This window comes from Erpetoichthys calabaricus, chromosome 7 (genome assembly GCF_900747795.2).
Source record: "Erpetoichthys calabaricus chromosome 7, fErpCal1.3, whole genome shotgun sequence".
Taxonomy (NCBI): domain Eukaryota; kingdom Metazoa; phylum Chordata; class Cladistia; order Polypteriformes; family Polypteridae; genus Erpetoichthys; species Erpetoichthys calabaricus.
The window spans coordinates 193,797,122-194,007,121 of NC_041400.2; the positions used below are offsets into that span (position 1 = coordinate 193,797,122).

The 210,000-nt window shown below is 41.8% G+C and overlaps 5 protein-coding genes across 21 annotated transcripts; 1 reads left to right on the plus strand and 4 right to left on the minus strand.

Annotated features, from left to right (window-relative positions):
• Positions 1-5,196: 5,196 nt before the first annotated feature.
• Positions 5,197-10,230, minus strand: LOC114654990 (uncharacterized). Of its 16 annotated transcripts, XM_051929896.1 has the most exons (5): positions 7,576-10,230; positions 6,658-7,116; positions 6,138-6,198; positions 5,548-5,579; positions 5,197-5,457 (listed from the first exon to the last, which is right to left on the minus strand). In XM_051929896.1, exons 1-5 carry the CDS (start codon positions 10,040-10,042, stop codon positions 5,300-5,302), a joined length of 3,177 nt encoding a protein of 1,058 aa, XP_051785856.1. In that variant the 5' UTR covers positions 10,043-10,230; the 3' UTR covers positions 5,197-5,299. The 16 variants fall into 16 exon arrangements, with proteins under 16 accessions (XP_051785856.1, XP_051785851.1, XP_051785855.1 ...); XM_051929891.1 differs by having other exon boundaries at positions 5,197-5,579; positions 5,766-6,503; positions 6,963-7,116; XM_051929895.1 differs by lacking the exon at positions 6,138-6,198 and adding an exon at positions 5,766-5,919 and having other exon boundaries at positions 5,197-5,579; positions 6,751-7,116.
• A 16,562-nt stretch (positions 10,231-26,792) lies between these two features.
• aptx (aprataxin) lies at positions 26,793-90,880 on the minus strand. 2 transcript variants are annotated; one of them, XM_051929929.1, is made up of 8 exons: positions 90,796-90,880; positions 77,440-77,576; positions 69,297-69,343; positions 51,505-51,813; positions 45,416-45,475; positions 38,596-38,822; positions 31,055-31,158; positions 26,793-27,221 (listed from the first exon to the last, which is right to left on the minus strand). In XM_051929929.1, the coding sequence occupies exons 2-8, from the start codon at positions 77,567-77,569 to the stop codon at positions 27,067-27,069; spliced, it is 1,032 nt and encodes a 343-aa protein (XP_051785889.1). In that variant the 5' UTR covers positions 77,570-77,576; positions 90,796-90,880; the 3' UTR covers positions 26,793-27,066. The 2 variants fall into 2 exon arrangements, with proteins under 2 accessions (XP_051785889.1, XP_028661714.1); XM_028805881.2 differs by lacking the exon at positions 90,796-90,880 and adding an exon at positions 78,148-78,366.
• Positions 90,881-90,923: 43 nt separating this feature from the next.
• Positions 90,924-110,803, plus strand: dnaja1 (DnaJ heat shock protein family (Hsp40) member A1). Its single transcript, XM_028805880.2, has 9 exons — positions 90,924-91,037; positions 96,622-96,766; positions 101,041-101,227; positions 101,560-101,664; positions 104,332-104,559; positions 104,820-104,934; positions 105,022-105,137; positions 105,226-105,326; positions 110,000-110,803. Exons 2-9 carry the CDS (start codon positions 96,635-96,637, stop codon positions 110,228-110,230), a joined length of 1,215 nt encoding a protein of 404 aa, XP_028661713.1. The 5' UTR covers positions 90,924-91,037; positions 96,622-96,634; the 3' UTR covers positions 110,231-110,803.
• A 5,833-nt stretch (positions 110,804-116,636) lies between these two features.
• On the minus strand, positions 116,637-162,045 carry smu1a (SMU1 DNA replication regulator and spliceosomal factor a). Its single transcript, XM_028805883.2, has 12 exons — positions 161,921-162,045; positions 149,900-150,110; positions 147,729-147,881; positions 147,520-147,630; positions 136,773-136,901; positions 133,495-133,614; positions 132,901-133,017; positions 130,539-130,666; positions 127,769-127,895; positions 121,375-121,542; positions 117,197-117,349; positions 116,637-116,977 (listed from the first exon to the last, which is right to left on the minus strand). Exons 1-12 carry the CDS (start codon positions 161,944-161,946, stop codon positions 116,879-116,881), a joined length of 1,542 nt encoding a protein of 513 aa, XP_028661716.1. The 5' UTR covers positions 161,947-162,045; the 3' UTR covers positions 116,637-116,878.
• A 22,199-nt stretch (positions 162,046-184,244) lies between these two features.
• LOC114654201 (taste receptor type 2 member 140-like) lies at positions 184,245-185,168 on the minus strand. The gene has a single exon (XM_028804607.2). It carries the CDS (start codon positions 185,166-185,168, stop codon positions 184,245-184,247), a length of 924 nt encoding a protein of 307 aa, XP_028660440.1.
• Between the last annotated feature and the right edge of the window lie 24,832 nt (positions 185,169-210,000).

A 210,000-nucleotide genomic window follows, 5' to 3' on the forward strand; every position in this document is an offset into this window, starting at 1 on the left:
GTGTCGCGTACTCTTTGCATTATTTGACAGTAAACTATTTTCAACCATTGTATGATCTGCTTCTCACAACTGAAGGCACCGTGGCGGATGTTAGCTGACTTGCTGGCCAACCATAAGCGTTACCTGGTAGGTAACCACCCATACAATCAGATTATGATTCAGACTACGAATGCCGTGAATATATATATATATATATACAGTAATCCCTCCTCCATCGCGGGGGTTGCGTTCCAGAGCCACCCGCGAAATAAGAAAATCCGTGAAGTAGAAACCATATGTTTATATGGTTATTTTTATATTGTCATGCTTGGGTCACAGATTTGGGCAGAAACGCAGGAGGTTGTAGAGAGACAGGAACGTTATTCAAACACTGCAAACAAACATTTGTCTCTTTTTCAAAAGTTTAAACTGTGCTCCATGACAAGACAGAGATGACAGTTCCGTCTCACAATTAAAAGAATGCAAACATATCTTCCTCTTCAAAGGAGTGCGCGTCAGGAGCAGATCATGTCAGAAAGACAGAGGAGAGCAAACAAATCAATAGGGCTGTTTGGCTTTTAAGTATGCGAAGCACCACGGCACAAAGCTGTTGAAGGCGGCAGCTCACACCCCCTCCGTCAGGAGCAGACAAAGAGAGAGAGAGAGAGACAGAGTTTGTTTTTCAATCAAAAATCAATACGTGCCCTTCGAGCTTTTAAGTATGCGAAGCACCGTGCAGCATGTCATTTCAGGAAGCAGCTGCACAAAAGATAGCAACGTGAAGATAATCTTTCAGCATTTTTAGACGAGCGTCCGTATCGTCTAGGTGTGCGAACAGCCCCCCTGCTCAATCCCCCTACGTCAGGATCAGAGAAAGTCAGCGCAAGAGAAAGAGAAAAGTAAGCTGGGTAGCTTCTCAGCCATCTGCCAATAGCGTCCCTTGTATGAAATCAACTGGGCAAACCAACTGAGGAAGCATGTACCAGAAATTAAAAGACCCATTGTCCGCAGAAATCCGCGAACCAGCAAAAAATCCGTGATATATATTTAAATATGCTTACATATAAAATCCGCGATAGAGTGAAGCCGCGAAAGGCGAAGCGCGATATAGCGAGGGATTACTGTATATATATATATATATATATATATATATAAGTAGATATGTATATATATATATATATATATATATATATATATATATATATATATATATATATAATGTGCATATGTATATATATATGTGTATATATATATGGAGATATGTATATATTTATATGTACATATATATGTAGATGTGTAAATTTGTATATGTATATATATGTATATGTGGATGTATATATGTATATGTAGATATGTGTATATGTAGATATGTATATATGTAGATATGTATATATATATGTTTACATAACCTCTTTAACACACTACTTCTCCGCTGTGAAGTGCGGGTATTTTGCTAGTATATATATACTGTGTTCTAGAAACTATTGAAATTGTCAGAAAAAAAATGAAATGTCGAGGTGTCAGGTAATTGAAAGTTTCCTCGGAGATTTTGTTTTGCCGGCATACTCGCCTCGCTTGTGTATTAGCGGCAGGAGGAAAAGTAAAAGGAAAACCGTTTGCCAATGTCCTCGCCTCACTTTTGTATTAGCCGCTAAGTGAGTGACTCTTTCTTCGGAGGTTTTGCTTTGCCGACGTGCTGGCCTCGCTTGCGTATCCTCGGAGGTGGAGTTATTACCCAGACTCCACCTCTCACTTCTGGGCCAGACAGACACACACACACAAACACAGCCATTTATATATAAGATGACACTGTATTCATCTTGATTTGGAAGTTTTGTTTTGATTATAGTTTTGTTAATTTGTGGATTACATGTTGTTTTGTTAAATTCACCACACTGTAAATAAGTTTTGACAATTTTCTATTTTGGGGTCTATATCTCATTTTTTTTAGACAAATGACTGGTCCTCTTACTAGCCTAGATCTGTAGGGATTAAAGAGCAACAAGGAGAGGACGAAAGATCCACAGGGTACAGGAACAACAAATATACTTGTAACTGTGGTCCATTTTCCAAGTCTAGATAGATCTATATGGTTTGAAGATGAGCAAATAGGTTGAAAGATCCACAGGGTCAAGGAATAGCAAATATACTTTTAATGGTGGTCCTCTAGATCTACGTGGTTTGAGGAAAAACTAGTTAGAAATACCCATAGAGTCAAGTAAAGGCAAATATACTAGACATGGTGGACTTTTTGTTATTTTAGATCTATAGAGCTTAGAAAATGTGAAAATTCCCAAATTTATGGAACTTCAACAGTTGGTGCACTCTGGCAGGGTCCTCAACAACTGACTTGATGGACCCCAACTTTCTGTCAGTGGACAGAGGCTGGCCAATGTGAAATACTGAAAAATATTTCCCTGCTAATCTCCTTTCAGAGTGATGTGAAGTGGCCCTATGGGTATGTTGTGACAGGATTGGGAGAGACAGACCCAGAATTCATAGGGGCAGAAATAACCAAATATATCAACAAATGATGGGTCTTTGTACTTGCCTTAATTAACAGGGTTTGAAGAACAGCAAGTAGGTAGAAAGATCCATAGGTTCAGGGAAAAGAAAATATACTTGTGACGGTGGTCGTTTTGCTAGTCTAGATTTATAAGTTTTACATAATTTGAAAAATCAATCATTTATGGGCATTCAACAGCTGGCATAGATGGGCAGGATTCTCAACAGCTGAACTGTGGGACCCCAACACTCTGTCAACGGACAGTAGCTGGCCAATGTGAGATGAGGGGAATGAGCCTCTTTGAAATATTTCTCTGCTGTCCTCCTCTCAGCGTGTTGTGAAGTGGTCCAATGGGTTACTAATGGAAGGTCCGGAAGAGCGCAATCCAACACAACCATTATATCATTTTGTTATATGAAATTTAAATATTGCCGTCTAGCCAGGCAGAAATGACAACTTTGAAATTGAACTGTTTATCCTACCTGAGATGGCAGTAGTGGGATATGAACTCGGGCTGATGGGTTACAGAAGACCTTTGTTTCTACTGCACCAGGGGAAATCCTTTAGTGCAGGTTGGAGGCTGTAGGTTCACTGCCAGCCTCCCTGTGTGAAGGTGTAAAATGGAGAGGGACGGGCACATTTGGGGAATTGTTTGTGGGAGTGTGAATATAGAGTGAGGGCAGTGAGGCTGAGAAGAGAGGGTGGCACTGAGCAATATGATACCCTCCCAGGTGCAGTACAAGCCAAAGGCCCACTTACTGTACTTTAATGCACCTCGGTAAGCTACTGGTTAGTGACTTGGAGACCTCAGGTTCTCAGCCAGCTAACCGAGAGTGGTCACCAGTAACTAAATGTAATGGAAAAAATGGGTCTTTGATATTTTCAATTAACCTAAAAGGAAGAATTATTTGGTTGACACGTCTCTGCAACATCGCATGGACATCAGGGACAGTGCCTCTGGATTGGCAGACCGGGGTGGTGGTGGTCCCCCTCTTTAAGAAGGGGGACCGGAGGGTGTGTTCCAACTACAGAGGGATCACACTCCTCAGCCTCCCTGGAAAAGTCTATTTGGGGTTCCTGGAGATGAGGGTCCGTCAGATAGTCGAACCTCGGATTCAGGAGGAACAGTGTGGTTTTCATCCTGGTCGCAGAACAGTGGACCAGGTCTACACCCTTAGCAGGGTCCTGGAGGGTGCATGGGAGTTTGCCCAACCAGTCTACATGTGTTTGGTGGACTTGGAAAAGGCATTCGACCGTGTCCCTCGGGGAATCCTGTGGGGGGTACTCCGAGAGTATGGGGTACCGGCCCCCCTGATAAGGGCTGTTCAGTCCCTGTACGATCAGTGTCAGAGCTTGGTCCGCATTGCTGGCAGTAAGTCGAACCCGTTTCCAGTGAGAGTTGGACTCCGCCAGGGCTGCCCTTTGTCACCGATTCTGTTCATAACTTTTATGGACAGAATTTCTAGGCGCAGCCAGGGTGTTGAGGGGGTCCGGTTTGGTGGGCTCAGGATTGGGTCACTGCTTTTTGCAGATGATGTTGTCCTGTTTGCTTCATCAGGCCGTGATCTTCAGCTCTCTCTGGATCGGTTCGCAGCTGAGTGTGAAGCGGCTGGGATGGGAATCAGCACCTCCAAATCCGAGACCATGGTCCTCAGCCAGAAAAGGGTGGAGTGCCCTCTCGGGGTTGGGAGTGAGATCCTGCCTCAAGTGGAGGAGTTCAAGTATCTCGGGGTCTTGTTCACGAGTGAGGGAAGAATGGAGCGTGAGATCGACAGGCAGTTCGGTGCGGCATCAACAGTGAAGCAGGCTCTGCATCGGTCTGTCGTGGTGAAAAAGGAGATGAGCCATAAGGCAAAGCTCTCAATTTACCAGTCGATCTATGTTCCTACCCTCACCTATGGTCATGAGCTATGGGTAGTGACCGAAAGAACGAGATCGCGAATACAAGCGGCTGAAATGAGTTTCCTCCGCAGGGTGTCTGGGCTCTCCCTTAAAGATAGGGTGAGAAGCTCAGAGTAGAGCCGCTGCTCCTCTGTATCGAGATGAGTCAGATGAGGTGGCTCGGGCATCTGATCAGGATGCCTCCTGGACGCCTCCCTGGTGAGGTGTTCCTGGCACGTCTAACCGGGAGGAGGCCCCGGGGAAGGCCCAGGACACGCTGGAGGGACTATGTCTCTCGGCTGGCCTGGGAACGCCTCGGGATTCTCCCGGAAGAGCTAGAAGAAGTGGCCGGGGAGAGGGAAGTCTGGGCATCTCTGCTCAAGCTGCTGCCCCCGCGACTCGACCTCAGATAAGCGGAAGAGGATGGATGGATGGAAGAATTATTTAAATTTCCAATTACTTACCAGGACTACGCTCATTCAGCATGTTTTCCCCTTGCAAAGCTTTCTACAAATCCATTCATGCCCCTTTCTCATTTAGTACTATTGTAATGTGCCTCCCAAAATTGACCGTCATGAGACTTGGGTTGCAAACCATAGTTTAAGACACACTGTTATAAAATAATATTATTAGTTCTCTCAATCTAATCATTAAACAGAACCACATAGCTTGATTTTTGACTACATTTTTGGAGTTTTGGTAGCCTGTCATAAATAGATGTATTCGATTAGTCAAATAACTTGGGGAGGAAAAAGTACAAGACTGAATGAGCAGCTTTTCTTTTGAAGTCTCTTGTTTGTTTTCTTATCTGTTTCTACTGGTGGGTCTGATGGTTCCACTGGTAGTCCCGATTGCACCTCAGGCATTTCAGGCATCTCTTCTTTATTTTCACAACCCTAGTCTGCTTTTCTGGGTCTACCTCTGATTTGATTACTACACTTTGGACTCATTTTGCTGAACCTCTGCCTCTGATCCGAACAGCATACGCTGAGCCCACTTTGCAACATTTTTGGGAAAAGCGTCGGTAGATATCTCAGATGTAATCTCTTCCTTCGACTCTGTTACTACAGGTTTGGGTCGTTTTGCTGGACCTTTAGAAGAAAAGCCTACTGGCCACTCTTTATCATCTTCAAGATCTTCCTCAGATTCGGTTAATATACGTTTGGCTCGTTTTGCAGGACCTTTTGATGGAACACCTATGGGCATCTCATATCTGTTATTTTCATGGTCTTCTTCAGATTCTATTACTATACTTTTGGCTCGTTTTGCAGGACCTTTAGATGGAACACCTACAGGCCACTCAGATGTATTGTATTCCTGCTCTTCCTCTGATTCTATTACAATATGTTTGGCTCGTTTTGCAGGACCTTTACATGGAAATCCTATGGACATCTCATACCTGTTATTTTCACGGTCTTCCTCAGATTCTACTACTATACTTTTGGCTCGGTTTGCAGGACCTTTAGATGGAACACCTACAGGCCACTCAGATGTATTATATTCCTGCCCTTCCTCAGATTCTATTACTATATGTTTGGCTCGTTTTGCAGGACCTTTAGATGGAAATCCTATGGACATCTCATACCTGTTATTTTCACGGTCTTCCTCAGATTCTACTACTATACTTTTGGCTCGGTTTGCAGGACCTTTAGATGGAACACCTACAGGCCACTCAGATGTATTATATTCCTGCCCTTCCTCAGATTCTATTACTATATGTTTGGCTCGTTTTGCAGGACCTTTAGATGGAAATCCTATGGACATCTCATACCTGTTATTTTCACGGTCTTCCTCAGATTCTATTACTACACTTTTGGCTCGTTTTGCAGGATCTTTAGATGGAAACCCTACAGGCCACTCAGATGTATTATATTCCTTTTTTTCCTCAGATTCTACTACAATACATTTGGCTTGTTTTGCAGGACCTTTAGATGGAACTCCCACTACCATCTCGAAATCTTCCTGCTCATCCCCTGATTCTACTATTACATATTTACCTTGCTTTCTGGGGCCTTTGGAATGAACTTCCACAGGTACCCGAGTAGTATTCTTTAATAATTCTTCCTCAGGTTCTATTCTTACACTTTTGGATCGCTTTGCAGGACCTTTAGATGGAAATCCCACAGGCAACTCAAATCTCTCATCTTCCTGCTCTTTCTCAGATTTTATTACCACACTTTTGGATCGTTTTGCAGGACCTTTAGATGGAAACACTACAAGCATCTCAGATCTTTTTTGTTTCTGCTCTTCCTCAGATTCTATTACTACACTTTTGGCTCGTTTTGCAGGACCTTTAGATGGAACACCTACAGGCCACTCAGATGTATTATATTCCTTTTTTTCCTCAGACTCTACTACTATACGTTTGGCTTGCTTTGCAGGACCTTTAGATGGAACTCCTACTACCATCTCAAAATCTTCCTGCTCATCCCCTGATTCAACTATTACATATTTACCTTGCTTTCTGGGGCCTTTGGAATGAACTTCCACAGGTACCCGAGTAGTATTCCTTAATAATTCTTCCTCAGGTTCTATTACTACACTTTTGGCTCGCTTTGCCAGACCATTAGATGGAAACCCTACAGGCATCTCAAACCTCTCATCTTCCTGCTCTTTCTCAGATTTTATTACTACACTCTTGGATCGTTTTGCAAGGCCTTTAGATGGAAACCCTACGGGCATCTCAGATCTTTTTTGTTTCTGCTCTTCCTCAGATTCTATTACTACACTTTTGGCTCGTTTTGCAGGACCTTTAGATGGAACACCTACAGGCCACTCGGATGTATTATATTCCTTTTTTTCCTCAGACTCTACTACTATACGTTTGACTTGTTTTGCAGGACCTTTAGATGGAACTCCTACTACCATCTCAAAATCTACCTGCTCATCCACTGATTCTACTACTATATATTCAGCTTGCTTTCTGGGACCTTTGGAATGAACTTCCACAGGTACCCGAGTAGTATTCTTTAATAATTCTTCCTCAGGTTCTATTACTACACTTTTGGATCGTTTTGCAAGGCCTTTAGATGGAAACCCTACGGGTATCTCAGATCTGTTATGTTTCTGATCTTCCTCAGATTCTATTCTTACACTTTTGGATCGCTTTGCAGGACCTTTAGATGGAAATCCCACAGGCACCTCAAATCTCTCATCTTCCTGCTTTTTCTCTGATTCTATTACTACACTTTTGGCTCGCTTTGCAGGACCTTTAGATGGAACTCCTACTACCATCTCAAAATCTTCCTGCTCATCCCCTGATTCTACTACTACGTGGTTACCTTGCTTTCTATAACCTTTGGAATGAACTCCTACAGGCATCTCGTTTATATTTTTTAGTAATTCTTCCTTTGATTCCATTGCTACATGTTGAACCCACTTTTCAGGACCTCTATTTGGAACACCTGTGAACATTTCAGATGTGTCATCATTCTGCTCATCCTTGGTTTCTGTTATTACATATTCGGCTTGTTTTGCTGAACCTTGGGTTGGAATTCCTTCTGACACATCGGAAGTACTTTCTTCTGACTCTGCCTCCGATCCAAAGAAACGCTGAGCCCACTTTGCGATACCTTTGGGGAGAACTGATATCCGTGTCTCAAACTTACTGTCTTCCTCCAGTTTTGCTACTTCATTCTGTGCAAGTTTTGCAGAACGATTATATGGAACTCCTTCAGCTGTCTCAGTTGTATCTTTTTCATCCTTTATTTTGGAGTGTACATGTTGAGCCCTCTTTGCGGGACCATCAGAAGGAAATCCTAAATGAATATCATATGTACTATCATCCTGGAATTCTTTAGATTCTGTTCGAACCCCTTTAGCTTGCTTCAAAAGAACTTTGGTTAGAACGGCTGCTGGAATCTCAGATGTATCCTTTTCAGATTCTGATCTAAACAGACGTTGAGCCAACATTGTGAATCCTTTGCTGAAAACTCCTGTGGATATCTCTGGCTTACTCTCTTCATCTGATTCCATAACTATGGGTTGACCAGGCTTTGCCAAATCAGTTGATGGAACTTCTACTGGCATCTTCAATATTTCCATATTTTCCTCTGACTTTATAATTACATGTTGGGCCAGTTCTGTGGGGTCTTTGGTTGGAGGTCTAACATCCATTTCTGACATCTTACTTTTGGACACCTCTTTTGGTGTTCTAGCATGCTGGTCAGTCTTTCCTGGACCCTTGGGAGACATCAGATACTGGTCAGACCTGACAGTTTCTGCTTGCTCTACTGATGTTAATATCATATGTTGAGCACTTTTTACCAAACCTATGGAAGCACTGCGCTCCATCGGCTTTTCGAACTTTATTGTTATCTGCTCAGAAGGAGCTTCACTTAGCATCCCATAATGATCAGGTCCAATTTTTTTCTTTAGTGATGATGGCTGATGTTGCACCCATTCCAAGGGGCCTGCGGAGGGAAGTTCATCTTGCTTCTCTGCTTCTTCATCTGATTTTAGTACAACACTTTGAGGTGGCGGAAATGCAGCCACTTCGGTCTCGGGCTCTGATTTTATGGTTAAATGTGGGGGCTCCTTCATAAGACCTGTGGCAGGAGTTCCGTCTGGTGGTTTGGAATAGTGAAGAATCGATTCTTTCGCTTCCTCTGACCTTAACACTACACTATGGGCACGCTGTAAAGGTGTACCAGGGGATGATGTATGAGGTATTCTGAAAAATTTCTCGTCCTCTGATTTAAATTTTACAAGCTGGGCCCTCTTTGCAGGATCTTTGGTATCAAATGTAGCGGTCAGATCCAAATCTGATGGTAGAATTTCAGACTCTTTCTCAGATTTTACTTTGACATATTGGGCCCGCATTGTAGGATCTTTGGATGGAATTTCAGTTGGCAGTGGCACAAGCTTTTCTACATCTTTCTCGACTTTCACTAAAAACTGCCTGTACTGATCAGTTGGCATCTCACCATGGACAGCTGGAGCTGCTCCTTGCTCTTTCTCTTGTTTTACCTTTATGTGTGTCCCATCAAGTGGAAGCTGAGTGTCCTCTGGAATTTCAAACGCTTCTGCCTCAGTTATCCCTTTGTCTTTTTCTTTCTTTATTTTTATCTTTAATATCTCCTTGGCTCCATTGGGAATCATATATGACAAAGGCATGGACGTTTCCGGGCCCATCTCCGTTTCCCCTGCAATGGACATAGCCCTTCTTGGAGGGCCAGCTTGGCCTGCCATGATTGGTAGCTCAGAGGGCTCAGTCTTGCTCATTTGTGGCTTTTGTTCTTCCTTTACATCGATGTGTGTGGCCTGCTTTGCAAGAACTGGGGAACTGGCTTCAATGGGCTTAGAGCTAACCATCGCCATCTTGTCATCTTTATATATTTCAACACTTTTGGTCAGCAGGTCGGGGTCTGTAAAAGATGACGGCCCAGCTGGCATATCATAGAATTCAGAAATGGCCTCTTCCCTTGATTTAGTTTTCATACGCGTCGGCTTTTTGGGAACTGTGGGTGATTCATGGGGGATCTCATAATAGAAAGACCCGGATCCTGAAGTTCCAAGATCTGATTCTACCTCTTCAAAGTCAGTGGAAACACTACAAGGAACTCCAGTGGGCCCTTCAGTGTTTGTGGACTTGGACTTCTTTTTTCTTTTCTTTACTTTAATGATGATACGCTTGACTGGCTTTACCCGTTTTTTAGAGCGGACAATAACAAACATGGTCAACTACGGCAGTTCAGTTTCTGCAGCTGTTTGCTTACTTTTCTGAGAAGACCACACCATCTGCCAAATACTTCACTGGTATGAAACTTTTATGACTCTTCCTTTCTTTTCACATCAACGCTGAGGGCCCTGCTGTAAAGATCCTTCAGAAATAAAAAGAGAAATAAAGATTGACACGTGAAAATATTAAACTTGTCGACATTTAAATACGGACACATTATTTAAAATACTAAAACAGCCTGATAGCACAGTGCCCCAGTCCTACAGATAGATAGATAGATAGATAGATAGATAGATAGATAGATAGATAGATAGATAGATAGATATGAAAGGCACTATATAATAGATAGATAGATAGATATGAAAGGCACTATATAATAGATAGATAGATAGATAGATATGAAAGGCACTATATAATAGATAGATAGATAGATGTGAAAGGCACTATATGATAGATAGATATGAAAGACACTATATGATAGATAGATGTGAAAGGCACTATATAATAGATAGATAGATAGATAGATATGAAAGGCACTATATAATAGACAGATAGACGTGAAAGGCACTATATGATAGATAGATATGAAAGGCACTATATGATAGATAGATAGATAGATGTGAAAGGCACTATATAATAGATAGATAGATATGAAAGACACTATATGATAGATAGATGTGAAAGGCACTATATAATAGATAGATAGATAGATGTGAAAGGCACTATATGATAGATAGATAGATAGATAGATAGATAGATAGATAGATAGATAGATAGATATGAAAGGCACTATATAATAGACAGATAGACGTGAAAGGCACTATATGATAGATAGATATGAAAGGCACTATATGATAGATAGATAGATGTGAAAGGCACTATATAATAGATAGATAGATATGAAAGACACTATATGATAGATAGATGTGAAAGGCACTATATAATAGATAGATAGATAGATGTGAAAGGCACTATATGATAGATAGATAGATAGATAGATAGATAGATAGATAGATAGATAGATAGAAGACACTATATAATGAATAGATACAGTTAGGTCCATAAATATTTGGACAGAGACCACTTTTTTCTAATTTTGGTTCTGTACATTACCACAATGAATTTTAAATGAAACAACTCCGATGCAGTTGAAGTGCAGACTTTCAGCTTTAATTCAGTGGGGTGAACAAAATGATTACATAAAAATGTGAGGCAACTAAAGCATTTTGTGAACACAATCCCTTCTTCATTTCAGGGGCTCAAAAGTAATTGGACAATTGACTCTCTGGCTATTTCATGGGCAGGTGTGGTCAAGTCCGTCGTTATGTCATATCAATTAAGCAGATAAAAGGCCTGGAGTTGATTTGAGGTGTGGTGCTTGCATGTGGAAGATTTTGCTGTGAACAGACAACATGCGGTCAAAGGAGCTCTCCATGCAGGTGAAAGAAGCCATCCTTAAGCTGCGAAAACAGAAAAAACCCATCGGAGAAATTGCTCCAATATTACGAGTGGCAAAATCTACAGTTTGGTACATCCTGAGAAAGAAAGCAAGCACTGGTGAACTCAGCAACGCAAAAAGACCTGGACGTCCACGGAAGACAACAGTGGTGGATGATCGCAGAATCATTTCCATGGTGAAGAGAAACCACTTCACAACAGACAACCAAGTGAACAACACTCTCCAGAGGGTAGGCGTATCGATATCCAAGTCTACCATAAAGAGAAGACTGCATGAAAGTAAATCCAGAGGGTGCACTGCAAGGTGCAAGCCACTCATAAGCCTCAAGAATAGAAAGGCTAGATTGGACTTTGCTAAAGAACATCTAAAAAAGTCAGCACAGTTCTGGAAAAACATTCTTTGGACAGATGAAACCAAGATCAACCTCTACCAGAATGATGGCAAGAAAAAAGTATGGAGAAGGCGTGGAACAGCTCATTATCCAAAGCATAGCACATCATCTGTAAAACACGGTGGAGGGAGGCAGTGTGATGGCTTGGGTGTGCATGGCTGCCAGTGGCACTGGGACACTCGTGTTTAGTGATGATGTGACACAGGACAGAAGCAGCCGAATGAATTCTGAGGTGTTCAGAGATGTACTGTCTGCTCAAATCCAGCTAAATACAGCAGTCACATTGATTCATGACACAGATGGACAATGACCCAAAACATACAGCCAAAGCAGCCCAGGAGTTTATTAAAGCAAAGAAGTGGACAATTCTTGAATGGCCAAGTCAGTCACCTGATTTTAACCCAATTGAGCAGGCATTTCACTTGTTGAAGACTAAACTTCAGACAGAAAGGCCCACAAGCAAACAGCAACTGAAAGCCGCTGCAGTAAAGGCCTGGCAGAGCATTAAAAAGGAGGAAACCCAACATCTGGTGATGTCCAGGAGTTCAAGACTTCAGGCTGTCATTGCCAGCAAAGGGTTTTCAACCAAGTATTAGAAATGAACATTTGATTTCCAGTTATTTCATTTGTCCAATTACTTTTGAGCCCCTGAAATGAAGGGATTGTGTTCACAAAATGCTTTAGTTGCCTCACATTTTTATGCAATCGTTTTGTTCACCCCACTGAATTAAAGCTGAAAGTCTGCACTTCAACTGCATCGGAGTTGTTTCATTTAATATTCATTGTGGTCATGTACAGAACCAAAATTAGAAAAAAGTGGTCTCTGTCCAAATATTTATGGACCTAACTGTATGCCCTCACAGGTGGCACAGTGGCAATGCTGCTGCTTTGCAGTAAGGAGATTGTGGGTTCGCTTCCCGGGTCCTCCCTGTGTGGATAACGCTTTGAGTTGTGAGAAAAGCGCTATATAAATGTAAAGAATTATTATTATTATTATTATTATAGATATACTTTATTAATCCCCAAGGGGAAATTCACCAGCAGCAGCTTACTGATAAAAACAATATTAAAGAGTGATAAAAACAAAGTGCACGTTAAAAAGTACAAGGTGGAGAGTGCCAGGCAGGTATAACAGTCGATAATCTTGTATAGTGTTAACTTCTCTAGCGCCTTCAACACCATCCAACCTCTGCTCCTTAGGGACAAGCCGACAGAGATGGGAGTAGACTCATACCTGGTGGCATGGATCGTGGACTCTCTTACAGACAGACCTCAGTATGTGCGTCTCGGGAACTGCAGGTCTGACATTGTGGTCAGCAACACAGGAGCACCACAGGGGACTGTACTTTCTCCAGTCCTGTTCAGCCTATATACATCAGACTTCCAACACAACTCTGAGTCCTGCCACGTGCAAAAGTTCACTGACGACACGGCTATCATGGGCTGCATCAGGAGTGGGCAGGAGGAGGAGTATAGGAACCTCATCAAGGACTTTGTTAAATGGTGCGACTCAAACCACCTACAACTGAACACCAGCAAAACCAAGGAGCTGGTGGTGGATTTTAGGAGGACCAGGCACCTCATGGACCCCATGATCATCAGAGGTGACTGTGTGCCGAGGGTGCAGACCTATAAATATCTGGGAGTGCAGCTGGATGATAAATTAGACTGGACTGCCAATACTGATGCTCTGTGCAAGAGAGGACAGAGCCGACTATACTTCCTTAGAAGGCTGGCATCCTTCAACATCTGCAATAAGATGCTGCAGATGTTCTATCAGACGGTTGTGGCGAGCGCGGTGGTGTGCTGGGGAGGCAGCATAAAGAAGAGGGACGCCTCACGCCTGGACAAACTGGTGAGGAAGGCAGGCTCTATTGTAGGCATGGAGCTGGACAGTTTGACATCTGTGGCAGAGCGACGGGCGCTGAGCAGACTCCTATCAATTATGGAGAATCCACTAAACAGGATCATCTCCAGACAGAGGAGCAGCTTCAGCGACAGACTGCTGCCATCGTCCTGCTCCACTGACAGACTGAGGAGATCGTTCTTCACCCAAACTATGCGACTCTTCAATTCCACCCGGGGGGGTAAACGTTAACATTATACAAAGTTATTGTCTGTTATACCTGCCTGGCACTCTCCACCTTGCACTTTTTAACTTACACTTTGTTTTTATCACTCTTTAATATTGTTATTATCAGTATGCTGCTGCTGGACTATGTGAATTTCCCCTTGGAATTAATAAATTATCTATCTATCTATCTATCTATCTATCTATCTATCTATCTATCTATCTATCTATCTATCTATCTATCTATCTATCTATCTATCTACCTACCTACCAGACAGCCTGAGAACACAGCAGATTGTGGGCTGTTTTATAAAGCAGCTAAAGACTTTTCTATTTAGGAAAGCTTATTAACAAGAATGCTATAATTATTGTTGTTTTATCTCGCTTTGCCTTTCTTTATGTAGCACTTTGAGATTTACTGCTAATGTAAAGTGCCCTATAAATAAAATGCATTATTATTATTATTATTATTATTATTAACTACATCATAGCCTCCAAAGGTGGACACAATTACTGTAGCAGCAGTCGTTACAATTCGCTCTCCTTGACACTACGGGCTACTTCTGCCAGAATACGTGGGAATAGACAACAATGGGCGAGGAAGATCCTGGAGCAGATCCTACCATGCTGATGACAGAAGATGAGGAGGATGCAAGTAAGGAGGAGAAGGAGGAATATTACATTTAGCAGTTCTTCTCTGTAAGTCTCGACTTTTTAATTTATAATACATTTATAATACATATTCACTGACACAACACAACAAATGACATGTTGATTATGTTTCATTCTGGATGGTTTTCATTGAGTATCTTCATTTTTTTTATTTTTTTTTGGCTCCTGCATATACAGTGGGGCAAAAAAGTATTCAGTCAGCCACCAATTGTACAAGTTCTCCCACTTAAAAAGATGAGAGAGGTCTGTAATTTTCATCATAGGTATACCTCAACTATGAGAGACAAAATGAGAAAAAATAATTGTCTGATTTTTAAAGAATTTATTTGCAAATTATGGTGGAAAATAAGTATTTGGTCACCTACAAACAAGCAAGATTTCTGGCTCTCACAGACCTGTAACTTCTTCTGTAAGAGGCTCCTCTGTCCTCCACTCGTTACCTGCATTAATGGCACCTGTTTGAACTTGTTATCAATATAAGAGACACCTGTCCACAACCTCAAACAGTCACACTCCAAACTCCACTATGGCCAAGACTAAAGAGCTGTCAAAGGACACCAGAAACAAAACTGTAGACCTGCACCAGGCTGGGAAAACTGAATCTGCAATAGGTAAGCAGCTTGGTGTGAAGAAATCAACTGTGGGAGCAATTATTAGAAAATGGAAGACATACAAGACCACTGATAATCCCCCTCGATCTGGGGCTCCACGCAAGATCTCACCCCGTAGGGTCAAAATGATCACAAGAACGGTGAGCAAAAATCCCAGAACCACACGGGGGCACCTAGTGAATGACCTGCAGAGAGCTGGGACCAAAGTAACAAAGGCTACCATCAGTAACACACTACGCCGCCAGGGACTCAAATCCTGCAGTGCCAGACGTGTCCCCCTGCTTAAGCCAGTACATGTGCAGGCCCGTCTGAAGTTTGCTAGAGAGCATTTGGATGATCCAGAAGAGGAATGAAACCAAAATAGAACTTTTTGGTAAAAACTCTACTCGTCATGTTTGGAGGAGAAAGAATGCTGAGTTGCATCCAAAGAACACCATACCTACTGTAAAGCATGGGGGTGGAAACATCAGGCTTTGGGGCTGTTTTTCTACAAAGGGACCAGGACGACTGATCCATGTAAAGGAAAGAATGAATGGGGCCATGTATCGTCAGATTTTGAGTGAAAACCTCCTTCAATCAGCAAGGGCATTGAAGGTGAAACATGGCTGGGTCTTTCAGCATGACAATGATCCCAAACACACCGCCCAGGTAACGAAGGAGTGGCTTCGTAAGAAGCATTTCAAGGTCCTGGAGTGGCCTAGCCAGTCTCCACATCTCAACCCCATAGAAAATCTTTGGAGGGAGTTGAAAGTCCGTGTTGGCCAGCGACAGCCCCAAAACATCACTGCTCTAGAGGAGATCTGCATGGAGGAATGGGCCAAAATACCAGCAACAGTGTGTGAAAACCTTGTGAAGACTTATAGAAAACGTTTGACCTCTGTCATTGCCAACAAAGGGTATATAACAAAGTATTGAGATGAACTTTTGTTATTGACCAAATACTTTTTATCTACCATAATTTGCAAATAAATTCTTTAAAAATCAGACAATGTGATTTTCTGGATTTGTTTTTCTCATTTTGTCTCTCATAGTTGAGGTATACCTATGATGAAAATTACAGGCCTCTCTCATCTTTTTACGTGGGAGAACTTGCACAGTTGGTGGCTGACTAAATACTTTTTTGCCCCACTGTATTGCACTTGACTTTTTTTTTTGTATTTCCTAATAACAGTTAAGTGCCCAAGACGCCAGCTACGGTCTTACATGTGCCTAAAGCTTTCTGTTCTTGGTTAATTAAGAAGTCCTTGGTAAACAGACTTAGCAGCTTCTGGTCTAATCGCTCTGCATGTTTCGAGTTACACGACTGTGATAGGTACACCATATTGCCAAAAGTATTGGAACACCTACCTACACACACATGAACTTTAATGCCATCCCATTCTTAAGACGTAGACTTTAATATGGAGTCGGCCCACCCTTTGCAGCTCTGACAGCTTCAGCTCTTCTGTTAGGACTCTCCACGAGGTGTCAGAGTGAGTGTGTTTATGGGAATCTGTGACCAGGAGAGCATTTGTGAGGTTAGGCGCTGATGTCCGACGAGAAGGCCTGGCTCACTCGCAGTCTCCCAAAGGTGGGCTGCTGGGTTGAGGTCAGGGCTCTGTGCAGCCCCACCAAACTCGCTCCTCCATTTCTTTATAGACCTTGCTTTGTGTGTTGGTGTGTGTGTCCAGTCATGTTGCCATCCCCAAAGTTGTCCAAAATGACTTCATATGCTGAAGCATTAAGAGTTCCTTTCACTGGAACTAAGGGTGCCGTACCCATCCAACCCCACACCATAATCCCCTCCACCAAATTTTCCGCTTGGCACAATGCAGTCAGGCGAGTCCCGTTCTCCTGGTCGGATTGCGTGATTTGTCACTCCAGAGGACACGTCTGCACTGCTCTCGAGTGCCCAGTGGCGGGCGGTGGGCTTTACACCACTGCATGTGACGCTTTCATTGCACTTGGTGACATCAGGCTTGGCTGCAGCTGCTCGGCCGTGGAGACCCATTCATTCAATGAAGCTCTCTCTCTACGCTGCACTGTTCTTGAGCTTTTGGGGGGGCTGTAGCTATGGACTCTGCAGAAAGTTGGCGACTTTGGCCCACCTTAGCATGCGCTGTCCACGCTCTGTAACTTGACGTGGCCCACCACTTCGTGGCTGAGTTGCTGTTGTCCCCAATCTCTTCCACTTTGTTATAACACCACCGACAGCTGACCACGGAATATTTAGTAGTGAGGACATTTCACAAATGGCACAGGTGGCATCCTATGACGGTACCAGGCTTGAACTCACTGAGCTCCTGAGAGCGACCCAATCTGTCACAAATGTTTGTAGAAGCCAGTAGTCTACATGCTGAGGGGCTCGATGTTATACATCTGTGGCCATGGAAGTGACCGGAACACCGGAATTCAATGATTTGGAGGGGGGGTCCCAATACTTTGGGCAATATAATCTGTCTAGCATACAGTATTGTTCTATTATTTAAATGGCCTAGAAACTTAGTAGAAAACCTAATAAATTAGGAAACACCCGAAATAAAAGAAATACACATTTTGACACGATTTTTGTAAAATGAATTGATCCCTAATCCAGAAAATTTTTGTAGCCAAGTTAAACTTCACAACTAAAGTGCTACTTTAAGTAACCAGCATTGTCAGGACTGGAATGTCAACCTGCTTACTTAAAGTCAAAGTCAAAGTGAACTTTATTGTCATCTCAACCATATACAAATATACAGATAGACGACATTGCGAAGCTCAGGGTCCACGGTGTAACAACATGTAGTGCAAATAATAAATTAAAAATACAATTAAAATTAAAATTAAAACACAAACAAGACAAGACAAAGAAGTAGCAGCAATATTGACGAGTAGTAAGCAATATGAACATTGATGCAATGTATGGTATTTGCAATGTAGATACATATAGTCAATAGATATATAATGTAATAATAAATAAATAATGATAATACAGAAATGATCTGTATGATAATAGTTGTTTAAGACGTGTGTAAACGATGACATGTCGGAATGTTTCAAAGAATGTTAAAGTGCAGTTTGCAAAATCCTTAAAGGTCAGTATGATATCTTCAGTTCTTCTCTACCTGCACACTCGTCTTTACAGGTCAGTGGCTCCCATGTATAAAAGTTCTGTTTTTAGAGGTGATTGAGGACGTGTGGAAGGTCCCAGGGGGCAGCCTGGTGTTAAGGAGTCTGACAGCTTTGGGGTAAAAACTCTCCTGCAGTCTGGCAGATCGGACTTTGATGCTGCAGTATCTTCTCTTGGATGGCAGAAGTGTGAAAACTCCATGTGGGGGGTTTAAGGGGGTCCTGCACAATGCTGCAGGCCTTGCGGACACTGCGTCACGTCAATGTCACTTATATCACGTCATGTCATTTTCTAACCCGCTTAGTCCTGAACAGGGTTTTGAGGGTGGATTTGCTGGAGCCTATCCCAGCTAGCATAGGATGCAAGACAGGAACAAACCCTGGCCAAGGTGCCAGTCAACCACCACCACCCCCAATGCACAGACAAGGGCCAATTTTAGTGTCACCACTCCACCTAAGCTGCATTTCTTTGGACGGTGGGAGCAACCCGGAGAACCGAGAGGAAGTGAACTCCATACAGGGAGGGCCTTGAGACACGACCCCTAGTCTCGATAGATTGATAAGGCACTATATACGATAGACTGATAGGGCACTATCTATCTATAGTATATAGTGCCCTATCAATCTATCTATCGCATATAGTGCTCTATTGATCGATAGATAAATAGCTCAATAGGGCACTATATATGATAGATCGATCGATAGGGCACTATATATCGTATATAGTGCCCTATCTATCGATCCATCTATCATATATAGTGCCCTATCTATCTATCGTATATAGTGCCCTATTGATCTATCTATCTATAGTATATAGTGCCCTATCAATCTATCTATCGCATATAGTGCCCTATTGATCGATAGATAAATAGATCAATAGGGCACTATATATGATAGATGGATCGATAGATAGGGCACTATATACGATATATAGTGCCCTATCGATCTATCTATCTATCGTATATAGTGCCCTATTGATCTATCTATCTATAGTATATAGTGCCCTATTGATCTATCTATCTATCGCATATAGTGCCCTATTGATCGATAGATAAATAGATCAATAGGGCACTATATATGATAGATGGATCGATAGATAGGGCACTATATACGATATATAGTGCCCTATTGATCTATCTATCTATCTATAGTATATAGTGCCCTATTGATCTATCTATCTATCTATAGTATATAGTGCCCTATCAATCTATCTATCTATCTATCGCATATAGTGCTCTATTGATCGATAGATAAATAGATCAATAGGGCACTATATATGATAGATCGATCGATCGATAGGGCACTATATATCGTATATAGTGCCCTATCTATCGATCCATCTATCATATATAGTGCCCTATCTATCTATCGTATATAGTGCCCTATTGATCTATCTATCTATAGTATATAGTGCCCTATCAATCTATCTATCGCATATAGTGCCCTATTGATCGATAGATAAATAGATCAATAGGGCACTATATATGATAGATAGATAGATCGATAGGGCACTATATATCGTATATAGTGCCCTATCTATCGATCCATCTATCATATATAGTGCCCTATCTATCTATCGTATATAGTGCCCTATTGATCTATCTATCTATAGTATATAGTGCCCTATCAATCTATCTATCGCATATAGTGCCCTATTGATCGATAGATAAATAGATCAATAGGGCACTATATATGATAGATAGATAGATCGATAGGGCACTATATATCGTATATAGTGCCCTATCTATCGATCCATCGTATATAGTGCCCTATTGATCTATCTATCTATAGTATATAGTGCCCTATTGATCTATCTATCTATCTATCGCATATAGTGCCCTATTGATCGATAGATAAATAGATCAATAGGGCACTATATATGATAGATGGATCGATAGATAGGGCACTATATACGATAGATAGATAGATATAGGAAAGGCACTATATAATAGATAGATAGATACTTTATTAACTCCAAGGGGAAATTCTCATACTCCAGCAGCAGCATACTGATAAAGAAACAATATTAAAGAGTGATAACAATGCAGGTATAACTGACAATAACTTTGTATAATGTTAACGTTTACCCCCCCCGGGTGGAATTGAAGAGTCGCAGTGTGGGGGAGGAACGATCTCCTCAGTCTGTCAGTGGAGTGCCATGCCAGGAAGCAGCTTGACCACTGTGCCACCCTGTGCCAGCTAACAAGAATATGAATAACTTAAACTAAAAAACATGCAAATAAAAAGCTCAAAAGGAAGTTTTTGTCTGCTAAGCCACAGCACCACTTCATAGCTGCTCCCCCTCAAAAGTCACAGTGGTGGGCTAGCTAGCAGCACTCACTAAAGGGAACAGCAAGGTAATTAAGGAAAGACACAAATTAAAAGGCAGAAACAATGAATTCGGAAGAGGAGTCATGATTACCTTGCTCTCTCAGGCCAGAAGTGGGACAAACTAAAGATGGCTGAGGACTTTTGTCACATTTAGGGGACTGCTCCAGTCTTAGCAAGGGTTCACCAACTTAATGACACACAAAGCAACCTGAATGCGGCTCCTTTAGAATTGGTCGCTTTACTGTGGTTAAGATTATTTTCTCTTTGTGTAATTTAGCTGAAGTCAAACCTGTTATCTAAAATCTTTTTTTATTCGGTTTCCTGTAAGTTTTTCAGATGTGGTACAACCCAGGCTTGAAGAAAGAGCCATCAATATGTTTACTTCACTTAATCACCTGATTTGGTCAACCATTGCTGTTAATGGAGTTTACTGGCATTTCAGATTTCAGACACACAGTTTGGGGGGTCAGTATTTGATCCCTTGCTGAATTTGCAAATGGGCTCACTTACAAAGAAATGAACAGTCTAGAATTTCTATGGTAATTTCATTTGAATGGGGAGAGAGACAGAAGATCAACCAACAATCCAGAAAAAATGCACATTAGAATAAAAGTTATAAATGGATTGGCATGTCATTGAGAGAAATAAGGAGAAGATCCCCTACAATCCAGCTAGACTTCTGGCTCCCACAGATTGGTGATTACAATCAATCAATCAATTCAGATACACCTGACCTCAACTCATGACGTGTATAAAGCCCACCTGTCCACAGAATCAATTTCTTCCATTCCATCCTCTCCACCACCATAGTGGGCAACACCAAAGAGCAGTCGAAGGACGACAAGGACAAGGCTGGAATGAGCTACAAGACCACCAGCAAGACGCCAGGTGACAACTGTTGGTGCGATTATTCAGAAATGGAAGAAATATAACATGCCCATCAGTCGTCCTCGATCTGGAGCTCCATGCAAGATCTTGCCTCATGGAGGCGAGGATGACCATGAGAAAGGTCAACACTACACGGGAGGAGCTTGTGGACCCCCTGTGGCCGCAGGTTTTTATTCCAACCAGATTCACAATAAGTGATAACAATTGGCAATAACTGATCACATTTAGTTAGCTGGTCTTTTTTCCTTTTCTCTTATTCTGCATTTAGAAAAACACAGCAGTATGATGTTTACATTACAAGGCATTTGGAAATATTTGCTTTTTAATATAGCTTCAAAAGGTTTAACTCTTTTTGTTGCTTTCCTATTATTTTCCCTTATTCTGTGTAGACTGCTGCTCCCTTCATTGTATCCTAATAGTGACAATTAAAAACAAAAATTAAAAACAGGAGTGCTCACCCCTCGACTTTCTCGTATACTCAGATATGGGGATGAATATTTGAGAAGTAAACCGCAAGACAAGGATTTTTATATTATGTACATTAAGGAACCATCAACAACAAATCAAATCAAATGAATAATATATTGAACAATTAATATAAACGGTGGGCTGGCGCCCTGCCTGGGGATTTGTTCCTGCCTTGTGCCCTGTGTTGGCTGGGATTGGCTGCAGCAGACCCCCTTGACCCCGTGTTAGGATATAGCGGGTTGGATAATGACTGACAATTATTATAAAAGTAAAGTTGAAGTACTAGGGTGTTGTACCGTGTTAGCCATTATGAATGTAGAGAAAAGCCAAGCAAAATGACACCTTTTATTGGCTAACTAGAAAGATTACAATATGCAAGCTTTCGAGGCAACTCGGGCCCCTTCTTCAGGCAAAGATGAAATGTTGCCTGAAGTAAAGTTGAATAAAAAAGTAAAGTTGAATAAATCGGACTCTGTAGCTGCATGAATAAAAGGTAAAATACCACATTCCAGTTAGTGGAAATAGTCCAAAAGTTGATAGAAATCCACGTTTTGTATTGAATACTTGTTAGCAAAATTTGATTAACCGAAGTGAAAGCGTACTTAAGTTATTGTGTTTACACACTCAATTCCAAAAATGGTATTTTCGGTGTAAAACCTCGAGATTCATCAAAATCTCGACATTGAATTTTCGGACGATTACAATACTTTGCCTATACTTTGTATACAAGAAAATAACAAGCAAAGTGGACACCCGGGTGAACAACACTAATGACGAGAGGCTGCAACTGTGTCACTAATTAGTCAATAATGGAAAGGCAGAATAGAAATCAGGATGGATATAAATAAAAAGTAAAAAAAATATATATATATACAGGGTATGTTATCCACATGTAACTGCTTATTTTTTTTAATTAAAAAATGTATTAAACACACTTACTTTTGTAATTCCTTCATTGACCCCAAAACACAGAAACTGGGAAATAAAAGCTGAACTAATTAGTATGGATGTCCAACTAAAAACAGAAGTTGGTTGAAACAAAAACCTGCAGCCCCCCAGGACTGAATTTGGGAACCATGGAACTGAAGCGTTGCATGTTCAGATTACCCATAAGCCATTGCAAACGTGTTGTATTGTATATAATCTTCTATCCATTGAGGTTACTGTGTCATTTTCAAATTGCCTTTACTTTGTGAGTTACCCTCATAATTCAAAAACTAAAGCATGCAAGCTTCCTTTAGAATCATCACAATCTAAATCCATCCATCCATTATCCAACCCGCTAGATAGATAGACATGAAAGGGCACTATATAATAGATAGATACATAGATAGATATGAGAGGCACTATATGAAAGATAGCTAGCTAGCTAGATACACACTTTATTAATCCCAAGGGGAAATTCACAATATATATATCCTCACTACAGGGTCACGGGTGTCTGCTGGAGCCAATCCCAGCCAACACAGGGCACATGGCAGGAAACAAACCCCAGGCAGGGCGCCAGCCCACCGCAGTGCGACAATCTAAATCCCTGCTGTAAATTCTGAAGTCACTCAATAAGTAAATATTATTAAATGCAGACAAAGTCAAGATACACCATATTGTCAAAAGTATCGGGGCGCCTGCCTTTATACACACACACATGAACTTTAATGCCATCCCACTCTTAAGACATAGACTTTAATATGGAGTCGGTCCACCCTTTGCAGCTCTGACAGCTTCAACTCTTCTGTTAAGGCTCTCCACGAGGTGTAGGATGAGTGTGTTTATGGCAATTTATGAGCAGGAGAGCATGACATCAAGGGCCTTTTGAACCAGAAGAAAAGGGCTTTTAAAGGCGGTGATCAGCATGAGCTCAAGCGCATGCAGAAGGAACAGCTCAGGGCAGCAAAGGAGCAGTACAGGAGAAAGCTGGAGCAGAAGTTGCAGAATAACAGCATGAAGGAAGTGTGGGATGGGATGAAGATCATCACTGGCTGCAGCTCAAAGCGGGGTACCACCATCGAGAGAGATGTGAAGAGAGCAAACCAAATGAACAACTTCTTCAACAGGTTTGACCACCCTAACCCACTCTCACTCTCACATCGGAGTACTGCACCCTCCACCCATTCTTCTGCTGGTACCAGCATAGGAGAGACTCCCCCCCCCCCCCCAATTACAACAGCCCAGGTGAGCAGAGAGCTGAGGAGACTTCGTGCCAACAAAGCAGCAGGTCCAGATGGAGTATCGCCACGACTGCTGAAGGCCTGTGTGTTGGAACTGGGGAGTCCTCTACAGCGCATCTTCAACCTGAGCCTGGAACAGGGGAGAGTCCCGAGGCTTTGGAAAACATCTTGTATCACCCCAGTCCCAAAGGTATCACGTCCTAGTGAGCTGAATGACTTCAGGCCTGTCGCTCTGACGTCACATGTGATGAAGACCATGGAGAGGCTGCTGCTTCACTACCTGAGGCCACAGGTCTGCCACGCCCTCGACCCTCTGCAGTTTGCATATCAGGAGAAGGTGGGAGCAGACAATGCCATCATCTACATGTTACACTGATCCCTCTCCCACTTGGACAGAGGCAGTGGTGCAGTAAGAATTATGTTTCTGGACTTCTCTAGTGTCTTCAACACCATCCAACCTCTGCTCCTTAGGGACAAGCTGACAGAGATGGGAGTAGATTCATACCTGGTGACATGGATCATGGACTATCTTACAGACAGACCTCACTATGTGCGTCTTGGGAACTGCAGGTCTGACATTGTGGTCAGCAACACAGGAGCATCGCAGGGGACTGTAATTTCTCCAGTCCTGTTCAGCCTATATACATTGGACTTCCAATACAACTTGTGCCACATGCAAAAGTTCGCTGATGACACTGCTATCGTGGGCTGCATCAGGAGTGGGCAGGAGGAGGAGTATAGGAACCTCATCAAGGACTTTGTTAAATGGTGTGACTCAAACCACCTACACCTGAACACCAGCAAAGCCAAGGAGCTGGTGGTGGATTTTAGGACCACCAGACCCCTCCTGGACCCCGTGATCATCAGAGGTGACTGTGTGCAGAGGGTGCAGACCTATAAATACCTGGGAGTGCAGCTGGATGATAAACTGGACTGGACTGCCAATACTGATGCTCTGTGCAAGAAAGGACAGAGCCGACTATACTTCCTTAGAAGGCTGGCGTCCTTCAACATCTGCAATAAGATGCTGCAGATGTTCTATCAGACGGTTGTGGCGAGCGCCCTCTTCTACGCGGTGGTGTGCTGGGGAGGCAGCATTAAGAAGAAGGACGCCTCATGCCTGGACAAACTGGAGAGGAAGGCAGGCTCTATTGTAGGCACGGAGCTGGACAGTTGGACATCTGTGGCAGAGCGACGGGCGCTGAGCAGACTCCTGTCAATCATGGAGAATCCACTGCATCCACTAAACAGGATCATCTCCAGACAGAGGAGCAGCTTCACCGACAGACTGCTGTCACCGTCCTGCTCTACTGACAGACTGAGGAGATCGTTCCTCCACCACACTATGCAACTCTTTAATTCCACCTGTGGGGGTGTAAACGTTAACATTATACAAAGTTATTGTCAGTCTGTATACCTACATTGTTATCACTCTTTAATTTAATATTATTTTTTTGTATCAGTATGCTGCTGCAGGAGTATGGGAATTTCCCCTAGGGATTAATAAAGTATCTATCTATCTATTTGTGAGGTCAGGCGCTGATGTTGGACAAGAAGGCCTGGCTCACTCGCAGTCTTCCAAAGGTGTTCTGTCGGGTTGAGGTCAGGGCTCTGTGCAGCCCCACCAGACTTGCTCCTCCATTTCTTTACAGACCTCGCTTTGTGCACTGGTGTGTGTGCCCAGTCATGTTGCCATCCCCAAACTGTTCCCACAAAGTCTGGAGCATGAAATTGTCCAAAATGGCTTCGTATGCTGAAGCATTAAGAGTTCATATCACTGGAACTAAGGGGCCGAGCCCAGCCAACCCCACACCATAATCCCCCTCCACCAAACGTTCCACTTGGCACAATGCAGTCAGGCGAGTCCTGTTCTCCTGGTCGGACTTATCCATCAAACTGGGTGATTCGTCACTCCAGAGGACACATCTGCACTGCTCTTGAGAGTCCAGTGGAGGGTGGTGGGCTTTACACCAATGCATGTGACACTTTGCATTGCACTTGGTGACGTCAGGCTTGGCTGCAGCTGCTTGGCCGTGGAGACCCATTTATTCCATAATGCTCTGTCTGTACGCTGCACTGTTCTTGAGCTTTTGGGGGTCTGTAGCTATCAACTCTGCAGAAAATTGCCGACGTCTGCCCACCTCAGCATGCACTGTCGCCCCTCTGTGATTTGACTGGCCTACCACTTCATGGCTGAGTTGCTGTTGTCCCCAATTGCTTCCACTTTGTTATAATACCACTGACAGTTGGCCGTGGAATATTTAGTAGTGAGGACATTTCACGAATGGCACAGGTGGCATCCTATGACGGTACCAGGCTTGAACTCACTGAGCTCCTGAGAGCGACCCAATCTGTCACAAATGTTTGTAGAAGCCAGTAGTCTGCATGCCGAGGGGCTCGATGTTATACACCTGTGGCCATGGAAGTGATTGAACCACCAGAATTCAGTGATTTGGAGGGGGGGTCCCATTACTTTCGGCAATATAGTGTATATTTAATTAATCTCAAAAAATGACGACACACAAATTCCTGACTAGCAAACAAAGCCCACCCAGCTAAAAATAAAAAAGAGTGAACACAATAAGACGACACAAACATCTGTTCTGCTCTCATGTCACTTTTATTACTTCTAAAAGTTGTTAACTCGTGAGAAAGTTACACAACTTACTTGCCCTCAAGTTGTCACACTTGAAAGGTTTGAAATCACCTCCATTTGTGACTTGATAGCGGCCTGGCAGCCGGGCTGAGACTGGGAATCACCACACCCCCCCGTGGTGTCTATGGAAGAACTCGCCATCTTACCCTCGTTACCAATCAGCTCTGTCTTTTCCTCGTCATCTGTCACTCAATAAAATTCCAGTTACCCTCTCGTCACTTGGGCAGGTGGGATTTTAAATGATCCTTTAACTGTGGAATCGTAGGAAGCTCCCTTCTGCAAACGTGGCACCGCAGTGGTAGTTTGAGCAGCTCACTCGTCCCATCTTTAACTGTAACCTTCCCATTCTTCTCCACCATTTCCATTACAGCTGTAAGACAAGGGTGTTGCACTATGTTAACCATGACAGACAGATAGATAGATACTTTATTAATCCCAATGGGAAATTCACATTCTCCAGCAGCAGCATAATGATATAATAAATAATATTAAAGAATGATAATAATGCAGGTATACAGACAGACAATAACTTTGAATAATGTTAACGTTTACCTCCCCGGGTGGAATTGAAGAGTCACACAGTCTGGTGGAGGAACGATCTCCTCAGTCTGTCAGTGGAGCAGGACGGTGACAGCAGTCTGTCGCTGAAGCTGCTCCTCTGTCTGGAGATGATCCTGTTCAGTGGATGTAGTGGATTCTCCATGATTGACAGGAGTCTGCTCAGCGCCCGTCGCTCTGCCACGGATGTCAAACTGTGCAGCTCCGTGCCTACAATAGAGCCTGCCTTCCTCACCAGTTTGTCCAGGCGTGAGGCGTCTTTCTTCTTAATGCTGCCTCCCCAGCACACCACTGTGTAGAAGAGGGCGCTCGCCACAACTGTCTGGTAGAACATCTGCAGCATCTTATTGCAGATGTTGAAGGACGCCAGCCTTCTAAGGAAGTATAGTCGGCTCTGTCCTTTCTTACACAGATCATTAGTACTGGCAGTCCAGTCTAATTTATCATCCAGCTGCACTCCCAGATATTTATAGGTCTGCACCATCTGCACACAGTCACCTCTGATGATCACTGGGTCTATGAGGGGTCTGGGCCTCCTAAAATCCACCACCAGCTCCTTGGTTTTGCTGGTGTTCAGGTGTAGGTGGTTTGAGTCGCACCATTTAACAAAGTTCTTGATTAGGTCCCTATACTCCTCCTCCAGCCCATTCCTGATGCAGCCCATGATAGCAGTGTCGTCAGCGGACTTTTGCACATGGCAGGACTCCGAGTTGTATTGGAAGTCTGATGTATATAGGCTGAACAGGACCGGAGAAAGTACAGTCCCTTGTGGCGCTCGTGTGTTGCTGACCACATTGTCAGACCTGCAGTTCACGAGACACACATACTGAGGTCTGTCTTTAAGATAGTCCACGATCCATGCCACCAGGTATGAATCTACTCCCATCTCTGTCAGCTTGTCCCTAAGGAGCAGAGGTTGGATTGTGTTGAAGGCGCTAGAGAAGTCCAGAAACATAATTCTTACAGTACCACATGTACAGTAGAACCTCTGGTCACGAATGTTTCTGAACACGTACAGAACACTCGGGTTACGATCAAAAAATCTGCCAAAATTTCACATCTGTTCACGACCACTCTCTCTGGTGGCGAACAAAAACACTGGCGGCCAGTTTCCCTTCCGGTTCGTATGTGCCAATGATTTCCCATTTTCTTTTGTTTGCATATACAGGGCACTGTGCATTCTATGGTCTAACTTTTTGTACTTAAAAAAAATATTTACATACAGTTCGTACAATCTGGAACGGATTCATCGTATTTACATACAATCTTATGGGGGAATTACATTCTGGTTGCATCCAGAGTTTTGGAATGAATTATGGTGGTGATTAGAGGTACCACTGTGCCGAGAAGTCAAGCAAAATGACCCCTTTTACTGGCTAACTAAAAAGATTACGCCGCTGGCTCAAACATCATAAGGCAGCGGTTCCCAAACTCACTCCTGGTGACCCTGTGTGGCTGCAGGTTTTTGTTCCAACCGAATTCACAATCGGTGATAATCATCAATAAAAACTGATCTCATTTTTACTTTTCTCTTATTCTTCATTCAGAAAAACACAACAGTATGGGTTTTACATTTATAAGACACTAGGGGGTTCGCCCCCTGCTCGCTTTGCTCACCAACCCCCTCTGGCCTGTTCTAAGCGCCAGCCACTTCGCGTCTCTGCTGCTCATGTTGTGAAGAGGGAGGCTGAACGCACCCCAAGGAGACACGGTCGCTTCTCCGAAACCCCCTCTTTAGCGGTGATACAATGGGAAACAAATAGTTTTTTTACCTCCTCTTTGCTCGATCAGCTGCTACTCTTTGTCTTTTATTTCTGGCCCCTTGGCACAAAGTCTTGTCTCGCTGGACGAGAGTTCTTGATATTTTTTTAGTTTATAATTTAAAAAAACAGAATAAAAATCTGAAAATCTAACAACATCACATTAAAGTTTGATAAATTTTGAATAGAATGATACCAAACATATATATGTAGGTGTTAAAATAAGTGTGACAAAAAACGTGACATAAAAACGGATTATGTTAGGATTATATAATATAATTTAATTATATATATATATACACACACACACAGTGGAACCTCGGTTCACGACCGTAATTTGTTCCAAAACTCTGGTCGTAAACCGATTTGGTCGTGAACCGAAGCAATTTCCCCTATAGGATTGTATGTAAATACAATTACTCCGTTCCAGACCGTACGAACTGAATGTAAATATATATTTTCATTAATTTTTAAGCACAAATATAGTTAATAATGCCATAGAATGCACAGCGTAATAGTAAACTAAATGTAAAAACATTGAATAACACTGAGAAAACCTTGAACAACAGAGAAAACTAACACTGCAATAGTTCACGCTATAGTGCTAGGAACCACTCGTTAAAAACACTTTTTTTTTTTTTTTTTTTTTAATGAGTTTTAAACACGGGGGAAAAAACGAACATTTGAAAAATCTGTAATTTAATAAACCACCAAGAAAAGTAACATTGCAACAATGCAGGCTACGAAACGATCACTGTAAACAGAAGTGAAAACTAAAACAACCCTTCTCTACATTATGCTTCTCTCCCTCTCTCTTTTGCGAGCCTGGAGCGCCTGTGTGTGTGTGTGCGTGTCGCGCACTCTCGCTCTCTCTTGCTCACTGCACAGGAAATGCACAGGGAGAGACTGAACACATACAAATCGAAAGGGAAACTGGCTTGTTCCACCATAATTTGCAAATAAATTCTTTAAAAATCAGACAATGTGATTTTCTGGATTTTTTTTCTCATTTTGTCTCTCATAGTTGAGGTGTACCTATGATGAAAATTACAGGCCTCTCTCATCTTTTTAAGTGGGACAACTTGCACAATTGGTGGCTGACTAAATACTTTTTTGCCCCACTGTATTAGAATGTTGATGTGGGATTTGGATGCCTCACTGAGGGAGAAGACTGAGGAATAATAATAATAATTCTTTACATTTTAAGAGAAGGGCAGGAGGGCTAAAGATTTTTGCAGCTCTCCATATGTAGTTGTTGTCAACACTTGCTAATAATATGAACAACATGGTAGAGCATTAGAACACTGAAAAAAATTTAGATGAGAACGGGCCATTCAGTAGATAGATAGATACTTTATTAATCCCAAGGGGAAATTCACATACTCCAGCAGCAGCATACTGATAAACAAAATATTAAATTAAAGAGGGATAACAATGCAGGTATACAGACAGACAATAACTTTGTATAATTTTAACGTTTACCCCACCGGGCGGAATTGAAGAATCGCATAGTGTGGTGGAGGAACGATCGCCTCAGTCTGTCAGTGGAGCAGGACGGTGACAGCAGTGTATCGCTGAAGCTGCTGCTCTGTCTGGAGATGACACTGTTTAGTGGATGCAACAAAGCTCACCAGTCCTACCCACCTAATTCTTCTAAAATAACATCAAGTCAAGTTTTGGAGGTCCGTAAAGTCCTTCTGTCTACTGGTCTACATGGCAATTTATTGCACGTGTTTATGATTCTCATTCCATGTCACCAGTCTTTTCCGAGACACGACAATACTGGGTAAAGAATGAATAAAACGAGTGGCTATTGCAGTAGGTGCTTCTCCAATTATATAGGAATGTATCTAAAAAATGTAGCTGTATATTTCAGACATCTTACCTTCAGAGTCCAGAAAATAGTCTGTGGTAAACGAGTTCCAGTGTTTTTTGTTTTTTAATGAAGGAGAATCAAAGTCTTGGCTGATAACATGTAGATGGATATGGCTGAAAACAGAAAGAAACACATACACATAAAATTGAATGAAGTTAAGTCTAGGAGTTAATACAATTTACTGTAAAAAACAAAGTTTCCAGTTTAGTCCTTGCCACCTACACTGTGCATGCAGGAACAACCAACTAAACCAGCTGATGGTTCAAATGGGAAAAAATCTGTCTGCATGTGCTTTGAGGGCTTGGAAAAAACGTTACTGTTTGCGGACCCTTTAAGCAGGGATCTCAAACTCCAGTCCTGGAGGGCCGCAGGTTTTCACTCTAACCCTTTTCTTCATTAGTGACCTGTTTTTCCTGCTAATTAGCTTCTTTTGAATTCATTTTAATTGACTTGTTTTTTTAAGTTTTGTTCCATGGAATTTCTTCATCGTTCCTCTGAATTGCTTCATTTCTTTCCTTAAACCAGGGGTGCCCAACTCCAGTCCCGGAGGGCCGCAGTGGCTGCAGGTTTTCATTCTAATCCTTTTCTTAATTAGTGCCCTGTTTTTGCTAATTAACTTCTTTTGAATTCATTTTCATTGATTTGCTCTTGAAGACTCAGACCCCTCATTTCTTTTTCCTTAATTAGCAGCCAAACAATAATGAGATACAAAATGAGCCAAAACAACTGGTGTCCATCATACAATATCTGAAAATAAAGAAAGGTGAAGGTCTCAGGAATGCTGATCTGCTCTTAGAAAAGAGAAAATCCACAATTTTGGAAATGTCTGCTATTGCACAATGAGAGCAGCAACAAGCCATGGGATTAAAGAACGAGTTTAATAAACGACAGAACTCAGCACCTAATTAAGCAACTGGTTGGAGTGAAATTGGTTGGAGTTTGAGGCCCTGACTTAGTTGGTCTTCTGTTGGCTCACTCACTTCACATTTCACTTCTGTTTGGGTGCCATTTAAGGACAGAAATGAAGCGACTCAGAGGAACAATGAAGAAATTCAGGGAAACATTTCTTAAAAACCAAGTCGATTAAAATTAATTCAAAAGAAGTTAATTAGCAGCAAAAACAGGGCACTAATTAAAAAAAGGGTTAGAATGAAAACCTGCAGCCACTGCGGCCCTCCGGGACTAAGACTTAAACGGAAATGAAATGTGAAGTGAGTGAGCCAACAGAAGACCAACTAAGTCAGGGCCTCAAACTCCAACCAGTTGCTCAATCAGGTGTCGAGTCTCGTCGTTAAATAAACTCGTTCTTTAATTCTGTGGCTTGTTGCTGCTGTCACTGTGCAATAGCAGACATTTCTGAAATTGTGGATTTTCTAAGAGCTGTGGTCAGATGTTTTGGTGACCTGAGACCGTCATCCTTCTTTATTTTCAGACTAGGGGGCTTACCCCCTGCTCGCTTTGCTAGCCAACACTCTTTTCTGCACTACCTGCCAGCCACTTCGCATCTCAGCCGCTTGTGTTGTGAAGAGGGAGGATGAACGCACCCCAAGGAGACGCGGTCGCTGCTCCGAAACCCCTCTTAAATGGTGATAATGGGAAACAAATAGTTTTTTTCTTTACCTCCTCTTTGCTCGATCAGCTGCTGCCACCATCCCGTGTGATCTGCATCTCATGCAGCGCTTCGAACATTTAAAAGCCTGTACAGCAGCTGTCCTACTCTTTGTCTTTTATTTCCAGCCCCAGGCCTGGTTAAATCTCTTGGCGCAAAGTCTCGTCTCAAAGTCCGAGTTCTTGATATTTTTTAGTTTATAATTTAAAAACGGAATAAGAATCTGAAAATCTAACAAAATCACATTAAAGTTCGATAAATTCTGAAAAGAATGATACCAACCATAGGTTTTAAAATTACCCCGATTTAAAGCGTGACAAAAAACGTGACATAAAATCGTTGCACTTTCAAACTTATATAGTAGATATTGTATGATGGTCACAGTTTTCTGGTCCGGTCTTTGCTCATTTTGTATCTCATTATTGTTTGGCTGATAATTAAGAAAAAAGAAACAATTAAGGGGTCTGAGTCTTCAAGAACAAAGGAATTAAAATTAATTCAAAAGAAGTTCGTTAGCAGCAAAAACAGGTCACCAATTTGTAGTGGTCTGATTCATACCGTCGAAGAGACATTGATTTATTTATTTTTTTGGTGGAGATTCCAGGGATGCACCCCGTCTTGGCCCGACCCGCACACACTCACAAACAGAGACAAAAAAACAACAGGTAATAAAACAATTATAGAATGTATGAAACACTAATAAACAAAATATAACTGCACGCTAAATGTCCCTACATTGATGGATTAAAGGCCAGAAGTCCATATGACCGTCATCATCAAGTTCTTCCATGTGAAGCCTGAAAACCATGAGGGACTGATTGAGGTCATTTATGTTCGGGGTGCTGGGTGGTCTCGTGGCCTTGGAACACTGGCAGATTTTTTTTTTTTTTCTCCTGCCGTCTGGAGTCTTTTTCGCTTTTTCTGTCCTCCTTGGCCATCAGACTTTACTTTTATTTTATGTTAATTAATGTTCCCTAATTTTATTTTCTTATTTATTTTGTCTTTTTTCTCTTTCTTCATCATGTAAAGCACTTTGAGCTACATGATTTGTATGAAAATGTGCGACAGAAATAAATGCTGTTGTTGTTGTTGTAAATAATCGCTCCCCAGTCCCCTTACGGCGATAATAAACACGAACAAGTCACAACAATAAACCTCAACACAATGTCCTTATACAGTCCAAAACTACAAAAGCAGGTGAAATGATATGGTGTGAAGATGAGAATCCCAAGAACAACTTCCATAGAAAAAGAGTGAAGCAGTCCTACCGGTAGTCCTGAGCGGCGAGTGGTGAGATTTCCAGGAGCGCTCCTTTTGAAGACGCAAGACAATTAACCGATCTCCTTCACCACTACAACAGGCACGAGACCTTCCATTCATCTAACGTGAAACGATTCTGGGCACAACTGACTTTTTAGACGTCATGTTGGACAGGATACACAAAACACCGATCTCCTTTTGCTCCGTCAGGCCTCCCTTTTCAACTTTCCCACTGGGCTCTTTCGTCCCCAGCAGCCCCTACTTCCGTTCCCGCCATCCTATGCGGGTAACCCCCTTGGGCTGCTGGGAAGTGTAGTTCCCCCCACGGTAGCACTGTTACAAATTAAGAAAAGGGTTAGAATGAAAACCTGCTGCCACCGTGGCCCTCCAGGACCGGAGTTTGAGACCGCGGCCATAAACTATATGGCCAGAAGTATGCGGACGCCGCTTTAAATTACTGAGTTTAGGTGTTTCAGCCTCAGCTATTGTTAACAGGTACAACAGCCTTATAATCTCCATTGATACTGCGTTCTTCGAGATGACCTAGTGACTTTAAACTTGGCAGTATCATAGGATGCCACCTTGGTCACAAGTCAATATGTAAAATTTATGCTCCGCTAGATCTGCCTCGGACAATGGTTAAGTGCTATCATTGTAAAGGGAATACATTGAGGGGCAATAACAGCTCAGTCACAAAGTGGTAGACCTCCCAAACTCACAGAGCAGTCAAGTGCAGGCTCCAATAGGGCGCGAGTGTGCTTCGCTCTGGGGTTAATTGGGGTGCTTGGCTGATCACACATAAGTCAAGTTGGGGAGCATGCACTGGTACAGCGCTTTGTCGTGCCCACTACACAACAAAACAACTCGGGATCCCGGTTTGCAACCCCCTAGGCAGACACGTGGTCCAGTTCTACCCTCCGCAAACCACACTGCTGATGGCCGTGCCCAAGAGGTCATTAAAGGCCTGGATCTTTGGTTTTTATCAGGACACTCACAAGCCCAGACACTCGGACTCCTCACTCAGTCTTTTGAGCTCTTCGATCAGAGCCTCAGCATCGTCAGCAAAGTCAAGATCCGTGAGTCTTTCTTCATCAACAGATGCCCCACAGCCGCTGGACCCCACGACCTTGCCCAACACCCAGTCCATATAAGCATTGAACAGAATAGGAGCAGAACACACCGCTGACGAACTCCAGGACCAACTGGGAAAAACACGGAGGTCCTGCCTCCACACTACACAGCTTTCACAGTACCAGCGTACAGGCCGGCCATGATATCCAGCAACCTCGAGGGGATCCTGTGAACCTTCAGGATGTCCCACAGGGCAGCTTGATCAACTGAGTCAAACGCTTTGCGAAAATTGACAAAGGCTGCAAAGAAACTGACGATAATCGCGTTTGCGCTCCATGAGAACCCCCAGTGCCAGGATGTGGTCAATGGTAAACTTATTAGGCATAAAACCAGACTGCTCTGGTTGCTGGTAGGTGAGCAAGTGATCACGGATCCTATTGAGGATGACCCTAGCAAGGACCTTACACGGCACCGACAGCAGCGTTATCCCCCTGTAGTTGCTGCAATCCAGGCGATCACCCTTCCCTTTCCAGACAGGGACGACAAGTCCCATTTTCCAGTCAGTTGGGATGATGCCAGTCTCCCAAATGGAAGCAAAGATTGCTTGCAATGCCAGGAGGACAGCCTTACCACCAGTCTGGAGAAGTTCACCCCAGGATACCATAGATCCAGCCTTTCCTCCCCTCAGCTGGTTCACCACCTGTGTAATCTCAGTGAGACTGGGGGGTTCACAGCTAACTGGAGGATCAGCCTCAAGAACCGGGGAGCCAGAGATATCCAACGTCCTAGCTGGAGGATCAGTTTTGAACGACTGCTCAAAGTAGCCAGCCCAGAGGGTCACAACTGCAGTGTCATCCGTAAGGACCGTTCCATCAGCTGCCCTGACTGCGACTCTCCGAGGATCAGATTCAGATGTGCGTAATGCTTCAATTCCTCTATAAGCAGGACATGGGTCGCTAGACCACAGATGGTGTGTCACTTGCTCACAGATTCCTCTAACAAACGCCTCTTTATCTGCCCTCACAGCCGTCCCGTCCCTCTCAGTTCCCAGTACAGACCAGAGTTGCCATTGAGCCAGGCGCTGCGACTCCTCTCAGTGATATCCAGGGTGCCCTGCGAGATGAAACACCTCCTTCTGGGACCAACAATAACACCAACACAGCCCTCAGCAACCTTCAGGGTCTTGTCACAGAAGGTCTCCCACATTACATTAGGATCGGCAGTCGTACCCAAATCTGCAAGTTCCTCACACAAACTGCATGCAAACTCATTGTAAACAGCCTGGTCTTGGAGTCTGGCCAAGTCCAGGCTCATTTTCCTAGTAGGTGGTAACCTGCTGGACCTAAGCTGGATCCTAAGAGTAGCAACACGTCTGTGGTCAGAAGTCACAAACTGGGCACTTCTGTAGACCCTGCAGTTTTGCAAGAGCCTCCAGCGTCTACCCACGAGAATGTGATCGATCTCCTTCACCGCACCGCCAGTATTGGAGTACCAAGTCCAATGATGTGGTTCAGGGTGCTGAAACCAGGATCCAGCGGTTTCGCAGCCCCTGACCTTTTGCAAAGTCAAGGAACATGGAGCCACTTTCACCACGGTCACCAGACCCATGGGGACCGAGATAATCCTCATAGCAAGCCCTGTCAGTGCCAGTGGCTACATTGAAGTCACCCATGACCAGAGGAGTGTCACCTCGCGGGCACCCATCAACCACCGAGCGAAGCTGCGAATAAAATGTCTCCCTCGCCGAGGCATCACTCACCGCGGTTGGAGCATACACTGAGACAACAGACAAGGCACCCAGGTAGTGACATAATCCAAGTCTCATAATACGCTCGTGCAAAGGAGTGACATCGGACACCATCGGAAGAAGCCAATCTGCTATAGCAACAGCTACTCCCCGAGTATGACAGCCATCAGACCAACCAGACCAATAAAAAGTGTATCGACCTACAGAGATCTGGCCAGTCCCTGGTCTGCGCACCTCAGACAGTGCCGCCACTGAAATGCGGAGTTTACGCAGCTCCTCCGACAGCAGAGGAAGATGATCATCTTGCCGGAGAGACCAGACGTTCCACGCGCCCACCCGTATGGGCCGCCTCAAATTGGGACCAGAGTGCTGCCATGCAGCAGGCCACACCTCAGCACCACACCCATTCCAATCCCCAACAGACTGACCCTATTGGCTCTCCAACGGTTTTGACTCTTCCGGGGATGGGGCTCCCGAGGGCTTTCCCCCATCCCCTTCATGATGCGAGCAGGCAGCAGAGCTACTCCCGCGGGGAGCAAAAAGGAGACTTTTTTGTCGTCTCGGAGCTTTGTGAAGTTTTCTTTTTACGGTGGCTGGAGTGCCAATCCTGCCACCAACCCCCATGATTTCCCTGCAAGTTGGAGGAGCGCTTGCAGGGCCGGATGCAGTTTAACGTCATACCCAGGACAATTCACACATAACATGTGCAAAAATCAAAAAGTCAAGTTTCTCATTTACACCTGCGCCCAATCAAACCAATATAAAAGGAGTCGACACGGCAGGCAAGGGGACAGAAACAGAAATAGAAAGAAAAAACTGAAAGAGCAAGATGGAGGTTAAAAAGGAACTGAAAGTTGCGGCATTATGGGTAATGGGGAGAACCGGCTTCAACCTCCTGTTTCAGATGCTATTTAACGTTGGAGAGCCACATCTGATCAAAACCAATCAAATCAAATGTATCGGTCACCTACAAATTCCACATACAGTACAGTGCAACGTGCAGTGAAATACTTAGTTGCTTAAGTCCAATGACTGTGCCTGGAAATGAGTAGAAGGAGACAATAATCATAATAATATCTAACTATATACATTTTAAAATAATTAATAGAATTCTAAATATGTAATGAATAATAATAATAATATTTAGCTTCCCATGCAGGTTAGGTGGATTGGTGATTGTAAATTGGCCCTAGTGGGTGTGTGCTTGGTGTGTGGGTGTGTTTGTGTGTGTCCTGCGGTGGGTTGGCACCCTGCCCAGGATTGGTTCCCTGCCTTGCGCCCTGTGTTGGCTGGGATTGGCTCCAGCAGACCCCCTGTGACCCTGTGTTCGGATTCAGTGGGTTGGAAAATGGATGGATGGATGGATGAAAGTAAAACAGACAGACAGCCTGGAGGAGAGCCCCTAGGAGGCATGTAGGGCTGACACTTGGGGGCAGAAGAGGGTCTTCCGCAGCTGAGTATTTTTGGAGTGACCCTGTGCTCATAAGGGGGCTCCTGAGTAAGACTGAGGAGTGGCAGCGGGAGACGAAGCAGCGAAAAGCTAAACTGGCCAATCAGATTGCTCCGAGGGACTGGACACACAGATCTTAGTGTTTTAATACATGGTAGACTCTGATGAGTTTGTTTCTAGCTACCCTTTAACCAGCTCTCCTTCAGAAAGTGAAAATCCTAGGTTCATACAGTTTATTATTTTAACATGTACAGAGTACCGTGAAATTCTTACTTTTATTATCTAATCAATATGCAACATCATCAGCATTCTCTGGCACATAGATCAATAAATATTACTACCTTACGTCAAAACTTTCCTCTTTCTGACCTGAAAAATCTCAAAGCAATGTGTTACTGCACGCATTAACATACCTCATACTGGGAATAGCATGATAGCCCAGTCGAAACTGAAGTTTGCCGTAGTCTGAACATCCTCGGACCAGTTTCTCCCCAACACCATGCATATGCTTCATCAGTGGTAAGTGCTCTGGTCTGACGGCCTTCAAGCTGGCAATGGATTCCCAGGGCAGTACAAGCCAGTGATACTTTGCTTTTGGATATTTATCTTTAATAGCAACTACGGTGTCATCTTTGTAAATCTGTAACAGTAAGAATACAAAATTAAAAGATAAAACTGACAAAGTGGCTTGGAATTTGTGGACCTGTACTGTGGATCTTTAAATGTTGTCAGTACAAAATTTTTCTTTAATCTAAATCTTCTGAAAGGTTAAAATCCACAAGCGTTTTGGTTTGTTCAGAACAATTTATTCATTTAACAGAAAAAAAAATAAAAAAGAACTAATTCATGTGTAAAAAAAAAAGTGAACCACAACTTTCAGGAGCTTCAGCAAGGCAAGATCCACAAAGTACTAAAACAGCTGGGTGCCATATTTACCAATAAAAGAGTCAAACACAAAGTCAGGGACGCAGCTCCTCTACTATTTAATGGCATGACATATTTCCAGGCATGTTCTGCTACTCACAGAGCCTCGTAAAATCCACCATGCCACTATCTACCAAGATTTCAGGGGAACTCAGGAAAACTGTTTGGTCTTGGGGGAACCTGAAAACCACAGGAAATTGTTTAAGGATTCATAAGACCACTACAAGATCATCAGTTTTACAAAAAATAAATAAATAAAGACTGTGTCATCTCTAACTTGATGTGGATGTTCCATAAAATTATCCCAGGGGAACAAGGAAGATTAAACAGAGAGTTCAAAACAATCCTTAGACTTCATCCATAGACCTCCAGACCACTGCTAGCTACAGTCATATGAAAAAGTGTGGGACCCCCTCTCAGCCTGCATAATAACTGACTCTCCTTTCAACCAGAAAGATAACAGTGGTATGTCTTTCATTTCCTAGGAACATCTGAGTACTGCGGTGTTTTCTGAACAAAGACTTTTAGTGACGCAGTGAAATTAAATCAAATGTGAAAAACTGGCTGTGCACAAATGTGGGTCCCCTTGTCATTGTGCGGATTTGAATGCCTGTCACTGCTCAATGCTGATTACTTACAACACCAAATTGGTTGGATTAGCTTGTTAAGCCTTGAACTTCATAGACAATCATGAGAAAAGGTATTTAAGGTGGTCAATTGCAAGTTGTGTTTCCTTCCCTTTGATTCTCCTCTGAAGAGTGACAGCATGGGATCCTCAAAGCAACACTCCAAAGATCTGAAAACAAAGATTGTTGAGTCTCCTGGTTTAGGGGAAGGCTACAAAAAGCCATCTCAGAGGTTTAAACTGTCAGTTTCTGTAACTGTAAGGAATGGAACCAGGAAATGGAAGGCCACAGGCACAGTTGCTGTTAAACCCAGCAGGTCTGGCAGGCCAAGAAAAATACAGGAGCGGCATATGAGCAGGATTATGAGAATGGTGACAGACAACACACAGATCACCTCCAAAGACCTGCAAGAACATCTGGCTGCAGATGGTGTATCTGTACATCGTTCTACAATTCAGCGCAATTTGTGCAAAGAACATCTGTATGGCAGGGTGATGAGAAAGAAGCCCTTTCTGCACTCGCGCCACAAACAGAGTCGCTTGTTGTATGCCAATGCTCATTTAGACAAGGCAGATTCATTTTGGAACAAAGTGCTTTGGACTGATGAGACAAAAATGAAGTTTTTTGGTCATAACAAAAAGCGCTTTGCATGGTGGAAGAAGAACACCGCATTCCAAGAAAAACACCTGCTACCTACTGTCAAATTTGGTGGAGGATCCATCATGCTGTGGGGCTGTGTGGCTAGTTCAGGGACTGGGGCCCTTGTTAAAGTCGAGGGTCAGATGAATTCAACCCAATATCAACAAATTATTCAGGATAATGTTCAAGCATCAGTCACAAAGTTGACGTTACGCAGGGGTTGGATATTCCAACAAGACAATGACGCAAAACACAGTTGGAAATCTACAAAGGCATTCATGCAGAGGGAGAAGTACAATGTTCTGGAATGGCCGTCACAGTCCCCTGACTTGAATATCATCGACAATCTATGGGATGATTTGAAGCAGGCTGTCCATTAAATTGAATCAAACTGGAGAGTTGTTGTATGGAAGAATGGTCAGAAATACCTCCATCCAGAATCCAGACACTCATCAGAGGATATAGGAGGACAGCGTCTAGAGGCGGTTAGATTCACAAAAGGAGGCTCAACTAAGTATTGATGTCATATCTCTGTTGGGGTGCCCAAATTTATTCACCTGTCTAATTTTGTTATGATGCATATTTTCTGTTAATCCAATAAACTTAATGTCACTGCTGAAATCCTACTGTGTCTATAAGGCATGTCAGATATTAAAAGGAAGTTGCTACTCTGAAAGCTCAGCCAATGAGAAACAAAAATCCAAAGAATTAAGAGGGTTTCCCAAACTTTTTCATATGACTGTAGATAGATGGATGGATGTGAAAGACACTATATAATAGATAGATAGACTGAAAGGCATTATATAATAGAGAGATACACTAAAAGGCACTATATGATTAATAGATAGATGTCTTTCAAACAGGGGAAGCACGTTTTAGGCCTACATCAGAACATTAGTCAATTATTTCATCATGGTTATTTATATGTAAATTCTGCCTTCCTTTCTTTTTGTTGAAAATGCTCTGCTCTGTGAGCCTGTCATACCAACTGGGAGACTTTACCCAGACACTTGACCAGTTTCCTCTCAATGACAAGCAGAATTAGGTTGTTTAAATGGTTTTAGCTCATTGTGTTGCGGCTGTAGGACTTGACTTGTTTCAAGCAGGAGAAGCTCCTATCTGCGTTTGCTGATGTTACTCCAATTGAGGCCACTAGAGACAATAGCTTGTATAGGTGAGACATTGCATAATCCAAACCCCATGTCTTTAAAAAAAAAAAAAAACACTAAGAAATCACACAGTTTACCCCTGGCTGGCTAGTCCCCAAATATGACCTACCCTGAAATAAATGAACGGACTTCACTAAAGAACACTATATTTATGTTTTATTTGCAGTAGGATACGTAACAAATGAAAATAGTGGAATATACTGCTAGCAAATAACAGACTACAAGCAGCAGCTTCACTTGCCAAAAATCTGCAAGGGACTGAACTTGAAATAGTCCATTGCCAAAACTCTGTCAATCAAAAAGAGGTCCAGCCCCTTTGATAGTTCCTCCAATCATCATGCAGCAGCCTGGTGTCCTGCCTGCCCACTACACCATTTACTCCCAGAGCTTCCCCGGAAATTACGTTTTGAAGCATTCGTCCAATAAACGTCTGGCTTTGCTGCACAGAAAACAAAGCATATTAGTCCTCCCCCACACAAAGCGTTCTGCTCACGTCTCCCCTGTTCTCTCCCAACTTCACTGCTTACTGGTTCCATCAAGGATTAAATTCAAAATTCTGCTTCTCCCCATTCAAAGCCCTACATAACCTTTGCCCCCCTCTACCTCATTCGGCTCCTTACAGTCCTTGTCGCTCTCTCATCTACTTACTGTCCCACACGCTGGACTCTCCACCCTGGGAGGGCCGCTTCTTCAGTGTTATGGCTCCTCTTCCTCAGTCTCTCTGAGATTGCTCCTCTTTTTCCACCTTTAAATCTCAACTGAAAACTTTCCTCTTCTACAAACTTTTGTCTTCTGTGTAATTTTTTTTTTTTATATACTGTATGTAAAGCGGCCTTGGGTTTCTGAAAGGCACTCTATAAATGCAACATTATTATTATTATTATTAAGTCAAGTGAAACTGCACTTCAATGGGTTTTAATGGATTGTGCTGCCACAGAAGCATATGAGGAAAAAAAAAAAAGATCACATTAGACAACCTGCAAGAAACTGTTGCCGATTCTGAACGAACAAGCCATGGAGTTGGACACGTTCTTGCACACTCTTCTTGTACTAGCAATGTAAATACAACCGGACATATCAGACACATTTTTATCATGAAATTTTAGAGGAGGCAGAGCTTCCCTTGTAGTCTTTGAGCAGTCACCTCTGGTGAGGTGTTATACAGGCGTATACAGCGTATTGCTGTTGGTCTAATGGACCCCCCAGTTGTGCTTCTTGGCACACTTCTGCTGAATAATTTGTTGGCTGAAAGTCCTCAGCGTTGATGTGTCAGAGAGAGAGAGGGTGAGCAACATTGTTCATAATGGCACTAAGTTTTGATTTCATTCTATCCTATACTTCGACCTCCAGGGGGTCTGGAGGGTGTCCCATAACCGAGTCCGCCTTTATAATTAGCTTGTTGATTCAGTGGGCCCCTCTTAAAGTGACGTTACCAGTCACCACCACCACAGTGAGGAGTATCACACCGACCATCACTGAGTTGTAGAGCATATAAAGGATGTCACTACGCACATTAAAGGAATGCAGTCTCCCTAGAAAAATTAGCCTAATCTGCCATTGCTTCTGTAGTTCCTCTGTGTTAGGAGACCAGTCCAAACGGTCATTGATGTGGACCCCCAATTACTTGTAAGACCACCTCTACTTCCACTCCCCGAATAGTGACCAGACGTAGAAGCTCTTTGGTACGTGAAACTCAAAAAGCAGTTCCTTGGTTTTGCTGATGTTAAGTTGCATCAACAAACAAACTTCTCCGCCTAACTCCTCTCTTTTGTCTCATCAACTGTATGAAGACACTGCATAAGTGCAGAATCATCTGAGAATTTCTGAAAGTGACATGCCCTGCTGCCTCAGAAAAGAAAGCGCTCCACAGGGTCGTCAGGACGGCGGAGAGAACAATCGGTTGTACCCTCCCCACTCTGGAACAAATCTACACCTCCCGAAGCCGCAAAAAAGCAATAGACATTTCGCAGGACTCATCACATCCCGGTCATTGCCTCTTCCAGCTTTTGCCATCGGGCAAGAGATACAGAGCTATGAAAACTAGGACAAACCGCCTTAAAAACAGCTTTTATCCGAAAGCAATCATGGCCCTGAACTCAAAATAAAACTGCTCTATATTATTCTTCCAATGTGCAATATATACCTTAGGTCAACAAGTGCAATTTGTATATTTATTACTATTCAGTTTGTTATTATATTCTGTCTTTTTGTCATTTTAACCCTTATTCCTCACACTGAGTTGATTGCACCTTCAATTTCGTTGTTCCTTTGTAAAAGTGACAATGACAATAAAGATCTATCTATCTATCTATCTATATTAATAGTCAGAGGTGTGCAGAGTGAAAACAGAAGGAGACAGGATTGTTCCTTGTGGTGCTCCAGTGTTGAACACATCTGTATCATGTCTGTTCGTATTAATAGATTTTATGGGCACGTTCTGGATGGGAGAAATTTCTTAGATTCATTCATTTGTCTCAAAACAGAATCTTGTGTTAGATAAGCTCTTTCTATTCATCTGCAAGACTTACTACCCCAACTCTTAACTTCCAAGTCTTTGCCAGTTGGAATACAAGTAGAGCTAAGGATCTTTGGTAGCCTGCCGTCGTTGCCTTCTTCCTCTTCTTTTGGCTGCTCCCATTAGGGGTTGCCACAGCGGATCATCTTCTTCCATATCCTCCTGTCTTCTGCATCTTGTTTTTTTACACCCATCACCTGCATGTCCTCTCTCACCACATCCATGGTCAGCTCTATCCTTAGCATCCTTCTCCCAATATATCCAGCATCTCTCCACTGCACATGACCACACCAACACAATCTCGCCTCTCTGACTTTGTCTCCTAACCATCCAACTTAAGATGACCCTCTAATGTCCTCATTTCTAATCCTGTCCATCCTCGTCACACCCAATGCAAATCTTAGTCTCTTCAACTCTGTCACCTGTGCCACTGTATATATATTCACAAGTAGTATCTAATCTGTGACAGGATCATGGAGGCAAGAAGACAGAGTATCCAGTTTAAACTCTGTGGGTAATGACTGACGGTAGAACAGAAGCACAGCCAAGTTCAGGAAGAGCGGTGGAGACAAATTAGGTTTGCCTGGGTGAGGGACTGCAGTCAGAAGTGCCAATGGAGATTTGGTACACGGATGGAGGAAGCGGAGCTAATAATTCATCACTATAAGCGATATGGCTGCCCTTACAGGCTGACCATGAGAATGGTTCACTGGGGGTCTGGAGCAGCAAATCCACACTAAGAGAGATGCTGCTAATTGGAGTTTTACTGGTTTTAATCATTTATGGTATTTCCTTTTTATGCATGGGTTTTGAAAGTCTGTTAACTGAATATTTAATGTACCCTGGACACTATTTTGTTATAATAAATTTGCACTTTTGGATACCTCAAGCCCTTGTTACCAAGTCACTCACTCCTCTGTCCTCCTTTACATGGACTACTAGGGAGTCAAACGAACAGCTGAGTGCCGGGTATACGTCTTGGCAACATCACCCCGGGAGTCTGTTTAAAAGACAGCATGGAGGTCAGTGAGGGTGAAGCAGAGGTTACAACAAATCCTCAATCCCAGAAGGTATAGAACACAGGGGACCATAATGTTCCTCAAAACACAGCAGTGCTATGCTGCCTAGGAGGCCTGGCCCTTAAAATGCTTCAAATTTCTGTATTGGGGCATCAAAAGCAGCACTGTGAGAATCTAACGTCCAAGAAATTAATGTAATATAAAGAAAGGGACATCTTGCCAGATGTAGTGATGGGTTTTACTGGTAAATTGGAGAAAGAAATAATAATTTACAACGGATTAAAGAAAACAAAGTCAGATTAATAGTTGAAAGGAAATACAAAATTTGAATTTTAATTTACCTGCATGTTCTTATCCTGCATAGAAGCTTTTAGTCCCTGACTCCAGTGTCCCTGGAATTCCTTATTTTATAAAAAAAAAAAAAATTAAAGCGTTAGCTACAGATGACAACATTTACTTTCACAATCAATTTACCTTATGAGGATGGTGTATAAAAGCTGGTTTCAGTTTCTTTTCATTCATTTTTAAGCGAGTTTGCAAAGAACACAGAAAACAACTCCTGTTATTGCTACATCTGTCTAATTGCTTAAAACCACTCAGTATCAAGTAGAATGCGTTTTTTATTTTTTAATTTGGCACTTATTCTTCAAGGTGAATTTTCATTCAGACACCTTGAATAGAGTTAATAGAGTTCTTCTTCTTCTTTCGGCTGCTCCCATTAGGGGTTGCCACAGCGGATCATCTTCTTCCATAAATACCCTAAGTTCTTGTCTATAAGCCGGACTCATGTATTAGCCGGAGACCAAAAATCATACGAATTTTTAAAATAAAATCGTATCATAGATAAGCCGGACTCATGGATAAGCCGAACGTACTATAACCTATAACTAATAGAAGGGAGGGAGGTCAGTGGTCTCACTTGCGCCCATTTAATTTCTTTAAGGGGGGGAGAGAGTGTGAGATATTGCCGTCTCTCTCACTCCCCGCATGGCGCGGGTTGGAGCGGCCGGAGCGCGTTCTTTCTGCTCTGGGCGTCGCCGAGTCAACACGAGCGCGTAGCGGTCATTTAAATTGTGATTTTATATGTAAGCATATTTAAATATATATCGCGGATTTCTGCGGACAATGGGTCTTTTAATTTCTGGTACATGCTTCCTCAGTTGGTTTGCCCAGTTGATTTCATACAAGGGACGCTATTGGCAGATGGCTGAGAAGCTAGATTGCTTACTTTTCTGTCTCTCTTGCGCTGACTATCTGTGATCCTGACGTATGGGGATTGAGCAGGGGGGCTGTTTGCACACCTAGACGATACGGACGCTTGTCTAAAAATGCTGAAAGATTATCTTCACGTTGCTATCTTTTGTAAAGCTGATTCCTGAAAAGACATGCTGCACAGTGCTTCGCATACTTAAAAGCTCGAAGGGCACGTATTGATTTTTGACTGAAAAACAAACTCTCCCTCTCCCTCTCTTTGTCTGCTCCTGACGGAGGGGGTGAGAGCTGCCGCCTTCAACAGCTTTGTGCCGCGGTGCTTCGCATACTTAAAAGCCAAACAGACATATTGATTTTCCTCTGCCTTTATGACAGTCTCTGCTCCTGACTCCTTTGAAGAGGAAGATATGTTTGCATTCTTTTAATTGTGAGACAGAACTGTCATCTCTGTCTTGTCATGGAGCACAGTTTAAACTTTTGAAAAAGAGACAAATATTTGTTTGCAGTGTTTGAATAACGTTCCTGTCTCTCTACAACCTCCTGTGTTTCTGCGCAAATCTGTGACCCAAGCATGACAATATAAAAATAACCATATAAACATATAGTTTCTACTTCGCGGATATTCTTATTTCGCGGGTGGCTCTGGAACGCAACCCCCGCGATGGATGTATAAGCCGGACTTATGTATAAGCCGATATTCTATTTTTTCATTTTCACAACTTTTTTCCTTAGATAAGCCGCGGCTTATTGACAAGAACTTAGGGTAGTTAAATTTCAAAATTGAAAAGTATCTGTGAATTTGTGAACTTGTTTATCTTAAGACAGAGAAACTTTGAGCAACTTCAATTACAAATTGGTAGGATATGCAGCGTATTTATTCCTGATAAATGTTAACTGAAAAGCCATTGTGAATAAATAGTCATGTGATGATGTGAACAGTAGGTGGAGCCATTTCCCAAAAGATAGAACAAGCAGGCTGTGACGAGGAGTAATGGAGAAACGCATCGCTGTAAACACTTGTTTGAAGCAGTACAAGCCTTGTGAGTGAAACCTCTACCTTGCGATGAATCCCTGTCTGGAGCAAATGAAGAACTAAATGTATTTGGTAAACCTCAACACTTTGCTGACGATGCTGTGATCTTTGCAGAGTCAATGGAGGCTCTGATCGGGGCGCTCGAGAGACTGAGCGAGGAGTCTGAGTGTCTAGGCTGGCGAGTGTCCTGATAAAAACCAAGAGCCAGGCCTTTAATGACATCTTGGGCACGGCCATCAGTAGTGTGTCTGTCTGCAGAGAGAGTGTCGACCTCCTCGAGAGGTTTACTTATCTCAGCAGTGACATTCATGTCTCTGGTGACTCTTCCTATGAAGTCAGTAGATGGATTGGGAGAGCATGGGGGGTCATGAGGTCGCTGTAAAGGGGTGTGTGGCGCTCCCAATATCTATGCAAAAGGACAAAGGTCCAAGTCTTTAGAGTCCTGGTGACTCCTGTCTTGCTATATGGTTGTGAGACATGGACGCTGTCCAGTGACCCGAGATGAAGACTGGACTCCTTCATGTGTCTCTCTCCGGAAAATCCTTGGGTACCGATGGTTTGATTTTGTGTTGCTCATGGAGTCCCGAATGAGGCACATGACCTGCATTGTGAGGGAGCATCAGTTACGGCACTACGGCCATGTGGCGCATTTCCCCGAGGGTGATCCATCTCGTAAGATCCTCATTGTTTGGGACCCGAGTGGCTGGACCAGGCCAAGTGGTCACCCACATAACACCTGGCTGAGGCAGATAGAGGGTCATTTACGGAGGGTTGGACTGGACCGTGTGTCTGCCTGGGGGTTTGCCAACCGAGATCCCGAGTTGTTTCATTGTGTAGTGGGTGCGGCAACTCACTGTACCAGTGCATGCTCCCCAACTTGACTTATGTAATTGTGCATTACAGTGATCCCTTGCTATATCGCGCTTCGCCTATCGCGGATTTTATATGTAAGCATATTTAAATATATATCGCGGATTTTTTGCTGGTTCGCGGATTTCTGAGGACAATGGGTCTTTTAATTTCTGGTACATGCTTCCTCAGTTGGTTTGCCCAGTTGATTTCATACAAGGGACGCTATTGGCAGATGGCTGAGAAGCTACCCAACTTACTTTTTCTCTCTCTCTCTCTCTCTTGCGCTGACGTAGGGGGGTGTGAGCAGGGGGGCTGTTCGCACACCTAGACGATACAGACGCTTGTCTAAAAATGCTGAAAGATTATCTTCACATGCTACCTTCTGTGCAGCTGCTTAGTGAAGCGACATGCTGCACAGTGCTTCGCATACTTAAAAGCTCGAAGGGCACGTATTGATTTTTGATTGTTTGTTTTTCTCTCTCTCTCTGCTCCTGACGGAGAGGGTGTGAGCTGCCGCCTTCAACAGCTTTGTGCCGCGGTGCTTCGCATACTTAAAAGCCAAACAGCCCTATTGATTTGTTTGCTTTTCTCTATCTCTGTGACAGTCACTGCTCCTGACACGCACTCCTTTGAAGAGGAAGATATGTTTGCATTCTTTTAATTGTGAGACATAACTGTCATCTCTGTCTTGTGATGGAGCACAGTTTAAACTTTTGAAAAAGAGACAAATGTTTGTTTGCAGTGTTTGAATAACGTTCCTGTCTCTCTACAACCTCCTGTGTTTCTGCGCATATCTGTGACCCAAGCATGACAATATAAAAATAACCATATAAACATATGGTTTCTACTTCGCAGATTTTCTTATTTCGCGGGTGGCTCTGGAACGCAACCCCCGCGATGGAGGAGGGATTACTGTATTTAGTTATTATTTGTACATTGTGTATTCAATATTACTCTTATCTAAATGAACTTCGTTTTTCTTTAAATGTACTGTAACTACTTCTTTGATATGTTGTAAAGCACTCTGAGCTACATTCCGTATTTGAAAATGTGTTGTTCTTAAATGGAAGTAGTTTGGAAAAGCATGACTTCCCAGGGTTGGCCAACTGAGAAATTGTAGGAGAAGGGCCATGGTAACAGAGGTGACCAAGAACCCAATGGTCACTCTGGCTCAGTGTCAGAGAACCTATGTGAAGATGGGAGAAACTGCATCACTTCACTATTCTCGGCTTTAGGGCAGAGTGGCCAGACAGAAGCCTCGCTTCAGTAAAAGACAAATGGAGGCCCACTTGAAGTTTTCAAAAAGACACCTACACTGCAAAAAATGCATATGCAAAAACTATCCATCCATTATCCAGCCCGCTATCTCCTAACTACAGGGTCAGGAACAAATGCCTGGGTAGGGCACCAGCCCACCGCAGTATGCAAAAACTAGACAAAAAAATTCAAATGGGAGTTATTTTGCTTATATTTAGCAAAACAATCTGCCAAAAGGGTAAGCAAAATTTACTTGAAAATATTTCAACTGTAAATACAGATTTTGGATAAGTCAATAATTCTTACAGTAAGGAAACAAAGACTTAAGTTCATGATTTAGATATTTTTCACTTGGCTTAGAATTCATTTTTTGCAGTGTAAAGGACTTTAACATTGTGAGAAACAAGATTCTCTGGTCTAATGAAACTAAGATTAGTGTTATGTGTGGAGGAAACCAGGCATCACCAATCACCTGTGCAATACCATGCCAGTAATCAAGCATGATGGTGGTAGCATCACGTTGTGGGCTTGTTTTTCAGTGGCAGGGACTTGGAGATGAGACATGGTGGAGGAAAAGCTGAACCAAGCAAAGTACAGAATTATCCCTAATGAGAACATGGTTCAGAGCACACTGGCCCTCAGAATGGGCTGAAGGTTCTCCTTACAACAGGACAATGACCGTAAGCACAGACAAAGACAACTCTGGGAATTTTCTTGAGTTGCCCAGACAGAGTCTACACTTAAACCCAACTGAACATCTCTGGAGAGACCTGAAAATAGCTGTCCACTGATGGTGTCCAGCCAACCTGACAGAGCTTAAGAGGATCTACAGATAAAAAAAAATGGCAGAAAACCCCAAATCCAGGTGTGCAAAGCTCATCACATAAGATCTTCGATGACTGACAAAAGGGCTTCAATGAAGTACTGAGTAAAGGTTCTGCGTACTTGTGTCAATGGAATATTTGCATAAGTTGTCTTTAATAAATTTGCAAAATTTCCAAAAATCCAGTTTTCTCTGTAATTCTGGGCTACTGGGTGTTGCTTAATGACAAAAAAAATACTTTAAATGACATTAGCTCAAGGTTGCAACATAACAAATTGCGTAAACAGTAAAGGAGTCTGAATATTTTGTGAATCCACTGTGTGTGTTTGTGTGTGTGTGTATATTATATATAATGTCCTACGATGAAAGGGCATGCAGGTTAAAAGACTTAGGACCACACAAGCAGTTGCTAATGATTTACAATCCAAGTGTGGTACAGAGTGGTGGCTCTGAGGCTAAGTATCCGTGTTGGTATCTGGAAGGTTGCCGGTTCAAATCCCCTTAATGCCAAAAGGGATCCTACTCTGCTGGGCTCTTGAGCTAGGCCCTTAACCTGTAATTGCTCTCAGGGTAGCGCTGTACAATGGCTGACCCTGCACTCTGACCCCAAAGGGTATGTGAATAATGCAAGAAAACTGTCACGTCAGTCATTTTCCGACCTAACACAGGGTCATGGGGGTCTGCTGGAGCCAATCCCAGCCAGCACAGGGCGCAAGGCAGGAACAAACCCCAGGCAGGGCGCCAGCCCACTGCAGGCCACACACACACACACACACACACACACACTCCAAGGACAATTTCGGATCGCCAATGCACCTAACCTGCATGTCTTTGGACTGTGGGAGGAGCACCCGGAGGAAACCCACGCAGACACGGGGAGAACATGCAAACTCCACGCAGGGACTGACCCGGGAAGCAAACCCAGGTCTCCTTACTGCGAGGCAGCAGCACTACCACTGCACCACCGTGTCGCCCCAAAAGAAAATTGTAATGGCGGAAAAAAAAAAAAAACCTTACGCACCAGAATGTTCCCACTGTCTACTTTAAAATTTAACTTACATGTTAGGTTGATTGAGGACTATAAATGTATTACAGTGTGTGAAAGTTTTGAGACTGCGATGGACGTTGGTTCCTGCCTGGCTCACAGTGCTGACATCATAGACTCTGGCCTCCTGTAACTTGGAATTGGATTTTAAGTAGCTTTGATCATGTCATGTTAATTTTGCTTGTCCTCCAACATTCAAACATCTTACCTTTTTCTCCGTGTTTCTGGAAGCCATTATGCTGCTTTCCTGACTTTCCAAGGTTTGTTTACTTTTAGTGCAACAGTCTTCAGTGTTCAGTCGTGGGACTTTGGTATTAACATTATGGCCTTCTTGATGCGGTTCCTTTGGTCTCTTAAACTTCAGCTCGGACGAGGAAGCTTTCTTGTCACTCTCTTCAAACTGGATTTTGTAGGAGTAGAGCTTGTTGACAAGGTGAAGGATCTGGCCTGGCGTTACCTTTACTTCGCTATCTTTACCAACGTCCACAGAGTCCACACTTGTTGGATTTACACCAAGCTTGAAGGGATAAAAATAATGTATAAGTTTTAAAACAAACAAATTCAAAAATGGCACCAGATGGTTACTTACAGCAGGGAAAATAAGTATTGAACGTGTCAATGTTTTTCTCAGTAAATATCTTTCTAATGAGGCTACTGTCATGAAATTTTCACCACATGTCGGTAACAAGCCAAGTAATCCACACATACAAGAAAATAAAAACAAATAATTCCGTTTATGAAGTGATGTGTAATAAAGTGGAAAGACACAGGGAGTACATATTGAACACACTTACTGAAACTTATTTCATACTTTGTAGAAAAGCCTTTGTTGATGATGGCAGCTTCAAGACGCCTCCTGTATGGAGAAATGAGTCGCATGCAATGCTCAGGTGGGATTTCGGCCCAAACGGTCTTCAAATCTCGAAGGTTCTGGTGGCCTCTTCTATGAACTCCGATCTTCAGTTCTTTCCATCAATTTTCAATTGGATTCAAGTTGGCTGACTGACTGGGCCGTTCCAGCAGCTTCTTTATTTTCTTTATTCTCCGACACCAATTGAGAGTTTCCTTGGTCGAGTGTTTCGTCTTGCTGAAATGTCCCCCTCTCGTTTCATCTTCAGCATCCTGGTAGATGGCAGCAGATTCTAATCAAGAATGTCCCGCTACATTTTTCCATTCATCCTTCCTTCAAGTCTATGAAGTCTGCCAGTATTTTAGGGGGTTTCTGGGGTGATGTGCAGAGCCATTTCTTCTCCAATCATGGGGTGGGCAGTGACATCCAGAGATTTCAATTTTGCTCACCTTTGACCCAACTCTACTCTCCCAGTATTTCATTGGTTTGTCCAAATGTTGTGCAGCAAACTTTAAACGAGCTTCAACGTGCCTTTTCTTCAGCGAGGTGAGCATCCATAGAGGCCATGACGGTGGAGTGCATTACTACTTGTTTTCTTTGAAACAACTGGACCTGCTAATTCCAGGGTCTTTCTGAAGCTCTCAGCGAGTGGTCCTTGGCTCTTGGACAACTCTTCTAATTCTTCTTTTGTCAGAAATCTTGCGAGAAGCACCTGGTCTTGGCTGGTTTATGGTGAAATGATGTTCTTTCCACTTGCGGATTATGACCCCAACGGTGCTCACTGTAACATTCAGAAGTTTAGAAGTCCGTCTGTCACCGATGCCATCAGGATGTTTACGAAGTTCTTGAGAGAGCTCTTTGCTTTTACCCGTCATGAGATGCTTCTTGTGCGACACCTTGGTAACGATAGGACATCAATTAGGACTAAACCAGCTGATATTCATGTGCACTGATAGGGGCTATCAGGAGTGACAGACGTCAGCTGCTTTCTTGGATTTCCAGGCCTTTTTGCACCTCCTTTTCTTCATGTGTTCAATATTTGCTCCCTGTGTCATTCCACTTTATTACACATCACTTCATTTATTGACTTATTTGTTTTGATTTCTTTGTATGTGTGGATTACTTGGGTTGTTACGGACATATGGTGTAAATTTCACATCAATAGCCCCATTAGAAATACATTTACTGAGAAAAACGTTGAAGTGTTCAATACTTAATTTTCCCCGCTGTATAACCTTTAACATTAGATTAAATCTTGGGGTTTTCCGTATTAAGTCTAATCTTGAGTAATGCTTGGTTTCAACTGGCAAACTCAATTTAAAATTGGTCATTTTTCCACATTGGGTGGTGTGGTACAGCGTATAATGGTGTTGCCTAACCCTGGATTACAATCTCAGTCCAGGCCATTACATTTACCAGGTATGAATGTTCTCACTTTGACTTCGTGGAATTTTCTCCAAATACTCTTCAAAAAATGATTAGCTGGACAATATATACTGGCCCTGTGACTATGAATGTAGATGCATGCATGTACCCTGCAGTGGACTGCTGAAGTGATGACTCTGTCCTTGGGCCCAGTGCTACTGAGAGAAGCACCTACTTTCTGCCACTTTGAAGTACATAAGATTCAAAAACAGCTGGATGGAATTCCCTTAGAAAGATATGTGCTGTGTGAACTGGTGACTTTAAATTAATAATTCTTTCTTTGCATTTATATAGCGCTTTTCTCACTACTCAAAGCACTCAGCAATTGCAGGTTAAGGGCCTTGCCCAAGGGCCCAACAGAGCAGAGTCCCTATTGGCATTTACGGGATTTGATCCGGCAACCTTCCGATTGATTTGGCCCTACATCAGTGAGTGTGCCCTGTGGTCCACTTTTCACCTGCTCAGATTTGGTTTTTGCCCTGCACCTGATGTTGCTGGAATGAACTTCAACCTCCATAATCGTCATCTTGATTTATGGGTGGAATCTTTCATTTGTACAATTCATTATACATCTCATTCAGCCCCCTACAATCACAGTGCCTTCAGAAAGTATTCAGACCCCTTCATTTTTAGATCACATTTTGTTTTGTTTTTTTGCGGCCTTGGACTAAAATCATTTGAATGAATTTTTTCCCTTATCAAGCAACACTCCATACACCAGAATGATAAAGTGAAAACAGGGTCTTAGGAATTTTTAGAAATAGGTAACCACCCATACAATCAGATTGTGACACAGACTACGAATGCCGTGAATGTAATTACCCCGATCTACATGCTGTCAAATAAACGAACCACAAGCCGTGGCACAACGTTAGGGGCATCGCCTCTGACGCTGACGTCCGAGGTTCGATTCCCGAGAGGGAGTGCAGTGGAGTGTGTACACCTGATGAGCCCAGAATGAGGGCGAAACACGTGTCGTGTACTCTTTGCATTTATTTGACAGTAAACTATTTCAACCATTCTATGATCTGCTCCTCACAAACTGAGGGCACCGTGGCGGATGTTAGCAGATTGCTGGCCAAAACAAAGCGTTACCTGGTAGGTACCAACCCATTCAATCAGATTGTGACACAGACTACGAATGCCGTGAATATATATAAATAAAAGCCAAATGCCACTGGCTCACTCATCACGAAATCTCTCGAACCATGATGACTTGAAATTTGGAATGTAGGTAACCCTTGGCCAATAGGTGCTTGCTAAGAAACGGTTTTAAAAATGTCACGTTCCAAGCGCGTTCTGTCTGTATGTCTGTCCGCTTTTCACGTAAGAATTACTTAATGGATTTAGATCTGGTTGTTTTCTATAATTTGCTTGAACTTTCTGGTTGATTTTGCGACTTCTCTCATAGTGCTAAGTACCAGAGTTTGCTTGCGGTACCGATGTATTTATGCAAATCAAAGAGTGGCTGTGGGCTGAGAGCAGGGGGGCGGGGCCTTCCTCATTCACTCACCAGCCTCTGTTTGAATTAGTCTACATCTCGCCACGTGTTGGAGCGCACCTTGCCTCCGCATAGCTAGCAATACCCATTTGTTCAACAGACATTATCATCTACAGATTGTTAAGGGGTAACGTTTGACGTTTTTGAAAGAGATCAGAGCTACGTGTGTTTTAGAGGGTAGCTGCTGATTGCCAGAGATATCACAGCAATGTGCTTTCCTCCCAACGCGGGGAACGCTCTCCCGTCAGAGCTAAGGAATCCATTCCCGGACGAGTTTATCCATTCCTGGGAGTTCGGGAATCCCGTATTTCATTCCTGGGAATCCCGGGCATCTCACATGTGAACGGTTTTAGAATGACAGACACTTATTTTTAATAAAACTACTGCAATACGTTGACACAAAAGACTAACCTTATCTACAAGCAGTTCATGCTTTCATAGAACTACATGTATCTTTAGTTGCGGTAATAACAGCATAGAAAGCACAATGTCCTCACAGGTGGTGCAGTGATAGAGCTGCTGCTTTGTAGTAAGGAGACTGTGGAAGATTGTGGGTTCGCTTCCTGGTTCCTCCCTGTGTGGAAAGCGCTTTGAGTACTGAGAAAAGAGCTATATAAATGTAATTTATTATTATTAACGTGTCCAGCGTGCAGTCGTCCAAGAACGCACCTTCGTGCAGAAGTACGGCAGCCGCTAAGAAAGCACGCTCTGTCTCCACTGAAGTAGGCGGCACAATCATCAGATACTTATACACTTGTTCTAAACAACACCCGTGCTTGCCGTTGCGCCGAAACAATGCCATTTCAGCTTTTACTGATGCATCCAGTTTCTTGTCATCATTCTGTGATGGCAAGTTTCTTGGCACAGGTAATGCGGATGCAACAGACTGACGCATTGCAATTTCAAGTTGCTGTTCAAAGTTGTTGTCTGATGGAAGTGCAAGCTGCAGCAATGGAAACACCTTCATTATTTTCAAATATCTATATATATAATTCACAAAGTCGCCGCCAAAGGGGGAAGATACCCATGAAAGCACGCACACCAAAACAAGACACCCATGAAAGCACGCAGGAAGAGGCGTGGATTCACTAAGCCGCCAACAAGTAGGAAAGAGCCTCACCCACCAACTCTATGACCATTGGATACGACGACAACTCGCAGAGCCACGCCCACTAACTGGGACGCGACGCCTCGGAAAAAAACGGCGTCGTTTATGTTCATCTGTTGTACGCTACATATGGACCTCTGAGCCACCTTGAGTTGGGGGCAGCAAGTCTTTGATAGGCTGCAACAAAATGATGAAAGTACGGGCGCATTTTTTCACACAAGCTGTGTGTGTGTGGGTGGGTGTTAGTTAATTTGTTACTCAAAGGATTTCAAGATTTAATATGCACAGGCGGTAACACTGCAAATGCAGCCCAAACGAACCCAAAATCTTCCACAGTCTCCTTACTGTAAAGAAGCAACACTACCACTGCGCTACAAGACAGAGAATGCAGTTAAAGAATGCACCAGGCTCGATTTTACTTTCACTTCTGTTTGGACAACTGTGTCGTTCAGAAAGTGTTCACCCATCAATACATAATTATGCGGCATATGATACGCCGTGAGTTGGCAAGAGCCACGACCACCAATCACCATGTTAGTCGAGTTCCTCCCTACTACGATCCATATGCACCTCAGAGCCACAGATTCCTTTCGGTTACGATGTACAACTGCGTTCTCCATCGCAAACTGTTTTACACACTGCATAAAGCGATTCGCATCCGCGCCACCAACACTCCTTTTTTCACAGACCGCGTCTACCCTCGCTCTCTACAAACTGCAACAACTCACCACACAAGGACACCCTGTCTTTCGAGGCATTCACACTGCCGGAAGACAACCATGGGATATGCAGAAAATAGCCATGTCAGTCAACGCAGATCAGACACCCAGGCAAACAACACTGAATAATCAATAGCTGCAACTACTCTGCCCGCCACAACTCCTCACCTGAGTCGGTTTCGTCTCTGTTCAGCAGTGTTTCCCAAACTCGGTCCTGGTGAACCCCTGTGGCTGCAGGGTTTTGTTCCAACCAGATTCCTAATCATTAATGCCGGTGAAACTCATCAGGGATAAGTCGGTTTCTCAAACGCAGTCGTGTAGCAGATTAGCTGGATGTAATAATCCAAGATGAATGCGCACCCCCACGCTGAGTGAAAACACAATGTATATTGCTGCAACAAAATGATGAAAGAACGGGCGCATTTTTTTCACACAAGCTGAGTGGGTGGGTGTTAGTTAGTTAATTAGTTACTCAAAGGAATTCAAGATTTAATATGCACAAGCGGTAACACTGCAAAAACAGCCCAAACCAGAAAAGACAGCTGGCAAAAAGTCACCAACAAACTAAACGCGTGTGCATTGTACTTACTGAAAGCAGCGTTATGGATTTTGCAAATGTTCATTTTTTTCCCTCTGCTTAAAAAACATTGAAAAAGCGGCATCCCCTTCCCATGGGCTCACCACCTATGGGAGGGGCCAAGGAGGTCGGGTGCAGTGTGAGTTGGGTGGTGGCCGAAGGCGGGGACCTTGGCGGTCCGATCCTCGGCTACAGAAACTGGCTCTTGGGACGTGGAATGTCACCTCTCTGAAGGGGAAGGAGCCTGAGCTTGAGCGCGAAGTTGAGAGGTTCCGGCTAGATATAGTCGGGCTCACCTCGACGCACAGCTTGGACTCTGGAACCAATCTCCTTGAGAGGTGCGAACTCCCTACCACTCTGGAGTTGCCCCCGGTGAGAGGCGCAGAGCGCGTGTGGGCATACTTATTGCCCCCTGACTTGGAGCCTGTTCATTGGGGTTTACCCCGGTGGACGAGAGGGTAGCCTCCCTTCGACTTTGGGTGAGGGGACGGGTCCTAACTGTTGTTTGTGCATATGCACCGAACAGCAGTTCGGAGTACCCACCCTTTTTGGAGTCCCTGGAGGGGGTGCTAGAGGGCATACCTTCTGGGGACTCCCTTGTTCTGCTGGGAGACTTCAATGCTCACGTGGGCAATGACAGTGAGACCTGGAAGGGCGTGATTGGGAGGAATGGTCCCCCCGATCTGAACCCGAGCGGTGTTTTGTTATTGGACTTCTGTGCTCGTCACGGATTGTCCATAACGAACACCATGTTCAAGCATAGGGGTGTTCATATGTGCACTTGGCACCAGGACACCCTAGGCCTCAGTTCGATGATCGACTTTGTGCTCGTGTCGTCGGACTTGCGGCCACATGTCTTGGACACTCGGGTGAAGAGAGGGGCGGAGCTGTCAACTGATCACCACCTGGTGGTGAGTGGGCTTCGATGGTGGGGGAGGATGCCGGTCAGGCGTGGTAGGCCCAAACGTGTTGTGAGGGTCTGCTGGGAACGTCTGGCATAGCCCCCTGTCAGAAGTAGCTTCAACTCCCACCTCCGGCAGAACTTCGACCACATCCCGAGGGAGGTGGGGGACATTGAGTCCAAATGGGCCATGTTCCGTGCCTCTATTGTTGAGGCAGCTGACCGGAGCTGTGGCCGTAAGGTGGTCGGTGACTGTCGTGGCGGCAATCCCCGAACCCGTTGGTGGACACCAGCGGTGAAGGATGCCGTCAAGCTGAAGAAGGAGTCCTACAGGACCCTTTTGTCCTGTGGGACCCTGGAGGCAGCTGATAGGTACTGGCAGGCCAAGCGGAATGCGGCTTTGGTGGTTGCTGAGGCAAAAACTCGGGCGTGGGAGGAGTTTGGGGAGGCCATGGAGAACGACTTTCGGACGGCTTCGAGGAGATTCTGGTCCACCATCCGGCGTCTCAGGAAGGTGAAGCAGTGCAGTGTCAACACTGTATATGGTGGGGATGGTGCGCTGCTGACCTCAACTCGGGACATTGTGGGTCGGTGGGGGGAGTACTTCGAAGACCTCCTCAATCCCATTAACATGCCTTCCAATGAGGAAGCAGAGCCTGGGGATTCAGAGGTGGGCTCCCCCATCTCTGGGACTGAGGTCACCGAGGTGGTCAAAAAACTCCTTGGTGGCAGGGCCCCGGGGGTGGATGAGATACGCCCAGAGTTCCTCAAGGCTCTGGATGTTGTCGGGCTATCTTGGTTGACACACCTCTGCAACATCGCATGGACATCAGGGACAGTGCCTCTGGATTGGCAGACCGGGGTGGTGGTCCCCCTCTTTAAGAACGGGGATCGGAAGGTGTGTTCCAACTACAGAGGGATCACACTCCTCAGCCTCCCTGGAAAAGTCTATTCAGGGGTCCTGGAGAGGTGGGTCCGTCGGATAGTCGAACCTCGAATTCAGGAGGAACAGTGTGGTTTTCGTCCTGGTCGCGGAACAGTGGACCAGCTCTACACCCTTAGCAGGGTCCTGGAGGGTGCATGGGAGTTTGCCCAACCAGTCTACATGTGTTTTGTGGACTTGGAAAAGGCATTCGACCGTGTCCCTCGGGGAATCCTGTGGATGGTACTCCGAGAGTATGGGGTACCGGCCCCCCCTGATAAGGGCTGTTCGGTCCCTGTACGATCGGTGCCAGAGCTTGGTCCGCATTGCCGGCAGTAAGTCGAACCCGTTTCCAGTGAGAGTTGGACTCCGCCAGGGCTGCCCTTTGTCACCGATTCTGTTCATAACTTTTATGGACAGAATTTCTAGGCGCAGCCAGGGCGTTGAGGGGGTCCGGTTTGGTGGGCTCAGGATTGGGTCACTGCTTTTTGCAGATGATGTTGTCCTGTTTGCTTCATCAGGCCGTGATCTTCAGCTCTCTCTGGATCGGTTCGCAGCCGAGTGTGAAGCGGCTGGGATGAGAATCAGCACCTCCAAATCAGAGACCATGGTCCTCAGCCGGAAAAGGGTGGAGTGCCCTCTCAGGGTTGGTAGCGAGATCCTGCCCCAAGTGGAGGAGTTCAAGTATCTCGGGGTCTTGTTCACGAGTGAGGGAAGAATGGAGCGTGAGATCGACAGGCTGATCGGTGCGGCATCCGCAGTAATGCGGGCTCTGCATTGGTCTGTCATGGTGAAAAAGGAGCTGAGCCGCAAAGCGAAGCTCTCAATTTACCAGTCGATCTATGTTCCTACCCTCACCTATGGTCATGAACTATGGGTAGTGACCGAAAGAACGAGATCACGAATACAAGCGGCCGATATGAGTTTCCTCCGGAAGGTGTCTGGGCTCTCCCTTAAAGATAGGGTGAGAAGCTCAGTCATCCGGAAGGGGCTCAGAGTAGAGCCGCTGCTTCTCCGCATCGAGAGGAGTCAGATGAGGTGGCTCGGGCATCTGATCAGGATGCCTCCTGGACGCCTCCCTGGTGAGGTGTTCCGGGCACGTCTAACCGGGAGGAGGCCCTGGGGAAGACCCAGGACACTCTGGAGGGACTATGTCTCTCGACTGGCCTGGGAACACCTTGGGATTCTCCCGGAAGAGCTAGAAGAAGTGGCCGGGGAGAGGGAATTCTGGGCATCTCTGCTCAAGCTGCTGCCCCCGCGACCCGATCTCAGATAAGCGGGAGACAATGGATGGATGGATGGATGGATGGAAAGCGGCGTAGTGGGTTGGTTTGCAGCGTGTAAAACAGTTTGTTTGTCGCGGATAATTTGCTATCCACACAGGGAGGAACCAGGAAGCGAACCCACAATCTTCCACTGTCTCCTTACTGCAAAGCAGCCGTACTACTACAGCGCCACAAGGCAGTTAAAGAAGTTATATTTATATTTTTTACACATCACACACTAGAAGCTGCTGATGAACCCTTCTCTTCGTTGTCAGTCTGTAGCTGCGAAAAAATAAAAGCAATACGAGTTTTAACAGACGTCATTGAAGTGTATCATAAGTTTCTGTAACATTAATGAAAATGGCCAAGAGGTGTCACTAGAGAGGTGAGTGTTAAATGCTTCGAAGCTTCGATATGATTTCCGACACAATTGCTCAAACGTGTTGATGCTTCGTGAGGCTTCACTCCGCCCATCACTACTCACAGGTTACTGAACGAGAAATCAGCAGACTAGCATGACGGATGGGGCGTAACGGGCGTCCTTCCCCTCTCCTCCGGATTTTTCAAATGTTAATTTTTTTTCCCTGTCCTTAAAAATCATTAAAAACCCAGCCTGATTATGCGGCGTATGGTACGCCGCGGGTTGGCTAGTAACTCTTATTTCTTGATTGATTTTTACACACCATATACAGGTGCTGGTCATAAAATTAGAATATCATGACAAAGTTGATTTATTTCAGTAATTCCATTCAAAAAGTGAAACTTGTATATTAGATTCATTCATTACACACAGACTGATGTATTTCAAATGTTTATTTCTTTTAATGTTGATGATTATAACTGACAACTAATGAAAGTCCCAAATTCAGTATCTCGGAAAATTAGATTATCAATTAATATCAATGCAAAAAAAGGATTTTTAGAAATGTTGGCCAACTGAAAGGTATGAACATGAAAAGTATGAGCATGTACAGCACTCAATATTTAGTGACCAGCACCTGTATGTGAGCTTGGCCGTCCCCGTTTTCCCAGGAATTACAACAGTTTCATTCCCGGGAATGCGGGAATGAAAAATGTCAGGGATTCCCTAGTCAGAGCTGAACACGATCAGATATAGTGCCAATGTCTATTGATTTTTAAAGTTTGTCCTGTTTCATTACTAGGTGGATGCAGCCATGAGGTATAGCTAGTGTATATATAAAATCCAACGTTGGTCTGTCTGTATGTACTGTATGTCCACTTTTCACGAGAGAATTACTTAACAGATTTAGATCTGGTTTTCTATAATTTGCTCAAACTTCCCGGTTGATTTTGCGACTTCTCTCATCGCGCTAAGTACCATAGTTCGCTTCCGGTACCAATGTATTTATGCAAATCCTACAGAGTGGCTGTTTCATTACTATGTGGGCACAGCCACGGGGTACAGCTAGTCTATATATAAAATCCAGCATCTGTATGTCTGTCCGCTTTTCACGAGAGAACTACTTAAGAGATTTAGATCAGGTTTTTTTCTAGAATTTGCTTGAATATTCCGGTTGATTTTGCGACTTCTCTCATTGCGGTAATCGTAGTTCTCTTCCAGTACCAATTTATTTGCGCAAATCCGTGACCAAGGCTGCGGGCCTCGCTCACGCATCAGCCTCCATTCGAGTCAGGCTACTGTACCTCTTGCCACATGTTGGAGTGTACCTTGCCTCCGCTTAGTTCACGATACCTGTTTGTTCAACAGACATTATCATCTAGAGATTGTTAAGGAGAAACGTTTGACGCTCCTGAGAGAGAAAAAAAATCAGAGCTATGTGTGTTAGAGGGAGCTGCTGATTGCCAGAGATGTCACAGCCGCGGGGGACAGCTAGTTTATCATAAATAAAAAACTGAAATATGATATAGACACATGTATTCATACCCTTTGCTATGGCACTTGGAATTTGGCTCAGGGGCATGCTACTGTATTCACCATAATTGAGATGTTTCTACTCCTTGTTTGGAGTTCACCTGTGGTAAACTCGATTGACTGGACTGATTAGGAAAGGTACATACCGGTCTATAAGGTCCCATAGTTGAGCAAAAACCAAGCCATTAGACCAATGGAATTGCCTGTAGAGCTTAGAGGCAGGATTGTGTCAAGGCACAGATCTGGGGAAGGCAAAAAAAATTCTGCAGCACTGAAGGCCCCCAAGACCACAAAGGCCTCCATTTTTCTTAAATGTAAAAAGCTTGGAACAACAATGAGTGTTCATAGAGCTGCTGTCTGACCAAACTGAGCAGTCGGAGGAGGACGGCCTTGGTAAGAAAGGTGATTAAGATCACAATTGTCACTCTGGCTGAGCTCCAGAAAACCTGTGTGGAGATGGGAGAAACATCCAGATGGACAACCATCACCACAACACTCCATCGATTTGGGCTTTATGGTAGAGTGGCTTGACAAAAGCTTCTCGTCAATGAAAGACACATAGATGCCATCTTGCAGTTTGCAAAAAAGCACCTGAAGCACTGTCAGACTGGGAGAAACAAAATTATATGTCCTAATGAAACCAAGATGTATGTATATGTATGCAGGGCTGGATGAAGACCCTTAGATGCCCTAAGTACTAAGTAATTTGGTGCCCCCTTACAGCAGTAATTCAAAATATTAAATCAAACTAGAAAATAAAATTTTATTTTATTATCGAAAATTCAAGCAAAATGACACCTTTTATTGGCTAACTAAAAAGATTACAACATGCAAGCTTTCGAGGCAACTCAGGCCCCTTCTTCAGGCAAGATGTAATCGAAAATTCAAAATTAAACAAAACATACTTAAAGAAGGAAAAATAATATTTATTTTTGTATGCTTTGTTTTTTTTTTTTTTATCTTAATACTTTTCTCCTACTTTTTTTCCTTGATTGACTGCCTTGTGCCCTGTGTTGGCTGGGATTGGCTCCAGCAGATCCCCGTGACCCTGTATTCGGATTCAGCGGGTTGGAAGATGGATGGATGGATGGATGATTAGATCTTCATAATCAATCTTACGTAACACATCTGCTTCTATACATAATAGAGATAAGGCATCCAGCCTGCCTTGATGCATACTTGTTCTGAGGGGATTTTTTATATCATTACTTGAAGAGAAAATGGCATCCGAAATTTTACAAATTTTAACATTTGGGGTCGATTTTAAAGGTTTTTTTGAAATGTACGGTTTTCATTTTGACATGAAAACCGTAGATTTACCATTTTGATTATTTAATTTATTTATGGCTTTTGTGTCAATTTAGCAAATCTATTTACACATATTCTTAGTACAATATTTGAAGAATATTTTGTGCAAATTTTGTTAATAAATCTTTATTAGTAAAAAAGTTAAAACAATTTTATCCAATAGTAATCAGCTGTACGATTTTCACTTTTACATAATGTAAATGAATTTAAAAATATCCAAGAATAGAATTAAATAGACTTACCAGATTATTTTTTCCTCAAACTGGGACGATTTTTTGTTTTTGCTTAAAACAGAAAATAACGCTTTCTACGCACGAGAAATTTATTTTAAGTTAAATAACAGATAATTCACGAAACATAACAATTACGTGATAATAATTTTTAATCAACTATTAACTATCCATCCATCCATTATCCAACCCGCTGAATCCGAACACAGGGTCACAGGGGTCTGCTGGAGCCAATCCCAGCCAACACAGGGCACAAGGCAGAAACCAATCCCGGGCAGGGTGCCAACCCACTGCAGGACACACACAAACACACCAAGCACACACTAGGGCCAATTTAGAATCGCCAATCCACCTAACCTGCATGTCTTTGGACTGTGGGAGGAAACCCATGCAGACACGGGGAGAACATGCAAACTCCACACAGGGAGGACCCGGGAAGTGAACCCAGGTCCCCAGGTCTCCCAACTGTGAGGCAGCAGCGCTACCCACTGCACCACCGTGCCGCCCACTATTAACTATTATTTAAAAATATAAAAACATATTGATTTGAATCAAATTATTTTCACAATATTTTGACATAACACAGTGTTTAAGGGAATCACCATGAAACGGGAATTCCCCATCGTAGATGGCACCAGTATGCAGAACGCACTGTGTAAGGCGCCATCTACGAACAGTGACGGCATAGGGAGGTACAGGGAGGCATTATTCATTTTTCATTAAATGGCTATAAATTTAATTAACTTAATAATTTATGTGATAAATTTGGCCATGAAAAATTTTTGTGGTACCCCCTTTACCCTTGATGCCCTAAGCATGTGCTTACTTTATGGTTAATCCAGCACTGTATGTATGGAACCAGGCACTGCTCATCACCTGCTCAATACCATCCCAACAGTGATGCATGGTGGTGGCAGCACCATGCTGTTGGGTTGTTCATCAGGAATAGGGAGACTAGAAAGGGTTGAAGAAAAGGGGAACAGAGCAAAGCACAGAGATTTTGTTAATGAAAACCTGCTCTGAAGCACTCTGGGCCTTAGATTGGGCTGAAGGGTCACCTTCCAACAGGACAAAGACCCTAAGCAAAAAGCAAAGACATCTTAAGAGTGGCTTAGGGACAACTCTGGGAATGTCCTCGAGATGCTTAGCCAGCAGGGCTGTGGAGTCAGTAGATATAAATCCTTCAACTCCGACTTCTTTCTTTCCGGTACTTTGGACTCCGACTCCCCAACTTTTGACTCCTCTGTATTTAATATGCTAATGCATTTTCCATGTTGATCGAAGGAAGGCAACATACACGTCGTCATTTAACCACAGAACTACTGGCTAGGAAGCCGACTCTCTACTGTATTGGCCAGCTTAAACAAAAGACAAGAACCCCTGAACACACCTCCACCTAAATCATTACTATTGTTTACACTCACATGAACTTGTTAAACACGTTAGATCTGAAATAAAATGAAAACACTTTTTGTAATGTACCATAATCCAGATTACAATATGTGAATATCAGGTTGTATAATAGCTCAGCTGAATTCAAACTAAGTACTGGGCTTTATTCTTCCATCAGAGAAGCACTTAGTTAGGACTATTGTTTGTGAGATGGGACATTTGAACTTGTTGTATTTTTTTTTCCGTTATTATTTAAATTTATTAGGAGTCGGTACATTTTTGCCGACTCAGACTCCAGGTACCCAAAATTGTCTGACTCCTCGACTCCGACTCCACAGCCCTGCTAGCCAGAGCCTGAATTTCAGTCCAATCGAACATCTCTGGAGAGACCAGAATACAGCTGTCCATCAATGGTCTCCATCAAACCTGACCCAGCTTAGGAGGATCTGCAGAGAAGAATGATTCCCCAAATCCAGGTGTGCAAAGTTTGTTGTGTCAGACCCAAAAAGACTCCAGAATGGCTGTCAAAGGGGCTCCAACAAAGTACTGAGTGAAGGGTCTGAATACTGACGTCAATGTGATATTTCATTTTTTTTTTTTACCTTATAATAAATTTGCATAACAATCTAAAAATCCCATTTTTTCATATTGGGTTATTGAATGTTGCTTGATGTGGGAAAAAAATAATTTAAATGCTTTTAACACAAGACTGCAACATAACAAAATGTGAAGAAAGTGAAAGAGGTCTGAATACTTTCTAAATCTGCAGTACATCTGTATTATGAGGGGATACCCAAAAATAACCGGAATTGAAAAAAAAAAAATTGTTTTAATAATTTTTAGTTGCTGAAACTTCCCAGCAGAGATTAGTGACCGGACAGTACTGAGGTAAGCTCAGGAAAAGGCTACAAAAAATATTCCAGCAGTATTGAAGATTCCCAAGAGCACAGTTGCCTTCATAATTCTGGAAGATCTGGAATTCTGGAGTTTTTTTTTCCTATATTTTTCTGTCCACCCTGGCCATCTGACCTTATCAATGGAACGTCATTTACAGACTTAAAAAAAAAAAACAACAATTCTGTATTTTACGGACTCTCTTATTTACTAGGGGGCTCCGCCCCCTGCTCGCTTCGCTCGCCAACCCCTGGCGTTGGGGCATGACAAAGAGTGAGATGTATGAATTAGATATAGAATAGTGTGCAGGTTTGGATGATGCCTATATAAATACAAAATAGAGTGTTTGGCATAGAGTAATGTTTTATTGGAATATTTCTCTGTATACAACATTAGTAGTAAAGATGGTGTCTTGTCTTTGAATGAGTTTTCCTTGGCATGGATCATTTTTAATTTTAACTTTAATGTGAGATGAACGTCCAACACATGAGAAGGCAAAATAAAGTTGTGGATGTCCAAAAACGGGTTCAGAGAGGTAGATGTCAACCTTGTCCATGGTTTGTTCTTGTGATTTGTTGCTGGTCATGGCAAATGCAGGTTTAATGGGGAACTGTCGGTGTTTCAATGTAAAAGGTAATTCTAGGTCAGAACTCGTAAGGTCAATTCCAAGAATGAGAACAGTATTGTTAGCATGTGAATCTGAAAGAACTGTTGCTTGAATAACATCGTGTGTTATGGTGTTGACGACTAACCGTGTGCCATTGCATAAACCCTGTTTAGCGTTAAGGTTTCTTAATAGCATGATTATTGTTCCGTTTTTAAGGGTAAGGTTGTGTTGTGGTCATCCATCCGGGTTAATAGTGTTCAAATATTCTAATGGGAAATTCAGATGTTCATTGTCGTCATCAGAGTCAACTTTGTCAGAGCTTAGAAAGAGCCGTGTCTCTCCAGGAAGTAATGAAATGACCTGGTTAATAATGTGATTAACATTAATATTTTTTGGACATAATATAGTGCGTTGTGTTAACCACATATGCGAAAGCAGTATGGGCCATTGCCTTTTGGTGTCCTGTTATGTTCTCTGGTAGATGCAAAAGCAAATGAACTATTGTAGGATCTAATGTAGTTCATAAAGTTTTTACTTTCAGGCACATCCTTAGTTAGAAGCTTCTGTAGATATTCCGGATATGAATGTAAAGGAGGCAGTCTAATCTGCCCCTTTTGACAACAACGTGTAAATTCATTATTTGTATTGCCAGTTGTTTCTTCTGTAAAGTTAAGTGAATGACAATGATTGCAAATGACATTCATTAATCCCAATGAATTTTCCTCAATAGTGGACTCATTATTGAAAGCGTTGTTAGCCAACTGGCGTAAGAGTTTAGCAGACGTCTGGTGTTGATGTCTGCGACGGGCATGTTTTGCTTGTGGTGTTTGAGTGCCGCGTTGTTGCATGTCCATTATTTGTGACGCGCTATTTTTGAGTTTTAATTGATCCGCCTCCGCTTTGCGCAAAGTCCGTTTCACTCTACGTCGTGCATTGTTTGTATCGTGCCTTGTCCGTTTTTGTATGTTGGTCAGTTGAGCTTTCTGCTTTTTGAGTCCTGCTTGCTTGTTTTCTGGCCGGTCATATGCGCGTTGCTTTGCTCCCTTTTTTGTATGTCTGAGACGCAAGCTCTTTCTTTTGAAATCGTGCTTGTTTTGATGCAGCACTTTGAGACGCGCGCTGTATGCATCTACGTTCAATGTGTCTGTTCATTTGGGCACGTCTCTGTAAAAAAACAACAATTCTGTATTTTACGGACTCTCTTATTTATGTATCTTTCTTTTGTAAGTGTGCATTATTTAGTTATTTGTATACTATTTATTTAGTCTCATTCAAAGTACTCTCCATGTGAATGAATGCACTTGTCCCAATGGTTTTCCCACTGGTGGCAACATTTTTGGAATTGCTGAAGGGGAACACTGTCTAAGGCCTGCAGCAATTTTTCTTTGAATTCCTCCACGGTACAAAAATGCTTTCCTTCGAGTTCTTTTTTCATATGCGGCGTAGCCTGCAAGAGCCCCGGACGGGACGCCTCCATGCTAGGAGGACCAGGGCAGCAAATGTGGACAGAGCATTACATCCCTAAGGATGTGAGATGGCAAGCGCCCTGGGTTGTAGCAGTGCCTCGGACTCTCGCAGGGCTTCATGGGAGTTGGAGTTCAATACAGCCCTGTTGCGATCTGCAGGCGCCACCAAAGGGTGCTGCAGCAAGAGTTGCTGAGCCCTTAGGGTGGAGAATAAACAAACATTTGTTTTATGAGTGTGCCTCCCGTGTCTGTCTGTGTCGGGTCAGGCATTGATATTGCGCCTTTTTGTTACAGCGGGGACAAGAAAAAGTCAGACGGAGCAAAGATCAATTGACATTTCTCCTCGTCTGAAACGTGAAAACCACTCGTAAAGCTGTGTTTTACTTAAAGCTTCCTCTTTAAAAGCAGTTTCAAGCATCACTGCAGAGAAAACCCTAAGAGAAAACCAAATCGAACGTAGACACGCTGTTCTTTATGATCACCCATCACAACAATTTCAGAACACGTTTAATAAGCACCAAGAAAAACGACACAGAATGGCGTACAAACAATACAGAGCAACGCTACTTGGCAGACTGCCACAGAATACTGTAAAGATGCTACACCTAGCGGCGAAATTCGCAACTAAGTCGAGATTGTGCACCAGGTACAGATTCCGGTTATTTTTGGGTACCCCCCTCTTGCATATTGTAATAGTGCTAACAACAAAGTGGGGCCCAATTTATTAGATTTACCACTTAACCCATCGTCATGTGTTTGGGAGGTTGGAGAAAAGCTGCACTACATGGAGGAAAACCAATGCAAACACGGGGAGAACATACAAACTGCACAGAAAGCAGCTGGGCGGGGCATTTGAACCCAAATCATTAAGACAGTACGGTCCCAGCAGAAAAATGAAAAACCAGCCAGTAATATCATTTTTACAATACACTCATACTCACCTGTTTCAGAGTGACATATCCTTTACTGTAGTCTGCCTTCAGTTGCACTAAAATAAAAAAGATGGACGTTAATATGTTCAATGCATTCACTCGGGTAGAACCTTGTGAACAGCTTTCCCATATTTGTAAACTTGATATACTGTCATGTCATTAAGATTGGGTTCACCCTTCATGCCCACATCTCACAATCTGTAGTTCAGCACAGTGACATATTAGTTAGCAGTTTTGCCTAATACATCTAGGGACCAGTGTGCAATTTTAGTTTTTATACTCTGGGTGAAGTCATTTCTATTCATTTCTAAACTTGATCCATTAGGCTTGAAAGTAAAGACAGAGATAAAGAATTTAGGGCTAATTATTGACTCGGACCTAGATTTTAAAATCACATATTAATCAGATTACTAGGACAGCATTTGTACACTTAAGAAATAAAGCAAAAGTTAGATCTCTTATAACACTGCAAGACGCTTTTGTTTTCAGTTGACTAGATTACTGTAATGCATTCCTCTCAGGACCACAAAAGAAAGACATCAATCAATTGCAACGAGTGCAGAATGAGGCTGCCAGAATCTTAACTAGGAAAAGAAAATCCGAGTACATCACCCCAGTCCTAGCGTCACTACACTGGTTACCTGCACCATTTAGAATTGACATTAAAATTCTGCTTATGGTTCACAAAACCTTCAATAATCTGTTCCATCCTACAGTGCATCTGGAAAGTATTCACAGCGCATCACTTTTTCCACATTTTGTTATGTTACAGCCTTATTCCACAATTGATTAAATTCATTTTTTTCCTCACAATTCTACACACAACACCCCATAAAGACAATGTGAAAAAAGTTTTTGAGGTTTTTGCAAATTTATTAAAAATAAAAAAACTGGGAAATCCCATGTCCATAAGTATTCACAGCCTCTGCTCAATACTTTGTCGATGCACCTTTGGCAGCAATTCCAGCCTCAAGTCTTTTTGAATATGATGCCACAAGCTTGGCACACCTACCCTTGGCCAGTTTCGCCCATTCCTCTTTGCAGCACCTCTCAAGCTCCATCAGGTTGGATGTGAAGCGTCGGTGCACAGCCATTTTAAGATCTCTCCAGAGATGTTCAATGGGATTCAAGTCTGGGTTCTGGCTGGGCCACTCAAGGACATTCACAGAGTTGTCCTGAAGCCACTCCTTTGATATGTTGGCTGTGTGCTTAGGGTCGTTGTCCTGCTGAAAGATGAACCGTCACCCCAGTCTGAGGTCAAGAGCGCTCTGGAGCAGGTTTTCATCCAGGATGTCTCTGTACATTGCTGCAGTCATCTTTCCCTTTATCCTGACTAGTCTCCCAGTTCCCCACAGCATGATGCTGCCACCACCATGCTTCACTGTAGGGATGGTATTGGCCTGGTGATGAGCGGTGCCTGGTTTTCTCCAAACGTGACGCCTGGCATTCACACCAAAGAGTTCAATCTTTGTCTCATCAGACCATAGAATTTTCTTTCTCATGGCCCGAGAGTCCATCAGGTGCCTTTTGGCAAACTCCAGGCGGGCTGCCATGTGCCTTTTACTAAGGAGTGGCTTCCATCTGGCCACTCTACCATACAGGCCTGATTGGTGGATTGCTGAAGAGATGGTTGTCCTTCTGGAAGGTTCTCCTCTCTCCACAGAGGACCTCTGGAGCTCTGACAGAGTGATCATCAGGTTCTTGGTCACCACCCTGACTAAGGCCCTTCTCCCCCGATCGCTCAGTTTAGATGGCCGGCCAACTCTAGGAAGAGTCCTGGTGGTTTCGAACTTCTTCCACTTTCGGATGATGGAGGCCACTATGCTCATTGGGACCTTCAAAGCAACAGAAATTTTTCTGTAACCTTCCCCAGATTTGTGCCTCGAGACAATCCTATCTCGGAGGTCTACAGACAATTCCTTTGACTTCATGCTTGGTTTGTGCTCTGACATGAACTGTCAACTGTGGGACCTTCTATAGACAGGTGTGTGCCTTTCCAAATCATGTCCAGTCAACTGAATTTACCACAGGTGGCCTCCAATGAAGCTGCAGAAACATCTCAAGGATGATCAGGGGAAACAGGAGGCACCTGAGCTCAATTTCGAGCTTCAAAGGCTGTGAATACTTATGTACATGGGATTTCTCAGTTTTTTTTATTTTTAATAAATTTGCAAAAACCTCAAGTAAACTTTTTTCACGTTGTCATTATGGGGTGTTGTGTGTAGAATTCTGAGGAAAAAAATGAATTTAATCCATTTTGGAATAAGGCTGTAACATAACAAAATGTGGAAAAAGTGATGCGCTGGGAATACTTTCTGGATGCACTGTATATCTCGGAATACCTCTCACGTTACACTCCAAATCGTAACCTTAGATCTTCAAATGAGGGTCTACTTAAAATTCCAAGAGCTAAACTTAAAAGAGGTGGTGAGGCGGCCTTCTGCTGTTATGTACCTGAAATCTGGGATAGCTGACCGATAGAAATACGCCAGGTTAACACGGCGGAGCACTTAAACTAATGAGTTGTAGCTGTTTTTTAAACATGGCTTTTGATATCTATATATGCATTTAATTATCTTTTTTCTTTGCAGTGGGCTGGCGCCCTGCCCGGGGTTTGTTTCCTGCCTTGCGCCCTGTGTTGACTGGGATTGGCCCCAGCAGACCCCCCGTGATCCTGTAGTTAGCATATAGCGGGTTGGATAATGGATGATCTTTTTTCTTTTCATGGCTCCAAAATCAGTACTAACCCCTACTTTCTCTGCTGTTCTCTTTCCGGTTTTCTGTGGTGGCTATCTGTGCCCCTGTGTCCCCACCACCTGATCAAAGCACCATGCAGTCGCTACATTGACGGATTGATGGCCAGAGGTCCACATGACCAGTGTTGTGCATGAACTAGTTCAAAAGGGCGCGTTTATTGAACAAGCTCATTCTTCTAAGAATGGTGAACTTAACGGAATGTATTTGCAAGTGAAGAACTTGAGCTATAGTTCAGTTTTATGTGACATTCTTTATCTGGTTTAGGTCCACATTACACTTTTTGCCTTACCCTGTAAAGTCGTGGGTGGAGCCGACTCTGAATATGGTATTCGGATAAGCACAAATAGTGGATTGTTACAAATATTTATTTTGTACGAATGTTTTGCCATTTATTTGTATAATCAAAAAATAACGTCAAATCAAATAGGCACTGTCTGTGTCTGCCTGCTTGTGCTTAAGCTGCACTCCTGCTGAGATGAGCACATGGTGAAGCTCCGCTTTCACTTTCAGGAAAATGTTGTACTTCATGAGACCACCTTATGTTTTTCCCCATTGGACATGCAATAAGTGACACAAATTTTGACCAGCAACGTAATCGGTTAGTTCATCTACACACCTATTCCATTTGTGTCACACAGTTGGAAAGGAGCAGTAATTTATATGCTTACTTGCATCTATTTAATTTCTTTTTTGACCGGGAGGATATTAGCATATAATGCAGTTGGCTGGCACCCTGCCCAGCGTTTTTTTTCCTGCCTTGTACCCTGTGTTGGTTGGGATTGGCTCCAGCAGACCCCTGTGACTCTGTAGTTAGGATATAGCAGGTTGGATAATGGATGGATGGATGACCAATAAACAAAGAACTTGTGGAGGCTAAAGTGCCTTTTGTAAACACTTTCATGATACAATACCTGGAACAAGGTCACAGTACCTAAGACATGTCAACCCTAACTCACTCACTCAGAGTTGGTCCACTTTAGAGTTGCCAATTAGCCTAACATGCATGTGTTTGTGGAGGAGGAGAGGAAACAAAGACATGGGGTGAATGTGCAAGCTCCACCAGACAATGACCGTATGTAGGATTTAAAACAAAGATCCACGAAGCAGTGGTACTAACCACTGTGCCACCATGCTGCCCTACTACAAACAGAGCATACTTTAAATTTTAATCTGCATGCTGCAATGACTGACTGACTTTGAATAGCCTACAGTTGAAGTCAAAAGTTTCCATACACCAAGGATAAATTCTTTAAAACTCACTTTATAACCCCTCAGATTTTATACTAACAAACTATAAATTTGGCATAATGTGTAAGACATGTACTTTGTGCAGGGCAAAAGTAATTTTTTCCCCAACAATGTTAACAGACATATTGTTTCACCTTTATTGACTATATCACAAGTCCAGTGGGTCAAAAGTTTACATATACTTTGCTAACTGTGTCTTTAAACAGCTTGGAAAACTCCAGAAAATGAGGTCAAGACTTTGGGCCATTAGACAATTAGCTTCAAATAGCCAATTAGTCTCAATGGAGACAACATGTAGATGTACGTTAAGGCTGACCATCAAACTCACTGCCTTTTAGCATGACACAATGGGAAAATCAAAAGAAATCAGTTAAGACCTCATAAAAAAAATTGTGGACCTCCACAAATCTGGTTCATCCTCAGGAACAATTTTCAAACGCATGAAGGTTCCACGTTCACCTGTACAAACAATAAAATGCACGTATAAACACCATGGGACTAAACAGCCATCATACCGCTCAGGAAAGGAGATGCATTCGGCCTCTCGGAGAAAGGACTTTGGCACGAAAAGTGCAAATCAATCCCAGAACAGCAGCAAAGGACCATGTGAAGATGCTGGAGGAAACAGGTAGACAAGTATCGATATCCACAGAAAAACAAGTTGACATCGACATAACCTGAAAGGGTGCCCAGCAAGGAAGAAGCTACTGGTATAAAACCACCATAAAAAAGCAAGAATGCAGTTTGTCATGGCACATGGGGTCAACGATCTTACATTATGGAGAAATGTCCTCTGGTCTGATGAATCCAAGATTAGACTCTTTGGCCATAATGATCATCACTATATTTGGAGCAAAAACAGTGAGGCTTGCAAGCCAAAAAACACCATCTCGACCGTCGAGCATGAGGGTGGGAGCAGTAATGTGATCTTTACTATCATTTTTTTGAGACTTTCGAATTTTAGTACTTTCATAATCTCTAACCTGCTCTGCATGTGTATCATGCCAACGTTTTTGAATTCTTTACGACGTTCTACTTTGTCATCTACTCTTCGTCTTTTATTTCCGGCCCTGGGTATGGTTAAATCTCTTGGCACAAAGTCTCGTCTCGCAGGACGTGAAAGTGTCTCTCTGAGAAAGTCATGTCTCATCTCTCTTCCCAAGATTTTTTTATTATAATAGAGAGATAAGAACGATCGACTCAGACACATTAAAAAGAGTTGGGGAAGTTGGCCCGTATAATATCCTTTGGACTTGATGAGAATTGAGTGAAAAAATGGATCAAAACTAAAAGCATTTGACAAAATACAGTACGGAGATATTTTTTATATAAAAATGGCAACAGGAAGTGATATGGCAGGAGATGACATCAAAACTGTAGGCTGGAAGTGACGTCATCAGGGCAGAACCGGAAGTGACGTCATCAGGGCAGAACCAGAAGTGACGTCATCAGGGCAGAACCAGAAGTGACGTCATCAGGGCAGAACCAGAAGTGACGTCATCAGGGCGGAGCCGGAAAAGTGACATCATCATGGCGGAGCCGAAAGTGGAAATAATGTTGAGTGGCCATTTTGAGAACTCAGAAATGGTGGAGGTAAGAGAGTAGAATTATTATTTGTCTTCTTTGGGTCTAGTGAAAGAGACATTAGTACTCGAAATCAACCCTTCATCTCGCAATAGATCACTCACCTTAGGGCTTGTTGGCTGCCTCCAAAGCGCACATGTGTGACGATAGTCAATAAAAAGTGAAATACTCGGAGTTCTGTTAACATTGTTGAAAAAAATTACTTTTGCTCTGCACAAAGTTGATGTCTTAAATGATATGCCAAATATATAGTTTATTAGTATAAAATCTGTGGAGGGTTATAAAGCGAGTTTTAAAGAATTCACCTTAAGTGTATAGAAACTTCTGTAAGTATGTGTCTGAGTGTCCCGACATTGACTCCTGATCCAGAGATGATTTCTGCATTGCCCTTAGTGTTGACAGACTAGGCTTCTGCCCCTATGGCCATGAATTGATTTGAGCAGAGCCGAGTATGTTATGAATTGAATGAATGGAGAAGGTTGATCAAGTACATCGACTCCACATAGAAGTGGGAAAAGATGAAGAAGATTTCAGCTGTGTAAGCACAGGCAAATTAAGTGACTCGGGACTACACAGGGAGACACTAGTCCAGCTCCCTGGCCATTTGGAGAGACAACATGGTATTCTCTAAACAGCAGCCATTTTTAATTTTACTACACATGCTAGGCCTTCTGTGACTGTGACTGATGTCAAGCAGGATTGATGCCTTCCTTGTGCCAAATGCTTCCAGAATGTGCTCCAGATCCTCACAAATCTAATTTGAACTGAATGGATTCACAAAATAAATGTTCAGTGAATTTCTGTCTAATTGATAATGACTTTGTTAGGTTCTTTTAACTGAGGATGTGTAACTTCTTTGCTTTTTGTTTGGAGTCCTTCACTTGTAATGATCAATTTTGTAACCTTGTCCTGTAACCCTTGTCCCAAAATAGTCCTCTAGGCCCAGGCTACTCAACATGCGTCCCCCAGGAAGTAAGAAAAATCTATTAATCATTCTCAGAATTTAAATTCCTGCTCAAAACATGAACATTCCGTTTTCTCTCAAAAGGGGGCACACTAGTGTTTTATACGTTTTTTCAGTTCATGCAAAGTTTCTTACTGCATCACAATGAGAAGTAGACAAAACGTTTAGAGAGCTACTGGTGAAAATGACAAGAAAATGTCAAAATGCAAAATTTCAAACAAGCATGGAACATTTAACAAAGCATGGGAAGAAGAATTTGCATTCACTGAAATAAACAATAAACCTCTATGTCTGCTTTGTCAGAGAAGTATAGCGACACCGAAACGCACAAATATCCAGCTTCACGCTGAAAGCTGTCATGCTGACTTTAGAAAATGATATCAGACCAATTTAAGAAAGGATAAAATCTGCTCACTTCTAGACTGCCTACATGGCCAGCAAAATTTACTACAATGGAAAGTAATAGAGAGTGATTCCATTATTGTTATTATTCACATTCCATTGTGAATTTCCCATTGGGATTAATAAAGTATCTATCTATCTATCTATTACAGAAGCCTCATATAAAATATTGTGGAACATTGTAAAGAGCAGCAGACCTTTTTCCTGAAGGTGAACTTATTTAAAAATGTTTCTTGGAGTGCAGTGAATCTCTTTTCGTTGATTTTAAGAATAAAGATATCATTGGTTGGATATCCAAATTGCAACTGTCAGATTCTACACTAGCCCGAAGAGTTGAAACAATTTCTGATAGTCTTTTTGAAAAGCTTTTAACTGACCCAAGTAACGCGGAACATTTTAGTCTGGCCATTGATGAGTCAACCAATATATCAGACATGGCGGTCCAGGTCACGGTGTGGGTGCGCTTTTTTAATGGCGCAGATTTTGCTGAGGAAACGCTCACACTTCTTCCACTTAAAGGCCGAACAAGAGGAGAGGATGTTTGTTGACAAGAGGGAACGTTAATAAGCATCCTGATTGTATTACTGTTTGTATTTATGGTGAAGCATGGCAGTATTCATATGTTACTTACATATTATCCTTATATGCAAGCATTTAAAGAGCAAAAGCAGATGGGGCAATAAAATATTAATTGATCTAAATTACATTAAAGTTTCAAAGAGCTTTCATAATTATTTTAAGATGCATTTTTACTTTACTCCCATTTTCAGATAAATGTATTTGTTAAAATAGTTCTTATCTAGTGATATGTTTACAACAAGAGAAGACCTGTTAGCTCAACTTTAAACAAAGTGCTAATTTCTACATTTATTATTCTTTTGTAGGATTGTTTATTAAATGTAAACCCAAATGCAAAGAAAAATTGTTAAATAGATTTGCTAGTTTTAAAACATTCTAACTTAAATCTTTAGGTAACAACGCCAAAAATGTCAGAAAATGTTAATTTGTTTTGCATTGCAGTCCTTCAGTCAGGCTAATTCCCAGGTTTTGGCCCCTGAAGTACATGAAGTGGAGTAGCACTGCTCTAACTCAGTTATATTGACCTCTTTTGTAAGTCACTTTGGATAAAAGCATCAGCTAAGCAAATAACTGTAACTGTAAATTATACTGACAAAGAATCGATTCTGAATAACACACCTTGTTCTCTGGAACACTTTTTATCAGTAATTCTTGTCTTGGGTCCCCGGCCTAAAACCACAGTTTCAAGATGAGGGAGTTGTATAGGTTCATGGCTTCCATCTGTCCTTATAAGCCAGCAAACCCGCATTATCCTCCTGGTGAAGAGACAAAACATGAAAACGTCAACATCAAATGTATTAACAATTTAATTCATTATCACATTGAGTTTGAATACGGCCAAAGCACAGTGTCTTGCAAAGGTTTTCTGCTGTGTGACCAATTCTGTAACTTTATCTAATCTAATTGTAACAAGTGGTACGGCCAAAACCCAAAGTTCGGACAGTTCCCGAATTAGCCGGCCGTTAGGAATTTTGGCCGCGAGCTGTGGCCAAAGTCCGAATTACTAGAAATAACCAGTGTATATGCTACTTTGGCCGGACATTTCGCAAAGTGGCGAGAACTCCCTGGCCAAAATTCGATGCGGTGATGTAAGACTGCCCGCTCAAGGTGCGAAGATGCTTAAAAATTTCAGATGCAGATTCAGAATTGAGTTTTCCACTCTGCACGAGAAACTGCTCAAGGCTGGTCTTCTTCATAAAGCGGACGTGAAACAACCAAATGTCTTGTTTCTCACTTCTTACTAACGAACAAATCGGCAAATCTATAATTTCGTTTATAATGCATAACCCGCTTCGTACAAAACATGCATAGTTGCTCTCGTCATACCTGTTCCCGTTCCCGATTGCCAGATGCACCTTCTCAATCACACGTTTAAAACTCCAAATTGACACTGCAACCATGTAATGCGCTTTCGCTTTAGGGGGTTGGCCTCATGTGGACAGTAAGGGGGAGGAGCTAAAAGTCTCAAATTGCAGTGAAATATACAAGCATAATTAATTCACGGTGGTTTAAACCTAGCATCCCAAAAACATATACACGTTTAACAGAAATGAATAAAATTGCACTTATTCTCTGCCACCGCGCGGTAATTTACTGTTCCACAACAATGAGCATTACCTGACGTAAGGACCTGACGTACGGAAAGCGCAAGAGACTAAAAAACACTACTCGGAAATCGCGAACTATACGCGCTTGTGAAGGCCATAGACGTACTGTATATAGATAGACGCCGCATTCACTGTGTTGCCCAGTCGACACGATACGTCAGCGCGTCCGCCATATTGCGAGTGGCAAAAGTGCCATTTAAACTAATACAGGTAGACGTGGAAACCGGGTTTTCTGATGAAAAAACAAAAACGTTTAAAACAGTATCGCTTACATACAACAGATTTTGGCGAATTGTTTAAATGCAATTATTTATATCAATTTATACACTAATAATGTAGAGATTACATCTTGCCTGAAGAAGGGGCCTGAGTTGCCTCGAAAGCTTGCATATTGTAATCTTTTTAGTTAGCCAATAAAAGGTGTCATTTTGCTTGGCTTTTCTCTACATTCATAATGGCTAACACGGTACAACACCCTAGTACTACACTAATAATGGCAATAATTAAATAATAATAATAATTAGGGCGGCACAGTGGAGCAGTGGGTAGCGCTGCTGCCTCGCAGTTGGGAGACCTGGGTTCGCTTCCTGGGTCCTCCCTGCATGGAGTTTGCATGTTCTCCCCGTGTCTGCATGGGTTTCCTCCGGGCACTCCGGTTTCCTCCCACAGTCCAAAGACATGCAGGTTAGGTGGATTGGCGATTCTAAATTGGCCCTAGTGTGTGCTTGGTGTGTTTGTGTGTGTCCTGCGGTGGGTTGGCACCCTGCCCAGAATTGGTTCCTGCCTTGTGCCCTGTGTTGGCTAGGATTGGCTCCAGCAGACCCTGTAGTTAGGATATAGCGGGTTGGATAATGGATGGATGGATTTAATAATATTACCATTGAGCACAGATAATAGGGTGCTTAAGAGATTTTTCCAAATTATTAAGTACTTCAAATACAGGAAGTCTGCACTAATCATAGATTTGATTAAAATGCTTGTATAATATATAATAAGGCAGGTCCCATCAATGGAATGTACAAGCAGTTTCACCATTTACTGGACCTACTGTATGTTCTTTATCCAACATATTTTAAAACTGCCTCTGGAAAGGTTAACTAAAACAGCTACAGATTCAGCATATTAACAACATCATCATAGAAGTATTGTTTTTGGCCAGTAATCTTCTTATATAATACTCTACCATGGATGTCCGTTTGTCTGTCCAGGATTTTAAATCACCTGTAGCTCGCAAACTGTTTGACCTATTGATGTGCAATTTGGTACATATATGCTACATGACCCCTACTGTCTGCTTTTGGGGTGATGATTTTTATTACTCTTTATTTTTATTTTATTGTAGAATCAACTCACGGCAGAGGCCAGCAGGGCGGCCATGCGGCGCATGTGTATGGGCGCCATTCTCATTCCTTACCACCTTCACCGTCACTTCTCTTACCTCTTCTTATCTTAAATCATTCCTGAGGCAGATTGAACACTTAAGTGCCTGGTTAAGTGAAGGATTAAGAAAAACGTACTAAGTAATTGCAACACAAACACTGACTTAATCAGTTTAAACGAGAAAAGATGCTGACGGAAGAAGAGAAGAACAGAATACAATAGAATGCTTTTATTGTTACTATACACGTGTACAATGTGATTAAAAGCAGCTGCTTCAGTGCAGACATATATGTAGAACACAACAAGTAAATAAACAAATAAACAAATGGTGCAAAAAGTTGCAATGAAGTTGCAAAAAAGTTCTGTGACGCTATATACATATGGAAAGAATAATAACTATTGCACTATTGGGTTATTGCACATAATATAAATATTGCACAATAATGATGATCATGTGCAGTGAGTAGTGGATGTTGGACCCTGAGAGTAATGATATTGTACAGTATACAGATATTGCACAGTCATTATCAGTACCATTTAGATATTGGATATTACACAGTTGATGGATAGAAGGAAGTCCAGGGGTTGGGGGGTTAGACTGTGTAGTCAGTGCATGTGTGAGTTTAGAATGGTTATGGCTTTTGGGAAAAAACTGTTGTTGAGTCTGTTTGTCCTTGTTGTGATGCACCTGTAGCGCCTCTCTGAGGGTAACAGGTCAAACAGATCAGAGCCAGGGTGGGAGCTGTCCTTGATGATGTTTTTTGCTCTGCTGAGGCAGCAGGAGGTGTAAATGTCCATCAGAAATTGGAGAGGGCAGCCGATGATCTTCTGTGCTGCCTTTACTACTCTCTGAAGCCTCTCCCTGTCTGCCATGGTGCAGCTTCCGTACCATACTGTGATACAGTACATCAGCAGGCTCTCGATGGACGAGCGGTAGAAGGTCAGTAGCAGGTTGGAGTCCAGGTTGTGCTTTCTGAGGACCCTTAGGAAGTGTAACTGCTGCTGAACCTTCTTGATGATAGCTGGGATGTTGTCTGTCCAGGACGCAGAGAAACCGGAAGGTATGGACCCTCTCCACACACTCACCATTGATGTAAAGGGGGGCTAAGTTGGTGCTGTGCCTCCTGAAGTCGACAATGATCTCCTTGGTTTTTCTGGTGTTCAGAGCCAGATTGTTCTTTGAACACCAGGCTGCCAACTTCAGGACCTCCTCTTTGTAAACTGCCTCGTCTCCCTTTGAGATGAGTCCGAACACTGTGGTGTCGTCAGCAAACTTGACGATGAGGTTGTTGTTGTGAGCCGGACTGCAGTCATGGGTGTAGAGACAGTACAGAAGAGGGCTCAGCACACAGCCTTGTGGGGTACCGGTGTTCAGTTTGCGAATGGAGGAGAGGTGGGGGCCGAGTCTCACAGTCTGGAGCCGGTTGGTAAGAAAGTCTTTCATCCAGACACATGTGAGAGGGGGAGGCCAAGAGTGACCAGTTTGGTGATGAGAATGTCAGGAAAGATTGTATTAAAAGCTGAGCTGTAATCCATCTAGATGGCTCAGCACACAGTGGAGAGCTATGGCGATGGCGTCTTCTGTGGATCTGTTCACGCAATATGCGAATTGGTAGGGATTGAAGTCTTGGGGGAGATAGTCCTTGATGTGCTGGAGAACCAGTCTCTCGAAGCACCTCATGATTACCGGAGTGAGAGCCACAGGGCGATAATCATTTAGGCTGGTGATGGGAGACTTCTTCGGCACTGGAATGATTGTGGCTGATTTTAGGCAGGACGGAATGACTGCCTGGGCTAGGGAGAGGTTGAAGATTTTGGTGAAGATAAAGAAGCGGGCCGCTACAGTGGAGAAAACAAGAGCTGCTCACGAAGCAGCAAGCGCATCAACCTCTGAGCAAATGAATGCTAAACGTACAGAGAAAGAGAATGAAAACTATAAGTCAAGTGTATTCACGTGCAGTCCGCCATTACTGGTTGTTATACTGTATATCAACCATCCAGACATGTTGCAGTTCGAGAGGCTGACTAGTGAAAAATCACGCTGTCTTATTGCGGAGCTCACGTTCCCTCAGGCAGAGCTGCTAATCATTCCTATCATGTGCTATCATTTATATTATTGACATTCAATAACAGTACTGTACAGTTAGAAGTATGGAAGAGAAAAATTTTATGTATGGCCATAAAAGTAATTAATGACAGCTTCTAAAGTATTAGATTTAGCATAATTTAGACATGAAAAGCTAATAAGATATGTTAAGCAAATAGTTAAATAAAGACATTAGTTATACTGCATTTTCTGTTCAGGGCTCAGCTCAATTTGGCCGTATTGGGTTGAGTCCGTGTTATTATTATTGTTGTTTTATTGCAATAAAGCTATAGACTCTGTTTGCCTATCCTCTGAGTCCTAATAGCCTTCATTTCAGGTAAAAAGCCTTTTGGTGACAATTTTTTGCCACGACAGAAGTCACTTCAAGAAATAAGCACTGCCTAAGTAACCATCTATCAATTCATTTTCTCAACCCACTCATCCAGAGCAGGGCCACAGGGAAGCTAGAGCCTATCACAATAAGTACTGAGTGCAAGCCCTGGATAGTGTGCCAGTGTATCGCAGGGTGAACACTCACACACACACACACACACCACGGGTCAATTTAGCATCGCTAATCCACCTAAACTGCAAGTCTTTGGACTGTAGGAGGAAACTAGAGCACCTGGAGGAACCTCCCATTGAGCCCTGCCGGAGTCTGGGGAACCACTGTCAGCCAAGGTGGTTGCCACTTAGTGCTCCAGGGGAGGTAAAGTTCTTGTCACGTTTCCTCCCCTGGTCCTTCCCGTGTAGAAGCTTCTGGGCCGGGCAAGGACCCCGGCTGTCCACGCCACATGATAAACAAGAATGTGTTAAAAAATACAGTAACTTTATTCTATTTAATACAAAACTGATGTACTTCTTGTCCCTGTATCCAATCCACCTGCTCAGAGACAATCCCACGTCAACCTTGTTGGAAAACTTTGACAAAGGCTGCAAGACCAGTCGTACATACTGATATAAAGTGACTAGAGCAATATCTAGGGAACTGCACCCATACATTGTGCCCGCAATAATCCAGCCATGAATTGCAGTCTCCTAAATTCTACTGCACTGTCAGCAGATGTCAACCATGTCAAAAAATGGTTTCTCCATCAGAGGCAGAAAAGAGGAATGAGGAGGAAATGAGAATGAGAAGAAGAAGAAGAAGAAGAAGAAGAATTCATTAATAATTCATTACATTTCTATAGCGCTTTTCTCAGTACTCAAAGCGCTATCCACACAGGGAGGAACCGGGAAATGAACGCACAATCTTCCACAGTCTCCTTACTGCAAAGCAGCAGCACTACCACTGCGCCACCTGTGAGGAAGAAGAAGAAGAAGAAGAAAAGGTTTTAATGTCAAAATTACTCTCTTCGCCAGAAGCAGAGAAGAGGAATGAGGTGGATAGGAAATGAAGTAGTAAAAGAAAAAGAAAGTTTTTAATGTCAAAAAATAATCTCTCCGCCAGAAGCAGAGAAGAGGAACGAGGAGGAAACGAGGAGAAGAAGAAGAAGAAAAAAGGTTTAATGTCAAAAAATTGGGTTTCTGTAAAAGCAGAGAAAGAGGAATAAGGAGAACATGAGGAGAAGAAGAGGAGGAAGAAGAAAGTTTGTAATGTCAAAAAATAGTTTCTCCATCAGAAACAGAGAAGAGGAACAAGGAGGAAATGAGAAGAAGAAGAAGAAGAAAGGTTTTAATGTATAAAAAATACTTCATCAGAAGCAGAGAAAATGAATGAGGAGGCAAAGAGATAAATGAGAAGATAGAAGTGTTTTAATGTCAAAAATAAAGCACCTGGAAATCCATCAACAAGCACCTGCAGCACTTCTGGGTGCCTTATTTATATATATAATTCACTAAGCCGACAGAATAGGCAAGACAACCATGGGATATGCACGATATAGCCACGCCCGCCAACTCACAGAGACCTGCCCACCAACGCTAAGACGATGGGATATGCCGACAACTCACAGAGCCACGCCCGCCGACAACACAGAGCCACGCCCACCAACTCTAAGACCATGGAACGAGAACGCCTAACCGCCCGCCTGACTGTTACTAGCGTGTAAAACCATCGCAGCTTTTAACTCACAAACTGCAACAAATCACCAAACAAGGACACCCTGTCTCTCAAGGCATTCACACTGCCGGAAGACAACCATGGGATACGCAAAAAATAGCCATGTCAGTCAACTCACAAAGCCCAGCCCACCAACTCACACCCACCAACTCGAGCACGTGTCCACCCACGCTCTCAAGGAATTCACAGTGCCTGCTCATGTGCCCGGATGCAACAACTCACCAACTCGCTTTCGTCTCTGCTACAGTACACATGCACCACTGAGCCATGTTGACTTTTCATTATTCTTTTCGGTTTCGGCTGCATTTCTATATATAATCCACCAAGTCATCCGACCATGGGATACAAATGACAGAGTATCGCCCAACAACTCGAACTGATACAGAGACACGCCCAACAACTCTAAGAGCATGGGACGAGAATGCCTGCCCGCCCGCCCGCCCGCCTAACTGTTACCAGCGTTCACCGCAATGTACTGAGGTGTAAAACCATCACAACTGCTAACTCACAAACTGCAACAATTCACCAAACACCGCATCAGACGCTTTCTATATCTAAGAAGATATACAGATACTCATTATTCCCCGGCACGCGTCCACCCACGCTCTTAAGGCATTCACAGTGCCTGCTCATGTGCCCGGACGCAACAACTCACCGCACACAAATTTTGCTTAATTTGACTCAACACGGGAAACCTCACCCGGCCTGGACACGGAGAGGACTGACAGATTGATAGCTCTTTCTCGATTCTGTGGGTGGTGGTGCATGGCCATTCTTAGTTGGTGGAGCGATTTGTCTGGTTAATTCCGAAAACGAATGAGACACCCTACTGCTAAATAGTTACGCGATCGCCAAGCGGTCGGCGTACAACTTCTTAGAGGGACAAGTGGCTTTCAGCCACGTGAGATTGAGCATTAACAGGTCTGTGATGCCCTCGGATTGTCCGGTACTGCACACGCACTACACTGAATGGATCAACGTGTGTCTACCCGGCGCCGACAGGCATGGGTAAGCCGTTGAACCCGATTCGTGATGGGGACCGGGGCTTGCAATTGTTCCCCACAAACGAGGAATTCCCAGTAATTGCGGGTCATACGCTCACACTGATTACGTCCCTGCCCTTTGTACACACACCCCCCTCGCTACTACCATGGTCGGGTGACTTGGTGGATTATATATAGAAAAGCAGCCGGAACCGCAAAGTACAATGAAAAGACAACATGGCTCAGAGGTGCACAGACAAAAGCGACTAAAGTGAGGACTTGGGGGCGGGCACATGAGCAGGCAGTGTGTACTGAACGATGATTGTATGTTGGTTCGTAGCATGCATCGTTGCAATGTTACTTTTCTTGGTGGTTTATTAAATTACGGATTTTTCAAATGTTAATTTTTTCCCTGTGCTTAAAAATCATTAAAAAAGCGGCGTGATTATGCGGCGTATGGTATGCCGCGGGTTGACTAGTACAGTATAAGGGGCCAGCAAATACTGCTCGGGGAGCCAGAGTCGGGAAGAAGGAGACAAAGTTTGCCGGGAGGAGTGGAGGAGAGAAAAAGAACAGAGAGAAGAAGAAGAACTGTGTTGTGTTTGTGGGGAACAAGGAAGACATTTCCCACAAGATAAAAAAGAAAATAAAATGTATGTATGCTTGCACTTGTGCCTCCTGCGTCTGTCTGTGTCCGGGTTAACTTTCACACATGGTTGCTTGACAGTGGCAACATGTTTGTTGGCAACACAAGTAAGAATTTCATTGTATTCTGTACAGGTGGCAGGACTAGCACCGCTACTACTATTACTACTACTACTCCTTCTCCTCAAGAAGAAACTTGAGGGCCAGCTCGGCATACCATTATAGGGCCTACATAAAATCAATGCTGAAAAGCAATGTAATTCACATGCAGATGAAGAGCATTGAAAGCATACACACTTTACTCAGCACACAGATACATGGTCATTTCCAGGCGGTTGGGACTGGACCACGTGTCTGTCTCGGGGGTTGCCAACCATGATCCTGAGCTGTTTCGCCATGTGGTGGGTGCTGCAACACGCTGTACCAGTGTATGCTCCCCAATCCGACCTGACCTGACCAGATACAAGGGTACTGTTGATAACATATTTGCAAGGGTCATAACAGCTCCTGTTACAGCTCAAAGTGCCTGGTGAGGAATGTGGCTCTCCTCTGTGAAATGAGCAGAGAACGAGAAGTTTCTGTAGGTTAGGTGGTCGATGGAAGGAGATCAAGGAAGGGATAGGAAAAAATGCTTCTGTAGAAAGATCAGAATGCAAAATAGGAAAATTGTGTTAGATGACCTATTATAGAAGAGAGAGAGAGGGTAGAAGGAGAAGACCAGCAAAATGAAGGTATCATTAGTAGTTCCTCTTACAGTGGATATTACAAAGTCTACCCCCATCAGTGTGGAAAAAAAACTTTCACCTTTTTTTTTTACTTTGCAGAAGCATGCTGACACAGCCCCACATGAACTTCACTAAAATCATTGATTTTTAATAATAAATATGTCTCGACTGATTACTGAGGGCATTAACTAATGTAAAATTCACTCTTTGCTATCAATATATACCTTATGTATAGAATTCTGACCATCCACTTTCGAAGAACACTCACTTGTATTCACTTGAGTTACATATTGAATCCATTAATTGAATAAAAATCACTTTATAGCAGTGTTTCTTAAACTATCGCGGACATGTCTGTGATGGGTCACCACATGATTGTGTAGAAACATCCAAGTATAAATTCTGAGTTAAGTGAAACACCACCCGCTATTTAGTGTACTTTTTATTGTGGCCATATTTGAAACAATGGCATTGACGCATCACATACAGCTTTGACTTCTGTGGTACGAAAATGTAATTACTATTCACCACTTTCCATCTCACATTCTATTAAACAATGAGTTTGAGAAAATGGACAGCAAAGACATGTGAAAGAAAGTTATAGAGATGAGAGACTGACACATACAAGCTGGTGAGGTGAAGGGAGCGCAGCGCTAGATTCAAATGACAGGAGTGGAACAAGAATGTGACAATTTTTGGGGTTATGAAGGGCAAGTGAATTGGGTGGCAGTGTATATATTGTGCCATGACAGTGCTGTGTGCTAAATGCAGTTCAGTTACGATGGACAACTGCTCCGTGCCTTAATGTGTATTTGCTGTTATTGAATGTGTTAAATATGTGTTACATAGACTTCCAATACAACTCGGAGTCCTGCCACGTGCAAAAGTTCGCTGACCACACTACTATCATGGGCTGCATCAGGAGTGGGCAGGAGGAGGAGTATAGGAACCTAATCAAGGACTTTGTTAAATGGTGCGACTCAAACCACCTACAACTGAACATCAGCAAAACCAAAGAGCTGGTGGTGGATTTTAGGAGGACCAGGCCCCTCATGGACCCAGTGATCATCAGAGGTGACTGTGTGCAGAGGGTGCAGACCTATAAATACCTGGGAGTGCAGCTGGATGATAAATTAGACTGGACTGCCAATACTGATGCTCTGTGCAAGAGACGACAGAGCCGACTATACTTCCTTAGTAGGCTGGCGTCATTCAACATCTGCAATAAGATGCTGCAGATGTTCTATCAGATGGTTGTGGCGAGCGCCCTCTTCTATGCGTTGGTGTGCTGGGGAGGCAGCATAATGAAGAGGGACGCCTCACGCCTGGACAAACTGGTGAGGAAGGTAGGCTCTATTGTAGGTACGGAGCTGGACAGTTTGACATCCATGGCAGAGCGACTGGCGCTGAGTGGACTCCTGTCAATCATGGAGAATCCACTGCATCCACTGAACAGGATCATCTCCAGACAGGGTCACCGTCCTGTTCCACTGACAGTCTGAGGAGATTGTTCCTCCCCCACACTATGCGACTCTTCAATTCCACCCGGGGGGGTAAACGTTAACATTATACAAAGTTATTGTCTGTTATACCTGTATTTTTATCACTCTTTTATTCAATATTGTTTCTTTATCAGTATGCTGCTGCTGGAGTATATGAATTTCCCCTTGGGATTAATAAAGTATCTACTGTATCTATCTATCCATCTATCTATCTATCTAAATATAAATCTGTATATAACTTTTAAAGATGATTTAGCATTAAGTTTAACTTGCCTTAGAGAGGAAGAATTCCTTCTTGTCACACTATTTTAAAGTTGTTTGATAGATGTCCATCTACTAGTATTGGGAAGGACATGTTTGCTAGACCACTGAGAACTGTAAGAACAACAGAAAATATCAAGAGTGAGACATGTTGCATAGATTCAGCACAGGTGTTCTTATTACCCGTATAAAATAAAAAATACTGCATACACTTTTTGCAATAATTTAGCTTTTATTTATGTATTTTTTTCACTTGGTTAATTTAATTGTTAAATGAAAAGTGGTGTATGATAAAGTATTTTCAAGCTCATTTAGAAAAAAGTATTATTAATATTAGAACATTAAAATATTAGAACACTCTAGACGAGAACAGGCCATTCAGCCCAACAAAGCTCACCAGTCCTATCCACTTATTTCTTCCAAAAAAACATCAAGTCGAGTTTTGAAAGTCCCCAAAGTCTTACTGTCTACCACACTACTTGGTCGCTTATTCCAAGTGTCTATCGTTCTTTGTGCAAAGAAAAACTTCCTAATGTTTGTGTGAAATTTACCCTTCACAAGTTTCTAACTGTGTCCCTGTGTTCTTGATGAACTCATTTTAAAGTAACCGTCTCGATTCCACTGTACTAATTCCTTTCATAATTTTAAACACTTCAATCATGTCACCTCTTAATCTTCTTTTGTTTAAACTGTAAAGGCTCAGCTCTTCTAATCTTTCCTCATAATTCAACCCCTGTAGCCCTGGAATCAGCCTAGTCGCTCTTCTCTGGACCTTTTCTAGTGCTGCTATGTCCTTTTTGTAGCATGGAGACCAAAACTGCACACAGTACTCCAGATGAGGCCTCACCAGTGCATTATAAAGTTTGAACAGAACATCCTGGGACTTGTACTCCACACATCAAGGCGCTATATAACCTGACACTCTGTTAGCCTTCTTAATGGCTTCTGAACACTGTTGGGAAGTCGATAGCTTAGAGTCCACTACGACTCCTAAATCCTTCTCATGAGGAGGACTCTCGATTTTCTGACCACCTATTGTGTATTCAAATCTCACATTTTTACTTTCTATGTGTAATTCTTTACATTAACTGACATTAAATTTCATCTGCCACAAATCTGCCCAAGCCTGTATGCTATCCAAGTCCTTCTGTAATTACTGTATATAACGGATTCCAAATTATCTGCTAATCCATCTATTTTGTTATCATCTGCAAACTTAACCCGCTTGTTACTTATATTCCTATCTAAATCATATATATATATATATATATATAATTCACTAAGCCGACAGGGCACGCAAGACAACCATGGGATATGCACGACATAGCCATGCCCACCAACTCTAAGACCATGGGATACGACGACAACTCACAGAGCCACGCCCAACAACTCTAAGAATTCACTAAGTCCATGGCAAGCAAGACGCACGCAAGACAGAACCACGCAAACCAACAATTCGAGCGAGAGTGAAAGCATTTCCCAAGAATGTTTTCATTAATCAAGAACGGAAGTCGGAGGTTCAAAGACGATCACATACCGTCGTAGTTCCGACCATAAACAATGATGACTGGCGATCCGGCGGCGTTATTCCCATGACCCGCCGGGCAGCCAACCAAAGTCTTTGGGTTCCGGGGGGAGTAAGGGTGCAATGCTGAAACATAAAGGAATTGATGGATGGGCACCACCAGGTGACTCAACACGGGAAACCTCACCCGGCCTGGACACAGAGAGGATTGAGCAGCGGCCCTAGCACTGACCCCTGTGGAACACGGGTGGAGCTCATTTGAAAAAATTACATTTTAAGGCAAGGTAAATAAGATGTGTCGACTAATAAAGTTTTAAACTACTTTTCATTCTTTAACTGACTCCACGAGCCAAGTGACTAAGTTAATTGACCATTCATACTGTCCTTTCAAAAATCCTCATCTCCTCATGCTGCTCCCCAAGGATTGGCTTCTCTCAGCTTTACTAACGCTCACAACTAAGGATTTCCACTGGCAGTGATATGCCTCAGGAATCTGTTCCTGATAACTGCTTTAGGTTCAAGCTCAGGATTTTCCCCATGTGAATTTTGCATGTTCTTCTCGTGTCCGGGTGCTATGGTTTCCAACCACAGTCCAAAGACTTGCAGGTCAAGTGTACTGGCATTGCTAAAGTGGCTCTGATGTGTGTGTTACTTGTCCTGTGATGAACCGGCGCCCTTGTCCAAGAGTTGTTCCCAATTTACTCTAAACTCTTGCTAGGATAGGCTCCAACTCCACTGCAACCCTATTCTGAATAAACGGGTTTGGAAAATAGTTGAATGGAGTATTGTTTAAAGAATACATTTTCTCCCCACGTTTCTCTTTTAGTAATATTCAGGCGAGTAATATGCCTGAAAAAATCTACTTTTTATTATATGTCCATGGTTGTCTCATGAATCTCCTGTCCTCTTCTTGGTTCCCACTATAACACTGATTTTCTAATTTGGTTCCTGAGAATAAAAAGTTTTAAAACTCCTACTCTGCAGTAAGCAGCCAAGAGGAGCACAATGAAACTTCACAAAGTCTGTGTTCAGGTCGGAAACTGAATGCAGCTCTATGGAGCCGAGAGTCGGCAACATCAACCAGTACGCCAGCGTGCTATTAACTAAATAGATAATGCCTACGACTTTTAAAAATAGTAGGTACTAATCGTAATTATGCCATTTTCTTTTAATTTTTTTTCAGTAATTTCATTCTTACCCCTCGTTACATTAAATCTGTGACTTTCATCCAAGTGTATCAATGATTAAAGAAGTTCGACCTTTTACCTTTTAAAGGCGGTCTCTTTGTTCTCGTGAGATTTGGCAAATAGACGTCACTGCGAGTATAGAAAAGCCGGCTGTCGACGTCGTCTGGAAGATTCTGGAAGTCTCTGGTTGTTAGGTGTGAGAGGTGGTGGTTGTTGTTGTTGTCGTCAGTCAGTTCCTTAAAGTAATATACGGGTAAGTTTGGATGTTTGTGGTGTTTTCTTTCTCTTACTTGAGTTGGTGATAATAATGCGACTCACATAGATGTATATTTTAATAAATGTGCGTCTTTGACGGGGTTTAACAGACACGGAAATTGGTAAGGGGTAGAAAGGCATCGTTTCATTATTTTTAATTAAATGTTGTAACGAAGAAAGATAATCGTTCATTTTCAGCAATTTTAATATGGTTGTGAATTCTATATTCTGTTGATGATATAGTTTAAAATGCACGCATTTTTTTATCTTGCAAATCTTCAACTAGATTCGAATAAAAGGAATATTTGAGTTGTAAGTAAGAACTGTCACATCCACGTAGCAGCGAGTATTTTTCTCTTTTCTTCTGGCCGGCTTTGTAACGCATTCGATGGCTTTTCACTGAATGTTCCAGATCTTGGTTCTCTAAGCTGTCCTTCTGGCCCCGCCCATCACAATAACGTCACTGTTCAGCGGGCCACATGTGGCAATCGTTTTACTCAAAGGAAATTCTTTCCTTCTCGTGTCGCATGATTTTATTCCCCGGCTTTAGCGCATTTGAAAACGGCCATTTCTGAATTTTCACTTTCGCACGTAGTTTGAAAACCCTAATAAACGAGACAGTGGTTGTTTTTTCGACGTCGTAGTCGACCACGGATTCTTTCTAAGTGTATTCCAGGTATTGACGTTTTAGTAGCTAGTAGACGTCAGCATGGCCTTTTCGGAGCCTTAAAATGGTTGAACGGTTTTAGAAAATGGATGGTTGGATTTTTTTTGGAGCATACCGTGTATTTTAAGCTACACTTTTTATATTCGCTAAAATCGCATTTTACTATATTGTAATTTCAACAAAAAACATCCTTAAGGTTCTTCGAGCGTGTTTTGCGCTTAAGTCTGTATATGTGGCTATGAAGAGTGGCCTTTAACGGGCCTGGGTAGGTGAATGTGTTTTGGGCACAGGTCTCAACTCATCCGTATGGTTTCTTAATTCTCTTCAGGTATTCTGTTAATTTTTCCAGTCTTTTTTTCTCCCCCAGATGCTTTGTTGAGAGACGGGCATACAGGGAGTCCTAGGAGTTAATCCAGCACACTTCCACGAGGTTAACAAAGCCGTTTAAAACAAGTAATGCGAACGAGCTTTAGTCCTGCAATGCCAAGCCACAGGTTTCAATACTAGTGCAATTTTAAAAACCACTTCCTACTTGAATGTGTTGGTCATTTCTTGTCTTAGCTATTAGATATTCGACTTCGTAATGTGTTAATTTATAAACACCAACAGTTGAGTGTTTGGTATTTTTTTGTTTCATTAGGCCAGTGGAGACGACAGCTTCTGCCACCATGGCAATGTAAACTGACAAGTCAAGGTGTTGGTGGCTGTTAACAAATCAAGTAATTGATGCCTTTGTAAAATCAATTAATGGTGAGCTGTAGGAAATAGGAATTTTTATACCAAACTGTTAAAAAACGTAGGATTAGAATGTCATGAAACATTTTGTGTATCCAAGATTTAAAGATTGATTTAATGTATACCTCTAGGGAGATGTTTTTGAAATGTTATTCCAGTTGTGGTGGTCAGGTGTGGATTTGATGTACCCTGCCCTACCTACACATTTCATGGCACCTTGTGTCGCCGCACTACAGTAATCCCTCCTCCATCGTGGGGGTTGCGTTCCAGAACCCCCAGCGAAAGGTGAAAATCCGCGAAGTAGAAACCATATGTTTATATGGTAATTTTTTATATTGTCATGCTTGGGTCACAGATTTGCACAGAAACACAGGAGGTTGTAGAGAGACAGGAGCTTTATTCAAACATTTGTGTTTTTCAAAAGTTTAAACTGTGCTCCATGACAAGACAGAGAACAGTTCCGTCTCACAATTAAAAGAATGCAAACATATCTTCCTCTTCAAAGGAGTGTGCGTCAGGAGCACAGAATGTCAGAGAGAGACAGAGAAAAGCAAACAAATCAATAGGGCTGTTTGGCTTTTAAGTATGTGAAGCACCGCGGCACAAAGCTGTTGAAGGCAGCAGCTCACACCCCCTCCGTCAGGAGCAGAAAAAGAGAGAGAGGGGCAGAGAAAAACAATCAAAAATCAATACGTGCCCTTCGAGCTTTTAAGTATGCGAAGCACCGTGCAGCATGTCGCTAAACGAAGTAGCTGCACAGAAGGGAGCAACATGAAGATAAACTTTAAGCATTTTTAGACGAGCGTCCGTATCGTCTAGGTGTGCGAACAGCCCCCCTGCTCAATTCCCCCACGTCAGGATCAGAGAATGTCAGTGCGAGAGAGAGAGAAAAGTTGGGTAGCTTCTCAGCCATCTGCCAATAGCGTCCCTTGTATGAAATCAACTGGGCAAACTGAGGAAGCATGTACCAGAAATTAAAAGACCCATTGTCCGCAGAAATCCGCGAACCAGCAAAAAATCTGCGATATATATTTAAATATGCTTACATATAAAAGCCGCGAAGCGCGATATAGCAAGGGATTACTGTATATTAATACTCCTACTGCAGGGAAAGGCTACCTGCAGAATTTCTGAAAATCCAAACCTCACTCAAGTCAGACTGTGCAAATGAGAGAAATGCTTACATTTGCTTATCTGGCACACCTTTTAAGGCAACTTTAAATATTTGAGACACAATTGGTTAAATTGTGTTTTTCCAGTTGGAGTACGGGCAAGTGATGTGACTTGCACCTTAACAATTTTCAGTCTTTGGGTTTGAAGTCCCAAGGCCAACCACTGCAAAAAAAGTTTGCTACTGCAACACTCCCTTGAAGTTTGCATTCTGCAAAGATCTTTATGATGCTGTTAAAACTGGTAAAGAATATTGAATGATGGCTGAGGTTCTGAAGGAATGTTTTCCCAATGTATGTTACTATAAACATGAAATAAGGAAGCTACTGATTTCCAGATAAATTAGTTATCAAATTTAAGATCCGCTTTTGGATGTTCATTGTGTTCTAGTGCGAGTCTGCTGTGCAGCCTTGTGGACTCGGGCACTCCTTGATTAACGTCCAGTCTTTTTAATTCAGCGGAGAAATTCTATATGAATGTTTCGTTTGAAGACCAAGAAGTTATGTTGCATGACTGCAATCTCAAAAAATAGGAATTATTGTAAAGTAATTACACATTTTGGAATGGGTATGTCAATCCTTCTGAAATTTTGTTTTGAAGCAAATTGTGCAAAGAACCTAGAAATTAGGACTGGCTTTCTTCTTTGAAGAGAATGGAACAAATTAAAGGGCTTGTAAAAAGCTTTTTTTAAATCTTGATGAGCAAATACCTGCCATATCTGTGTGGATGCTATCAGTTTAATAGCGGATCAGATATTTTCCCAGCCATTTATGCAGGGATACATAACTTGCATAAACCTGTTGTCAAATTTGGAATATGGTGTGTGAGCCTATCCTGGCAGCACTTTGTGTAAGACGGCACAACTTGTTTACTGGGTTTGTGTGTCCTACAGCACATTGTGATTTAACGGACTACTCTAAACTATGTTGCAAATGGACCACAGCTTCTTTTGTACAAACCTCTCAACATTTTGTTTGGTTCTTTTTAAAGGCAGCGATAATTAATTTTTAAATCCCAAAGGGTTAGGCCAAACTAGCCCTGATAAATATGAAAAGTTTTCTGTCCATAGTTAGCCACTCTGGCATGCCAAAAGTGTCCACTAGGCCATCATTGTTTGTTTTGGGGGGGAAAAACCATAGTAAGTTGAAATGCAGAAGGAACATGTGAACAAAACTAACTCAATTTGTCTGAACAAGTACTAAAGTATGATTTCTTCTAAATGTTACAAGCAAGTACAGTATAAGGTTCTCAAAGCCCTAGAACATGGACTTTTGATCCCTGCCAAAATACGTAGTGAATTTATTGGCGTGCTGCTTCTCTTGGGACAATCCTTGGGTACCCGAATGAGTGGTTTCTCATGGAGTCCCAAATGCCGCAAATTACCTGCATTGTGAGGCAACGTCCGTTACCTGCACTACAGTCACGTGGCACGATTCCCAGAGGGTGATCTGGCTCACTGGAATCCTCATTGTTGAGGATCCGAGCAACTGGACCAGGCCAAGGGGACACCCACGTGACACCTGGCTGGGGTAGATGGTCATTTCCAGAGGGTGGGACTGGACTGCAGGTCTCCCTGGGTATTTGCCAACCAGGATCCTGAAGTCGTGGTGGGTGTGGCAATGTGCTCCATCAGTGCATGCTGACAGACTGTCCCCATACAGTAAAGATATTAGAAGGGAAATGTGAATAAATAGAAGCTGCTGCCTGATAACTGCATTTTGAAAAGGCTGTTCTTCGCCCATCCATACAGCTATGCCAGCCCAGCACTTTCAAAAATACACTACAGAATTTTGTTTTTACAAAGTTATACTATTTTACTTGTCAAATGCTGTTTAGTATAGATGGGAGGCAAAATCTGGTTTGTTTGTGTGGGCTTGGGTCTAAATGGTGTTTACTTACAATGCTGAATGCACAAGTAACTTCATACACTGGCTGATGTGATGCAAAATTGAATTGGTCCAAATTTACAGTTACATAGTACACTGTTCCTAGTGAACCCTTTGAAAGCTTTGACAAAGTAAAATCATTACCAGTAAATCTAATTGGTGTATGTCCAAGCACCGATGGTACATGCAGAAGAATGAGTGCTTATGAGACTTAAATTACATTTATGTACACTCAGTACAATGTAGTATTTGAGCAGAGATGCATATGAAATTTCATGGGGCTTTTTTGGATTTATCTGGACTCCATTGTTTTCTAATATTTAGTACTCCTTGATTATGCTTCTAGAAAAGTGATTGGGGGTTATTGGGTCTAACATTTTGCATAGCACTAACATCAATGCTTCAGGCAACCAAATGTTTAGATTAAGAGGGTCTACTTTTTTGTAGTGACTTGTATTTAAACTGGACCCATTTAGGACTTGCGTGTTTGCCAAAGGCAGCAGATAATTTTTCAGCACACACCTTGCATTACATCTCCAGAGGCTAAAACAATTACTTGGAAGTGTTCGGCACGTAAAATACTGACTACAGAGCCACATGCTAAATTTAGATACTGCACATTTTTGCTGTTTGTCTCCTTGAATGAAACTGCTTTTTGGTGGGCAGAGCTACGTGTTTTTTTTGTTTTTTTTTTTTTGTTTTTTTTTAAATTGGAAAAAGTGATGAGGCAAAGTGATAAAGAGAACCGTACACTTACTTAGTACGGTCTTCTCTTACTTTTGTAGACCTGAAAGGAACTGTGATACAAACAGCTGGGCAACATTAGTTTAAATACTGGAAAGCATGTAGTTTTGAGCTAGTCCATTAAGTGAATTATTCTAGGGCTCTTCTGATTGCCAGTGTGAATATTGTGACTTCCATTTGCTAAAGGCTTTTGCAACATAAAATTTTACACTGTAATGATCCCAAATTGCCAAAGCAATGAACAAATGACTTTTCATCACAAGTTGCCTGAAACCGAGTTACCACAAACATTTTTCCTAGAATACATAATTCCAATTCTAGTAACAGTAACTTGTAAAACTGTTCTCCAGTATGAGTGCATGTTTGTTTTGTTTACACAGGTAACCTTAGAAAATGGTGAAAGAAACTGCATACTACGACCTTCTTGGCGTGAAACCCAGTGCAAGTGAAGATGAGCTGAAGAAAGCATATAGAAAATTGGCTTTAAAGTATCATCCAGACAAAAACCCTAATGAAGGTGATAAGGTGAGCCTTAATTGCTCTTATTTGTACAGAGGCTAATTTGGCTACCTAATGACTTTTATAGTCTCGTGTCCTGACATTGGTAGTGCTGAAATGAGCTGATTTTTACCAATCTGTTTATTAAAAGCTTTTACAGAATGTAATATTTGAATTGTAAGTGGTTAATTTTGTGTGTAAACAGTATTGATTTATTGAAAGTGTTAAGGAAATGAAACATACCAAGTCAATTAACTTTTTAGGGCAGATGTTGACTTTTGTTGACAGAAGGGGTTGAGGGTGCATGTTGACAAAAGTCGACATCCAGGGGTAGAGGGCAACAATCAGCTGTTAATGGTGGCAAAACTCACTTATGTCACAGGCATTCCCCCTCTGCTTGGAGGAATATTAGATTCATTGACTCTGCATCTAATCCTTGTGTGTATGAAATGTAAACAAAGGCAAGATGCCATCGACCTCTCATGAGGGAGCGAAGGAAGTACAGAAAAGAAAATCCTCAGCAGATGTTTTGCGCATTCACTGAGTCGGACTGATTTTTTTCAGAATCTGATTTTGTTGAGTGATCAGGAGATTGAGCAAGAGTGAGGAACTGGCATTGGCTGATCGGACACCAGCCGATGCCGCCCCAGCTGATTGGCTGCCTGCTGAGCGCATTTGCGCAGCCGATGCACCTATGGCAAGGTTTGTGTGGGAGGAATATCCAGACGTTGATCCGTGGGAGCCAAACTGGCTACCGGACTTCAAGACTGCATGGCTTGCTGTTGGACACAACGGATTACCAGCCGCTGGACTACTTCAGGCTGTTCTCTCCTGATGCTGAAGCTTCTGTCAGATGAGTCAAATGGGTATGCAGAGCAATTTTTTGAATCGCAGGATGCGCTTGCACCGCATTCTTGTTTTTCAAAGTGGAAACCCACAACAAAAGACAAGATGAAGGGCTTTGTGGCATTGCAAATGGAGATGGGACTAGACTGGCGATATAACTTCATTGAGCATTGGTCCAAACGTGCTTTTGTCCCCTGGTGGTTTTGGACAGGTTATTCCGTGAGATGATAGGTACGTGCTGCTGCAGAGTTTTATTCACTTCTGTGATAATCGGAAGCAAATCCCAAGGGGTGAACCAGGCTATAACCCCATGTATAAAGCTCAGCCCCTGCTTGACATTGTGGAACCAACACATAAACAATTCTATCAGTCTGGCCATGATTTGTCTGTGGATGAATCAATGAAAAAAACAACTTTTCCCCACCAATATATGCCAGACAAGCCCACAAAGTATGGCATAAAGGATTTTGTACTGGCAGAAGTAAACACTGATTTCTGCCGGAAAGTGTTTCTTTCAAAGAGAACTGTCCTTTGACGAGTCAGGTTGTGCTGGAGCTGTTTTCAGGGCTATGAAAATTCGGGTCATGTTGTCTACATGGACAATTTTTATATATCACCAGAATTGTTCATGGAGCTACAGAGCAGGGGAATTGGAGCTTGTGGCACAGTGAGGGTGAACAGGAGACAAAGGCCTTCACAGTTGAAGCCAGACAGGCTGAAGTTGAAAAGAGGGGACAATACAGTTTTCATGCAGGTGGAAAACTTGGTGGCATGGCATGATGTCAAACGGGTGACTTGTCTCTCTCTACAGTACACGCTAACAGTACATGCAAGAGTGCAGCAGCAGACAACTAAAAAGGAGGCACCAGTAGTGCAACACACATTGTAAGCAGTGCAACGTGTCAATGCATGCAATTGGCTACTTTGAGCGATATACTTTGCAGGACTTTGCCGTGTAACATGTATGTGGAATCATAGTGTGCAGGCTCATACAACATGCAAGACAGTAACATTTGACAAAAGTAAATATTTTTTGTTGATTTGAAATGTTTAAATTGTTTGGGGAAAAAATATTCAGCCCTGGGAGAGAAGAAAAATTAGCCCAAAAGTTAACTTTGATTTCTGGTCTGTCTTCTGATTTTTGTTTATGAACTTCTTGTTTAGTAACCTGCCAAGTATGAAATAAAATGCATATTCAACAGGTTGTCCGGCCATCTGTGCTTAAATGACCTTTTTTGATTCTTTATTTCGCCTTATACAATTTCTTGTATTAGGAATTTGGTAGTTTTTGCATACCCCTTGGGGTCAGAGTGCAGGGTCAGCCATTGCACAGCGCCCAGAGCAGTGGCCTTTTGGCAGTGACGGGGATTTGAACCGGCAACCTTCGGGATACCAGTGCACCTCCTTAGCCTCAGAGCCACCACTCCGCGACCTTGTGGTATTCTTGCCCATATTTTGTACTTGGCGCTGAATGGGGTGGGGTTCCCTCAAATGCAGACACTCTTCTGACAAATGTGCAGTCATGTGAACTTGGAAAATTTCAGCAGCTTTGGGCAAATGTTTGTTTAGAAAGCCAAGGCAAGTATTTACAAAGGCATGGCATTGGTTTCTAATCGATACTAATTGTACATATTCCAGATATAAGGCAGGATGATTCAAGAGTGTGTTCTTGACAGATGTAGGTGTAACATTAACACTGGTTGCATATTTGTTGCTGTTTTTTCCCCAATCTGCTTTGAGTTGGTATGCGGCTATTTTAACTTGGAAACAAATCCGCGTGTAGCCCTTGTTTACATGACCGTTGAGCTTGAGATTGTCAGTGGAATTCTTTTAGTAGATTATTTTATATATATATAAAAAAAAAAAAGGTTATTGAGCAGCTTCTCTGATTGTACAAGCAAAGGCCTGTGTATAACCTTTAACATTCCATGTTAAAGATAGTAGTGAGTTTTCCAGTATGTGTTTTTAAATTGGCATGGTACATGTTCCTAAACTTTTATGCTGGAATAGTTAACAAATACGGCATTTTTATGACCCAATTTTGCTTCATGTGAAGGGATTCTCTCTCTCCCTAATGTGTAAACACCCCTTTCAGTAGTTAAACTTGAATGTATTGATTACATTCTCAGGCTGAGGATTCCACATGCAAAATGTTACCGGTGTGTATGTATTTCATAACCCATTGCATCCACACAGTGGGTGGAATTTCACTGTAGTAAAAGCCGAACCTACTGTGCAACTCTGTGTAGATGCATTCACATTATACTTGCAGCTGAGTTAAGAATGATTACCATGGTTGAGATGCCAGCATGAAAAGGGGGGGGGGGGGGTTGTATGTATGGTGTGTATACCATTTGTGTGGTTAAAACATGCAGAGGTGTCCCTTTTTTTTTTTTTTTTTTTTTTTTTTTGGCTGTACAGTAATCCCTCACTTATCGCGGGGGAGAGGTTCCAAGGCCGACCGCGATAACTGAATTTCCGCCAAGTAGGGACACCATATTTATTTAATTATTTAACGTGTATTTGGACGTTTTTAAACCCTCCCTGTATTATTTACAACCCACCCTTTATTTAATAACAGGGACAACTGCTAAGCAATATGAAATCGGTAGATAAGTTTACACTTACTGTATAGCGAAGTACACGTAGCTATCTATGACGTGATGAATATGCTGCGCAGTAAAAATGATGACGATGAAGGTGATAATCCCCTGAATGCAGTAGCAAGAGCACGTTAATGCTGAATGAGTGAGATGAGACTTCCTGGTTAATGCAGCACTCCATCGCTAAGCCAGTCCGCAGCACACAGGAACTTAACTGCGTGCTCTGATTGGGTAGCTTCTTAGCCATCCGCCAATAGCATCTCTTGTATGAAATCAACTGGGCAAACCGAGGAAGCAAATACCAGAAGTAAAAAGACCCATTGTCCGCAGAAACCCGCGAAGCAGCGAAAAATCCGCGTGTTAGATTTAGATATGCTTGCATATAAAATCCGCGAAAAGTGAACCGCGAAGTAGCGAGGGATTACTGTATTGTGAAATTTTTTTGAAAACTCACTCTCCCTTGATTGTCAACAGCAGGAACTAATTCCTTCCGTACCGAGTTTTTGAATTGAAGGATGTCCACACTCGATTCATTTGTGAAGACTCTGGTCTTCATTTCAAACACTGTGCTCTGGGAGTTCTTTCCTGTTTAAATTTTTTTTTTTTGAAAAAAAAAAAGAAACATTGCATGTTTTGACCATATGAATAAGAGCAGACTTTCTCGATTTTATTTTATGGGTATATTAAAGTGTGAAAGCCATGTACCCCATTAAACTTGGGGGGGGGGGGGGGGGAGAAGAGTCCCACTTGCTGTGCTTGTGTATTTTGTGTATCCAGTTTCACCAGGACTGTTTCAGTAACTTGTTCCAAAATTCCAGAAAGATGTCTGAGGGCTCTTAATTTTCTGTACAGTTCAAACAGATTTCACAGGCCTATGAAGTGTTATCGGATTCCAAAAAACGTGAACTTTATGACCGAGGTGGTGAACAGGCTATTAAAGAAGGTGGTGGTGGCATGGGAGGTGGAGGCTTTTCATCCCCAATGGATATCTTCGACATGTTCTTTGGAGGTGGTGGCCGAATGCACCGGGAGAGAAGGGGTGAGTAAAATTGAAACTTTGCCGGGGAGCTTGTAGATGGATATGTTCTGTTGGGACACTTTAGACTTGCTTGATTTCTTGATGCGAGTAAGTGGGAGATGGAGAAATTTCTGCCTTTTTTATTCACTTTTACTATTTGAGGCAAGTTCTTAGTAATTCATATATTCTGTGTTTTTAGTGTGAAATGGGTAGCAGTAGTCCAAGTTAAAGCAGCTTTAAACATGACCTGGTTTTTAAAAGTAATGGTTGAGATTTAGTTCAATTGTCAAATTGTAGGGTTCATAATTTTTCCTGATGCAAATTTCATTTAATTTGCCAACTTCAATTTTCAGGCAAAAATGTTGTTCATCAGCTAGCTGTTTCGTTGGAAGATCTTTATAATGGAGCAACAAGAAAACTGGCACTGCAGAAGAATGTAATCTGTGATAAATGTGAAGGTAACTTAATCTGACAAACTTGTAAAACTCAGTCCTACTTATTTTATTAGTACATTGTTCTAGTAGCATTGCAGAAAAGGGAGCCCATGGTGTATAATTTGCCAAGATTGAAAAACTGTTATACCTGAACAGTGATACAAAGCATACTGTAGAGAATGGTCTGGCAACTCAAACATATGCACCCCAGTGAATTTAGGGGTGCGAGTCACTGATTGTTTTGATGGAGGATTCAAGGATAAGTGACTTAGGGATTTTTTGGTAAACTGCAAAATATCTTTGACAATTTCTTAATGGTGTATTCATATAATATGAATTTGTTAAACCTTAAATTCCAAATGTTAAATATTTGGACTGTTTAAACCTATGGCAATTTCTGTTCTGTTATTTGAATAGTCAATCAAATGACAAACCTGAAGGATTCACAGACCGGTTGAGTACCATTGTCTGGATTGATGTAGAAGTACTGTTCACTGAAGGTGTGGGACTAATGCCGCAAACCCTTTATTTCTGACACTTGACTAGCTTCAGTTTTCTGCTGCTTGTATTTTGGAGCTGCTGTAGTGCATATATTTAATGAGACATTGTTACAGATGAGAAGTTAGAGGTTTTTGTGCTAACAGTTGATACTTTTGCAAAATGGCAATGTGTTGTGATTTTATTTTTTTTATTTTTTTTGTATAAGGATAGGCTGGAAGTGCTTTGCATTTCCAAATAGTTCATCAAAAACCTGCAAATCCATTTATTAGCAATTAGCAAACTTACAACCACCTTAATCGGTTTCAACAAGATGGATGCGCTTTAGTTTTGCTGATATGAAGGCTGATGGAAGAAGCAGTTTGGCACAACATATATTTTAATGCTCCGATAGTGATGGCTCCTGTCAAAGCTATAACTTTGTCAATCAACTGAGGTAAAATCCTGCTTAGAAAATTCTGTGATTGCAACTGCTGACAAGTGTCCATATGAATGATTCGCATTTCGATGCTTGTAAAAGGCCCGGAAGAAAGACTGTCAAATCTGTTACGTGTCACCACTGGCTTTTTAACACTGAAACGCCTTACCCAGTCTTGTTATAATCCCTCTGTGCATTTTGGGGGGTGATGTGCTCTCCGATCATTTCTGCAGGAGACATATGTCCATCTCCTACAAGGGAAGTGATTTAGTGCAGTTAGTGGAACACTTCTGTCACTTCTCCAAACAGTAACACATTACAACCAAGAAGGGCACAACTTTATCTCCACACTGTAAATGGCAATTTTCCGCACAGTTTAGCCGTTTTGTTAAAGGCCGTCTGACATAATTGGGTTATTAAGAAATATACTTGGCTATAAAAGTACACAATGGAGTATGCATAAAACAAGCCTAATTTTTTTTTCTTAATCCAGTCATGGCAATTAATAGCTTGTGAAGTCCATAGTTCTTATGCTAGCAGCATTGGCTAACTTGTATACCCTGCTGTGTGTGGTATGTGTAAATGGCTGTGGGACGTTGGGTTTTTGAATCCTTCTGCTTGGCCAACAAATTTTGGCTTAAAAGCAAATGAGCATGTTGTGCAAAGCCAGTTTACGAATGAGCAAGGTTTTTTTGTTTCCTTAACCACCCTACTCATTCACCCATCCGTTTCTGTATTAAAAAGCATTTTAGTGCCTTATTGCAGTGCATGGCTAGTAACGAGGACACCCTGTGGCCAAACTGAAAATTACAAACTGCAGAAAAGCCGTGTTGTACTCTAAATAACAGGTGTCTAACTCCGGTCCTCAAGGGCTGCAGTGGCTGCATGTTTTCATTCTAACCATCTTCCTCATTAGTGAGTTGTTTTTACTGCTAATTAACTTTTGCATTTAGTTTAAATTAACTTGACTCAGGCCCCTTGTTTTTCCTTAATTAGTAGCCAAACAATACTGAGACATAAAACAAGCCACCGTATGACAGAAAAATCGACAGATTTGGAGATGTCTGCTGTGGCAGAATGAGAGCAGCAACAAGCCATTGAATTAATGGGCATAATTAACAGCAAGAATCCGCTTCGCATTAAGAGACTGGTTGGAGTGAAATTGGAGTTTGAAATACCAGTTTAGCTGGTCATCTGTTGGCTCGTTTCATGTGTCATTTCTATTTGGTTGCCATTTTTAATGAAGAAACGAATCAATTTGGAGCACTGAATTCTTAACAGGGCTATTGAAATGAAGGGAAAGAGTTAATTAGCATTGAAAACTACTCGTGGATTAGGAAAAGGGTTGGAATGAAAACCTGTAGCCACTGCAGCCCTCCAGGCCCAGAGTTCAACACCCCTGCTCTAAATGGTGTGATACCCCTTCTACCCAAATTCAAGGAAGACTTCATTGACCAGAAAACCTTTCATAATACCAAGCACTACTTGGGAGTAAATATACCCACATCATTGTGCCCTTTCTTGCCTTCTAGAATCTGAAATTCAAAGATCTTGAAACACATCTGACTTTAAGATTCTTAAGAGGATTGGGAGTTGCTGTGTTCAAATAGTGTGCTACCTTGTAGTATTCCTCATGTATTGACTTGCTAATTAATTGATATTGTTTGACAGACCTATAGCTGTAAGGTTTTTAGTATCAAGCTTCTAAATTCATGTGACTTCTTTAAATATACTGTACTTTCTGTCAAAGCTTTTGAATTACTCTCTTTCTTTAGGTCGTGGTGGCAGAAAAGGTGCCTTGGAGTGTTGTCCAATTTGTCGTGGCTCTGGCATGCAGGTGAGAATCCATCAGATTGGACCTGGGATGGTTCAGCAGATTCAGTCTATCTGCATGGAGTGCCATGGTCAAGGCCAACGAATTAATCCCAAAGACAAATGCAAGGCTTGCAATGCTCGGAAGATTGTCCGGGAGAAGAAAATCCTTGAAGTTCACATTGATAAAGGTAAATCTGAAATTTTTTTTTTATACCACTTTATGCATTTTAAGAGTGACTCTTTGGTGATGCAGATTTCAATCATTTAACCTGCATCTGATTACAGCTTGAAGAGGAATCTGGTCTGTAAAATTAAGTGGTTTAGAAAATGCAGTGCACTTGGCCGTGTGTATCTTCTACACAGAGCTTAAAACTTAACCATCCAAGTTTTTAAGATTTAATTTGGAGATACTTTTAAATTGATTTTTTTTTTTTTTTTTTTTTTAAAGGAATGAAAGATGGTCAAAAAATAACATTCCATGGTGAAGGTGATCAAGAGCCAGGGTTGGAGCCTGGAGATATAATTATTGTCCTTGATCAGAAAGAGCACTCTGTTTATACAAGGTAGGATTGGTAATTTTTTATTTTTGATGGGTTGAGGACTATAAAATCCTCCCTCGACCTTTCATTCACTCACTCTTATTTTGGCAGACAAGGGGAAGACCTCATTATGCACATGGATATTCAGCTGGTAGAGGCACTTTGTGGATTCCAGAAGCCAATTACTACACTTGACAGCAGAACTATTGTCATCACATCTCATCCTGGTGAGTTTGTTGCACTTAAACTTGTTTTTGCTGTGCATATAATCTTTTTTTAAACAGATTATGATTTACACTGTTGCTTTGATTGTAGGCCAGATAATCAGACCTGGTGAATTAAAATGCATTATGGATGAGGGAATGCCTGTATATCGCAGGCCGTATGAGAAGGGCCGTCTTATCATTAAGTTTCAGGTAGGTGGTGTCTTTTTGTACATACTAAACCAGATGATTTTCCCATGGGTATGATGTAGGTCGTGCCATCAGTCCTGCAAAATGCCTTGTCACATTTTGGTATTTGAAGTTCTCTAGAAATGATGCATCTGTTTGAAAATGACTGCAAAAGCAAAATGAAACCTGTATGATGAATAGTAAAGAAACATTTACAATGTTTCCTGAGGTAGGAGTTGTTTTGACCAAAAGGGAGGCAGGTACTGATATTTAAACATCACGGGCATCAGTTAAACTTGTTAGTTTAGATGAAAGTGACTGCTAAGCAGATGTACAGTGTGTGTGTGTTTTAAATGCTAGAACTTTAAGTGCATTCCCCAAACTGTGCCTGAATCGCAGAGTACAGAATTATGCAGTGTTCAATTATTTTGACATCACTGGAACCAGGGTCCTAGATCAAACTCCTGACCAGTCCTCATCCTATACATTCCAAACAGGTAGCATTCTCAAGACGTGCGTCAACTCCGGTCTTGCCTTTCTGATTGTCAGACTGTTCATCGCTTTTGGAAAATTTTTACTTTTCAAGTGGTACTGAACATTATTCCAGTCTCATTGACAAATGTCTTTGCTTTATGATCATATTCTTGGATGTAGTTGCTGGGCTGTGGTAGCCTCTGGTTGGCTCTAAAATGGCAGTTCTAATGCTGATGTGGTTTTTCTGGGGCACATTTAAGCTCTGCACCGTGCCTTTTTACTTGTGCTCTGCAGTCCATTCTGTACCTTTTGTAGCTGAGCTGTTGCTCCTTCAGATTTCCAGTTTACTGGGGCAGCTGTAGTAGTGCAGGAAATTGAAAGATACGTTGGCAAGTGGCATCCTATGACATTTGTTGCCTTGATTTCCTTGTTGTTAACCCAGACCATGACTTGAACCTGAGCCTGACTCTGGTTTATGTGCTTTAGTCCCAATACTCTTGGGATGGTGTTCTGGTGCCATTTAGTGGATGAAATCACATGTTGCCATGTTGTGATTCAACACCACAATTGGTTGCGATTATGTCTGCCATGTGTTTTGCTTTTGTTCCTCCACATGAGTTACCCCAAAATGGGTGTGGAGTAGATTTTAGCTTTCATTCCAGATACTATCCATTCATGTGGTGTGGGTAGTAAAAATCTGAACCATCCTCTCCTGCAACACCACACCTGCTGGTTTGTAATAAGGATTTCAGTTTGCGAATTCTATACAGCTCTTTACTGAACATGTATTTAAGTAATCAAGTATAGATTTTGTTCCAGTCTGTAGATCTGGCCTAGGCACCGACTGCAGTTGACAAAGTGAGTTCAAATGGGTTTCCTCCCTCATGCCGAAGACTTGATTGCAGTCACTAAAGTCACTTGGGCAATTTGTGCCCTGTAGACTTGTACCTTTTTTATCTAAGTTGCTTCTTACATGGTGCCTGATAATACAGTAGTAATGTCTCTTGCATTCCTTGTACTGAATAAAATGGGTAGATATAAAGACAACCCAAACATAAGGAATGAAATGGTCTGCAGCCTTTTGAAAATGGATCCATTTGTTCATTATGTGAAATGTAATCTGTTAAACAAATGCATTTACATAGATTTTGCACATCTTTAAAATGACTGTATGCCTCTCAGTAAGGGTTTAAGAAAAATCTCTGGCCACTAGGTAAGGTGGTTTAAGTTTTGGAGACTGAGGTTTGTTTTGACAGAAGGCTTAATACAGTATGTCTGGAAAGTATTTACAGTGCATCACTTTTTCCACATTTTGTTATGTTACAGCCTTATTCCAAAATGGATTAAATTCATTTTTTCCTCAGAATTCTACACGTAACACCCCATAATGACAACGTGAAAAAAGTTTACTTGAGGTTTTTGCAAATTTATTAAAAATAAAAACTGAGAAATCTCATGTCCATAAGTATTCACAGCCTTTGCTCAATACTTTGTCGATGCCCCTTTGGCAGCAATTCCAGCCTCAAGTCTTGTTGAATATGATGCCACAAGCTTGGCACACCTATCCTTGGCCAGTTTGGCCCATTCCTCTTTGCAGCACCTCTCCAGCTCCATCAGGTTGGATGGGAAGCGTTGGTGCACAGCCATTTTAAGATCTCTCCAGAGATGTTCAATCAGATTCAAGTCTGGGCTCTGGCTGGGCCACTCAAGGACATTCACAGAGTTGTCCTGAAGCCACTCCTTTGATATCTTGGCTGTGTGCTTAGGGTCGTTGTCCTGCTGAAAGATGAACCGTCGCCCCAGTCTGAGGTCAAGAGTGCTCTGGAGCAGGTTTTCATCCAGGTTGTCTCTGCACATTGCTGCAGTCAACTTTCCCTTTATCCTGACTAGTCTCCCAGTTCCCCACAGCATGATGCTGCCACCACCATGCTTCACTGTAGGGATGGTATTGGCCTGGTGATGAGTGGTGCCTGGTTTCCTCCAAATGTTACGCCTGGCATTCACACCAAAGAGTTCAATCTTTGTCTCATCAGACCAGAGAATTTTCTTTCTCATGGTCCGAGAGTCCATCAGGTGCCTTTTGGCAAACTGCAGGCGGGCTGCCATGTGCCTTTTACTAAGGAGTGGCTTCCGTCTGGCCACTCTACCATACAGGCCTGATTGGTGGATTGCTGCAGAGATGGTTGTCCTTCTGGAAGGTTCTCCTCTCTCCACAGTGGACCTCTGGAGCTCTGACAGAGTGACCATCGGGTTCTCGGTCACCACCCTGACTAAGGCCCTTCTCCCCCGATCGCTCAGTTTAGATGGCTGGCCAGCTCTAGGAAGAGTCCTGGTGGTTTTGAACTTCTTCCACTTACGGATGATGGAGGCCACTGTGCTCATTGGGACCTTCAAAGCAGCAGAACTTTTTCTGTAATCTTCCCCAGATTTGTGCCTCAAGACAATCCTGTCTCAGAGGTCTACAGACAATTCCTTTGACTTCATGCTTGGTTTGTGCTCTGACATGAACTGTCAACTGTGGGACCTTCTATAGACAGGTGTGTGCCTTTCCAAATCATGTGCATCAACTGAATTTACCACAGGTGGACTCCAATGAAACTGCAGAAACATCTCAAGGAAGATCAGGGGAAACAGGAGGCACCTGAGCTCAATTTTGAGCTTCATGGCAAAGGCTGTAAATACTTATGGACATGGGATTTCTCAGTTTTATGATTTTTAATAAATTTGCAAAAACCTCAAACTTTTTTCACGTTGTCATTATGGGGTGTTGTGTGTAGAATTCTGAGGAAAAAAAATGAATCCATTTTGGAATAAGGCTGTAACATAAAATGTGGAAAAGGTGATGAAGCGCTGGGAATACTTTCCAGATGCACTGTAGTTGTAGTCTGCTGATCATAGTAGTGATTTGCATGTTGATAGCACATGCAGATAAGAACTTTGTTTTTAAGACTGGATGAATGCAAGTCCATCAGAAGTCTCCATCACATTTTCAGGTCACCCTAAAAATACTCTAAACTGAGAAGAAAATTGGAAATTTTTATATCACTGCTTCTAAATATCTGAGCAAGTCTTGAATCGAAACTTTCAAGCATAACAGTGCACATTGAAAAATGTGTGAGATTGTGTGAATGTTCATCAGCAATGACTAAGTAGCTTACTATGAAAGCTTGTCTGCATTTTTGGTTTTTTATTTTACTCCCCTTTGAGAATGTGGATTTGGATAACCGCAGTGTTAAGTGCCCTCGGTGCTGTGATTTCTTCACTATAGAACATGGGTGTCGAACTCCGGGCCTAGAAGGCTGCAGGTTTTCATTCTAACCCTTCTCTTAATCAGTGACCAGTTTGCACTGCTAATTAACTTAATTTCCCTTCATTTTAATAACCTTGTTTTTAAGGATTTAGTCCTGAATTTTTTTTCATTTAAATGACAGCCAAACAAATAAGATTTTTGAAGTACGCCAACAAATGACAAGCAGTCTGGCCTCAAACTCCATTTCATTTCAACAGATGACCAGCTAAATTGGAGGAGTTTGAAATCCCAATCTCTTAATTAGAAGCCGATTTCTTGCTGATAATTAAACTCGTTATTTAAGTTCCATGACTTGTTGCTGCTCTCATTCTGCCACAGCAGACATTTCCAAAACTGATTTTGTTTTTTCTAAAATTGCCATAAAGGGATGTTGGTGACCCAAGAGATCAGCCTTACGGAGACGTTTTACCTTTCTTTATTTTCAGATATTGTGTGATGGGCCAGGTGAGCGGATCATGTGGCGGCTGGTTTGGTCATTGTTTGGCTGCTAGTTAAGGGAAAAAAAACTAAGGGGCCAAGTTAATTAAAACTAAAGCAAAATAAATGGCAAAAACTGGTCATTAATTAAGGTTAGAATGAAAACCTGCAGCCACTGTGGCCCTCCAGAACCAGAGTGACACCCCTGCTATAGAAGATCGAGGGCTCAAAAGTAATTCAGTGCTGTCCTGATTGGCATTACAATATTTTTTTCCTTTAGTTGAATTTGTGAGTGTGGTGCGGAGTGGTTTTGCCTTTTTCCTTAAGTTGGATATGGCCCTAAAGTTGCTATTTACCTTCAGATCGTTGAAGGTATGTGCAGCACAAAAATTAGGACTAAAGAACAATTTGAAGATTAAAAAGAAATTGGTATACAAGTAGACATCCATTCTAAAAACTCAAATGCTGATGAATATTTTATCTTTCTTTCTTTCAGGTTATTTTCCCAGAAGACAATTTCTTGCCGGTTGATAGACTGCCAGAACTGGAAAGGTTTTTCCCTACACGAGAGAAGATTGAAGTAACTGAAGATATGGAAGAAGTTGACTTGGATGAGTTTGACGTGACACAGGACAGAAGACGCCATTATAACGGTGAAGCCTATGATGATGATGACGATGACAGTGGTCACCACCACAGGGGAGGCGTACAGTGCCAGACCTCTTGATTTACAAGCGGAGTGAAATTGAAGCCTTGAGTTGATCTTATTTCCTTTTTTTTACTGCTTTACACACACAAGACTTTGGAAATGCAAGTGTTTACCGTTGTGTACTTTGCAATTTTTAATGCAGCTGATGAAGGTACAGGCTAGTAAGGATTAGAGCTGGAAAGCAGCGCCTTTTATAAGGGGGTCTCGGGACATTTCATAACGTGCAAAGTTAAATTCCGTTTTGTCTGTTTTTGCATTTCTTATCTACAAACTTAAGGGGATGCTGTGAATGAATCGAAGGTAAAGCATTTGCATTTTTGTACATAAAGGTATAATTTAACACTTTATCAGTGAAGTCCCCACTATGTATTTGTACATATTTATAATTAAACTTGCTAGATCAATAGCTTACTGTGATTCTCCTATGGATAAACCCATTAAACTGTTCACACTGCAGATTTGAAACACTTTTCATAACCTGAGAGACATTAACTGCCATTGATTTTCTTTTTTTGGCTAATGCTCCTCTTCATTTACCAAGTTGAACTTGGCCTGCTTGCCATTAAACGTAAATCCTGATCATTTTCACCAGCTGGCGACTCTTATTTTTTTTGTTGCTGCCTTAGCAAATTTCATAACGTAAAAGTTTACAGGGCTCGTTTTATACTTCACATTCAGTACACTGTCACGCGCTCCCTGCGTTTTTCTTTTGACGCATCCTCTGAGCAGGTCCTCAGAAATTAACGTGACTCGTGTGAGTTGCAGTACAGTGCAGTGTTTGGGGGCTGAAGGCCTAATAGCAGGTAAGTGGAGGGAGGTAGCTTATAATAGACTGCGTTCCTAGCATGAAGCACGTGGCTCGCTCTTTATGCATGTATTGCGTCACTGTGCTCGCCTGTTTCTAAAGGACGCACCTGACTGCAGTGCCTAGAGCTAAGGAATACAGTAATCCCTCGCTACGTCGCACTTCACGGATTTTATACGTAAGCATATCTAAATATATAACGCGGGTTTCTGCGGACAATGGGTCTTTTTATTTCTGGTATTTGCTTCCTCAGTTGGTTTGCCCAGTTGATTTCATACAAGAGATGCTATTGGTGGATGGCTGAGAAGTTACCCAATCGGAGCATGTGGTTAAGTTCCTGTGTGCTGCTGATTGGCTCAGCGACTGAGTGCTGCATTAACCAGGAAGTCTCGTCTCACTCATTCAGCATTAACGTGCTCTTGCTACTGCATTCAGGGGATTATCACCTTCATCGTCATTTTTACTGCGCAGCATATTCATCACCATGTCATATATAGCTACGTGTACTTTGCTATACAGTAAGTGTAAACTTATCTACCGATTTCATATTGCTTAGCAGTTGTCCCTGTTATTAATAAAGGGTGGGTTGTAAACAATACAGGGAGGGTTTAAAAACATCCAAATACACGTTAAATAATTAAATAAATATGGTGTCCCTACTTCACGGAAATTGTTATCGCGGTCGGCCTTGGAACCTATCTCCCGTGATAAGTGAGGGATTACTGTAAATGCAACTTATTGTTACTAACCAGCCTCAAATATATAGTTTAATCGTCTAATGTAGTCAAATTAGATTACAGTACACGTAATACATACAGCCTTGCCGGTCTACAGCTGCTAATTTTTCAATTTAAGCAATGTCGTCATTTACTCAGAGTTGGTTCACACGTGACAAAAATCTGCTGTCTATGCCTGGTTTGGACGACGGTTATGAATTTGGCTGGATGGTGCATAAAACGTTTTGTACAAATCACATCCAGTAGATAGGGTCGTATTATTATACATCTGGCGCCGCCGAGAGTGGCAGTCTCTTCAGCAGCTCCGTGTATGACTGTGTGTGTACTTTTCTATTTTTATTTATTGATCACTTTTATTGTGAATTTCCCATTGGGATTAACAAAGTGTCTATAAAATCCGAGCTCTTCACTGCATGGACGTCGGTACCATGGCAGGTGCAGTCTGACGTCAGTCGAGTCTCAGTTGATAAGCAGCTGGAGTAGATGGCTTTAGCATATCTCTTCGTCCGTTTTCTCTGCACTTGTTGGCACATTACTGTCAATTTCAACGAAACGATCAAAGTCATTAGTTGACATTCCATCAGGCAGCTGCTGCCGAGGCACCCAGAACTGGCATAGTGCCGTCAGTTTTCTAAGTTACTGAAATTACGGACACCGCCCACGCATCTGCCTGGCACGGTCGACTTTTTATATGGCGTCGTCTCTCTGTACAGTGTATGAACTACAGTCGACTCTCCACTGGCGTGCACGTGACTTGCGCGGTCCTTATTTGCATAAAGTCAAGTGCAGTCGACTCCACTTAAGATCACGTGCCGATCTCGGCTGGAGGTCATGCACTTAAACAGAGTAGACGACTGTACAGTAAGCAGAAAACTGACCTGCACGGCCATTGTGGCTATCTGAAGCCGACTGACCTGAAAATCGTGAAACGGGAATATTAAAGACATTGCAGCAAAATGGAAATTGCGGAGAAGCGAATGCAGTTAGCAATGGCGTGTATAGCGAACAAAACCTGCATTGCAGCGAAGTGGAGTTGAAAGTACCAGCAAAAAGTTGGGGGGGGTGGGGGGGGAGGAAAGAGAACTAGGTGTAGTGTGACGGTAAACGCAGCTGTCACGTTCCAACTTCTATTGGTAGATGTGACAGAGAGCTGCCCTCAGGATCGATGTGCACGGTTTGAAGTGGTGAAGCAAAATCTATTCGAGCGTCGCGTATTCTCGATCGTAATGACACGACACATTTGAAGTCTCGCATCCCATCTTCTGTGTGTTTACCCCCTCGGCTTCCTGCAGACGTGACAGCAGCGGCAAACAGCAATAGATCACCAAACACATTTAATATGATTTTCCAACTCTCTACACTAGTGCATTTCAGCATGAAAGTGATGTCAAGTATGTTAAATGAATTCTGTTAATTACACACATGGGGGTGACATGGTGGCAGCACTGCTGTGTCGCAGGGAGTCGCCTCACTGGAGTTCTCATGTTTTGCTGCTGGATTTCCACAGTGGGCTCCATTTTCCTTCCAACGATCTACAGATTTGGTGACACTAAAATGACACCAGCGTGTATGCGAGTGCTTGTGTTCACCTTGTGCTGTGCTGATGCCTGTCTGCGGATTGTTTCAGCCTCATGCCCGATGCTTGCTGGAATGGACACATCCCTGCATTGATGGATTTAATCATTACACATCCTTAGCAGAGAGATTGCAGTAAGGTGTCCTCAGAATTGATTGGATGGTCCAGGCAATTCACAACACAGTGAAGTCAAACCTGTACTCCCCGTGATGATATCTCACACTACCACCTGGTGGGTTCTTCCAGATTTGGGTAAAGCACATACACGACGAGTATAAACAGTAAAACTGTAGCTGGCGTTGGCATGAAGTATAAACCTTGCCTAAAAATGCCTGTGCATCAGTTTGCTATAAGATGGTTACTAAGGTGGAATGTTGGCGCTGCCATCGTTAATGCAACTCTTGCTGTACATTGGGGATGTAGGAAACTCAAACTGGCGCACACACTTAATGGATTTAGTCGGCCAGATCTGTTCACGTCTTAAGCCAAGTTGGTTGCAGCTGGCGGTGTTTTGGAAAACTTGACAATCAGAGGTATGGCTCAGTTTCCCTGAGGGAGACTAGGGGTGTACCGTATTGATGGAGAATTCAGTTGAGATTAGGGGTGACGTCAGTTCTGTGTCTGTTGCCATCTAGCAAATGAAATAACATCATGCTTGCAAAAAACAAATTGTCCCGATTGCCACGTGATGGTACATTTGTGATAACTTGACATTATTCATGTGTTCGTCCAAAACCACATTGGCAAATGAAAAGCTGCAATGCCAGTTTTAGAACAAAATTGAAGCACTGGTCGATTTGAACAAGCGTGACTGTGAATTGCCTTTGACCCAGACAGTTAAAACAGACACCTGCTTGGTAGATTCTGACCTGCCAGCTTGACGTGATCATGTTTAGAGTTGATTCCATGCTGCGGCCACTACTACTTTACTCGTCCATTTGTGAGTAACCCCAGTCAAGTTGTCTGAAGGTGCTTATCTGGACTGGTTAGTGTGAGACTGATGGTGTGGTGTTCATGTGTTTGGATGAACCAGATTTGTGGAGGCCCACAGGGGTTCCCATGAGGTCTTGGCTGACTTTTTGGTTTTTCCCATCATGTCAAGCAAAGAGGCCGTGGGTTTGATGGTCGGCCTTGAGATACATCGGTCATCAGAAGCCGATTCCCTAAAGGCCCCAACATCATTTTCTGGAATTTTCCAACCTGCTCAAAGATGCTGTTAGCCAAGTGTACATAAACTTGGGATCCACTGGAAATGTGATAAAGTCAAGCAATGTTATCTGGGAACACTGGTGGGGGGCAAGAATCACCTTTGTCGGGTACAAAGTAGGAATCTTACATGATAGATTTTATCCTAACAAACTATAAATTTGGCCTGAGGGCTTATAAAGTGAGTGGAGAATTTGGACTTCAAGTTTAGGCTCTTCAGAGACCACAGTCTGGGCAAACAAAGTATCTGCAAACTTAAGACCCCCTGGAAATTGTGATATCAATATAAACTGCTCAAAAAAAAAAATAATGAGAGTAGAGCATCAAGTCAATGACACTTGTGGGCTATTGAGCTGCTCAGTGAAGTAGCCAAGGGGCTTGTGCATCAGTTTCAGCTGCTTTGGTGCACTAGAGGGGCAACAATAAGACAAACCCCCAAAACAGGAATGAATGGGTTAACAGGTGGAGGCCACTGTCATTTTTCCCCTCCTTGTCTGTTTTGTATTTGACTACAGTCAGGGTCACTACTGGTAACATGAGGCCACACCTGGACCCTACAGAGCTGGCACAGGTAGTCCAACTTCTCCAGGATGGCAGGCACGTCAATACGTGGCATTGCCAGAAGGTTTGCTGGGTCTCCCAGCACAGTCTCAAGGGTATGGAGGAGATTCCAGGAGACTGGCAGTTACTCTAGGAGAGCTGGACAGGGCCCCTTGTAGAAGGTTCTTAACTAATCAGCAGGACCCACCAGAATCTGCTCCTTTGGGCAAAGGAGGAACAGGATGGGCATTGGCAGAGCCTACAAAATGACCTCCACCAGGCAGGCCACTGGTGTGAATGTTTGCTCAGAGACAGACTTCATGATGGTGGGCTGAGGGCCTGACTATGCCCCGTGGAGCTCGATTTGCCATAGAATACCAGAATTGGCAGGTCCACCACTGGTGCCCTGTGCTTTTCACAGATGAGAGCACACATGAGAGATGTGAAAAGGTCTGGAGAAGCCGTGGCGAACGTTATGCTGCCTGTGACATCGTTCACAATGACCGGTTTGGTGGGGCATATCCATGGAGGGACACAGGCACAGACTTCTACAGACTGAGACAATGCCACCTTGTCTGCTATCAGGTATTGGCTGTCACAGTCCCCTGACTTGAATAATCGTTGAAAATCTATGGGATGATTTGAAGCAGGCTGTCCATCAAATTGAACTGAACTGGAGAGATTTGGTATAAAGAATGGTGAACAAGACCTCCATCCAGAATCAGACACTCATCAGAGGCTATAGGAGGACAGCATCTAGAGGACAAAAGGAGGCTCCACTAAGTATTGATGTCATATCTCTGTTGGGGGGCCCACATTTATGCACCTGTCTTAAATTTGTTATGATGCATATTGCATATTTTCTATTAATCCAATAGTAATCTTTTTAGTTAGCCAATAAAAGGTGCCAGTTTGCTTGGCTTTTCTCTATTAATCCAATAACCTTAATGTCACTGCAGAAATCCTACTGTGTCCACAAGGCATGTCAGATATTAAAAGGAAGTTGCTACTTTGTAAGCTCAGCCAATGAGAAACAAAAATCCAAAGAATTAAGAGGGGGTCCCAAACTTTTTCATTTGACTGTACACACACACACACGGTGGCCCAGATCTAATTATGCAACCATTCGACTGACAACCGTCTCCCCGCCATTTTGGAATGCAGGGCAGGTGCTGTCATCTATAGGCAACAAAAAGAATTTTAAGTGAAATCTCTCTGTGCAGGGCAGGTGCTGTGAATTCTCTATGTAATAAACTTAATAAGCATTAGATATTAAATAAATGGTGGTCCAGATCTAATTTTTTTTTTTTTTTAATAATATATAAAAATGCCAAACTGTTCAGTGTCCATGCCCCATGTGTAACGTTGTTTGGCATCAACAAGACGGCTTGCAATGCCCGACAAAAAAAGACAACAAGCAGCACAAAGGACAACGGAGCTGAGGCCTACCTACCTACCACATCCAGTGAGGTGAGGTTCCTAAATGCACGACGTGATTGAAAGAGATGGTCTTACTATGTATAAGAAATATTCTGTGTACACATCCAAAAGCAAATGACTTTTTTCATTTTGACAGTTCAATGTTTGGTTAATTGACATCCAGAACACACTTGGATTGGCTCCATTTTATTACCAGACACAAAAATCTGGAAAATAAAGAGCACAAAAAAGTTAGTGAAAAAGAAAAAAAAAAAAAAACACAATACACAAAACTACTATAAAATAAATGATATGAAAGGAGATTTAACTAATGTCCCATCCAGACATACAAATTAAAAAGTTCAGTCCTTTAAATCAAAGGTTTAGGGTTTCCAAAGTTTTAGCAGGCCATCTTCACTGTAAGTGGCAATCATGTTCTGGTGTGGGTGGTGGGCGATGCCAATGACGTCTTTTTCGTGCACCTGAACAAAAAGAGAGTTGCCAAGTGTTAGTCTTAACAAAAGGTCAAGATCAGAACGTACTACACAAAGAGCAGAGGAGTGGACCTTTAACATTAACTCGGCTCCTTGACATGGGCATTGGAGGCGAGGTGCTCTCCTACTTGGGCAGCTTCCTCCTAATTTGTGCCCAAACTGAGCTGAGAGTTAAGAACTGTCTAGAACACCAACTTCAATACGTACAGTCAAAGTTCTCTCCAGTTTGCCTGTTACGGTGCTAAAGCAGTACAACACAAAGTCTTCTCCAACGCAGTAGATCCATTCTCCTCGAGGCGACAGAGTGCAGCACACAAAGTCACCACCTTCTCTCTTACCAGAGCTGAAGCTTCTTACAATCTGAAATACAAGTGCAGAGCATTGCTGAAAACGGACTGAACCCACAGAACACTCTTGAACACACTTCATTTACATGTGATTTTATACAGTTGTGCAAATCTGATGTACAGAATTGACCTGCGATTTGACAAGGAAGCTACAATGAAAGTTTGTGTTCTTTGTAAATGGCACTGTGAGGGAGTGGGACGCTTCTACAGATTCTCTCCCACCCCTAACCCACCATAACCAGTTTTCATCCTCAAGATGAAACCACATCCCTGCTACTATTGGCACAATTATAAAACACTTTTTTACATATCGCACAACCAGGCTTATTTTCTACAGATCAATACGGTGTCAAAACACCATGTCAGGGGCCTCATTACATGTACAGGACCCTTGTACGAGGAACATTCAAAATGTTTCCACACTTTTTATTAAGGATTTCAAAAATAATTGACACCACTTTTCTACATAGTCACCTTCGTTTGTGATGCAATTTTCCCAGCGTCATACCAACTTTTTAATGCCCAATTACTCCTCCTCCTCCTGCCTTCAACGTTTCCAATGAAAATATTAAAGTGTGGAAACTTTTTGAACATCCCTAGTTCAATGGTAGTACTCTTTAAACATGTTCAAATGTTCCCGAATACACCAGCAATGATGTTTATACATTGCCCCTATAAATAAAATGCATTATTATTATTATTATTTTGCTCCAATCTGTTTTGATGCGAGTTTAAACTATTAATAAAAGTATTAAAAAGATTTAAATAAATAAAATAGGGCGGCACGGTGGCGCAGTGGGTAGCGCTGCTGCCTCACAGTTGGGAGACCTGGGGACCTGGGTTCTCTTCCCGGGTCCTCCCTGCGTGGAGTTTGCATGTTCTCCCCGTGTCTGCGTGGGTTTCCTCCCACAGTCCAAAGACATGCAGGTTAGGTGGATTGGCGATTCTAAATTGGCCCTAGTGTGTGCTTGGTGTGTGGGTGTGTTTGTGTGTGTCCTGCGGTGGGCTGGCACCCTGCCTGGGAGTGGCTCCAGCAGACCCCCGTGACCCTGTGTTCGGATTCAGCGGGTTGGTAAATGGATGGATGGATGGATGGATAAATAAAATAAAATAAACTTAACCCGTAAACTGCAGGAACCGGCTATAGTCTGTTCCCAATGCAATCTGCCAGTACGCCAGAGCCGAGTATATTTGGCGATGTACATTCATTGAACGCCGAAACCGGCTATAGTCTCTTGCCAGTGCAATTTGCCAGCACGCCGGAGCTGATCAGTCACTGCCGTACACTCGTTGAGCAGCCCACTCATGACGACTGGCACCCCCTGCAGCCTCACTGTCCCTAGGATTCAGCCGCTGCACTACACTAGCCTGTAAGTATCAGCGTTTGCCTCTGTGTGCTTGCGTGCAGCCAGTTCAAGTGAAGTTGGGTCGGTGATTTACTGAATTTCATCAATGGCGTAAGTTGCACCTTGTACATATTGTTCTAGTAGGTTATTTTTTTATTTTTTTTAATAGTTTTTACAGTTCAGTGGAATGGTGAGGATGCATGGAATAGAGTTAGCAAAGGTGGAAGAGTTTAAATACTTGGGATCAACAGTACAGAGTAATGGGAATTGTGGAAGAGAAGTGAAGAAGAGAGTGCAGGCAGGGGTGGAGGAGAGTGTCAGGAGTGATTTGTGACAGGCAGGTATCAGCAAGAGTGAAAGGGAAGGTCTGCAGTATGGTAGTGAGACCAGCTATGTTATATGGGCTGGAGACGGTGGCACAGGGGACAGAGCTGGAGGTGGCAGAGTTAAAGATGCTAAGATTTGCATTGGGTGTGACGAGGATGGACAGGATTAGAAATGAGGACATTAGAGGGTCAGCTCAGGTTGGACGGTTAGAAGACAAAGTCAGAGAGGCGAGATGGCGTTGGTTTGGACATGCGAGGAGGAGAGATAAGGGGTATAATGAGAGAAGGGTGCTAAGGATAGAGCTGATAGGCGAGGAGAGAAGAGGAAGGCCTAAGAGAAGGTTTCTGGATGTGGTGAGAGAGGACATGCAGGTGATGGGTGTGACAGAACAAGATACAGTGGACAGAAAGATATGGAAGAAGATGATCCGCTGCGGCAACCCCTAACGGGAGTAGCCGAAAGAAGAAGACAGTTCATTAGCAATGTGTAAAATGATCAGTGTTGCAGTAATTGTGATGCTCTTTGCATGGTAAAAAAAAAAAAAAAAAGTTCCATTAAAATTTCACTTTTTCTTTGTGAATTGTGACGTTTACTTTAAAAGTGCAACAAAAAAAGTATCTGGCGTCCAAGGCTGCATTAACCCCCAAGTATGTGGCGGGTTAAGGAATACTTCCAGCAGTTTGCTGAATTTGTCCCTGGGAGAATTCAAACTATTCTTAAAGGAAAAAGCATCCCAGCTGGTACTAGACAGGTGGGCCCAATAAAGAGTGCAGGCTGTTCTGAAGATAAAAATCATCCTTCACGAGACTAGACAGGTGTACCTAATAACCTGTCCAGGCTCTTATCCATCCATATTACTAACCAAAGGATGTAAACCGGATATGGACGCAGGGCGCATCGAGGCGCACGCGCACTGCAATGAGCCCGCCACAGAGGAAACAAAAATGAGAGGATTCAGTGCATATGTGAATCACATTACAGTACGGAATCCCCAGACGTCCAAACTACAAGGCGTAAACCGGATATGGACGCAGGGCTGAACTTGCTGTGCTCCACTCTGCCAGCAGTCGGTGTCAGCAAAGGCAACGGAATCACGTCTCCACAGAACGAGGCCGCTTTACTACAGATATGCGTATGTAATTAAATTGCCATTCTTGGATTTCCGATTCGCTAGCAAATCGCAGGCTTACTTGTGGAAGCATAAAACATTCTACCTGGAAATGTATAGGTGGACCTAATAAGGAGGACACCAAGGGTATACAGTGATCCCTCGCTATATCGCGCTTCGTCTTTCGCGGCTTCACTCCATCGCGGATTTTAAATGTAAGCATATGTGAATATATATCGCGGATTTTTCACTGCTTCGCGGATGTCTGCGGTCTACAGTACGTGTGCTTCCTCAGTTGATTTGCCCATTTGAATTGAAACAAGGGACGCTATTGGCGGATGGCTGAGAAGCTACCCAATCAGAGCACGCGGTTAAGTTCCTGTGTGCTGCTGATTGGCTCAGCGACGGAGTGCCGCATTAACCAGGAAGTACTAATCTCACTCATTCAGCATTAACGTACACAAGCGCCAACAGAAGATGCAAATGATTGCAGAAAAGGTAAAAGTTTTGGATATGTTGAAGGAAGGAAACAGCTACACCGCCGCAGGACACCATTACAGCATCAATGAGTCCACGATTCTTTTTATTTAAAAAGGAGGAAAAGCATATAAGATCTACGGCCGCAGTGTCCTTTAACCAGGGCGCAAAACGAGTTGCAAGTGGACGTGATAAGGCAGTAGTCTGGATGGAATCTGCTTTAGGGATTTGGATTGAAGAGTGATGGAAGAAGAAAAATGGTGGTGCTACAGTCGCCTGAAGAGGCTCCTTTAGAAGAGCTGTAACACTATCCTTTGTTGTGCAGTAAAATTAAACTCATCGTTATCGGACAAGTCGTCGTGTCATTGTTGGTGAGTAACCATAATTAATTATTTACGTACAGTACTTATTACATGTACATAGTTTAGTGTCACTGTACACACATTTTACTGTGTTTACATACATAATTTCAACGAATCTTACCTAATATCTAAGAGAATACAAAGGGTTTATGCTGTATAATTGTGCGTGAAATGTTTATAATAGTGTGGGACAGTTTATAAGGGCTTAAAATATACAAAAATAACCATATAAACATATGGTTTCTACTTCGCGGATTTTCTTATTTCACGGGTGGCTCTGGAATGCAACCCCCGCGATGGAGGAGGGATTACTGTAGTTGTCTCCACATTTATGTGCAATTAATGTGAAAGATCAAATCCAATACGGGTTTGGGAAAAGGGGTGTGTGTGTGGTTGGTGGTGGAGGGGTCACACATACCTGTCCTTGCATGTTCATAATGACGACAGTGTTGGATCTGTTACACACCACAAAATGTTCAGGATTCTTGGGTAGCAAGATAACATTATTCACAGTGATGTCACTTCCAGCTGTCGCACCCAGAGACTTGAAGGTGTTGGAACACTCTGTGGTCTTCATATTCCAGACCTGTGAATAAAAAATGGTACGTCAGTATAATTAGAAGAACACTAAATTTATCATTTCATCATCTGTAATGTTGAATAAGAGAAAAAAAATGGTATATTATGCAAAATGTGGGGAGATACGGAATTAAAGCATACACTGTAATGGAGGTGAGTAAAGCCAACAGGGAGTACAAAGATAATGAGAATGAAAATGTTGGGAGGAAGACATGAGGAGGAAGGCAGCCAAGTTGGGTAAACCTACGCATGGTTAACTCATTCAACTAGTGGTGTCTGTTGTCAAAGTAAGATGGCCTTAAAAAGTATTTAGTTTTCATTTCTCTGTGATGTTTACCAAAACTAATATCCATGATTTTAAGGCATTAAAAAATTTCTAATAAACAAGTCTGTATTATATTTGCACATCATCTTGCAGCAATATTTGATCATTCCTTCCTTCTTGAAGAAAATTAGTTATGTCAAGTTAGTTACCAATTTTGAAGTTTTGACACTGCCTTCCAGTGGAACAGGACTCAGTTGGTCATTCCAAGCCATTTATTTTCTTCTTGTCAGACCATTGATGGTTGCTCAGATAGCCCACTTTGAGTTACTGTACATTTTATATTTGTGCAAAGTACGGATGCGCAGTATACCAGTACCGGAAAAGCAGCTAAAAAAACAATTTTTAAAATGGTACGGTACTAGCATTTCTGGATTTTCAGTACTAGAAGTAGACAGGTGCGTCGCTATCCTCCCCCACCTCTGCTTCCTTTGAAAATTGCTACTGAAGCAGTGGAAGAACATCTGCTTTATAGACATCACAAAAAAGGAAGTACAAGCTTCAACGAGATTGCAACTTCACTAAGGAAATTGCTTCAACACGATCATGACCTCACAGGGGCACCCCACCACCCTACCACTTCAGCATGAACAAGAATTCACAGGGGAACCCCCTCCCATTCTTTCGACATGACTGGGACTTCACAGGGGACTCTATTATTCCCCAAAATTTCTTCCAACATAATAGGGTCATCACAGGGAAACTCCCCGACTCCTCAATTCTTTTGACATTACTTGGACTTAACAGGAGACCCTACCCCAACACACTCTTCCCATTGTTACGATGCAATCAGGACTTCATGGGTTCACGAGGGAAGTGGTGCATAGGGTGGCAGGATGGACTGGCAAACGATTCTGCAGCACATCACAGAGGTGGAAGTAAGATGGTGTTTTGGAGTTATCTGTGATTTACCAAAAAACAGTTTTGCTATCACTACTGAGATCTTAAACCTAGTATCAATACCCTTAGTTCCGATCCAACACTAATGCAAAACTGAAAATAAAAATGTCTGATTTTATACCATCCATGGTGTAATACTTGTTGTCTGAAAGTTTAGGTTAAAAGATTTGACTTGATATCCCAGTCTAATTTTTTTCCTTTGGATTTATACAACTCCCGTTTCTGATTTTAATTATTTACAAAAACACAAGTGATTTATGGATTATATAGGCATGCTACTCAGTACCTTATGGAAGGACACGTCCTTTAAAGTACAAAACTGTGTCAATTACAGCCATCCTGCTTCTAAACAGTCAGCATTCATTAAAGTGTTACAAAGAACACAACCCTAATAAAGCAGCATCAGCGTACAAATACTCCAAGTATGGGCTGGTTAAGTTATACACTCAGTTAAATGTGTCTGAGATGAAGCCTGAATTGTAACCTTAAAAAAAAATAAAAATAGAAAAGTACAATAGTCCAGCACCATTGAACCAGGGTGGAGTAAAACACTGGATAAGCAGAGTTATGAGAAGGCACAGCAAGGTGTACTAAAATGTCAAATTAAGTGAAGAATTTATGAAGAAAAAGAAATACATCAAAATGGGTTTAAAAATAAACCTCAAATTATATTGTACCAGTAACGGCACACTGCACAATAACGTGCAGTGAATACACTTGACTTATAGTTCTCATCCTCTTTCTCTGTACGTTTATCATTCGTTTGCTCAGAGGTTGATGCGCTTGCTGCCTCCAGAGCAGTTCTTCTTTTCTCCACCCTAGTGGCCCGCTTCTTCTCCAGTCTGCGTCATTTAACATTAAAACTGATTAAGTCAGTGTTTGTGTCGCAATTACTTAGTACGTTTCTTTAATTAAGCTGGCACTTAAGTGTTCAATCTGCCTCAAGAATGATTTAAGATATGAAGAGGTAGGGGAAGTGACGGCGAAGGTGGTAGAGATAAGAACGGCGCCCGTACACATGCACCGCACTGCTAGCTGCTGCCGAGAGTTGATTCTACAATAAAATACAATAAAAAAAAAAAAAAGAGGAATAACCTTGGAGGTCAATCATCACCCCGGAAAGCAGATAGTAGACTTCACATAGTATATGTGTAACAAATTTCAGGTCAATCGTTCAAACGGTTTGCAAGCTACAGGCGATTTAAAATCCTGGACAGACAAACGAACAGCCACGGTAGCGTATTATGTAGAAAGATAATATATAGCATAGAATTTTAAAAAATAAATAAATAATAAAACCTCTTCTCCCAACAGAAAAAAAAAAAAAAGACTCATGCACCACCCTGTGGGGAGTCGATAAAATTAAAACAGAACAGGGAGAAACTGCATCATGGACTAACTCCCAACTGCACAGCATGAAGCCATTCTACTGGAGCTGGAAGATTTGTTAAAATGGCACACGGACAACTCAGGGACAAAACTGCAGAACAAAGATTTTCAGACAAGAAAAGCAGAAAAACACAGAAACTTCCAGAGGGAGGCTACAAATAATCTCTCTGCAATGAAATTAGTCATCTGAAGCTTCCGCTGAGTAAGATAAAAGAAAAAGATGAAAGAAGATCCAGAAAAATAGCTTGAGGGACAAGAGGAATGAGGTGGGAAAGGCAATTTTAGAATCAGCTTTAACTCTCTTAAGGCGGATGTTGACTTTGGCCGACATCTAAGGGCAGAGGATGATAATCGGCTGTAAATGTCAACAAAACTTAGTTACGTTATAGGCAGACCCTCTTTGCTAGGAGGACCGTTAAGACTCTTTGACTTGACGTCAAATCCCTGTATATGCATGAGTAGCGTAGAGTAAAGTGCACAAAGCAAAATACTCTATGCATTATTTATTTTTCTTGCATATTATTGCTGAATCAGACGGTCTTATTGAACTCGGATTTTGATGGAAGTGATCGGGAAATCGAAAACAAACGACAGGTAGTTGTTTTTTTCCCCCAGAAAATGCCTTTCAGCTTATGAGTGAGGAGTCAAACAGATATGTAATAAGTACACAATAAGTTTGTGAATTTACAGTACATACTGTGGGGGCTCATGGAACATAAAACAGTTACATTTCGCATAAATAAGTATTTTACATCGATTTATGTATGAAACCATTGCTGTGTGTGTTTTTTTTTTTTAGAAAACCAATTTTTTTGAGAGGAAAAAAAAAATCAGCCCTCGGAGAAAAGGAAAAGAAATAAATTAGCCATAAAAGAGTTAAATCACATGTTTGTCATCAGAAGGAACCAAACTGTTTCTAACCCAAAACTCTGCTCTTGGTTATCCAGTTTTTCTTCCAGCAATGTGAAGTAAATGTGAACCAACCGTTTGGGATTTTGCTTTGAATTAATGTAATATACTCTGCATTCCCTATCCATATTACTAACCGAGAATGCTAAACCGGATGATGGACGCAGGCACATCCGGCAATGGGCCGTAGCTGCAAAAAGACGTACTGCGCAGGCGCAAAAAGAGTCCGCAAGGGTCGGCTGAGGAGCCGAGAAAGGCGGATAGAAGAGGGCGGGAGAGGCGGATGAGGGGCCGCGAGAGACGGACAAGACCACAGAAAAAAGGAGTGAGCACAGGAAAAATTGAGAAATGAGGCGCAAAGAGCACCGAAAAAAGGAAACGGCACATAAAAAAGTATTCAAACGCAAGCAAAGCACGAAACACATTGCACACGAAACTAGACCCAAAAAAAAAAAAAAAAAAAAAAAAAAAAAAGGCTCGCGCACAACAGCAAGGCACCCCCCCCCCTACAGGCACCGGACGGGACACACACCAAGAGGGGGATTCAACAAGCCCATGGAACACAAAAAAAAAGAACACAAAACCACCCCACAGACCCTTCAAGCAAGGGACGGGACACACACAAAGAGGGGGATTCAACAAGACACAGGAACACAAAAAGAAAGAAGACGCTCGCGCGACAACAATCCTCAACCCCCCCCCCCCCACCCCCCCACCCACACACACACACACACACATCCATAAGAAGTGACACCCAAAGCCACATATTCTAAAGTGAACATCAACACCTTCACACTAGACAGCATAGGTGTTAGCATTGGTGGATCTCCTTACAATAAAGCACTATTAACCGTTCAACTGCAGAAAAAGAAACATATTAACAGTGACTGCGATCCTTCTTATTAGTTATCCATATTTCGCATGCTGAGAAAGAAACAAGTCATGAATACACGGTCACAGGTACAAAACGAAAAGGAAAGGATAACAGGAACAAACACACGAAAACGAAAGAAACAACAAAATAGACGGCTATGCAGCATAGGTGGATTTCATTTCAATAAGGCACTATTAACCGTTCAACCGCAGAAAAGGCTCCATATTAACAGTGAGTGCAATTCTCCTTATTACTTATCCATATTTCGAAAAGAAAAAATGTCTCGACTCCAAAAACGCAAAGCTCAACTAAAGCTTCTAACTAACGATGTACCTAAAAGTAAAAACTTTATGAACTGCATTAGATCCTACAATAGTTCATTTGCTTTTGCATCTAACGGAGTAAATATCAGGCCACCAAAAGGCAATGGCCCCTACTACTTTCGCATATGTGCACAAATACTGCATCGCATTGGAACAGTGCACCCTGAAACAAATCAACAACGCAAATATGCACAAATCTACATCCTAGATCCACATGACGCAAACTATCAATCAAAGTGCTGCATCGCAATAGGCACGGATTCAAAACGAAACACCTCCCGTCTCAGACATACGTTAATGGCAGCGAAGGCTACAACGGGCTTCTCACACAGCACAGGCAAATTGATTACAGCTCCAAAACAACACGTCCCAAATACTACACATGCAAGAACGCGCCTCTCAAACGGCACAGGGAAAACATACACCAGGAAAATTCATTCGGATTAATGAATGTCATTTGCAATCATTGTCATTCAGTTCACTTCCCTGAAGAAACAACTGGCAATACAAGTTATACATTTACACGTTGTTGTCAAAAGGGTCAAATTAGACTGCCTTCTTTACATTCATATACTGAATATCTACAGAGACTTATAACTGACGATGTACCTGAAAGTGAAATCTTTATCAACTACATTAGATCCTACAAATCGGTATCCACTATGAACATTAACGGTGGCACTGCACGTGACATCCGTCTTGAAAAAATGTTGTTTATTGATGAATGTTCAATGGCATGAAGTCACTTACTCAACACCATTCATAAACTTCTACAAACGTTTATGAATAATAATATTCGATTTGAAGGAAAGGTACTTTTATGAGGAGGAGATTTTAGACCGTGATTAGCTATTCTTCCAGATGCCATGCACTCAGCTATTGTTCAGTGCACCTTAAAATACGCAGACAATTGGCATTGCTTTCAAAAGATACAGTTAGTAAAAAAGATACGATGTCCAGAACCACATCATAACAATTGCTTATTACAACTGAGAGATGGTACACTCACCAATACAGCTGGACTTCAAGCACATATTGTTACAATTCCTCAAGCCTTTATCTGCGACAACTTAGTTACAGAGACATTTGGAACAGCAATCTCATTAGACCAAATGCCCCTTTTAACACAACGCACTATATTATGTCCAAAAAATATTAATATGGAAAACATTAATACCCAAGTCATTCTATTACTTCCTGGAGAGACACAACTCTTTCTAAGCTCTGACAAACTTGACTCTGATCACAACAATAACCATCTTAAATGACCTTACAAGTTCTGAGCTGGAATTACCTTTTACACTTAAACGGCGTGTACAAAGAAATTTTCAAATAACCCTTTACACTGTGCCACACACTTTATTGTTTGCTTTCTATTTGCATCATCTACACCGTCACACTATTCTATATCTCATTCATACATCACGCTCTTTGTCATTCCCAACACCAGGGGTTGGCGAGCGAAGCGAGCAGGGGGCGGAGCCCCCTAGTTTGTTAATAATGTACTCTCATTTACCTTCACTGTACCATCAGAGGACGCACTTATGACATAATGTCCATCTTGTGTGAAGGTAGCCTCATTGACAAAGGAAGAGTGACCACGGAATTCCTTCAGTGTTTTTCCAGATTTTAAGCCATGAACCCTATTCACACACACACCAAAAAAAAAAAAAAAAAAAAAAAAAAAGTATTAGCTCATAGTTCAATACATATTTAGGTCAGAAAAAGGCACATTGTGTTCAACAATCCGATCTAAGCCAATAAGGCCACTCTATGAACAAGAATGCTTTCAGTACCTGCCATTCATTAAGATTTTCATCACTGCTGACACGGTACAAGAGAGCTGGAAATGTTGATAGTAGAGTATATGTGGGTGGGGAAGAGCCAAATATTAAAAAAAAATGTGATATGCGAACGATCTCAGATTAAAATCGAGCCCCCTCATTATTACTGTGGAAACTGAATGCTTGAAACCCTTTTTGTTAAGTTAAAAAAATGAAACAACAGTAAGTAGGATGGAGTGAGCTACTTATTTTTCTGATTAGGCTCTGTCCTGGGGCCCCTAATATCTTTTGTAAATATAACATTAGCTTCCACGGTTATGCTGATGACACCCAGCTCTCTCTCACTAGCAAACCTACTGGTTCCTTTCCACCCTCCTCACTTACTGACTGCATAGCAGAAATCAAATCCTGGATTTCTTCAAATATTCTTAAAATTAAATAGTGACAAAACTGAAGTTCGCCTCATTGGTACAAGATCAACATTATCCAAAACTGATTATTTTTCATTTGTTATTGATAATTCCTCTGTCTCCCCTTCCCCACAGGTGTCATCCTTGACAGTACTTTATCCTTTTAGTCCCACATCATAAACATCTCCCGGTCTGCACATTTCTACTTGCGTGACATTAATCGTATTCGCCCCACACCACTGCTATCCTTGTTCATAGCCTTGTCACTTCTCGTCTCGATTATTGCAATTCCCTTTTCTTTGGTCTTTCTCGCAAATCTCTTTATTAAGCTTCAACTGGTCCAGAATTCAGCTGCCCACCCACATCATTACTAGAACCCCCTCTTATTCACCATATCACTCCTGTTTTGCAGCAGCTTCATTGGCTTCCAGTTAAGTTCTGCATTCAATTCAAAATTCTTCTGTTAACTTTTAAGGCTCTCAACAACCTCGCCCCTCCATATCTGTCTGACCTCCTCTATGTTGCCATTCCCTCCAGTACCCTTAGATCCTCTTCCTCCATCCACTTAACTGTCTCCTTCACCCGTCTTACCACCATTCAGTTGCTCTGCTCCCCAGCTCTGGAACTCACTACCATCTGAGTTTAGAAATATTGAATCAGTTTCACTTTTCAAATCTAAACTTAAAACTCATTTGTTTAAGATGGCTTTTTCTCTTTGATTACAATTGCTCGGTCTGATTTTAATTTTTGTATTTTAGTTTGTTTATAATCTGTGTTTCATCTATTGTTCAGTGTCCTTGAGTGTTTAGAAAGGTACCTACAAATACATTTTATTTATTATTATTATTATTAGGTGTACAAAAATGACACTTTTTTGGTTAAAGAGATATATACAGTGGTACCTTGAGATACAAGTGCCCCAATGTCCGAGTTTTTTGAGATACGAGCCGTCACTAGGTCAATTTTTTGTCGAGTTATAAGCCAAAATTCGAAATGCAAGCCATCAAAGAGCTTGTCCCCGCACATTCCGAGGAACTGACGACAGAGGAGTTGACAGAACTACAGATGCAGCAACGTACGGAGGTTCTGCAGGAGATCGGTGTCGCGGAGGAGGTTCTCTCTAAAAGTGAGATAAAGGAAGTGTTTGCAATGTGGGAAAGATTTTCGAACTTTAAAGAAAAGAAACACCCTGAAAAAATTACAACTGATCATACAGTGGCGCTATTTAATGACACTTGCCTAACGCTTGACTTTATTGAAAAGAAACTAAATGTGCAGCTGCGCTATTTAATGACACTTGCCTAACACTTTACTTTATTGAAAACAAACAACGTGCAGCGGTGCTATTTAATGACACTCGCCTAACTCATTTCAGAAACATTCTAAAGGGGAGGACTAAACAAAGCTCCTTGGACAGGTTTCTATTGAAACGCCCTGCAAATGAAAGTGACGAAAGCGTGGCAAAAAAGAAAAAAAAAAACTAGTGAAGAAGAAAATTAAGTTAAGCAAAAGTGAAGTGAAAGAAAAAAACATTACAATACGCTAATCGGCTTCGCCAACATCTGTTTATTTCTTTAGATTCTCTTTTATGTATTAGGTTTTATTTTGTTTGTATACAATATTTGTTCATTATAAACACATTTTTCTTATGTTGACAACATTTAATAAAAAATTGGGGTAGTTTTTTGGGGGCTGGCACGAATTAATCTCATTTCAATTAATTTCAATGGGGAAAATTGATTTGAGATACAAGCATTTTGACTTACGAGCTCGGTCACGGAACGAATTAAACTCATATCTCAAGGTTTCACTGTATATGACTTCAATTTTTGACTTCAAATATCACATAAAAAAGAAAATGAACAGGAAAATTTTGCTGAACTGAATCATACTACTTAGCATGTTGTTAAAAAAAGAAAGAAATAAACAAAAATTACAATATTGCTGCAACATGGCCCAACCCAAGCATCTTGGCAGAATTTTATCATGGAGCCTTGGGAAACTTTGTGCCTAATCAAGAGTGCTGGGATGTATTAAAGACCATCCTTCACCTGATGAGAAATCACTTCTTTTTCTCAGCTGTGGTACAAACCTGATTGTCTGGTCAAATGCGGCACTAAGGAGCTGACTGCTGTCCTTGCAGAAGCTTACACAGGTGACACCTTTGCTGTGGGCTCGCTCAAACCGCCTTAAGCACTGTCCACTCTGAATCTTCCACACCTGCACATACATTAAAAAAAAAGATTATTGAATTCAACAGGACGTGTCATATTGCCATTTAGTATGAAGGACCCTGCATTTTTGCCAACCTTTACTTTATATATCACATTTTACAACATTCACGCACAAATGTGCCTCTTTGGCCCATACAGTTTTGACTCTGTAAAGCAAACAAGTCAATACTGCATAAGCCAGAAGAGGAAAATGTTTCCTTTCTAAAATGGAAATCTACATAATATGCAACAGAAAGCATTGAGAAGTTTGTGGATGAGCTTGATGATATCAAAGACTAGTTCTTTCCAGGCTGCATGAAAATGGACCAACAGTAATTATAACACTAATTTCTTCACACTGAGAATGTGCATGAATTTCCGTTCATGTGTTTTCTGGCCATAAAATGGTGATATTCCACAAAGATGATATTCTTTCTGCTTGGGAATGTTGTCACAAAACAGGGACACTGCAGTTGCTATGATTACATTTCACAGTTGTACTTACAAATTTTCAATGCAGGTAGTACCTTGAAGGCTTCAGCTTCAAAGATAAACCATACTAAATTCTGTGCCAAAGTCTTGGGCTTTTGTGGGAAACAAGTGAACTGGGAATGCACTAAAAAAAATAATGCAATGAATATTTTTTTTTATTATTAACTAATTAACTCTTTAAAAAATTCACTAAAGTGCAGTAGGGGAAAAAAATATTAATATTTTGTGTGAGCACCCGTTGCTTCCTCATAGTCCCACTGTCATGCAGTTTCTGAAGGTCCTTGCATGGCTGGTTGTTCCAGCTCTCTTGGAGAGCTTGCAGACTTTGGCAGTCTTACCTGCTTCCTTCTCTGCAAGTAATCCCAGACTGGCTCGGTGGTGTTGAGATCAGGTCTCTGTGGGGCTATACTACCTGTTGTAGGATTTCCTGTTCCTCTCATCACTGTAGATTTATGATCATGAACATGTGTTTGAGGTCACTGCCATGCAGCAGAATTAAGTTGTGATTGATCAGATGCCTAATTGATTGTACTGCATGATAAGAGACTGTCTGTACTTCTCAGTAGTTCAGAGGAAATAAATTCTGATCAAATCTCCAACTCCATTTACAGGAAAGCAGTCAGCAGTGAACCTCCGCAGCGTTTCACCGAGTCCTCATGGCAAATAGTCGGTCATCCATGCACCATTCTCCCTCAAACTGCATTCTGGTACAGACAAAAACGTTCCAATTTTGGTTTACTAGTTCAGAGAGCCAGCTACCATTTTTCTGCACACCAGTCCTTGTTTTTTTTTGTGTGTGTGTGTGTGTATGTATTAGGTAAATGATTTGACTTTATTTCCATCTCAGAAGGGTCTTTTGCTAGTAATTCTTCCACAAAGACCACTTTTGATAAGACTGCACAGGGACTTGTAGGTGGGTATACCAGAGCCCCAGTGATTTCTGTCAGTTCTGTGCCGAGTACGGTGCCAGATATCTACTGATTTTGAAGTAAACTGGATATATTTCTCAATTACTGCACACAGTTTCCATGGCCAAACACTGCACTTCCAGTCCAGCCATGCCTGTTCGTTTTTGCTTCAGTAGAGGAACTTAACTGATCTGCAAACATCTGAATGTCACTAACTTTCTGGTTGAGAGACCGTAATGATGCAGGATGACCACTTTGTATCTTGTTATTTACCTTTGTCATTGTGTATAAACCAGCAAATCTACTACAACCTTACCTTTTTAGTCTGTTTATCTCCTGTCTGTTTTTATTCCCTTTACACAGTGGTTTGTTTCAGTACCAGCTATGGTTCAACCAACACATTGATCATTAACACCTATTAGTGACATTTGCTTAACTAAACACTGGCCTATTATACGCCAAAAAAGATCACCTGTTTATGAACAGGAGTTAAAGTGTTTGGTTACTATGTTAGCTCCTTTCTTTAAGGACATTCAAGTATTTAATTTTCACTTTTTAGAATGTATGAAAATCTAAAATATGTTCGTCTATTAACACACTAATCCAGAAGACAGTTTTTTGTGAACTATCAAAAGTGCCTAAGACTTTTTCACAGTACTGTATGTGTATGCACGTAACAAATGCATCTTACCTTCAATGCTCAAATGGTATCAGGCAATACTCAACCTTGACATTTCAAACCACAACAACGTGCAAGGTATGGTATAATTGAGCAACTATTACAGAAAATGGTTATAGTGTAACTGGAAAAAGAAAGTTACTTTGGGATCAGAATTATTACCTTTATTTTACCATCCTGAGCTCCACTAGCTAACATTTCAGTGTCACGACTAAAGCACATGCAGAGTACAGCATCATCCATCATCATGAAGTTATCCTGAGCTTGGTATTTCAAATCCTGGAATAGAGAAGAATGTTATCTTAAATTCAGTTTTCAGTAAATTGATAAATCAGATAAAACTGAGACAGCAATTAAAAAGGTACAGATTAGTAGAGCTGTCTTGAAATCTATTGGTGAGATATTAGCACCATCTAGTGGCTATAATTGCAAGAAAATGAAAATCACAACAGTGTTTTGCTTATACTGTAGATGTGTTTAAGTGCAAGAGAAAAAAATACACAAAAAAAATTTGTGAACCATTCTTTTCTTGCACATGCATTTGCCAGTTTTATGCTTTGCCAAGTTGACTGTAGTAAAGTTTAAGAACATTTTTTTTTAGTTTTGTTTCTTTAAATTAAGTTGTCCAGGTGCCTAGCAATCCACTGTAAGCTAAATATACGGCATGAGTATGCATCATATTTCATAGTATGAATATTCTAACAATTTACTATTCATTACTTACAATTATTTTATTTGCATCATATTCATACACACCTTTCTTATTTTGCCTGTAGTAAAGTTCCACACCTCTATAAATCCATCCACTGACCCTGTGACCAAATACTGACCATCAGGAGAGAATCTGGCACATTCAACATGGGATTTTTGTCCAAACTACAACAATAATAAAAAAATAAAAAAAAAAAAATATTTTTTTATAATATTATTATATATACACATATATATATGTATACACACATACACATATATTATATATATATACATATATATATATACATATATATATACATATATATATACATACATACACATATATACATACACATATATACATACACACAAATGAAAAATATTTCTACAAGTGCAATTTCATATTTATTTTTCAAGAGATAAACATTTAAGTCGCCCTTCAACCAAAAAACTTTAAAGTTAGCGTCTGACATCATAAAGGAGAGACTTGTAAGTACAGAGAAATATAAATTAAGTCGGTAAATGTGACATGCCTAGCGATTTTAGATTGTGTATATCGACATAGTCCAGCGACAAGATCAGAAACTGCAGTCAGCAAATCTGACAAACCCCACAACTACAAGTTGTGTTAACATGACATCGGCTTTCGATGGTCAAGAAATCAAATTGCTTCCAAAACCCTTTGATGAGTCATAAATAGCTACATAGATAAACATGGACACATCTTAACAGATGTTAACAACCTGGTTACTTATCGAAAAAAGTCTCCCCATGCTTTTAAAAAAACATTTGAAAAAATTTTGAGTTTCGATGAAAACTGCATTAAAACACCATACTGCCAAACCCTAGGACATTCTGATAAGATAAAAAAAAAAATTCTGATCTAAATGGGTGTTTTAATCCGTTTAAGAAAATGGAGTTTAAGGGGTAAAACAATCACATTTTTTAAATTTTTGAATTAATACTGTGGAACCAGGCTGTTTTTAGTTTAAAGTGAGTAAGAAGAACATGAAGACACTGTTAGGATTGGGGTATATTTTGCACAAAATTAGAAAGCTTTTCTTCACACGGAGAGCAACAGAGACATGGAACAAATCACCTAGTAGTGCAGTTGAGAGTAGGACATCTAAAACTCGACTCGTTATTTTTGGGGAAAGTAAGCGGATTGGATTAGATAGGAAAGAATCTGAAAAATTCAAAATTTATAGGGACACAAACACAAGCTTATACCTTTTGTAGTTTACAGAGAATGTTTTTGTTTCAGAAAATATGATTTTTGTAGTTTTGGGCATCCCAGTGTTGTGTCATCACTGAATTTCTAACAGTAGAGAATAACACATTTTTGGAGACTCATGCATTCCTAGTCAATGTGTATCAGGGATACGCCCCCCTCATATGCCACAGTCAAGAGAAGACTGCAGACATACATCCTTTAAGGGCATATCTTGTAAATGATACGTATTGGCCATTGACATGTTGCCACCATGGAAAAAAAATCATAATGGAGAACGGAACAGCGATAGTGGGTGATACAGCTAACACTACAGACTGGGGTCTCTAACAAGTTGCTCGTGAGCTACCTGGAGCTCTCCACCCCTTTCCAAGTAGCTCGCCAAAGGGTTAATGAATCCTACATAAATCTGAAAACTTGATTAGTCAAACTAGGGGTGGGCGATCTTTCCAAAAAATCATATCACAATCCTTTTAACACAAAATCACGATCCACAATCTGAATTGCAATCTATCGTTTTAATATGCCATACACTTAAGAGAATATCCGGACTCAAACTCATCAACACTTTAGGTTTAAATATCAAACAAAGTTGAATACAATTGTTCTCTTGTTCACTAACTAAGCGGAGTTAAGGTACACGCTCTGAAGCTGGCGAGTTAGTGAGGAAGGCCCCTCTCCTCGGCCCGCTGCGTGTTTCTTGGATTCGCACAAATAAATCGGCACCACAAGTGAACTCTGATACATAACAAAATGAGAAGTCGCAAAATCAACCAGAATGTTCAAGCAAATTTTAGAAAAAAACCTGATCTAAATCCGTTAAATAGTTCTCTCGTAAAAAGTGGACAGACAGACAGATGTTGATTTTATATATATTAGTAAACCTTCAAAATAATGCGCAGTTAAAGTCTCAACAGCATTCTCAGCATTTCTGCAGCTTAGCAGAGCCAGATAACTAAGAATCTTCACCAAGCAGCTCTGAAAATGTCTGCTTTGTTTGGGTCTGTGAGTCTGACATGAAAAAGTTCAGAAAAAGACTGACACACAGGACTCCAGAAGAGTGAACCTAAGGGGCTACACTCCACCACACACCTGCCTCTCTTGTTGAGTCATCTGACTAACTAAAAAACACATCACACATGCAACTGGACCTGTGAATAAAGTGACACAGTGACATGGAACACAATCACAAAGGAATAAGTCAGATCTGTGTATTTGGAATTGTATTGTTTTGTTTTGACAGCATTCATGTTTTAATTCAACAGAGTGAGATACACTAGAAAATGCATACAGACATACAAAATGCACTTGCAGGTGAGCTGAATATTTTTTGTGATGTTTTAATGGAAAATGTGAGTTGTGGACACCAACATTTTCTAAATGTTCAGGTAAAACGAGCTTTTTAGTTTGTTTGGGTTGAAATAAGCTATTGAGAGTAAATGTTAGAAAACATGAGGAGCTCTCGACCATTTTCATTTTGTACAAGTAGCTCTCAGGGGGGGAAAAAAAAAGGTTGGAGACCCCTGCTATAGAGATTAGTTATGGGTCATTAGGAGTCAAGTGTGCTACACTGGGTCCACAGAAGTTCTATTGCTTAAAAAGACAATCATTGCTTTCACTGCTCCAAAAAGCATCTTGAGAGCTAGTAAATTCAGACTGGGAGATATTTAGAAAGCATTTTGTGACACCTAGATACACCATTATAACCTGGAGTAAACAAAAAATCTTTGTAAAAATTACAAGTGTTATTTGTGTTTACAAAGATTATCTTGAAAAATAAAACTTACATACTTTTACTGGTGTTTATTTTAATATGTCATGCCGAAAATATTCCACTATCTCTTGTATGAATATAAATGTCCCTTTTAAAATAACTTAGAAAGAGCAACACAGCTTCAGGTGTTTTGTGAACACAACACATTGTGCAAAGAAAGAGGCATGACTGATCACAGATCGGTGTATATGAAGGATCCATACTCTCAAGTCATGTAGATTACCTGTTGTGAGAGTCAACCTTCATGAAAGAAATTAAAAACTAGAACTTCCTTAAAGGAAATCAAACAAACAATCTGGTGATCTAAAAGGAAAACAATTCAATAGACATATGTACCTTAATGTGCCGGCTAAGCTGGGTAGGGAATTTCTCCTCTTCGACATCCTTGACAGCTGCTTTACCTCTAAACAAATCGATGGTCATACCTGGTGGAAGGAGCCCCTGATGCTGCTGCCACTTCAAAGCCTATAGAGAAAGATGAGAACAAGGGTGAGTAACTCCATTACACTCATGTTTACAATGTTTAACTACCCAGTGTCACCTCACTGACATGCCCTAAAACAAAAGGAATAGTACTACACATTATCAGGAGTATAGTCTACATGTCTGAGTCAGGAGTTTTGAAATTCTGACAGGAACTGACAGTTTAGCTTAAGAAAAAGCAGGTAGTGAGGTGTAGTGGTTAAGGCTTTGGACTTCAAACCCTGAGATTGTGGGTTCAAATGCTGCTACTGACACCAGTGTGTGACCCTGAGCAAGTCACTTCACTCGCCTGTGTGACAACTAGAAAAAGAAATGTAACCAATTGTATCTCAAAAGTCGCTTTGGACAAAGGTATCTGCCAAATTAATAAATGTAAAAAGCCAAAAAAAGGCCGCAAACTCTGGTTGACAAAAGACATAAAATATAACGTAGACATTTGTGCCACCACACAGATATGCTTCCTATGTTAATGAACTAATTTATATTTGAGTACTGTACTCAAAGGGTCATATGCAAAAAACACATGCAAAGCCTTGTTAACTACAGTGGAATTTATTGCTATCAGAATGAACGTCAGTTTTTTGAATATACAGTAATCCCTCCTCCATTGCGGGGGTTGCGTTCCAGAGCCACCCGCGAAATAAGAAAATCCGCGAAGTAGAAACCATATGTTTGTATGGTTATTTTTATATTGTCATGCTTGGGTCACAGATTTGCGCAGAAACACAGGAGGTTGTAGAGACACAGGAACGTTATTCAAACACTGCAAACAAACATTTGTCTCTTTTTCAAAAGTTTAAACTGTGCTCCATGACAAGACAGAGATGACAGTTCTGTCTCACAATTAAAAGAATGCAAACATATCTTCCTCTTCAAAGGAGTGCGTGTTAGGAGCACAGAATGTCACATAGATAGAGAAAACAATCTCTAGCAAACATATCAACAGGGCTGTTTAACTTTTAAGTATGCGAAGCACCGCGGCACAAAGCTGTTGAAGGCGGCAGCTCACACCCCCTCCGTCAGGAGCAGGGAGAGAGGGAGAGAGAGAGAGAGAGACAGAGTTTGTTTTTCAGTCAAAAATCAATACGTGCCCTTCGAGCTTTTAAGTATGTTGAAGCACCGTGCAGCATGTCGTTTCAGGAAGCAGCTGCACAAAAGATAGCAACGTGAAGATAATCTTTCAGCATTTTTAGACGAGCGTCCGTATCGTCTAGGTGTGCGAACAGCCCCCCTGCTCAATCCCCCTAAGTCAGGATCAGAGAAAGTCTGCGCAAGAGAGAGATAGAGAAAAGTAAGCAATCTAGCTTCTCAGCCATCTGCCAATAGCGTCCCTTGTATGAAATCAACTGGGCAAACCAACTGAGGAAGCATGTACCAGAAATTAAGACCCATTGTCCGCAGAAATCCGTGAACCAGCAAAAAATCCGCGATATATATTTAAATATGCTTACATATAAAATCCGCGATGGAGTGAAGCCGCGAAAGGCGAAGTGCGATATAGCGAGGGATCACTGTAATTCAAATGGAGTTTAAAAAAAAAAAAAAAAAGTATTTAAAGACAAAAACTGACATTCAACTATGGTTCGTTTTTCCTTACACAAATTGTGGCATAGTATCACTTCCAAACATGCTATACAATATCGAGGCAAATTGCAGACCTGTTTTTACACATCATTCCCCCTGATCAGCCTGTTTGTATCACCATTAGTAAAATGGACAGCTGTCTTAAGCACAAGACTTTACAAAGCATTCTGGGACAGATTTTAACACCTCTTTGTTCTTGGACCTACCACTGTAGTAAAGACAGATTTTTAAATACTTCTCTAGTTCTCTTCGCTCTTTAACCCATGATCTATGATTTTCCAATGTTTTATGCCAAGTATCCACCACAACATGCAAAGATAATGCAGAATAGCCACTGGATTTCTGAGGTTTCTATTGTTATCAAAACAAAACTTCTTTTCAAAAGCTTTAGAATGATTTAATGTCAGCAATACTTATTTTAGTTACCTCCGCCAATATGCAGTTTCATAACACATTGAGCGCCTTAGTTGGCTTCAGATTTGACACAGGATGCCTGAGACAATGAGGCATAATGAAAAAATACATATCCTAGTCACAAGTATTGCATTTTTGCCTCAACCATAACGAAGAGTTAAACAAAAACTTAATTTAGGCCCTTAAGTTATTCCTTGACCGATTGTTCCAACCTGTACTATTGAACTGTATGTCCTATCTGTTTAACAGATGCGTTTCATTTTCCTCTAACCATGGTACTAACAATACAGTACCCTTCCTTTGCCCTACTTTAAAATGTTGAACTAGGCCTTGAAGAATGATTTTTACATGGCCTTGAAATAAATTTTGGCAAATTAACTCAAAAAGGGTAAGGGGATATCACCAGGCCAAGGGTGTGAAACACACTGACCTCAATTGATACCGAAGAACTCCTAAACCTGCTGTCTGCCAATGATGTTGCCCTCCTGGCTTCAGACAGCATGCTACACTGCAAATGTAATATGGCCAGGACGGAATGAGCAAATCTAAGGCCAAGGACCACCCGTGGAAAAGACGTGAGCAAAGGGTGAGGAACAACTCTAATGAAATAGTGTCTCGTTATTGAGTGAAGGAACAGGTGATTATGAGACACACAAATAATTTGGTGCAGCTTCAGTTTGGCAGGCACTGTACTCAGATGAAGCTTTCATTTTACCACTCACTTAACATTCCTATTTTTCAGAGCTCTGAGGCTGGAAGCGTGCGCTGATGACGTGTTGCTGCACCCACCTGGGTTCAGAGCTCTCAATAATGATTAAAAAAAAAAAAAAACTTGATTTCGAGTACTAATTGCCAAAATAAAACTCTGTGCTTATAACCTATTAGAAGAGTGAGACCTCAGCCATATGGGAAGGCCTCACTGTATTGAGAAGCGTCAGTGGAGGTGGTCTGGGCACGTACTCAGGGTGTCCCCTTGAGAGGTATACAAGTGCACAGCCAAATATGAAAAGATTCGGAGCACACTATTTTTCTCTCTCAGCTGGGCTGTTGGCATCAGGGAAATCCTCAGGTGTTCAAAGGAGTTAATAAAAATAGTGTGGCCTCAAACCAGCTCAGCATGCACTCATTTGGGTAAGTGAACTGAATATTTTGATCATTTTGTCAGAGCAAAGGTTATTTTAACTTTAAATGTTAGTCATTCTATATTCATCATCATTTGTCAAAATGAGTAAAACCAAATTAATCTAGCCCACTATTAAGAATATTTACATTATTACTGTGTTTCCCCGAAAATAAGATCTACTCCGAAAATAAGCCCTAGCATGATTTTCAGGCTGCTCTGTAATATAAGCCCTACCCCAAAAATAAGCACTAGTCAAGATCGTCAGCTGAAAAGAAAGGCGCCTAAGGCCAGGTTTATACTTCACACGATGCGACGTGTGTGCCCGAAACATCCATTAAATTCCGAGGACACCTTGCCACAATGTCTCTGATAAGGATGTTTAATGATTACATCCATCAATTCGGGGATGCGCCCATTCCAGCAGCATGGAGCAAGACAGAAACAAAATCCCTGGACGGGGCATCAGTTCATTGCAAGGTGAACACAAGCACACACATACAATGGCGTCATTGTAACTTCACCAAATCCCCAAACCTTCATGTCTTTGGATGGAAAACTGAGCCCACTGTGGAAACCCACCAGGAAAAACAGGCAGGGATCACAAGAGACGTGACTCTCTACTGTGAGACAGCAGCATTACCTCTCTGCCACCCCCATATGTGCAACTATTAACAGTATTCATTACTTAAAGTTAACGATTTATCTGTAAATGTAACATTTTTAATGCATTTCATCATGAAAGTGATATCAAGTATAAATCTAAGGATTCTAAATGTGCAGAGTTGAAATATTATAAATGTAATGTGTTCTGTGTGGCGATGCTGCTTGCCGCTGCTGTCAGGTCAGGAGGAAGCCCCAGAAGCGTGTAGCGATTTAACAACTGAGTTGGTTTTAAGATGACGTTTACGACAGTCTACTTTAATGTCAAAGCAAACTACAGGATTGAAGAGGACATTTGGAGTTTAAAGCTGAAATTTCCACTTTAATCACAAAATAGACATTTTCATTATGTTCTTATTTTTTTTTCTCTGTGGCTCAAATACGCCGTTGTACATTCTGATGGTATTGTGAAGGTGCAAAATAAATAAAATTAAATTAAAAAAGAAAAAAAAAAAAAAAAAAAGACAGCACAGAAGATGGTATGTGAGACTTTTAAAATGTATCGTGTCACTACGATTGGGAATGTGCGACGCTTGAATATCAAAGCAAAAGGAATACACTTGTATGTCGCCATTTTGCGTCACCACATCGAACCATTCATCAAACATCAACGCACGCACATCGATCCCGGAGGATCCTAAAAATGGCTGCAGTAGCAAGAAATTCTGGGTTTGAATGTGGAGAGTTATGATGATATTCCAGAAGATGACAGGACTGTATTTGGATAAATGTATATTGTTGTACATGAATAAATACAAGATAGGCACTGAAAATAAGCCCTAGTGCATCTTTTGCAGCAAAAATTAAGACCCCCGTCTTATTTTCGGGGAAACACGGTACCTCGACCCATGTTGTAGACAATGTTTGTGACCGAGATTTAATGGGTATACTGTAAAAGAATCTACCCAGAATGAAAGGGATATAAGCTGGGATATAGGAAACTTGCCTAGCAGTGCAGATTGGATGTGTTTTGATGTTATCTGTTCAATCTTTAAGTCTGCAGTGGTGCTTGAAACTTCAACTCCCAGCAGTGGCTCCGATTGGTCATCTGCTGAGGGAGCAGGGGCTGTTGGGTACAAAGAGGCCAACACGACATTTAAAAGCAGGCTAGTGTTATCGAAAAAGGAAAAAAAAGCATTTTGTGTTTCTTGTCTGAAGTTTCTGTCTGTCTACCTTCTGTTCCGATACCTGTGGATTGTGGTTTTGTCCTGGATCGTCTCCTGTTTTGGGCTATGGTCTGTCTGGTGAATTCCTGCGCATGAGGACTGTCTGAGGATTTGTTGCCATCCTGTGAAGAAAGGAGCGCTCCTGATCCAATTCATCCGTCTTCTTTTTGTCAGGAAATACCGGTAGGACTATCTTTACATTCCCATTCAACGTGCTGATTTCTGGACTAGCTACCTCCATCATTGCATTTCATCCGTTGCCGTTTTCCATTGACTTTATAGTGAGTGTTTATTGTTGTGGTTTGTTTTCATGCTTATTGTATATCGCTGTAAGGGGAACTGGAGTGGAATTGTTGTTTACATTTATTATTATTTAATACATTCTTTATTTGTTGTTTTTTTACTGGTGGCTTTTTTGTCTCTGCTTGTGAGTGCGCGAGGGTCGGGCCAGGGCTGGGTGCGTCCCTGGAATCTGAAATAAATAAATCACCGTCTCTTTGACAGTGCGAATCTTAGCGGCACCAGACCGCTGCAAGTCTGTGGTCCCACATAACATGCAAAGCCACAAAACACAAACTGATCACCTTTCATATAAAATGGAGACCAATTACTTTTAAAGTATACCGTACACGCACGGATACTTGTCATTTGCACTGGACATCAATTTCTTCATATGGCTTGCCCAGAATAGCATACCAACCTTCTGCCTTGAAGTCTAACAGGCAGTAAATTACAAAAAAAGGCAGAATATGAATTACAAAGTAAATAAAGCAGATGAGCTTTAATTAAAAAAGAAAGAAGCATTTCAAAGAGGCAAAGCTAGTTTTAGAGTTTTAAAGAAATTTGCCAACAAAAGTTTGGTTCTATTTGTGTAAATTATGATTTTTGTTGTTTAAGGAAAAAAAATGGAAATTTTTTTAAAATTATAAACACAATGTCTGAATTACTTCATTATCCGTGACTGAATTGTGTTCTAATACTTGTATTTTCTTCTAAGAAATTTTTCCAAATAACAGCTCAACTGACAAAGCAGCAGCAGCAGGCAGTGGCATGTCAATGTTTAACCCCTTTACCTCAGGTTTACGGAAATTTCGCCTCTCACATTTCTCCTCCAAGATATTCTCCCCCACCCTAGTAACTTCTAATACCCACACCCAGACGTTTTGAGTGTTGGAAGTTTCTAGAAAAAATAAAGTGAATAATCGTTCTCAGCGTTCAAAACAGACTTTCCTAATTTAAACATTTTTGTAGCAAAATGATAAAAAAAGTTAACAGTGCATCACTTAAATGAAATGTTCTGTATACATATATAAATTTCAGTTTCGATTAAACAAATCAAAATGATTTTACAAAAATTAATATCACATGCCATTGTGAAAAAAAACGTGAAAAATACAATTATGTACTAAATTAATATCTTTGTAATTTACTGGGGGCAAAATGTGTTGAGGGCGAAATGTGGGGGGCAACTCATCTGGACGCCATTACCTCTGGGGTAACCAGCACATTTGTCAGGCTGGTGTTCTTTTAGATGAATAATTTAATTTTTTGTTATCATAATTTTTCTATCTTGCACCTTCCATATGGAACATTTACATAAGAACTTTACCACGTGTTATTTTCCTGTTGCAAGCGCTTATGCTAAAAAAAACCAAAGACCTCACACATGGCATAATTTCCACAGCACTGCAAGATGTACGAGGCGAGACACAAAATTAACTGGATTGGTAAAACAAAAAAAAAAAAAAAAAAAAAAAAAAAAAAAATTATATATATATATATATATATATATAATTTATTGATGAATTTCAGCATTCTAAACATTGTCACCTTCTATATACTCCCCCTCCAAATCTCTACACCGCTCCATGCGTATCTGCCATTGATTGAAACAGTGCTGGATGTCTTCTTGCTTAAGGCTCTTCAACAAGCTTGCCGTTTCTGTCTTCATTTCACCCATTGAAGTAAAATGTGCTCCCTTCGGGTCATTTTTTATTTTCGGGAACAATTAAAAATCACAGGGAGCTAAACCGAGCACATAGGGAGGATGATCGAGGGACAGGAATGGTTTTTGTCAGTCAAAAACTGCTTTACGGAAAAAGCATTATGCGTGGAAGCGTTGTCTTGTCTTGCTGTTCGATTTTTTCCACCCGACATTGTCGCAGAAACTCGTTTAATGATTGTTGTGCAAATGCTGACTGGCTTCTTCACAGGATATACCTAGCCGATCGATGGTTTGAGAAAAAGTGTGTAGGAGAAGATATAGTTCTATGATTCATGTCCAGCCCACTTCCTGAAGGTTTTCCAGGAAAGCACCAAGCCCAGTCCGGTTATTTTTGTGTCTCTCCTCGTCTAGCTTCTGTGGCTTGTCATAAACACTTATAGCATAATGCAACACATCCTAACATCAGACGTAATGCCAATACTTCTTGTATTCTGTGTCAGAATGTTCGTTTATGATAACAGCAATACTCCCATTTAAAAAAAAAAAAAAAACAATTCCTGGGGTATCAACTGTGCTTGTATCAGACGATGGCACAATCTCTCATTACGATAAGACACATTAAATCTACTCATATACATCTCCTGATATATAATTTGATAGTACCTGTATGTACAGGTGCTGGTCATAAAATTAGAATATCATGACAAAGTTGATTTATTTCAGTAATTCCATTCAAAAAGTGAAACTTGATTATTAGATTCACTCATTACACACAGACTGATGTATTTCAAATGTTTATTTCTTTTAATGTTGATGATTATAACTGACAACTAATGAAAGTCCCAAATTCAGTATCTCGGAAAATTAGAATATTGTGAAAAGGTTCAATATTGAAGACACCTGGTGCCACACTCTAATCAGCTAATGAACTAAAAACACCTGCAAACGCCTTTAAATGGTCTCTCAGTCGAGTTCTGTAGGCTACACAATCACGGGGAAGACTGCTGACTTGACAGTTGTCCAAAAGACGACCATTGACACCTTGCACAAGGAGAGCAAGACACAAAAGGTCATTGCTAAAGAGGCTGGCTGTTCACAGAGCTCTGTGTCCAAGTACATTAATAGAGAGGCGAAGGGAAGGACAAGATGTGGTAGAAAAAAAGTGTACAAGCAATAGGGATAACCGCACCCTGGAGAGGATTGTGAAACAAAACCCATTCAAAAATGTGGGGGAAATTCACAAAGAGTGGACTGCAGCTGGAGTCAGTGCTTCAAGAACCACCACACACAGACGTATGCAAGACATGGGTTTCAGCTGTCGCATTCCTTGTGTCAAGCCACACTTGAACAAGAGACCGTGTCAGAAGCGTCTCGCCTTTGGACTGCTGCTGGGTGGTCCAAAGTTATGTTCTCTGATGAAAGTAAATTTTGCATTTCCTTTGGAAATCAAGGTCCCAGAGTCTGGAGGAAGAGAGGAGAGGCACAGAATCCACGTTGCGTGAGGTCCAGTGTAAAGTTTCCACAGTCAGTGATGGTTTGGGGAGCCATGTCATCTGCTGGTGTTGGTCCATTGTATTTTCTGAGGTCCAAGGTCAACGCAGCCGTCTACCAGGAAGTTTCCTGGTGCTGACGAACTTTATGGAGATGCAGATTTCATTTCCCAACAGGACCTGGCACCTGCACACAGTGCCAAAGCTACCAGTACCTGGTTTAAGGACCATGGTATCCCTGTTCTTGATTGGCCAGCAAACTCGCCTGACGTTAACCCCATAGAAAATCTATGGGGTATTGTGAAGAGGAAGATGCAATACACCAGACCCAACAATTCAGAAGAGCTGAAGGCCACTATCAGAGCAACATGGGCTCTCATAACACCTGAGCAGTGCCACAGACTGATCGACTCCATGCCACACCGCATTGCTGCAGTAATCCAGGCCAAAGGAGCCCCAACTAAATATTGAGTGCTGTACATGCTCATACTTTTCATGTTCATACCTTTCAGTTGGCCAACATTTCTAAAAATCCTTTTTTTGCATTGGTCTTAATTGTTATTCTAACTTTCCGAGATACTGAATTTGGGACTTTCATTAATTGTCAGTTATAATCATCAACATTAAAAGAAATAAACATTTGAAATACGTCAGTCTGTGTATAATGAATGAAATCTAATATACAAGTTTCACTTTTTGAATGGAATTACTGAAATAAATCAACTTTGTCATGATATTCTAATTTTATGACCAGCACCTGTATGGTGTTCGCGTCAATACCCCGTATGTATGGTGTTCGTGTCAATACCTCGACTCAGTACAAGTTAGAAGCATGAGTAATGACGGCTGGGTATTAACAACGATCATTGTTTAAATTTTAGCCGATCTCAGATCTAAAATGAGTGATGATCACAACACAGCCACAACAGCAGCGGCCACGGACTTCGTAGGAAACGAAGTCACATGACTGATGAGGAATGTAGACTTGCTAATGTGACCAGATGTGCACAACAAACGGATGAGCAGCGTGCGGCTACAAATGCTACTAAACGCTGAAACAAATTATGCCAGCCGTGCACAAGCGACTGAAGAAGCTCGAGCAGCCACAAATGCAGCACGGGTTGAAAGACATCGAGCAGCGTGTGCCTTGCGGCGTGACAATCACACAGATATTGAGGACGAAGTTTCGGAGCACCACTCTGGCGCATTTGACAACCTGTGCAAACACTGCAATTCATTCAACTTCACCTGTGAGAACAAGCAAGGTGGAGAATACAATTGCTGCTATAAAGGTCGAGTTCGAATTAACCCTTACAGATACCCTGGCAGGTTTAAGAACCTGTTGACATATTTAGTCCCAAACTCCAAGCACTTCTTGGAAAATATCAGAAAGATACAACAGTACATTAGTCTGTGCATCCATGGGCTCACAAATGTCCCTGCCTCCACGCCATGGTCCATATTGTTACAGAATACATTGACAAATATACTGGACCCTTGCACCCCGGAGAGGGTGAAACACCAAAATTTGCTCAAATCTATATATTAGAACAAAATCATTTCAGGGACTTAAAAACACAATTCTTTGCAGAGAAAGTATTGATTTCACAAATGTAGAATTTGTAGCCCAATTTGATCGGGCTCCCAGTCGCTAGAATATACATAAAATCCTAAGCCTAAAAGTGCAACAATTTTATGTGACTTATGTCAAGCTTTAAATCGGGCTTACTTTAAAACCTACATATATATGTTTGGTGTCATTCTTTTCAGAGTTTGTCGAACTTCAATGTGATGTTGTCAGATTCTTATTCTGTTTTTAAATTATAAACTAAAATATCAAGAAAGTTGTGGTTTTTTGTTGTTTATTTAGTCTCTTATAAACACTCATTGAGCATAGTGAACCTCTGTTTAACAGGAATATTCCAATCGGTAAGAGAGTAAATATTTTATTATTTCATGATTTTTACTCCATTAAAAAATAATGTTTCTTTTACATATTTATAGAATTTCGTGATTTTGACTCCAATAAAAGTAGTGAGAAGTCAAGCAAAATGACCCCTTTTATTATCTTAACTAAAGATTACAATATGCCAGCTTTCAAGGCAACTCAGACCCCTTCTTCAGGCAAAATGTAAAGATGTAGGACTTGCCCCCATATTTCACTATAAAATTTAAGCCCCATATATACACTTCACACAAAATACTTTTGTCTTTTTACCTGGGCAAGCAGAGCCATGAGACGAGATGGAGGTACTACACTGACTTCTCCAGCTAACGCCTGGGCAATGGCCACTCTTCTCTTTTCTTTGCTGCTCCCATCTGGATAAGCCTATGAGACAGAGTGGGGAAGGGAAAAATTAAGCTGACAATTACAAGAGCATATTTTCTTAGTTAGGCTTACATCACCATTGTATTGTTCATGCTTACCTCACGAGGATCAAAATAAGATCTCGCCAAGAGATTTTCCAAATGAATATACCGTTCTGGCTGAGTCTGCTTCAACATAATCATAGGATCGGTTTGCCTTAGCAGCGACCTTGCAGCTCCAAGTTCACGAAGTTCAATTAGCTCCAACACGACCTGGTAAGAAATAAAAGCACAAGTTGCTTACTCCCTTCAATTAGTAAGTGGAAAAAAAAAAACAGACTAACAGAAAATAAAATTATAGCCTCTGATGTGTAACAAATATATAAAAATCAGGAGTGCTCTCCCTTCGACTTTCTCATGTACTCAGATATGGGGGAATGGATATTTGAGGACTAAACCACAAGACAAGGATTATATTTTTATATTATGTACATTAAAGAACCGTCAACAACAAATCAAATTAATAATATATTGAACAATTATTATAAAAGTAAATTTGAATAAATCAGACTTTACACGAATAAAAGGTAAAAGTAACACTTCCAGTTAATGGAAATAGCTCAAAAGTTGATAGAAATCTATGTTTTGTACCTAATACTTGTATGACCTAAGTGAAAGCATACTCAAGTTATTGTGTTTACACTCACAATATTCAAAAATGGTGGCTCCGAGGCTAGGGATCTGCACCGGCAATTGGAAGGTTGCCGGTTCGAATCCCGTAAAATACCAAAAGGGTCTCTGCTCTGTTGGGCCTTTGAGCAAGGTCCTTAACCTGCAATTGCTAAGTGTTTTGAGTAGTGAGAAAAGCGCTATATAAATGCAAAGAATTAGTATTTTCGGACTCAGGGTGGTCTAAAACGTCGAGATTCATCAAAATCTCTAAATGCAATTTTTGAAGGATTCCAACACTTTCCCTATACTTCATATACGAGAAAGTCAGGGAGGTCTAAAATGTTGAGATTCATTAAAATATTGACATCGAATCTTTGGACGATTACAATACTTTGCCGATACTTCGTATATGAAAAACAAAAAACAGAACATTATACAATACCCTTCAAATTGTGGTTGATGCTAGATGTTTAAGATTAAATGTCACTGAATAAAATACTGCGTTTTTGTGTGCGTTACAAATCACCTTGCTATTGTGTTTTTTAAGAATGGTACTATATAAAATAATGAATGAAGGTTTTACAGCCAAATAAATAATAAGATGATAAATGAAATTTGTGTAAAAGATTTTGTACAATTACTTTAAAGTCTTAAGAATGAAGATTACACAGCTACATAAGACTAGATAAGCAATGATTTTCCAAAGGTATTCTGCCCCAGCAAAAGAACCCTATATTATATATAATGCTGGAAATAATTGCTAGGAATGAACAGCTTTTCGTTCATAATTATATAAATGATGACAATCTTCTTATTGAGTTGTGCATGGTGTAACTGTGTGTAAAAAAAATCCAACCATTTACTAGTCCATCTAAAAATTTGAAAATTTACCGATAAAGGAGATGCTAGAAAGGAGTGTAGCACAATTCATTTTGTATTCCCTACCCTTTGTATATTTGCATGAGAATAGGAAAAATGGAAAAAAGTAGAAGAATAGAGAGGGTAGCATGCACTATCAAGATAAGCAAACCAAAAAAATGCAATGTGGTTGCACCATTCATTGCCTGTAGCTAATTTGTTTTTAGCAAAGATGAATAAAACAGCCATTTTAAGGAAATTTCTAAAGGCTAATCACAGTAGTTTGTCACATGACCAATGATATTTATTGTAAAAAATGTAAACTAGAACAATTGTGAGAATAAACCATTCATTCAAACAAACTCGCCAACCCTATTCCTCTAACTTATCCAAAATAATATCAAAGTTGAGATTTTACATCTTGCCTGAAGGGGCCTGAGTTGCCTGGAAAGCTTGCATATTGTAATCTTTTTAGTTAGAAAATAAAAGGTGTCATTTTGCTTGGCTTTTCTCTAAAGTTGAGATTTGAAATTGAACCAAATGTTATATTGTGAAATTAAGCGAGGATTTAAATTTCATGGTTTCAACTAGCAACACCGTCAGATGTCAAACCATTAAGAAACCATTCTATACATCATTCCAACATCGCATGTTAGAACACAGCAAATTGTGGTATGGTGAAACTGTACCAAAGCCAGAATACCGTAGGGCAGGAAGTTCTAAAGCTCCCCCCCAAAAAACACCCCACCCCCCAACCTTACCTGTTCATAGAGATCAATGAGTGTTTTGTCAGGTAGTTTGAGGGACTGTATAGCCTGCAAGACGGTGTCCCAGTGACCGCTGTTAATATCAGCAACAAAACTTTCTATACTGTCCACTGTGTTCAAGGAAACGGTGGTCTCTTCTTGCAGTGTGACCAATGTGCGATGCAAATTGTTTTCTTTCAGGTACTGCATAATCAGACGTATAACGCTGTTAAAAGAAAAACAACATTGGTTGTAAGGTAATATTCCAAAGCTTTTATAGAATTTGATTAAAATCCAAATGAAAAACAAGTAAAATGTTACTTATTGCATTATTTATCATTGCTGTATTCTAAACTGAAACCCAGTTACTCTTATTTGCAATGGTGATGGACAAGTTGACAGATGAGATTAGACAGGAGTCCCTGTGGACTATGCATGATGTTTGGTGATGACATTGTGATTTGTAGCGAGAGAAAGGACCCTGGAGAGGTGGAGATCTGCTCTAGAGAGGAGAGGAATGAAGGTCAGTAAGAACAAGACAGAATACATGTGTGTGAATGAGAGGGAGGATCAGTGGAATGGTGAGGATGCAGGGAGTAGAGTAGGTGAAGGTGGACGAGTTTAAACACTTAGGATCAACAGTACAGAGTAATGGGGATTGTGGAAGAGAAATAAAGAAGAGTGCAGGCAGGGTGGAGAAGTGTGTCAGGAGTGATTTGTGACAGTCGGGTATCAGCAAGAGTGACAGGGAAGATCTACAGGACGGTAGTGAAATCAGCTATGTTATATGGGCTGGAAATGGTGGCACAGGAGACAGAGCTGGAGGTGGCTGAGTTAAAGATGCTAAGATTTGCATTGGGTGTGACGAGGACAGACAAGATTAGAAATGAGGACATTAGAGGGTCAGCTCAACTTTAGAGACAAAGTCAGAGAGGCGAGACTGTGTTGGTTTGGACATGTGCAGAGGAGAGATGCTGGGTATATATTGGGAGAAGGATGTTAAAGATAGAGCTGCCAGGCAAGAGGAGAAGAGGAAGGCCTAAGAGAAGGTTTATGGATGTGGTGAGAGAGGACATGCAGGTGATGGGTGTGACAGAGCAAGATGTAGAACAAGATGATCCACTGTGGCAACCCCTAATGGGAGCAACTGAAAGAAGAAGTAGTTGTATTCTAAACTGAAGTCTGAGATTAAGTTTTGTAGCAAGTTAGTTATACTACCTAATCATAAAGGCCATAGAGTAGTGACGTGTTACATGTTTATTAGCACATGCAAGTCACAATTTCACTTTAAGGCCAGTGGGCCTTAACTTCCCATATTATGAAATCCTTTGAGAAGTTAATTAAGAGACAACAACTTGACAAAACCCAGAGGATCTTTAACAATATGTGAACAGAGCAAAAATAAATTTACTGTATGAGCACTTGGAAAGGCCAAAAAAACATGCAAGACTGTCATTTATAGATTTCTCTTCAGCTTTTAATATAATTCAGCTCCACATTTCAGCTGACAAACAGTAGTATTTATTCATTCACATATTTTGGATCCTCAGATACATATAGTCAAAGGGTTAATTTACTTACTCACTCATTTAGAATTGCCAAATATGGACACTGGTTATATTCATGCATTCATTTGGAACTCTCAGATATACTGTATGGAGTAGCAGGATTCATTAATTTACTCCTTCATTAACATGTACCTGACACCCTAGTAAGATTAACCAGTTCGTTGGTGAGGTGGATTTTGGTCTTTTTAACTATCAAATTAAAAAAAGTTGAGTGTTAATGGACATTTTTCTCATAACAACCCAAGGCTGCTGCATGTCCCTTCTTCTCTGGTACACACAAATGGCTTTAGGAGTTCACACAATGACAGACATATCCTGAAATATGAAAATGTCGTTGTGAGTCTTCTACAAGATAGCCATGAACATATTGTTGAAGAATTTTGTCAATGGTGGGATTGTTCCTCTTAACAGCTAAACATCTATTACAAAAGGATATGGCTGCAGATTTTAGGTGTTCACATTTATTATTGTTGAGAGAGTGGAATGAGGGGGAGAGTGTACACATGGTGGAGCAATACAAATATCTAGGGACAATCATTGATAACAGGCTAAACTCTGATCTCAACACAGAACAAATCTGTAAGAAGAGGCAGACAAAGCTATTCTTTCAGAGGAAAAATCAACCATTTTAAAATGGAGAAAAATCACGATGACACTTTCTTTTTATGAGGACTTTTTATAAAGTCTCCTCTGACTTTATCAGCTCCCTCGCTGTTGCTGACCTCGTGGATTTTTACAACCAGTCCCTGAGCAGTCTCCTGGACTTCCACGCCCCTTTAACATCTAGGTCCGTCTCATTCTCGTGCTCAGCACCTTGGTATACCTGCAAGCTGCGAAAAATGAAGGTGGCTGGGCGTGTCCTCTGGGCTGACAGTCCATAAACAGGCTTACAGAGAACACATGAGAGCGTATGCAGAAGCTCTGAAGGTTGCACGGTCCAAGTTTTATTCCACCATCATCAGAAATGGCTCCAGCAACCCTAAAAAACTTTTTTCAACCATAAATCATCTTCTCAAACCTCCTTTACCTGCCCATTCTGAGACCACTGATGACAGATGCAACATGTATATCAACTTTTTTAAACAAAAAGTTGATAATATCCGTTTACACCTCTCTACCAAGGATATCTTGCCCTTCCCAACTGTTGACTCATTGTCTGAGACCGTCCATCCTCTTTGCTCTTTCTCTGTTGCCACACGGGAAGAGGTGGAGGATGTCATCAGGAAAATGAAACCGTCTACTAGTTCCCTGGACCCTTTCCCCTCACCCTTGCTGAAGGCCAACATTTCTGCCATCTCTCCACTTATCACCAGGATAATAAATCAGTCCCTCCTGGCTGGCCATATTCCTTCTGCACTAAAAACTGCTGTCATCAGACCTCTACTGAAAAAATCCACCTTGGATCCTGAAGTTCTCTCCAATTATAGGCCCATCTCCAATCTTCCATTTCTCTCCAAAGTTCTGGAAAAAATAGTTGCAGCACAACTTCACGATCATCTCAAACTGAACAATCTGTTTGAAAAGTTTCAGTCTGGTTTTCGCCCTGGCCATAGCACCGAAACAGCCCTGGTCAGGGTCACCAATGATCTTCTGATGATGGCAGATACTGGTTCACCTTCACTACTTATCCTCCTTGACCTGACAGCTGCTTTTGACACAATAGACCATAACATCCTTCTTCACCGCCTGCAATACACTATTGGACTCTGAGGAATTGTTCTAAATTGGTTTACATCATACCTGACTGGCAGAACTGTGCATGTCGCCCTTGGCAGCGCAAAGTCCCACACCCACAACGTCACCTGTGGTGTTCCACAGGGCTCTGTGCTGGGCCCCATCCTTTTTACTATCTACATGCTCCCCCTTGGAACTGTCATTGGCAGACATGGTTTATCGTTCCATTGCTATGCAGATGACACTCAGCTTTACCTCAGGACTATGCCCACCTCCTCTACTGCTCCTCTGCCAACATCTACATTGTCTACCTGCCTGGAGGAGATAGAGGCATGGATGAGGCTCAATTTTCTTCAGTTGAACAGATCCAAAACAGAAGCCATCTTAGTTGGTACATCACATCATCTTCGCTCTTCTACCATAACCAGTATTACTTTCTCTGGCCAAAATATTCCTCTTTCCACATCTGTTACTAATTTGGGTGTTAGAATGGACTCCCAACTTACTTTTGACACCCACATCAAATATCTCTGTAAGTCATCTTTTTTCCATCTCAAGAACATCGCCAAACTCCGCCCATTACTCACCCTGGCAGATACAGAGAAACTCGTCCATGCCTTTGTCTCTTCCAGGCTGGATTACTGTAATGCACTCCTCATTGGGATTCCTGGCAAGAGTATCCAGAGACTCCAGTATATTCAGAACAGCGCTGCCAGGATCCTGATGAGGGTGCGAAAGTATGATCACATCACCCCAATCCTGAAAACCCTTCACTAGCTCCCTGTTTCATTCAGAATAGAGTACAAGGTCTCCCTTCTTACCCATCAGTGCATTTATGGACATGCCCCTCTTTATCTACAGGAACTCCTTACCCCTCATAACTCCTTACGTTCCCTCCGCTCTGTACACACTAACACTCTTCAAGTCCCCAGAACTAAGCTCAGCAGCATGGGTGACGGGGCGTTTTCATCGGTGGCGCCGAGGCTGTGGAATGCCCTCCCTGATTACCTGAGAGCCCCACAGTCGACTGAGGCCTTTAAGCGAAACCTAAAAACTCATCTTTTTAGAAAGTCATTTTGTTAAAGTATTTTATAGACTCCTGTTTTTTTTAATTTTATTATTCTATTTTTACTCTGTAGCACTTTGGGATTGCTAAAATATAAAGTGCAATATAAATAAAATGTATTATTATTATTATAGGATTCTGTTACATTTGCTTTTACATTTTGGTTAGGAAACCTTGGCATTAAGAATATAAATTCTTATCAAAACAGTAAAAATTAGCAGAAAAATAATTGATTTTTAGCAAACCTCTGTCACTGAGCCATTTCACAGCAAGCTCTATTCTGTCAGACAGTATCCATCCTTTTTCTTTAATTTCAGATGTTGCAGATTTAAGTTTCCAGGGGTAAAAAGGCAACAGATGTAAGAACACTTTCATTCCCGGAGATCTGAGCATTTTAAATTGTGTTACTTGCAAGGATGCTGTTGAATTCTGAATGACTTAATGGACTGTTAAAGGTAATTCTTCTTTGTACTAATCTGAAGTGTCTGTGCTTACAATAACACTTGTCGTGCCTTTGATTATTTTTTTTTTTTTTGCACCTGACGCTTTATACTTTCCTGCTACCAAAACAAATTACTCTGTCAGATAATAAAGTCTACCTAACCTTTGTACACTAGAGGTGTGTGTAAAAAACATTTAACCAATTTGAAAATGAAACCACTTTTGTAACTTCCTAAAAAAACTAACACCTAGTTTTCTTATCACCCCCCACAACCTCACTCCATCACAATATGCTATACAGAGAAACAAATTTCAATAGAGCTTCCTTGTCAAACCAAACATTATAAATTTAAATTGTATACCCGAATCAAGTCAAGCATTACAAATAGCAAAGTGATCTCCTCCTACGTTGGAACCTAATTTCTTACTTCATAACCAATTCTGAACAGAACCTCAATTCATCACTGAGCACTCTCACTACCATGGGCTGTACGTAAATGATGGCCAAGTGAGGAGTTTACACACAGGAAAAACTTTGGGACCAAGACGGAGTAAGTCCTCAAGTTCTTAAGGCCTATGCTAACCAGCTTTGTGGGGTCTTCTGTCGCCTGTTCAGTCTGTAACTTAGGCCCGAGAAAGGGCTGCTGCTGCTGTGGAAAACTCCTACACTGCAAAGTTGGGCAACTTTTCACCTAACAACTACAGTCCAGTGGCTGGTCCTGGATTATACGAGTCCTCTTGTGGTAGACCACCTGGACCCACTGCAGTTTGTCTACAGGACAAAGACTGGAGTGGAAGATGAAATTATCCATCAGCTTCACAATGTTGGGCAATGCTGGAAGTGTTGTGAAGATTGGGTTTTTTTCTTTTGGATTTTATCCAGTGCCTTCATTACCACCCAGCCATCCATATTAAAGGGTAAACTCAGTTATATGCAGGTGGATAAGCTTCTGGAGTCCAGGATAATGGACTGTCTCTGTCAGACAGACTGCAGTTTGTGAGGCTCAAGAACTGTGTGGTGCACACCATGGAGCAGCAACGTCTTCTTTTCCTTTCACACCTCTGACCAGAAATAGATCACCAAGTCAAGTCACCTGCAGAAGTTTTCCCTAATGATTCTGTACTTATTGGGTGTATTGATAAAGAGACAGAGGAGACAAGTGGAGAACTTATTGCAGAAAAGACTGTCTGTAGCTTAACATCAGCAAAACCAAGGAACTGCTTATAGACTTTAAACAAAAAGGTGCATCTCAATAAATTAGAATATCATCGGAAAGTTAATTTACTTCAGTAATTCAATTCAAAAACTGAAACTCATTATATACAGTAGATGCATTACACACAGTGATATACAGGTGCTGGTCATAAAATTAGAATATCATGACAAAGTTGATTTATTTCAGTAATTCCATTCAAAAAGTGAAACTTGTATATTAGATTCATTCATTACACACAGACTGAAGTATTTCAAATGTTTATTTCTTTTAATGTTGATGATTATAACTGACAACTAATGAAAGTCCCAAATTCAGTATCTCGGAAAATTAGAATATTGTGAGAAGGTTCAATATTGAAGACACCTGGTGCCACACTCTAATCAGCTAATTAACTCAAAACACCTGCAAAAGTCTTTAAATGGTCTCTCAGTCGAGTTCTGTAGGCTACACAGTCATGGGGAAGACTGCTGACTTGACAGTTGTCCAAAAGACGACCATTGACACCTTGCACAAGGAGGGCAAGACACAAAAGGTCATTGCTAAAGAGGCTGGCTGTTCACAGAGCTCTGTGTCCAAGCACATTAATAGAGAGGCGAAGGGAAGGACAAGATGTGGTAGAAAAAAGTGGACAAGCAATAGGGATAATCGCACCCTGGAGAGGATTGTGAAACAAAACCCATTCAAAAATGTGGGGGAAATTCACAAAGAGTGGACTGCAGCTGGAGTTAGTGCTTCAAGAACCACCACACACAGACGTATGCAAGACATGGGTTTCAGCTGTCGCATTCCTTGTGTCAAGCCACTCTTGAACAAGAGACAGCATCAGAAGTGTTTCGCCTTTGGACTGCTGCTGAGTGGTCCAAAGTTATGTTCTCTGATGAAAGTAAATTTTGCATTTCCTTTGGAAATCAAGGTCCCAGAGTCTGGAGGAAGAGAGGAGAGGCACAGAATCCACGTTGCGTGAGGTCCAGTGTAAAGTTTCCACAGTCAGTGATGGTTTGGGGTGACATGTCATCTGCTGGTGTTGGTCCATTGTGTTTTCTGGGGTCCAAGGTCAATGCAGCCGTCTATCAGGAAGTTTTAGAGCACATCATGCTTCCTGATGCTGACGAACTTTATGGAGATGCAGATTTCATTTTCCAACAGGACCTGGCACCTGCACACAGTGCCAAAGCTACCAGCACCTGGTTTAAGGACCATGGTATCCCTGTTCTTAGTTGGCTAGCAAACTCGCCTGACCTTAACCCCATAGAAAATCTATGGGGTATTGTGAAGAGGAAGATGCAATACGCCAGACCCAACAATTCAGAACAGCTGAAGGCCACTATCAGAGCAACATGGGCTCTCATAACACCTGTGCAGTGCCACAGACTGATCGACTCCATGCCACGCCACATTGCTGCAGTAATCCAGGCCAAAGGAGCCCCAACTACATATTGAGTGCTGTACATGCTCATACTTTTCATGTTCATAACTTTCAGTTGGCCAACATTTCTAAAAATCCTTTTTTTGCATTGGTCTTAATTGATATTCTAATTTTCCGAGATACTGAATTTAGGACTTTCATTAGTTGTCAGTTATAATCATCAACATTAAAAGAAATAAACATTTGAAATACATCAGTCTGTGTGTAATGAATGAATCTAATATACAAGTTTCACTTTTTGAATGGAATTACTGAAATAAATCAACTTTGTCATGATATTCTAATTTTATGACCACCACCTATATTTCAAGCGTTTACTTCTTTTCTATGGCTTATAAATACTGAAAACCCAAAATTCAGTTATCTCAGAAAATTAGAATACTGTGAAAAAGTTCAATATTGTAGACTCCTGGTGTCCCACTCCTTGTGCTGGGAGGTATACCGTTTCATAACAAAAACTTTATTATTTTTGTTATGATATGGATTTTTCTTATATCGCAATACTGGTTTAAATAGCCTAAACAATGTTCGGAACGTGGCGCAGCGGGAAACTGTTTAAGGGGGGACCTTTTCACTGCTACACCACTAAACACGCATGCAATGGAGTACATGTGTTAGTGGAGGTATTGCGCGGTGAAAATGGACAGAACATTCTGAAACTGAAGCTGTAGCAGATGATAAAGTTGAACATGATGACACAGAAGAACTTTTGCCAAAAAAAGGAACCGTGTCTGTTGTCTAGAGATACTTTGCTTCACGTCTGACCTTTTAAAGCCAAACAACTATTTAATGCAAATGCTGTCAAGCTAAAGTTGTCACCAGAGGCGGCATCACGAGCAATTTGCTGCACCACCTTAGCCGCAAACATGCTTTGGAGTACCATGAATGTATGGAACCAAGATTGGCACCCTGCACGTCCTTGGGTAAAACTGAAGCAGCTAGAGGACACTCGAGTCAAACGCCACTTGTAGACACGTTTGCTAGAGGTACTAGATATAACAAAAAAAGCAAGCGGTGGATCGAGATAACCAACGCCATTACAACCCATATAGCTAAAGTTTGTTAACATTAGAGATGCTAGAGCTAGAGATTGTTAACATTAACAGAAAGTGAAGTTGGTTTACAAAAAATATTTACTATTTATTCCTTTTCTACAACTGTTTACAAGCACCTCTGAATATTTTACTAAGTCGAAATGCCTCTTTGGATGGTTGAAAATATGTTGTTACAATTATAGTTTAAGTTGTTTGCAAAATTTGTTCAATAAAACAGGTTCTATATTTTGACTGCAACGGTCATGCAATGTGATTCCTTCTCTTCATTAGTGCCACCCCCTTGAAAACTATCACTTTATGGGGCCATGCAAACCTGTATTAATACTTGTGTGAACATTAAAATGTTTTTTTGTACAATGTACAATTCTCATTACAGTGGAATAGGTTATTCTTAGCCAGTCTACTGCAGTAATTGAAGTGGAAAATGTGGTTACCATCCACTCATGCATGGGGAAAAAAAAAAAAAAAAATACAGTTGAATATTGTGAAACTGGTATAATTTAGAAAAATACCGTGATATAGACTTTTGGTCATACCGCCCAGCACTACCCACTCCTCTCAGCTAATTAACCCAAAACATTTGCAATAGTGTCCCGAGCCTTTAAATGGTCTCTCAGTCTGGTTCAGTAGGCCACACAATCATGGGGAAGACTGCTAACTTGATAGTTGTCCAGAAGACAGTCATTGACAAGAGGGGAAGCCACAAAAGGTCATTGCTAAAGAAGCTGGCTGTTCACAGAGTGCTGAATCCAAGCATATTAAGGGAAAGTTGAGTGGAAGGAAGAAATGTAACAACAGAAAAAGGTGCACAACCAACAGGGATAACCACAGCCTTGAGAGGACTGTGAAGAATTTGGGGGAGATTCCCAAGGAGTGGACTGAGGCTGGAGTCAGTGCTTTAAGAGCCACCACACACAGATGTATCCGGGACGTGGGCTACAACTGTCACAGCATTCCTTGTGTCAACCGGAGACAACGTCAGAAGCGTCTTACCTGAGCTAAGGAGAAAATGGACTGGACTGTTGCTCAGTGGTCCAAAGTTCTCTTTTCAGATGAAAGTCAATTTTGCATTTCTTGTGGAAATTAAGAGTCTGGAGGAAGAGGGGAGAGTCACAGAATCCAGAGTTTCTTGAGGTCCAGTGTGAAGTTTCCACGGTCAGTGATAACTTGGGGAGTCATGTCATCTGCTGGTGTTGGTCCACTGTGTTTTATCAACTCCAAAGTCAGCGCAGCCGTCTACCAGGAAATTTTAGAGCATTTCATGCTTCCCTCTGCCAACAAGCTTTACAGAGATGCTGATTTCATTTTCCAGCAGGACTTGGCACCTGCCCACACTGCCAAAAGTACCAACAACTGGTTTAATGACCATGGTGTGCATCACTGGGCTTGATTGGCCAGCAAACTCACCTGACCTAAACCCCATTGAGAATCTATCAAGAGGAAGAGGAGACACACCAGAGCCAACAATGTAGATGAGTTGAAGGCCGCGATCAAAGCATAACACCCAGCAGTGCCACAGGCTGATCGCCTCCATGCCATGCCGCATTAATGCAGTAATTCATGCAAAAGGTGACTGTGTGCAGAGGGTGCAGACCTATAAATACCTGGGAGTGCAGATGGACGATAAATTGGACTGGACTGCCAATACTGATTCTCTGTGTAAGAAAGGACAGAGCCGCCTGTACTTCCTTAGAAGACTGGCATCCTTCAACATCTGCAGTAAGATGCTGCAGATGTTCTATCAGATGGTTGTGGCGAGTGCCCTCTTCTACGCAGTGGTGTGCTGGGGAGGCAGCATTAAGAAGAAGGATGTCTCACGCCTGGACAAACTGGTGAGGAAGGCAGGCTCTATTGTTGGCATAGAGCTGGACGGTTTGACATCCGTAGCAGAGCAACGGGCACTCAGCAGGCTCCTATCAATTATGGAGAATCCACTACATCCATTAAACAGTGTCATCTCCAGACAGAGGAGCAGTTTCAGCGACAGACTGCTGTCACTGTCCTGCTCCACTGACAAACTGAGGAGATCATTCCTCCCCCAAACTATGCGACTCTTCAATTCCACCAGAGGGGGTAAACGTTGAACATTATTCAAGTTATTGTCTGTTTTTTACCTGCATTTTTTATTACTCTTTAATTTAATATTTTTTTTGCTGCTGGAGTATGTGAATTTCCCCCTGGGATTAATAAAGTATCTATCTATCTATCTAAAAGGAGCCTCGACCAAGTATTGAGTGTGAACATGGACAAATTTTTCAGTAGGCCAACATTTCTGTATTAAAAATCTTTTTTTTTATTGGTCTTATGTAATATTCTAATTTTCCGAGATACTGAATTCTGAGTTTTCATTACCTCTAAGCCATAATCAGCAAAATGAAAAGAAATAAACACTTGAAATATATCTCTCCGTGTAATGAATCTATATACAGTAAGATTGGAGTTTCACTTTTTGAATTGAATTACTGAAATAAATGAACTTATCCATGATATTCTAATTTAATCGAGATGCACCTGTATGCTTGGTCACCACTAAGGTGCTGGACACAGAAGTGGTGCACTCCTAAAAGAAATAGGGGGTCCCTATCAATGACTGGCTGCACGAAGTGACACTTGTTTCAGATTCTTTTTAATTCTTATCTGAAAATCAGGAATAAAAGTAAAGGCAAAGTAACTTTGGAAGAATGACTGCAGGAGGAAATGACTTCTCACTTTTAGTTTAAGTACAACAAAAAATGCATCTATCAGTCACTGACTATTATAGAACAGGACTTTAAAAAGGACTTCTTTCGGTCTTCATGACACTTTGAAAACGCCAGTAGACAGGATGTTCATCTCTGTGCAGTGTGATATATTGACATAATGGTGGTAAAGTGACTTCATATACAGGATTCACGGGTCTTACACTAAACATGTAATATCAAGAGAAATGCGTCTCAAGTAAGCCACCTCGGACCACTACAACGTCGCACTGCAGACATGAATAAACACTTTACTGATTGATGCTTTCTAAGTGTTGTGAAGACCCAAAGAAATGTTTGTTAACGTCTTGTTACAGAAGAGTAAACGAGTAATAGATGCATTTTTGCAGTACCTAAACTGAAGTGTTACCGACTTCAATTATATTTATATAGTCCAGTAAAGCACTTTGGTCAACCTTTTCAAAAATGTGCTTTCTGAGTAAAACCCACTCACTCTTAACCGGAGTGTTTTTCCTTTTTAAACCTTTTGGGCGCAATTTGTCTTTCGATAAACAAAACGGGATACCTAACGATAATCTGAATTTGCTTTTGAAAGCTTGCTGTAAGGAGACCTGCTTTAGCGATTATAAGGTATGGCTAATAACAGCACGCACGCAGCATTGGCACGCTTTAAACGTGAGAAAAATCCTTCCAAAACGTGCCAAGCTAGCGAGGTCTACACCGTGCAGCACGGATCAGCTGTAGGGGAAACAACGTACGGCAGCCCCCAGGCTAAACGCTTAGACTAGGCCTCAAGTAGGAAAACAACACTTTTCAATATTGTGCATTATTAGCTGATTTCACGCAGCACAGAATGCCCGACACAAAATTCCAATAAAACTAGTACTTACTCTGCCGACTCAATTTCCAAAGACATTTTCTGAAATGAACCGCTTTATAACCCAGCCGAAAAATATACCCACTCGTGCGAGCGTCGCCCTCGTCACGTGACGCGACTATGCCGCGCATACGGATGTCGTCATGGGATGAACACAGGCTTCCGCGTAGTCCCCATCACGTGACCAAAAGACCCGTCCTGCGCGAGCACTGTCACGTGATCCTTTGAGCGCTCCATTACCAAGTGGACCGTGCTGTTATTCACTGTTTACAATTAATAGGCATGATACAGGGATATGCAGAAAACACGTTTAACCTGAGATGGTTATACATTTATTGCGGAAATCTACGTCATATGAAATGCAAAGAAAACGTGTTTTAAAAATCGCACCTTGTGGGACAGGAGGTAATTACCATAGAAAGTACAGATATTTGGACAGAGACAACTTTTTTCTAATTTTGGTTCTGTACATTACCACAATTAATTTTAAATGAAACAACTCTGAAGCAGTTGAAGTGCAGACTTTCAGCTTTAATTCAGTGGGGTGAACAAAACGATTGCATAAAAATGTGAGGCATTTTTTTAACACAATCCCTTCATTTCAGGGGCTCAAAAGTAATTGGACAATTGACTCAAAGGCTATTTCATGGGCAGGTGTGGTCAAGTCCGTCATTATGTCCTTATCAGTTAAGCAGATAAAAGGCCTGGAGTTGATTTGAGGTGTGGTGCTTGCATGTGGAAGATTTTGCTGTGAACAGACAACATGTGGTCAAAGGAGCTCTCCATGCAAGTGAAAGAAGCCATCCTTAAGCTTCGAAAACAGAAAAAACCCATCCGAGAAATTGCTACAATATTACGAGTGGCAAAATCTACAGTTTGGTCCATCCTGAGAAAGAAAGCAAGCACTGGTGAACTCAGCAACTCAAAAAGACCTGGACGTCCACGGAAGACAACAGTGGTGGATGATTGCAGAATCATTTCCATGGCGAAGAGAAACCACTTCACAACAGCCAACCAAGTGAACAACACTCTCCAGGGGGTAGGCGTATCGATATCCAAGTCTACCATAAAGAGAAGACTGCATGAAAGTAAATACAGAGGGTGCACTGCAAGGTACAAGCCACTCATAAGCCTCAAGAATAGAAAGGCTAGATTGGACTTTGCTAAAGAACATCTAAAAAAGCCAGCACAGTTCTGGAAAAACATTCTTTGGACAGATGAAACCAAGATCAACCTCTACCAGAATGATGGCAAGAAAAAAGTATGGAGAAGGCGTGGAACAGCTCATTATCCAAAGCATAGCACATCATCTGTAAAACACGGTGGAGGGAGGCAGTGTGATGGCTGCCAGTGGCACTGGGACACTAGTGTTTATTGATGATGTGACACAGGACAGAAGCAGCCGAATGAATTCTGAGGTGTTCAGAGACATACTGTCTGCTCAAATCCAGTTAAATACAGCAGTCAAATTGATTCATGATACAGATGGACAATGACCCAAAACATACAGCCAAAGCAACCCAGGAGTTTATTAAAGCAAAGAAGTGGAAAATTCTTGAATGGCCAAGTCAGTCACCTGATCTTAACCCAACTGAGCAGGCATTTCACTTGTTGAAGACTAAACTTCAGACAGAAAGGCCCACAAACAAACAGCAACTGAAAGCCGCTGCAGTAAAGGCCTGGCAGAGCATTAAAAAGGAGGAAACCCAACATCTGGTGATGTCCAGGAGTTCAAGACTTCAGGCTGTCATTGCTGTCCAGCAAAGGGTTTTCAACCAAGTATTAGAAATGAACATTTTATTTCCAGTTATTTAATTTGTCCAATTATTTTGAGCCCCTGAAATGAAGGGATTTTGTTCAAAAAATGCTTTAGTTGCCTCACATTTTTATGCAATCGTTTTGTTCACCCGACTGAATTAAAGCTGAAAGTCTGCACTTCAACTGCATAGGGGTTGTTTCATTTAAAATTCATTGTGGTAATGTACAGAACCAAAATTAGAAAAAAGTTGTCTCTGTCCAAATATTTATGGACCTAACTGTAAATCAGGACTGTACTGGCAAGATAATGAATCAAAATGTTTATTTGAATTTTTAAAAATTGCTGGACTTTATGAAATGATTTGATTCTTTTTTTTTCAAGTCCCCCTTATTCACCACCAACCCACCCCAAGTTATATTATACTTCTCTGCTTCACACTCCAGCTTACTAGGTGGCAGTAATGCTCCTTTACGTTAGTGTGCCCCAGAAAACCTCAGAAAAAGAAAAAGAAGAATTCACCTTGATAAAAGGACAATTGTCTGTCTGTCTACCTCAAAGTCAAAGTGAACTTTATTGTCATCTCAACCATATACAAGTTGTAGCAGTAGAGGCTTGGATCCACCTCTTGAACCCTCAGGTACCACTCCAAACACCGGATAAAAGTGTAATTATTATTTATTTTATAATAACTATGTGCACCAAGCACTCTACACTCCTCACTACACATACAAATCAATAACCAATAAACACTACAATAATCACAATTCCTCCTCGCCCAGACACTTCGCCACCCTACCTCCCAGCTCAGCTCAGTGTACTGGGCTTTCCCATGGTCCTTTATATCCCCTGACCCAGAAGTGGTTCCTGTTCAAAACCCACAAGTCCTTATTGCTTCCGGGTCAGGGTAAACAGTCCTTTTCTTCAACCCGGGAGCACGACGTTTCTTCCTGTCATGTGACCATGATGTACTCCCGGGTTATAGGGCACATAAGAGTCCACGAGCCCCCCTACAGCGGCTCCCGGTGGCCCCCAAGGTATCCAGCAGGGCTGTGCGTAGAAACTACAAAGTCCATGAGGCCCTGCTGGAACTCGGGGCACGTTCCTGCTGTCCGGAGAGCTCCTCCTGGGGGTGGCGGACGGAATATGTAGCCGGCCGTCCATCACAAAGTATACAGATAGACGAAATTGCAAAGCTCACGGGTCCACAGTGTAACAACATGACGTGCAAATAATAAATTAAAAATAGAATTAAAATTTAAAAATTTAAAATTAAAACACAAACAAGACAAGACATTGTGCAAAGATAGGACAAAGAAGTAGCAGCAATATTGATGTGTTAGATATGTATTATAATAAATAAATAATAGATATAGATAATACAGAAATGATCAGTGTATGATAATAGTTATTTAAGACGTGTGTAGACAATGACAGGTCAGAATGTTTCACAGTAGAAGGATATCAAGAGTGTCAAATCCTTAAAGGTCAGTATGAGATTTCCAGTTCTTTTCTACCTCCACACTCGTCTTTACAGGTCAGTGGCTCCCATGTATAAAAGTTCTGTTTTCAGATGGTGGTTGAGGACGTGTGGCAGACCCCAGGGGGCAGCCTGGTGTTAAGGAGTCTAACAGCATGGGGGTAAAAACTCTGCTGCAGCCTGGCAGATCTGGCTTTAATGCTGCAGTATCTTCTCTTGGATGGCAGAAGTGTGAAAAGTCCATGTGAGGGGTGTAAGGGGGTCCTGCTCAATGCTGCAGGCCTTGCTTACACTGCGTTTGTGAAATACAGTGGTGTGAAAAACTATTTGCCCCCTTCCTGATTTCTTATTCTTTTGCATGTTTGTCACACAAAATGTTTCTGATCATCAAACACATTTAACCATTAGTCAAATATAACACAAGTAAACACAAAATGCAGTTTTTAAATGATGGTGTTTATTATTTAGGGAGAAAAAAAATCCAAACCTACATGGCCCTGTGTGAAAAAGTAATTGCCCCCTTGTTAAAAAATAACCTAACTGTGGTGTATCACACCTGAGTTCAATTTCCGTAGCCACCCCCAGGCCTGATTACTGCCACACCTGTTTCAATCAAGAAATCACTTAAATAGGAGCTGCCTGACACAGAGAAGTAGACCAAAAGCACCTCAAAAGCTAGACATCATGCTAAGATCCAAAGAAATTCAGGAACAAATGAGAACAGAAGTAACTGAGATCTATCAGTCTGGTAAAGGTTATAAAGCCATTTCTAAAGCTTTGGGACTCCAGCGAACCACAGTGAGAGCCATTATCCACAAATGGCAAAAACATGGAACAGTGGTGAACCTTCCCAGGAGTGGCCGGCCGACCAAAATTACCCCAAGAGCGCAGAGATGACTCATCCGAGAGGTCACAAAAGACCCCAGGACAACGTCTAAAGAACTGTAGGCCTCACTTGCCTCAATTAAGGTCAGTGTTCACGACTCCACCATAAGAAACAGACTGGGCAAAAACGGCCTGCATGGCAGATTTCCAAGACGCAAACCACTGTTAAGCAAAAAGAACATTAGGGCTCGTCTCAATTTTGCTAAGAAACATCTCAATGATTGCCAAGACTTTTGGGAAAATACCTTGTGGACTGATGAGACAAAAGTTGAACTTTTTGGAAGGCAAATGTCCCGTTACATCTGGCGTAAAAGGAACACAGCATTTCAGAAAAAGAACATCATACCAACAGTAAAATATGGTGGTGGCAGTGTGATGGTCTGGGGTTGTTTTGCTGCTTCAGGACCTGGAAGGCTTGCTGTGATAGATGGAACCATGAATTTACTGTCTACCAAAAAATCCTGAAGGAGAATGTCCGGCCATCTGTTCGCCAACTCAAGCTGAAGCGATCTTGGGTGCTGCAACAGGACAATGACCCAAAACACACCAGCAAATCCACCTCTGAATGGCTGAAGAAAAACAAAATGAAGACTTTGGAGTGGCCTAGTCAAAGTCCTGACCTGAATCCAATTGAGATGCTATGGCATGACCTAAAAAAAGGCGGTTCATGCTAGAAAACCCTCAAATAAAGCTGAATTACAACAATTTTGCAAAGATGAGTGGGCCAAAATTCCTCCAGAGCGCTGTAAAAGACTCATTGCAAGTTATCGCAAACGCTTGATTGCAGTTATTGCTGCTAAGGGTGGCCCAACCAGTTATTAGGTTCAGGGGGCAATTACTTTTTCACACAGGGCCATGTAGGTTTGGATTTTTTTTTCTCCCTAAATAATAAAAACCACCATTTACAAACTGCATTTTGTGTTTACTTGTGTTATATTTGACTAATGGTTAAATGTGTTTGATGATCAGAAACATTTTGTGTGACAAACATGCAAAAGAATAACCAATCAGGAAGGGGGCAAATAGTTTTTCACACCACTGTATGTCCTGTAGTGAAAGGAGAGGCACCGCAATAATGTTCTCTGCTGTCTTCACTATCCTTTGCAGGCGCTTGCGGTCGGATATGTTGCAGTTGCCATACCAGACAGTGATGCAGCTGGTCAGAACACTCTCAATGGTGCCTCTGTAGAACATGGTGAGGATGGAAGGGGGAAGACTTGCTCGCTTCAGCCGCCTCAGGAAATGTAGTCTCTGCTGGGCTTTCTTGATTAGTGATGAGGTGTTATGTGTCCACTTAAGTTCCTTAGTTATGTGCACACCGAGGAACTTGGTACTCCTAACAGTCTCCACATCTAAACCGTTGATGCTGCGTGGGATGTGGGCAGGACGTGATTTTCTGAAGTCCACGATTATCTCTTTTGTCAACATTGAGAGATAGATTGTTGTCTTCACACCATGCGGACAGCCGTTCCACCTCATCTCTGTATGCTGTTTCATCATCCCTGCTTATCAGTCCCTGCACCGTCGTATCATCCACAAACTTGATGATGTGGTTGGTGTTGTTTGTGGCTGTGCAGTCGTAAGTCAGCAGGGTGAACAGCAGTGGACTAAGCACACAGCCCTGCGGCGCTCCAGTGCTCAGTGTGATGTTGCTAGAAGTGTTGTAGCCCATCTGAACTGACTGGGGTCTCTCTGTCAAGAAGTCCAGGATCCAATTGCAGAGGGTGGTATTCAGGCCCAACCTGCTCAGTTTTACAACCAGCTTTGGAGGGATGATTGTGTTGAAGGCAGAGCTAAAGTCTATGAATAGCATGCTGACATATGTGTCTTTTTTATCCAGATGTGTCAGGGAGAGGTGAAGGGCAGAGCATATGGCATCCTCAGTTGACCTGTTTGAGCGGTATGCAAACTGAAGAGGGAGGCAGGGAGATTAGTCTTTATGTGTGACATGACTAACCTTTCGAAGCACTTCATTATGATTGGTGTGAGTGCAACTGGTCGGTAGTCATTCAGGCATGTCACTGATGACTTCTTTGGCACTGGTATGATGGTGGTCGACGTGAAGCATGCTGGGACTAACGACTGGCTCAGAGATGTGTTGGAAGATGTCTGTGAGGACACCAGCCAGTTGACTGGCACATTCTTTGGGCACACGACCAGGTATGTTGTCAGGTCCTGCAGCCTTGCGTGGATTGACTCTGGATAGAGTCCTCCTCATGTCAGTTATGGAGAGACAGAGTGCCTGGTCAGTGGAGGGAGGTGTTGCTTTTCTCGTAGGCTCTTTGTTCTGCGCCTCAAACCGTGCGAAGAAGTTGTTCAGCTCATCCGGAAGGGAGGCATCATCATCGCTGCTGTGTGGGTTGGGCTTGTAGTTTGTAATTGTCTGAACGCCCTGCCACATACGACGTGTGTCTCTGGTGCTGCTGAATTGTTTGTTGATCCTCTGCGCATATGCCCACTTAGCTCTCCTGGTTGTTATGGCTCTGTCTTTCCAACAGGTGACGCATCACAAGCATTTTGAGTGATACAATCCATTGCATTTGTTATTCCAATTGATTGCACATCAAAACTATTAACATTGCATTTATGAATGCCACACCAAATGGTATGTAACAGGGACATATGTGTTGTATGTGTCATTCCAACAGATGGCACATCACAAACATTTGTAGGAATGCATTGTATTACTACTAGTGTTTGTGATGCACTGTCTGATGGAATGACAAATGCATCCACCTTAATAAATGGATAGGTGTCTGTGTGGTTGCTATGTTTCTGTCACTCCAAAAGACTGAGCATCACAAAGATTTTTTAGTAGTAAAAGGCATTGCATTTATCATTCTAACAGATGGTGTATCACAAACATTAGTACTGCTTTTATGAATCCCATACCAAATGGCATGTAACAGAGATGTAGGCATGGTACAATGAAAACCATAATGCAGAGGTCTAAGCTGATTATTTAGATTTCAACCCATCTTAGGTAGGTAGCACAGGTGGTTAATAACATTAAGATTAGCCCAGCAGTGGCCTGGTCAGGGATTCCACCATGGAAATGTCATGATCCAGCTGTTAAGCTTGAACTTCTAGAGGATAGGGAAAAAAACATACAAAGGAAGAGTATACATACAAGAAAGTGTTGGAATATTTGTGGCAAAATTATCACTCCTTTTAACAAATCAATACAGATGGTTCTAAGGACCCCTTAACTAGTCCTGTGAGTTCAGTGGTCTTTGTTCCTTCTAGTAATGCAAGACTTTGTTTAGTTATTTGGCAAAATTTGTAACAATAAGCATTCAGCTACAGTGGGTTAGAGAAGTAAATCAAAAAAGAGCAATTATATATTCAGATTCTGTATCAGTATTAAAACATTTTAAATTATTTTGATTTTGTAGGCAGGATTTACTAATGGAAGTACATTCTATTCTGTATAAATTTGTAAGGCTGGGAGTAGATATTCAGTTTTGTTAAATCAATTTCAAAAGAAGCATTTAAAAATCTGGAGGCGGATCGATAAAACTTTATTTGTCCTCAGGGGGAAATTTGACTTTTTACAGAAGCTCTTCAGATAGATAGATAGATAGATGTGAAAGGCACTATATAATAGATAGATAGATAGATAGATAATGAAAGGCACTATATAATAGATAGATAGATAGATAGATAGATAGATAGATAGATAGATAGATAGATAGATAGATAGATAGATAGATAGATAGATGTGAAAGGCACTATATAATAGATAGATAGATAGATAGATAGATAGATAGATAGATAGATAGATAGATAGATAGATAGATAGATAGATAGATAGATAGATAGATAGATAGATAGATAGATGTGAAAGGCACTATATAATAGATAGATAGATAGATAGATAGATAGATAGATAGATAGATAGATAGATAGATAGATAGATAGATAGATAGATAGATAGACAGTGGACTACTGCAGACTGGAAGAAAGTCTTATGGACCAATGAATCAAAATTTGGTTCATGATGCAGGGTGTTTGTACTGTCGAGTTGGTGAAAGGTTGGCTCAACTGTCAAACCTGGAGGAGGAAGTGTGATGGTCTGGGATTCTCTGGCTGAAGGCAGAGTTGGTGACTTGCACATAGTGACTGGCATTCTGAATCAAAAGGGTTACCACAGCATTTTGAGGCACCACGCAGCAATACAATGACCCAACACATACCTCCAGGCAATGTCTGAACTACGTGCAAAGAAAAGATCAAGAAGATCCACTTCAGAACATGGACTGGCCAGCACAGTCTCCAGACTTAAACCCCATTGAGTTAGTTTGGGATGAACTGGACAGAAGAGTGAAAGGAAAGCAACCAGTGCAACACATTTGTGGGAACTTCAGTAACAGCACTGCAAAGATCGTTCATTTCCCTTATACCAGGCTGGCCAGGGAAACAGGAAATTTTGGAACTAGGTGTTGGTGACCCTGGGGTTGTCGGTAGTTGTTTGAGACCAATGCGACCTCGTTTATAAATCCTTGCCATAAGTTATAATGGAGCAGTGGCAGTGACGTACTGTGAGGTTCATGGCTGGTGACTCCTTCAGAGTCACATTTACAAATCTATGAACCCCAAAGAGTCACTTATTGACTATTCACTTGACAGCCTGCACATTGACTACTGGTTATGTTTCATATCTCATCAGCATTCTTTACACACTATTTGGCATTTGCTCCTCACCCTCCATGTGTTCTAAATTTGCCGTTGCAATTCCACAATTCACACTCATTCAATACAAAGGAGAGTATAGAGTGGTGTACAAAAAAAAACAGATTTCAATTTGGACCTTCATTGAACTATTTAGTTGTTTTTAAAAGCTTTTAATTCTGATGCTTTAATCAATTTTAATACAGACTGCCCAACAACAGGATAACAAGAAAAACAAATGAATATTTTATTTAAGGTGAAAATTAAGTTTTTAAATATTAGATTGTTTTTTCTTAGTCTGATCCCATTTTTTATAAAATTGAAAACCGTTTATGGTCTTACCTTTATTTGTAAATTAAGTCCATGTGCCTATTCTACTCCACGAAAATCTCTTGTCACTTTCTTGTAAAAGTCCTCCTTATTTTCCTTTAGTTTTAAAAATTTTAATCTTCCATTTTGAACAAAAAAAATAAATAAACGGACCGCTGCAGTGCACTTGACTTTCTGATGTCGCTAACATATCAGCGCCTCTGTGCAGAAGAACAGCAGCAATGAGCACCTGTTAAGCTCACATGCGACCTCTGCAGGGTGGCACGGTACTGTTTAGCTCACCCTTGCCTTTTCACTGCGGTTTTATGTCCGATCAGCAAGACTAAATATGTCACACACATTCATTAAAGATATTAGCTAGACTGTGGACAGTCAGGATGTATAATAAACATGTCTACAAACTTTATATTGGCGACATACAGAGAGACAGCGACAGGCACGCGCCAATGGCAGGCATCAACCCTGTGTGTGAGGTGAGGGGAGGGGAGGTGAGGCTCGTCGCTGCCGCGCATCAAGTTTCTCCCTTTTTTTTGAACAGGAAAAGTGCAAATTCAGCTATTTTGACTATAAAAATAGTTTGTGAGGAATTCCTCCACTTTTTCCATAACAAAATTAAAGATCTAAATAATTCAACTAACATAAATACATCATCTGTTTATATCTCTCCCTGTTTTCCCACTCCATCCAGCTCCTTCTCTAAGTTCTCACCAGTCACATCTGCTTTGTAAGATGAGGCCGACTACTTGTGTACTGGACGCCATCCCCAGCACACTATTTAAATCCTGCCTTCATGTCATAATCCTGACTGTTACAACAATAATAAACTCATCCCTCGACACTGGCTTTGTGCCGCTCACTTTTAAAATCGTTTCTGTAACCCCAATGTTAATAAAGTCTGGTCTTGATGCTGACAATCGTATCAATTTCCAGCCTATTTCCCACTTACCTTTCCTGTCAAAAGTTCTTGAGCGTGTTGTAGCTTCCCAGCTCACCAATTACCTAACCTCTAATAACTTGATGGAACCCTTTCAGTCGGGTTTCAGGGCGCGGCACAGCTGTGAAACTGCACTGCTACGGGTAACTAATGATTTGCTTATGGCAGCAGACTCTGGACAAACCAGCATATTAATTCTGTTAGACCTCAGTGCAGCATTTGACACTCAGGTCAGACATGACAGTCCACTGTCCAGAATGGAGAACATGCTGGGTATCTCTGGCACTGCCCTCCAGTGGTTCAAGTCCTATCTGACTGATAGGCAAGTGTTTGTTAGTCTTGGCAACAGCAGATCCAGCTCAGCGCCAGTCACACAAGGAGTCCCTCAAGGCTCTGTCCTCGGCCCCCTTCTCTTCTGTATTTACATGCTTCCCCTTGGCCATATTATGCATAGCTATGGACTGGGTTATCATTTTTATGCAGATGATACTCAACTCTACTTCAATGTTAAAAGTGGAACTTCATCAGAGCTTTCTCAGCTCACAACCTGCCTCAGTGAAATTAAAACCTGGATGGAGCAGAACTCTTTAAAATTAAATTGCAACAAAACTGAACTCCTGCAAACTGGGACTAAAATGCAACTTAATAAAATGAGCTCCTTCCCAGTCCATCTTGGTGGTGATCTCATCAGACCTGCCTCTACTGTAAAGAATCTTGGTGTCATTTTTGATTCCTCCCTCTCTTATTCACATAAATCACATTAAGAAACTTTCTTACTTTCACCTCCGTAACATATCCCGTGTTCGCTCCTTCCTCTCCTTCTCTAATGCTGAGAAACTTGTCCCTGCTTTTATCACATCCCGTATCGATTATTGTAACTCCCTACTGGCAGGTGCCCCTTCTAATCTTATATCACAGCTCCAGCTTATTCAAAACTCGGCTGTAAGAGTCCTGACACGAACCAGCAGCAGCGAGCACATCACACCCATCCTGCTCCGCCTTCACTGGCTCCCTGTGTCTTACAGCATCGAATATAAAATCCTACTAATAGCCTAAAAAGCCTTAAATAACCTCACGCCAAACTACATCAGTGACCTACTCCATCACTATGTGCCTGTCCGCCCACTGAGGTCTTCTGATTCTGGCAATCTTGTTGTACCCCACACTAATCTACACTCCATGGGTGACAGCAGGGCCTTCAGCTGTATAGCGCCCAGACTCTGGAATGACCTACCAAAATTAATCAGGTCAGCCGACTCCATGAATTCTTTTAAAAAACAACTCAAAACTCATCTGTTCAGGAAGGCTTTTAGCTCTCCTTGACTTTACTATCCTTCTCTCAGTTTACAAGATGCTCATGTGACCTCTGTGTGTGTGCGAGACCATCAATTATGTTGTCTGTTAGGCTTTTTCTATGAATTCACTGTCGTAATCTTCTTTATTTATTTATCTGGTTTGTACAATGCTATATACTGTATACCCTGCCGTTCTTCTTATATTCTGTAAGTGCCTTGAGCATGGGAAAGGCGCTATATAAATAAAATGTATTATTATTATTAAAAATGATCACAATTATTGGAATCAAACAGAAAACATATTTAAAGCACGGACCATTGGACACATTTGTTTTTTTGTTATCCTTATTAGTTTTTTTTTTACTTTTCATGATAACCTCCCCTGACCGCACGTTTCATCATCATTTATATATAAACTAGGGGGGCTTCGCCCCCTGCTCGCTTCGCTTACCAACCCCCGTGTTTGGTTTTCTGGATACACACTTTTAAGATTTTATTTCTTTGAATTGTTGTTATTTCATTAGTTTCACTTTTATTTCAGAACTTCTGTAAAAACAATATTTGTAATCCTGTGAGTCCCAATATGCTGAATCTTTTTAATAAGGTCAGGATAGGTTTCTCTGTTTTGGAATTTCAGCACAGACAAAATGATCTACATCAGGGGTAGGCAACGTCGGTCCTGGAGTGCCGCAGTATGTGCAGGTTTTTGTTCCAACCCAGTTCCTTAACGAGAACTCAATTATTGCTGATGAAGCACATATTGCTTAAGTGACATTTTGATGCTTCATTTTAGTGGTCTCGCTTGTTAAGGTTCTTCAACCTTAATTGCTTATTTCAATCTTAAACTGCTGCATTCAGTGTTTTAATTGCTCCTTATTAGCAATAAGATGTAAAAGACAAAGCAGCCAGCAGTTCTCCAGCTAGCTTTTTTCCAATTACATCTGTGTGTGTTCATCATGCACCGTTTGATTTAATAAAACACTTAATAGAAAAGTGTGACAGACTGAAAATGATCTGTTTTAGGCTTCAAATCATTTGGATGATATCCTTGGAAAGGAAAAAAATCTACGATATAAAAGCCTTACATTGCACAGACTAACAAGCCATAAAATTAAATAAGGTCTGAGATTGGCAAGGATTGGTTTCTAATTAAGCAATTGGGTTGGAATGAAAACCTGTAGCCACTGCGGCTCACCAGGACCGACATTGCCTACCCGTTTTACATCTTATTGCTAATAAGGAGCAATTAAAACACTGAATGCAGCAGTTTAAGATTGAAATAAGCAATTAAGGTTGGAGAACCTTAACAAGCGAGACCACTAAAATGAAGCATTAAAATGTCACTTAAGCAATATGTGCTTCATCAGCAATAATTGAGTTCTCGTTAAGGAACTGGGTTGGAACAAAAACCTGCACATTCTGTGGCACTCCAGGACCGACGTTGCCTACCCCTGATCTACATCATCAGCAGTTAATAATATTTTTTTACAAAGTAAAAAAGTAAGTAGAGATCTGCATTGGACTCCTGTCTGTAAAGTCGTGCTATTCTCCTCTCACAGTTTCAAAAGTACATGGGGTTACCAAGGTGATACCCCAGCTTTTGTGCCTGCTTTGCTTCCGCAGTTTCAGATGCGCGTTGTAGGCGTCTATGTACATTGTATTTGTCCATGCGGGCTTGTTTTTGTAGCTCCGTTAGTCGAGCTGTTTGGTTTTGGAGCCGAGACAGTTTTGCTTCCGCGGTTTCAGACGCGTGTAGTAGGCGCCCACGTCTATTGTTTTTATCCATGCGGGCTCGCTTTTGTAGCTCCGTTAGTTGAGCTGGATCGTTTTGGAGCCGTGACCGTGACTCCATTAGTTACCCGTTGTCTACCGTTAGTAATATGGATAATTGCACTTACTGTTAATATGGAGTGTTTTCTGTGGTTGTACTGTTAATAATGCATCACTGTAATGTGATTCACATATGCTATATGGTTTGGACATGTGAGGATGCCGTACATTTAATACGGAGAGTTCGTTTATTCTTATTACCCAGACCATGCTGTGTAGTGTGGACGTTTAGTTCAGAAGCGCGTTGTAGGCGCATGCGCCTTTCGTACTTTCACGTGCCTTCCGTACTCTCTTTGTGGACCTGTGGAGCCTCCGTAGCCTCTTCCGTTTGACTCTGGGGTGCAGCGCAGAATCCTCTTTTCTGTGTGGTTGTGTCGTTAGTCGTTAGCTATGGGCGCGTTGTTGCTTCATTTCTCATTCACGTTAGTTGAGCTCTTTCGTTTTTGGGCCGTGACTCCTTCGCTTGCGGTTTATGAGATGCGCGCTGTAGGCGCCTGCGCACTATGTCTCATGGTCCCATCGCCGTGTACCTGCGTCCATGCCTTCCGGTTTACCGAGACCTGCGTCTGTGCCTTCCGGTTTACCATTCTCGGTTAGTAATATGGATCATTTATATATTTATAATAGCAGCAGCCCCAGCACTGCCCCCTGCTGGTCACCACTCTTAACATCGGCCAATTCTGATGAGGTTCCTCACACCAACACCCTCTGCTTCTTGTGTCTGAGCCAATTCTGCACCCATCTAAAAACAACACCCTGAACTGCAACATCTTTTAGTTTGAGTTTTAGTTTAGGTTACTGGATAGCGTGCTGGGTATGACGTTAAACTGCATGTGGTCCTCCAACTCCAGGGAGATCATGGGGGTTGGTGGCAGGATTGGCACTCCAACCACCCTAAAAAAACACTTCACCCAGCTCCGAAACGGCAGGCAGGACTCCTTTCTGTTCTCTGCTGCAGCGGCCCATTGGAAGGCTGATCACATTATGAAGGATATGGGGGGGGGGGGGAAGCCCTCGGGAGCCTCATCCCGGAGTAGTCGAAACCGCCGGAGATCCAATGGGGTCTGTAATACGAGGTCTGTCTATTAAATAACGAGACTGTGTTTCTATCTCTTAAACAAAGCAGTGAGAACCGATTCTGAGCACCTGCCATTCCGGTTTAAACCTGTCCAAACCCGCACGACAAACGACAGCACTCTTCTGCCGTTTAGTTGCTTGCCAGTCACCGTTTCATGCAGTTGTGTTTCCCCTCGTGTGCCAGAATCCTGCTTAGTTTAAAAGTGGAGCAACATGTCCGTTTGAAATTTCTAGTAAAATCGAGGCAAAACACCAACGGAATCTTTTCAAATGCTTACTGAGGATTACGGGGAAGACCGCATGTCTCGTTCGCGCGTGTGTGCCTCCTAAATTGAAATCGGTGTGAATTTCCCATTGGGATTAATAAAGTATCTATCTATCTATCTATCTATCTATCTATCTATCTATCTATCTATCTATCTATCTATCTAAAGAGACACCTTCTGAGTCAATGGATGCAGTAAAGAAGTAAAGAAGAAAACGTCCGAGGTCTTGAAACAGCCGACAGAAACTGTTCTGCTCCACACCTTCGACCAGTGGAAGCCAAGACTGCATCCGTGCGTAACTGCAAACGGGGACAAGCGTTAGAATTGTTATATAGATAAAAGGGAGTTATTGCGTCAGTCTCATTATTTAATATTTATTCTCGTTATATAATATATATTAAGCATAGGAGAGACATCCCCACCCACAATTACAGCAGCGCAGGTGAGCAGAGCGCCGAGGAGACTTCGTGCCAGCAAAGCAGTGGGTCCAGATGGAGTATCGCCACGACTGCTGAAGGCCTGTGCGCTGGAGCTGGGGGGTCTTCTACAGAGCATCTTCAACCTGAGCCTGGTACAGGGGAGAGTCCTGAGGCTTTGGAAAACGTCTTGCATCACCCCAGTCCCAAAGGTATCACGTCCTAGTGAGCTAAATGACTTCCGGCCTGTCGCTCTGACGTCACATGTGATGAAGACCATGGAGAGGCTGCTGCTTCACCACCTTAGGCCACAGGTTCAACACGCCCTTGACCCTCTGCAGTTCGCATACCAGGAGAAGGTTGGAGCGGAGGATGCCATCATCTACATGCTACACCGATCACTCTCCCACTTGGACAGAGACAGTGGTGCTGTAAGAATTATGTTTCTGGACTTCTCTAGCACCTTCAACACCATCCAACCTCTGCTCCTCAGGGACAAGCTGACAGAGATGGGAGTAGATTCATACCTGGTGGCATGGATCCTGGACTATCTTACAGACAGACCTCAGTATGTGCATCTCGAGAACTGCAGGTCTGAAATTGTGGTCAGCAGCACAGGAGCGCCGCAGGGGACTGTACTTTCTCCGGTCCTGTTCAGCCTATATACATCGGACTTCCAATACAACTCGGAGTCCTGCCACATGCAAAAGGTCACTGACAACACAGCTATTGTGGGCTGCATCAGGAGTGGGCAGGAGGAGGAGTATAGGAACCTAATCAAGGACTTTGTTAAATGGTGCAACTCAAACCACCTACACCTGAACACAAGCAAAACCAAAGAGCTGGTGGTGGATTTTAGGAGGACCAGGCCCCTCATGGACCCCGTGATCATCAGAGGTGACTGTGTGCAGAGGGTGCAGACCTATAAATACCTGGGAGTGCAGCTGGATGATAAACTGGACTGGACTACCAATACTGATGCTCTGTGTAAGAAAGGACAGAGCCGACTATACTTCCTTAGAAGGCTGGCGTCCTTCAACATCTGCAATAAGATGCTGCAGATGTTCTACCAGATGGTTGTGGCGAGCACCCTCTTCTACGCAGTGGTGTGCTGGGGAGGCAGCATTAAGAAGAAGGACGCCTCACGCCTGGACAAACTGGTGAGGAAGGCAGGCTGTATTGTAGGCATGGAGCTGGACAGTCTGACATCTGTGGCGCTGAGCAGACTCCTGTCAGTCATGGAGAATCCACTGTATCCACTGAACAGGATCATCTCCAGACAGAGGAGCAGCTTCAGTGACAGACTGCTGTCACTGTTCTGCTCCACTGACAGACTGAGGAGATCGTTCCTCCAACACACTATGTGACTCTTCAATTCCACCCGGGGTGGTAAACGTTAACATTACACAAAGTTATTGTCTGTTATACCTGCATTGTTATCACTCTTTAATATTGTTATTTGTATCAGTATGCTGCTGCTGGAGTATGGGAATTTCCCCTTGGGATTAATAAAGTATCTATCTATCTATCTATTTAATATTCTTTGGGAGCTTCCGTAAATGATTCAGTGCAAGGCAGATGGTTAACTCAGAAAAGCGTTTAATTTATTACAGCACATGAAACAGAACTTTACAAAAGACGCCCTTCTCCATTACTCTATGTTACTAACCACACCCCTTATTTATTCAAATATATTAACTTGGTTATCTGGTTCATAACAACTTTATTTAAAACCTTAATTCACAATATACCACAGGGTCAGGCCTGTTGGAGATCGGAACAGGTCCAACAGAGTGTAAGGTCAGCCATTGTAATGCCCCAACATCATGAAACGCCCTCAATGTCAGTCACGTAACACCCATCACATTAGACTATGATTAACATTAGGGCCCCGTTACACTGTGGTTAACATTAGGGTTGTAGGAGGATTATGTGAGTCAAGGGGCGTTTTGTGACTGACATTGTGGGTATTACCTGTCACAGGTATTGCAAGCTGCAGCCAGACCCTTCTCAACTGGTGTGGTGCTGAGGCGTCGCCCGCTGCAGGGAAGCACTCGGGTGCCCACAAACGACTTAAACATAAAATGTCATTATTGATGTTCACACAACAAACTATAAATCATAAATACACATTTTGACATAAATACATTTATTCAAGTTGAAATATTGTTGTTTTTGACTTTATTTTAATCTGACAGTACCGAGCCCTTGACGTCACATGAGAAAAAAAAATCCGATTTCTCGTGCGCATGAGCAAATATCCCAACTATCCCGTGCTCACCAGAAAGTTTTGCCCCCTTGAAAGTTCCTATATACTTATATACTAACGTACAAGTCGGGTCTTTAAACCCGAAAAATCGATCAGAAAATCAGACCCAACTTGTACGCTCGTTCAAAAATACGATACTTATTTTTTTTTTCTTCTTACCTCCTCAGATGTCGCACCAGTTTCTCAGACACATTGAATTTTGTTTCAGCAGAGCACTTACCAATTTCTTTCCAACATTTTTTATTTAAAACAAGCTTCATATTTTCTTCTGATCGAACGCTCCATCATAGATAGGGGATGCTCTTACGATAAAGGTGTTTTAGGGTGTGAGATACAAAAAACACAAATCAGTGCAAACATTGCTTTGGAATAGTTCAGGTATCATCGTGTGGTCACGTAGGCACAATACACAGAAAAAAAGGCTGTGTGCTCCGTGGTTACTCTCTCAGGTGGGCGTTAGCATATCATAATCCCTTGTACCAATAGCGTGAGTTTTCCACATTTGACTTATACAACCGACATTATAAAATACCGGGAATTATACGGTAAAATCAAGTCCTGACTTATAAGCGGGAGAACTTAAACGCGAGTATATACGGTACTTCTATGTTTTAATAATTCCTTCGTTAACTCAAACGTACGGAAGCCGAAAGAGGACGTGCAATGTCGTTATTTTTTAATTGTTTCCTCGAGATAACGGACTAATTTCATCGAGATCTCGATAAAACAAAAGATTTTCTTTTCTCGAAATTATGAAATAATTGTATCTAACGTTTAATGTTTAGCTTATTGAAGCCAGGTCCAGTTTGAAACGGCAGAAGAGCAGAACTGTATTGATCAGCGCGTCACATTTTAGTTCAATCGAGGGCTGACGCAGGCTGAAATATGTTTATGCCTTAGTTTAGAAAATAATAACGTTAGTGTCCGTCATTTAAGAAGACGGTTAGCAAGGCGTCAGCTGTATAGGCGTCGCAATCTAAGAGAGCGTAATGCCGGGAGCAAAGGTTAAGTTTCATTTTCCTCGAGATTGCGATAAAATTTATTCCGTTATGGCCAGGAATGAGGATTGTTTGCATCTCTCAGACTGACCCAGACAACCTGACGACAGATCCACATTGTACTGAAAATCTCATTAGAAACTTCTAAAGACTTTGTTGGACAGTTATCTTCTCCAAAGATCTTGACCATACATTGTTCTTCTCTCTTGTTAAATGAACACTAGCCTGAAGGAGTCTATTATTTTTTTACATTTAAGATTTGTCACTTAAAGATTTACCAATGTTGTTTCTTGTCCTAGTGTGTATAGAGTGGTCCAGATATAACTATGCAACTTTTAATACAATGCAATGCAATAATTGCATAGTTAGATCCGGACCAGGCGGCACAGTGGCGCAGTGGTAGCACTGCTGCCTCGCAGTTAGGAGACCCGGGTCCTCCCTGCGTGGTGTTTGCATGTTCTCCTCTTGTCTGCGCGAGTTTCCTCCCACAGTCCAGAGACATGCAGGTTAGTTAGGTCGATTGGCGATTCTGAATTGGCCCTAGTGTGTGCTTGGTGTGTGGATGTGTGTGTGTGTCTTCCGGTGGGTTAGTTCCCTGCCTTGCGCCCAGCAGATTGGCTCCAGCAGACCCCCGTGACCCGGGTTGGAAAATGGATGGATGGATCTGGACCCACCCTAATATATAAACACAGGGGACTCCAGCTTCTGTATTACATCTTGCCTGAAGGGGGGGCCCCCCGAGTTGCCTCGACTTGCATATAAATAAAAAGTGTCATTTTGCTTGACTTTTCTCGACATCTCGATAAAATTAATTAGTCTGTTATCTCCAGGAGACAATTTTAAAAAATACAGATATTGCACGTCGCTCTCTCTCAGCTTCTTTAAAAAATTTGCGATCGTGACAAAACAAAAAGTTAAACAAGGCTATTTGCTTTGTTAAGGCGTTTGAACTTTATTTAAAGTTAGTATTTTATTGTAATGGCTACCGTCTTATCTTTCTATATAATACCCTACCGTGGCTGTTCGTTTGTCTGTCCAGGATTTTAAATCACCTGTAGCTCGCAAACCGTTTCACCTATTGACTTGAAATTTGGTACACATATACTACGTGACGTCTACTATCCGCATTCGGGTGATGATTTTATAACTCTTTTTATTTTATTGTAGAATCAACTCTCGGCAGCACCCACCAGAGCGGCCGTGTGGCGCATGCGTACAGGCGCATATCTCATTCCCTGCCACCTTCGCTAATCATTCTTGAGGCAGATTGAAGACTTAAGTGCCAGATTAAGTGAAATATTAAAGAAAACGTACTAAGACTTAGTAACTAAGTAATTGCAACACAAAAACTAACTTAATTTAAAGCGAAAAGTTGCCGGGGAAGGGAGAAGCAGCGGATCGCTAGGGTGGAGTGAAGAAGAGCTGCTCAGGAAGCAGCAAGCGCATCAACCACTGAGCAAACGAATGCTAAACATAGAGAAAGAGGAGGAAGACTAGGAATGCTCAAGTTAAGTGTGGGCGGCACGGTGGCGCAGTGGTAGCGCTGCTGCCTCGCAGTTAGGAGACCTGGGTTCGCTTCCCGGATCCACCCTGCGTGGAGTTTGCATGTTCTCTCCGTGTCTGCGTGGGTTTCCTCCGGGCGCTCTGGTTTCCTCCCACAGTCCAAAGACATGCAGGTTAGGTGGATTGGCAATTCTAAATTGGCCCTAGTGCGTGCTTGGTGTGTGGGTGTGTTTGTGTGTGTCCTGCGGTGGGTTGGCACCCTGCCCGGGATTGCTTCCCTGCCTTGTGCCCTGTGTTGGCTGGGATTGGCTCCAGCAGACCCCCGTGACCCTGTGTTTGGATTCAGCGGGTTGGAAAATGGATGGATGGATGGATGGAAGTTAAGTGTGTTCACTGCACGTTATCGTGCAGTGCGCCGTTACTGGTCTTTCTATATAATACGCTACCGTGGCTGTTCGTTTGTCCAGGATTTTAAATCACCTGTAGCTCGTCTATTGACCTGAAATTTGGTACACATATACTACGTGATGTCTACTACCCGCTTTCGGGGTGATGATTTTTATTATTTTAATTTTATTTTTTTTATTGTAGAATCAACTCTCGGCACCGTGTGGCGCATGCGTACGCGCATCGTTCTTCTTCCCTAGCACCTTCGCGGTCACTTCCCCTACCTCCTCATATCTTAAAACATTCCTGAGGCAGATTGAACACTTAAGTGCCAGCTTAAGTGAAAAATTAAGAAAAAGTATTAAGTAATTGCAACACAAAAACTAACTTAATTAGTTTTAACGCGAAAAGATGACGACGAAAGAAGAGAAGCAGCGGGCCGCATTAACCTCTGAGCAAACGAATGCTAAACGTACAGAGAGAAAGGATGAAAACTAGGGATGCTCAAGTCAAGTGTATTCCCTGCACGATATCGTGCAGTACGCCGTTACTTGCGTTTTATATTATCTGTTTAAAAATGTTACTTTTTTGATTGTGCAAAGTATTTAATGAACTTCATTTTTGGAAGAAAAAAAGCAGCAGAACGTTTTTTCCAGTGCACAGGAAACTTTTGCGTCTTCATGACGTTTTACACTTTCTCGTATGTGCGTAACTTTCCCGTGTGCATGAGAAACGGTCTTCTGTACACGAGAAACACTTTTTTTCTGCTCATGTCCCAATAGGTATAATAGAAAATACAATCTAGTGATAACAATAAAACACACACAGACGAGCTGTCCGCTGCGATCCTTTCCCGTCTTGTCTGCAGGTTTCTCGTCTCCTTGCATTCTCGGGCTTATTGCAGCATTTAGTTGTCCTAATTACACGTCCCAATGGCCACAATCCTCGTAACGCCACTGCCAGTGTAATCGACTGCAATCCGCCTTTCCCTGCGTTGTGTAAATGATTATCACGTAGGCAAGTTTGGTTAAAACACAAGCTTTTATTTTCCTCTTCCATAAAATCTTTTCAAAACAAAAGGAAAGAAATAGAAAGAGCGTCACATAAACGTCTTCTCCCCTCTGCCCTACAGCATCCGCTGCGCTTCTTGCGTTTTTATTTATACAAACACTTTACATATAAAACTATTTACAAAAAAATTACTCCAATTTTCCAAAGAGAACTATTTACAATACACATAGCTTTATACAAAAAAATCCCAATTTTATAATTATATATGCTTAAGAAATGAAAATAAAAGAAAACCACAACCTACCCCTACCGCGTCCACCGCGCTTCTGGCGTTAAAGCCAAAAACTTGGTGCATGCAGGTTGTGAGGTGTGACGCTAATTAACGCTCGTACTACAACAGATTTTATTGTTGGTATACTATTAACTATGTACAGGGATCAACTCTTTTGGGGAAGTTCATAAAAAAAAAAAAAAAAAAAATTATAAATAACATTGTACACTTTGCTACACCAGCAAATTAAACTGAGGTGTGACGCTAATTAACGCTCGTACTACAACAGATTGATTATATTGTTGGTATACTATTAACAATGTACAGGGATCAGCTATTTTGGGGAAGTTCATAACAAAAAAAAATTATTATTAACATTTTACACTTTGCTACACAAGCAAATTAAACAATCAGACCAATTAAAGTAAAAAAATTGACTCACTAATTTTGAAACTGGTTGGAACAGAAACTTGCCTTGCAGCCATGGGGTCGGGGAGGGAGGGGGTGTGGAGACCCCCCCCCCCACCTCAAGAATGAGTTTGAGAAACACCGAACTAATCATTTAAGAGGTAACAGTCTTTATTCTGGTTGGCAGGTGCCAATCAGTGCCAGCAGGGTCTCTCTGTGCTTCTCTTCTATTGCTGTCAAGTTGATTCGTACTGAAGACTTGGCTGGATCAGTCATTTGTGCTTCCCACTCCAGTACACTAGGTGGCAGCCGTGCACTGTCTAATTAGATGCGTGTCACCAAAAACGCTAAGACCAAGAAGAAGAAGAAGAAGTAGAGAAAGTTATAAAGTGGACCAAAAACACTCACCCCATTCGAACACAAGGAGTCGGGCTGCGGCGCCATGACGGGTGAGCACAATTCTCACCATATATTGCGGTATACCGAGTAGAAGGAGGACCCTAACAACCTTGATTTCTTTTTTTTTTGGTCTGCCAGCTATCTTGTCTTTTTAGCAAAACAGTCTCTTCAAATAACCCCTTAGGTTTCTGCTCCCAAGGAATATGAAATAAGGGCTGAAAGCAGGGCACAGGATATACAAAACACGGGCCACAGAGAGGAGGATGGCACTGCAGAGGCTTTTACCCCACAGGCATATAAAGCTGATGATGAAGTTGATGAACCAGGAGAAGATCAACATGGATGAAGCAGCCAGAATCATCTTGCATCTGGCCAGGCGGTGCCCTCTGGAACATTGAGCTCCACCTTCTGGGAAGGCTTGCGCCGGTCCTGCCGGGTTCAGTTTTCTCCGGTGCTTCACTAAAAGAATCAGAAAGTAGAGGTTGGAGGCCAGCAAGAGGACAAAGGGGACCGTCTCAAAGAGGATGATAAAAATAGTGGCTAACCCGGCTGGCGGCCTCTTGTTGACATAAGCCAAGTAGCAGCCGTTGACCTCTCGGATATCAGGAGAGGAGCTGTTATACGGTGTCGCCGTTGAGTTCACGGTGAGCGGCAGCAGAATGAAGCCCACCAGCACAATAATTGACACCACCACCTGCAGGCAGTTCCACTTCTTCTCCACAAACTTTAGCGCCGCCTGCAGCCGGATGGGATTTTGCAGCTTTGCACAGTGATAAGCGTTGACCAGCAATGTGATCACGACTTCAGAAACCCGGAATATGGTGTAAAAATAGACCAGCCCCTTACAGCCAGGGTCCGACAGGAACGCCTTTCCCAGGATTTCGTAGATGAGAGTGGGAATACAGCTGAGGAGCAGGTAGAACAAGCGGATGACACTCAGCCAGAACAGGAGGTGCTCAATGAGACTGATTTGTGCTGCAGACCGCTGGACCTGGAGCAGGAGCATGGCCAGACCATTCCCTGTTAGGCCCACCACAAAGAAGACGACAAAGCAGCTCAGGGTTACGGCGGACATTTCCTTTTGAGAAACTCAGAAGACGATCGCTGTCTGGGAGTGCTTTCAGATGAACATCCAAAGTGAGAAAACGAATTGAGGAGGTGGTCCGGCTACTGTTACCATTAACAACCAGTGTAGTCTTACCGTCACCTGCAGAAGTTCACAATGACATGCGACTTCAGTTTAATCAACTTCTGGCTGGCATAAATATAGCGGAAAACCTGCAGTGTAGCTTAACAACAAGGTGACAGTTGAGATTACAGGCAGATGGACACACAGGACCTTCTTCAAGTGATCTGCACAAGAAGAAAGTGAGCGAGCGAGCGATATTTACCGAATTGTACTTATTTGGCTGAGGCCATTATTTTTTTTTGTTCTTTATTTCGCCTTATACAAATTCTCGTATTAGGAATTTGTTAGTTTTCGCATACCCCTTGGGGTCAGAGTGCAGGGTAAGCCATTGTACAGCACCCCTGGAGCAATTACAGGTTAAGGGCCTTGCTCAAGGGCCCAGCAGAGTGGCATCTCTTTTGGCAGTGACGGGGATTCGAACCAGCAACCTTCGGGGTACCAGCGCAGATCCTTAGCCTCAGAGCCACCACTCCACCTTTAATCCAAGGTGACCTACGATATCTGAGATCCAATCCGTTCCCGTCCTTCAACATCTGCAATAAGATGCTGCAGATGTTCTATCAGACGGTTGTGGCGAGCGCCCTCTTCTACGCAGTGGTGTGCTGGGGAGGCAGCATTAAGAAGAAAGACGCCTCACGCCTGGACAAACTGGTGAGGAAGGCAGGCTCTATTGTTGGCATGGAGCTGGACAGTTTAACATCTGTGGCAGAGCGACGGGCACTCAGCAGGCTCCTATCAATTATGGAAAATCCACTACATCCACTAAACAGTGTCATCTCCAGACAGAGGAGCAGTTTCAGTGACAGACTGAGGAGATCGTTCCTCCCCCAAACTATGCGACTCTTCAATTCCACCCGAGGGGGGTAAACATTAACATTATATAAAGTTATTGTCTGTTTTTACCTGCATTATTATCAATCTTCAATTTAATATTGTTTTTTGTATCAGTAAGGTGCTATCTATCTATCTATCTATCTATCTATCTATTTCTTGTATTTTTCCAAGATTGGTGCACATTCAGGTGAAGTGACTTGCTTGTGGTAACATGTAGTGTCGGAAGTGGGATTTAAACCTACAACCTCTGGGTTGAAACCTTCACCTCTACAGTACACCACGCTGCCTGAATCTTTAATTTATATAGTGTCTTTCAGAGTGAGCAGCATCCTGAAGCACTTTATAAAGCATATAATTAGGGGTGTGGGTGCCTGATTGCCCCTTCTGATGGGGTGGCAGCCACTCCACCTTACGAGCTTTGTGCTGTTGGGATAGGCACAGACACCCCAGGAACATAAACTGCGTAGGCTGGATGGAGGCATTTATAAACAGACACAATGTACTCCTACTGTAACATCCCGGGGGTAATTTCCTGTGGCCTGAAGTGACCCTAAACTTGGATAGGTGGGTGTGCAAAATGGATGGAAGAGTGACATCACACTTCATTCATGTATTTTACTGCTAAAAGCAGGCAAGCAAGCATGAGATTCACCACAGTGCCTTTTAGAGTGATATCAACTCAAACCACTCTGAAAACCAAATAGTAATTTGGCATCTAATGAAAACCGATTGCACCAAACCTGGGAGGTGTTAATTGTTTCACTTCCCCACTTTATTTTGTGTTAGCTGGGTTAAAAATTGATGAATGGATGGATTTATAATTGAATTAATGCATTTTAATCAGTGCTATCACATTTTATTAAATCACAAACATTAGCACTGCTTTTATGAATCCCATACCAAATGGCATATAACAGAGAAATATGCATTGCAAGTGGCACCTCAAAAACATTTGCAGCCATAAAACGCTTTGCACTTTTCATTCCAACAGATGGTGCATCACAAACATGTACAGTAATAAAATGCATTGCATTTTTCATTCTGACAAATGGTGTATCACAAACAGCTCTGCTTTTACAAATCCCATACCAAATGGGATACAACAGAGACATATGCATTGCACTTGTCATTCCAACAGATGGTGTATCACAAACATGTACAGTAATAAAATGCATTGCATTTTTCATTCTGACAAATGGTGTATCACAAACAGCTCTGCTTTTACAAATCCCATACCAAATGGGATACAACAGAGACATATGCATTGCACTTGTCATTCCAACTGATGGTGTATCACAAACATGTGCAGTAATAAAATGTATTGCATTTTTCACTCCAACAGATGGTGTATCACAAACAGCTCTGCTTTTACAAATCCCATACCAAATGGGATATAACAGAGACATATGCATTGCAGGTGGTGCCTCATAAACATTCGCAGCAATAAAATGCATTGCATTTTTCATTCCAACAGATGGTGCATCACAAATATTTGCTCCACCCACGTAGTAGTGAAACAGGACAAACTTTAAAAATCAATTTAAAAAATGTAATAATTTGTATTGAGAAGAAATTATATTGATAGCTTCTGAGGGCCTCTTGATGTACAATATTTTTGGTTTTGCTATCAGGGACGAGAATGTAGCTGTGATCTCTTTGCCAAAAATGTAAAAGGTTGGCAAGGTATCTCTGGCCAAGCGGAAGGTGGGTACGCTGCGATGTCAAACGTTGGCACTGTATCTGATCGTGTTCAGCTCTAGATGATGATGTCTACTGAACAAACAGATTTTGATAGCTAAGCGGAGGCGAGGTGCGCTCCAACACATGGTGTGAGGTAGAGTGACTCGAACTGAGGCTGGCGTGTGAGTGAGGAAGGTGCTGCCCGACTCCCTACTCCTGAGGTTCTGCTTCCCCCTCCCCTCGGCCCGCAGCCTGTCTCTTGGATTCATGTTAATAAATCGCTCCTAGAAGCGAACTCTGATACTTAACACGATGAGAGAATTTGCAAAATCAACCGGAATGTTCAAGCAAATTATAGAAAAAGACTAGATCTCTCATTCAAAAGTGGACAGACAGACAGACAGATGTTGGATTTTTTTATACAAGTATATATATATATATATATATATATATATTGTATATATATATTGTGACAACAACACAACATAGACATCATAAAGATTTGGGGTAGCCACCCGTATATTGTTTTCCCAGCTGCAAAAGTTTAAGTTTTTTAAGCACAATGTGCATAGAACAAAGTCCACAACAGAACTGACTACAATAGCCAAAGATGGAGGCTTTAGAGGCCCGTAGAAGAAATGATGTCATCAATAGGACCGGAACCAGAAGTGACATCAGCAAAGGGGCTGGCTTCAGAAGTGATGTCAGCAAAGGGGTTGGCTCCAGAAGTGATGTCTTCTGAGGCGCCAGAACCTTACATGATTTCCCAGGAAAGGTCTGTAGGGAACTGAGAGAGACAGTCAGCGCACCCCTGGTCGAATGTTTTATTACCATTACTCAGACCCTTTAGTTGCCTCCTACTCGCACGTATGTGACAATATATATATATATATATATATATATATATATATATCTATATATATATATATATATATATATACTAGCAAAATACCCGCGCTTCACAGCGGAGAAGTAGTGTGTTAAAGAGGTTATGAAAAAAAAAAGGAAACATTTTAAAAATAACGTAACATGATTGTCAATGTAATTGTGTTGTCATTGTTATGAGTGTTGCTGTGTTTTATATATATAAAATACACACACACACATATAAACATATATATACATATACATATACACATATATATACATATCTACATATATATATATATATATATACATATACACATCCACATATCAACATATATATATACACATATATACACACACACACGGTTTATGGGTGATGATTGTTTTACTCTTTTTATGTTTATTTTATTTTATTGTAGAATCAACTCCTATCTGCGCACACCAGGGCGGCCGTGGGCGGATGCGTATGGTGTATTCACTCCATGTTATCGTGCATTGCGCTGTCACTGGTATTTTGATAAAAGAATTTGAACAATATATAAGAAGCGTATAAATTATTAAACAGTAAAACATTAACATTTAAGAAGTAAAGTTACATTGAGTACTACTGCAGTGCCTTCGGGTATACCTCATTTTTTGTTTGCCCATTACATGCTTAAATGTATACATTTTTTGGTGCACCTACCTGAGAACACGCGACATATAACCGAGCGTGGGAGAAGCATGGATTTTAAACACGCGTTGAGTTCATCTGCTGGTCTCCCTCGTGGAATAACTGGTAATGTTTGAATAAAATCTACAGCGAGTAAAACGACATTACCTCCTATTTTTTTTTTACGATCTCTGAGATCTTGCTTTTTTCGGTTCAAGGCTTCATAAGCTCTTTTATGTTGTATGGTGTACTTATACCAAACCATCATCTTTGAATGTTGCAAGACTTTCGCCTTGTATGTAGATCGGGGTAATTACATTCATTGCATTCCTAGTCTGAATCACAATCTGATTGTATGGGTGGTTACCTGGCACTGTAGGGTTGCCACCCGTCCTTTAAAATACGGAATCGTGCCGCGTTTGAGAATGAAATTGCGCGTCCCGTTTTGAATCAATACTGGACGGGATTTATCCCGTATTTTTTTTATCATTTTTTTTTTAAAGCAGCGTCTCATGCAAATCATCCCACACGCATTTTATGAAGATGCCTCCTTTCCTACTTTTGATTGGGTAATACTTGATGTCATCGTTAGTTTGATTGGTGTTTTTAACTGTCCACTGAGGAGGGCGTGTCTTTTAAGTAGAGTCTGCAAAGTGTTGGCACTGAGATGTGGCGTCAGCGCCATAGTTGAAGCCCCTAACGTTGCGGTCAGCAAGTCGGCTAACATCCGCCATGTGCCGTCTTTCAGTTGCGAGAAGCAGATCATAGAATGGTTGAAACTGTTGCCCCTAATGTTGCGCCACGGCGTGTGGTTCGTTTATACCTCGTGTCTTCTCATTAAAGTTTTATCTCGCGAATATGTTATTGCAATCCGCAGCGGGAGCGTTTCTATAAACTTAATTTAAACTTACGTTTTACACCGTGCTTTGTTTCCCTTATGAACATGCTTTGTATGCTTAACTCGCTCCGTTCTCAATTGTTTAATTAATTTTTTGCTCTTCGCTGTTTGCGGCTCTTCCTCCATTTCCCCCTACTTCGTTCTTTTATCTCGCGAATATGTTATTGCAATCCTTAACGGGAGCGTTTCAATAAACTGATTGAAAATAGTTTTGCATTTACCTTTTTAGTAAAAGGCGAGCTTTTAAGCCTGAGAAATCACCGCGTAAATGCACACGTTTAATTGGACATGTGTTAATATGTATGGTTACACAGTATTAAAAGACAGTGAACAACGTCAGTTACCTTTGTTCCCCGCGTTTGATAAAAGGTGAGCTTTTAAGCCTGAGAAATCACCCCGTAAATGCACACGTTAATTGCACATGTGTTAATATGTATGCTTACACAGTATTAAAAGACAGTCAAAAATTAACGTCATTTACCTTCGTTCCCGCGTGTGACTCGTGCTGTAAATCTCTTCCTTGTTTTTAGTTCACGTGATTACGTAGGAGGCGTGATGACGCGATACGTGACTCCGCCTCCTCCATTACAGTGTATGGACAAAAAATATGTTCCAGTTATGACCATTACGCTTTGAATTTCGAAATGAAACCTGCCTAACTTTTGTAAGTAAGCTGTAAGGAATGAGCCTGCCAAATTTCAGCCTTCCACCTACACGGGAAGTTGGAGAATTAGTGATGAGTCAGTCAGTGAGTGAGTGAGTCAGTCAGTCAGTCAGTGAGGGCTTTGCCTTTTATTATTATAGATATATACATGCATAAAATGGAAATTGAAGATGCACCTGTAGGTGGCGCCAAACCTGGGCAATGTTATGTGTGCCTTTTAAGCATATTGCTTGCCATACAGGACTTCCAGTCAAAGTGACAGCTACTTTTCTTCTAGTTCTTCTTCATCTTTTCTCACTTCAATGTGGAGTTAATTTATTCAACCAGCCTTCTCCATACAGCTCAGTCCTGCACCCCCCCCCCCCAGTCAGACCACCAAATAAATAACTGCGATATATTGAATGAAACACAAACAACAAATAAACAGCTAACCCTCCCTTTTCCCCATGACGATATTAATTACTAACACAACAGTAAATCATATAACAATAAACACTAAGAACCCAGTCCATCAACAGTCCAAATGCAACGGTAGCAGATGAAGTGGAATGGTGGAAAAGATGAAGATCCAGTAATGTAATAAACAGTCCTACCGGTACTCCTCATGCAGTGAGGGGTGTACGAGATTTGGAGGGCGCTCCCTGGGACGAAGCACGATGACCAATCCAGCACTACTCACACGACAGGCCGGCACGAGACAGTCCATACATCCTTACAGGTTCAACGATCCTGGATAGATTGGAGACAAGACAGACAGGTGAACACGAGCACAAAACAATGGGGAGCCTTTGCTGCTTCGCCGGTGTGGACGAAAAAGGCACACTGAAAAGCAGACAGATAATAGTTTCTAAATTCTCCTGTTTATTAATTTGGAGTCACAGTAAGTAGAGATTCAAAAGAGCATAACTTATTGCCGCAAAGCTCAATTGAACCCTGATCAAAAGCCAGGAGGGGTTTTTTATACTTCAGCATCTCATGATTAATAAGACAGAAAGAACATCCTTATCAAAACAGTAAAGTTAAACAATATGTCTGTTGAGCTAAGCATTATCTGTGTTTTGGAAGCTAAGCACAGGAGAGACGCCTTTGCATAAACTACATGTACAGTTCTGCAGCCTTGTGACCTTGTCCCTGAAACATTCACTCTGAGAAAGGGAAAAACAAGAAACAGCTTACATTTTATTCATGTGGACACTATTTCTCCTGAACCCTGGAATAACATATTTTTGTTAGTTCATAAGCCAAAGCGTCTCTCACTGGCAAGTTACAAAATAGTTATTATAAAGATTCTAATTTACTAAACACACAAAATACATGGTGCTGAGGAGAACATTGTTCTTCTACACCGGCTCCCTTTTAAAGTTCCTGCTGACACCTTCTTGTTCCCAGCAGCCCCTGCTCCCATTGCAGACATCCAATCAGGGCAGTACCCTCAGGGCAGGCTGGGAAATGGAATCCATTAATCCACAGCGCTGCTACATGTGTGTCACAGGTGGACTCCAGTCAAGTTCTGGAAACGTCTCAAGGAAACAGGAGGCACCTGAGCACAATGTGGAGTGCCAGAGCTATGGGTCAGAATCCTTCTAGGAATGAGACAGTTCAGTTTTGGATTTTTAATACATTTACAGACCTTGTTGACAGTTCTGTCACTTTGTCATTGTGGGTTATTGAGTGCAGATGGATGGTCACAGATGGCACGTTTCTCCATTTCAAATTAAACCAACCACACAAAGCATGTAGAAAATCAAGGGGTCAGAAGACGTTCTGAATTCACTATATCTCGTAGTGAAGGACTCTGGGAATGCATTTATAAATCGGATTATTTAATCAAAGCCAAAGGAGAGCTGTCAATCCAAGATATGGGAAAGCAGTCAGAAATTTTTAGATTATTATAAGTCATCCAAAAACATGGCCGTACAAACATGTTAAAACGCCTCTGTATCCGTGACGTGTCCTCAGCCCACCCGGCCGCCACCTGGCCTACTACTTACATTTCTTAATTACTTTTAAAATAGCTTGAGGGATGAGACTGGAATAAAAAAAAAATAAAATTAAACACCAGAGGAGAAGCCGTGGTGACGGAGCGCTACAACTGAGAACAATGGTTACCTCTGAATGATCCAAGGGTGGGTTCATCGGGCGGACCCTTTGAAAATGAGCTTCTATGGAATCGACGCATCAAAGGGTGCAAGTTGAAACTCAGGAAGCAGACGCATTCTTATTTCAGCTTCTCGTCGTGAAATTCGAGAAACGGGGTGGCGAAGTGAGGTGAGAGGGATGGGAACATCTTTGACGAAACCGAAACCCACGGATGGAAGTGCCACCCGCCGCTGTGCGATGAGAGGAACGCAAAGCTGTCTTAACGGCATCATAGGCCATGGGCAAAAAGTAGCGCCCCCGTTTTGATAGCAAAACAGAACAAGACATAGGCATTGTGGACCCCAATGCTTCTGGGGCCGCCAGCCAGTGCCCATTGTACCCGTACATTAAGACAGCCCTGCAGGAACGTAACCCTATGATCTATTGTCCTCAAAGATAGTCATCTCTGTTCTACATGCGATGTGACATCTGCCACCCTGGAGATGAATGTCATCAGGAATGAACAACTCCTCATGTTTCAGTACTGGGACGGAGGGTCACAGTGCCATTGTGGGTGTTATGTTTAAGCCAGGGTACCCCAAATGGCTTACAGTATGTTTAAATTCCATTTTTCAGTTCATTCTTAATGCTTTCATTACTGTCATTTATGTTAATATTGTTATTTATGTTGTCACACACATACATTTAGGAGGCAGCCAACAAGTCCTAAGGTGAGGGACACTACAAGGGATAAAGGGTTGATTGAACATACTAATGCCTCTCTCTCTCGATCAACAGAACTAAAGAAGACAAACAGTAACTCACCGTCAATATGCCCGGTCACTCAAAATGGCTTTCACTCAACAATCCCGGCACCGTTCTCTATTGATGACGTCACTTCCAGCCATCAGCTTGTGACGTCATTTCTCGTCATCCTCATTTCCTGCCACCATTTTGTTATAAAAACCCGATGTATGCAATTCTCGAATGTCAAATGTTCTTATTTTGCTATTTTCATTCCATTTTTGTCCCAGGACATTATACGGGGTCATTCCCCAACTCTTTATGAGACTTTGTGAGTTGTTATTTTCATCACAATGTTTTTTCTTTATATAATTACAAGCTATTCTTCCTATTGTAGGTGTCAGGGAGGAAGGAACGGCATCCTGGCCAGGATAAAGAATGGATTCTTTATCCATAATGGATGGACTGGGCAAGCAGGCATGCCAGGAGCAGTTCATTCCCCCAAACGACAGGTGGCGGTGTTTTCCTGAAGGCTGAACCTGATTAAGACACATGCAGGGTGGCATGGGAGTCTGGAAAGGCAGCCCTGCTGGGGTACTACCAGAGGGTGTTGCCAGGGTGAGGACTGCCCTGGTTTCCGCACTACCCAGATATGCTCTGGACGACCTGGGCATGACACTGGAAGCAGTTTCTGGGTCAAATTTAAAAGAGAGCCTGCCATCTCACATAATCGAGTCAGAGTCGGTAGGCAGCGGGCAGCACTCTTGGAGACCGAAGGAGAGAATGTTTTATTTTATTTTATTATTAATCCCATGGAGAAGCTGTCTTTTCGCATGACCATCTTGGAGGTCAGAGTGCAGGGTCAGCCATTTTACAGCGCCCCAGAAACAAGTTTCAGGTTAAGGGCACAACGGAGTAGGATCCCTTCTGGTCGTAATGGGATTTGAACCAGCAATTATACCAGATGCCAGCACAGATCATTAGCCTCAGAGCCACCACCCTGCCATTGGTACATTCTGGTTGGTGTTTCTATAAGAAGGTTTATTCGATCCCAGAATTGTGTTTGGGCATTATTGGGTCAGTTTGGGGTTCAGTGGTGCGCCCTTGTGGTTACACAGTCTAATAAGACAAGTTGAAATCTAAGCATTAAACTAAAATTTGAGGATATTATATTGTAAAGCATGCAGTAATAAAATGCACTGTATTTGTCATTCCAACAGATGGCACATTACATACATATGTAGTAGTAAAGTGGATTGCTACAAATGATTGTGATGTGCCATCTGTTGGAATGAAAATGCATATGTGTTCTGTCAGCAGATGAACTTTTGGAGCAAAAAACGTGAGACATGCATAAAAAAAAACCCAAAAGAAATGTAAAGCGAAATGAAACCAAAGCCCAATATGAGAGAGACAATAACTGTGATCGGGAGAACAAGTGGATCAAAACCGAAATTACATGTGAGAAAAGAGCACAAAAACACAGTTTGAATACTTCAGAAATTTGTTATCTGCAGATCGGATAAGGATTTGCACTCACAGCTGTCCTTTTATCCCGATTACACGTGGGTCCCAACCTCACAGGCCACGTCCCTAACAACACTGGAAGTGGACCTAGCGAAAGAAATAAACACTGGCCAACTTTGAGGAATCATAAAAACAGTTTTCTGTGATTTGCTATTAGCAGTGTTAATGTTCATGATGTGCCATCTGTTGGAATGACAAACGCAATGCATTTTATTATTGCAAATGCATGGGCTATGTCATCTGATGGAATGACAGAGACACAGATACACAGACAGTTACAGTCATATGAAAAAGTTTGTGAACCCATCTTAATTCTTTGGATTTTTGTTTCTCATTGGCTGAGCTTCCTTTTCATATCTGACATGCCTTATGGACACAGTAGGATTTCAGCAGTGACATTAAGTTTATTGGATTAACAGAAAATATGCAATATGCATCATAACAAAATTAGACAGGTGCATAAATGTGGGCACCCCAACAGAGATATGACATTAATACTTAGTTGAGCCTCCTTTTGTCCTCTAGACGCTGTCCTCCTATAGCCTCTGATGAGTGTCTGATTCTGGATGGAGGTATTTCTGACCATTCTTCATACAAAATCTCTCCAGTTCAGTTCAATTTGATGGACAGCCTGCTTCAAATCATCCCATAGATTGTCGATGATATTCAAGTCAGGGGACTGTGACGGCCATTCCAGAACATTGTACTTCTCCCTCTGCATGAATGCCTTTGTAGATTTCCAACTGTGTTTTGGGTCATTGTCTTGTTGGAATATCCAACCCCTGCGTAACTTCAACTTTGTGACTGATGCTTGAACATTATCCTGAAGAATTTGTTGATATTGGGTTGAATTCATCTGACCCTCGACTTTAACAAGGGCCCCAGTCCCTGAACTGGCCACACAGCCCCACAGCATGATGGAACCTCCACCAAATTTGACAGTAGGTAGATGATGTTTTTCTTGGAATGCGGTGTTCTTCTTCCACCATGTAAAGTGCTTACCAGATAACTCAATTTGTGTCTCATCAGACCAAAGCACTTTGTTCCAAAATGAATCTGGCTTGTCTAAATGAGCATTGGCATACAACAAGCGACTCTGTTTGAATTTTCTTTCTCATGGTCTGAGAGTCCTTCAGGTGCCTTTTGGCAAACTCCAGGTGGGCTGCCATGTGCCTTTTACTAAGGAGTGGCTTCCGTCTGGCCACTCTACCATACAGGCCTGATTGGTGGATTGCTGCAGAGATGGTTGTCCTTCTGGAAGGTTCTTCTCTCTCCACAGAGGACCTCTGGAGCTCTGACAGAGTGACCATCGGGTTCTTGGTCACCTCCCTGACTAAGGCCCTTCTCCCCCGATCGCTCAGTTTAGATGGCCGGCCAGCTCTAGGAAGAGTCCTGGTGGTTTCGAACTTCTTCCACTTACAAATGATGGAGGCCACTGTGCTCATTGGGACCTTCAAAGCAGCAGAAATTTTTCTGTAACGTTCCCCAGATTTGTGCCTCGAGACAATCCTGTCTCGAAGGTCTATAGACAATTCCTTTGACTTCATGCTTGGTTTGTGCTCTGACATGAACTGTCAACTGTGGGACCTTCTATAGACAGGTGTGTGCCTTTCCAAATCATGTCCAGTCAACTGAATTTACCACAGGTGGACTCCAATGAAGCTGCAGAAACATCTCAATGATGATCTGGGGAAACAAGAGGCACCTGAGCTCAATTTGGAGCTTCATGGCAAAGGCTGTGAATACTTATGTACATGTGCTTTCTCAATTTTTTTATTTTTAATAAATTTGCAAAAATCTCAAATAAACTTTTTTCACGTTGTCATTATGGGGTGTTGTGTGCAGAATTCTGAGGAAAAAAATGAATTGAATCCATTTTGGAATAAGGCTGTAACATAACAAAATGTGGAAAAAGTGATTAAGCGCTGGGAATACTTTCCGGATGCACTGTATATTGTGCAGAATTACAGTATATAGAATTACACAGAATTCCGAGCAGAAGTCATGCTTGGGGTTAACACCTTCTTCTTCTTCTACTTTCGGCTGCTCCTGTTAGGGGTTGCCACAGCGGATCATCTTCTTCCATATCTTCCTGTCTTCTCCATCTTGTTCTGTTACACCCATCACCTGCATGTCCTTTCTCACCACATCCATAAACCTTCGCTTAAGCCTTCCTCTTCTGCTATTCCCTGGCAGCTCTATCCTTAGCATCCTTCTCCCAATATACCCAGCATCTCTCCTCTGCACATGTCCAAACCAACGCAATCTCACCTCTCTGACTTTGTCTCCCAACCGTCCAACTTGAGCTGACATTCTAATGTACTTCCTCATACACAGCTCCTCTCAGTCACCCTGTCATTTGCTTTCTTCAGGTCCACAAAGACGCAATGCAACTCCTTCTGGCCTTCTCTGAACTTCTCCATCAACATCCTCAGAGCAAACATCACATCTGTGGTGCTCTTTCTTGTCATGAAACCATCCTGCTGCTCACTAATCATCACCTCACTTCTTAACTGAGCTTCCACTACTCTTTCCCATAACTTCATGCTGTGGCTCATCAATTTTATCCCCCTGTAGTTACTATAGCTCTGCACGTCCCCCTTATTCTTAAATATCGGCCCACCAGTACACTTCTTCTCCACTCCTCAGTCGTCCTCTCCCTTTCCAAGATTCCATTAAACAATCTGGTTAAAAACTCCACTGCCGTCTCTCCTAAACACCTCCATGCTTCTACAGGTACAGTATGTCATTTGGACCAACGGCCTTTCAGTTTTTCATCCTCTTCATAGCTGTCCTTACTTCCTCCTTGCTATTCCGTTGCACTTCCTGATTCACTATCTCCACATCATCCAACCTCTTCTCTCTCTCGTTCTCTTCATTCATCAGCCTCTCAAAGTACTGTTTCCATCTGCTCAACACACTCTCCTCGCTTGTGAGTACGTTTCCATCTTTATTCTTCATCACCCTAACCTGCTGCACATCTTTCCCAGCTCGGCCCCTCTCTGTAGCCCACCAGTCCTTTTCTTACCCCTTTTGTCCAACCTCTCATACAACTCATCATTCTTTAGCCTTCGCCACCTCTCTCTTCACCTTGCTCCTTATCATCTTGTACTCTTGTCTACTTTCTGCATCTCTCTGACTATCCCACTTCTTCTTTACCATCCTCTGCTCTGTATACTTTCCTGTATTTCTTCATTCCACCACCAGGTTTCCTTTTCCTCCTTCCTCTTTCCAGATGTCACACCAAGCACTCTTTCTGCTGTCACCCTTACTACATCTGCTGTAGTTTCCCAGCTGTCTGGTAACTCTTCACTACCACCCAGTGTCTGTCTCACCTCCTCCCTAAACTCAACCTTGCAGTCTTCCTTTTTCAACTTCCACCATTTGTTCCTTGGCTCTGCCCCCACTCTCTTCTTTTTCTTGATCTCCAACATCATCCTACGGACCACCATCCTATGCTGCCTAACTACACTTTCCCCTGCCACCACTTTGCAGTCTTCAATCTCCTTCAGATTAACTCTTCTGCATAGGATGTCATCTACCTGTGTGCATCTTCCTCCACTCTTGTACGTCACCCTGTGTTCCTCCCTCTTCTTCAAATCCATATTCACCACAGCCATGTCCATCCTTTGGCAAAATCCACTATCCTCTGACCGTCTTCATTCCTCTCCTTGACACCATACCTACCCATCACCACTTCATCTCCACTGCTCCCTTCACCAACATGTCCATTGAAATCTGCTCCAGTTACCACTTTCTGTCCCTTGGGTACACTGTTCATCACTTCATCCAACTCACTATAAAAATCTTCTTTCTCATCCATTGCACACCCAACTTGTGGTGCATAAGCACTAACAACATTCATCATCACACCTCCAATTTCCAGCTTCATAATCATCACTCTGTCTGACACTCTTTTCACCTCTTGACATGCTGTTCCTTCAGAATAACTCCTACTCCATTTCTCCTCCCATCCACACCATGATAGAACAATTTGAATCCACCTCTGATCCACCTGGCCTTACTCCCCTTCCAGTTAGTCTCTTGCACACACGATATATCAACCTTCCTTCTCTCCATCATATCTGCTAACTCCCTCCCCTTACCAGTCATACTGCCAACATTCAAAGTTCCTACCCTCAGTTCCACTCTCTTTACTTTCCTCCTCTCCTCCTGCCTCCGGACACGTCTCCCCCTCTTCTTCTTCTTCTTCTTCTAGCCCAATTTCCTCCAGCACCCTGTTGGCCAACAGTACTGGTGGTAATTGGTTTTAACCCGGGGCTTGACCAATCCGGTATGGAAATTTGTATTGTTGTCCGCATATTGATTTGGCAAAATTTTACACCGGATGCCCTTCCTGACGTAACCCTCCTCATTTATCCGGGCTATCCTCTCTCCAAACTTGTGTGTCTCATGTGGACAAACCTGAGATGACAGACAGACCACAGCAGGAAGACAATAAGAAAACAAGATCAAATAATTAATAAGCCCCCGCCAATAATGGTGGTCTTTGCCAGCCTACTAAGATTCCAGATGGACGGAGTGGGCGCTGGCAGACGCGTGGCACCTGCTGATGTTTACTTGGCCAGAGAGCCTCGCTGCCCACCTGTTTGGCTCCACCGAGGGTACTCTGGCCTGTGACTCATCGGCTCAACATGTCTCCAGGAATCTGCCAGACTGTCACAGAAACCAAGGAATGTGCTACAGGGGTGCATTTTTTTTTTTACTTTTTAATTAGACACGATACAAGAGATAATATTTCCAAATTTGAAAGAATGTATTTCAATCACTTTAATAAAAGCAAAACCAAAATCAGTTCGTATGTCAGAAGAAGTCCTCTTATATAATAAAAATTCAAATCAATTGCTTTGCTAGGGTAGAAGTGAAGGGAATGCTAGAAATGGCCTTAAATTGGCGAATCTCCCTCTTTTGTGGGTCTCTTTTCTATATTTTGGATAACTTTGAGTTATACAGTTTAGTGTATTGTTCTTTATTTTTGTCCTTATATTTATACTGCCTTTGATGTGTTCCATGAGTTTTGTTGGGCAGTCCTCCAAGACGGGGGGCCACCTGCCAATCACCCTTCAGGAACTGCCCACCATGTCTTAAAACTGGGGGATCTCTCGCTGTTTCTGAAAGTTCACTTCAAACGCACTAAGGAGTGCTGAGTTTACTGCTGACATCTCTGGATTTTCAACCTTTTCCTCTGTCTTGGACCTCGTCTTGGATTTCCGTCTTGGGACTTTGTGTGGGCCGGAATGGTGGCGCAGTGGGTAGCGCTGCTGCCTCGCAGTAATGAGACCTGAGTTCACTTCCTTGGTCCTCCCTGCGTGGAGTTTGCATGTTCTCCTCGTGTCTGTGTGTGTTTCCTCAAACAGTCCAAAGACATGCAGGTTAGGTGCATTGCTGATTCTAAATTGTCCCTAGTGTGTGTGTGTGTGTGCCCTGCGGTGGGCTGGCGCCCGGTCCTGGGTTTATTTCTTGCCTTGTGCCCTGTGCTGGCTGGGAATGGCTCCAGCAGACCCCTGTGACCCTGTGTTAGGATATAGCAGGTTGGAAAATGACTGACTGACTTTGTGTGACTTGACTGCCTTCCCTTCAGGCAACTCCTTTTGCCCTTTCTTCTCTACGGAGCTTACTTTTGTTCCTGGGCATTGTGTTAAGAATAAATCTGTTATTTTAATGGAATCCTTACTAGCCTGGGGTTTGATGACAAAGTGCCCCGTCTAGTAGGCATTTATGGAGGAACTTTTAAAAACTCCTTAGTGCTTCAGGAATCCATGACAGTGGTGGACATTCATTTACCGGTCCAGCCATGCATTTCATTTACCCACCTACAGGGGGAGCAATGCAGAGATGGTAAGAACAAACCCAGGGTGGGACACCATTGGCTCAATGACATACCACCAAACACAAGGACAACTTTAGAGACACCAGACAAACCAAATCTGCATAGAGATAGATAGATAGATAGATAGATAGATAGATAGATAGATAGATAGATAGATAGATAGATAGATAGATAGATAGATAGATAGATAGATAGATAGATAGATGTGAAAGGCACTATATAATAGATAGATAGATAGATAGATAGATAGATAGATAGATAGATAGATAGATAGATAGATAGATAGATAGATAGATAGATAGATAGATATGAAAGGCAATATATGATAGATAGATAGATAGATGTGAACGGCACTATATGATAGATAGATAGATAGATAGATAGATAGATAGATAGATAGATAGATAGATAGATAGATAGATAGATAGATAGATAGATAGATAGATAGATTAGAAAGGCACTATATAATAGATAGATAGATTAGAAAGGCACTATATAATAGATAGATAGATAGATAGATAGATAGATAGATAGATAGATAGATAGATAGATAGATAGATAGATAGATAGATAGATAGATAGATAGATGTGAACGGCACTATATGATAGATAGATAGATAGATAGATAGATAGATAGATAGATAGATAGATAGATAGATAGATAGATAGATAGATAGATAGATAGATAGATAGATAGATAGATAGATGTGAAAGGTACTATATAATAGATAGATAGATAGATATGAAAGGCACTGTATATAGATAGATAGATAGATAGATAGATAGATAGATAGATAGATAGATAGATAGATAGATAGATAATTTTTAATTTTTAAAAGTACTTTATTGAACCAAAAAAAAAAAGAACAAGGACAAACATCAATATATTAAAAGTACACATATAACAAACATATTATAAATAACCAATACAAAGAAATAAACAGTAAAAAAATATTCAATCCCTATTAGCCCCGTGTAACCCCATACACAGTTATCATATAATATTGTATATTTTCCTCATCTCTCCCCCAGTGTCCTTTTCATTTAAGTTCATAAAAGATAAAACTAAAGCCCAGTCAGCCCTGATCCCCGTATTGTTCACACAGAATCACTTGCTACAAATGACTTCAATATTTACAATTGACCAGCAGTGAGTTATAAGTTGATTTTCAGTTCTCCCTCCTCTATAGCACACAGTACCCCATTCGTACACCACACACCCTCAAAAATGTCCATTTTGTGCATTAGTTTATAGTAAGTAAACTCCAGTGTGATCCTTGAATGAATATTCAGCCTAAACAGTAAGTGGATGTCCACACTTCCTTTCCCACACTGTTTGTTTTTCCTACTTTTTAAAATTGCTAGTTTTGCTTCACCCAACAAAAAGTTCATCAATTGTGTCCTGTGCCTGTTGTTCTTATTATAAGCGGCACCATAAATAAACATCACAAAATTAAAATCTGATCTTAGTTTTTTACACAAATCAGTTAAAAACTTGAAGAAACCTCCCAATCTTGCGCATGATGCAAACAGATGAAAAACGGTTTCCCTTTGCCCACAAAAATCACATTTGTCATCCTCTGTGAGTCTAATTCTTATTAAAAAGGAGTTTGTGGCTATGATGCCGTGCCCAATCCTCCATTGTAGGTCGGCTGTCCTTTTGTTGCTTGGAGGCTTGTACAGCTCCCTCCAGGCCGGCACCCTCCCACCTACTACCCCTAAATGTTCTCTCCATTGCGAATCAATGATTGTCTTCAGGGAAAGAAAATGAATCACTTTCACACAATATTGATAAAGATCTTTTTTTGACAGAGACATGAATGACACCACATTTCCTTTGTCAAAAGTGATAATTGAGTTCTTGGGGATGGAGTTGACATCGACATTAGGACAGACCTGTAGATCTGTGCTGGTGGTACTGATGGAGTCCTCAAGTTTGTGATGTTCTTTAGCCACAGAAGAGAGAAAGCCCTCGATCATCCGCACTGACTTCACACCTAAAATTGAAGCCAAACCTGAAGGCTTCACAAAAGTTCGTTGCTCCTTATCATATATGTGGCTGATGTTTAAAATGCCATTTTTAATCAATAGATCAGTAAAACTTTTACTCCTCAGTTGAGAGCACGAGAACAGCGAGTTAAAAATCAAAGGCTCATCATGCAACCAACCTGATGACATGAAATGTCTTCTAAAAACAAGATGCCAGGTCAATAAAGCACCCCTATAAAATTTGGGTAACACTGAAAGGTCCATTTCATTAATTTCCATTACCAAAAGCTGCTTGTCAAATCCATAATCCCCTACTCGAAAAAAGAAGTGAAGTGCCAAATCCCTCCAAATCAGATGGTGAGAACCAAAAAAAAGCTTCTGAATTACAAGGAGTCGAAAGCCTGCGACCTTTGAAGGCACATCAATGAGACCCTGACCTCCTTGTTCCACTGGTAGAAACAGCACACTCTGTCGCAGCCAATGCAGACCATCCCAAAAAAAATCAACCAACAGTTTTTGGATCTGATGTAACATCCCTGGAGGAGGATCTCCACACATGAGTTTATGCCAAAGCATTGATGCAACCAAGTTGTTCACCACAATTACTCTCCCTCTAAAAGACAGTTTGGCCACAATCCACCTCCATTTGTTCAGCCGAGCATTGACATGATCCAAAATGCCATCCCAATTACTCTCATCCAGTCCTTCTCCTCCCAACATCACCCCAAGGTAACGAAAACACTTCCTGTTCCAGGTCAGATTTGCAGGAAGCTTTGGCGGTAGACGTTCAGTCCAAGAGCCGAGTAGGAGAGCATTGCTCTTAGCCCAGTTGACTTTAGCTGAGGAGATGTTTTCAAACATTGTTTGGCACGAAACCACCACATTGACATCATGTTCGGATTTGACAAATATGGACACATCGTCTGCATAGGCCAAACATTTGGCAGTGACCATTGGGCGAGAAGGGAGATCCACACCCTGCAGTCTCTGCATAATCCGATAAAGGAATGGCTCAATGGACAAAGAGTACAACATCCCTGATAAAGCGCACCCCTGTCGAATCCCCCTCTTGACCAGGAAAGGGGCACTCAATGTGCCATTAATCTTTAAAATACCAAAAACCTTAGTATACAAGAGTCTGATCATTTTGATAAAATTTTCCCCAAACCCAAAGCATTTCAAGGTGTTAAATAAATATCTGTGATCAACTCTATCAAAAGCCTTCTCCTGATCAATAGATAAAATTCCCAAATCAATGCCATACATTTTGGACACTGCAATCACATCACGCATGAAAAAAATGTTATCAAAAATTGAGCGGTCAGGTACACAGTAAGCTTGACAAGAATTTACCACCAAACTCATCACAGTCCTCAGACGGTTTGCCAAAGTCCTGGAGAAAATCTTATAGTCTGTACAAAGTAGGCTCACGGGACGCCAGTTCTTTATTTGGCACAGATCTCCCTTTTTCGGAAGCAGAGTGATCACCGCTCTTCTGCAGCTCAGAGGTAACTCCCCATCTCTCAAGCTTTCCATGAACACTGCATGCACGTCAGCCCCCAGTAAAGGCCAGAACTGTCTGTAGAACTCAACGGGAAGGCCATCAATCCCTGGAGACTTTCCTGTGTTTAGATGAGACAGTGAATCCGACATTTCCTGAAAAGTTATATCAGAGTCCAGTTTTAACTTAAAATCATTTGGGATCGTAGGAAGTCCATCGAGAAAATCAGCCATTGCCAAGTGATCAATAGAATCATCCTTAAATAAATTAGTATAAAAAGAAACAGCAAAGTCTCGGATGTCTTCAGTGGTGCTCAGTTCTCTCCCTTCCACGTTGTGCAGCATGTGAATCAGTTTGCTTTGGGCTTCTTTCTTCTCCAAACCAAAGAAAAATTTTGTAGGTGCATCCAAATGATTAATATTTTGAAAACGTGACCTCACCAGGGCCCCTTGTGCACGTAAATCCAAAAGATCAGCAAGAGAACGTTTTTTAGATGTTAGAGTAGAAAAAATTTCCTCATCAAATCCCTTTTGTAAAGCTTGCTGCAGTTTCAAAATGTCTTCTTCTAAGGCTTCCATGTTCAGCAGACACTTACGAGTGACTTCATGTGTGTACTGTTGACAAAAAGCCTTTATCTGGACTTTCGAAATGTCCCACCACTGCTTGAGTGAAACAAATCTCGGTTTGGTAAGAGTCCACTGCTTCCAAAAAAATTCAAAACATTTGACAAAATGGGCGTCTTCTAGTAGTGAAACGTTGAAATACCAGAAAGTTTTGAAAAAGGGTTTCTTTTTAGGGATGACAACTTTCAACCCCACCAAAGAATGGTCAGAAAAGCCAACAGGAGAGATAGAGGCAGAAGTGACAGTGTTCAGATTGTGACTGGGACAGTAAAAGCGATCTAATCGAGCCATAGAAATATTTCCATCCCATCCCTTCACCCAGGTGTACTGTCTGTCTGATGGAAATTTATGACGCCAGACATCTACGAGATCTGCCCGTTTTAAAAGGGCCGCTAGGACTTGAGCAGAGCCAGGATGAGGTTCAACACCATTGCGATCTAACATGTAATTAACTGTGCAATTAAAATCACCAGCCACCAGCACTAACTCGCCATTAACAAAAGAATCGACCACCTTTTGTAACGATTCAAAAAAACAAATCCTTTCTCTCCCGTTGGTAGGGGCATAGACATTGATGAACACCACATCCTGATCCCCGTCTTTGACCTGAACCACTAGCAATCGTCCAGCCACCACCTCACTGATGGCAGTGACCTGGAATTGCACAGATTTTGAAAACAGTATGGCCACCCCAGCACTAACACTAGAACCATGGCTAAGAAAAACCTGACCCCCCCATTCTCGTAGCCAGTCTGGTTGATTCTGAAGGTCAGAATGGGTCTCCTGGAGCAGGCTGACATGCAATGCTTTCTGTTCTAAGAAATTAAAAACCACAGCCCTCTTTGTCCCTCCTCTACAGCCATTAACATTCAAACTCCCAATGTGAAGAGACTGCATAGAAAAAGAGCCAAAGGGAGTCCACAGTAAAAAACATGACACCAAACAAAGGAGCTGACTAAAGAGGCAATCCATTATTTTGGGTTGAGTGACTTGCGCACTTTGCCGATAACATACTTTAATCGGGTTGCCTCTTTTTGCTCCATGCCTAACTGAACTGCCTCACGCATAACTCTTTGTGCAGACACGAGAAATAACTGCAGATCTGGAAAATGATCTTCAACCTTCACTCCTTTCTTGCCATCAATAAACTCCAAAAAAGTTCTAATACTGGCCGTAGTATAACTGCCTCTTAGCAGATACTGAGAGGTGTCAATGTCACTCTCACCCTCCACATTGTCCCTTAACTCGTATGCGCTGTCACTTTGGTTTGTCACACCCTCGCTATGTTCCTTAGGTGACTGATTTGACACTAGGCTTTTCTTTGCCTGTCCTCTATCCGTTGATTGCTCCTTCCTTTTTCGAGTGGAAACTTTAACGGGCTCGTTGCTCACACTCACTCCTTCACACACCGCAGCACTGCCGCTCACCACCGCGGCCACTCCGCCGTCAGTCTCGGCTCTCACACATCTCTGCACCTCAGCAGCCCCCTTCAATGAGCTCTCCGGCAGGAGACTGTAATCGGAAGCGTTCACTTCTACACTCTTATCAGTGATCTGAGGCTCATTTACAGCTGGGACCAGTGGCGCAGCTTCTCCCGAGCAAACTGCCACTGCCGCTGCCGCCACCTCCGTGCTGTTGATCTCAGGCAATACGTGAACTTCAGTCGGTGTGCTCTCTGCCGGCTCACGGAGCTCAGGACTAACTGATAGGCGATCAGCTGAACCGCCGGCCTTGGCCGACATATCAGTAAAACTTTGAAGCAGACTCTTCTCAGGAGCCGCCGTCACTAAAGTACTAAGGGGCTGATCACAAACAACACCCGCTGCAGCCATCGACTCCTTCATATCAGATTCACACTCATCCATACTTTCAACCTCTTCGCCACTCTCAGATTCATGCTCACTATCTTCAGTGTTCTCGCCATCCAAATTCTCCTCAGTATGAGTACGAGGACCCGCAAATACCACTGATCCAATTTTACATTGTGAAGCCTTGTGCCCTGCTCTACCGCAAGTGAAGCATTTCATGGATTCAGAAGTGACAAAAACAACATAGTCACTGCCGTCCACTTTAAATCGGAGGGCTACATTGAGATCATCATTCATGTTGTTTAATATCATATATACTTGTCTACGAAACGAAACAACGTGTTTTAATTCATGCCGTTTGCATCCAAGAGGGATCATGGTTAATTCTGAAACGATCTGGCCATAACGCTTCAGTTCATTTACCAGAACATCGTTCTTTAAAAATGGAGGAACATTTGAAACTATTACTTTTTTAGCAGGTGTTGATAAAGGCAAAACAGGGACAAGCGCTCCGCTTACAACTAACCCTTCCTCTACCAACTGATTCACCAGGGATTCCTCATTTACAAAAACCACCACCGATTTATTCATCCTTGATGCCGAGCGAACATTTTTATATCCAACTACTCTCCCAACTGCCTCCACACACGTCTCAACAGAGACCATCGGATCCGCCAGGATCTTAGCGCCATTGCGGCGGGAGAGATTCTCATAAAACTTTGGCAATAACCCCGGCACTGATTCTTTGGACACGGCCATGGCCAAAAATACGCCAAGGCCGTGTCTTAACTAACAGCAAACTTTACAACAGTAATATAGTAACTAAGAGAAAAGAAGAAAAAAAAGCTAGAAAATACAAATACTCACAGAGACCCTCCAAGAACGAAGCCGGCCAGCAACCCACAACCACGCCCACCCAGACCAAAGCAGTCAACTGACAAAGATTCGACAGACAGAAAGGATAGATAGATAGATAGATAGATGTGAACGGCACTATATGATAGATAGATAGATAGATAGATAGATAGATAGATAGATGTGAAAGGCACTATATAATAGATAGATAGATAGATAGATAGATAGATAGATAGATAGATAGATAGATATGAAAGGCAATATATGATAGATAGATAGATAGATAGATGTGAACGGCACTATATGATAGATAGATAGATAGATAGATAGATAGATAGATAGATAGATAGATTAGAAAGGCACTATATAATAGATAGATAGATTAGAAAGGCACTATATAATAGATAGATAGATAGATAGATAGATAGATAGATAGATAGATAGATAGATAGATAGATAGATAGATAGATAGATAGATGTGAACGGCACTATATGATAGATAGATAGATAGATAGATAGATAGATAGATAGATAGATAGATAGATAGATAGATAGATAGATGTGAAAGGCACTATATAATAGATAGATAGATAGATATGAAAGGCACTGTATATAGATAGATAGATAGATAGATAGATAGATAGATAGATAGATAGATAGATAGATAGATATGAAAGGCACTGTATGATAGATAGATAGATAGATAGATAGATAGATAGATAGATAGATAGATAGATAGATAGATAGATAGATAGATAGATAGATAGATATGAAAGGCACTATATGATAGATAGATAGATAGATAGATAGATAGATAGATAGATAGATAGATAGATAGATAGGAATGAAAGGCACTATATGATAGATAGATAGATAGATAGATCGATAGATAGATAGATAGATAGATAGATAGATAGATAGATAGATAGATAGATAGATAGATAGATAGATAGATGAAAGGCACTATATGATAGATAGATAGATAGATAGATAGATAGATAGATAGATAGATAGATAGATAGATAGATAGATTGATAGCAATGAAAGGCACTATATGATAGATAGATAGATAGATAGATAGATAGATAGATAGATAGATAGATAGATAGATAGATAGATAGATAGATAGATAGATAGATAGATAGATAGGAATGAAAGGCACTATATGATAGATAGATAGATAGATAGATAGATAGATAGATAGATAGATAGATAGATAGATAGATAGATAGATAGATAGATAGATAGATAGGAATGAAAGGCACTATATGATAGATAGATAGATAGATAGATAGATAGATAGATAGATAGATAGATAGATAGATAGATAGATATGAAAGGCACTATATGATAGATAGATAGATAGATAGATAGATAGATAGATAGATAGATAGATAGATAGATAGATAGATAGATAGATAGATAGATAGATAGATAGGAATGAAAGGCACTATATGATAGATAGATAGATAGATAGATAGATAGATAGATAGATAGATAGATAGATAGATAGATAGATAGATAGATAGATGAAAGGCACTATATGATAGATAGATAGATAGATAGATAGATAGATAGATAGATAGATAGATAGATTGATAGCAATGAAAGGCACTATATGATAGATAGATAGATAGATAGATAGATAGATAGATAGATAGATAGATAGATAGATAGGAATGAAAGGCACTATATGATAGATAGATAGATAGATAGATAGATAGATAGATAGATAGATAGATAGATAGATAGATAGATAGATAGATAGATAGGAATGAAAGGCACTATATGATAGATAGATAGATAGATAGATAGATAGATAGATAGATAGATAGATAGATAGATAGATAGATAGATAGATAGATAGGAATGAAAGGCACTATATGATAGATAGATAGATAGATAGATAGATAGATAGATAGATAGATAGATAGATAGATAGATAGATGAAAGGCACTATATGATAGATAGATAGATAGATAGATAGATAGATAGATAGATAGATAGATAGATAGATAGATAGATACATAGATACATAGATACATAGATAGATAGATAGATAGATAGATAGATAGATAGATAGATAGATAGATAGATAGATAGATAGATAGATAGATAGATAAGAATGAAAGGCACTATAGATAGA

What these genes read in the sequence shown, in the direction of transcription:
- LOC114654990 (XM_051929883.1), bottom strand. Translation starts at nt 10,042, where the DNA reads ATGTTTGTTATTGTCCGCTCTAAAAAACGGGTAAAGCCAGTCAAGCGT. An exon ending in AGTAGGAGTTCCATCTAAAG is followed by an intron (nt 7,117 to 7,575) that starts GTCCTGCAAAGC and finishes TTCCATCTAAAG; the next exon opens with GTCCTGCAAAACGAGCCAAA. An exon ending in TGTAGGTGTTCCATCTAAAG is followed by an intron (nt 5,641 to 5,826) that starts GTCCTGCAAACC and finishes TTCCATCTAAAG; the next exon opens with GTCCTGCAAAACGAGCCAAA.
- aptx (XM_028805881.2), bottom strand. Translation starts at nt 78,221, where the DNA reads ATGGTTGCAGTGTCAATTTGGAGTTTTAAACGTGTGATTGAGAAGGTG. An exon ending in GCAATCGGGAACGGGAACAG is followed by an intron (nt 77,577 to 78,147) that starts GTATGACGAGAG and finishes TCTCTTCACCAG; the next exon opens with GAGGATAATGCGGGTTTGCT. An exon ending in TGCAGGATAAGAACATGCAG is followed by an intron (nt 38,823 to 45,415) that starts GTAAATTAAAAT and finishes TTACTGTTACAG; the next exon opens with ATTTACAAAGATGACACCGT.
- dnaja1 (XM_028805880.2), top strand. Translation starts at nt 96,635, where the DNA reads ATGGTGAAAGAAACTGCATACTACGACCTTCTTGGCGTGAAACCCAGT. An exon ending in AATCTGTGATAAATGTGAAG is followed by an intron (nt 101,665 to 104,331) that starts GTAACTTAATCT and finishes CTCTTTCTTTAG; the next exon opens with GTCGTGGTGGCAGAAAAGGT. An exon ending in GAGCACTCTGTTTATACAAG is followed by an intron (nt 104,935 to 105,021) that starts GTAGGATTGGTA and finishes TTATTTTGGCAG; the next exon opens with ACAAGGGGAAGACCTCATTA.
- smu1a (XM_028805883.2), bottom strand. Translation starts at nt 161,946, where the DNA reads ATGTCTTTGGAAATTGAGTCGGCAGA. An exon ending in CTTATTTTGATCCTCGTGAG is followed by an intron (nt 147,631 to 147,728) that starts GTAAGCATGAAC and finishes TCTGTCTCATAG; the next exon opens with GCTTATCCAGATGGGAGCAG. An exon ending in CTCAGGATGGTAAAATAAAG is followed by an intron (nt 130,667 to 132,900) that starts GTAATAATTCTG and finishes ATGTATGTGCAG; the next exon opens with GTGTGGAAGATTCAGAGTGG.
- LOC114654201 (XM_028804607.2), bottom strand. Translation starts at nt 185,168, where the DNA reads ATGTCCGCCGTAACCCTGAGCTGCTTTGTCGTCTTCTTTGTGGTGGGC.